General features: G+C 40.0%; 6 protein-coding genes across 12 annotated transcripts; 5 read left to right on the top strand and 1 right to left on the bottom strand.

The window, feature by feature from the left end:
* The first annotated feature begins 3,508 nt into the window (after window positions 1-3,508).
* atp2a2b (ATPase sarcoplasmic/endoplasmic reticulum Ca2+ transporting 2b) lies at window positions 3,509-25,718 on the top strand. 2 transcript variants are annotated; one of them, XM_087843625.1, is made up of 24 exons: window positions 3,509-4,158; window positions 4,476-4,493; window positions 4,592-4,674; window positions 6,900-7,004; window positions 8,752-8,890; window positions 14,744-14,824; window positions 15,661-15,746; window positions 16,054-16,209; window positions 16,336-16,477; window positions 16,616-16,782; window positions 18,736-18,824; window positions 18,980-19,082; window positions 19,206-19,337; window positions 19,455-19,574; window positions 19,702-19,920; window positions 20,027-20,150; window positions 20,309-20,520; window positions 20,758-20,978; window positions 21,089-21,291; window positions 21,481-21,566; window positions 21,655-21,788; window positions 21,949-22,066; window positions 22,212-22,332; window positions 24,696-25,718. In XM_087843625.1, the coding sequence occupies exons 1-24, from the start codon at window positions 4,041-4,043 to the stop codon at window positions 24,707-24,709; spliced, it is 2,991 nt and encodes a 996-aa protein (XP_087699751.1). In that variant the 5' UTR covers window positions 3,509-4,040; the 3' UTR covers window positions 24,710-25,718. The 2 variants fall into 2 exon arrangements, with proteins under 2 accessions (XP_087699751.1, XP_087699750.1); XM_087843624.1 differs by having other exon boundaries at window positions 22,212-24,326.
* A 929-nt stretch (window positions 25,719-26,647) lies between these two features.
* Window positions 26,648-109,945, top strand: bcr (BCR activator of RhoGEF and GTPase). Its single transcript, XM_006788744.3, has 23 exons — window positions 26,648-29,121; window positions 74,773-74,957; window positions 79,808-79,912; window positions 81,763-81,948; window positions 88,431-88,538; window positions 90,292-90,349; window positions 90,467-90,519; window positions 91,029-91,163; window positions 95,472-95,593; window positions 95,948-96,113; window positions 96,355-96,474; window positions 97,253-97,328; window positions 97,520-97,624; window positions 97,976-98,050; window positions 98,325-98,422; window positions 99,229-99,360; window positions 103,409-103,468; window positions 103,664-103,773; window positions 104,192-104,331; window positions 104,673-104,807; window positions 104,911-105,016; window positions 106,008-106,170; window positions 106,288-109,945. Exons 1-23 carry the CDS (start codon window positions 27,501-27,503, stop codon window positions 106,375-106,377), a joined length of 4,149 nt encoding a protein of 1,382 aa, XP_006788807.2. The 5' UTR covers window positions 26,648-27,500; the 3' UTR covers window positions 106,378-109,945.
* A 2,576-nt stretch (window positions 109,946-112,521) lies between these two features.
* Window positions 112,522-126,762, top strand: adora2ab (adenosine A2a receptor b). The gene is made up of 5 exons (XM_006788743.3): window positions 112,522-112,759; window positions 121,078-121,633; window positions 121,782-121,913; window positions 125,278-125,381; window positions 125,551-126,762. Exons 2-5 carry the CDS (start codon window positions 121,437-121,439, stop codon window positions 126,507-126,509), a joined length of 1,392 nt encoding a protein of 463 aa, XP_006788806.1. The 5' UTR covers window positions 112,522-112,759; window positions 121,078-121,436; the 3' UTR covers window positions 126,510-126,762.
* A 2,508-nt stretch (window positions 126,763-129,270) lies between these two features.
* Window positions 129,271-131,802, top strand: snrpd3l (small nuclear ribonucleoprotein D3 polypeptide, like). Its single transcript, XM_006788742.2, has 4 exons — window positions 129,271-129,395; window positions 130,115-130,255; window positions 130,939-131,131; window positions 131,589-131,802. The coding sequence occupies exons 2-4, from the start codon at window positions 130,130-130,132 to the stop codon at window positions 131,651-131,653; spliced, it is 384 nt and encodes a 127-aa protein (XP_006788805.1). The 5' UTR covers window positions 129,271-129,395; window positions 130,115-130,129; the 3' UTR covers window positions 131,654-131,802.
* Window positions 131,803-133,248: 1,446 nt separating this feature from the next.
* Window positions 133,249-153,503, top strand: camkk2 (calcium/calmodulin-dependent protein kinase kinase 2). 3 transcript variants are annotated; one of them, XM_006788739.2, is made up of 18 exons: window positions 133,249-133,571; window positions 138,954-139,266; window positions 139,467-139,808; window positions 141,308-141,355; window positions 142,431-142,484; window positions 143,757-143,808; window positions 144,415-144,548; window positions 144,844-144,880; window positions 145,015-145,036; window positions 145,160-145,248; window positions 146,792-146,991; window positions 147,177-147,230; window positions 147,315-147,388; window positions 147,533-147,620; window positions 147,958-148,089; window positions 149,346-149,449; window positions 149,595-149,648; window positions 150,559-153,503. In XM_006788739.2, the coding sequence occupies exons 2-18, from the start codon at window positions 139,036-139,038 to the stop codon at window positions 150,629-150,631; spliced, it is 1,788 nt and encodes a 595-aa protein (XP_006788802.1). In that variant the 5' UTR covers window positions 133,249-133,571; window positions 138,954-139,035; the 3' UTR covers window positions 150,632-153,503. The 3 variants fall into 3 exon arrangements, with proteins under 3 accessions (XP_006788802.1, XP_006788804.1, XP_006788803.1); XM_006788740.3 differs by lacking the exon at window positions 133,249-133,571 and adding an exon at window positions 133,769-133,895; XM_006788741.2 differs by lacking the exon at window positions 149,595-149,648.
* A 4,608-nt stretch (window positions 153,504-158,111) lies between these two features.
* nsmfa (NMDA receptor synaptonuclear signaling and neuronal migration factor a) lies at window positions 158,112-203,131 on the bottom strand. Of its 4 annotated transcripts, XM_087843617.1 has the most exons (15): window positions 203,058-203,131; window positions 201,983-202,191; window positions 187,087-187,148; window positions 185,863-186,798; window positions 183,304-183,370; window positions 175,778-175,830; window positions 173,611-173,700; window positions 169,547-169,677; window positions 168,772-168,855; window positions 168,612-168,645; window positions 167,686-167,756; window positions 167,362-167,441; window positions 165,505-165,607; window positions 162,760-162,835; window positions 158,112-160,983 (listed from the first exon to the last, which is right to left on the bottom strand). In XM_087843617.1, exons 2-15 carry the CDS (start codon window positions 202,051-202,053, stop codon window positions 160,886-160,888), a joined length of 1,956 nt encoding a protein of 651 aa, XP_087699743.1. In that variant the 5' UTR covers window positions 202,054-202,191; window positions 203,058-203,131; the 3' UTR covers window positions 158,112-160,885. The 4 variants fall into 4 exon arrangements, with proteins under 4 accessions (XP_087699743.1, XP_087699744.1, XP_006788800.2 ...); XM_087843618.1 differs by lacking the exon at window positions 203,058-203,131 and having other exon boundaries at window positions 185,926-186,798; window positions 201,983-202,288; XM_006788737.2 differs by lacking the exons at window positions 173,611-173,700; window positions 203,058-203,131 and having other exon boundaries at window positions 201,983-202,288.
* Between the last annotated feature and the right edge of the window lie 9,550 nt (window positions 203,132-212,681).

Raw genomic sequence — 212,681 nt, 5'->3', positions numbered from 1 at the left:
AAGAAAATGGATTTGTTTTATGTGCAAATACTGAAACAGGCTCTATATGAGTTTTACTGTCCTTAAATTCATTCTACTTAGTCCCGCATCTTGATTTGTTTACACTACATCGAGGAAGAAATGTGAGGTGCTTCAACTGTCAATTGATAATTGCCTGTCCTTATTTGAGATAAGGGCAGTGACATACCACTTTGCTTTCAAACTGCAACCACTTTGTGGTCATACTTTATTTTTGAACATTCATCACACTGCAGTAAACAACTAAAGTGACCAATCATGGCTCCACTTTGGTTGAAGGCCATCCATTAATCCACAGTACCTACTTCAACATAAGTACACCGTGTCATTTAGCTGTCATTTTCTTTTTTTACCTCATGCGACACAAGGTGAGAAGTGTTTTATTGATTTAAAATTTGAGGGGGAAAAGTCATAATGATGCTCATGATTGTGCTGCCAGGATCCTTTTTTTTAACAACAGGGTCTGTGTTTTCACATTTAACACATCTTGCTGAAGCATAACAGCTAATAATAATCAAGTCTTACCAAGAAAATAATACATCCATCCACTTTCTTAACCTCTTATAACCATTCAGTGACATCTCTCTTTTGGATAGGGCGATCCTATAAAAGCTGTTTCATCACAGGATAAAGGTGAACACTCAGAGCAACTTTATGCTGATATGCATTAACAATTCATGATAGGAGGTCGAGTGGATCCAATGCAAGCACAATTCCCCAGGGCCACCAGATTTTCCACACTGGAGATGTATCTATAGTTAAAACTATAGATAAAGCAGTGTTAATCAAACATTCAGTTAAAGCACAGTTACTGCTGTTCATTCCTCATTTTTTATCTGAAGCTGTCGTGTGAGTAGCTGACTGACACGTTTTATTTTTGTATTTTGTTTCAAGCTATCTTTTCTATCCTGCAGAGAAAGCTCCGACTTTCCTTCTCAGTGAGGAGGAAAGTCTCAGTGCGGCAGCACACATTAATCTCCGTGGCTGAAAATAACTTGTCTTTCAGATAGACAGCAGATAGCGCAGTCTGCAAAGCCGTTTTACGCAAGCAACACTATCTCAACATCTTTGGTGTGTTTGATTTTAACAGCTTAAAGCATGAAACAGGATTTTTCTTGCTATAGGCAGCCTTTTCCCTAAAGCAGTCATGTTTCTGTGAAAGAAAAGTTAGACATGGCACTGACCGGGCTGACTGTACGGTATCAGTTTAAAGATGGTTTCTTGGACCACTTCCACTGATAAATTCTCTCTGACACAACGTTAGAAGGCCAGGGAGCAAAAGATAACGCTGACTATGTTATATCACTGGTAAGGCTGGTTTGTAAGTCTGCCAGAGACTACTGGGATTCTTTTCACACAACTCACACTGACAAATATAAGATAATAACTCAGATGTGTTAAGTATTGCATTTATTGAATGAACATAGAATTTATTAACATACACAGTAATGTTTTACAGGGTTGTAGATATAAATGCTTTAGTATAGAATTGTTGAGTTTTGTCAGTACAGTTAGCAAACCTAACAGAAACCATTTAAGCTAATTCCTTCATCCGTTACTGAACATAGCATCTACACACATCTCCACTGCTTTGGTCTGGTTACAGATTCAGTAGCAGTCTATCTCTTCACAGTGTAGTGTAGCACCTCTTACAATTGGCTAGTTAAGGTCTTGGAGTCAACACTGTCAAATTACACACCTAATTTGTTACAATAAGCAAGTAAGCATTTTCATGGCATCATCAAGTGTCACTTGTGCTCTACATCAACAAATCTTGTATTAATCCCATTATTTTATTTGGAGAATAAATCTGTGACTCCAGACTGCTATCATTCTATCATTCATTCCAGATTTATTTATTTTCTTTCTTTCTTTCTTTTGCATATTTGCCAAACTTGTTTTAGAAATTTTACTATTAGACAAAGATAACTGGAGGAAATACAAAAGGCAGTTTTTAAAGGATGACATCATTTGATAAGGGGAAGAAAATTTCTATCCAAAGCTACCTAGCCCATGTGAAAAAGTAACCCTCAACTTAATAACTGGTTTTGCCACCCTTGGAAGCAAGAACTGCAATCAAGTATTTGCAGTAACTATCAGTGAGTCTTCCACAGTGCAGAATTTTTGTCCCACTCTTCTTAAATCAGCCACATTGGAGGGTTTTTGAGCATGAACAGCCTGTTTAAGGTCATACCAACGATCTCAATCGGATTTAAGTCCAGATTTTGAATAGTGATCTCCAATGCCTGATGTTTTTTCTTTTTTTCTTTTTCTTTTATAGTCATTCAGAGGTGGACTTGCTGATGTGTTTCAGTTCATTGTCCCGCTGTATTGCCCAAGTGTGCTTGAGCTTAAGGGTAACAACTGATGGCTGGACATTCTCTTTCAAAATCTTTTGGCAGAGAGCAGAATTCATGGTTTAATTTTCCGCAAAGTCTTGGGGGTCATCAAAATGTTTTTTGGCAGTGTGTCTTCTTTGTGGTTAGCAGTGTTTTTCTCCTTGAAACTCTCCTATGAATGCCATTTTTGCATCTTTTTCTTATTGTTGAATCATGAACTCGAATCTTAACTGAGGGAAGTGAGGCCTGCAGTTCTCTAGATGTTGTTTTGGGTTCTTGTGTGACCTCCTGGATGAGTCATTGATGCACTCTTGGAATAGGTAAACCGGCCACTCCTGGGAAGGTTCACTACTGCTCCAAGGTCTCTCCATCTGTGGATAATGGGTTTACACCCATGGTGGTTTCCTGGAGTCCCACAACCTTCAAAGTAACTTTGTAACCCTTTTCAGACTGACTTTAAATGACAGAATGACTCAATGAATGAAATAACCATTTTTAAAAAAGAATTTTTGTATTTACTCTATTTGTCTTTGGCTAATAATTTTATTAATTCATAAGGGTCTGGCAGTAATCAGATCTGGGTGTGATTAATGAAACTCAAAAAGGTGTGCGTGCGTGTGTGTGTGTGTGTGTGTGTGTGTGGGGGGGGGGGGGCTCACCCACAGCACTGTGTATATGTATTATAACCAATATCCTATAGCACAAGATTTTAGGCAATTTTTAAAACTTTATGTGTTATTATTTTGAAAAGAGGAGAGCGGAAATACTAAATAATTGATTTGCATTAGCTAATTATTTACAAATAATGGTGAAGATCTGTTTTCGGACTGTTACTTTTTCTGGAATGTTCTATTATGAAAGTACAATTTGCCTCAAAAAAACATGCAAATTACGATAGTTGAATAACAAATCATGTCCTTACACTAAAAATCAATTACATAAATATTTTTTTAAGATACGATTGAAAATCATTCCGACTCACTGTCACATGTACAAACTGACCAAACACATGCTCCAGTGTACTGTTCCCACCGTGCAATTACGAAAAGCATGGAGTGTGTGCGTAAGAGAGCGAGAAGGACTTCCGGTATCTCCAACCAATGAGGTGATTCCACATGCGGACACTGAACACCGCATTCGAGAAGAAACGCGATTGGTGCTGATGAGGACGCTGCTGATTCCGCAACACACAGGCAAAGCGGGCGACGGGAGCCAAGCTGCAACTTACCCACATGTTTAAATCATCCATTCGGACGCAATTTTTCCGGGATTCGCTGTTTTAAATGAAAGGGACAACATTAACAACATCTAGCTGAGACAGCAGCGTTGATATGTTTTTTTTTTCCTCCAAGGTCTCACGAGGCAGCTAGCGAAGCAAAGCCGGCGAATTCAAGCAGAGCCCAAGGACCAGAGGCAATAGTTAGCTAGCTTTAGCCAGTTAGCCGCTCGCTAACCCGGGAGCCGCTAATTTGTCCACTCTCGCAGTACACCTGTGCGCCGTGCTATCCTGTGTTGGAACTACTTAGCTCGTAACACTCATCGCCGTGGGTTTCCGCTTAAATATATATCTATTTTTAAATTTCAATTACGGTGACACCGAAGGAGGGGGAGTTAGAAAACCCACCTTGATAGGTTGAGGTTGGAACCAGCCAACTAAGCGGTGTCCTCAAGTGGCCATTCACCATGGACAACGCACACACAAAGACGGTGGAAGAAGTTTACAGCTTTTTTAATGTGAACGAAAGCACGGGTCTGAGTTTAGAAGAAGTGAAGAAACAACGGGAACGATATGGGCCAAACGGTAAGGAGCTGGTTTACATAGGTTTGTTCAAAAACAAGAAGCTATTCTCCCGGCGCCGCGTTATGGCCCATGGCTCCAGATATGTAACAGGCGAAAGAGCAAAAAGGAAGCTTACGTCACCATGTGCATGTTGAAATACTGGAAACCATCTCTTCTGTGACCAATTTTATGAGCAACTTGTCTTTATCATCCTACTACAGTATCAGTGGCTGTTGATGTACTTCACTTGTGCTGAAATATGCTATTGTGTGTCAACTGCTTAACTTTAACTGCTTGTCCACCTTTTTTGCCTTCGGTATGAATGGGATGATCTACAGAACTACCAGCGGAGGAGGGTGAGTGAACCATCCTGTATGCTTGGGGGGTCGCAAAATGACATGCATATGTTTAAAATGTATCACACTTAAGTTTGATGTTAACCCTCCCCCCCCAGGTAAATCACTTTGGGCACTAGTGATTGAACAGTTCGAAGATTTGCTTGTGAGGATCCTTTTACTTGCTGCCTGCATATCGTTTGTAAGTATAACACATGTTATGTTAGCAGTGCGGGTGATGTGTGCAGTTGTCTTTCAGACAATACTGGCTATTCATAGTGGTAATAATCAGTGAAGAGGATGTGACACTTGTAGAAGTCATTTACTGGCAGAGTTTTAATGATAGAATAGTGAGAGAGTCATTCATATGGAATACTTGAATAGAAGCGCTCACCTCAAGACTGATTACTTAGCGTTGAGTACAAAATGTAATACTAAAACTTGGCTTTCAGCTAGTTCAACATCATTTATGTTCATTTCTACCACCATCCTTCTTTCAACCGCTCAGTGATGAGTTTAGAAAGCTTTTTCCCCCCCTTTTCTCTCCACAGTTCAGCTTTGTCAGCCTACATTTTGCAATTGATTCTGTGCAGATTATAGCTTAGGAAGAAAACTGTTCAAAATAGGAAAGAAAGTCACCCAGAATTTGTCTGGTGACAAAACCCAGATTCATATTTTTGTTTTTCTGATTCTGTGCAAACACGGCATTGCTCTTGAAGCTAATCATAAATTATCGTGGCTTCTTCAAGCATGTTGTTTTTATAGAGATTTTGTTAACACATCAAGGCTCCAGAAGTCTGTAATTCAAAAGGAGCACTGACGTTGAGGCAGTTTGAGAATGGGTGAATCTGCCACTGTAACAAGTCTGAATGCGTGGCGTGTTGTTGACAAGAGCAGCAAACACTTGGCTGTTATAAAGAGAGAAGGCAACAGACACATGAGAAGTTGGTATACTTCAGTGGTGATTGATTTTACTGGTGTTAACATACTGCTAGAGTATAGCGAGGACTAATATTTGGAGTCATTACTTGTCCGGTATGAACAAACATAACTTCTGAATGCTTTATATTCTTGCCACCGATAAGTGGCGATCCCCAGCGTAGAGTATGCTTGACACAGTGGTAGGTTGAGTATCCTGTGGCTCTGCTTCTACTCAAGGATTGGCCACTCTCCCGTTGGCTCAGACTATCCTGAGACACCAAGGCATGGTGACAACAGCCAGCTATGCTTTTCAGAGCTTATAAATTATCAGCTGTAGTACTCGGCCGGCTCTCAATCACACCACATGCAGACACATTTACATTTACTTCAGTGTGAATATGAAGTTATATGCAGACATTTGTTAGATGTTACATTAAAACATTCAGGAACTGATGGGTGGAGTGTAAATTTCTTTAGTATAAAGTCTAAATTTGATGTTTGATTGGCAGTGTTGAAATAGGTTGGAGTAGGAGAGAGGCAGTTGACACACTTCTCTCCTGGCACAGTTTCTAAAAGAAGGGAAAGTGATTAATACCCTCTCACACACTTGGCCCCGTTCGCAATGCTGTCAGAAGCTGGCTTGGTATAATCATAAAATTTTAAATGATTATTGATGATTAAAAATAATTTTTCCAACCACTCTTAAGGCAAAGTGAGATTCTAGCACAACTCCACCAACAGGCAAAGTTCATTGCAAACAGTGTAAGGAAATAACAACACGAACCTGACAATTACTATTGTCCAGAAAGTTGGTTGAAAGGCCTCAAGTCCAAATTGTAAGTAACTGATCATAAATAAATATTCAGTTTAAGCCACAGTTTGACTTGTTTAATTTTGTTTGGCTGTGAGGTTATGTTTGCTGGTTTCTCACATTTAATTGATTTATTGAGTTCTTTTATAATATTTGTTCTATAAAAGGGTTGTAACATTTCATGTGAAATAAAGCTGGAGTCACTGCGCTTGTGGAGCTATTTGTCTTGGGCCATTAAATAGACAATCAGCTGAAAATAGCTGTGACCTTTTCACCTCCCTTTTCTCCATTCATGTGAATGACGCAATGTGGTGTTCAGCTCTGATATTTCTGTTTCATGTTGTGATTTCAAAAGTCCTTTGTATTTTGATTTGGTTGTAAAGGGGCAGGTTTTGTGAATTTAGGCACTGCATCTTCACCATCAAGCCTGCAAGCTTGTTCTACTCGAGTCAACATTCTTGCAACTCTGTGAAACAAAGTAAACTTAAATGATACAACTTCAGTGAATAATCTAAAATATAATTCTGTGTAAATACTTTTTCTGACATATGCTAGAATATTCATTATTGGGTGTTCTTGGGTAAAAAGATGCCATATCGTCCCAGGCCAGGGACTTTAGTGTTACTTATAGCTCACACTTAAATATAAATTGCTTGCATTGTGTTTGATTCCCTTAATTTCTGTTTTGTCTGCAGGTCCTGGCCTGGTTTGAAGAGGGAGAAGAAACCGTTACAGCCTTTGTGGAACCTTTTGTTATCCTTCTTATTCTCATCGCAAATGCCATTGTAGGAGTTTGGCAGGTAAACGAAATTGCAGTTTTGAATCTGACTTCGCATGGGTCATTAAAACTTGGCTACCTGAGTGAAATTTTCATGTACTGTTATGAATACTCGGCTTCCTTGTAAGCAGATAAGTTTTCCACATAACATCACACTTAGCTTAGCAAGTAACTCTACTTATACAATTTTAACCAAATCTACTAAATGGTGCTTAGTGGGGTGAGCAGGGAGTAGTTTGCTTCCCCTACCAGTTTCTGTCTTGCCAGTTATTCATCGTGCCATTAAAAAGCTTAATATCACAAAAATATGCATAGATGTTGTGTAGCTTGTAGAAGTCTCTCTTAAGAGGAAACTAATAATGTTATGGACAAAGATTTGATCAGATTACCAGTCTCCATTATTCAGATTATCTGACAACTTATTTGCACTTCTTTCTGTCTCCTCATCCTACGTATGCTTTGCAGTCAGAATAAATCTGTCCCCTCTCCATCAACCCTTGTATTCCTAGTATCAGTTGTTAGACTACATCAAGACTAGTTTGGATTTTTTTCCCCCGATATTGCCTGTGTTTTTTGTTTTGTTTTTGTAAGATCCAAACAACATTTCAGAAATGAACTAAACATAACTTACCAGACATAATGTTTTATTGGCTTCTTGTTTATTTAATAGATAATTTTATCAAAGGTTTATCAATGTCTGAGGAACAACTAGGGATAGCCCTTCATGATAAACTGTGCTTAATATCTGTAGACAAATTAACTTCTTCCCTGGGGTCAGGATTGAAAGATCAGGCGTTTTGTTAAATAGGTTTTCGTCTCTCACTCGGTGCTGATGTAATCCAAACTGCACATTTGCTTGTTAAAACCACCTGGGGATAAAATTCCAATTTACTATTTTGATTTATTTATGTGACTATAAACCACACCACACTATATTTTGTCAAACACACCTGGTATGCGGGTGTATCTCCACTGGATTGCCTGTAAAAGTAAATGTTCGTTGAACAGTCCTGCTGAGGCTTGTGTAAATGGTGAGCTGTTAAGTGCCTGTTTGCCTTTGCTTATTCCTACAAAGCCACAATGATGTAGAATGGAAAGATGATCTGTTTGCTGCTTATCATGTTGGTGGTGGTTTGGCGCCTGTAGTTTTGTATATGTTGCTTAGCTTCCCTTAACTGGCCTCACCTTTACCGGCAGCCATTTTAAGAGCTTTGTATCCATTTTTCTGTGCTCCCTTACAAAGGCCATAACTTGTGTGCCTGGTCTTGTTATGTCTATTCATGTGCAGCCTACTTACTGCTATGTTAAGAGTTGCCACTCAAACTATGCAGTCTGTAAGCAATCAGCCAGACAAAGAAAAGTAAAGTGAAGAATGGTAAGGAAGGAAAATAGTGAGACTGAAAGGAATATTTGGGAAAACTGATGTAAAAATGCAGCTGTAGTATGTAAAATAAGGACAGTTTTACATAAAATGGGGGTCCTTTGAAGGTAACTGTAAAGTGTTTCACTTCTGAAAATGTAGCATTCCTACTATTTCAGCCTTTTGCAACACCACAGTGTTTACTCTGCTTCACTTCCTCTCTTAGTTCACTTTGTCGGTTTGCTTACATAAAGATAACTCTCCACTCTCCATTATGTACATTGTGAATAGCTGTACACTGACTGTCCGAGAGTCGTTTTAGTTTCACCTCCCTTTTCATCCTCAGCCTCTGAGCTGCATGTGTGGTGCTGGCTTGTTTTTAAGTCAAATTCCTGTTTCTACTTTTAAGGAACGAAATGCAGAAAATGCCATCGAAGCCCTTAAGGAGTATGAGCCAGAGATGGGGAAGGTGTACCGCCAGGATAGGAAGAGTGTCCAGAGAATCAAGGCAAGGGACATTGTGCCTGGAGACATTGTGGAGGTGGCAGGTAAGACTAAAAATATCAGGTGTACACTAATATAAAATAATATTCCAGATGTTGTTAGATGCTGTCAGGTTGTCATGAAAGAAGTAAGGTAGCCAAACAACAAAATTAAACACACTGTTCAGGATATATTGTGAGAAGTTTTTCATCTTTTTGTCGCTTTGGTTCAGGTCATTGAAATCGCAACAGGAAGTGCAAAGCAACATAACGATTGTTAGATTTATTCATGGTTTTTCACCATGCTTTTCTAACAGGATAGAATGTAATTTCCTATTGATTGGTCTACATCAGTATCTGGTTTTAGTTTCCTTTTTTTAAACTGATTGCATGCAGTATTGGTAATTCTTATCTAAAAACTTAAAGGTGTTTAAAAGCATGGCTGTAGTCCAGCAGTCATGTGCTATTGTTAAACATAAGATATGTACAGCTCTGTAAACATAACCAGTTATGATGTACTTTTTACAGTGTTCAACATGTAGACACACAGCTGATCTCTCATCCTGTTTATCTTCCTAGACTATTTCAGAATAATTGTAGTACCAAGTAAATTATGCAATACAAGAGCAGAGGTTCAATCTGTTACTGAGCGTTAGTTGGCTGACCTCAGCTTGGATAGAGCCACACATGTTTATGCGTTTTGCGTCACTGCTCCCCATTACTCTGTGTTGTGTGTTTTCTTACCAAGACTTCATTTGGTCTCTTTTTATCTTTTATCTTTGTTCTTGTACTCTGTCTTGGGTTGTATATTTTTTCCCTTTATTCCAGAGGAAAGCTTAGTGGAGTGTGTCTGTAATGTTTATCACAAGCTTACAGAACGGTTGTAGAATGAATGAGGATCCACTGCCTTTAAAGTAAATGCTGTGCTCTGACAGATTTGTACTTGAAAAACAATCCCAGTATAACCTGATGGGTTATATTCACTTTTTATTTTCTTTTTTAAAATTTGCCATTTGGTCAACAATATTTCTTTAACTGTGGACGTTGTGGAGGTGCATTCATTTGTTATTGTTGGACAGCTGTTTCTTGTAAATGTGTATCAATTTTGAATACACGAGATGGCAGCAGTGACAAAACCATTCTCCACAGTTAAGAGAATATTAGTTTTCCAAAATAAATCACAAAACTGAAACCTAATGGCTTCCAACAAATGATAATGAATCACGGATTGAAGGTAATTTAAAAACGAGATGGAATTGTATGGCCACTTTCCAGTTACTGCTTGTTGATTACACAGAGTGCTTGGCCCCTGTTGTGCTTCAGTCTACCTAAGTTACAAATGCATCCATCATATCATGACAAAATGAGCGAAGATGAACCAAAATGTAATTGGTTCTGCCTGTCTGACATGAATAGATCCACTAAAGATAAGTATGAAGTACTTTAACATATATCACCATATATTCAACAATTATGCCATGTTCAGTGTCCCATCAGCAAATCTGACATTTTAGTGGGCTGTCACTAATTCAAACAGCCCACTTTGCAAGCTTTATCAATGCAGTTAGATCAGTGGGATTTAGGGTCTGTGATAACAGGATGTTTGCGTGGCCATTAATGAGGTAAATGGTTCCTTGAGTACTGACAATAACATGATTAACAAATTGTGTGCATATGTTTGTTATCAGTGTTGGGGAAACCAGCTTGTCAAACCAGTAAGTTGTATGTGTTATAAAGCAGGATAGTGATGGGTATAATGTCAGTTGCAAAGTACCCTGCTGGACTGGGGTGCATGTGGTTTATATCTTTCTTTCACAATCTCAGATGCTTTGTCAGACCAGTTGTGAAGTGCTAAGCTGAAGTGTGTGCTGAGTGTGTGAATTGCTCTGGTTATGTGCCTTGCAGTCCTTCATTTGTATACATTTCTTTCTCACTCTTGCTCTCTTTTTACTCACTATAATCCATAAGAGCAGTTTCTATCTCAAAATTGTCTCAACAGAAACACTAGTTAGTTATTCATTATTAAATTAAATTGTCTCACAGCTGATATTAAACAAAAATCCAGTCTGAGTAATTTTTGTGAGCAAGAGGAGGGTCAGGATCTGGCATTGTCTGGGTATAGCTGCTGCTACTGAGAAGAGCAAGCTGTTACTAGATGCTCTTGCTTTTCTAAAACTACTGTTAAAACAAACATTAAAAATGTCTCCGATATATCAACATTCAAAACTGAAAGCAGTAAACACAAATTGGTAGGATGAGTTGATGTTTTATGGAGCTCTGATATGCAAAGTTCAGGCTAAACACACTGGCCATCCATTATATTAAAAATGCAGCCACAACAGTGACTGATTAACATGGTGGTAGTTTGAAATCAACTCTGAGCAGAAGTTCAGCAAATGGGGAGGGAAAAAAATGGTTTACCCAACAGTCATTGTTGCGTTTTCCAGTGTGAGTAGAGTCTTTCTCCTACTTAATAAAATAAAATAAAAAAGGCCAGAAAGGCTGATGTAAAACTCCATAAAATCACTCTGGAAATTGTCCTATTAAAAAATTGGTGTGATAAGCACACATTGAACAAACAGTTAGCCTGCGTGTTTCACCGTTATCTATCATAAATATTTTCAGGTGTGTTAGTTTGTACCAGTGTACTCAAACTGTGGGGCAGACCTCACTGAGGAATGTAAACAAGAGTTTGCTGATGCAATTACTGACCTGTTATTTTCACAAAATTCAACTTGCATCTTTCGTTTTCATTTTTTGGTTAATGATTGATTAAAAATGTGGAATGCAGGGCTTGAACTATTTTTAACATCTGAAGTAGGGCATGCCAAAAAAACGTGATGGCTGTTGGTGTAGCCAACTGCTAAAATGCTCATCTTTTAGAGATCAACTTTCTCGTTAAAATCTTTTTGAAATGAAAACACATTGGTGTCAGTGTAGCAGCAGCTGACTTATTTTATAGGCTTTGTTCTCTTAACTGTGTATTTAGTTTCCTGCGTTAATGTACTCGTTTTATTTGCTTCCAGCACTCGACTGACGTAACAGACAATTCTTTGTTTTGTTTTTTTCTTTCTTGACATATAAAACCCATCAGCTCTGTTCTCATTGACTTACAGTTTTAACCACAGCCTTTGGGCAGTGGTCACCATTAATGTGCTTTAGCCCAGAGGAAGAGACTAGACAGGATGTAACATGTAGAAAAGATACAGATTCAATTTGATGAATCATTTCTGCTCCAGATGGCCAAATTTCCTCTCATTTTCAGGAGTGCAGGATGGCCTGTTTGTTGTCATCACCTCTAGGTATTTCTTTGTTGATTTTTAGCCATGAGAGAGGAAGAGGAATAAATTAAGGAGAACAGAAAAGTTGACAAAAGTATTGATCCATTGTTGTAACATTACACATTACATGAATGGACAATGTCCTGTGTTTGTCCTCAGGGGTTGTCTTGACCCCCCCCCCCCCCAATTCTTAAAAGAAGTAGAGGAGTCATTGGGGAGGTGGATGAACTCATGAAAGTTCCCAGGAGACTGGAAGCCTACGTGCTAGCACATCAGAGTCTGTGTCACTGGGAGAGAAAATATACAGTCCCCTAAGGCTGCGAAAGTTTCACTGGACCCCCTGTGAGTGGGTGCTTGTCTTGATTACAGACAGATTCATACATCCTGAAATTCAGGCTATATTTTAAAGTCACATTGAATCATGGTTTTGGACCACGATAAGGTTGGAAAGTGGGAACACAGACCCTGAATAGTGTCTGAAAACAGCTTCTGTCTTTAGAAACTGATGTGGCCTTATCGGTTAAGTTGCTGCCTGACATTTGTCCTGCACTCAAGGGAGCAGATAATACAGATAAAACCATTTTGTTCACAAGGGAAAGGAAGGGGGTCCCAATCCCAGGGGTTGTCCACTCTGGAAAAAATAAAATGCCTCTAAGTTGATACAGCTGCAGTCCTGGGTGACTGCAGCAATTTTTTTTGTAGATAATTGAAAAATATTTACAGTAATTACTCTTAACAAAAGGAAACAGCCACTGCACAGAGGCACTGTTAACTGCAGTTTATGCTTATTGATCTAATACTAACTAATGCATACTTTTCCTTTTGGAATTGTAATACGATCACAATTCCCAGATAAGCAAGATTGTAATGATGATGAACATATTGTACATCGTTTGTCATGGGGTAATGTATTCAGTTAAGGGTTACTGTTGAATAGCATTTATAGTCTGTGGTTGTAGGCAGAGTATTCTGTGTATTTGTCTGTGAAAGTGGGTTAGTCTGCTTGCTGTGACCTTATTCCTAGTATACACCAGTGGATTGAAAATAGCGACATGCTTCACTGTTACTCTAAGGTAGGAGGTTTTCTAATTAGTGAGTTTTAAAAGTCCCACAGGGCCTTCTAATATTTCCAGTGACTACAGTTCCTTAATTTCTTTTTTGTCCTCCCCCATACTGCACTTGTTCATCTTCTTCACTGTCTCATATCTGTTAATGGTATTTTGTTTGCAGGCAGGTGACGGTGATAAGGATTTTGACAGTGTTTGGACAACTACAGAACCAAATTTGGTAGTACAGCTGGTGCAGTCCACGAGCATTACACTTAACATGAACCCAGCATTAACACGCTACAGTAATAACATTTTTATATGAATTGTGTGCTGTGCACATGATGTGAAATGGTGTGGTGATCAGCTTATATCGGTTTAGTTTTAAGTAGAATTTCCTCGCTTAATTCTGTTGGTGGCAAAAGCTGTCACAAATTCACGAGACTTGTCTGAATTAACGAACTATCTGTATGCAAGGACGTGTCATATTTGTTTCTATTTCAGCTTATCTGACGTAAAACGGGTTTTCCTTGCTTAAAAAAACTTTTTTACTATCCCCCCTCTTCAAATCCAGCTGCATGTTTTCAACTGATCAAAATAGTTTTCCCATTTTTGGATGTGTGGTTTGCAGGACTCATCTAATCCCTCTTCCCATTCCTCTCCTACATCCTCTTTCTCTTCCTCTTCTCTGAAGGGTACCGCAGGCCCAAGGGTTGGTTTACAAGTCTGTCATCACTCTCCATTATCCAGGGGTCTCTTAAGAGCTTCTGGGTCATTGCTTTTACCTTTACACTTTTAGGCCATGTGATGTTTTAGTGCATGATGAAAGTAGTGTTAGTGTTCATTTGAATCCAAAGTGGCTTTAAAAAACAACAACATTTAATTTAAAAAAACATTGTTTTATTTTTAAGGTAAAGTTTGATACATGATGCACAAGTCTAGTAAGACTTTTTAAATGTTTGTATTTCCAGCCTCATCCCTGAAATGTTCAGTAAGTCTTTGCAGATCAGACCCACCTGCATGAGGAAATTGTACAAAGTAGTGGTTGCTAATAAAAGTCTGTTGCTTTAATTGTACTTACTGTCTTTATACAGAGAAAACACTAGTTTGAAATTTGGTGTGTATTTACATTTTGTGATCGTGTTACTGGGGCTCACTGAAGCCCTGTGTTAGTGGAAAGAATGAGCAGCGATCTACTTGCATCCTGTGCAGGAGATGAGTGGAACATTAATAATTTTTGAATTCACGGCGCTCTCAGGCTTGAGTTTGATTATTTTATTACTCCCAGGGAGCATGAGATGGGATAACATGGCAGTTCATGTGTTTAGCATTTGTGTGTGATGATTAATATTTATTTATAGCTTTTAACCCAGGTTTTCCTTTTTATGATAAAATACTCTAAATTTAGTAGAGTATTTTTACATGTGGGGTATGTGCATGCCTCAGCATAATGTTGCATCGAATAATTACAAAACTGCTTTTGTAAGTTGCATTGTTCAAAGTATCTATTCATTAGTTGTCAGTCCCATTCAAAGATGCATTTAAGTTGTTAAGAGGTACTTAGTTATCTCCTGTCTTGTTTTTCTCCACAGTCGGCGATAAAGTGCCTGCAGACATCAGGCTCACTTCTATCAAGTCAACCACACTGAGGGTAGACCAGTCGATTCTTACAGGTAATTTCAGAGTTCAGCCATTTGCTTTTTTAAATATTTATTTTGTATTTGTGAGCTCTGTGTCATACCCACAAAGAGTGATTGTACATATACCACCATCTTTTAATGCGTTTCCATAGCTTTATATTTTATGGTTTCTTTCTTGTTCACGCATTCTGCTTTTTTTTTTTTTTTTTTTTTGCCCGGCTACCTCTGACCTTTTGATCAACCCAGACATGTAACAGCAGGAATAAGCACCTTGTCTCCCTTTTCTGCACATTTTCATTGCACTCAGTTGTCATGGCTGCTCAGCTGTGACAAAAATGAAATGAGTGATGTGAATAAAAGGTAAATGGATGATTCTGTGGGTGGATAATTGGACAATGAGGTAGATGGAAAGAAAAATAGAAGGGGAGAATATTGAAGGATGGAAAATGTAGGGGAGAAGAGTTTATGTGAACCAAGTCCTTAAATCGCTTGTCTTGCTCTGCTGCCTTAATTGGTAGCAAATTCCATGGGATATTTTAGTGTTTGAGCTATTTTTCTCCCCTCTTTCCTTCCCCATTCATGGCCATGCCGCCTGTCAAATGCTCCCTGCCTTACTCTATCAGAAAATGTGCAGTCTTGCACAGTTGATTACACACAGAGACATACACACATCGGATGAGGGGTTTGAAAGGCAGTGGAATTGCAGTATTTGATAATTGTCGGGCCTGCTCAGTCAGCTGCAAAGCCTTTTCTGCACATATCTGCCCAAAATGTCAACCAACCATCACAAGTACCACTACATGCTCTGCTGTGTAGAAACTCTGCGTCTGCTTCCCATTCTCTTATCTTTTGTTTTCCTCTACCTGCAGGAGAGTCTGTGTCTGTGATCAAACACACAGACCCAGTGCCTGACCCGCGTGCTGTCAACCAGGACAAGAAGAACATGCTGTTTTCAGTGAGTCACTCACTAGACCATCTTAGGTGGTTTGGTGTCATTTTACACTTTTTTTTTTTTTTTTTTTTTTTTTGAGGGGGCGCATGATTCCCCCTTTCTATCTTTTCTATCACCCAGAGTACACCTATAAAAGCAACAGTGTGCTGCTATTTACATTTTAAGTATCTGTTTTTGAAATTTGTTTATAAAAGTTACTTCTGTGCGTCTCTAACCGGTCTCACAGAAGTAGTTATTGACAAAGAGGAAAAACTGTCTTAAGATTTTTAGGTTTCTACTGCCTCTTTATTTTCCCCCATTACTCCACCAGGGTACCAACATTGCAGCTGGTAAGGCTGTCGGTGTGGTGGTTGCCACAGCTGGCAACACGGAGATTGGCAAAATTCGAGATGAGATGGCTACAACGGAGCAGGAGCGTACACCCCTGCAGCAGAAGCTTGATGAGTTTGGGCAGCAACTCTCCAAGGTTATTTAAATTGCATTGTTTTGCACATTATTAGGGATGGCCTTTTTTAAAAATAAATAAAAATCTAATGTTTATTCCATTTGATATTAAAAGATCTTTAAATAAAAAATTAATTTTTAATTCAAGGTTATTTCACTGATCTGCATTGCTGTGTGGATCATCAATATTGGACATTTCAACGACCCGGTTCATGGAGGTTCCTGGATTCGAGGTGCTGTCTATTACTTCAAGATTGCTGTGGCTCTTGCAGTAGCTGCAATTCCTGAGGGTAAGCTGGACATTTGCAAATGTAGTTCTGTCCTTGATATGCTTGCTTCATTTTCCACTACTTCACGAGACGACTAAAGAATTTTCATCACTTAATAATCCTCTTTTCTGCTGTGGCTCCACTGTTGCTGTTTTGCAGGGCTGCCGGCTGTCATCACTACCTGCTTGGCTTTAGGAACACGGCGTATGGCCAAGAAGAATGCTATTGTCCGCAGTTTGCCCTCTGTAGAGACCCTTGGCTGTACATCTGTCATCTGTTCCGACAAGACTGGCACACTGACGACCAATCAGATGTCTGTGTGCAGGGTAAGAAAACAGTGGGCAGTCGTTTTGAGTGCATGACAGAAGGAAGATGGATCGTAGTGTATCTTTAGTGGATTTAATGTATTTTTGTCACACCAACATCTAGGCACATCAGCGAATCTGAGTTTGGTTTTGGGATTACTCCTAAGTCCACACTGAGGAAAACTGGTTGGAATCTCTGTAGATTGGTGTTTATGTGCTAAAAATGCCTCACTGTGGATCTGTTAAATGGTATACTACTGTAATTAAACATTATGTGATTATGTTGAGTGAACATAACTTAATGCGGAGTTTCCTAATATTTTCTGGACTCTGAACCCAGCAACCAGTACTGAATCGTGGTAATATTAACTAAACACTGTGTCACTGTTTGACTGTAAAATTTCCCCAATTCATCTTTAAACAAAGTGATTTACTGAGCAATAAAGCCTACTCGGGCTGAATGGCTAACAGTAACACAATGAAAGAATTGAGTTGTACATATTTGGGGATGAAATGAGATTCAGAATTACAGGTGTTTCTTTTTTTTATCATCCCTTATTAGTGCATGAATAATTTTATACTGCATCTTTTTACAGTCTGTTGTAGTACAGCAGAATATGTATTCTTCCCCCCTTTTCCTTCCATCTTTTTCAGTGCTCTCAGCCTCATTCAGGCAGCATGCTGATCAGTATGCAGTAGTTAGTCACTTGCAGCAAAACCAGTAGTTGCGTAACTGACCTTGTGTCTCTTTCCGCTGCCCCTGTGTCTCTATCCCTTGCTCATCCTTTAATTTTCTGCAAGCTACCTCTGCAGTGGCCAAGATGCTGCTGTCCAACTAGGGCACTACTGAAATTTGCTGCCATGAGTGATCGAAGGCTTCTCTTCAGTGCAGTGCCTTTTTCTTGTTCTTGTGTAGGACAGCCAGTGACGTCACTGCCTTTTGAAGTCTTGCTAGTGCCTGAGGATAGTGCAGCCATAATGCCAGCTCATCATTTTATTCAGATATTTCTATTTTCATCCCCTGAGCAGCTTTGTTCTGCTCCTCTCAGTTTGGGGCAAATGTGGAATGAATAATCCATGTATGTTTGAATTAATGCACACTTCTGAATGACATTCCTTACAGAGCTAGTGCTATCTGCCTGAAAACCTCTTTGTTTCCTCTCATGTTATCCTTGCTCTTGTTTTCTGACATTTTTGCCATATTAATTTTATGTTTAAGCAATATTTATAGGCTGTAATTATGTGTTAGGCAAAGAATCCCTGTGTGGAGTCCTAACCTGTTGTAAGATGACATTTATTGAACCCTCCCATCAAAGCGCTTTGTGGTGTCTGCTTTGGCTCACCATTTCATCATTACACTCTGTTCAATGTTAGAGTGGACTGAAGGTTTCTTTGATGTCGATTGTAGTCTGATGCCATCTGCTGGATGCAGTGTGCATCAGTCTCTCAGCTTTCCCCCTTTACCATCTTCGGACTTTGATGCTCGAGTTATAATGTAACGAATACAGCATTGCACACATTGGACAGGAGGCTGAGCTGGACGTGATAGTGGAAGATGTTGAGTTTTTCATTGGGAGCGATGAAATGAGTACATCAGAAAGACAGCTTAGGTTGAGCATTTTGGACAAAAGAGTTACAGAAGTATGGTTGAGATGGGTTGGTGGATGTATTGGACAAAGGATGTTGAGGAAAGGGTGAAGACCTCAGAGGTGGTTTGTGGATGTAGTGTGAAAAAGGACATGTCTGTTGCCGTTTTTCTTTTTTTTTTTTTATTGTACCTCTTACATTCAGAACTGCAGAAACCCTGAAAGTTACTTGATGATCTATCCATCTCACTGTATCTCTATCCCTAGCAGGGAGATGGAAGCGACCCCCTAAAAGGAGCAGCCAAAAGTTATTTATACAGACAATAAATATGTTATGTGAGTTTCAAATATTATAATAAATTCAAAAATATTTCTTTTGTTCCTCTAGATGTTTATCATTGATCGGGCAGAGGGCGATCACTGTTCATTAAAGGAATTCACCGTTAGCGGCTCCACATATGCCCCAGATGGACAAGTGTGAGTATTCAGTCTTTTTCTATGCCTATGTAAGTTTTATTTGGGGCATCTTATACAAGATAGACATAAATGCTAAATTTCTGTTTTTGATCATTCTTCAGTTTCTGCAAATGTGAGTTTCCTAACTGTTCCTCTGATTTTTTTCTTCTTCTTAGATTCCATGATGGAAAAACAGTCAAATGTTCCCAGTATGATGCGTTGGTGGAGCTGGCCTCTATCTGTGCTCTCTGTAATGATTCCTCGCTGGACTTCAATGAGGTTTGCAGTATTAATGGTTCTTGATTCTTGAACACTAAAGTGAAATCACATTTACATGTTTTGTGTGGCAATTTCCACATAAAACATTAACATTGGTTGTTTTTTGTTTTTTCTTCTTCCCAGGCCAAAGGTGTGTACGAGAAGGTGGGTGAGGCCACAGAGACAGCTCTCACATGCCTGGTTGAGAAGATGAACGTGTTTGATACAGACGTGAAAGGCCTCTCCAGGGTTGAGCGAGCCAACGCCTGCAATTCTGTATGTAATTGAATGCTTTAAGTCTGCTTTTCCTTCTCTGTCAGTATGCAAAAATGTACAGCTTTTCACTTTATTAGAGAAATTCTTATTGGTGGTTGGGTTTTGTTGCATATTTAGGTGATCAAGCAGCTGATGAAGAAAGAGTTTACCCTGGAATTTTCCAGAGACAGGAAGTCTATGTCTGTGTACTGTACTCCTAACAAAGCACGCTCCTCAGTTGGCAAGATGTTTGTGAAGGTAAGAAATGCAACTACTATGCATTATTACAGGATTTGAAGCCTTGACACAGCTGCATGTTAAATTATTTTCTTCCTTAGAGGTTGGTCTTTGCCTTTCTCATTAATTGATTTGTTCCTGTTCATAGGGTGCTCCTGAGGGAGTGATTGACAGGTGCACGCACGTTCGTGTAGGCAGTAACAAGGTACCCATGACCCCTGGAATTAAGGAAAAGCTAATGTCTGTGATCAGAGAGTATGGAACGGGCAGGGACACCCTGCGCTGTCTGGCTCTGGCCACACGAGATAATCCCCTGAACAAACATGAGCTGATGTTAGATGACTCCTCTCGATTTATTGAGTATGAGGTGAGAGCTGAAGCAGATGGATCGGATCACTTGATTATCTGAAAGCAGTTTTTTTTGTTTGTTTTTCTTTTTAAGTTCCTTAATCTGTGATTTTCTTATCTTGCAGACTGACCTGACATTTGTGGGTTGCGTGGGCATGCTGGATCCTCCCAGGGCAGAGGTGGCAGCCTCTGTTAGGCTCTGTCGTCTTGCTGGCATCCGAGTAATTATGATTACCGGAGACAACAAGGGTATGTGACAGTTGTATCTGAAAAATTAAAAGCGAAACAAATCAGAACACTCTGCTACTCTACAGATAATAAAAAAACATGGCAAATACAACTTAACCAGCTTGTTTCTTTCCCAGAAGCCTGAAGTAATAATTACTGCGTTCTCATGTAAATTCCAGGGACGGCTGTGGCTATTTGCAGGCGCATTGGTATTTTTGGAGAAGATGATGACGTTTCCAGCATGGCTTTCACTGGCCGAGAGTTTGATGATCTGTCACCTGCGCAGCAGAGAGAGGCTGTGGTCAAGGCTCGCTGCTTTGCACGGGTTGAGCCTTCACATAAATCCAAGATTGTTGAGTATCTGCAGTCCTATGATGAGATCACAGCTATGGTAAGAAAAAATGGTGTTCTTCAGTCATGCATGCACGAAAGCATCTAAAACCAACCGTGCCATTTCTTTTCTAGATTTTTAATGTCTTATACCTTTTGGCTTTGTCACAGTTTTCTGCTGTTTTCCCCTTTTTTGCTTAGATTAAAGGAGAGCTTGGATAAAATTTCAGACGAGTCATTTATTTCAGACTATAAAACTCTGACTATTTTCCTGTCCTGCTTTTCATTCTCTCCTCAGACTGGTGATGGTGTAAATGACGCCCCCGCTCTGAAGAAGGCTGAGATTGGCATTGCCATGGGCTCAGGCACAGCTGTGGCCAAGACCGCCTCTGAGATGGTGCTGGCTGATGACAACTTTTCCACCATCGTTGCTGCAGTTGAGGAAGGAAGAGCCATTTATAACAACATGAAGCAGTTTATCAGATACCTCATCTCCTCAAATGTGGGCGAAGTTGTCTGGTGAGAATGACTTGCTTTTACAAACACACTTCATTCTTCTGAAATAAACACACATTATGGTTTTAGGGCACTTGATCATTTGTCATTCCTCTTTTTTTTTTTTTGTGCAGCATCTTTCTGACTGCAGCTCTGGGGTTCCCTGAAGCTCTCATTCCCGTCCAACTGCTCTGGGTCAACCTGGTGACTGATGGTTTGCCTGCCACTGCTCTAGGTTTCAACCCACCAGACTTGGACATCATGAATAAGCCTCCACGCAATGCTCGTGAGCCGCTCATCTCTGGATGGCTTTTCTTCAGATACCTAGCTATTGGATGTAAGTAGTGAAAATCAAAGAGTGTGTACATATGTGTACATCTGCTTTATACTGTATACAGCAAGTAATTTGCAAGACGGCTGCTGCTACTCCTATACGTTTGTATGTTTAAGTTTTAATTGCTGTTTCATGAGCATCTGTGTCATTGTCTGTGTGTGAATGATTTTTTTTTTTTTTTGTGTGCGTCAGGTTATGTTGGTGCTGCCACTGTTGGTGCTGCTGCCTGGTGGTTTGTTGCAGCTGAGGATGGACCAAGGATCACCTTTTACCAGCTGGTAGAGCTTAATAACTCTATCATGCTAATTTGCTGCACTTTAATATGCCTGATTCGTTGCTGATCTTTTTTTTCTTTCTGCCTCTTAGAGCCATTTTCTGCAGTGTGGTCCAGAAAATCCAGACTACCAGGGCATGGACTGCAAAGTGTTTGAGTCTCCTTACCCGATGACCATGGCCCTGTCTGTACTGGTCACGATTGAGATGTGCAATGCCCTTAATAGGTTAGGCATCTTTCCCAGCTGTTGATCTTCTGCTCCTCTTTTATGTTCACTCTCCAACTGTGTGTGTGTTATGTTGGGAAATAAAGATTCATGAGTTTTTCTTCTCGATTGAGTGAGTGACTTCTTAATAAACATCACCATTTGTCTGTGTTCCTCACAGCGTGTCAGAGAACCAGTCCCTGCTGCGGATGCCTCCATGGGAGAACGTGTGGCTGCTGGGAGCCATCTGCCTCTCCATGTCCCTTCACTTCCTCATCCTCTATGTGGAACCTCTCCCAGTGAGCATTATTTTTCATTTTGACACAAAGTTTATTTTACTGTCATCTGGATGCAGAGCACAAGAAAAGAAACATTGCTGTGTTGGCAAATTTCCTAAATCTGTTACTTTGCTCATTGCTGTTTCTGTTGTTTCTTCTTTTCCAGATCATTTTCCAGATCACACCCCTGAATCTAACCCAGTGGCTTATGGTGCTCAAGATCTCGCTCCCTGTCATTCTACTGGACGAACTGCTCAAGTTTGCTGCCAGGAACTACCTGGAGCCCGGTAAAGACCTGGAGACGCTTGCCAACTCCAAAGGCTGCTCCCTGTCTGCATGTATGGAGGGAATCTCGTGGCCCTTTGTGGCCATTTCCCTCCCCTTGGTCCTCTGGATCTACAGCTGCGACACTAACATGGCCGACATGTTCTGGTCCTGACTGACTTGAGCACAACCTCAACTTTTCCATTCCCCACCCACTGCCATCACTTCCCTCTTTCCCTCTCCTCTTCTCTCTCTGCCTTCCGTAATGTGCGTAGCTAGTGCGTGTGTATGTGTGTGCATTTGTAGAGTTAGTGTGTGTGCCTCTGCGTGCCACCACGTGCGTAAGAGAAAGGACCAACTTTGACACATAACAAATAATATAAAATGTTAACACTGAGAAGACGTCTGTTTTGAGGTGGTATAGGAATAATGAATGGGTGAGGCTTTAAATGTGAGTGTTAGAAGACCATCACTCCCATAGCTGTGGACTTTTTTTGTTGCTGGTGTGAAAGAAAATGTACCGTTGCCAGTTATTATTTTTGTTCATGTCAATATTGCCTTTATGGTTCATATTTTAATGATGGTGGGAATAACATGTCCTATGTCACTACAGTAAAAACAGCAAATTTCGGTCTTTTTTGTTTTGTTTTGTTTCCCTCTTGATGAAAAGGAAAATTAGGATATCAGAAATAATTTGATCTGTACAGAGACTGAACACTATTTTATGCAACTTTTTTTATGGCTTTGTAAATTGTTTGACCAGCGTGGCTTAGACATACCGCCTTGATTTATTTTCTGATGTTTACCATTGTGTCTTCAGTATAAACTCAGAACTCTTTCAGAGAGGACGAGCTCCATGTGGCAGACAAGGATGGGGGGAAGGTTTGGGACTCAGAGTGAAACATTTGAATGCTTAGCTAACAACAAAAAAAGACAACAAAAGAAAACCCTTGATAAACAAAAGCCGCATGTCCTGTGACCAAGCATGAACTGTATGTGTTTCTCATTCTAATTTAATTGTGTATGGTCCCCCACGTTAGAGCGAAAATTAACTTCATAGATGTTTTTGGTTTTTTAACTATTAATGATCGAAAATAAGTATGTTTTTCTGCACTGGGCAGAGCACAGCTACCTCAATATAAGATTTTCTTTTTCTTTTGCTCATCTTGAGATACTTTTCCTCAACAGTCTTGCTAAAGCGTAACATCTGAGGTGTGCCCCTATTTGCTTGTGCAGAAAACGACGAACAAAATCTCTCTTCCCTCTAACATTTTAAAGAATATATTTTGTATTGATTTGTGACATTAACTTTATTTGTGTGTATGTGTTCTGAGACAGAACTGGGTGGGGATGTTGTAAGGTGACTACCATCTCCATGGCGTTTGATTCAAAGGATCATAATATTAAATTTTTAAGGAAGAATACTAATACAGCAGCTGCTCCAATGAATGGATTTTGGATTACAAATTAAAAAACGCCCAAATGTTGTCGTTTTTTGTTTTTTGTTTTTTTACTTTAAGAAAAATACACTCATGAACCCTTTGAATCAAGTGTTTTCTGTCTTTATTTAATACAATATAGACCCATGATATTCAATATTATTCATATCCATTTTTTGTATGTGCATATAATACTTGAATACAGATCATTTCAGACATATGAATGCTTCGGTTTTCTTGGCACAACATTGCAGGCATGAGCTATTCATGGCATAAGAACCTGTGTGTTTGACTCTTAGACTATTCTTTAGGGGACTTAGTTTGTTTGGTATACCATGCTTTACAGTAGTCTGTACTTGTTGGATCAGAGCCTATTCAGTCTACACTCATCTTAAGCATCACTGTGTTTGGAAATTCTGACGTGAGAAAAGCCCATCATTAGCATGTGTTTTGAAGCCTGGGTTTGTTCGTGCTTGTGTGTGTTTGTGTGTTCCTCTTAACAGCTGTGTGCTCTTTTTTTTTTTTTTTTTTTTCTTTTCTCCCCCTCAATGCCTACCACTGGCCACCCTGTCACTAGAGTGAGTATCCATTTGTCTTACACACTCCAGATATGCTAAATTAACAAGAGAAGACTCTTATAAAACAAAACGAATGGGTGTCTTGTTTTGTTATTAAATTGGGAAGCATACGAGTCACTGAAGGGATGCAAAGGAGTCTTTAAGGACTACCAGTACATAGACAAACAGAACAAAACTTGACTTTGGCCACATGCCACTACTGTGAATGCCACCGAGTGCTGTTCTTTTCACCCCTCTCACACTTGCTTATGTTCACGAAATCTTCTCTTATGGTAGAAAATGTACAGTTTAACAAATGATGGGAATACTTGTCACCATTTTTAATTTTTAAGAGTTTTGTGCTAACTGTTTTTCCTCTTCCTTTTTTAGGTTGGCTCTCGTAAATGCTTCGTATATAAGAGTGGCCTCTAAAGTTGCAGCCATCCTACAACCCAGGGTGTCCACTCACTCTGGCTTCACACACCTCAGACACTCTATGATGACCAGCAGTATGTACCCTTGTGCAGACAGGAAAAAAAAGTAAATAATTAGGACACGTTTTACAGTAATGAGACCAAATATGTAAGGGTGTACTTCAAAAGGGTTTGGGAGCTTATACTAGCTCCTTTGCCCAATGCATCACGACACGTGACCACATACTTCTCGAGACACTTGTACCTCCGCGTGCAGATGCTAAATCATCAACACTGTTATGTTTTGTGTGCAGGGAACTTCTTAACGGCCTCAACGATCCCTCTTGCATGATGAACATATTTCCAACTTCCATGGTAGCTTGTCACATAGAGAATCTTTAAAACACTGGGTTGAATGGTCTTAGGTCTACATCAGTGTAAAAAATAAAAACATTCATGCATGCGTTCCAGCTGTATGTAGGCTTTGCAGTTTGTATTTATAGATTCTAATGTATTATAGTCAGATAACATTAAGATATATTGCAAAAATCACTGTTTTTATTGTAATGGTTTGGGTAATTTGCACAATATTAATGTGGATAAATGAGTGATGCTAAACTTGACTGTACTTAACTTTAGTCATTTGAATTTTACTCCTCTACTGTAGGCTGATCACTGACCCATTTACTTTGAAGAAGTCTTTTGCGATGAGTACAACAGACTGACACTGATTCATTGGTAATCCTGCAATACAACAGTGTTCTGTTTTCTTATTGCCTCTGTATAATTCTGATAATGTATCTTTATGAACTGCTGTAAAACTGTGATCTAATGCGGGGGAAGGGGCGGTAGAAACTCTTCAGCGAAACCTGGTTGAAGAACAATAGTAACCATATTTAAAAAAAACAAACAAAAGACGATCATTATTGAAGACTTGTAATGGTTACCATGCATTACTGAGGTTGTGATTTCAGGTAAATAAAAATACATAGCATTTGAATTGTCTGCTTCTTCCTTTTATTATTGTACTGAAGTTATGGTAAATGGACTGGTTCTTCCTCTACTCTACCTGAGCGCTCAAAGCTCTTTCTGCAGTAGGCTTCATGTACCCGTTCATACACTCACTTTTTTTCTGTGCTTGAGTTCTAACATTCACACTCTGATTGATGCACTTGAAAGCAACATTGCTTTAGCATGTTGCCCAACCATATTTGGCATTCAGACGGGAGGAACCAGGTATCCAACCACCAACCTTCAAATTAGATGATGAGCTGCTCTACTTCCTGAGCTCACATTTTTCACTCTGTGTGCACTACTGGAGTTTCTTCCTGTTAAAAGGGAGTTTTTCCTTCCCACTTCCAAGTAAGTGCTTGCTCATAGGGGGTCTCTGTATTACTGTAGGGTCAGAAGCCACTACTGTTGTGATTTGTGGATATATAAATTAAATTGAGCTGACCTGAGCTTTGTGGTTAACAAAAAGTCAGCTACGGAATTACATTACACGTTCGCCGTATGTATAACGTTACTCCACTGGGTGGCAGTGTTAGGTTATAGATAGCAGCACACCTACACGATCAGTAACACCTGCTACACAGGTAAAATTCAAATGAACCCAGAAGCTGTAATAATTCTTAATCTATATTGACTGCTCTTAATAAAAATGTATACAGCAGCGAGAAAACTGGCAGTAGTGGTACCCTGTGTTTCCTGATGTATTAGATGGGATATGAGTTCAGATTTTACTAAGAGCCATTCATTTATGACAAACTACAGTAGTGTATTTGAACTTGCTTGGACGGATACATTTTATTTTAAAAAAAAAATTAAAGCTCAATGAAAACCAAATATGTGTACCCCAGCTCTGTCTCTTTAACCAGCAGACTCACTGTGGCTCTGGTCCCTCCCATTCTCGCAGCCCTCCAGTGCTGCTGGCCTGAGATGGGAGCGCGCACAGCGGCACTTTCACGGCCGAAGAAACGGGATAAATCTGGAAGGGAACTGATAAAAAAATACCACATAGGTGCTGTGGAAAAATGGGATAACGAAACGAGCAATATAATTAATACCGGATCCACCGCTTGATCCCTTCCCCCATTAAACAGATGTTGTCGTGGCTTGCATTTTGCGCTTTTTATCCATTCTCCTTCAGCGCTGATGGTACAAAGGCGCTTGGTCAGGACCAGCAGCAGCACCTGGGATTACAGCCATATGAATGGGCAAGAGTGAATGAACCGCGCACAAACCTGGGATGGTAAACACAGACAGCGAGTGAGTAAACCAAGCAGGATTAAAACACTTTCTTTCTTTTTTTTCCTCCGTGGGAAACAGACCACCAGTGTCACCCTGCGAAGACATACTGTCATTGTTTCGACGCTGATTTAGGGGGGAAAAACGATTCAAAAGTGGCCTTTTCTGGAATAATGCACAAGAATTATGAACTCTATTATAGATTTTTATTCATCTCGATATCTCGCACATCCCCTAGTTTTTCTGTAACTGAACAGCCGGTTTCTCTTGTTCAGAATGGGATGTATTGTTGCGACTGCGCAACCTAAGACAAGTGTGTGCAATTAGACTGTGTGCTTGTGAACGGGTTACCTTTAACCATTGTCACTGCTACTGGAAGTGGCCATTGTTGTCGATAAGGAATCTGTGGTGAACGGAATAAAAACAAAGGAGGGTAAAACAGTGCACACTTGACATCACCCCCCGCCCTCTGTTTGTGAACCAGAACTGGTCACAACCCCCCCCCCCTCCCCCCTCCTAAAAATCCCCACATAATATGGTGGAACCGGTGGGATTCATTGAGGCGTGGAAGGCGCAGTTCCCAGAGTCAGAGCCCCCCAAGATGGAGCTGCGGTCTGTCGGGGGCATCGAGCAGGAGCTGGAAAAGTGCAAAGCATCCATTAGACGCCTGGAGCAGGAGGTGAACAAGGAGCGCTTCCGCATGATCTACCTCCAGACCCTCCTGGCCAAAGAGAGAAAGAGCTATGACAAACAGCGGTGGGGCTTCAGAAAAACACCTTTGAATGAGGGGATGGACCCTACAGCCACACAGGGTGCTGAAATCCAATCCCAGCAGCCACACATGCAGGAGACTGGTGTAGTTGGCATAGGAGGAGGTGGTGGAGGATATGGTGGTGGTGGTGGTAGTGGAGATAGGAGCCGTTTTCAGCCTCTAGGAGATGGATCTGGCAGGTCCAAACCCAGACCTCCACCTGCCAGGAAGTCAGCCTCCCACGGTGATGGCCTGGAGTCAGCCTTTGATGTACCTCAGCAAGCAGAGTCAACTTCCTGCGACAACCTCGATGGCCTGTCGCCATCAAAGCAGAGAGGTGGTGTTACTGTGTCACCCCGCAGGCCCACCCTTCCACCCCCAGACAAGGACCTTCCCACTGACCCCAAGGACAAGCTTGGAATGGGACTTGGTGTGGCAGCTCTTAGATCCAACTTTGAGAGGATCAAACGGGCGAACTCGCACTCAGCAGGTGATGTAGCTAAGGGCCAGGAGAAGCAGCCGCTGCCACCACCACCGCTATATACCAACATGGAGTTCCACCATGACAGGGGTTTAGTCAGGGTCAATGACCGTGACGTCTCTGACAAGATCAGCTCACTAGGCAGCCAGGCCATGCAGATGGAGCGAAAGAGATCTCTTCACTCCCTTCCAGGTAATCTGGCTACGGTGGCAGGGGAGCTCCGTGCCAGGCCGGTCTATCGAGGAAGGTCCACTGAAAGCACCTGTGGCTATGATGCAGAGTATGAAGATGGGGAACCCAATCAACGGCATTCAGGAAGGGCCAATGGGGGAAAACCACCTCCCCCTCCTTGGCAGCCCTCTGAGTTCCAAGCCTACTCCAGCGTCTATGTTGGTGGGGTGATGATGGGTGAAGGTGGCAGTGGAGATGGACGAGGGGGTGGTGGAAGTAGCAGCAGTGGAGTCACAATGAGAGAACATGGTGGATGTGATGATCACCTTCTGACCTGGCCTCGTCGCTCCTATTCCCCAGGTAGCTTTGAGGATGTAGGTGGAGGTGGCGGTTATACACCGGACTGCAGCTCCAACGAGAACCTGACATCCAGTGAGGAGGACTTCTCCTCAGGTCAGTCCAGCCACGTCTCCCCCAGCCCTACCACTGCTTTCCGCCGTCCCTTTAGAGAGAAGAGCCGTTCACCCTCCCAGAACTCCCAGAACTCTCAGCACTCCTTCGACAGCAGCAGCCCTCCGACGCCGCAGTCCCAGAAGCGTCACCACCGGCAACAGGGAGGCCATGTGGTCATGTCTGAGGCTACTATTGTGAGTGTTCGCAAGACTGGTCAAATCTGGCCACCTGCTGCCCATCATGACCTCATGCCTCACTGTAGAACATCCCATGACAACAGTTTCCATGGAGATCACATAGGTGAGTGGTGGCTGCTGTCTGTAATATATATTTTGTTAGAGGTCAGGTGGGCTGGAGGGCGAAGGACATTTTAGGACATCTTTCTGTGAGGAGGGAGGGGGGAAAAGAGTGAAAGCTTGAGTGAATGAGTATTATTTAGTCATGCTGGAATTATGTTGGTATGTTTTTCTTATGCGTTTTTAGACCCTTCTTCATGTAATTTGTATTTCCTCTTCAAGCCACAAAGCAGCCAAACGTTTTCGTGAGAGATACTGTTAGCACAGTTTTGTGCGTGCACGCAAACACTCTGGACTGTGTGTCCTCTGGACAGCCTTGCGTGGGAGAAAGATGAAAGATCCACCTCTGCTTATTCCTGGAATGTGTGTCGGGTGGGTGAACAGTAAATGTGGTCAGTCTGCATTGAAACGGCAGGTCTAGCCTTTCCCAGATAACTCTTGCGGCTGTTAGTATGTAATTCGAACAACTGTCTGTCTTCCTGTCTGTCTTCCTGTCTGTCTTCCTGTCTGTCTTCCTGTCTGTCTTCCTGCCTGTCTTTCTTTCTTTCAGAATTTCGAAAACTGTCCCTGAACCACAGCCTGAAACTCTTCACCGGCAGAACAAAAGAAATCCAGTCTTATCTTTCCAAACAATTATCTACAATTATCTGCCATATACCTAACAGCTAAACTGCAGCCTTCCAGCTATGGCACCTGTAATAGAAACAGCTAGCAGAGAGATGTGGAGCCTGGAGCTGAAATCATGGGTACTGGCTTACTGAGCTGTCATGCTGAAGCCCAGCAGGAGTGAAGTGTGTTGCTTTGAGGAAAAGCACATTAGGAGGGCACAGTTTACTGTAATTGCGCAGTAAAGTTTCCATTTCAGAGGCTGGGCCAGGTCACAAGAAGGAAAAGCCAAACACTGCTTGGGTAGTTCAAATATTTGATATATATGTATATTTTTCAGATATAGATTGTTGTTTACCAAGGTGTGGTTAGCTGCACTTCCGCTCATTTTGGAGTGTTGTCTCACTGGTTTTCTGCAATGGAAGTGAGGAGTGTTTTAGCACTCACTTGTAACAGATTTAGGACTGGCATCCTGCTTGACCAGACAGGCAGCAGGATGCTGGCATCACACACGTGCTCCAGTGCCAGGATGAACTGGAAAGACAGGAGGAGGTAGTCTGATAGATGGTAAAAAGGGAAAGAAACACAAGCAGTATTATACAGGGGGATCAGAAGAATTGAAAGTTAAAGAGAAAGTGTGAAAGCAAGGAAAGTTTAGGAACAGTGTTGACAGCTGTACAAATACGCAAAAATGTAGCTAATCTAAGTAACATTTCTGTCTACCTTCATTCTCGAAAGCATTATTGTGTGTATACCAGTACTGCTATTTGTCTTAGTATTGTGAATGTTGAACAGGCCTCTTTGCATCTATAATTCATTTATTCGAATTGAACCACTGACACAGTGGTCCTGGTGGGATCAGCTAAAATGCTTTTCCAGGCCGGATGCAATTGTCAAGGTGCGTGATTGCATCCTGTTTCGACAACCACTCCAGAAATACTTGTAGTGAAAGGAAAATATATTTTTTTTAAATAGCAAGTAGCAGTTTAGAGCAATGCTAAGCTATTGGCTCTGACAATTAAGATGTTTTCATTTAGCAGCAAAACCCAGATAGCTAGTCCACAGCAAATGGCTATCTTATCTCCAGCTGGTATGTTTAGGATTATCACTCCACTGTCTGCCCTCTTTGTTTTAGCATCTTTTCCACAACAATGAGCCCTGTGGGAAATTAGGCGAGCCGGAAAAGCAAGGATGGAAATGCAGGATGGGGGTGATACATTTAGTGGGATAATCTGGAATTTGAGCAAAAGATAAAAAATGATGGTTAGACACCCTGCGGGGATGTCTTGTTTTCTAGTTGGGGTTTAAGCTGAGGGCAGATACATATGATGTTGATAACAATGATGTTGATAACAGTGAATGTTGCATCATGTTTGGGCCCTTAGTGTGTATGTTTTGTTTTTGGTTTTTTTTGACTGGCAGGTAAAGGGATAGTAAAGGAAGTGAATGTGTTTTTAGTGGCTGATTATAATGAAGAGCGGGATGGTGTTGTGAGGAAGACTGAGGGAGGCAGAGTGCAAGGCAGAGCTGTCGTTTCTCGCTTCATTGGTCAGGGATGCGGGGGCTGGAAAGAGGCACAGATGGGAAGAACTCTCCCGTTGTGTAACAGAAACACACACCCAGGCTCGCACACAAAGACAGACATGCTTGATGCCCACTCTTATACCTTAAAGTTGGAGTGCTTTTAGCAGTAGGTGTAAACGTCCACTATTTGATCCATTGTTGTATTGTGAGATAATGCCGACTGGCCAGGTCATTCTCTTCTCTTCTCTTCTCTTCTCTTCTCTTCTCTTCTCTTCTCTTCTCTTCTCTTCTCTTCTCTTCTCTTCTCTTCTCTTCTCTTCTCTTCTCTTCTCTTCTCTTCTCTTCTCTTCTCTTCTCACAAATATAACAACCAGATCTTTTGAGGATATGACTGAGTGAAAGATAATGGCAAAAGCAGGCAAGCTTGCCAGGTTACCCCCCACCCCTTTGGCTGCCAACTTTTCATTTTTGAACTTGATTGAACAAATATGAGCTCAGCAGTATATCCTCAAACATTTAATCGTTCATCCTGAGTTAGACTGACACATTTCTTTTACATTTTGACTTTGAGTTTTCTAATTTGTTTTTACAGCGAGTACAGGAAATCTAATTTAATACAGTAAAAATGAAAAAAGCTAAACAAAAATATGGGGACTCTTGGAGGTCATTTGGTTTATGTATGGTAAACCTACTGATGGGGATTAACTGATAAAACTCACATTTTTTAGCGGTAGCAGGAAAGTGCCCCTACTCAGGTTTGGCTCCCCAGCCCAGCCCCACCCACACATCTCACCCACTCAAAGTTTTTAGAGGTCAGTTCATTAAAGAAAGTGTAATGATTCTTGTGCTGCCCAAAAAATGGTTAGTGTCTTCATACATTGTTTCCATGAATTAATCTGAAGGAAAGTCTGACGAAATGTTTTGTTTCTAGCGTAACCCAGGTTCTCTGAAAACTGAGTGAGATATATCACTATGGGGGAAGCGCCTTCTGGCATGACCAGTCACGGAAGTGCCACTACCATCATGTCTGTCTGAGATAAATCATTTCAAGAACATGGAGTCCCCCATCACCACTTTAAAATTGCCCCTTGCTCTATACCAGGCAGGATTTTCTTACATTTGCCCATGCAAGTGCTAGCTCGGTTTATTGCTGGATTTTGCCTTGGTGTCAAAATAGTGGGGATCAATCTTTGAGATCACCAACACTTGCAAACGCTGCTCAGGGATTCTGCCTGTATAGCATTGTTTGCAGAAGTTGATGTTTGCCACCAACGCTTTTGCATGTTTGATGCCCATACATGCGATGCAAAGGGGATGGGGGGTTTTCACCGAGTTCATCAACCCACAAACATTTTGGCAAGTCCAGGTTATGATGTCCCTTACTTTGCTGCCACCAGTGTTCCCTGGACAGATCCAGTGGTTGCCATAACTACTAATGCTCAACTTTGACAGCCAGAAAATGGCTATATAAACACAAGCTCAGTTGACGTGCTAACTTGATAAGGTGCGGGAATGCAACAACACAACAACCTGTTACCAGAAAAATCTTTCCAGTAATCTTTCCTGAACCCACAACAACCCACATTCAGGGACTACCTATCCTGGTTCAGAACCGCTGACGAACTCTAGTGATCGTTACTGGGAAGAAAGTGAGAATGCCTGATGTTGGGTCAAGAGATCCGTGTGTTCCGGAAACCCCTGTATTCTTGAAGGATTGGTCTGTCTTACACAGATAGTGGAGCTTCTCTGATTGGTCATGCCAGAAGGTGCTTCCCTCATAGTGTAATAACAAGTGAGGTTTAAAACAGAACTTGAGGGTTTGTGTCTCTGATGACAGGGATAGCAAAGGACAAACCTGAGAAAACTTCACCCACTGTATCTGTCCTATTTATAAGTACTGCATGCTTTATGTGCAGGGGTTATCACAAACTAACCATTTTAAAGTAACTGCATTTATTAAACTCTCTATTATAGAAATTAATAGGTTAATACCTTTTTTTAAATCTACATTATGATACACATGGTGCTGAATTTTACACAGGCAACCTGTGGTAGATATACAATCATGTGAAAAAAGTTTTCCTTTGACTCTGTGCAGTCCTGTGAAAAACTAAGCACACCCTTTGGAATCCAAAGGAATTAAGAGGGTAAATGACAACAAGATGCTGCTAACCAAATGCACTCGAATAACTGAGTATTAGCAAGTTTGAGCACCTCTGTAATAGCAATACTTTTGTCATTGCAAATACGTATTAAAACATGTGTAGGAGAAGACAAAAAACAGTCATATAGAAAAACCATTTCTGAGGGCAAAAAATCTGATTATGTCATCCGTGTGTGTTTGCGTGCATTTCTGGATATATTTCTAATATATTTATCATCTGAAACACCATAATGTGAAATGCATACACACAAGATCCTCCTCGTGAAATCAGAGTTAAGTGTGTTGCCTGTTTGGCTGTCGCGAATATTGCTCAGCATCTTTAAATACTGTAACAAACTAGTGATCAGTGGAGTGAGGATTGTGAGAGGGAAGCCAGAGAGGATCTGTGAGGGGCTGTATGTTTTGCATCATGCTGAATGTGAAATATATTCAGCATGTATTTCACATTCAGCATGTATTTCACATATGTACAGAAGGGGGAGAGAAAATGGAAAGGAATGTTTTATAGTATCCTTGTGTAGCACAATGACCCCCTTTTTCACACGGGGATGGCAGTGACTATAAAAAAGATGTATTTAGCATGTGTAGTTGAGTGAACTGGGGAGTGAAAGCAGGCTGCAGGCTTACAGTCAGGCCTTGAGTGGTTGAAGGAGTAGTGGAAAGAAGTATGAGAGGATAAGGAGAAGAGGTTGGAGGCTGAGGGAGGGGAAGCCAATCTGCCTTTCTTGCCAGCTGGGTGCTCAAGTCAGCCTTTCATTGGCCTGGTGCAGCCAGGCCAATGAAAGGCCTGGCTGCACCCTTTGTTCCCTTGGCGAGATCAGTTTTGGAAGAAGAAATCTTCTTTGCTAGAAAAAAACCCCAAAAGCTAAATAATAAGTATTTACTGATGCGCATAACTACCCAAAGATATGTAGGTATGTAGATTGTTGAAACTACTTTCATATCACAAATGATGTATTTTTATATTTTATTTGTGCCACAGTGGACATAAAAATGTATCCCTTTTTTGTTATGAGGTGCTTACAGAAATAAAAGCTTCCAGTAACATCTTAACCAATATAAATTACAGCTTTTAAGAGATTACATAAAAAAAACACCAGATCCAAACAATATTCTGTATACAAAATAACTTTACACCACAAATTCTTACCAAAATATGTTCCCAAACCACCGCATGCATGCCACAGATCACTGCTAATTGATTCATATGCATTCAAATATATAATGCGGATAGAGGTAGAGTTTCCTTGTAGTGTTCAGTGATGATGTTGCATTGCTGTGTTTCTGATGTAAGAGTCCAGTCTGGCACAGAGGCTGGCCTAGAATTGCTTGGTTGGCACTGGGCAGCAGGGTGGAGCAAGTCCAGCATCTCCCCAAAGAAAGTCAAACTGCCTGGCTGGGTTTGTGAGCCTGGAGCCTCGTGTGTGTGTTGTTGTTTGAGGTTGTGTGTGTCCGTGTGCACTTGTGTGTGTGTGTGTGTGTCCGCTGTCCATGTTTTGCAGGCTTGGGGACAGTTTTGGACATTCAAACCAACCTTAGGGTGAAGGGAAGCAGATTGGATGATCATAACATAAAACTGCAGACAGACATGCAAAGTCAAACACACATAAACAGCACACACTCATATCCCTCCACAGGGTAATTACTTTTCCCTGCTTCACTTAATTCTTCTTTTTGTATTTGCTTGTGTATTTCCTATGTCAAGCATCTAGCCGCAATCTTTTCTCGGCCGCTGACAGCACTTGGAAAATCCCTGTCATAAACTTTGGTGACTTGACACCTCCCCCCCCCCCCCCTTTATTTTTTTAAAACTCCCCTTACTTTTGAACAGTGGCCATCTTGGCTTCCCCTAACATAGCCGTGCTGTCCCAGTCACTCAGGTTATAATTTTGATTGGCCACACTACATGGAAACTGTACTAGTTAGCGTGCACAGCTCACCACTTACCACAGAGCTTTGTACTTGCAGTATAAGTGCATGCTGTTGTGCGTTTTCTGGTGTTTTGCATATCTTCGGTTAGCTGCATGGGTTATTAATCACAGCCAGGTCTCTAAGGGGCCAGGTTAAGGTGGTTGAGACCACAAGGCTCCGTACTGATTTGTTTACACTCATTTACTTTTGTCTAGACATAAAGGAGCATGCCACCTATTTATGTCAAGGTTGTGTTACTAGTCACAGAGCTCGCTATATAATTAAATATCTCAGTTTAGAGAATAATAAAATTACTAAATAACTAAAAACATCTGAAGTGAAACAGTGACGATCATGTTTGTAAGACATGGAAATGCAAACACAAATTTATAGTGACATAGTATCTTAATACATGTGATTTCCTGAGAGAAAGCTTATGTAAACTAAGCAGAGGGGTCTAGCTTGCTGTCTCTCATCAGGTGAAAATAATTCGGCGTGGCACTGTAAACCTCTTTGTAACCAATTTCACACGATTGCCTGCTGACTTCCTCCAACCACCACTCATAACCGGTCAGAGAATACACATTTTTCTCTTTTAACCGGTGGCTGCCAGATGGTCGCTGACAGGACTTTAGACCTGTGTGAGTGAGGCCTCATACGCCGTGTCTACTTCCAGGAGATAGTTTGACACCATGACCAATATAAAGCCACATTTTGATCTCAGTGAGAGCTGCTTTATTAACAATGTGAGGCAGATAAGCCTATAGTGCTGTGATGCATTTCCACGCACATGTAATAACTGGAAGCTAAACAGTGTTGCTTAAAGAGCAACAGAAACCTCTCTAGTGATTGAAATCTGTAAGCCTTAATCACCACTCTTCAGTCAGGGTATTAAAAACTGCCTAACATTTTTACTTTTCCTCACTTAACACAGCTCATATTAAAGCATTACAGCACTAATGCATCATGTCCTATATGCTACACTTAGGATTGACATGTATTCACATTTAAAAGTCATACAGAAAAGTCCCACAGTGAATCGTGTGTTATTGGTGGGCTTTAGCCCAAGATTTTTAGATCGGTTACCCCTGAACTACAGTGGTTACAGATTTAATACATTTATATGACCATTTTCCCTTTTTTGCGATTTCTTATACTGTCTTTGTTTTGTTCTTTCCAGCAATGCTTCATTAAAACATCTGCTTCTGGTTTCCTTTGCTTGGAACCCTTTAGTGGCACTTCACTTCTCTGTCTTTATTCTTCCTGGTTTTCCACCAAGCAAGGGGAAAAGCAGAGAGACATCAAAGTCAGGACCCCCCTCACAGTGAGGCCTCTGTGTGTAATTGTTGAATAGGGGTTTACCTGACGAAATCTCTGTAAAACAACACAATCAGTGCCAGCTGTTAGCAGCAGGCGTTCTTGTTACAAAGCAGAAAAAACTCTTCCCGTGCACCTGCATCTGACTTTTCCTCCAGCTATGTTTCCATACATGCACTGTGTGTATGTGGGTTTTTTTTTTCCAGTCTACCAGTGTAAGATGCACTCTTACCACCTCCTGCAGCTATACCCTTAAAGACTTATAATTCTTCAGAAAATGGCTTTAGTTACATTCATAGTGTTAACCACAGTCCTCCATCAGAACTAAAGAGGGTTAAGCTCTAAATAGGATGTAATATCCCCTGTCCTCGGCTCCCTGAATGCCCTCAATATCATGCTGTCTTTTGTCTAATATTGCAAAAAGAAAAAAGTGAAGGACATGTTGTTTTCAGAGTGAACTATTACATGTGGTTGGTTCTTGATGTTACCTCGGATTCAGCAAAAGAAACGGCCCATATGGAAAAGAAATAGAAAAAAACTATAAAGACTTGAATCAGATTTGGCTTGCTTCATATAGTGAATCATATAAGGCTTATATGATTTACTCATGAAAGTGGCCACTTTCTTATTACTTTCATATATTGTTTTAGGAAGTATCCAAAACATACAAGTTTCATTTATATAATTTTTCAAGGGATCTTATATCTGTTTTCACTCTTGTATGCTTTTCATACAAGTTCCACACAAGACAAATACAAACTTTATAAGATTTATATATATCTTTTCCATATGGGAGAGAAAAGTCTAAAAATTCATGAAAATTTGGAAATTGTGAATCTTAAAGGGTGAAACAGAGAGAGGAAACTCTTCAGGCATTCCAAGCTCTCTGTGGCTGCAGATGATTAAGAGCCGTCTTCCCCTCCACATTCCCATGTTTTCCCTCAGACTGTGCTTCTATCAAATACGCATGGAGGAAGACATCATTATCTCACAGCAGACGTGTTGCTCGGTTTGTTTTCAGCTGCATTTAATCTCAATTCAGTATGAAATCTGACAAAACAGGCTTTGAGCCTCATTGACATTCACAACATGTAACAATAACCTGAAAAAAGAAAATGAGCAACAAATGACATCATGCGCCTGTTTCCCTAAAGGTCTTCTCTTGCACTTTATTCATCCTCTTTATCTCATCACCCCCAGCCTTCTCCTTGCCTGCCTCATTCACTTCATCTGAGCACCATATAAAGTGCTGCTTCTAATTTGTATCTACTTGAAGCCAATTTCCATCTATATACCATCTTACAGCTGAGGCAGATGCATACTGCTAAAATTGACAGAATGAGCTCACCAGGATGGCTTTTAGTAGATAAGGCTGATTGCTCTGTGCTCTGTACAAAGCTCAATAGCAGTTTGTGTACAGTGTTTGAGCAATATTGGTTATCTTCAATGACATAAAGAAGTAGACTATGAGCAGGGACTATGGACTATACCAGTAGGCTATAGGCAGTCTACTGGTAAACTGTGCTGAATAAAATCCAGTATCCTACTTTCTCAAGAGTTCCACATTGTCCTCTGATAGAAATGCTTGAACATACAAGTCAGTCCAGGTGTTTTTGTCAGTCTGAAATGATTCCAAATTGGAACAATTGATCCAAACCCAACCCCCAGCCCTCGGTTGGAATGACACATAAAAGAAAACAAAGAGCTCATTACAGCCAGCCATTCCCTCTGCTTGTCCTGTTACACTGCGGGCTTTCTGCATACTTTGAACCTGTCAGCTGGCTCGCTCTGTTTCTTTGTGTGTATGTATGTACTTGTGTGTCTGTTTTGCTTTTTCCCCCCTTCTCTTAGGCTCTATAAGACTGTGTTTAACCTAAGTAGCAAGACGAGTTTGTTCAGTCAATAGCTGTTGTAAAGTACTGGCCAGGCAAGGTGTAGGTGTGTGTATGCATTTTTTATTTTTTAGATTTAATGATTAAAATATTCCTGTGTGGATATACTGGCTAGTATTACTTATATAAATGCTTCATTGAATGTCAGCAAATTCTAGCACACAGCAGGATTATAACAAAATGTAGTTACTAAGAAAAAAATCCCTGAACACCGTGTTGGAAACTCCAGAAACTATGACAAACCTTTGTAAATAAAGCAAACACATTTTTACCAGCATCATGTCCTGTAACAAGGATGTCATGCTGGTGTATATTAAGCAGCATATCAGATGATTATATCAGTGAGGCTCTATTTTGTGGTGCCAACGTTCTGTGAAAGTAGGAGGTGGAGAGATTAAAACTAAAAATACCACCTTATCAAACTGATTCGAGTTGGACTCCTGACCCAGATGTTTGCAGACCAGAGTGAACGAGCAGAAATGACTTAACCACATTTTTCAGTCCATACTGTTCTTTAACTGTCAGAATGAAAGTATTTATGAAGACAAGTTGTGTTTTAGAGATCTATTTAAAAAAAGGTATCTGGGTAAAGGCAGTGGCAAAGGATTTGACTGCAGTTCTTTCAAAGGTTGGACATTGGTTGCTTTTTCTCTCATTTTCAGTCTAGTCCATGAATCTGGCCAGTTTTTTGTTTACTAAGCCACTTAACAAGGACCTGTGAGTCATTCCAGCATAAAAAAGACAATTAACTCAAGGCATGAACCAGCATTGTGTTTAAAACATAGCAGACAACCAAAGAACCAATTTTATTTTGTATCTTAATGCATTTTGTTATAAAAAGCTAAATTTGTTCTTATTTCCTTAGAGGAGTGTAATAAAAAAATACCAAAGCCACACAGTTTCACAGACATAAAATAGCATTTTCCCAAACAAGGTGATTTCCTAAAGAGAATCAGCTGAAAACTTGGTATATCTTAGCAAATGTGTAGCATGTTCTCAAAAAATGGACAAAAATGGATAAACCCGAGAGATGCCTCTGGTCTTTCAGTTGATTTGTCTACTGTTCACCAAAGCCTTATCAGAAATGGTCTCAGTGGAAGTGTGGCTATCAAGAAGCCATTGATCCAAGTAACAGGAAACGGGGAGGAAAGGCTGAGGTGTCCCAGATTAAATAAAAACTGGACTGAAAATCAGTGGCACCAGGTCTTATGGAGTGATGAATCCAAATTTGAAATTTATGGGTCAAATTTGGGTTAATCTGCATCTATAGAGGAAGTCAGTGAGTTTCTACAACCATCTGTAAAACCCTGTGGAGGCTCTGTCATGATTTGAGTTAAATTTCAGCCAGCGGTGTTGGGGATCTTGTCAAGAATATAGAATTATAAATGCAGAAGTGTACTGTCCGATTTTCATCCGTCATGGAATACCATCTGGAAAGCATCTGATTGACAGTGGCTTCATTTTTCAGTAGTGTAATGACCCCAAATGCACTTCTAATGCAAAGCTTTGAATGCCCTTCAGGATGCACTGAGAATTATTCCTGAAGACTCGTTAAAGAAATGAGGTTTGCCTAAAAGAGTTCAGGCTGTGTTAGGAATAAAGCTGTTCATACCTGATACTCTTGTGCATGACTGTATGACAGTTTAACAGACATGTGTTAAATGTCAAAAAACAACCTTTTGGCAGATGTGAAGAGATGTTTGAAATCCCATTATGCTGTCTCTCACTCTAGCTCCCTTTATTGTCTGTTATTCGTTGAGCTGCTAGTTGCAGAGGGACTGGATAACTGTAGGCTCCTGGGGAAGATCAGATTTCATGTTGCGATCCCCCTCCCCTTCCTCCATCTCTTCCCTGAATGCCCTTCGGTAACATCTTTCCTTCTGTGAAATCTCTTTTATGTCACTCAATATCCCTTTATCCATCCCCCTGACCATTTTGCTCTCTCCGGCTGCCTCTCTCATTCAGTGCTGTTCAGCCTGGAGCGCACTAGACAGTACAAATGCTGATTTTTAAGCCCAATTTGGCCATGACAGCTGATTTTCAGCTGTGGAGAGACGGCACTTGTCTGCAAGAATACAGAACACATAACTACGGATAGTGGCAAATGCTGTTTTTACAATTTTAATTTGTTACCTCGAAGTGCAAACATGATGATTTCAAAAGTGTCCCATAACAGCAAGTAAGAGAAATCTGAGTGTTATCCTGAGCAGGTTAGAAATATGAAGTGCGTCTTCAAAAATCTCTTATTAATTGTTCAAATTTTAAAAACCTTTTATCTGTATCAGCATTTTTTCTTTTCTACATTTCTGCTCCAATCCAATGTTAGTCTTATTTTTTTCTGACAGGCAGCACAATCCAATCCAAGACTTCGTATATATGGATATAAGAAGTCCAACTGTCCAGCTTTTTCTGTTTTACCTGTACATAGCTCTACGACAAGTCTGGGTAATTTCCCTCACAGCACTTCAGTCGTAATGCGTGGTATTTTTAAGTCTTCAACAGAAACCTTGTGCAAATAATCCTGATGGCAAGAAAACAAAGTCACGGTGAAGGCGTGTGATGTTTGCACTGGGCTCATACCTTGTCCCACTTACTATAAAAGTCAAGGAGCCAATTTGAATCAAACATAAGTACATCTAAAAAACAAAACCAGGAAGTTAAAAAGACCTTTCTAAAATGTCAGGTTAAGCAGAGCAAACTTGCCAAACAGCTTATCTGAGATTGATCTTACTGATGGTTTACAGAAACTGAATTTGGATGCAGGAGGAATGGATTATGAAGCTATTCTGCATGCGCTGCTTTGTTGTGGGATTCTGAGCTTCCTCTGTTATGTCCACATGGAGTCCACATGGTCAAAGCTAAACCCTGTTGTGTGTTTAGCTTTTTTCCCCCTGCCATTCTTTATCAAGTCTTTCTTTCTTTCTCTTTGTTTCCTTTTCTTTCTCCGAGTGCTCCAGTTTTACATACCACACTGTGTCATTTTCATCGCAGCTCTTTCTCATCTGGCCCACTTTATAGACCCACAAATACTCAGGGTAAAGTGGCTGTGACTGGCTCGTAGTGACTACTCAAGAAGTCTTTTCTCAGCAGCATCTGTAGCATTGACATACTGTGGCTTGCTGAATTTGTACTGTTTATGTGAGTTGGTTGTAGACGCTTCTTAAAAGTAAATCTTTCTAACCATCTCTGTGCACTATACAGATCTGTGTTGTTCACTTTTATAGCTGCATATCCAATAATCCCACTCTTGACTTTTGACAAAAGGGTGTGTTTGCTTGCATGCATGCATGCACCACTCTCTTTTCATCCATTATTGATGGTTGGGGCCCCTTAGAAACTGACTATTGTAACACAGGGTGTCATATTACTCATCTCCACCCACCCACCCAGTACTCAGCCTAGTATGTCCGCCTATTCTAATTCACAGAAATAAAACAAACATAGTTTTATAGAATTGTGAAAAAAAATTGTCTTAACACGCTGCAGTGATGTGTTCGGTTTGCAAACCGGCACGCCACAAGCCGAAGATTTTAAGTAAGTGTTTAAAGTGAAAGATAAAGGAAGTGAGTCATCACACTGAGAAGGTGAAACCAGAGAATATTTGTCCTTTTAACTAGAAAAATGAATTATCCATCCATTTGTCAATTTTCTTAACCACTTATCCTGTTTAAGGTTGCAGGGAGGGTGAAGTCTATCCAAGCTATCATAAGACAAGAGGAGTGGAAGCTAGTCCATCCAGGGATTGAAAATGAAGTAGCTGATTTTAAAAAGCATTGACCTTCTTTTTAAATGCACAATCATCATGCTTACTTATCGTCTGCTCTCTGAGAGTTTCTGACAGCATTAGAAGTGATGACTTGTAGATTACATAAATATGATGTACATTTTACTTTGTAAAATAGTTTTGTGACACCAAGTTTGGGTCAGAGTCTCCTTTACAGTCATAATTTTCATGTTCACCGTTTTTTATTCTGTATTTTCAACTGCTGTTCAGAACATGTTAAAAACAACATGCGACACACAGAAGTTTTACAAGCTTTGACTGAACACCAGTAAAGCTAAAAATACCAAGTATTATAATCTTTTTGTGTTTGTCTGACAATTTCTTTCCTCTAAAATTTGTTATGGAAACGATTTATTAAACCCTAATAACACAAAATGATAAAATCTTGCTAATTCTGTTGTAGTTACAGAACTGGACATTTAGCACTACAGCTGATTGTAAAGTATATAAATATAGTTATAACTGCACTGAGTAACAAATTAACATGCAGTTAAGAGCAGTGCTATGTGCATGTGCTTTCACGTGACTTCTTTTTGAATTGGAATGTTGTTGTTTTGTTTTGTTTTTGTTTTTGTTTTTTAACTCAGTGACCATTATTATTGTGGTCATAATTTTTGAGATTTTAAATGAAGTTTGAGAGAAGAATGCCACATGTGCACTGGGTCCAGTATTTGAGTAGTATTACTGGTAGTAGTAGTGGATGGAAAAGGCGAAAGAACACAGTTGAACCAAGGAACAAAAAAACACATGCAAAGATAAACACCCAGCAGAAACCCTCACACCTATATCACTATTTACTAAAGGCACACACTGCCACTTTCTCTAGGCTTTGTCATGAGAGTGTGTCTTAAAGAAGACTGCGTTTACCAGGCGCCTGTCCTGATGTAAGCACGCTTTATGTAAATATCACTATCTGTAAATATCACTATATATCTGTCACTCAGGGGAACCAAGGCTTCCGGTTCTCTGAAGACTTCTTATTCATGTGTATTGTGCGTTTATCCAGAGAGCGATGCCACTCCCTGATGTTGATGCGCGAGCGCAAATATGTTTCTGTATTTACTGTGTAAATGTTTGTGCTTTTGCCTTGAGAGTGACTTTGCATTAAAAACAGAAAATGATCTGTCTGTGGTGCCCAAAGTCTGCTCTTCAGACCAGAGGAAGGTAGAATAATTCTATTACTAATGTATCGTGCCATGAGATATTTTTAACTCTATTGATTACTTAAGTGAGTCAGTGTCCCATCAGAATACCTTTGTGCATATTTTAGCAGTTGGCTGAAAGATGGGTGAATGGCCTCATCTGAGAAAGGTGATATGGTGGTGGTTAGGTGTATTTCCTGGTGTTGGCTGAAATTATCCTTAATTTTGACAATGCTTCTCTTTCCTGAAGTTGTCTCTTAAAGATATTACATCTGCAGTACTTTATACAGTCTTGAGCTACCCTTAATTCCTTAGATAGTTTTATTCCAAGGAGCAAGAACTTTCTTGCTTTGTGAAGGTCCTTCAACCTTTTATTTGGACATTGGCTGCTTTTTTAATACATTGTCACATTACACGGTGTGCAGTGTGTCCTTAATAAAATCGAAATAATTTCAACAAGCGTGGCATAAAAAATGAAGTGAAAGGCCTAAAAGCTATGTACAGCAGATGAACAGTATTTGAAAGTCGTGCTTTAAGAAAAAGGAAAATATTCAGGAAAGACTTGACACAGGCCTTAAGAGATGCCTCTGACTGGTTGATCCATTTACTGTTTGCCAAAGCCTCATCAGAAATTGTCTGAATAGAAGTGTGGTGGTAAAGAAGCCTTCCTTCAGGAAGGAAAATGGGTAAAAGAGGCTGAGGTATGCCACATTACACAAGAGCTGGACTGAATATCAGTGGCAACAGATCTAATGGAGTATTTATTTATTTTTTGTTCAAACTGTCATTGTTATGCATGGACCAGGTAGAACATGGTGGAGGCTGTGTTATGTTTTGGATTTACATTTCAGCCAGTGGTGTTGGGGATCTTGTCAAATTATTAGAATCATAAATGCAGAAAAGTACCATTACCATTAAAGCCAATTATTGTTAACAGAGCACTCTTATTGTTCTTTGATACTGATGCTTATCACTCTTACCAGTCATAATCTAATAATATGAACTAATTTGGAGTAAAACAAAGAAAAGCACATTGATACACTGGCAAGCTCATCACAGATGCATTCAGTAGCTACACCACCTCACATTTTTAGTGAGTTAGCCGGCTGGAATGTACTGGACATACAGGTGCGGCCACTTTACTGAAGCAAACGTTCACACAACTTTGGATTTGTGGAATTCGCATTTGTGTTTCGTGAAGTTGCCGTTGTTACTCTGTAACTCCTGTCAGCTCCTCTTCTTACATGCAGTTTTTTGCATATAAAGTAGCTGCATTTTGGTAGCACATAATGTAATCACGCAGTTACGCAACATCCAAAGTGGCATGTGTTGACAACAGCACTTTTGTCATTGTATGAGTTCTCTCTCCACTGTGGAAACTTCCAGTGTTTTACACAGTAAAAACGAGCTTTAATGAATTGATTTAGCCTGCCGAGGTAGCAATGATTATAGTGAAAAACAGAACAGACAGAAAGAGATTCACCTCTGGCAGACACATTGTGGCATCTGGCTTCAAGGCCTCCGTTGCTCCAGTGAGGGAAACAGATGTGTTAATGTTATGAAAGCGTGTGTGTGTTTGAGTGAGTGCTCAAGCACGTTTTTGGATCCAAACCTCTATCTGTGTGTGTGTGTGTGTGTGTATCTTTGTCTGTTTAAGTGTGTGTTTTACCCACAGTGTGACCATCCAAGAGTTGCATTACCCTCTATGTTGGATACACTGCTGAATCCATAAATATCTCTTCCTGTCTCGCTCACTCGGTGAACACAGGAGCCTTGTGATTGATAATTGTGTAATTGCCACTTACAGATGCCTCTCACAGCTCCATTGTTTCCTTGGTTACATGTTGTAAATTACAGACACACTGTGGTCTCAAACTGCCCCCTTAAATTGCTGTTGGTCTCAAACAAACAAGTGTAGAACATGCACTGCGAGCATGTTTTAGAAGAGACCGAAGGAGCACTTCAGAGGCTTGCATCTACATTCTCCAGTCGATGGCAATTGCCCTGGTCATAGGACAGAATCTGTATCACATTGCCTGCCAGTTATTTGTGAAGACTGGATTAAGATCCTCACAGGGAAGGGAAAAAACTGCTCATATAAAGAGGAAGTGCAAAACAGTCTGTCACGAGTCAAGAATAAAACTTAAGTGGCGAGTTTCCAAAAACACTGAAAGAGAATTACATCCCATCTGTGTTGCTTGGAGTGTTAAGCATGGTTGCTAAATCTCCACAAAACTGCTTTTGTGTGCTAAAGACTATGACTTCAAGATGATTTGTAGGAACATTTTTAACAAGGTCTCTGAGAAATTTACAGTGATACATATTTTAAAAAAGCCACTCCTGACGCAAAGTACATTTTTAAAATAATTATAGCTATGTTTTATGCTCTGTCAGTGTGCTGGACCTTTTTAGCTGAAATCCACAGGCTTATAGCAAACTGTTTTCTACTCTGTATTTCCTCTGTTGCTGTGTTTCTGAAATTAGTTTCTCAGCTTAGGCTTTTATGTAAGTGAATTAGCTAGCAGTGAAGCGATTAATTTTTGATTTGCTGTGTTAGAGATCAGAAAATAGCTTGCTTTTGCTTTCCAGCCAAGGGAAAGGGTTTAAACATGAAGTTTGTAATGAATTTGCAAAGCTTTATTACCACATTTTTTTGTGTTTGTCTCTGGTGCTCTCATTATGAATCTCTTAGCAGCCTTGATATGAGCTGTTAACTCATATGGTTATGGTGCCCACATACTTTAATCATTTAGTGATAACCCTCAGCCGTCATTTTGAGATCATTGTTTGAGAATGCAGAGTTCACAGATGATAATTTATCTAATATACTTATATTTTTTGATTGTGTTAGACCTGTATTTTTTTATGGTTTGGTTCCCCTCTAAGAAAGTTAACGAGGTCTGTGCAGCAGTACCAACTTATGTATTATAGAACATCTGAGGTTAAATTTGAAAGTGTGTATATCCAGGTTTTAGGAGGTTATTCTGTTCTGGTGGATATTGACTGTAGGCTTTCTGTTGCCATTTTAGTCACAAGGCCTGTTTTCTTGAGAAAAAGAAGCTATCTGCCAGTGAGGCAAATATCCCCTGTGTCCCTCTGCAAAACATAAACATAAAAAACGTAAAAAATGCAGATTGATTTTTGAGTTCGCTTTAAAGGGAAACCGAGGTGAGATTTAGGTAGAAATGTTAAGTATAGATTGTCATTTGGGATGTTAATTATCTAGATCTCTTTTTTCAATGCTATGTGAAACATGTAGCTACTAAGAACTCTGAAGCATGTATGCAGGAAAAAGGGGTCTCAGCTCTGAACAAGGGGACTAATTATCTTACTTTTAGATGTGATTCTGAAGGAACCTATCAATGTGTTGGCAGATAACTTATTTGATTGGTCACCTTGTTTGTAAGCACCCTATCGTTCATGGCATTTATGGCTTTGGTTTTAGTCTCTACCAGCTCTTTTCAGAAATATCTGACACTAACAGTTTAATGCTCAGTTTTCACCAGCTAGTTGCTTACAGTATGTGTCTGCCATTTGATACAGAGTACATTTTCTGTTTACTTTCATTGAAAACAGACAATTTTACTTAATGCATATAAAAATGATGCTATGTCTAAATGTCTGTTAGCCTTAAGCAGAACGTTATCTTTGCCTCTTGGTTCTTAATATGTGTGGATGAGCTGCTTGAGCCCTGCTAGGAGTGAAAGTCTAACAAAGAGGCAGTATAACCACAGCCAGGATGGTATATATGGTCCATTAGTTTTACATTAGTTTTAAATGCCCATGCACTGTGTTGTTTGTCCTGTTTGGGGTGTCGGCAAATTAAACTAATATACAAATCAGTATGAAGATGCAAGGAGCAGAGATGGTGAGCGTGGGTGAGTTTAAATACCTGGGTCAACCATCAAAAGCGACAAACGGTGCACAAGAGAGGTGATGAAGAGAATGTGGGTAGGGTGGAGTGGGTGGAGACGAGTTTCGGGGGCAATTTGCGATAGAAGGGGGGTAGCAGCAAGAGTGAAAGGGAAGGTTTACACAAGATGGTAGTAAGACCTGTAATGATGTATGGTTTGGAGACAGTGGCACTGATAAAAATGTAGGAGGCAGAGCTGGAGGTGGCAGAAATGCTAAGATTTTAAAGGTGAGTGGAGAATGTCATTTTCACTAGTTGATTCTCAGCTTTCATGGATACAAATTCAATATTATTGTTGCAAAATAAAAAGAGACAATGTGTTTAAAGGTGTATAAAAATGTGCCATTTTTAGCATGTTGTTAGGTGGTTGCCAGGCAACATGATGATGTCAATGTATCTGATACAGATCAGATCCTTCAGGGGCCAAGTTTGGTTGCTTAGGCCCTGATGGTGTAGGTGTTATTTGTGGACAAAGAAACCCACAGATGTACAGACAGAAGTAGATTTCCTGTATTGTAATACGATTTTTTAAAAATAATGATTAGAGCCATGAGTGAGAAGAACCACTTAGACTAGCCGCAGCGTGCATTTGTCTGTTCAAGGACATGCTGATATTTAAATTTTATACCATACAGGAAATTATGACCAAACCATCCCTCTTCCTGTACTGGGTACGTCTGGTATACTACCCACTGTATACTACCCATTTAATGATTCTGGAAATACCTTCTGTGTTGTGGAGAAATCTAACAACTACTGTCTGGCTAATGTTCACTGTTACATTATTATGGATTTATGCTATGTGGGTGTATTTGTACTTGGGTCTGGATGGAAGCAGCAGCAGGCAGCGCTGCTATTTTTTGACACTGATGTCACTCGTCTTGCCTATGTGAGACTGATTCATGGACCTCAGGCGGAACATTTTAAGGGACAGCATGGGTGGGACATCGCATATTAAAGTGTGAGTGTGTTTAGTCATGTCCTCGTTGTTTGAGAATGAGAATTGAATGAGAATTATTCTATTTTTAATCTGGTGCTGTAATGTCAAGCCAAGATGGGGAACTTCAACTCTGCAAAGAGGAAAACGAAGGTGAAAAAGGGTTTTTAAATAAATTCATCAGACAAGTAAGGAAGAAAAGGTCTGTGAGGAAAAGAACTACAACCAGCAGAGTGATTATGACATGAGCAAGTGCTGTGAAGCTGTTTCAGACTAGTACACAGCATAAGCACAATTAATTTTGCTCAGGAGGCAAAGCTTGTTAAAGCATATTTAAGACATGTACCTTTTGTTGAGTCGAACAAAACAAACCTCGGTCCCATATGGCTGCTAAAGAAACAGTCTGGGTAATGCAGGTACTAATTTAGATCTCAGTAACATCTGCTGCAGTGTATTGGTGGGACTTTTTCTATTTGTTAATTGCGAAAGCCTGACTCATCTGTTTAAAAAAACTGTTGTATTGGATTTTCTGTTAAAACTATACATTTTCAGGGTTAAGAGATCCACTGTGTCTGTCTACTGACTACATTTGTCAGATTTATTAGGAAGAAAGCCAATAAAATTCCAAGAACAAAATCTAATAAAGATACTGTATTAAATGTCTGTTGTGAATGCTACCCTACCAGATTATAAAAACATCTTCCTCCACTATTCTCCACTATTTAATCAGATAAATCAGGTCAGATCAGATGGATGTCTTCATCTTTCTGCACTCCTTGCTAGCTGATGAATTGTAAAATACAGGGTGTATCAAAAAGAATCATTCGATTTCAGTTTTTTGACTTGCTCTGTGTTAATATCCAATAACATTTGGATCAGGAAAATGTTTAATTTTGTGCGCCTTTTTGGTAACGCGCTCGGTGTGTAACACCTTTTACAATAATAAACTACTTTAGTTGGTTTACTTTCTAACAACAGTGCTAAATTACGTTAGCATTGTAGCGGGTTTAAACGGAGCCTCCGCCAATGACAGTGGATGTGTTACAGCAACAAAAATGGAGAAAGCTGTAAATTTTGCAGAGCTCCACAATAGTGTGTGTCTGTACGCTTGGGTGTATTCACATGTGTGGTAAAATAGAATTTGTGGCCCGAGACAGGTTGTCAGCTCCCTATTATCACAGTGGGACCTGTGTGTCCGAGTTATTGATGGCTTCAATTAGAGACTGAATCTCCCCAAGAAGGCGCTCTCACCTTGCCATACCTGCTTATTATTTCTCCCAGCAGCTTTTTCTCATGGGTTACAAAGCTCTCAGGTAGCTCTCCGGGTGCTCAGATAAATATGTTGCTGAACAGGCAGAAAACCAACCAGACTGAATTTGGCCAAAAGGACGGATGTTTGTTGGCCCTAGAGGCCAAAAACATAAAGCAGTAAGGTTATTATGCTACAATGTGGCTTTTAATTTAGTTCACAGAAGAAAAAGCAGTCAGGATTTCTCTCAGCTTGGTTCATTGTGATTTGAGCTTAACGCTCTGTTTTCTATTTTTTTTTTATTTCATTTTTGTAGACAAAATTAATTAAAACACTACACAGACAGTATCTGTAGTTGTAGTTCATTTTCGAACTATAGCCAAGGTATAACAGAAACAAAGAAATGAGAAAAGGAGACAGCAAAGTGTCAAAGAAGGACACATATCAAGATAAACTGCAGCACATGCTGCTTTCCCACACCCCTCGCTGTGATCTCTCCTGACACACAAACACATCTTTCTCTCCACTTTCTCTTTCTCACGCTCTCACTCGTGCACACACACAGCCTCACAAACTTGCTGATTCTTTTGGTGTGCACTTGGAATATTACTGGACCTGTGATATCCCAACTCCACTTCATAGACAGTGCTAATGGTTAAACTGGGTCACTCGAAGGTCTTTTCCCATCTTTTGGTTTACTATTACTTGTTGTCACTGGAGTGTGGTGAGGCCCCGCTGCCCTTTGTCCCACTCATCAGTGAATAATGGTCTCTCTCTCTCTTCAATCCTTTCTTCAACCACAAGTTGACTCGGGGTTGCCAAAGGCTCATGACGTTGTGCTAAAAGGCTACTTACTCTGCCCAGTGCAGCGGGTGATTATGTGAGATCATTCAAATGTTAAGCTGAGTGCTCTTACAACAGTGTGTTAACTCACGTGAGACTGTCTGTTTACTTGTGTGTTTATATTTCAGATTTGCTGCCATGATTTTGAAGAGTGAATGTTTTCCTAATCGACACAAAAACCTCCATTTACTTAATTTGCTTGAAGATTGTGCTTAAATATAGTTCTGAGACTCTGTTTCATGTTAATTTATGTGCTTACTTTAGGACACTTATCTCACACCTATCCATATAAACAGCATATAATGGTATGCAAAGTAGTTTAGCTAGTGTCACATCAGTTTTTTCTATAACATTAATAACGTTTTAAAAGAGATTTACAAAATGTAATATTACTTTTTGGACGAAGCCAGCCAATACTGTTAATAAATACATTTAATTATAACCTAGATATAAAAATATAAGAAACTAGGTAGCTGCCTCATAATTGTGTGCCTAAGCCATAGACTGTATATAAAAGATGGGCACCTTATTTTGTGGATAGCAGTTTTGAAGCTTTGAGTTCTGCTTTACAGCAGAATACACAAAAATGTCCTGGCTGGTTCCTGGATGTTGCTAGTTGCTGGAAGAAATTTTGTATTTAAAAAAGGCCTCTACCTCACATTGACTGCACCTCACAGGGTGGTACTAAAATAGGAAAAAGTGTGACGTGAAATGGAAACAGAGGACATTTGCCTTCAAAATAAAAGTTGTGCCTCAGCGGTGCAGCCATTTTGAAAAGAGGAAACTTTTACTTTAAAGGTGAATGGACAAAAAGGGGTGCTTTTTTGTTTTTGTTTTGTTTTTACATTTGAATGCATTTGCATATTTTGTCATTATTCCTAGCAGAGACCACATTCATGAGAATGCAAATTTATTGTAAAACATAATATTATTATTATTATTATTATTATACTGCAACTGGTTTAACCAGCTTGGAGGGATAAAGAAAATACAAATATGGTGGGTTAAACAGATAAATGTTACTTTACTGCTCTCATACACTGTTTTGGAACTTTTCAGTTAATAGAAACAAAATAAAATTGATGGCTGTCTACACGGCTGATCTGAAGAAATCCTTCATGATGATTCGTTATGCTTTTAATTTATTTATTTTTCTGTCCTGCTGTGTACTGCTGTAGTGGAAACTACCTCTTTGAGACTGAAGTGTTACACAGAAAAACCACACGTATAAATACTACTTGTCCTTGCAGTTCTGTAACTAATTTAGGTTAATTGTTTCCATGCTCTCTCTTGCTTCCCTACATGTGCAGAGCCTTTGCAGAGCCTCTCTGACAAGTGTAATGACACACACACACACACACACACACACACACACACACACACACACGCGCCTTTGTGTGACAATTTGTGCCTGACCCAAATCCTGCACAATGTCTGAGTAGGAGGGTGGGACAGGAGGTGTGAGTGTGAGGGGTCCTGGCCTCTGTAGCCCACTGATATCCTAACAGTAGCTTAGTGACATCTCTGCTTAGTGTCAGCGGATAAGCCTCCTTTAGTGCTATAAGAAGGTTAGAATTTTGGCCCATATTGGAACACAATAGGCAGTGTATATGGTTTAGTTTTTCATGTAATCATTGCTTTCATTTAAACAAAACTTAACACAAACATCATCACTAAGTTCTTTTTGGGGGTTTTCACAGAGGTAATTTGTGTTTTATGTCTGTCTGTATTTATGTGTGGCCCTATTTGCCACCTCAGTCGGTTTGATATAGAGAGTTTGTGACGGTGCTGTCAGCAGTCTTTGTGTGTCTCTCTTTGTCTAATCCTCCTGTCTGTGCTCAGTTTATGTTTAAGCTTTTGTTGTTCTTCATTTGATCATTTAGACAAGGATTTCAGTCGCCTGGTGTTTGACTGGTCTATTATGCATAATTAGAAACAGGTTTGCAAATCATTCACATTCACACAACAGAGCAAAAGTGGTCACTTTGTGTTGTTTGACTTTGCATTCATTTGCAGGGAGGTAACAACGGTAATAGTTTCCTTATTATCGTTCTAGTCTTTAAAGACATTAATTGTAACAGATGATACTTTGTGTTTCAGTTCAAGTCATTTTAATGTATAGGAGTGTAGTGACTTACTAGCGTAGAATTTGAGATATTTGAGTTCTGCTGTAAACAGAAATGCAGTCTAAGGATTTAAACGTTGTCATTTTTTTTAGCATATCTTCAGCTCCTGTTGTGCTGCTAAGAATGCTTTTGTGTTTGCTTCATTTTTATGAAATAAATTGTTGGTTTCTTGGTTGATGTGCACATCAAACACATCATCCTGAACTAGAAACACTCATAGACATGACTTGATCTTGTAGCAACAAAGACAGAAAGTTGTCAAGAGCTTCACGAAACATGAAAACAATTACTCTCTCTTAAACATTTCAACACACAGAAAGTTAAGAGATTAAATCTGTTTTTGTGGCTGCAGTTGTGGTTCTTGTTTGTTGGATTTTCTGTGTGTAGGAGTACTATTAACTCAGACACTGCAAATCTTATGACTCATTCTATCTGTCTGGTGAGGATTTATCTTTCTGGCTGTAAAAACATTGTATACCCAGTTATGGAGCTCTATGATGTGGATAAAATTAATATTAACAGATAATATTAAATCTACAGTATGGGACTATGGTGTGGTACCTTCTCTGGCCCTTGGCTGATTGTTTGATTGTTAAAGGGGACTTATTATGTGCATGCACAGCTCTGTATTTGTATTCTTGGACTTGAGTAGAGTTTCTTCTAATTAGACTTGAACTTGAACTAATTAGACTTCTAACTGACCCTCACAAACGGAAGGTTTAAACCCCAGGTTGGCCACCATATTAAGGATATTTCATCTCTCTGATATCATACAGAGCCAACATCAGGAAAATAAACTGTCTGAAACTGAATATTTGAGCCTCCTGAGCTTTTTATGAGTAAGTGTGGCATTTACTGCATATTAAACTCCTACAATATAAAAAAACAATATGAAAATATACAGTAGTGTACTAATTTAAACAGGTTTTCATGAAAACTAAACATGTGTTTGAATTCTCCTTAACAAACAAAGCAAAAGGACTTGCAGTCAGCACTATATTGTCTGGGGACTCTCTGCTTCCTGACTGCCTGGCTGCAGTGAGCCTCGTGTGTGTCTGTGTGTGTGTGCGTGCGTACACGTGCTGACAATGTTTGTTTAAGCAGCATGAACACTCATTAAAATGAACAAAGCTAACTGCGGTTAGTAAGTCAGAGGATAAATCCTATAAACAAACAAAAAAAGCATGCACATGTTAAATGTGACACTCACAGATGGCTTCACATATATTTGAAGACAAGATTGCACCCGCTTCTGTCATCTAACTTCTTCACCTCTTTCTTTCCACCATTCTGACGCTTTGCTGGGCAGATTAGTGGAGCGCGCAGATGCCCACATGGGAATTGTTGCATTTGTAGCTCTGCAGAGGAGAACCTCTGGGAGACTCGAGTTTTAATTTGATTTTTGTTCTTGAGGTCACAGCTCTATTTTGAGCCAATTTCCAACTTTTTTTTGGGGGGGGATGCATACAATTTTTGGCTTGGACTTGCTGAGCTGAGCAAACAGACATAATGTTTTATATTTCTTCCATGCACTACAGAATAAAATAGCTGGTTTGCAGGTGGAGTGCATTAGTATCTTTATACAAGTTTGTGCAGATCCAATTGATCATTTGTCAAATGAAAAATGTGACAAACATGAGACTTGTTTTACTTGTTTTTACCATCTGCAGGTGAACCATGAGAGCAGTTTTGAACCCGAAGGACAAAGTGTCAAAGCTGAGTGAGAGTGCAGCCAAAGACAGAGTGTCGTGTAATAACAATAAATCTACTCTTCCTCTGTTGCTGTAAAGTGATATCTGATTATATTATTTTAATTACGCATTAAACAAACTGCAACTGTTACAAATCAGACAAGAGATTTGTTTTTATAGCTCCAGCCTCATGAGAAAAGAGGCCAAAAATACTCCAATGATGTTGTGTCCTCTTCTCTCCCCCACACTGCACTGTTCCCCAGAGTGTTTGTGGATTTTGTTTGTTAACCTTGTACATCAGCCTGTATCCATGTGTGGTTATCGTGCCTACGTGTCATGCAGTTTAATTGTGAGTCTGTGTGTTTGGATCATAAGGAGTATTGTCATCAGCTCGTCAAGCACTTTGAGTTGCAGTAACCTGAATAAAAGGTTATCTGGAATAAAATAACGGATTTATAGGAAACAGAAAACGGAGTCGTATGGTCACTAAGGATGGGTCTTCCTAGAAAGGAAGTAATTGCTAAAAGGGTGTTGCAGTACAAAAACCTCCTTGTGATTGCTTTGATAGCAGATTGCCACAATCACCTATGGTTTGCATAGAAGACATTGTCTTATAAAACACTGACCAGTGAATTAAATATGATGCGAGCGTGTGTTGCACTTTTCACAGTTTCACTGACACTCAACTAGCAGTTGCCAAAGTCACCATCTTCCATGCAAGCTACAGGCGACCCTGCATGACCGTACCTATGCAGCAGCCTTAAACAGCCTCTCACCACATTTTTCCCTGGCAAGCAGGGGTTGCGAGGGGGCCGCATATGTGACTGGAGCTTTAAGGAATCTCTTTTTTAACCAAAGTATTCAATGTTTCAGAATTTACAAGAAGAGTTCAGGGAGTATTTCCCATCTGTTAATACATTTTGAACCAGAATCATATGCAAGGCTGCATAGCATCATAGATCATCTAATCAACAGATAGTTGGACAGCGTTAAAAATGAATTACATTTCAATAATGAGAGATCACATGGAGAAATGAACATGATTATTGAGATAGAGAAATTATTGTATTTGGCGATTAGACTCTGATGACCCATCCTGGTAGAATGGAACCCCAGCGATGATAGGATTAGGAAAGGACCCCCCTCCCGGAGTCTAGACACCGGAGGTGGTGAAGATGAAGACTGAGGCTTGAGTAGAGCTCTGGCTGAGGTGTCTGAGGTGGAGATGGGGAGGAGGTGGGTGGCACGAGAGTCTGAAAGGGAGAATGACAGAGAGCCCAGATTTAAACCATGCGGAGTGGAGGCCGATTGGCTTAACGAAAGTGGTCGTGAAGATAATTGGACTAGAGAAATGATGTTAGTATTGAGATTGACAGCATGTAAACATCACTGATTTTCAGTGCATTATCAACCAAAGCTCATGAGGTCACTGTGACTGGGCCTGAACATTTCAAGTATAAATACTATCTGATTTTCACTGGGAACTATTCACCTTTTCTTTGAAGATTGTCCCACCACACACCGATCTGACAAGACCTCATGTAGTTGTGGTAGATTTGTGACATGCTAGCTTTACCGCCCTTTTCCCTTATTTTCTAAAGGAGTTACAACCAGAACTTTTTGATAGCTGCAATTATCTTTGGCTTTGCATGTTTCTCCTTTAAGTACATTACCTTAATCTTTCTCTGTTTGATGCCTGCTAGTCAGTAGTGCATTCTGCTTTTGTTTTCCTTGTTTATTACTTGTTAAAAAATAACTTCTGACTGAATTACTGCAACCTAGAAGCACCACTAGAGGATTTGATCAAACGTAGTGTCACATTGATATTTTTACAGGAGTTTCAGTCTGGAATTAATTGCTGTTATTAAAAAGGCCAAAAAGTAAACATTTATAGGGGAAAAAGTGAGATTGAAAGAAAAAATATCTCATGGTAATGATGAAAAGTTGTTTAAAAGACAAAAGTCATTAAAATGAAATCTGTATCGTGAAAATAGGAAACCCAGGATAGCAAGCTATAATTTCATGTAGGGCTGTTTGAGTGTTGGAGTGCGACCAGATCTGCCAGACCACCTTCAGAGCTGGTTTGAACGAGATCTCAGCCTCATTCACCCAGAAATAAACCTCTCTGTGTTTGTAAGTGTGTGCACGTGCGTGTTACTGGGTGTGTATGACTGGTAAATTTACTCAAGTGTATTTCTGCTTTACACATCAGCACTAAATATACCCTTTGCTATGTATACTTAACTGTTTTTCTTCTGTCGCACAACTTTTTGTGAGCTAAATGGTGCTAAAGCTAAATCAAGGGTTTTCAGACAGGAAATGTTTAAATTCAAGGGCAACAGGACATTTTGGGGCTTTTTTTTTTTTAGGAAGCTGTTTGCAGTTTGCTGTGCTGCACATTTCGAGGGCCTGTAGCTGCGCTTATCTCACATACGCTCCCAAAATGGCGAGACAGGCTTGATTCATCGTTACACCTCCAAGCGATGGTGACAAAAATGACTCCTTTGTTCGTCTACTGTAGCGACACACTCGCTGTCTCTTTTTCCATCGCTGACTGCTTTCCTTTTTTGGTCATATAGAGTTTAATGTTGTGGTAGAAAACATGCACATCTGGACTGATGTGTGCATACTACAGTTGCGTGAAAATATGCTTCAGTGTTGATAGATGGCATTCATGTGTCCTTGCGGTGTATTCTGCTCTATATGAGGTCATGTTTGCCCAGGCGTGTGTGTGGCTCCCTTGCCATGCCCTTGGTGTGTAATAGGCATGTCGACAGCAGCTCTTTGCACATCTGTCTGGTGGTTGAGAAACATTGCAGTGCTGCTGTGCACCATTTCAACCCACAGCAGCCCCACCCCCCCCACCTGCTTTGCCCTCCCAGTCACACACACACAAACACACACAAACACACACAAACACACACGCACACACAAGAAGAGGTCGTTTCCACAGAATTTGAGGACACCGACACTCCATGGGGAAATTTTCTTTGTCTGAATGAGTACAAGAACCTGCTGTACTTTTATTATGTCATCATCTTATGTCTCCGTGCTTTAGGCCCTAAAGGTAAAGTTAGAATTGTTTCAAAAGTAAAGCACAAAGTAAACACAAAGTCTGTATCAAATCTGTTTAGTGTGACTACCACTGATCTTCAAAACTGGAGCATTTCTGGGTGCTGGCTTAGCTCGTGTGTTGAGCGGGCAACTACATGCCATACGGCTGAGACTGGCCCATGGCCCTTTGCTTCGTGTCTTCCCCCTTCTCTCTCTGCCCCGCTTTCCTGTTTGGTCTTAACTGTGCCTGTCAAATAAAGCTGAAAAAGGCCTCCCAAAAATAGAGCATTTCTACTGGGTACACCTGACAGTTAGGATCCAAACATTTAGGAAACCTGCTGCAGTTTTTCTGTCGATTGTGGTCTGTCTCATGGTGTAAATGCAGACTTATTGGCTTGCCTCTATTAACCCTAAGCACAAAGAAGCAGCACTTTTAGCAAGAAAAGGTAACTCGTGATATCTTAGGCAGCCAAACTGACTTAACATACTCTGCAGCTCTGTCACTGGAAATAGTCATTTGACATACGTCAAATTACCATTTACGAAACTGCAGCTTCAATAAGATGTGTCCCTTGCCGTGGTGTGAACGACCTTTCACCAAACCCTAGCCTCTGGGGTGGAAAAGAAACGGTCACCAATAAGCAGCGTGGTACAAAAGAAGGAATTGGAACCTATGTGTTATTCACCTCAGCGAATATGTGACAATGTACTGTAGTTTCCTTTTTAGGGTGTGTTATTATTAATAATACTGCCTGCTGTGTCATTAACTGTACTAACTGTAAGTCTAAGAAGTCTGTACTCCAGCTCTCAGACTGAAACTGTAGTGTTTTATATGTGTTTACACCAAAGTTCACACTTTTTCTGTGTAATGTATTCATTTAGCAAGCTAGATAGCAAGCTAATTACACTTACTGCCTAGCTGATGACTTAGCAATCCACCTTCTCATTCAAACATTCAAATATTGTCATTTCTGACTCTGTAAAATCAACATGAAATGTGAAATGCTCATGTTGATGCTTCAGAAAACATGCTTCATATATAGTCTATGCTTCCCTGGCACGTGTTAATGCAGATTTTTAACAAGGTCCCTGCTTATTTGCGTCAAAAGTCAAGCAAAACCAACATTCGCTCAGCTGCCTGTTGGACCTGATGCTTCAAAAGTGCTTATATATATAGCATATATATGCTTCTTTGCTCTCTCATAATGTACTGAAGTTAAATGACACCCGTGGGTGTACACCCGTGCATACATATGAGGCACTACAATCTGCAGTGCCTTGCTCTCCCCTGCTTGTAGTGTTGTGTTACATAAGCAGGCTAATGTTACCCCAGCAGGCCGTGTAACGGGCACCTCAATATCAGTCATTACCCCAGAGAGAGCAGGGCGAGATGAAAGGGGAGGAGAGCAATGAAAAGATTAGTAGAAAGTTTTAGACATGAGGGGAAGAGGGCTGAGAAATAAAGGGATGTGGCTGAAAAGGTAGATGAGTGAGCGAAGAGAGTGAAGCTGGTGAAGAATCAGTAGGTCAGGTGAAGATACAGACTTATACAGTTTTGAGTGACACTCAGCTGCTCTTGTAGTCATGTTTCACTGACGGCTTGTAGCCTTGATCTGGTTTTGTAAAAGCTTCTAATTTCCATCTAGCAGTGAAACACAGAAAAGCCTTCAACGTGTCTTGCATGCACTCCATGCCCATCTGAGTTTTTCCTTTCCTATCGCATTCTTTTAACCCAAATTTAATATATCATTCCTCCCTCGAGGCGCCAGAGAATAAAGACTCTAATTCTTACTGCCTCGCTCACTGGCTCACAAAGTACATGATGCTTTTGAGAGGCTCTTCTCATCTCTTCTCGCTGTTTTTTCCTCCTTTGAATTTTTCGGTGGAGTTGTGTTCCCAGTTTGTGACAAGCCTAATGCTTGTGATCATTTCTGTGGAGACAGTTTGTGTTGGACTTGTTCGCTATGTAACGCTAACCACTTGTGGTAAGCAGAACATAATAACAGCAAAATAATTGATTGGTCTTCAGGACTGAAGAAGCTACTTGGATGAGTGACGAAACGTTTCTCCCACTCGGTACATCCAGATGAGCAGAATCAACCCTTTGGGATTTACTTACCTGGATGATTGAGCATGCATCAAGACATTCATGCTGAATGCACGTGCTTGGCCTTTATGTTTTAAACTATTAAATATTGCAACAAGCAATATTTAATGCATACATGTGCCCTGCTGTGGCTTTGGTTTCCCTATTTTGAGGATATTTCCTATATTTGCTCATGCTTATGGATGAGTTTATGAATACTGTCAGTATATTAAAGTTATGTTCCTGTGGGAGAATCATGGAAGGCACTGTCCTTAATTTCACCTCTGGAAAACAGGAATAGAAGCACACGAACACTTAGACAGGCCTGTCCAGATTTTCCTGTGCCACTCTTCGACTTGTTGCCAGTGGTAAAGGGTCTAGGCTGAACATTTGGGGTAAATGTATGGTAGAATTTATGCGTTAAAGTCAGGAGGTTTGCTTTGGTTCAGCCTGCCTGTTCATCATATCACAGTGCAGCCATGAATATACAATAAAATGCTGCTGCTTTAGGTTATTGATGAGCTCTAGCCCCGAGATGTATGGAGGGGAATCAAATAGCAAACTGGTTACTCATCACTGAGTCCCTTAGGACACAGCGGTGAGCTAAGCCCCTAACTTTCAAGAGATAGCAGCCGCCAGACAGCCGGAGCAACACAGATAATTGAAATGACTTTCTGTATAGACTTTCTTTTATCTCCCTTATTATTCACTGTCCTCATTTTGTGAAAATGAGCACTGGTATGTTCACACGAAAAAAAGAAAGTCTTAGACTGAGTCTACTGTGGGTTTTAGAAAGTGTGTTTATGCTCCACTATCAAATGGGTGTGTGTTTGAAAGGGCATTATGTGTGTGTGTGTGTGTGTGTGTGTGTGTGTGTGTGTGTGTGTGTGTGTAGGTTTTTAGAGTGATCATGGGAATGTGTGAGTGCTGGATTCAGGTAATTAATGCTGGGACGCTTGAATCTGGCAGACAGTCAGACGGGCGCAGTGCCAATGTAAAGAGGGGGGAAGGATAGTAAAGGGGGCGGAGGAGAAGATTAGAGCAGAACTGATACAGGCCACGGAAATTTAGTTGCAACTAGGTTAGGTGAGAAACACTGTTAATGGATGTAAAATGACAGCTAACCATATGGCGCGTTGCAGTCTTTTTCCTCCTCTTTGTGGAAATAAGACTTATTTGATAGACTGGGGTGTGTTAGCTCCATGTGTGAGTAAGAAAAAAATGTCCCTGAGCCACTGTCTGTTATAATAGGATTAGAAAAAAAATATTTAGCTATAATTTTTTGTAAGTAGTATGAATAAAAGCCTCTTGTGCATCCTGACAGATTACATAATCACAAATGAAATTCCCTTCCTGTTAGCTGTGGTAACCCAGGCAACAGTTCCCCTGGAGACAGGCTTTGGCAAATCTCTGTGGTCTGTTTAGAAAGTCCTAACGCATGTCCCCCAGAACAGCTCTGGCATAAAGCAGCATTTATTGCCCCAAGCGGTGATGTTGCTGTGGCTTGTGTTTGACCAGAGATTAGGAAGACTGGAGCCTTTTGTGTTCGTTCTGCTGTTTGCGGATGATAAGCTCCGCTGCAGGCCCTATTGTTTGAGTCAGAAGCTGAGGGACAGGGACCAGGGTTGAAGTAAACTGAGTGTTAGCCCTTGTGGTTTGGTCTTAGGTTGGAGATAATAAACATATATTATTAATTAATGATTTTCCCCATACTACAGTGTGATGCAGTTGTTGCGGGGGGGTAAACACCAACCCATCAAACTGTGTGATTAGACAGGAAATATATTGGGCTAGAGATTTTGTTGTTCGCAATATGTATAATGGTCAGATGTCATGTTTAATTATTAAAATGACTGGCTCTAAGGGCGTTGCATTGGCTATATGGCGCTAACTGCTGAGTGGCAGAAGTGCAGTTTTCTGGCACCCACGCCTGATGTGAGGAGCTGATTTGGTTTCTTAGAGACAATCTAAGCAACCGCAGCAGCAGGAGGATAACACCACCTCTGTTACAGGACTCTGGGAATTGTAATGATGTGAATGATATGACAAAGAGATGTAAACATACAGCATTCACTGAATGTGGACTTGCTCTGTGAAATGTGTGCAAAGTGAAGTAGAATGGCTGGACAAACATTTTAGCCACCCTCCTACTTTGTAAAAGTGGCATTCATAGATATTTCACATGGAAAAAAGTACTGATGAACCTATACATTACACCTATAGAAGCTGCTCAGCTATGGAAACCTGTGTCATGAAGCTCCTGACACAGGATTTTGGTCCTGATGTTAATGGCAAGGAGGTGTGGAGCTCAGTCCATGTGCCTCAGCATTTGGTTAGAGCACTCATGGTTGAGTTGCTTTGGTTCCTAAACACTTTCCCTTTGCAATAATAACACTTACCCTGATCATGGAATATCTCTGAGGTTGGGATGTCACAATACTGGTGGAATTACGCTATTCTCAATATCCACTTCAACACCAAAACAAAATAATCGTCCCATGTACTTAAACATAAACCTCTTTATTGAAAAGTCATTTTAAAACGCCAACATGACTGCAGGTCATTTATTTAAAATGTTAAGACACAGAATGAAATGTTAGGATGGTTGCTGAGTAGCCTGCTGTTAATATAAGAATTTAATGTTAGCTATTGGAAACATTTTAGGCTATGGGACAAAGCTGATTTCTCAACGGCACCACCAAAACAGGTACATGGATTTCAGGATCACATAAGAGGATAACAGCTTGGATGCTGTTAATATAAACTGAAACTTACTCAACTTCAATTGAGTGGTGTTTTTTTGGTGCTTTTCTGTCCTATATATAGCTTTCCCTGCATAATTGAACCAACAAATAATTTATGTGTTTACATCGCTTTACATGCAGAAAATCAGCAAGTGTCATCTGCTACAACTGGCTGAGGCTTTTGTGGTATCTGCTCTGCTTCTACACTGAGATTCTCATTAAACAGTGCACACCATAATCCCATTATAAAAATCACAATCAATTCAGACTGCTCGCAGGATACTAACATACCATTTTTAGTGTTATAGTATTAATCTGTTAGTCTGATCAGCCATTGCACTGTTATGCTGTTACACTGAAAAATAATGAGATGTCTGCTAAGCATCTGCTTGTCAGACGTGTTATCTATCTTCATTTGTGCCCTGTCGTTGATAGATTATTGTTCATTCATTTTCTGCTAACTGTCAGCATAGTGTGTTATTTCAAAAATCTAGTGAAAGTCAGAGTGGAGAAATCATGTGGTACGTATTTTAGGCATTAAAATTTGTTTACAGTGGACGAAGTAAAACAAATCTTTCCTCAGATTCCCTTCAGTCTGGGCTTAAACAAAGCAACGTTAATGGGGGGATTTCTTACACTGACATAAAGCTTGAGGCTTCAGGGTGAAATCAATAGAGTGATGAGCTTTAGAAAATGTTGTGTATGGACAGCAACTTAAAAAATGTCAATTACAGAGGAGTAGCTGACCTTTTTTAGCTTTTTTATATGCTCCTGTTGCAAAAATGTCACACCTGGACAACAGATCTGCTCAGCATTATAGGAGCATATTTCTATTTAAAGACCGTCTGCAACACCACATTCAGTGCTTTCATTATTTCATGAAATGAGTGAGGTCCAATAGCTGATAAAGTCCATTGTGAGCTTTCTAGCTGGTGGTTTTATTGATTGGAAAAGTAATATTTTTTGGTAATTGGTTTTCAGCTTTTTTCCCTCGAGGCATACGCACAGAAACACACAGTAAAAAAAAAAGAAAGAAAAAGAAAAGAAAACCAGGCGACCTTTGTCCCCATTCTCCTACTGCGGTAACCTTTAACCTTTGCCTTTAGCTTCCAGCAACACATACACAGAAACACCTGTGTTCGCAGTATACATATAGATATGTTGTACTTGTAATTGCTACACTGGTTACGTGGCTCTTTGGATGAGTTGATCAACAAAATTAATGATGTCACTGTTACCCTCAGTACTTTATACTCAGCGCTAATTAGCAAACAGCATGTTCTGACACTGATCTGCAGTGGCTTACATGAAAAGCACAATGTTAACACACTGCTAACAGCTTGTTATCCTTGTGAAATGTTACATGGATGTGTGTAATGCGCTAAAATTAGCATTTAGCTGAACACATGTGCAGCATGTGCATAAGTGTACCCTCAGTGAGCGGTTAGTGTGTTTACTCATGGTTCTATTAGTTCAAGCTAAAGTGAAAGAAATCAGGCTACATTTGCTCATCCGCCAGACCTGCAAGTTACCTCAGATGTAACAGTATTGGTGCACTTTCAGTAACAGTCAGGCTGAGATCAGTTTTTCTTATGCAAGGCACTTTCTGGTTCATTTTCAACCTCTGTATGGCATCGTTTTCGCTTCCTCTGCAGCTGCTGTGTGTGAAAGCAGCTTTTATTGAGATTTAATATTGAATATTTTCGTGAAACTATTACTTATTTGATGAAATCTTCACATCTTGGTTTAATGATGCAAGCACCCCAAGCTTAACACCCCTAAGAGACTTTAGAACATTTTAAACACGCACATTACTTATGGCGGGCTGCAGAGTGATTTTTGGATATCAGTGGAGAGTGCCAGCTTTGCTGTAGACAAATTAATGAGGCTGCTCTCCGCCCACATGGAAACACACGCAATCACCACGGTGCTCATGATGCATTAAAGAGATTGTCAGAGAGCTAAGGTCTGCCCTCAAGATTTAACACTGTGGCGAGATCGCAGGCTGGCTCCTGCAAAGGCCAACTTGGAAAGGAAATGAAAGAAAGCAGACAAACGCACAAATCAAGAGATTGTGAGGGAAGATGGTATGTAGCGTAAAACCTCAACTAAAGATTAAGAATATGGACTTGTTATAATAACACATGGAAATACGAATAAATTAGCTCTACCTTAAAATTTCCTTAGTGTTCCCTTTCCCTTAACAACCTAAAGCCAGACCGTCTTTGCCAGTAGAAACCACTTTCTAATGAGCACCGTCCATATTCCAGAGTGGAGAAAGTAATTTAACATGCTGTATTATTCATCAGAGTCTCTGTGTGAGTTTTGCAGCAATTTGAACACTTATTTCCCCCATAACGCTTCGGGGGTCGGAGTAATGAGTGTCTTTCCTAATGACTTTAGCGGTTGACGGGAAAGACGCGACAGGCGCTTATGGAATCAAAGGTTTGTCTGGCAGAATTAAGGGTAAGAGCGGTGCGTTCTGAGCGCGTGTCCACCGAGACAGGAGCGCGCTCTGCTCTGAAGTACTGTGTGATGAAAGGAAGTGGAGGCAGGAAGGAGAAAGAGAATTAGAAAGCTGGCGGGTACAGAGGAGATGTAAAAACCCACAGCACCGAGGGGAAGATGACAAAACTAACGAGACATGACAGACTCTGCGACTGGCCTCCATGATTGGTGGTGCGGTTTTATTTGTGTATGTGATCTCTTTTGTTGTGATTCTGTTTATTTTTGTGTTTAGGTCATTTCTTTCCGTACACTATATATCTTCAACTTGTCAACTTGTCTGTCTCTTTTCATCTTCCTGTCTTCCTATCACATAATTTTCTATTGTATTGCTTGTCTCCCTGTTTGTGGCAGTGATGCAGCATCCATTCAAGCATGAGGCTTGTGAAACAAAGCATTCATTCAAAGCATCCTGAAGTTAGTCAATATACTGATGGGTACTTTAAAAACAAACAAATAAACAAATAAATAAATTACACAGTTCTTTTTTTTTAGGCAATAAATTGAAAAAATGAGCTGGATGTGGCAAATGTGATACAATTTAAAATAGCTTAATAAAGCTATAATAAAACATTTTCATCAGTGTGATGTCTGTTTTAAAACTATACTGTATTGTGGTGTGTGTTAGTGTTCTGTTCATGGTAAACTTTCAGTGGTGGTGCCGTGGTTACTGCTCTCAACCACCCTGCCAACCTGAATTGGCTAAGTGGCAAAAAATGGATGGTTGGAGAATATTCAGTAAAATATTTCTTTTTTTTACTTTCTAGAGCCACTTTAGACACAATTTAAGGCATAATAGAGTAAAAAAAAAACCTTTCTGACATTGTTTTGTTGGAGATTCCACTTTTTACATCGCACCTGTGCCTGGTTCATTATGCGCCATAACACCAATGTATCTGCGATGCCACAAAATCACAAACCTTACTCCTGTCAGCAGATAAATGTGCACACTGCTGTCAGATTCTGCAAACAGAAGGTTTGAACTGCAGGTGGGTGGAGCTGCTGTGCTCACAGCCTGAACTGTGTGCATGAGATGATCAGATTAAGGATATCAGAAGAAGAAAACGGTCTCAAAGTGAGCACTGGGAAAGTCATGTGTTACAAAATGATCTACATGTAAACACAGGTCAGTAACAAAGATAATGTAAGTGCTGGCTTACATTTATTCTACCTTAAAACTGTGGTGTTGTGGATGATTAGAGTCTCCTTCAGAAGTAACATGTCTTATTTAAGCTTTTTACTGCTTGGGTCTGGTTTTCTCATTCTTGTTGTAGTGTATGGTGTTATCATTCCAAGGGCCAAAGAACTCTCTAAGGCCGTCAAGAAAAAAGATTGTGCATGCCCATGAAAAATATATATTTTTTAATTATAAATCATTATCTGTAAGGGAGGTAGCTTTCAAGGACTCCCAGTTAGTCCTGAACTAGCTACTCCAGCAGGGGCCCAGTTTGCCCAAGAAACAAATAGTCTTGGACCTCAGGAGTAATGTCTTCTGGGGAAACAGAGACAGAGCTGCTTTGCTGCAGTAACAGCAGACAGCTTTTCAGAAGCAGGAACTACCGACTGTGAAGCACAAAATGTTTTGAGCTGCTTTGCTGCCTCAGGGATGGGTCAGGTTTCAGGTATTGATTCAAGAAAAAAGCAACAGATTTTAAAATGCCTTATAATTTTTTTGAATGGTTAGTAAAAAAAAAAAAGGCCCACCTGTTGGTTTCACGATGTACCGTGTGGCAGGCAAAACAGCGTTAACAAACAAGGTTCTGAAATACGCACAAGAAAACATGGCCAGGAAAACAAAATACTAGGAAATATGGTTTTATGATAAACGCAGCAAGGGAGAACAGCAAAGCGACAGAATGACAAGGTGAGGCTCAGATAACAAATGTACTAAGTAATGAAGCTAGGGGAAAACTGGTGGGAAATGCAGCAGGAGCAAATCAGGGGTAAGGAGACAAGGGAAGTTAAACTCAATAGAAGGCACATGAGATAAGACACTATCAAAATAAAACAGGAATTAAATAACTTGTAGCATATTACACCAACGGAGAATGCAGGGATAAACTGAAAGTCCAAGAAGCAAAATAAGCAGTCGCCTCAAAACCCGGAATACAAAAGAACTAAAATTGGGCTCGAAGGCATACTAAGAAACGAGAAGATCCAGAAGCTTCTAAACCGAGTACTCAAAACATCAACTGAGATTACAACCATAAAAAGCCAAAAAATAAACTTTTGGTGAGAGACTAAGGACGACAGCTTGGACCTCAAAAAGTCAGTATCTTGCAACTGAATATTTTTTGCATTGAAGAATCATCAAAATTTTACAGTATCAGACAGACTGTGGTCCCTGAGGAACACTAACTAGTACGTAACAGTAACTGAATAAGTTCATTGTGGAAGGTAAGGTGCTTCTCAAAATAGCCTCGTTTTCCATGGAGTTTGCCAACAGTCGCTCAGTAAAAAAGGGAAATCCTCATGCTTTCTGTTTTATTCCTCAGGTTGCTGTTTTGCATAGGCTGTCTGTGATGCAGCTTGAAGGATTGCTGCAGGGTTTTTTTTTTTTAAAATTTTGTAAAAAGTGACAGAATCCACTCCCATATTTTGGGGCCTCTTTTCTAAATCACGCTTCATCTCTTGACCAAGTTTCATAAAATTCCGCTTGCTCATCGTAATGCGTAATCCCACAGACAAACAAACAGGCAAACAGCAGGGAAACCGTACCTCCGTGGAGGCAGCAGACTAACTGGTGAATGATAGCGATCCAGCATTTCGTCTCTGTGGCAGGGATTTGGAAAAACATTTGCATCTGTTTCCATGCGTAGTTTAGGAAAATACACAAACCACATAGCACAAACTGTAGCATTGTGAAGCCGCTCAGCACACAGGGCCCCACTTCATGCAGACATACTGTATATACAGATATCTTTGTTCCTCTACTCATCTTCTGGTATCCCTTCATCCACTGGTGTGATGTCAGGCCCCACTTTTCCTCTGTAAACATTTTTTTGCATCACAATTTTGTCTTTTATCCCTCTGTTCTGAAACAAAGGGATGATTACATCACTGCAGGCGGTGCTGTTAGTTTTTTTTAAAGGAGCGGTGTCTCTGGCTTGGCAATAGCACCAGTTTTATAACTGGAACCGGCTGCTGCTGCTGCTGCTGCTGCTGGGTGGTTTCCACAGAGATTATCAATGGTGAGTCAAAAAGATTACCTCCAGCAAGCAAACTGGTTTGTTGTGATTTCTTGACTAGAATATGTTAATAATGCCAGGAAGCAGGAAACAAGAAATTCACCAGCGGATATGCATCAGACGGCCATGATTGCTGGTTCATTTGGGGAAATCATCTTTATAAGGAACTGAAAAAAAATGAATAAAAGGGGGAAAGTCATGTCTTTATACTTGGCAATCTGAAATACAAAAATAAATGAATCATAAAAAGAGTTTCCTGGGACACATTGTCTCCACGGGAATGAATTCTGTAGCCAAATATTGTGTCTACTTTGGTTTTTACATGGCAGCCGAGACAGTCGTCTCTTTTTTCAGCAATTCTTTTAGATGTGAGCAAAGTGCACACTCTCCCGAGTCTCCCGAGTAGCTAAAAGGAACCGAACATCCTGGTTATTTGTCTGAATTGGACATATTCAGGAGTAGAATCCAGCTGTGTGCTATTTATGACACTAAAGTCTCTCCTCTAATGACGAGATACTGACATTTATCAAATTAACTTCCGTCAAGCGGCTGTGCAGTTGTGGGAGGATTACGGTAGAAATGCTGTGTTCAAGTTCATTTGACGGCATGTCTGTCCCCTCCGGCTCTGCTGTAACCGAGGCTTCACTTTAATTTCCACAGCTTGCCACTTTTACTCGTCTACCAGCCCCCCCCCCCACCTCTGTGCTAAATTGTCTCTAAATTGGATATTAAGGGGATGGAAGAACTCAGGGGAAGGGTTGCCCTCCACGTTTCTTTTCCTCCCTTTTAATATTCTTCTTTACAATATTACATATACACTGTATACATATTTGACTGTAATGAGAATTACAGCATTTTCCAAGAGACAGGGATGCATCTTATTTATCTCCAGTATCCAGACTTGGCCTATTCAATAAGCTTAGTCCTCCCAAATGCACCCTGCCCTACTAGCGCTCTGTATATGAATTACATTTGGATTGGGGAGCTTTGGGTGGGGGCATGAGACACACCCTTCGACCTTTGATTGCATTCTCCGCTTTGATCAAATAGCTGGGTAAAGAAAAAAGGCTCTGAGTGTTGTAGCGTAACATTAGCATCCTGTGGGGCCGGGTGGAGCTTAAAGGTGTCTGTGTGTGTGTGTTGAACCAGAAGTGGAGGTATAATGGTAGTGATAGGATGACAGACCTCGTCCCCAGGTCCAATAAAGGCGACAGCAGCCTGTGCAGATTTATAACTGCCTTCCTGAGTGAAAAGCGGGATGGGGGATGGAAAGGCAGCTCACTATCGAGGATATCTTATGCCTCCTTTGAGAGTCCCTCCCTTTCTCTCTTTAATTTCATGGCTCTCAGAGTGCTGTATTGTCTCTACCCCCTGTCTTCATCTTTTTTTAAAATCTCCTTTCTTTTTGTGTAATTTTTAGACCTATTTTTGCCTTAACTGTGGTCTTGTTTTTTTTTTTTCCTTTGTTTTCTTTACTCTCGCCCCTCCTTTGCAGGGCTTTAGGCAACAAATGTTTCCTTTGTCTGTCAGCCACAGCTCTCTTTATTACTCAGCCAAGCCTTTTAATTCCTTGTATGTGTGAGACTGACTGGGGCAAATAAATGGCTAGCTTGTGTTTATGCTCCGACAGTATGACTAAATGTTGTATACAGTACAATATAGCTGAGACTAATGATGATGTTAATGATAGTGCAGAAAGAAGAAACACTGAGATGTGTAGCATAAACTAAGCACACCCTCTGTCAAGTGTAAGGTTTTAGCTGTCTATGTAACTAAGTACACACCATGATTCAGTGGCTTAGTATTTACCACTTTGAGCAGCAATACCTTTTGGACTTGCTTTAGCTTTTTGGAAAATGGGCTCACATTTGGCTCTAATATACTTTGGTATACAGAGGAGTTTGACTCAATGAGTGCAAGTGCCCAGGTTCTGTGGCTGCAGGGAAAGCCCAAATCAACACCCCTCCTGCACTGTGCATGGCAGTTGGAGGGAGATGTTTGTGCTGATATGTTGTGTGTGGTGTACCATACGTCCGGCGCTGCATTATGACCAAACATCTCCACTTCGGTGTCGTCTGTCAAAAGGAAGTTGTTCCAAAAGTCATGTGGTTTGTTCATATGCATGTTTGCAAACCTAAGCAGTGCTGTCATGTTTTTGTTTTGTTTTTTTCAGAGAGAAGACGCCTTTGCCTCGGCAACCTTTCCAAACCAGCCATACTTGTTCAGTCTTTTTCTAATGTTGCTGTCATGAAGTTTAACATTTAACATGGTAACCAAGGCCTGTACAGTCTGAGATGTAGCTCTTGGGTTTTTTGCGTTTTTTCTGCAGATTGCACAATCTGGGGAGAATTGGATAGGACAGTTGCTACTGCAAAGATTTAGCTGTCTTGGTAATATTTTCCATAGTTAATAATTTCTCGTACTTGTTTAGAAATGGTCTTATCACCCTTCTTATATTGATGGACAGCAACGATTGCTTCTTTAAAATCATTGCTGATGTCTGTCTTCTGTTATGTTAACACACATCAGACCAGCAAACTACAAAAACATCTGCTACAAAGCTGTACATTAAACCAGCTTAGCATAAAGGCTGTAAGCAGGACGAAATGGCTATCATGAACCCGTTGGTCATCTCTGAAGACTTCTAATCAGCACATTATATTTTGTTAAATATTCAGGAGACCAGAATATACTGGACTGCTGAGGATCACCTACTACATCGGGTGAATTTTGCAGAGAAAGCAAAGGCTGCTATTCTTTTTCTTGTTTCTGATTAATTTTTTTTTTTTTTAAATGCAGTTTGGTCCAAATTTAACTGATATGAGTGACCAGAGTTTTTCAAGGCTGTTCGGAGGTATTTTTCATTTTCCAGCCTAAAAATATCAGCGAAGGGCAGGTTTTGTCTTAACACCTACTACTTCCTGCAGTAGGAAAAGCTAGTTTTAGTCTAAATAAGTATTGAGTAAGTTAAACTGCAGGTGCACTTTTTAATCAAAGGATTATTGAATCTTTTAAAATTAGTGACAAATAATAATGACCTTTGCTTCCTGATGCCATTTAAGATTTTCACAGAATTAAAGCTGGATGCATGATCCAAAAACAAAACAAAAAAGAATCCATCATATACACCACACAGGAGCTATATCGACTTAATAGCTGCGAACAGCTCCGATATACAGTATTCTGTTATACAGCACGTCGCATCAACGGATATATCACATGACACCCTCATACCCCTGCCTGTGATGTTGTTTTGGAAAGGCCGCTGTGTTCCCATGGCAGCGTAGCACTAGCTATTCCCAGTACGATTGTAGTTTTCCACCTGCAGCAGGAAAAAGACCTGTTCCCCTCCCAAACACTGTTTCCATGTAAACATTTTGCAGGAATGTGTGTTCATGTGAGCATGTGTGTGCGTTCCATTTCTGTGGTTCAAAGTTGAAGTTTGGTTGTTCTGTTGTGCCTAAAGCTCCAGGTAGAAATCAATGGATTGTTTTTTGGCAAAAAATATATAGAAGGCAGTGTGTGTGTGTGTGTGTGTGTACGTGTTTGTGCTCTTTAAGCATCGGTGCTCTCTGTCGTATTTTCAGTATTACTTCTGTCCCATTGGGGATGATTACAAGAGAGGAGGGGAAAGTGTAGGAGCTCAGAGCAAGAAGACGAGGGTGCTAATCTGTGAGCAGCATTAGGATGAAGAGGGTAGCTGTGGGGGCTGCACAACAACAACAAAAAAACCCCACTAGCTATCAGTTCACAAAAACACAAGACAAAAACCCCCCACAGTGTGAGAGATGCAGCCAAACAGAAAGTGACTCAAGGCAATGTTAGAAGTAGCGTCTTGGCTAAGATCAGGTCAGACGTGGGCAAAGAGAAGTAGTGTTTGAATACCACAGGCTATAGTGTCCCATTAACAGACTTGTAAAAACACAGTCCCTCCCCCAGTGGAAACTGCAGCTCATGCACATAAACACACATGTGCAGATTGCTGTTAAATATGATAAAGTGTTAAGATGTTAAGAAAAGGTCCAGGAACATTAGAGTAGGCGAGCCTGAGAGTAGGCTAGTAATTGTCTAATAAATCAAATGTGTTAGTAGTTTTTTTCCCCACTATATTATTAATCTTACACCTTTTTTAAAAGACAATTGCACATTTTCTGGATTGTCTTGGTGTATTTGTAAAAAAAAAAATCAGTTTAAAAAAATAGAGCTATTTAGTTTTTGTCAGCACTTTTTAAAAAACTCTTCATGTTGTATTTAGCGGTAAGTCGAACAAAATTCAACTGCGGATACAAATTTTAAATTCCGTGTGGGTGACACATGCTGAAGGTGAGACACGAATGAAATACACAGTGAGAAAGTAACATCACATTTACAAGGATACAAATGAACATAATATATACATAGGAAAATTAAAAGAATTGAGATTCATGACATGTTTCATCTATATATATTTTTAAATGTATAGACGTTAAATAACTTGAGTTTCTTACTCATTATTGTATCTTATATAAAAAAAAAGAGCGATCGTGCCCTCCTAGCAAATTAAAGTATTTATCTATGAGGCTCTGCAGCAAATATTACCTCCTGTCTTTGACTGACTTTAAGCACAGTGCTGTACTTACAATGGTCGCAGGACATTTTAAGATTGATGCTCACACTGAACTTGGAAAATCTCGATTTAAATACATCGGTGCCTGTAAATGGAACGAGCTACAAAAAAACATGAAGCGGCATTCTCTGATTTCACTTCTCATTTTAAAAGGTTGTATCTGTTCATCAGCAACTGCTCTATCACGTTTTTCTTAATTTGTAATTTGAGACTGTATGTATACTTTTGACCTTTTTGTGGATTAAAAGAAAAACAACTCAAAGCCTTCTGTCTAGTCAGAGTCAGAGTTACAGTGAGTCATACGCTTCCATATAGCTTTATTTGATCTAAATTGTACATTTTATTGTTTATGACCGTGGTCTGTGTCTGTGCTCCTTTTCTAACCAGGAAGTGGTTTGTAGCCTGAAAGTTTTGTTTGGATGCTCAGCTGCCCTCAGGGCTGTATGTGGGTGCTAAAGGCATTCACATGAATAGACACACTCTGCATGCTTCTAGTAAACGCATTAACCCAAAATGAATATCAAAAACAGAAAACTCTCACAGTTCTGCAAGTGTTCTGTAAGAACCAGCTGGAAGAATGATTTTGTGTAAATGTCAGCTTGTGATGTTAGGCCTCCTAACATGAATCAACAGAGGTGGGGCTAGAAAAAACACAGAAGAAGGCACGGCAGGATGGTACCCACTCATTTCCCACTCGGTGTTTTCATATCCGCACCCTGTATTTTTAGACAAACAATGAATCAGTTCTAAAAACATGCTTTTATGAAGGTTTTTACTGTGCAAAGCTGTCTGAAAAGATAAAGGACTCTAACGAGTTGTCGTTATTGTGAACAGCGCAGCATTTTTAGCTGGAGTCAGTGGAAGTTAAGAAATACAGTATTTCCAACAAGATACATGCAAATGCTGCAAAAATAACAGCCACAGTGTATTTAAAAGCTGTATGTGAATGAAAAATGCTTATTACTCTACTAGGTTTGGTTTTCTGAAGGATTTGGCATTTGGGGGCGAAGAAACTATTATTCACCAGACACAAACACAAAACCTTTATGTTGGTCTTTGCCTGGCTCAGTGCCACTGGACAAAGCAGGCCCAGTGGGCAGTGCTAACCCACAAGCAGCAGCGAGTACTTGGGGCAAACGGTGGGTGGGCTGAAGGTCATACGGGCTATGGACACACTGCCATTGTTCACTGCCCTGTGTGCTGGTATACGATTCACAGAATGCTATGAAAAGAGAGAGTAGGTGCATCGGAGATATCAGACAGTAAATACTCGATCAGATGTTAGCTGAACGTGTTTTAAAGCGATATAAGTGATATGACTGAAGGATATGTGTGCATGTTTGTGACACTGCACAGTGGAGCAGCATGTTTTTGGTGTGAGTCAGCACTGTGTGAGGAGGCACAGCTAGCTCTGTGAGAAGTGCAGCTCTGTTGAATGTACAGTAGGAGTGGGAGGAGATGAGTAAAAAGCTCTTCTGTGACACTCAGGAGATGCATGATGTCTTCCCTTCAGCTGTTGCACACCACATTCCCCGAAGCGCTGACTGTACCTCTTCATCCTGGAAGAACTCTGATAAATGGAATCTACAACCTGAACTGCGCATGTATTTTCTCACTTAGAGGGGACAGTTTGTTTGCATCCAACGTTCTGACCTTTGTTTCTTGTTAATTCTTCCTCTCCCACTCCTCTTTGCAAAGGCCAACACTCATGATCACAGGCAAAAGCACTTTGTGGCAGAGGCATTTATTCCTGCAGAGTGATAGCACCCGCTGTAGAAGCAGGTCAAGGGGAGGTTATTAAAATTTCCCTTGAGATGCTGCGCTCGGTGTTCAAATTATTTGCACCTTGACCCAGTTTATAGTTGGCCTTTTCAAGTGTTTTCTCTCCAAGCTTTAGGTTTTTGTGCGAATATATGTGAAGAAAGACGCAGGAGGGGGGAATTCATTTTGTCTGCCCCACTTTCCAGAATTGCATTAATTAGTGACCCTGCCAGGAACATCTAGCGACCTTTGTCGTGATACTTAAGTACCAAGCAGAACACTTATTCGTAGTGGTATGAATTTAGTGATTAGAAGAGCAAAAAAAAAATGTCTTAAAAAGATGGCTTCAATTGAGTTTAAAGGGAAGAGGCTGTTAACTGTACACTCTACATTTCATTTAACTGTTGTTTCAGCAGTCACAACTGTCAGTGACATGCTTAAGTACAGCAGTCAGACATAATTTAATCTGCGGTTTATTAGTAATCCAGTAATCAGCCAGCTTAAAGCACATTACAAGGAACTGCAGCACAGAAATTAAAAACATCTCAAATCACAAAAATCTCAAGAAAATTCAACAACAATAACTTAAAGTTTGAATTTCTCCCATCACAGATGGTCACTTCACCGGGACCCCTCCCACATACGGTTACGACGCAGACCGAGCAGAGGAGCAGCGAAGGCACCACGACATCCTGCCGTACATCGATGACTCGCCGTCGTCATCTCCTCACCTCAGCTCCAAGAGCCGTAGCAGCCGGGACACTCTGTCCTCCGGATCGCTGGAGTCCTCCAAATCGGTCAGTATGACATCTGGGCGTGTCCTGTTGTTGACAAAGCAGACTTTGATGCTCACATCTAATCCAAATGCCAAGCTTTCTCACGTCTCCTCAAGTGATTCAGCAACTTAGCTGCAGACAGAGCAAAAACAAATCTCGCTGGTAAACTGTGCTCATTCTTGCATAATTTTATCCCATTGCAGAACAGGAATTGGGCTAATCTATTCTTAGAACAATCCCATTCTGTCTAAAAGTCTTCAATTGAGAAACCATATCTGCTGTTTAAAGGAGATTGATAAGGGACATATCTCCTGCCTCATAGCTCCCGAAGCAGTCATCCAGTAAAGAAACCCATCTGCCTTAAGAGTCAGGGTTTTTTTCGTCTAGCGTATTAGGCAGAATTACCTATCACCTCAATCACCACATCGCTGCCTTCATCCTCTTACCCGACCTCCTTCCTCGTCTGCAGAGAAAACCAGTGATCTGTGACGTCTGTTCTTCAAAGGTTATAAGGGAGAGGATACATGTGTGCGCACACAGACACAGACTCACAACCTGTTTTTCTTGTCATCTGTATTTATTCTGTGTTATTTATATATGTTCTATGATGCAGTTCTCAGTGAAAGCAAAGGACTTTGTGTACCAAATGCTAGTATATACCAGATAAACATGTTGTAGCCATAGGTTCAATTACAATAGAGGGGTATCTTGGGAGAATATAATAAGCTAATGCTGCCTCTACCCCCTATGCCCTTGGAGGAAGTAATTGCATCAGTGGTCATGAAGCTGTATCGGTTACTCTGCCCCTTCAATCTTTGCTCACTGTCTGTACTGGTGAGCAAGTGACTGTCAGACTGATTGATGGCTTGAAAATGTCAATAAACAGTGTGCCCCTTGACTGCTCCGACCTTTGACCTGTGAGGTTTAACACCCGGTGGTTTTAATTTGCGCACACATACTTAGCTTGCATTTAGACACATACAATCCTTTTGTTTGTATGGAAAAAAGAAATTCAACACTACATGCTTAGAGCCTGTAGGTGCATCGTCTGATGGCTGGATAAATACGTTATGCACTGTGGCAAATATCCATCAACAAATTCCCCACAGGCTTACAATCAATGTCCTCAAAATGGAGTTACCATCATCCTTGATTTGCCCTTGAACAATCTGTCTTCAAACGTCACCCCACTCTGCTTTTCTAATTGATGAGTCAGAATCCAGGCAAGCTCTGATTGGCTCAGGGGAAACTGATGGTTTAGTGATGTCACTGTCATGAGTCATCACTTTCAGTAATTCTGCTGATTTAATTTAAGAGTGCTCTGGGCTCTTGTTCTCTCACAATCTGGCTCTGCCCAGCACTTAAAGGGTTTGCTGAAAGTTCAATAACATCCTTAAACTGTTTTACCAAAAACACTGACCACGTGTGCTATCTGTGTTTCTGCATGATCATAGTGTACTTTATGACATCTACAGAGTGAACCTACAGAGTGAACCTACAGAGTTCACTCTGCTTAATTTCCCATCAAGTGTGTGGTAATCATGCGTTATTATGTCTGTATTTAATAGGAGAAATTTCAAGAGACTTATGCTGCGGTCACACTAGATAAAACTGGTTGGAGATTGCAGCATGACCAAAATTACTGTGACCACGTACAATGAACTTGCAATCTCGAGACAAAGACTGCGACCTTTTGCAGTCAGCTGCCATCTTTAAAGTAGCTTTACTGCTTCATGACGGTGATAAAATGACCAGTCTGTGATTGAATGGGGTCAAACTGGCAACTAACTGTCAATTAACTGTGATAAATCTGCACAAATCATAAATCAGTTTCTGTCTGCATACAAAGAAACGCACATTAACTACTTACATTCAGATTCCAGCCACGACCTCATAGATTTGACTGCAAAATGACACAGGAACTTTCCAAACTTGCTTTTCTATAAAATATTTGGCTGGCGAGTCACCTGATCGCTGAAAATGAGTCGTGCTCACTGGAACAGACTGACTCAGATTGACTGCAATAAGTTGGGGAATAAATGCCAGTCTAAGTCTGATTATTTGTAGACAGGGTGCTTCCCACCAGCTGATCTATGCAGTCATCTTTTCATTGAAAATGAGTCACCCAGAGGTTGTGGGTGATAGACACTCAACCTCTGGATGTCCAATTAGTCTTACAGTTAGTTGCTGAGAGGGGAAAAAAAATCAAGTCCCCAGGCAAACCCAGATTTTTCCTAGTTGTAAGGAAGTTTCCATATTTTTACTGTAGTGCGACAGAGCCACATAGACTTCCAGCTGGATTCATAGTCCTGTGTTTGTTTTCAGTGCCCTCAGGCTACAGTTATCCAGGGAAGCCGTCGGTCGTGCACGATAATGACTTGGGTCTTCTTCACAACAGGGGCAAGGCTAAGTGACTGACACCAGCGCAAACATGAACAAGAGTAGCTCCGTTAACCACATATTTCTATTCAAGCGGCGCGACACAGCGTCAGCACATACGCGTGGGTCTGGTGAGCAATGTGTAGAACCTCCGCAGTATCATGCTGGGGCCTGCTGCCAGATTTAAATTGAAGATGTTGCAGGTAATTGCTCGTGCTTTGACCCCCCGTGGATCATCCTAGTTCATGAACCCCTGTATATTAAAACAACTGACTCCTCTCTCTTATGGCCCACACTTAAGGTGTGCAGTAAGCTTTATTTTCTGCTCGATCAGCAGAAATACTCTAAATGAGCAGCATGTGCACCATCAGTGTGTGTCTTATCTGACTGAAGACCTCCACCTCCACTACATAGCCGATGTGGCGATAGGAGCCAATCGCGTTAGGCTTTTCAAAAAGCCAGGGATAGCAGAACAGGCTGCTACACAGATTAGAAAATGAAAATTGAAAAGGGTTAATAAAATGTGGGGTTGTTGTTATCGCAGTCACTGTTGTCCCATCTGTGAGTCCACTAAATAAAAAGAAATAAAAAGAAACATGTTGCTAAACAAACCCAGTGTACATCAGAATTCTTAAAAACGTGTCAGGCTGAACTCCAGCTAAGTGATGCTGGGGCTGAAGAGGTTTAAGTGTAGATTTAAGTGTCAAATATTATTTGTATTGCTTCTTATGTACACTGCAGGGAGAATATGTTTTATTTTTTTACTTATTTCATAACCAAACATGCACACAGACACTTCTTTAGTCTGAACCTAGAGATTAGCTCATTAGTTGGCACAATGAATAAAAGATGATTCATTTGCAGATGTGTTCCTCCAGGAGTCTGGGGTTTGAGATCATTAACATTATTAACTAAGATGCTAAGAAATTACAGCAGAGAGTAAAATATTGTATTCAAAACCTGGACAGCCATGCATTTTTTTTAACATCCAATTACATTGCATTACACGCCCTGGTCTACCCAGCACAATTGTCTTTTTGCTCTCAGTAAATAGATCTATAAAATATTAAATATATTACACAAGAAAGAGCAAAGACTGCATATATATCTTCATACCTGTCCAAACGACCGGTTGTTAATAGTTCTGTTTAATCATTTTTTTGTTCATTCAGTCAATTTGCTGATGTAAAATAAACGTGAAGAGTTGAGAACGTGTTTGTAGCAGGCTACTGAATCAAACTGACGACATATAAAAGCATATTGAGCCCGGCAGAAACTATGGTGGTAATGGACTCCTGTGTAATGGAGTCCATAAAAATCCTGGAACATTTCATAATCTTCTGGCTTGTAACAGTCCCCTGAGATCTGTGTAAGCATCTGCTTATGCAGTGGCCATGGAAACAGGTTTCAGACCCATTTACCCCTTCATTTAAATAAATGCATGTTCGCCCACACACATCCAAGTAGTCATGTATGCATGTAAAAGCAGTTCACGCGAGCATCATGCATGGTGCACAGGCAGACATAAACGTAATTTTCAAAATAACTGTATTTAGTAACAAATCAATATAAAACAAAAACAGCTTTTATGAATATTGTATTTAATACTGTGCTTCAGGGTTTATGCCAGACTTTTTTTTTCACTTTTTATGCTGTTTTTACTGTTAAGGTTGTAACAGGTAAAAACAGCAAGAAAAAATGATTAAAGAAGAGTAATAAAAGGAAGATGTTATTACTTAATGCAATTTCACCTATTCAGCTGATATTCATCCACTAATTTCCACTAATTGTGGTCATCATTCATGCTGCATCCAAATGCATTTAATGATGATTCAGGGCTGTTTCACTGGTTTAATCCCAAGCTCATGCAGTCACAACTATCAGGAAAAAGGTTTGTGTGTCTCAGTGTAAAGATGTGTAGTTAAAACAAAAAACAAAAAACTAATGTATACACACATCTCTGTCTGCATCTGGCTTTGTAAATTATTTTTCTGCATCTTCTCACATGCTTTTGCCTCTCTCATAACACACAAACACACTCATACATACACATATTTATACCGCAGCCGTTTTTTTCTTGTCCTTGGTGACCCTGCCCGTTTGAGTTATTTTAGATTTGGTGGTTAATCAAGGCAACCCGGGGAGTTTATCTTTTATTTTTTCATATCTATGCCCTTCAGCGAGCTTTGACTCAGCTGAAGGGAATGGAGAGGCAACCAGGGATGATTTTCGGAAGGTGTTTAATTTTCCTTGACTCAGGCGCACAGAAGCAGCATGAAAGGTCCTTTACCAAATATATACATATAAATAATAGGATGTTATGTTTTGATGTTGTAACATAGTCACAAAAGAAGCAAAGGGCTTGCAGTGTGAAAATAGTTCCTAAAATATTTTAAATAAGCAAAAGAATAAGTTAGGCTAAGCAAACTGTTGTACATCACATTGCATTACTGGGTGTTCTTGAAACTTTATTCTCTGTGTGTTTGTTACAGACCGAGTGTGACCTAGAAAAAGGTTTGGAGATGAGGAAGTGGGTCCTGTCTGGGATCTTGGCCACTGAGGAGACATATCTCAGTCATCTGGAGGCACTGCTTCTGGTGAGAACACACATCACTTTTAATGTCCTCATAATGTCCAGTATTATAATCAATCTACCAACTGCTCAGGAAATATGAGTGTTTACAATGGAAATGATTGGTTTGAGTATGAGAGTGAAAGCTTTAGATATACAGTAGCTTTTCAAATGTTTAGTAGATTGTTTAGAAATACTATTTGTCCCTTTGCTGGTCTACTGAAGGGGCAGCTAACATTAACGTCCCCCTAACTTATAGATGCTTACACAGTACTCTCACTGGCCACTTTATTAGGTACACCAAGTTAGTATTAGTAGTAGTATGTTTGCCCTCCAAACTGACTTAATTCTTTGTGGTGAAGACTCAACAAGGAAACATTCTTTTGGTCCATATTGACATGACAGTATTTGTCAGCTGCTCATCAATCTTCTGTCCACCACATCCCAGAGGTGCTCTATTAGATTGAGATCTGGTGACTGTCGAGGCCATTTGAGTACAGTGAGCTGTCATATTCAAGAAACAAGTGATGATTTGAGCTTTGTGACATGGTGCAGTAATGCTGCTAGAAATACCAGTAAGAAGATAAACACACTGAGGCATTTAAAAACTGCTGAGTAGGTACTAAGCTCTGGTTTAGACTTCTGCAGGGAATCTTTGTGAAGTCTGTGACGTAACCTACTCCAGTGGTTTATGTCTTTGCCGGCATTTATCCTTATGCATGGTGGATATGTGTTAATTAAGCGTGTGGTTGTGTCCCGGTGTTTTATATGCAGTGCCAGCAAATACAAACAACGTTGTTTGATTTTTTTTTCTTTCCTGGGTTTCTGCTCTTTGTTGTGGTAAGGTTTTTTCAGGGGCAGAAATATTTGTCCCCCTAGTTTTTCCACTTCTTTGTACATTCCCTCATATCTGTTCCGATAGTATCGTCAATTTCCTTACAGGAATTTGCTGGCATCGAGATTCATCACAGCAGGCATCTGTAGTCCAATTTTGGTGAGCCTGTGTAAATTGTACCCTCAGCTTCCTGTTCTTAGCTCACAGATGTGACGCCCGGTGAGGTCTTCTGCTTCTGTAGCCCATCTGCTTCAAAGTTTCAGAGCGGCTGTTCTGTTACCTTGATTGTAACAAGTAGTCATTTGAGTTACTGTTGCTATTCCTATCAGCTCAAAGCAGTCATTTTCCTCTGATCTTTGACATCAACGGGACATTTTCACACAGAGAACTGCAGCTCATGGGACGTTTTCTCTTCTTTTGGGCCATTGTCTGTGAACAATAGAGACGGTTGTGTGAGAAAATCTAAGATCAGATCAACAGATCAGCAGCATCTGAAACTCTCACACCAGCTCTTCTGCGACCGACAACCGTTCAGCGTCATAAAATCATCTTTCTTCTCTATTCCGGTGCTCTGTTTGAACTTCAGCAGGTCATCCTGAGTGTGTCTACATGCCTAAATGTTTGTTTCAGGCATAAAAGGATTTGAAAAGGTGTGCCTAATACAGTGGTCGGTAATTGTATCCTAACAATACCGTACATGTTACTGGTTATCCCAGATCAGATAAGGCAGGTAAGGTAGCAGTAAAACCTGTAAAGCCTCCTTGTTGCTGTTTTAATACTGATGAGTATGACAAAGAAAAATGTACCATACTTAAAACAAAAGACACCTTGGTGTAGAATATGTGATACCAAAGTGTAACCTGTAAAAGTCTTTTACTGTTTACTTTAAATCTGAATTAGTTCATACATTATAGTAGTGCAATATAACAGTCACTTAATCTAGTCATATTTTTTATTTTTTCTATAAGATAATTTAAAATGCTTCTAACATAATAAACACAATAAAATAAATTTATATCTGCTCTCTTGCTCCTCCTCAGCCCATGAAGCCTCTGAAGGCTGCTGCTACAACATCCCAACCAGTGCTTACCGTGGCCCAGATAGAAACCATCTTCTTCAAAGTGCCTGAGCTCTACGAGATCCACAAAGAGTTCTACGATGGACTTTTGCCTCGTGTACAGCAGTGGAGCCACCATCAGAGAGTCGGGGACCTCTTCCAGAAACTAGTAAGGCTGGAGCGTAGTTACCTTTAGTGCACCTTTAGAGCTCATAGCCAAAGAGAGAAATGAGGGTGGGGGTTGTAGGGTGTTTGTTAGAGTGTGTACCCTTGACAGCAGAAATGTCCCTCTGTGTAACTGCTTGACATTACCCCTAATAAAACTTGACAATATGGGCCACTCAAAAAAACTTGACAGCACTGATAAGAACAGCTACAGCTGCATTTCTGACCCCAAACAAACCAACAGGGTTCACTAGGGCTCCATTACTCAGAGTAATGTTATTTCTTCCATCGGAAGGCTTCCATGAAAAGCTGAATTTCTTAAACCAATAGTAAAAGTAATTTGATTTTTTGGAGTAAAGCTCTTATTATCATATTAAATTCCAAACAAACTGATTCTGAATCATCTTTTTCCACCTAAACAGCCGTTTTTGTCCTTCCCAGGATGTCAGGGCCAAATCTACACTGGGTCTGTTCAATCATTTTCACAATGGGTCAATTAACCCACAATGAATCATTTGTTAATTCTCTTAGAAATACTGCTCCTTTCCCACTCGTGTCTCCCTCCATTGCTTTGTCTCTCTCTATCCCTCTCCCCCTCTGACTCACTTGTGCTTGGACACACACGCACACACACACACGCACTGAGGGAGGTGCAAGCGTCTTTCACAATGCCGCCTTTCTGCCTCAGGCAGCTGAGACCATCACAGCACTGTGTGTTTCATGTCTAGAAGAAGCTGCTATAAATAGGAGCCTCTCTCTCTCCCTCCATCTTATTCTCATTAACTTATCTTGGGAGGCGCCCCTTGTGGCTTGGCTAAGAAATAAGGATTTAATTGGTTTTGTCTTCATGTCAAATAAGCAAACATGAAAATCCAGTCCATCAAATTGTTGTATCCATCCTTCTTGTTCACACTGAACTTCTATCTAACAAAACCGCTTCACGGTCACCTCTAACATTAAAGAGATGACATGGTTCTGATGTTAATTATTGAGCAGAGCGATTGTTAGCTGTGAGATGTGTTTGAAAGGAACGCTGCATGTTAAATCTGGCAGACTGGCATCCTACAAGACACAAAGAGGCACCAGTAGAATAATGACTTCTTCACTGGTTGCAGAGCAAGGTTGAATGAAGGGCAAATTTGACCTCTGGGGCCCCCCAGAGGATTATGTCAATTAAGAACGTCATTTTTGACTATATTAGATTTCATTTGAACTTAAATTGGAAGGTGTAGCTAGTATTTCCATAGACTGGTGCTAGTTTGCCCATATATTTAGAGAGCTTCTTTGTCTGGCTCAGCAATTACGTCACTCGTTTTCATTTTGTGTTTTTTCTTTCTTTCCCCACCTGGACAGTCTGGTGTAGCTACAGTAACTATTGTTACTAACACTGAAACTGTAAATAGACATCTTTATATTGATGCTCTTATGCTTATACATTTACTACCTCACACACTTCCCTTCTCCAGACTATAGTTAATAAAAGTCAAAAGGTGACCATGCTGAGCCTTGAAGAGGGGGGGAAAGGGAGAAAATGTTGGATGACAGTCTGCATTAGAAAGAGAAGGCGGGAGGGGGATTAGCTGAGAGGAGAGGAGGTGATACAGACAAGGACCGGGGGGTAGGGAGGGTTGAGAGGAGGTAGGAGTTGACTAGGCAAGAAGATTTAGGCTGCTGCAACTGTGATAGAGCTGTCTTGCCATGACTCTGAAATCTTTGAGGAGAGACAGGCTTACGAATCGTAAAACATCAGAAGGAAGAAGGCGAGAATCGGAGAGAAAAGAGGAAGTGCCAAAGCATCAGTGACAGGCTATGAGCATGACTGTCAGAGAATAGTGTTTGAAGACTGAAAATAGGGCAGAATCATGCTCATGTTTCTGCTGCTCCCTCACACACAGCAACAAAGTTAAGGCTTTGCACCATGAAGACAGCCAGGCAAACTGATAAACTGTCTTTGAGCAGAAGAAACAAAAAAATCTGATGACATATTTTTGCTTTCGGCCATGGTACTGTTGTGACTCTGATAATATTCGATGCTAGAGCCAGACTGATTTTTTTTTTTTTTAATTTTGAATGGATTGATGTGAAATTTTGTTCAGCCTTTTAGGAGAAGCTCAGCATGAATTTTAAGAAAAAAAGAAATTCAAGAGTATTTTTTAAAGTAAACACTTCTTGCTGTAAGACACGGGTGTCTCACAGCAAGAAGGTCCTGGGTTCAAATCCAACGGCCAGCCTGGGCCGTTGGATTTGATTTCTCCCACAATCCAAAGACATGGATGTTTTGGAGTAATTGGCAATCCTAAATTGGCCATAGGTTTGAAACAGATTTCCCCAACATTTGTTACGTGTAGTTATTTACGAGTCCTCACTAAGACAGTATGACAGTGCAATTTAGAAATATAATTTTATTGTCACAGGAAATTACTTGTTTAAGCTCCACCTTCCAGCCATCAGCTGGCTGTATTTGTAGTGTTCCAAACCTGTGGGTCAATAGGGAAGTTGTATAGTGCCCTCTGGTGGACAAAGAACTGCAACAACGCTCATAACATGATTGAAGGGTGTTTCTCCTGGCAATTTTTTAAATTTTGTTAATTTTTATTTGTTGGTCATTATTAATGCTGATAATGGTATATCAGCAAATGGCTATTACCGACCAGTATATCAGCCCCGTTGACAAAAAGTCATAATTGTTATCAATCTTTAGTGAGGAGCATGATTTCTACCTCAAGACTTATTTTGACTTTAATCAATTAGCAATTGCTGAAAAGCAGCAACTTCAAAGACATTAACTGAAGCCTAGAAAGAATAATGAAGAAAAAACAGAACAAAAATTGAATCGTTTTACAAATGCATGCACTGTGTATGTGAAAAAGTATAATAACGTCTGTGCCACCATCAAATCAAAATCTCTGGTTCACTTTGGTTCACTGCAAGCCTCAGTTCACTTTGTGTTTAGACCTGATGAGCAAGTGTTGCCTGCTAACTTGATAAACTGAAATATTGTGGCATATTGGTGGTTTCATTGTGAGCATGTCAGCGTACTGGTGTTGGCACTCAAAGCACTGAGGTAGCACCATAGGACTAGATTCTTTCATTAAACTTAAAACAAAATTAAAGTTTTTTCATTCTGTCTGTTCTTGTATTATTATGTCGACATAGACTACACTGATTTTTTTTAATTTTGTCTTTCTCATATGTGTCAGAAGGCCTAACTAACTGAGGGCAAATTCAGCTTCCTCATATAATGACCATAGTCTGTCATGAAGCTGTTTTCTTAATGTTGTTTTCCACTGTGGATTACACACATACTGTCACAAAGGGACAAATCCGGAAGTGAAAAATCCAGACACCTAAGCAGTTCTTTTCATCACCCAAAGGCATTTTCTGCTATGATACTGTAGCTGCATTTGGTAAGCCTCAGTGCTGTTGTGTGTGGAAGTGGCTGGCAGACACAGTCAAACTGTCACGCTCTGAATGGCTTCCGCTGTGTCGCAGATTGTGTGGCCCAGGGCAGGACTGGGGATTGCAGGACTATGAAAGCTACTTTACTCCTCACCTTCCTCTTTGCTGTTTCTTTCTGTGTGTGAATGTGAAACACATTTTGAGACAGTTTTGTTGCCTGAAAATGCATCTGTGGGAACCTGATTTAAAAACACAGTTAATAGGGTGCAAATTCCAGTCTAGTGGCACGTAGCATGTTGCCTCAGAGCTGTAAATAGTTTTGGACACACAAAGCGAGATCTGTCACTCTTGAACAAGTGTAAACAATGTTTAGAAAACTTGTGACTGCATTCCTGACGTAATAAGCTCTCACACCCCATGAATTAAAAAAAAGATTTAAAAGGACGAATAGGCTCAGTTTGAGATGTTTTAGGTTAATAAATTAATTAAGTAAGGATTGTGGAAAAGTGGAAGAACATCTAGGTCAACAAAATACATGAAGCCTCATATATATTTATATTTAAAAAGTAAAAACAGTCACAAATCACCTGGCCTTGCTCAGAGTCAGGCCTCATGCCGAGGCTTGTAAAGCCTGTATTCTCTTTAAATTAAATGGAGTCTCACTTGTTTGCCATGTAAAACATTGGGATTGTGCAAAGATCTTTGACCTGCTCCATATTTCTTTATATTTTGCTTGGAGACTGGAAAATAGGTGCACCAGTTTACTGAAAGGTCCAAACACATATGGAAATAAATGTATGTTTTATGTATACATAGACATTGTCGTTTTTTTTAGGATTGTTTTCATGCTGAAAAATGAAGCTGTTGCCAATCAGACACTTTCCAGTACCATCAAGATTTGATACCTTTTTCATATTTCCATCGATTTTAACAAAATTCCCAACCCCGCTGGCTGAAAAGCAGTCCCAAACCACAACAGACCCTCCGCTGTGTTTTACAGATGGCTGTAAACACTCATTGTTTTACTTCTATCATGACAAAATAATGGTGATTTGAAGCAAAAATGTAAAATTTGGATTCATCACTCCTGTCACCATCGATGTTTACTCCATTTCTTTTGTAATTTGAGGTAGCTCAGCCTTTTCTCTCTGTTCTCTTTGTTAAGAATGGTTTCTTGAAAGTCACTCTTGCACTGATGCTGATGAGGCTTTGGCAAATATTAGATGGGTGAACTGAAGGGCTATATGCATCTCTCAGGTCCTGTGACAGGACTCTGTCAGGCCTGCCACTTCTTCTGTCCTCTGCTTGTTCAGTTTCCTCAGATTTTAAATGTCACTCTGCACACCATGCGAATGCTGACTTTTTAGGTCTTTGGGAATCAACTTGTTAGTGCTAAAATACCATTTCATGCCTGCCATCATGTGTTTTTTTTACATTTTGTAGAAATTATGTGTTTTGGCGACAGGCTGCTAGATATTTGTGGATAGTTGAGTTGGTGGTGTCTTTTTATGCTTGATTAGTGGTCACCCCTTCCAAAAAAAACTTCCTCTGAAAATGGTCAGTTACAAGGATTGAAGTGAAAATGAGTGAAAACGCGGCCAATGTCCAAAGAAAAGATTTTTGGAAAGCCTGAGGAACTTTCAAAATAGAAAAATCTGGTTCTTTGGAGGCAAAATATAAAGAAATTAAGGGTATCTTGACAGGACAAGGGTAACTACTAGTAGCCACATCATTATACACCTGATACTGGAGACATCATCTGGTCAGCCAAAACTAAAAGATGTAATCACAGTAATTGTAATTGTGTTCATGTTTTTGTCTTTTTTTGAGCCCTTTTTCAGACGGGCTCAGACCAGGTAATCAAATCTGGTGTGACTGGTGACACACGAACAAACTTGTGGTGCACAGAGCCATTTGAAGTTCTAGAAGAAGTGAATTAGACTTTAATAAAATCTCAAAACGAGTTTGAGATTGAAAGCCTTGGAGACAGTCCATAGATTGTTGATGTGATGTGCCTCAGCTGTGATCATGTAAATATGCCTTGTGTCTGTGCATTAAGTCTGTTCTTCACCTTCTTTACTTTCAGATAAAGTTCTTAAAACACTATTGTCTTTTTTCACAATCTTACTAAAAATCAAATGGCGTATTTCTTCAAGTGTAATCCCAAAAAGTACTATATTATGATTACAAGTGATGCAAATGATGTGTAGAATAGTCTAACCAAACGTCTGAAGCTTCACACAGGCTAAAAAGGTCTCAAATGCAGTAAAGTGCTAGGTGTTTTATGCTTTAAATGCATTAATTTCTGCTCAGTGCACTCAGGTAAGACATGCTTACGTACATGCTAATCATTTTAGAGGTGTGTGAGAGTCTGCGTCGAGGCACAAATCTCCACTGCACTCCGTCCGCATCCATCGGCTTTTGTTCTGGAGAATTGATTGTCCTTTTGTTCGCGGCAGAGATGGATTGCAGCGCTGACAGGCAACGTTCGATGGAGTTTTATTCAGTCACACAGCTCACTAAACGTGCTTTCATAGCCTCTGTTACACCAATCATTAATTACTCACCCAAGCTCAGTGCGGGGCTCGCTGGTTGCTATGGCAATGTGCTGCAGAGACCACCACGGTTACACGCTGTAGCTGTGATCTGTCTCTCGCCGGTTGTTTTGTTCAGTTGTCTGCCGCTCAAGTACAGTCCCTGGGACACACAGCTGAACAGACTCTGTGTTACAGTTCAAATGCACTTTGTACAGATTTGTCCAGTGTTTCGGACGTCTGTGCTGGAATTTTTTTCCCCCACTTACTCATTACTTAACCTGTGGGCATTACAATAGCAGTGCAGACAAGTATAACTGCACTGTCTGGAATACACTACAGAAGACTTTCGGGTATTTTTGTGTGTCTGAATTTCTAACTTAAAGTCTGAAAGCTCAGGAAAGATAGTTTGCCCTTATTTAATCCTCCAACATAGAAGCTTTTTAAAGGTTGTTCAAGCTCACTGTCACTGCATTGCGAAACTGCACTGTATATCAGTTTAAGTATGTCTGATCTGCGAATTAAAGTTTTTTTCCTGCTCTCTCTCTCTCAGGCCAGCCAGTTAGGGGTTTACCGGGCATTTGTGGACAACTATGAGCTTGCTGTGGAGACGGCGGAGAAGTGCTGCCAGGCTAACACGCAGTTTGCTGAAATTTCTGAGGTAAGCAAGCGAGTAAAAACAACAGTTAAGTCACTTGATTCCTATTTACCAGCAAACTGAGGCTTGTGCTTTTCCCCCCTTGATGTGCTACGCAATGCTTTACAAGGATTATAAAGCTCTATAAAAATGTGTCTGTTCTCCTTTTAAGAAGTCTTCTCCTTTTGCACTTCAGAATAGTGTGAAAGCTTGGAAGCACTGAAAAGGCAGTCAAAATATCGGGCTAGTATCTCCAAATTTGAACTTACTCAACCTTCTGTGAAAATAACTTGAAATTGAGAAATTTTGGGATAATAACATTCAGCAACATCACTTGATTTATTTTTGTTAGGTTAACCTTTTTATTCTATGCAACTAATGTGGTGATATAACAGCATCTGATGATGAAAAACATTACCTCACTAATCCAATCACAGACCAAAGTGATAAAATTAACTGAACACAGTATGAATTGATACTGCATCGCATTTTTGTTGTCATGACTCGAGCCATAGAGCAGTTTGTGATGGTAAAGCTCTGCTGGGGTTGGGGTAATTACTATTATTTCTACATGATGTTAACATAAACCTTCCTTAGCTCTGTACCTATTTATACAAGAAGAGCAAAAATGCACCTAGCTGCTTGTGCAGCTGGAGACAACGCAGAATGAAAATGATGACTAACCTTCAGCTGTGTTCAATTAGTGTGTTCAGTCAATGAACATTGCCTAAGAGGTGTTGTAGACTCTGAAAGAGTCAGTTTAGTCACTGCTTAACATTTTTGTTCCCGATTAAATGCACTTGCAAAACACACTGCCATCGTTCACCCAAACAGCTTTTATAATTCCCTTGCATTTAAATTTTAATGCTCTGCTGAATATTTCTGTGCAAATGCAGCCAGAGGCAAGATGTGATGTGTGCCCATGCGTATATTATTGTTTGAGGATAGCGGATGGTGTTTTCTGCAGTTTTCTTTGGTGAAGGCCTCTATTTGGCTTCATCTGCAATTAGAGCACCTGTAAAATAGGAGCTCTCCTGTACAGGGTGTAGAAACAGTCTCATAAATCGAAGTATTTTTTATCTAAACTTGAGTTTCCAAACGCTTCATGGGCTGAGAAGATATTATACTCTGGCCTCAAATCTAGCTTTGAAAGCTGATATAAAATCCGGTTTAAACTTCTCGTCTCCCAGTAGAGTGTTGTACTGAGGCCGTCCAACATAGATAGGAAATGTGAAAGCTCCAGCAACATCGCAGCTCTCGTCATACATTTTGAGATATTTCTGTTTGAACGGCAGCCAAGGATTTAGATTTTTTGAGGGGGATTTGAGGAGAAGTGTTTTTTAAACTGCTATTTATGAATTAAACAGAAAAAAATATATTGATCCTAAATAATGATCTTTTATTATGTGGAAGAAAACTGCAGTTGTGAGTTAAACTAGTTCTCATGCCATTTCTTTCTCACACATCATCAGCACATGTCTGTGTTTTCTGAGGACCAGTAGTCAAGAGTGGAGGCTGGTATCTACATGCATATGGGGAGTTCATCATCGAGGGCTGTTAATGGTCTTAGTAATGATGCATGACTCGAAGCCATCTGAGCGAGATGGTGGGGGGAAAATCTGCTGAGTATTGCATAATTAATTTGGAAGTGGATGACCTTAAAGCTAAAGAATGAAAAGATAGTAACTTCATCGTGTTTTGTCACTGAAGAGACTTTTAAAGGTCTTTTTATACATTTTTAAGCCACTGTTTGCACCTTTGTTTTGTACCCAAACAGAACCTGAAGGTGAGGAGCCCCAAGGACTGTAAGGAGACAGGCAAGAACTCACTAGAAGGTCAGCTATCTCGTGCCACACTTTACACCCCTTCTGTGTAAACATTTTTATTGTCTATATGTTGCAAATGGGCTCAGTAAAAAATCTGTCTGTTATCTGCTCTTTTTTCGTTTATAGCTTTGCTTTATAAACCAGTGGACAGAGTGACACGCAGCACTTTGGTACTTCATGTAAGTAATAGAGAACGTGCAGGCCCAGCGATGCTCATTAATAACTGTGTTCTACTGTATTTTGGGAATTGTGACGTTTTCTCACAAATGAAACCATGAAAGAATGCGTTGGATGATCAAAGAACAGCCTGTGTTTCATTTGTCATTGGTTAGCATAATTGCTTAGAATTTATTATTTTTATTTTTTTTAAACCTGACTGCCCGTCTTTTTTTTTTTCCAGCTGTTTTATTGTACTGAACGGGTCTATGGGTCTCTAGTTTATTGAATCTGTGAAATCTTATTGTAGAAACATTGAGCCATAAAGCTGTGTGACTCATCCATACATTTCCTGGACTGTGGTGTTTTTTGATAAAGAGTATGGCTGGACTGTGTGTGTAACACTTAAAAGGAAAAGAGGATTATAGTTAACTCGTAATAAGTAAGATTTGCTATACTGAAACTTTATAAGTGGACTGCATGCACCTGAATATATGCTTCTGCATCTCAATGTTTCTCCTTGTACTGCTAGGACTTGCTCAAACACACACCCATCAGCCACCCGGACCACCCCCTTCTGCAGGATGCCTTGCGGATCTCCCAGAACTTTCTGTCTAGCATCAATGAGGAGACGACGTCCCGTCGCCAGACTTTCAAGAAAGGAGAGGTGAGTGTTACAGAGGTTTAAAAGTCAGGCTGAGGTCTGAGCTGATGTCATTCTTTGGTCCAATTATTGCCTTGAGCAGCTCATAGGAGGTGTGGTATATTCTGTTGTCTCGAAATTGTAACTATGACTTTAATAAACTGTAACATTAAGGACACATCTTTGACTTGATTCTGTTTAAATGAAATGAAATTACATTAAATTAAATCAAAACTCACATAGTGCTTGTTCGGTACACCCTCTAAATGACCTTGAAGTTACTGCCATAGGGGTCTACCAGATGCACCAATCTGCAGCCTAAAGCAGAGCCCATGTCCTTATATGGTCATACCAGGGTTGTCTAGTTGAGAGCAATTCCCCTAACGCTAACACACTTGATCTCAGCCGCCCCCACCCCCGCCCCGCTGTCTCTCTCATCCCTGGAGATGGCTTGATGCACACGAGTGGATGCCTCTTGATTGATAGCTTGCGTGACAGTGCCGTACATAATGCCTTGTAATGAGCAACCAGTCCGCTCTGACTGGCAGATTCCAAGTTAATTATTCATAAATTGACTGTGGGAGGGAGCGAGCAAAAAGGCTCCTCCCTCACTCACCGGGAGGTCATTACCGCACCCTTTCCTCACACACACGCACACGCAGAGCTTCACATGCTTTCTCATTCTCCTGGTCTTGTTTGCTTTTGAACATATATACCCACCTGTCCCTCCAGGCGCCCATTTCCATCTCCACACCGCCATACCACAATCATGAAATTTTTATCATGGATACATGAAAGCAGCACATGGAAATCAATGAGGCTCATTATATTGTGCCTCGCTATGGATGGAGCATGCGATAGACTTGATATGATTTTTTTCAGTTCCTTGTTGAATTTACAGACTCCGGACTGCACATACATGTCACAGTGGTTTACATTTAAGTTTATTTCAGTTCAGCAGTCGTAATGTTTTTCCTTTCTTCTGCTGTTATGCCATAATGAGAGGACGCGAGAACAAAAGGAAACAGGTCAGAGTGCTCAATTATGATCTGACCTGAAATCTGCTTGTGAGCAGTCTGTGTTTTTAGTCACTGGAGGCATGCAGGAGCATAGCAAAACAGGTGCCCCCCAGAGGTCCTGGCCTGGCCACATGAGTGGGGGGCGACACAAACACAAACTGCTTAATTAAAATGCAAACGATGTCGCTCACTCGGCTCTGTTTTCCTTTGGGGGAAAAAAATGCTCCTGATGTGAGTGGAGCTAAATGTACACAGTCATCTAGACCCTTCAGCTTCTCGCTGTTAATAAACAAACGTGTCCCGAATTTTTTGTACAAGATAAAAAAACCACACACACACATGCACACACAGACGCAGTGTGGCCCTCTAAGCATTTACTCTAAATATAAACACAGACCTTTTGTAAACTCACGCCAGTGCTTGCGCGCTGTCAGCGAGGCACCTCCAGGAGATGGTCAATATTTAATCGGCGTCCTCTGCGTCGGCGTGCTCCGCCCGATGTCGCTCTCTTTCCACACTTACGCTGCTGACGTTCTGCTCAGTTTTTACAAGGAAAAAAGAGAGACGCGTTTCTCCGAAGATTCATGCTGTGAAAATGTCATCTGATGTGCGCAGACGGCTGGTTTGTTAAAGATGTCTTTTTTTTTTCTTTCCTAGTTGCAGAGCAAAGAAGCTCGATAAAATGAATGAGCTCGTCTTCCCATATTCTCATTTCTGCCTGCATCCGCATGGTGGCTGTGAAATAGTGCATTTATGCATCTGCATTAAATCTACGTAATAGATACACGGCTACCACAAACCGGTCTGAAACCCTGCGCTTTAATATACATCATAAACTAATGTGCACCTCCTAGAAATGTAGCTACACATTACATCGAAGCAGTCGCGAACAGCTCTATAAATATTCAGTGCAAGAATCTAAATTAAGCCTTTTTTTCATGACTTTTTAGATATTTTATTGTTGTTTTTTAGTAGCAGAAAGAGGCCACATCTACATATCTTTTGTCCCATAACCGTTGGCTACATGGTGTTTGAAGCGTCAGCTTTAACGATCATGTAAAGACCAGATAATGATATCCTGTGCTTGTAATGTTAATGTGCATGCTTACAGTACAGATTCACATTTTTTAGCACCGGTTCCCTCTGATGTGTCAAATCTTCAAACTGCTGCGCAACACTCTAAAAATAAACTGACTTGACAGCATGTAAGCTGGCACATGTATGACATAGACAGAGCTTTTTGATTGGTTGTTTGTTTTCTAGATAGGAAGTATCCTCCAGGGGTAATGTTACATGTGGAGCAACTTCACAGAACATCTGAGTCCCCATGCAAACACATGGAGACTGAGAGATGTGTGTGTACACTGCTCAACAGTGGCTGGGACAGTATAATCCTGATTAGGCAAATAGACCTGGGCAGAAGAGAAGAAGGCATAATGAGTTTTTCTTTGGTTTTTTTAGGGATCCTCTTGTTATCCTCTTGTTGTGGTTGAACTGACAGATGTAGATGACAGTTTCCAGTAGAGATGGCTGTCAGACAGACAGTAAGCAGTTCATCCGGAAGCTATCTATCACAGCACTTGGTCGTGATCACAACCTTGATTGTGTAGCTCGTGATGAATAGTTATATCCTTCAGTGGGAATTAGTTTCTATTAGATTGTTATTTCAGGGATCAAAATGTGATCGTAATGTGCTGTGGGATAGGCAGCGAGTGCGTGCCTCGACAACAGATCACTGCAGTGGAGCTGCTGTGGTGATATGTCACATGGTTCGCCGTCTATCTACAGCTAGAAACTGCTGCATGACATCTGTTCTGTCGAGAGCTACTACGTCCCTCTCTGTCTTCTTCTCTCCTTTCCTTCCTCTCTCCCTCTCTCAGACCTTTCCTTTTTATTGGGTCAGAGAGCCCCCCCCCCCCCCCCCCCCATCCTCACCCCCCCCCCCCCCCCCCCCACCACTGCCACTTTTCTTTTAAAATCATGCCCCATTATCTCTTTCCCTCTCTGTCTTGGTCATTCTCCTTTGATTCTCTCGGGCTTAAACATCGAGTGACACAGCATGATTCTCCTCCTTGTTAGCAGATGCCCAGTGAGAATTTGTAAGCGCATAAACTTCTCTTTCATTAGCGTCATGTCCACTTCAGTGTTTTCAGGCGGTGACAGTAACTGTGTATTTGTGATGGAGAGGGGAAAGAAGAAAAACTGCACAAAGATGAAGACGAGGCATGTCGTTGGTTCTGGAAAGTGTGATGTCATGTTTCAGGGTTTTCCTGTTAGACTGACAGGATTTGGGAAGTCAAGTGCTGGTGTGGTCATTACATGAAGAAAAATATGGTTTGGTTGCAGTGGAAGATGTAAAATGAGCATTAAAGCCTCATTCTTTGGTTGGACAGTTTTTCTGGTAGTTACCCAAAGGAAACCCATACAATCCAATAAAGCGTGTGAAAAATTGAAACTTTACTAGTTAAATTTGAACAGATGAAAAAAAACTATTTAAAGCAATTCAGTAGAAATGATCACGTGTACAGTCAATCAGAAGTATAAAAGTGGTGTCACAAATGAGTGATTGTTGTCTTTTTGCAAATTGTATTATCTCCTTTTTACAGTGAACCACTTGGATCTAATCTCTAACCACAAGTAAAACAAAGGTTATGACCATTTAAAAGCAGATTGTTTCCTTTTGAGATGTGGTTTGAGCTTCCTTTGCTCTCGGTTTTTGTTTTAATGTCCAGTCCTCCGTCTCCTTCTTAGCAAAGGGCATCACTGCCCTCTTTTGGCAAATGATGATATTACACATCTCATTATATAGTCTGACATCAGTGATCAGAGCTCTGGTCACTGATGTCACAAACATCACTCTTCCTCCTCTCGTTTCCTCCCTTACTCATCCTTTCCTGTGTGATCCCATGGTTCGTGATGATGATGCCAGATCAAGCATTTGAAAATAATTTTTTTAATGTCTTTTGGGCGGTGGGGAAAGGTGAGGTTTTTGTCATTTTTGATGCTGTAAAGCTAAACTCCTCTCTCCCTTCCCTCCTTCACCTTCCTTTCCTTCTGGTGTCCTCTTTCACACACTTGTGGAAGAGTGTGTGAAAGAGTCACACTTGTGACTCTTAAAATGGTCTGAGCTCCCTAAAATGCCGCCGCCTCCATTCCCCATTATCTAGACTGCCAGCAATTCAGTTTGGATGCACGTTTCTCCAAGTGACTCTGTTTTTTCTTTTTGTTTGTTTTTTTGTGAGCTGTTTAGCTATCAACATAAAAGTGCTGTCTTTTTTACTGACCCCCTGAGTGTTGTCTTTTGTTGCCATAGAATCGCCAGCTGCTGAAGGACAGTTTCATGGTGGAGCTGGTGGAGGGAGCCAGGAAGCTTCGGCACGTCTTCCTCTTCACCGATCTGCTGCTCTGCGCCAAGCTGAAGAAACAGATTGGAGGGTAAGAAGAATCTGCTTATTTTTCTCATTCTCAGGGATGAGATACACTGACATGCATCCAGCAGATTAGCAGCAACGCTGACAAACAAGTCTAAAATTAGTAATAGTTACCATCTATGTTAGAACAGGACCTAAGCTTCACAACAACAACCAGAGTTATTGACACAGATTTAATAATCTCTATTATTTGAAATATTTTCCCAAAAGACCCTCTTGATATTTTTTTTTTTGTTTTACAGATAATAAGTATTTTTCTTCATTTATCCCTGGCTCATCGTCTTTCATGTACCCCTTTTTTTTTACTTTCCTTTAACCAACACTCTCCTTTTAATTTCCTGTCCTTCTCCTGCTGCAGTAAAAACCAGCAGTATGACTGTAAGTGGTACATCCCCCTGAGCGAAATGACCTTCCAGGGCCCCGAGGAGGCTGAGCCACTTACCATCCCTCAAGTCCCCGATGAAGAGCTGGACGCCATGAAGGTCAAGATCTCACACCTCCGCAGCGAGATTCAGAGAGAGAAGGTATCGTAGATGTGCTCTAATCCAGATTTCTGCATGCAGATATTCAGAAGTAGATGCTTATTCGAGTTGGATATGTGCAGTAGTTTCACCGATATCTGTTTGGAAACTTAAACAAGATTATTTCTTTTTTGTTTGTTTTTTTTGTATTTCAAGCAGTCCAAATGTAGCAGTTACTCTCTTTCTCACAGTTGAATAGGTTTTGCACGCTCTTCCAAGTAAAGTCAAATATTTTCACCACCAGAGAGCAAACAAGGGTTCAAAAGTCATTGATCGCCTCCGGAAGAAGCTGTCTGAACAGGAGTCTTTGCTCCTGTTAACATCCCCAAGCATACCCCTCAGATTCTACAACAAGAATGGAAAGGTAATGATGCTTTCTATCCTAAACTACGTCTGCTTTTATTTTATCAACAGCTCTTTCCCATCAGCTTCCCCTCACTGCTCCTTCTCCTCATTTTAATGGTTGTTTTTAAAATTATTTATATTAATTTTTGGGTTGCTAACTTCTGTTGTAACTGCATACTTTCTTTTTATGAGTGTGTATCAATTTCTGCATGACACCTTGTACAATTATGCTGGCTCAAAGTCAGTACATAACAACAGGCTTAAAGAGAATGTGAATATTTGCACATATAGACAGTGAATGCATTAAACAGTAACCGTGAGACTTGGTCACTGCTGTGACAGGAGGGGGGCTGGCTTTGTTATGCTATGGTGTAGCAGTTTGGTGGTTCAGATTTATATTATAAGGTCACTACAAAATGCAGATAAGTGGTCACATTTATCTCATGTGGAAACGCATGCAAGTGATCAGATATTCAGGAAGTGACCAGATATTCAGGAAGTGACCATACGGGGTCACTGAGTGGTTTTTAATATGAAAATGATTTGAAGCACATGGTAGAGCCTTTGTCGCTGGGCAAAATCTGGGCTTAAATCTTAAACAGCACTCTCTACCATTATCCCCTCAAAAATGTGAACTGAGGGGATATCATTCACTAAAAATATTTTTCCCTTCCTCCTGAACAGTTCGAGAAACTTAACGGATGAACATGAACGTGCATTGAGTTATCGTGTTGGTCTTCCTGTTATTTTGTGACCATCTGTTTTTCTCAAATGCCTCTCATGTGTTTATTTTTCAGAGCTACAGTTTCCTGATTTCATCTGACTATGAACGTGCAGAGTGGAAGGAAATAATCAAGGATCAGCAGAAGAAGTGTAAGTGTCAGTCAGGCTGGACCGGCTCAGTCATCTGAAGTGCAAGATACTAAAATTTGGGCATGTTTATGTAAATACTACCAATCGATTGAGGCTATGAAACCAATATTTTTTTGCACATCTGTATGGCACGTGGTGTTTTTTTAAAGTACAGTGTGATTTAAAATCGAAATATACTGTCTCCCCTCAAGGTTTTAAAACAGTTTCCCTGACGTCCATGGAGCTGCAGATGTTGACCAGCTCTTGTATAAAACTACAAACTGTCCACCACATTCCACTTAGTATTAACAAAGAAGGTAGAGTGACTGTTTTTATTTTGTCTAACATAATTTTGTGTTTTTTACAGACTTCTTTTAAGTTAAAGATATTCATGAGTGCTTATGAGGCAGTTTTATTTACAGCCTTGGTTTGTCTGTGCTTTTATTGGAAACCTTGAGCTTTCCCATAATGTCCCCAGGAATAAAGTAGTCATTAATAATTGTGGGTAAATTGAGGATTGGTTTTAAACCCAGATGTTTAATACAGAGCACGTCTGTTCAATCTCTTCCTTCCTTTTCTCACTCTGTTCCAAAACATGCAGAGATCGGCATGCTTTTCTAGTGCCTCCTAACTTTTTATTACTGTCTGCTCACTGACCGTTTTTCCAGAGGATGAATCCTCCGGTCTCTACGGGTTCCTGAATGTAATCATCCACTCTGCCTCCGGCCTCAAACAGAGCTTAAGTGAGTCACTGACCTTCACCTACGCAACCTTTCAGTTCAATTCAATTTTAATTTGTTCAAAAGCAGCGGAAACAGTGTTATTTTTGGTTAAACTTTCAATCGTGAGTGTGTAATTGGATCCACGGGCTGAAATTCGTAGAAATTTGATTTGATTTATTTTCCTAGGGTAGCATCAAACATTCAGCCCATTCTTTTACTAATGTAATACATTCACAAAGACGACGTGATTTGCCATATAAATGTAAATTGTATTAAATTGTTTCCTCCCTGCCAGATCTCTACTGCACATTGGAGGTGGACTCCTTTGGGTTCTTTTCAAATAAAGCCAAGACGAGAGTGTATCGATATACCAGTGAACCCAAATGGAATGAGGTAAGAAGAGTGTGCAATTCAACATACACATACCTTCAAAGCTGGATTTGATGAAGTAGACGTGTAGTTGTTTCTGTGACATTATAAAGAGATTGCTCACCCACATGTACCAGCTGGTGCCTGCATTGAATCCTCAGTTGCACAAATCTATCAGTGCAACTCAGGAACACATACCTGCACACATTTCCGTCTTAGCATAGTTCATGTAGCTGACATCTGGTCTTTTAATCATTTAGGCATCCATCTCCGAGCAGTTAAAAGATGTCTAAACAAATCCAAAGCATCCAGAGCCCGAGCAAGAATATACAAAACACACATACATACTCCATATATGCATGGAAGCAAGCACACGTGCACAAACAAGAATGCATTAATGGCATAGCTGGGTGAAGCAAGAAAAGCTCTGAGACATAATCACAGGATCAGTTCATGTGTGACAGGGTGTGTTCCATAGTGGACCCAATGACTCTTTGAGGATTTTGCCCAGCAAAGTGGAAATAATACTAACTAATGAAGAGCTGCTGGTGATGACTCACATCTGGTCAAAAGCTAAGTGAACTAACGTAGTGTGGGCCTCAAAAAATATGTGCAAAACATATGCAGTACATTCTCTTACATAATTACAGGAAGTGATGGTCAGCTGCGTTTTGTCGTTGGTCGTATTGAAATGCAATGCCATGGTGATGTCTCTGAAGTTATCATGGCTCTTTTGCATGATCTTTATCTGTATTCAAATATTTCCCACCCTTTGCTTTTATTTATTCTTTCCTCAATTGTTTTTTTCTGTCTCTCTTTGTTCGCTGAAGGAGTTTGAAATCGAGCTGGAGGGCTCTCAGACCCTGAGGCTGCTCTGCTACGAAAAGAGCTACAACAAGACCAAGCAGAACAAAGAGGATGGAGACGGTACAGACCGCATCATGGGGAAAGGACAGATCCCGGTATGACATGACGTCACCCTTTTCTCAGCCGTGACCACCATGACTCATTGCTGATAAGCATTTATGCCACAATAGGTGCCGCATACCATATGATCAGTGAAGCTTGTTAGAGGAATATGTGATGGATAGGTAGAGGCTGGCTAGATGAAGAAGGGTTTCAGTGAAGTTGTCTGCACTTGCAGGTGACTGTAATTTAAAAAAAAAAAGAAAAAGCGGAGTGACTTTGTAGCGGTTTAATAAAAGCTGTATAAAGCTGTACATGCTCACTGCTTCCTGCCAGGCTTAGCTGTTTCAAATATTTATCACCACCCTGGGGAATGGGTACTGAGTAGCAGCAAAGTCATCCTCCACAGAGGAAGTAAATATAAAGTATTCTCTCCATAATAATGCCAGACCCATAAAATTGCCATTATCCTGAACCCATCTGACTGACCATAGTTTGATGGCAGATTTAGGTAGTCAGGAATTTAATCACGAAGGCAACCCCACCCCACCGGATACTGCAAAGTGTCACCTAGAAGATTAACAGAGACAAAGGCAAAGATAAAAAACATGAAAAACAGGAGATGAGCTTCTTTCATCCATTGCTACCAAAAACAATCCCTTTTTCTACTCCTTCGTCAGCTTCAGTGTGCGTCCGTGTGTGCACGAGCATGATTGGACATTGCTGTAAGCTTTTTTTGCTCTGTTTACCACAAACACTCACACACACTAACCTTCATGTATATAGCAGCTCATTTGCTCTGAAGTGAGTAAACCCCCCCCCCCCCCCCCCAAAAAAAAAAAACAAAATAATAGCTGTAACCTTTTAAATGATTGTTACAAATACACTGGTGCAACATTGCGTAAATGTTGTTTCATGCCGTATGCACACACACGCATTACAGAGGACAGTTGTATTTATTCTGGGAGTTCTGCATCCATGCTGGTTGGTAAAATAGAAAAAGCTATCTACACTAGGATAAGTTTCCAAACTGTGACTTACAGTCACATACTCCACCTAGTGGCTCCTCTAAGCCTCAGACACGATCCTATTTTGACAGATGATGTCATTTTAAAAGGAAAAAACTCGCAGAGCTGTTGGAAAGTTACTCAGCAGGATTTTCACAAATCCAAGGCAACGTTGCTGCTGTGTTCAGCAAAAGTCACGGTGGCTTATTGAATCTACATTTTACTCTGCAGCTTTTTTGAGTGTTTGATCAGTCAGGTGCATGCTGAGATTAAAAAAAATGACTGCTTAGTTTTCAGACTGGCTGGTATCTAGCATAAGAGGCAAAATAAGAGGCAAAACATGGGTGCTTAAGGATTGACCTGATAGATGGGTAATAAGAGTACATATAACATGGATGTATACTTGAGCAGGTCCTTGGTGTGTATTCTAGCTAGTGCAGTTTTTCCTGCATGTTTGTTCTTTATCTTAGAATCAAAGTAAAAAAAAATGAAGTCTTCTTTTTCTATGATAATTTCACGTATGTTATAAGGGAAGATCAGTGACTCAATCCATGGCTTCTCCAGTCTGCAAGTTGACGTATTCTTGGGAAAGATACTAAACCCCGATGCATCCGTCTGAGCGTTAGTGTGAATGTTGTGTGAATGTTAGACCAAGTGCTGAGGCTTATAAAAAGCATGAGTGTGATTGTGTGTGTGACTGGGTTTGCTCAATTAGAGTAGAAAAGCACTACATAAGTACCAGTCCATTTTTGTTTGCTTGTTTATCCATAATCTTTCCTAAACTTAAGGGTCACTGTAGCTCAGGAGGTAGAGCAGCTCATCTATTAACCGCAATGTTGATGGTGCAATGCCTGGCTGCCCAAGTATCTTTGGGCAAGGTACTGAACCCCAAGTTGCTCTACGATGTGTCCATTGGAGTGTCATTGTGTATGAATGCTAAATAAGAACTTGTACAAAACAATGCTTGTATGAATGGGTGAATGAATCAAGCTGTATAAAGTGTTTTAGTGCTCAAGGAGAGTAGAAAAAAACCCAGAATGTAAAAATCACTCAGCCCACTAAAGTTCTAAAGTTTGGTGTCAGTTTGTCACATCATCAGCCTGAATTCCCCCATTATTACTGCATCATTAGTCCTTTCCCTTTGATTCTACACCATAAACATCCCTCTTGTTTGATTTTTAAACGTACGCATCCACACCTTGCATTCATGGATTGTGTAAAGTCCTTTGTCCATCTGAATGAGCTGTGACAACTATTGTTTACCCTCGTGTTGCAATGCTGGCTAAATTCCAGCTTTTATCATCGTTCACTTGACCAGATTGTCGAATTATTGGAAAAAAAAGCCACTAAAAGTCAGAGACGACAGCATCATGTGTGTGTCTGAAAGCTTTTAGGCCAACGAGGATGCCGGTCTTATGGCTTTGCTGTTTTTTTAGTGGAATGTAATTCTTTATAGATAAATGGCTCAAACCAAAGAGCACTCCAATCTCTTCAGTTTGATTCGGTTGTGAGAAACTTGATCCAGCTTTGCAGCCAACCAGATGGGGCTTATACTAGGTAAACACACCCAGCATGCGTATACTGTGTATGAGCATGTTTGTTGCGTTTTGTGAGTTGTGTTTGTTCGCACTCAGCCTTTATTGCCCAGGATGGCATGGCTCTTTGATCTGAGTGTAGTTGTATGTAGAGATAGTACCTCTGAATAAATTACATTTGTTTATCGTGCTTCTAAATATATAGCGAAGGGTGTAGTGTGTCTGCAAATCACATTTCAAAACATTCTGCTACAGCAGAGTAAGACAGTTGATGCAATAATAACTTTATGCTCTGCTTTTCTGACATAACACAGCAGCACAGTAAGTAGGACAACAGTATTTAAATATAGCCTTGACTTTTTAAGATCATCATAATAAAGCAAATAAACATCAATAATGTATAAAGCTGCAGTGGCTCCAAACAAAATACTGAAGTTATTCTTTCAATTGTAAAAAACGGATAATTTTTTTGATCCGGTTAGATCTAAAAGTTTTAATAATATAGACTGTTTCATGTAAATGCACTGCAAAATTAATATTAGTTAAGTACATGAATATTATCAGCTTATTAAAGTAGTAGTTTCACAGTAAGCTGTCCTTATACCTGACATATTATCAGTTTGTTAATGTTCCATCAATGCCTAAGCAGCATTTTACATGAGCAATCTGCTTTGTCTCATGCCCAGTCAGAGGATCACAAAATAAATGTTGCATAGTTAAGAAAAAATCTGAGGAAAATTTCTAAATATAAAAAATCTACCATTGAGGATTTGTGTCAAATAAAGGTCTTTAAAGAACAGTGTTTCCATTTGAAAGGTGGTGGAGTAGAAGAAGAACGTAACTGAAGTACAGCAAAATTTCTCAAAATTGTACTTTCTACCACTTCTAATAGAAGACTATTCGAAATATCCTAAGCACTTTCATTTCACATGCACAATGGATCCTGGAACATGTCTTTAGTTTGAATGTACTATCTGAATCTTCACATGACTCAAATTTCCAAATAATATTTTTATCTGGGCCTCGGTGCAGCTCGTCCACTGTCTGAAATCGAGTCATTTTAGCTTCTAACCCAAGGGTGGGGAAACTCCAGGCCTCGAGGGCCGGTGTCCTGCAGGACTTAGATGTGTCCTTGATCCAACACACCTGATTTAAATGGCTAAATTACCTCCTCAACATGTCTTGAAGTTCTCCAGAGGCCTGGTAATGAACTAATCATTTGATTCAGGTCTGTTGACCCAGGGTGGGATCTAAAACCTGCAGGACACCGGCCCTCGAGGCCTGGAGTTTCCCACCCCGTTTTAACCCTTTAAGACAACCTTTGAGTGGTTGGCTGCCATTCACAAACAGAAGATTTGTAAAGCTGGTGGGTGGGGCTTCTGTCCACTCTCACTGAGATCATACAGATCCAGAAGACTGAAGCCTGAGCTTTTAATTTTTGACTTGCGGTGATTACTTGCATTTATGTTGCTTCATTATTTGAAACTTTCTCAATGTTCAGTATGAGTATCCTTCAGTGTGAGCATTTATGGTTTTTTCTTTATCATGTTTCCTCAACTCAGCTTGATCCTCAGACTCTCCAAGGCAAAGACTGGCAGAGAACAGTTATTCCCATGAATGGGGTGAGTGGATCACACAAAATAAAGATATCAAAACATAAACAAGATTTTCCTCCTGTATTACACTCACTAGCAGCTCTAATGTAGCTTTACATTTAGATCATAGTAGTATGCATTAATGAGAAATGGGAAGCAGGTCGATTCAGATTGTGTAATGGTTTGATTTGTTTTTTAACTTTGAGTTCTGTTTCTTATCAGATTGAGATTAAACTGTCCATGAAGTTCACCAGCAGAGAGTTTAGCCTGAAGAGGATGCCCTCGGAGAAACCCATGGGTGTGTTTGGAGTTAAGATCTCCACAGTGACCAAGTGAGTAAATAAATGAAGAGCGACTATTTGCCCACCAGAACTGTGAAATGTTCAGGTCATTACTATTTGTGTTCTCCTCTGACATTTTAGGGCTTGTTTCTGGATTATTTTAATGTGTGCTAATCTTTTTAGTTTTCTTGATGCACATCCCACAATGTTCGACTCAACATTCAGCTCACCAGCTGAATGGACAGCTGCTCACAGTAATTATTCTGTAATCAGAATAATCACATCTGTATTATTCCCTGTGCCAGGTTACTCAGTCTTATCCCAAACTGTGGCAGACTGTCATGTTTTAGAGAATAGGCCAGTGAATGGCTGAAGTCAGCTGGACAGATGATGTAGCATACTGTATATACAGTTGTAACAAATGTTATTTCAGACCCTCTTTTTTGATTCCTTTTTTGTTTTCATCCAGACGAGAGCGCTCCAAGGTGCCCTACATTGTCCGGCAGTGCCTAGAGGAGATTGAAAGGAGGGGCATGGAGGAGGTGGGCATCTACAGAGTGTCAGGAGTGGCCACCGACATTCAGGCCTTGAAGACTGCCTTTGACACCAGTAAGTATCACTGCCATCCGTATACCAGATGACTTCTTTTGTTTTGGGGGTTTTATTTTTACATATTTGTCAATCTTACATGTTTCATTTTTAAATGATCATTTATTAAGGGACAAAAGCCATCCAAACCAACTTGTCCTTATATAAAGACATCATGAAGAAGACATCAAGAGCAGATTGACAGGGGAATCAATTTATGTATTAGCGAATAATTGGGTATCCTTCTTTGCACTTTTAATTCGACGCTAACAGTTAGGAAGCACGGCAGTTTGTTCTGAGGTGTTTCCTAGCGTTATGATTGGCAAACTTCCAGTTTCAGGCTGCTCTCGTCTCTCCTGCAGATAACAAAGATGTGTCAGTGATGATGAGTGAGATGGATGTCAATGCCATCGCTGGGACCTTGAAGCTGTACTTCAGAGAGCTGCCGGAACCGCTCTTTACCGATGAGCTCTATCCCAATTTTGCAGGCGGCATCAGTAAGATACTGACTTTGAGGTTTTCCCACACATACGCAGTGTGAACTGCTTTATTTACAAGAAATGTATAAGCAGCAGTATCTTTCCCTTCCCTCCTCTGCAGCCCTGTCTGATAGTGTTGCCAAAGAGAGCTGCATGCTGAACTTGCTGCTGTCACTGCCCGAACCCAACCTGGTCACATTCCTTTTCCTTTTGGATCACTTAAAGAGGTATAAACAACTAAACACAAAAATACATGCATAGAAAGTAGACATGACTGCACACACCAATGTGCACAGAAAGAAAGACAAACCAAATTCAAGAACGTAAATTTTGATAGTTGATGCATTAGGTGGCGATCACTCACGAGTGTGTTTTCAGATGGATTTTCTTTACATTTGTGTCCAAAACATTATCTAAATGTTAATATTGTTTTAAACTTGAGACAGTTTATTGTGTTATGTGAACATCATTATGGTAGTATGCAGTGTTCACCTCAGTGATTTTCTGTATTGATGTAGCTTTTATACTGTTAGGTATAAATCACTTGCAACTGCAAACAGCCTGACTGTGTACTGAATAGAACTGGAGATTTATTACTTTTACTTTTAATGTCTTTATAGAGTCAAAGCTTTTTCAGTATTGGTTGACAATGTTATTGTTTTGTTATCATAAATCATTTAGCCCCAAAAATTGGCTGTTACTACTATATCCAAGAGAACGTTTTTGGATAGTTTCATGCCTGTTTGCATATTTACAACCACAACATGTTATTGTAATTGAGGTAAAACAGAGAAATCCTCACACTGCAGAGGCCATATTTAGCAGACGTCGCTCCACAGCCAACTTAAATGATAAACAGAATATCAGGATTGTTGGGCAGACTCATAATCTTTTTATCGGTATTAATTATCGGGTCTCTCTTGTAAATGAGACATTAAGTCTCAGTGGGACTACCTGTATAAATAAAGGTTAAGGAAATAAAATATGTAAAAAATGACAAGGAATGTCAGAGGTGGAGGAGCTTGTGATTATTATTTGGATGGAGTGTCTGTGGACAGTTATCCCGTTTTATCCTATAAACTCTTCTGCCGCACTTACTGTAGCATCTCCAACTTGCTCATATTTGCGCTCAGAGCAGTCTATCTCCATCCCTGCACATTAACATCACTCTTGTTCTGCATCTTTATTACTAATCTACTCAACTCTTCCTCTCCTCAGGGTGGCAGAGAAGGAGAGTATCAACAAGATGTCCCTCCATAATTTGGCAACGGTGTTCGGGCCAACCTTACTAAGGCCCGCTGAGAAGGACAGCAAGATCCCCGCTAACCCAACACAGCCCATCAGCATGGGGGACAGCTGGTCCCTGGAAGTGATGGCACAGGTAAGCCACACAGTTTATCTTCAATCTCTGCCCTCTGCCATTTTCTGTAAAGGTGCTTGACTCATTACGATACTTATATTTTTAATTTGCTCATTTTTTTAAACTTTCTCAATACAGGTCCAGGTGTTGCTGTATTTCCTCCAGCTGGAGACGATTCCCACCCCAGACAGTAAACGACAGAGCATCCTGTTCTCCACTGAAGTATAGAGCTAACGCTGACTCTGATCACCGCTGTGTGAAAAAAGAGACGGACACTGGCTCAGAGCGAGCCTCCTGTGTTTTTTATTTGACTGACTGCACTCCGCTCAGCTTTTGCAGCTGGGAAGGATTTGTCTCCGGTGATGCCTGTTGTGCTTGAACACAAGAGGGCGCCACTGGGCCTCTTAAGTACAGAGTATGTGAGGTCTTTGCCATTCCTATCTGTCATTACCTGATAATTAGTATGATTCCATGTACCTCCAGTGTAATGCATCCACCACCTGGTTTTTGTTGGTCTCAGTGGTGAACCTTTGCAGCTTTTACACAGTTGTGGTTCATAATTCGAGAAGTTCGAATGAACAAAATCGCACAGAACGAGTCAGGATTGTTGATTTTTCTGGAATTGGTTCGCCAACAAATCAGAATCTCCACGAACTTTTGGGCATTGTTCTCTGTACGTCTTTATTTTAACCAATCGCAGGAAAAACTTTTGCAAAATGTGTTTCTCCATCTCAAACGTTGCTTCATGTCCAGTTGAGGAAAATCCTAAGTATGTCTTACATAATCTCAGTGCATTCTTTCAAACAAGTGCAGACATTTGATGGAACTGAAAGTCAGCGTGTGGCTGTCGCCGTCGTGCTGGCTTTTTCTTTTTTTCTGTATCACAGGAAGCCAACACCTGTATGTTAAAGTGTTTACAACGTAAACAAACCCAGTTGGAGTGAAACGCTACGGCTTGGTGAAGCGAACCCAGTGATTTGTAATACACTGCAGTCTGACTGCCTGCCGTTTGTCCGACCACAAAAGCAAGTTTCCTCTATTTGTGTTGTGTCTCAAAGTAACCTTCAGCTTAAATGCACAGGAAGCAATATATTTTCTAACATAGGAGTTGTCTGTGTTCATATCTTTGCTGACGAAATGTCCTTCGCATTGTAACATAGGACGTCTTGCCAAATCAATATGTTTGTTTTGGGGTTTTTTGTTAGGAAAAAGGAAGCGGTTGTATTTACAGATAAAGTACATGTACATAATCTTAAAGTTGTATTTTTCTTTTTGGTTAACAGTATAATCATTGTTGCTGTTACTGTAATTTATTTTGGGGTCGTCGGGGAGAAATTGGTTTGTTTGTTTTTTTTCTACGTGAACTTAGGTTTCTGTTTAAGAAAGTAGTAGGTTTTAGCCTTGACTTCAAGTCTTGCAGTAATTAAGCAAGATTTAGCCTTGTTCTAATAGAAACTGCTCAGCTCTTCTATCAGTTCTTCATTTCGATATTGTTATTATTATTAATATTATGAAGGTAACACACACTTTGTAGTTCATACTGTATGTTGCTGTGGAAAAGACTGAAGCTCTTTGACTGCTAGCTGGTCCTTATCAGGACATCTCCCATCCAGAGATTGCCTGTCGAGTTTAGACATTATGCAATGTCATGATACATCTCATACACACATGGCGTTGTCTCCTTTTGTAACCATTTAATCTGTGGCTGCAGAAGTGCACTAATGCAATGTTAGAACTACTGTATTACCATTCAAGTGACCTGAGCACTCTGCATATGTCCAGCGAACAGCGTATCTTTTGTCTTAAAAGAAGGAATATTAATTTGCTTGCGCACACATGGCAAAATGTCCTCCTAATTATTTGTCCACAACTCACTGGCCAAGTTAGAGACAAGCTCTTAAAATGTTTTTGTTTTTTTGCAGTATGATTGATTTAACATGCAGGCATGTTTTGTTCATTTTATTTCTGTGCGCTCCTGCTATTGCTGTGTTGTATCCATGATGTGGGATGTAGTTCATGGGGATCTTTATCCTTTCTTTGTTCTTTTTTTTTTTTTTTTTTTTAAGATTTTTATATCACCACTGCTTATACTGCTTACTTTTTATAGCCAATTCAAGGCTAGTTATCATGACTGGCTGTAAAACCAATGAATGAGTTAAATGGATCTGATAAGGGTTCACGTGTGCTTGTGGCCTCGATGAAGATGGAGTGGAAAAGCACACATGAGTAAATTATGATGGAAAACACAGTTCTTGCATTCGGATACAGGTGAACCCTCTAAACGTCACATTTGCTCTCGCTTTGCCCTTGCAGCATCTCAAAAATATGTTTCTTGCCTGTACTCGTGTAGGTTGTGAGAGGCCGAATGCACCACCACCAGTCATTTATTCATTATTACACTTGTTACCTTTATAGCAAGTCCTAATTGCCTGCTCTACTCTACCCTATCGTGCCTCGACACTTACGCTTTTGTTTAGAGCCCGTGGGCCTCTGAATGTCAGTGATAGTGCTGACTGCGAAAACATTCGTTCTCCCGTTGCCTTTGCTGAGGACAGCCACACATCGTTCATCTCACTGATGACTAAGACAGGACCTTAAACTTAAGTGTGGTCTTAGCTCATACTCTCAGCTCCATGCCTATCCTACCTGCCACCTTCATTTGACTGTGATGCACAAAATGTTAAAAGAGAAACTGTGTTAACATCTGTCTTTTTAGGGCAATGGATCAAAACATTTTCCCCAAGTCCATCTTTGTTATTTTCTTAAGTTTTATATCCTCTATTTTTATTTATTTATGCTTTTGCACAGCCTGGATCTATTTATTTAAGATATTGCCATCTAAAGCTAAATTAATGTTCGAAGACTGTCTTTATCTGGTGTGCTTTCTTTGGGAAAATCTCACGTCTTAGAGTTACAACTGTTTGTCTCTATTTGGCCCCGACTATGTAGAACTGCAGTGATTTTTCAACTCTCAGTTCCTGCATTGTCAGTTCATATTTAGTTATTTGTGTTGAACAACAGACTGGCCACTGTGATTGTCTAGCTAATAGGAAGTGCAGGTTCTTCTTAATTTAAAAGGTAGATTCTGTGAGTTCCTGGAACTCAGACTCCTCCTGCTTTTTCCATAGAGTTGTATAATGTGTATAATACTAGAGTATGCATAATCTGGTTTCTCTTTTATTTATTGTGGCGTCCGCTGATCGTTGAGGATTGAGGCGGTACATCTCTAGTCTCTTTCAAAATCCAAACTATCAGTACAGTATGTGGTAGAGGAGAAAAGAGTCTTATATTAGTCTAAATCTGCATTGTTTTGGTCTGTTGATTGTCACCGTAACTGCATGTACCCTCCATAATACAGTTCCCTCCACAACCTCAGTCCCAAACGAGAAAAAAAAAAAAGGTTTAGTTTTTCTGTGGAGTACTCTGACCATATATTCTTCTATATGAAAGTTCCAAATCTCTTGCATTTACTGTACACAACACTGCTATTGCCACTTCTTTAACAACATGCTGCCATTAAATTAGGCTTTTCCAACCTTCAAAAAGTATTCTTTTGCGTTACTGAGCATATAACGATGTAAAGGTGAGGATGAGACTTGGTGACCAACAACACTTTTTTTATTCCTCAACTTTTAACTCTTGTTCCTGTTAAATATTCAATGTTCTGCTTGTAGAACTGTAAAAAGGAATAATAAAAAAAGGAATACTGTATTCTGAGGGCAAACATGTTTGGAAGGCATTTGCGGCCTATGTTTGTACACAAAATGCTAAATAAAATCTCCTGTATCTAAACAAAGTCACCCCCTCCCCCGTTTTTTTTGTGAAGTCTGTGGTAGTATAGTATTATCCAGAAAACCTAGAGAGGCTAAACAGTGTTTAAAACATTAACTACATATGCATCGTAATGTTGCTGGGCATCATGTTTATCATTTGAGATAGTTTGTAAAAAAAAAAAAAAAAAAAAAAAAAAAAAAAGAAAGAAAAAAATGAATCTTTGGATGTTCAACATTTATAAAACTCAGTGTACAAAAATGCTAATGAAACATTTAGAAATTCCACAAAAATAAGACAATGAACATTTTTCTAAATCATTTAAAACATTTATTTAATTTAAACGAGATGTTTGTATCTAATAAATCTAAAATTGATTGTTTTGTTTTTGGAGAAATTCTCTCAGATTTTATTTTGATTTTAGAAACCCCAAAGTGTTGGGACACAGCGTTACCACAGTGTTGATTCATGTCATGTTTTGGCAACTCTGCACATTTTTGGGCAACTGAGGAAATCAATCAAAACGTCATTCCATTCTTGCCTAACATAAAAGTTTCAGCTGTTTTTGTATTTTTTTTTTTCTCAGAATGCATCAAATCTTTTCAATGGCTGACAGATTAGCACCTAGACTCTTTCTCTTCAGAGTCACTTTTTAAGAGCGCGCTGATAACAAGCCGGTTGGTCCCTCTCCTCCTGGGATCGTGGGATGATGGCTCTGACAGTTTTCCTGTTCTCCTCAGTTCATCTTAAATGAGCTCGGCCTACAGAAGCTGGTAGCTGAATCTTGTTTATAAATATTTCTTCCTTACATGGTGATGTGTTAACCATAGACTGTAGATAAAAACTGGACATGGCCACCATAACATCACCCACTGTTGTTAAACATTAGCAGTTTTAGTGACGCCATTTGTTTTTTTTAGGAACTATAAATAAAGTTTAGGAAGCTTTGTTTATACACAAAACTAAGTAAGCTATTTTTGCTGCTCCCATATTTACAAGGGACCGCCACAGCAGGTATCAGCACATATTCCATATTGCAGACTTTTACACAGGATACCCTTCCTTATACAACCTCCAAATGTTTGTTTCCACCTGGGACAGAAATGGGGAATCTTTGGCTAGCTAAGGGAATGTGTACACCACATGGAGCCAGTTACTAAATACTTGAATTTCACTATACAGAAACTAAAAAATCTCAAGCTTCTTAAGACACAGCAAGCTGTAATATTAAATCAGATCACTCCATTATGTGCTCCTAAAAGCATTGTAGTGTAAAGGTTTTGGTCAGTGAGTCGAATTAGAGGACATGAGCACTAACAGACAGGTACTGGTTACAGTTCCCTTTGTTACCACATCTGTCAATGAAAGCAGCCACTTCCCTAAGTTTAACCCTTATCAGTATCTGAAAGGTTACGTTATTAAGGGAAAACTATACCTATAAGATTGTATAGTTTGTTAACTTTTGTATTTTTAACATGACTCTGTGGGAAATGACTCGCTTTTGAAGCCAGCCTCAAGTGATCATTAGAGGGACTACAGTTTTTGGCATCTTTGAGATTCCTGCATAGTTTAACTTGGATGCACCAACAACCTTTGTTTGTTGTTGTTTTATTTAAAGTTTTTCTGAACCAAACAGGGATTTCCATCTTTCTTCCTTTTTTAGTAGTGATGCCCGAACATCCAAAAGACTAACACCATTCAGTACGGATTTGAGCTTTTCCCATGTGTTGTTTAATGTGCACCATATTTGATAAAGTCCTGAATTGCATTTTGATATTTAGAAATACTTGTTCCCCATTTTTAACCCCCCCCCCCTCCCCCCACCACCACCACCACCCCCATAATATTGGTTTTCCATAACTCAATCTGCATTGATTTGGGAGCCTGTAAGAGCAGTTTTTTTGTTTTTTTTTGTTTTTTTTACTTCAAATGTAAAGTTAATGCATAATTTATTAGAAGCAGGAACCAGAACTAATATCTGACTCCCAAACCACTGATATAATAAACTCGTCACATGACTCAAAGGATACCATAAAAACTGACATTTTGCATACAGCATTCTTTGGTACTTTACATACCGCAGTTTGGTGTATGACAGATCATCACTCAGTACAGTATAGAGGAACTCCACCGCGCTATTCACAGTTTATAGACCGTGTAATGTACAAACACACTAATTCAGACTAAATAAATAAATTGGCGAGCTCAGAAGAGACGTTATGGCTGTTTATTTATTGATATGGAAGTAGTAGTCGGTGTGTTATTTATTTTTAATTGAGTTCTGCTCTTTAAATATCACTTTCTTTCTTCTATGATCGGTTATTTCCATTCCTCTAAGCCACTCACCCACACACAGTCGTGTTTCTAACATCAACAACACTGCGCCGACCTGAATTTATTTCCAAGCCTTTCCAACTCCAAACCTTACCTAAACATATCTTTTTCTTGACTTTAACCAGAGTTCAGTCCACACTCGAAAAATTAGTGGCTCATAGCAACGGCTTTGGCTTTGCTCTCAAAAAGAAGGCGGGACCCAAAAGAGTATGACTAAACAGATTTATGTCCCCACAACTTAAGCAGTATAATCAGCCTACACACTCGAGAAGCGAGGCGAAGCTGCGAGTGAGCGTTTTCCTGTTGCATCGAGTCGGTGCTCACCTTCAGACCTCTCCTGTCAGACATACGCACTGCCTCGTCTGCCGGTTTAAATTCTTTCCCCTTTTTTGTTTTGTTTTTCAGCGCTTTTAATTTATTAAATTTGAATTTACCTGCGGGAACAGTGATCATCTGAACACGTGGAGGAAAAAGGACTTCCCCTCCCAATCGCTCTAAAAATAAGGTAAGAAATAACTAATAGCTTTCTTCCTGTTCAGGCATAATTAGTAAGTCAAAGTTGTACGTTGACATAGGAACAGGTGTCCCCCGGGTAAACGCCCACTCGAATAACATCAGTACGTCTGACACGCTTGGGTTACTCCTTATTCTTCAACCAGTAAATCAAAGTGTCATTATTTTATATATTAAAGTTTTATTGCAATGGAGTGGGGACGTTTTACTGAAAATAGCAGACTTTTAAATTATTTTTTAACGCGGCTGAAGTTTGAAAAAGATGTAGTAATGTAGTAAACTTGCTATAATAAGATGAAGCAGTGCATTCACTGTACCTCAGTTCATGTAGTTAGTACGTATTTTTCCGTCACAGGGCAAATATTATATTACACCGTTTTGAAGCTTTTCGGTTGCCCTGCACATTGTTTACCTCTCCGTTGTCCTGTCTGTTCCTGCTGTCAGGAATTCCCAGTATGTTGTCAGATCAGTTCTTCCCTCATTCCCTCATTCCCACAGTGCTTCCAGGAGTAACAAAACCAAATTTTCTTATATTTGTTTTCCTTTGACTTTTGGTGAACTTGCACATTGATTGGCAGGACTCTGGCAGATCCCCTCCAGCGGGATGTGTATTTTCTTATCACTTCCTCCAAGGCTGCTATGAAAATCTATATATATGTACAGCTATGACCATAATGGTTAAGGGAAGGGGAAGGTTAAAGCAATGTGTTGGAAAAGTATTAGGTAAACTCAGAATGTATATCTTATGTTATAGTCTCTAAACTAAAAGTCCAATTTAGTTTTCTCAGTCAAACTCTGAAAGTTTTCCATGCTCATGCAGTCTCTTGCTTCAGTTCTGTAAATCTGCTGGACCAAGCCTGGTTTTTAAATTCCTTTTGCTTCTAAGAAAGCTCCAGTAGGAGAATAAAAGAGGGAAAAGTCGGACTTTGGTCCAGTGTACTGCCGGGATTAATGCAAGTAGAGCTGCACATATGTGGTCAGCAGAGTAAGAAATGTGCATCTGAAACTGTATTTAAACATTCATGAATGTCTTTAGGGACAATAAATAGCTGTTATTTCACTTTATATGTTTTGCTGGCTGTGAGAGCACATCTACAGAGCATACAGCACAGATGCATATAGCAATAAAATATCTATTTATGATAATGCCTGGGGATTAACTGCAACACACAGGATATCGCTACTTAGTGTAAGTAGAGGATGGAAAATACATCTATATTGAAATCAAATTCACTCAATATAGCTCAGCACTGAAAGGGAAAAATCTTATTTTCCGTGCACAGCTTTGCATTTCTTTGATATTACTCAATACACTGCAATGAAATTAAGCTGAAACTTAAAACTGAAACTTTTAAAAACCTCTCACAAATATTACAATAATATCAACATTTTTCAGATTACTTTACATTTAATACTGAAATTGAGTCACAGTCCTAAAAGGCATTAAGTATGAACAGAAGTATTTTATGTCTTACTGATGCAAGGAGATCAAAGCAGCTTATGAGGATGGATAGCTCATACCTTTTACACTTTTACACATGCAAAAAAACAAAAACAAAAAAATCAATTTCGGTTGATGCCAATACTCCTATGTATATATATATATATATATATATATATATATATATATTTGATTATTTTTTGTTTATGGTGTTTTTGTTGTGGATTAGGTGGCTGTGACTCAGGAGGTGAAGGAGTTCATCATCTTTTTTGTAGGTCAGTGGTTTGATCCCTGACCCTTCTAGTATGCGTGTCAAAAAATCCTTTTCAATTTTCAATTTAATTCCATTTTATTTATATAGCGCCAAAGCACAACAAGAGTCACCTCAAGGTGCTTTATATTGTAAGGCAGACCCTACAAAAACCCAACAACCAAATGAGCCCCTATGACCAAGCACTTTGGCAACAGTGGGGAGGAAAAACCAGGCTCAGGGAAGGGCGGCCATCTGCCATGACCAGTTGTGGTGGGAGAAGGAAGGCAGGACAAAAGACATGCCTTGACAAGACACTGAACCCCGAGTTGCCCCCAGTGCATTCACCAGACTGTGAATTTTACATTAAAAACTCTCAAGCATTAAACAGGGTGCTTGTAGGAATTTGTGTGAATAAGTCTTGTACTAAGAAACACTTAGAGTGTTCATATAAAATAGAAAAGTGCTATATATGTACTGGTCCATTTATAATTTGTTCCCCCTTTGCATCATGGAAAAATAGAAATATTGTCTGAACTGTTATAATGTGATTGTGATCTTCGTGACACCATAGTGAGCCACAGCACAAAGCTGATGTGAAACTGAAGATAACTGACACTGACTGTAAATGTCATTGTGTTTTGGCCTGTATCATCCACAAGCTACACCCAGGACTGATGTTCATTAAATATATCTGTGCATTCCTGCCTTATACGTAAAGGTTTGGTTTGATTAGTCAAGTTAGTAATTTACTTTTTAAAAGTTTAACATTTTTTAGAAGAATTTAGCCTCAATGATCATTTCTAGTAACGTGCTTGCTTAACATCAGTAATATGACACTGTTGGGCAGTGATCCACCTGAATAAATGTTGGGAATTTCTATCTATGTTGATATGAAGCGCTAAAAGCATGTAACGTCTCATTGTCATGCATTTGGTTTCAATCAAATCTTATCTCGTATCTAGACCTCACACCTCTGCAGGAAGTTGGTTGTATTGAGTTTGCTTTCACTGTATTCAGTAACTTCCACTGTTCTCTCAGAATAGTTTTTGTATAATAAAGATGTAATCAATAAAAATGACCAAACATGTTTTATTATTAACCTAAGAAAAAAGCTTGGTAGGACCATGTCATGATCGGCTCACAGAAATTGAACATACCTCAAAAATATAATCTCAGGCAAAGGAACATGCTAGTTATCAGTGTAAGTCTACTATAGTTCTTTTTTTTTTCAGGAAAAATCTTGAAAGAAAGTCAGATTTGGTCATATCAATGTTTTGATCAGGTAAACTAAGAAGGCGTCATTACCATGTTCCAACAGCAGTTACACCCTTGAGCTTCCAATCAGCCAGCCCACACTTAAGGGTAAAGGGAAAGTTTAGAGTTTAATGCAGAGGGGGTGAGTACTAAGAAGCTGTTGCTGAATCTCTGAAGAATATTCCTCAGTGTAATATTACTTTTAGTTTATTCTCACTGGAGGCATTTAAGAGAATACTATGAAACAACAACAACTTGAGATCATCTAAAATACAGGTGCCAAACATAAGGCTGGGACTGGCCTGGAAATGTGAAGGAGGAGATTTGTGGATGTTTAAATGGGTTTTAATGAGTTTCACAGATTTTTCTGCTGATGAAGGCCTCCCCCATGACAATTCATATTACATTACAAATACCAGCTCCTCAATGTATTTTGTCAGGTAACCATGAAACCAAGCATCAGAATGGGGAACAAATGATTTAAGTGGCTTGCAATGTCACATGTAGTCAATGCCTTGTTGGTGCTAGAGATCAGAGAAGAATGGCCAGACTGCTTTGGGTTGATAGGAAGGAAATAGTAACTCAGATAACCAGCTCTTACATGACAAGGTATGCAGAAGAGCATCTCTGAACCTGTCAAACAGGAAACTGAGGCTACAGTTTGCACAGACTTGCCAAAATTGGAGAATAGAAGATAGAAGAAAGAAAACATTGCCTGGTCTGATAAGTCTAGATTTCTAATGCAGAATAATCAGAATTTTAGTGCAAACAAAATGGAAGTGTGGCTCCTTCCTGCTTTTTTATCAGGCTGCTAATAGTGGTCCACTGATATTTCCTTGGCACATGTTGGCCTCCTTAGTGGCAACTAAACATAGTTAAATGCCATAGTTATCACAAACTGGCTTAAAGTAGGAGACAAGGAGGGAGTTCAAGCAAGTAGTTTACTTACCCCCCCCCCAAAAAAAAGAAAAGAAAAAAAAGAAACAACAACAAAAACATAACACAAAACCAAACAAAAACACAAAAATCCTTGTTGGCATCTCAAATTATTCTGGAAAGAGAAAAAGCAATAACAGAAGGCAAGATTAAAACATCTCCATTTATTAAAATGGCAACCACACAACCTGGCCCACAAACGATAACCACGCGACTGTGTACAGAAGAGTCCAAGTAGTATCTGCCCTAGATAGCAAATCTATCCTTGCAAATGGATTCAACAAGGGGAGACAAAACAAAGCAAAAAGATCAATTAACCTAGGAACAGCAAGTGAAAATCTAATCGTTGCTACCTAAATGAGCACCAGATCTCATCAGAACTGCCCAACACCACATACACACCCACACAACACTGCTTTGCCAAAACTCCAGCAACAGACAACCAAAGCTGGAATTAAAGTATGAGCATCAACCACAGTAACACACAACATGGTTCCTACAAACAAAAACGTCCACGCTAACCAAAATGTCCAAGACACCAACAAAGAGGGAACCAAGCTACAACAAAGCTCACAGCAAATCAAAGCAGTTAATGGGATCTACCGCAAAGCTACCAGACAAAAATTACTAAGCTAAATATTTCACAACACTATTCAGGGTTAACTTTGCAACATAGTTACACCACAAGATCAGTCCAGCCATGTGTTTAGTAAGGCCAGAAACCCACAAGAAAAAATACAATGGTGAAGCACCAGTCACAGAGTTTATGCTCCCTAAACCTAGTTATTCAGTAAAAGTTGATCTTAACCCTCGTCTTAACCCTGGTCTTCAGACCAGATTGTGGTGGGTATTTATGCAATTCTACCAACACCAAAAAGCAACCAGAAAATGGGAGCTTCCTGGAAAACAGGGAAATTCTCCCAAGACATTGTCTTCAACCACATTCTGTCACACTGAAGAGAAAACATGTTTGGTCTGTTATTGAGATCAGACAATTAAGCGTACAAAGGAGGATGCATGCACTCCTGTGCCTTACTTACTTACCTATATATGTATGTGTGTAAATGGTAAATGGCCTGCATATGTATAGCGCTTTACTCAGTCCCTAAGGACCTCAAAGCGCTTTACACTACATTCAGTCATTCACCCATTCACACACACATTCACACACTGGCAATGGTAAGCTACATTGTAGTAGCTGTCCGGCGCCAGCTGTCCGGCAGCCTCGCCTCTGTCAGTGCGCCACAGGGCAGCTGTGGCGCACTGACAGAGGCGAGGCTGCCGGACACTGGTGCCACCGGGCCCTCTGACCACCACACCACATTGGAATGTCGTTCGGACTGGAGAAGTGTAGTCGGATGGTAACAAAGAGAGGGAAGGTTGTCAGAACTGAGGGGATTGAACTACCAGAAGGCAACATTGCAGACATAGAGGACAGTTACAAGTACCTGGGGATCCCGCAGGCGAATGGGAACCATGAAGAGGCCGCTAGGAAAGCTGCAACCACCAAGTACCTGCAGAGGGTCAGGCAAGTCCTGAGGAGTCAGCTGAATGGTAAGAACAAGATCCGGGCCATCAACACCTACGCCCTGCCCGTGATCAGGTACCCTGCTGGGGTAATAGGCTGGCCAAAGGAGGAGACAGAAGCCACTGACATAAAGACAAGAAAGCTCCTTACCATGCATGGAGGGTTTCACCCCAAGTCCAGCACCCTGAGGCTGTACGCTAAGCGGAAGGAAGGGGGCCGGGGACTGGTGAGTGTCAGCACCATGGTCCAGGATGAGACAACGAACATCCAAGAATACATTGGGAAGATGGCCCCAACTGACCGAGTGTTTAGTGAATACCTCAGGCAGCAGAAACCCAAGAAAGAGGAGGGAGACGAGGAACCATCATGGAAGGACAGGCCCCTGCACGGTATGTACCACCGGCAGATAGAGAAGGTGGCTGATATCCAGAAATCCTACCAGTGGCTGGACAAAGCTGGACTGAAAGACAGCACAGAGGCACTAATAATGGCAGCACAAGAACAAGCTCTGAGTACAAGATCCATAGAGGCTGGGGTCTATCACACCAGGCAAGACCCCAGGTGCAGGCTGTGTAAAGATGCCCCAGAGACAATCCAGCACATAACAGCAGGGTGTAAGATGCTTGCAGGCAAGGCATACATGGAACGCCATAACCAAGTGGCCGGCATAGTGTACAGGAACATCTGTGCCGAGTATAACCTGGAAGTCCCGGGGTCAAAATGGGAGATGCCCCCAAGGGTGATGGAGAATGATCGAGCTAAGATCCTGTGGGACTTCCAGATACAGACGGACAAAATGGTGGTTAAACCAACCGGACATAGTGGTGGTAGACAAACAGAAGAAGACGGCCGTAGTGATCGATGTAGCGGTTCCGAATGACAGCAACATCAGGAAGAAGGAACACGAGAAGCTGGAGAAATACCAAGGGCTCAGAGAAGAGCTCGAGAGGATGTGGAGGGTGAAGGTAACGGTGGTCCCCGTGGTAATCGGAGCACTAGGTGCGGTGACTCCCAAGCTAGGCGAGTGGCTCCAGCAGATCCCGGGAACAACATCGGAGATCTCTGTCCAGAAGAGCGCAGTCCTGGGAACAGCTAAGATACTGCGCAGGACCCTCAAGCTCCCAGGCCTCTGGTAGAGGACCCGAGCTTGAAGGATAAACTGCCCGCAGGGGTGTGCTGGGTGTTTTTTTTTATATATATATAACAGCCAAGTACAATACTAATGCTGGTCTCTTCCATTATCAACCACATAATAACAACAACAAATCCAAACTAATGCTGTCTTGTGTAGAACTCAATAGGATATTTGTCACAATGATAAATACCACAACTACTTTAGCTGTATTCAAAACCAAGTTCAACTTAGATAAGCATTTGGCAAACCACAAGCTAAGTTAGTAGGTTAACACAAACTGGTTCAAAGTAGATGACAAGGAGGGAATTCATGCAAGAAGTTTACTTAAATATAAAATGATTTATTAACCTCAACCTAACCAAAACACAAAGCTCATCAATAGGTTGATGTCAGGTCGAGTGGAAGAGAGACTGAGCAGTTTATCTGAGCCAGTTTTTTTCTCCCATTAGGACAATGCATTTCTGGAACACAACTAAGTTTGCAGCACTCAGTTGGCCTCCACGGTCTCCTGATCTCACTCCAATAGATCATATTTGGAATGTGGCAGAACAGGATATATACATCATGGATTTTCAAACAACAAATCTGTAACAACTGTGTGATGCTATTGTGTCAACATAGGCCAAAATCTTTGAAGAATATTTCCAGCAGCTTGTTAGATTGATGCCATGAAGAATTGCAACAGGACTTACACACTTATAGTGACAAGACACAAAGCCACCTGAGAATTATTTTCAAACATCTCCAATTACATTTGTCCTAGGAATGTGGGGTCCAGTGATAAAATCTCATGTATTTTACTTAATGCATCACAGTTCCCAGAATTCGTTGGAAAAGAAAGCTGAGAGTACAACCAACACACCTTTCATTTAATTTTGTATCGGTTTGTGCATTGATTAATGAAATGAGATAAAGTAGTTGGTCTTAGACAAAGCTGAGCTAGGTGGTTTCCTTACTTTCTCTGGGCTTTATGCAAAATTAGTCTTGTGGCCTCCAGCCACAAGCATTATCAGTCTTTTTATAAACTCAGTCCGGAAATGATTAAGCCCTTTGGGTTGGACCAGTACTTGTTCACCCCACACATAGTGTTTTAACATTTTACAAAGAAGAAAAAAAGGTTCAACACACTAATCTGCAATATCTCATTAAAATTCCAAGCAGGCTTCCACACGAACTTCTACAACGAGTTTAGTAATTAGTTGTGGTTTAAATATTCTTTAAATTATTTCTCTCTGCCTGTAGGGGAAAGAACAATAATGCACTACCTGCTTTCCAGGCTCAGTGCATCCTTGACCTGTTTCTTCTTCTCACTACCCTGTGGTTTACCTCAGCAAACTGAATACAGGCCTATTTTTGAAGGTTTTCAGTTTGTAATGTGTTCCTATAATAGACCTAACATACAGTGTCGAGAAATGTAGTAAAACGCCCAGCAAAGAAAATCCAGTAATAGAACAATTTCTTTGAAATTTATGGGTGGTTTATTTTGCGTTATTATCAGTGACTTCATAGGAAACTATGCCAGTCTGGGGAATGATTAGCACGTAGAAGGGTTTTGGGAAATCTTTCCTAAAATAAAAGGTCCATTGTTGGGCTGTCTGCTTTGGCCCTGTATGGTAAAAAAAAAAACACCTGCCCGCTTGTCTTCTAGAGATAAATGGCTTTTTTTTTTTTTTTCGTTTCTTTTTTTCAAATCCTGTATGTGTATGTGTACGGCCTGCAATCTGTTTTTACAGAGATACTGTGTTCTCTTTCTCTCTCTCCAGAACACTGCTCTTAATTTTGCAGCCACTGTGCAAACTTCCCTCCTGTGCATTCTACTGCCACCTGTGACCAAGTTTAACCAACAGAACAGAGATTTTTATTTTTTTAAGACACAAAAAGAAAGAGGAAGACAAACAGACTGACGCAGGGTTTGTGACGCCAAAGGGTGCGGGAAGACCTCAAAGTGCACTGGCTTGTGGTGGGAACTTCCTGCCTTGGCTGTCCTTTTGTGACGCAGTCGCTCTGTTGTTCAGTCATACCATGTGGTTTGGCAAGCAGGTATTTTGTCTAAAAACATGTGAAGCAGCTGAGTGTGTGGGATGACGGCACAAAGAAAGCAAAAACGTGGAATAAAACAACCATGCCGAATAGCAGTCTGGTCTATATTGGCCTGGAGTTGGTGATTGCTTGCCTGTCTGTGGCTGGGAATGTCCTGGTCTGCTGGTCCGTCTGCCTCAACTCCAACCTGCAGAGCATCACCAACTTCTTTGTAGTGTCACTGGCAATCGCTGATATTGCTGTGGGACTGCTGGCGATTCCCTTCGCTATCGCTATTAGGTATTGTTTCCTTCTTATTCAGTTTGGAAATGAGACAAATTTTGTGTTACCTGCATCCTTTACTACAAGATCTGTCACAATGTACTGTTGCTTTTTTTGGCAGGGTTTGTAGTGATAAACACCCTTTTTGAATCTGTGATGTTTTCAGTACTGGTTTCTGTGCAAATTTCTACGGCTGCCTGTTCATCGCTTGCTTCGTCCTCGTGCTCACTCAGAGCTCCATCTTTAGTCTGCTGGCTATTGCTGTGGACCGCTACATCGCAATCAAAAACCCACTCAGGTGAGAGAAAGTAATGAAACTTCAACTGAGATATCATACATTCCAGCTGCAGAATCATCAGCAGATGTCAAATGTTCACATGCACTGCAGTGGTGTAGCAAAGGGCATTAAATTATAGAGAGATCCTATTTTTAACTGAAGGCTAATTTGTCCAGCTGCGGACAAACATGGCTCCATCGCTCGACAGACTTAATTGAGTTAGTGTTGTTGAAGGTGAACTGGTTAAATCTACTTAAAGCTTTCATGATTAGCATTCATGTAAATCAGCAGCATTCAAATAGTATTGCTCTTTAATGGTTCATTTATTTAGAAGCTTAAAACAAAGCTCCTTGTTTCTGCAACACATCTGTTGACACACCACCAAGCCATAATCCAAAGCAGGTGACGCATTTGCATAAGCGGTTGCATAACAGTTTGATTGTGTCTTTATGTGACACAGCCCCAGCACCTATGACCAGAGAACAACTAATCATGTAGTTATTAGGAGGCTTTATGAAGCCTAGTGCTACCAGGTTGGCCATGCAACATCTCAGTCTAAAATACACAGACAGTTAAGTCAGTGTATGCAAGGTGATGCTGGGTATACTGATAATTCATAGTGATTTTCAACTTCTATTTCCTTAATCAGGTTTCTGAATTAATTATTTTCCTGCATCAAAAGTTGTGCATATGAAGATTTCAATACAGTGCTGTGCAAAGACATGAGCAAACCCTCTTTCTTTAGATTTCCAATGCTTTTATCCATCCATTCATTTTCTACCACTTACCTGAGGCAGCGTGACAACTAATCAGAGAAGCCCAGACCTCCCTCTCCCAAGTCACCTCTTCGTGCTCAAATGGGAGTAGGAATGCCAAGATGTTCCCAAACTAGTTGAGAGATGTAATCTCCCCACCGTGTCCTGGGTCCTCCTGGGGACTTGTTTGTAATTTCTTTCAAAGTGGTCTTGAGCAATAGTTTTTCCAGGCTTTCTGGTCTTTCTTTGGACAATTGCTGCTTTTTCACTCAGTTTTCAAACAGTCGTTGTACTTGACCATTTTCATAACAATTAATCATTGAAACATAGAAAACGGCACCTAACTCGGGAGCTAAACCAGTGTTCTGTCAACACATAATAGAACCAGATTTAATTTGTATCTGTTTTAAAGATTTAAGTAATTACAGCCACCACTGGCATCCGGAAAAGTATAGCAAAGAGACTTGAGGTCCTCTTAAAATCTTCATTTACTGACTGAGTGTAGTGCTCAGCATAGACCACAGTAATTAAGGATCCACTAAGTGGTTGCACAAAACATTAGAGACTTGACCACACTGTGCATTGCTGTAAGGACAGCTATTGGTCAGTAAATCCAGATCCAAGAGGCAGATCCGAGAGAGCTAAACACTGAGCCAATAAAATCAACCCTTACTGAAGACATTTTCAGCCATATCTTTAGGCACTTTGTTACTAGCAGTCTATTGAAAAATACATAATTTATTTCCACTTCTTTAGTTGAATCTGATCTGTGAAAAATGCCAAAGGTAGCACAGACGTAAGTCAAAGGTAGAAGAAGTGGCAGGCCAAAAAACGTATTTATAGCAGATGAACAGTATCTGAAAGTCATGTCCTCAAGAAATATCAAAAAACAAAGCAAAGACCTGACACAGAACCTGAGAGATTTCTCTGGCCATTCGGTTGACCCATCTGTTGTTCACTGAAGCCTCATCCAAAATGATCTCAGTGGGAGAATGGCTGTCAAGAAACAGGGGAAAAAAGGCTGAGATATGCAAAATTACACAAGAAGGTTATTGAATGGTGAATCCAAATTGAAAGTTTTTGGTTTAAGTTGTTTTCAACATGTATGGAGGAGGTCAGGCGAGCAGTAGAACATTGAGAGTCTACAGCCATCTGTAAGAAACATAGAGGCTGTGTCATGGGTTGCACTGCATTTCAGCCAGTGGTGCTGGAGACCTTGTCAAAACTGACAGAATTACGTACAAGAGACATACCATGAGACTTTAATCCACCATGCAGTACCATCTGGAAGGCATCTGATTGGTACTAGTCTACGTTTTCAGCATGCCAACAATCCCAAACACACTGCCAATGCAGTAAAAACATACCTGGATAGAATGCAACACTATCAAAAAAGACCCTTGAATGTCCTTCAAGAAGCCTGGAGAATTATTCCCGAAGCCTACTTCAAGAAATTACAAGAAAGTTTAACTAAGAATAAAGAATAAAGGTAATGATACCAAGTATTGACTTTCAGGCTTAATAGAATTGTACCAGTTCAAATTCTTCCTTATTTCCAGTTTTATTTTTTGACGATTGTATGTGTAGAGACATTTTAATTATGTTTTAATTACCATTTCTTTGTGACTGAAAATTTAAAATGCAGTTGAAAAATACAACATACTAAATACTAGTATTAATAATGAAATGCAGAAAGGGACTGGACTCTAAACGTGCAGGGTGAGGACTGGAAGAGGTACAGGACAGGACATAACTTTTACACTGCGTTTACAGTGCTGTGTTATCTTTCTGATTACATTTCCCTCTCTCATTCCAAATAAATGAACACCAACTATCATAAATCCCACAACTAAAACAACACAAGCTTTTTTCCCCGTGTTAAATTTAGACTTCTTCATTAAGGTTTTGTAGGTTTGGTTCTGGTGCAGAGCATTAGTAGGCAAAACCTGGCCTATGAGAACAGTTATTTTTGTAGCTGACCTCATTAGAAATACATATATAAATGTATTTGTATTTGACAACTTTATGTTCTTGAATTCAAGCTTTCTAAGCAAAATATAAAGAAATCAGCAATAGCTCCAGACTTTTGCACAGTACTTTACCTTTAAAACTAAACTATATCACTCAAATGTGACATGTTAGCATGAAAATTATTTGATATAAGCATCCACTATGTGATTTTTTTATGCTCAGATGTTCTAACTTGACCTAAATGGAAATGTCCTTTACAACAACAGCAGTTTCATTTACACTTATGTAACACAACAGGAGTGTTGTACAAAAAATTCAATGTCCTAATGAAATCAATATATTTTTTATTTTAAGAAATCATTATTTTTTTAAGGGATTTTTGAACACTTGATGAGTGCTGTCTTTAATTACCATAGCTACAAATGGGCATCAGCACTGCAGAGATAATCAGATTACTGTAAGTGCATTTTAAAGCGGGCCAATTGAAGTCCTGCTTTCGCTTATTAAATAAATAAAGTGTTAATGCTTCAGCGCACAAATCATTTTCTCTTCATTTAAACTGTATTGACTTTGCCTCAAGGGAATGCTATCACTGACAGAGAAGATAAAGCAACTGGCTGCATATATAATGCATGTTTGTGTTCTGTTCAAACTTTTAGGTACAACAGTCTGGTGACAGGGAAGAGGGCAAAGGGCATTATTGCACTGTGCTGGGTTCTTTCAGTGGGCATCGGCCTGACACCGATGTTTGGCTGGAACACAGGTGGGGAAAGATTTTTGCCAATTCCCACACATGTTTAAGTTGCATATTTAAGCATGTTTAAGTGGTCCTAACTGCTGAGGAGATTGTTGAGGAAAACTGAGCTGAGCTGAAACCCTATAATTATGCTTTTGGATGAAACTGGCAATAAATCACAGTTTTCTTTACACAGGTTGGAACTCCACTACCACTGCCACCAAAAGCCAAGGCTGCCCTGAAGGAATGACTCATTGCTTGTTTGAGGGAGTGGTTCCCCTTGACTATATGGTCTATTTCAATTTCTTTGGCTGCGTGCTGGTGCCCTTGGTGATAATGTTGGTCATCTATATCCATATCTTCATGGCAGCTCGCCGACAGCTTCGAATGATGAGCCTCAAAGTTGCACACGTACCTGCTCCTGGACAGAAAACTCCATCTTCTGGCTCATCTCGTTCGATTCTGCAGAAGGAAGTACACGCTGCAAAATCGCTGGCTATTATCGTCGGTTTGTTTGCTCTGTGCTGGCTTCCTGTGCATATTATCAATTGCATCAACCACATTTGCCAGGATTGTGAGCGCCCACACATCTGGGTGATGAACATTGCAATCATTCTCTCCCATGCCAACTCTGTGGTGAATCCCTTTATCTACGCCTACCGCCTTCGAGAATTCAGACATACCTTTCGCAAGATTCTCTATCAGCACATCCTGGGGAAGAGGGATGGGCATGTGTTCGGGGTTGAAAGTGCTGGTGGCAGAGGTGTAAGGAGCACTAGTATCATGCAGACATCTGCCCGTACGAGTAAAGAGGATTTATCATGTGGCACAATGGTAAATAGTTATGTTCTAGATTCCGGTGCTGAGAAAACTACATCAAATGCCTCTCATGTGAGTTTAGATTCTGTACCTAACAGTAATACACCCAACGGACACCAAAAAGCAACTGGCACCCCATCAGAAGTGCAGCATCAGCCAGGTATCTTGGCATCTTCTGCACAGGAAGCAGCAACGTCCGCCACATATCTGGGAGGAGCAACAGATATTTTGGAATTGAAAGACAGAGGAAGCTGCATTACTTTTGTAAATGTTCAGGCATTGCCATTAAAACAGAATGACTGTTCCCTTTCTTCAAAAATCACAGAAATATCATGACAAAGACATTTAGTTATTTCAAATATATTGCTCTCAGAACATCAGAATGTTCTGCAAACGTGAAATTTCAGCAAATCAGCCTCGACAGCAAATCTGTTTTTTTAATGTAAAATTTTATTTTTTTAGTTTGGAGTTTCTTTTTTTAATGTGCACTTTAACGTTTAAAGATAATATACTTTTTGTAATGTGCAGGTTTTTGCTATCTGTGTTGTTTGTATGCCATCAAAATTAAATATCTTTAAATATGTCACAATTATGTGGTGTTTTTGTGCTGCAGCACTGAACTGAACTTTGTCACTCATCCAGGTTATGATACTCTGAAGAGCTTGAAATAAGAAGGAAACTAGACTTTAAGTTGTGAAGATTTGAAGAGTTTCTCTAACAAACCTGCTACATAAGAGATGGCAATAGAAGGCCTCCTTTACTCCTCATATAAACCTGGCATTATGTTTGGGAGTCTGTTCTTAGGATGGACCAGTTTTTGTCTGAGGGTGTGGCTACTCTGAAGTCTGAGGATCATCCACATACCTGTACCAGTAGCTAGGTGCTATCCCTCTGAGGAAGCCCAGAGTTTTATTAGAGGTTGGCTACAATGGGTGAGGTTGGATAGAGGTTCCTGCCCATGGCACATCTAAAAAATTTTCTGTAGAAAAACCTTGTATTTAAAATATGTGGCATCATATGTGGAGATGTCTGACAGTGTGCAGATCTGATGTGGGATGTAGCAGATTCTGTTGTGTAAGGAGCTGTAGTTGTTTTCTGACAGTCTCCACTTCCTTAGTTGTAACTCTATAAGTGGGAAGTGTGATGACATCACAGGCCTTACAACTAAAACTCTGTTTGTTTTGCTGCTGTTGTGATCAGCGATTTGATCAGTGCCGGGCAACACATGTTCACTGTTGTTCACTAACCATCCAAAACAAAGAGCTTGTTTGCCTGTACAGATATGACCCCATATGCCTGTATTGTATATGCTTTTAGAGTAAGGCTTGCTTGCATAACACTATGAAAAGGACACACATACATAGGTAAAGTACATACACAGGACCACAGACCACTCTGTAAGAAATGTTTACAGAGCAGCCTGGCACTGACGCCAGTCAATAAGCCTAATGCAATGGAAATCACATGAAGGTTCATTTGATGGTGTCTTTTATTATCCCATAATGCTTTCCCTTCTCTCATTAAAAAGCTCTTCCACTGTGGCAAAGACCTACATTAACCAGCTTTTATGTGCCTTAAAGCAATCCCAGAGAGAGTACCCAGGAATACGGGTACATATCTAACTTGCACTGTGTTTATTCAAAAACTTAAATGTATGCGTTTATTACACATTGTAATCATGCAAGAGGGGAATTAAAATGGGTGAAACCATTTCATTTTAATGTTTTTTTTGTTGTTGCATGTTATGATATTTTGATAAGCATGAGAAGGGTTATCAAAATGATTTGGTTATGGATATTACATACCTGAGTCATAAAAAATAAAAAAGATAAGGGACCATTGTGGTATGATGACCTGGAGGAAAACAATCCAGTGTGTACATTTATAGTGTGTCATGCTGCCATAAATTACACATGTGTGACACCAGCATGCAAAATGATTAAGCTATCTTTTAAGAAATGCAAATGATCAGAAACTCAGTAACAAAAGATTTATTGCAGCAGAGACCACAGTGTTTATTTAAAGAGTCATACTCTGTGCATTCCCGCTCTGGCTGATGATTTCAGTCAGCCTCATAAATTACCCGCCTCCACCAATGCACCGCATAACCATTACAAGTGCTCCATCCTTTGTTCTACCCCTCACAAATGTTCTTCTTTTTAAATGCCTCAAACTTAAATTTGTTAGTACATGTGATTCTTCTTACCCCGTGGGTTTTTTGTTGTTGTTCTTATTGTTGTTGTTTTTTCTTCAAATCTTAGTTCTTCTGGTGTGACTTTGCAACCTGGCTAAATGGGTTACCCTCCTTACTGTTAATGTTGAAACTTGTGTTTTGGTGATTCTTAAAAGTTACCAGAGAATCTGAGAACAAACTATTTCTCAAGCTGGAGACTGCTGAATCTATCCAACTGCTCAGTTGTGCACCCGGGCCTGTACCAGGGAGCTACTGTGATGCTGTTCTGCGAAGTGAATGGTAGGTGTAAAAGTGTAATTTCGGGAGGGAATTTCCCACATACGACAGCCTTTGCTACTAACAATAGTATGATTAATTTAAAAATGTTATTTTTAGAGGAGCAGAAAAAGCACAGACCCACAGATGCTCAAGCTCCAGATTCTCAGCAATGCAACTTTATTTTTATTTATAGTCAGCTCAACAGCTATTTTAACATAATTAAAGATTTGTTTGGTCATTGGTTTGCCTAGATCTTGATTCATAGACAGCTGATGAGAGACAGATAAGAATGTCTGCTCATTCTTTATTCTTTATTCAGATTCCCACTAGTTGTCCCTTGGGTCTAAAGATAAAACAATACAAAACATTCAGCCATCAAGAGACAATCAATCAATAGATTGGAAAAAAAATAACCTATCAAATAAAAAGAGAGTAGTTCCTGCAACTTATATGACAAACAATGACATAATATGGAATAATAAAAAAAAATACAATAAATGGCATGTATAAAAGTGCTACTGATGATCATTTGATGTATCATTTTTTTCGCCAATCGGTGTATCCAAATTTCTTGTGAACCCGTAAAGCCATAAAAATACACATCCCACAATGCACTGCAGAGCATCGTAGGAAGCATTCGATTGACCCGCCGGTGGATTGTGGGAAAGCGGAAAAAGGGCTCAAAAGGTAGGGAACCGCGTCTGGCGCACGTTGCAACGTCAAAAGAAGAAGCAATAACAAAGAAACTAAGCTTTTACGATAGACTCCAGGTAAGAAACAACAATACTTGTAATTCAACTGAGACCGTAATTTTTTTCCGTGCTCATTAGCAGCGTTGTTTGTTTCTTGGGCGTTTGAATCAAGCGCGTTCATTCAGAAGCCAATATGGCCTCGTCTATTTGCCGAACTAATAACTTGTTACTGCAATAAAGAGGCAAACGTTAATGTTGAAATCGTATTTGTATCATTTTAAGTTTGGTTTGTTACACATGGCATTAATTGGATTACATTATTGTATGCAACCAGGATATATTATTGTACATTAGCCTAGCTCGCTAATGAAGGCTAATTCCTCTCGCAGCTTCGATATTCAATGATTTGACTGAGCGATTCGCTTTATTGATCAGAAGTTAACTGTAGCCTGCTTATCCCATCTTAACGAGGGTTACTGATTGTTATATATTAACTCCCAGCAACTCTTTAAACAGTATAAGAGAGCTGATTGTCGTTACATAGGCAGTACTCGAGTGAAAAATAAATTGGCGAGGATAATGTGTGGACAAGTGAAATGGTTCCTGATTGCTTCTGTGGTGTTTCTGTAACTAAACGCATCCCAAAATTAACAAGCCAGTTAACTGTAACCAAACTTTATGGCTAAATATAATTTTGAGTTTGATGGTAAAAAAAGAAAAGAAAATGCGTTTGCAGGAGCTTACAGCCTATCAATGTGCACAGTGTAACGTTTCTTCTGCTAAATTTTGTTTTCCAGAAACATTCTTGAAAAATGTCCATCGGCGTTCCAATCAAGGTCCTGCATGAGGCAGAAGGACACATTGTGACCTGTGAGACCAACACTGGAGAGGTTTACAGAGGCAAGCTGATTGAAGCAGAGGACAACATGAACTGCCAGGTCAGTACATGATAAAGAGTGTAAAGTGAATGTGGATGGTGTTCCTCCTTACAGGGGTCCCATCAACCAAACTGTTGGTACTGTATTGTTTTTATGATTTTTTTTTTTTTTTCTGCCTTCATTAGAGTAATCAACAGTTTAGTCTTTAATAGGCTGCTTCATAATTTGAACAAGTTTTGTTTACTTTGTTTTCAGGTGCATTCCCATAAATTGCTTAATATCTTGTGTGGCAACACAGAAAAGCTTAATGAGGCTAAAAGGAATTTTCATTACAAATAATAGTGTCTTTGTTCTGTGTCTCTCTGTTTTACCTTTTGATAAATGTAAAAGGACATCTGAATGTTCAGGTTCAATTTGTGGTGTTTTTATTTTAATTAGAAGATTTATTTCTGGTTTTTTTTTTTTGTTTATTTTTATTTCCCCCCCATAGTTGTTTAAAGGTTTCCAAGCTTTCCACCTGTTGGTGTCAAAAAGAGTGAATTGTGCTAATCAAGTATTGGAGACCTAGATCTGGTAGCTGCATTAGTAAAAGCCAGTTAATTAAAAATTGGTCCCGGATCAGATGGTAAAAAACTGGTCCTTTTATGGCTTTGTAAAGTTTAGATAACTACTATTGATTTGAATAAAACACTAAAGAGCAGTTTGATTACATTTGTTGAAAGAATGATCTTTGTTTCTTACAGATGTCTAATATCACAGTGACTTATCGGGATGGCCGCGTGGCACAGCTGGAGCAAGTTTACATCCGTGGCAGCAAAATCCGCTTTCTGATTTTACCCGATATGTTAAAAAATGCTCCTATGCTGAAGAGTATGAAGAACAAGAACCAGGGATCTGGTGCAGGAAGGGGCAAGGCAGCTATTCTTAAAGCACAAGGTGGGTGAAAATTTGCAGTAGATTGATACACCTGTCAGTATGTTCAGTAGTGGGCACAACTGATGGTGATTTTAAACTCATTGCATGCATTGATTGCCTTTTTGTGTTTGTGCAGCATAACTAAATCCTACCATGAGAAAAGTGCTTTCTGTCCAGTGTTGCTCTGTTCCTTGTGTAATAAGTACAGTCTTGTCATAGGTGTGGTGGATCTGTCAAAAACACTGACTTAAATGTTTCATTGTTGTTCAATTTGTGTCTTCACATCCCCTTTAAGATAGAACTGATATTTTGCCAAGCGGGTGTTAAGGATACAAAATTAGACTTCACTGTACTTCTCGCAACCAAAGTACTGAATGTATTATTAAAGTTACTGAACAGTTGGTGTATTTCTGGTTCAGTGAGGTACTCTACGTTTAAAAACTGATAGTATGCCATCTTTGTTTTTTGTGCTCTCCAGTGGCTGCAAGAGGACGAGGGCGTGGTGGAATGGGAAGGGGAAACATCTTCCAGAAGAGGCGATAATTGCTCCAGCTACATTAACATTTTTGCATTGTATAGTTTTTGTTTTCCCTTTGAATTTGATACGTTGGATATCATTTGAAATCTCGTACTTTGCAGTCTGTTGCTTTAATTTCTTTTTCTTTTATTAAAATAAAAGTTTTTCAATCTGATGTGTCCTGATGTTTTTGTTCTGTTTTTCTTTTCCCACTTACAAGAGATTCACTTGTGCCACCAGTCTTATTTCAAACATATTTAATAAGGAATGTACTAGGAATGCGGTGTTTAGCCTTATCCAAGTAGTTTCAGTGTTAACCCTGGGTTTTCTGTACTATAAAAGGTTACCTGAGTATATTGCAATGTTGCCTTCTGCTGTGGACCAGATAAAATTAGGCATAGAATAACCACATACTAACCAATCAATTCTTTGGAAATTAATTTTACTACTCCCAGAGGAGTCCTTGGCCCTCTGCAGATGGAAGCATTTAAAGGATTTCAGCACCATACAGTTTTTTTATTTTTTTTTTATTTTTTTTTCCCCATAGTAGGCATCAGTAGTAAGTACGGCATTGATTCTTAAATGCTACAACTTTATTGCTCTTTGAGCATTAATATAGAACCATTAAACAGGATGGCTGTACTGTAGTTGCTAACCTTGCATAAAATGTGCATGTAGCCTAAGCCTACATATGAATGTTGTCTTTTATCTTTGCTTACTCTGCAGCTAAAAATGACAAAGTAAAACCCTTTTAAACATTAATGAAATACTCAATTATAATCCATGAGATTCTCCCCTGTTTCGATACTAGAAATGTGATATTCAAAAGTCTGTTAACTCGCATATCATTTTCAAGTGTTGTTAACCAAAACACTCAAAGTGCTCACACATTTATGCAGAGCCTTTAATACTTAACTACTGTATAGCGCTTCTTGTTTCAGAAACTGACTGCTGATTCCAGTCTGCATTCTGTGTTTAATATCTTACTTAATTTTTTTTTTTAGTTTTATCTTCCTTCATCTCTTTCATATGAATGGGCAGAACCCTGGATTACCTGACACCAGCTTTGTGTTAGAGGGATTGTGTATCACTCACTTTTTTGATGCGTAAGTGTACCCTTTAAAAAAACAAACAAACCCACAATGTTTTGGATTGTAAATTAACTAGTTAGATTATGACCATGAATCATCATTCAGGATTTCAAAGTCTGAAATTTGCAACAAAATTTACTTTTTTTCCCCCTAGTTTTCCTGAATTGTTTTAAATTAATGCAAAAATCTAGAGAGCATTTTATACTAAATGCAGAGCAAGCAAGATCTGTTACAATAATATACAGTATGTATTGTGGAGACAGTGCAGGAAGCTCAATGATTTAAAGATAATGGCTATCAGATGCAAAACCACATAGACACAAAGGACGTGTAATGAGAGTGGCTTGGCTGTAGTGTCCTGGTAGCCATCACAGCCATCCTAAATATAATAGTCTTATTATGTTAGACCTCTAAATAAAATGTGCCCATCATTAAAGAGCCAAGGCCAGTTTATTTTACTAGGTCCAACTCTCCAGTACACCACAAGATGGTGCCACTAGGTCATAAAGCATTTGAGGCAGAAACGACCAGGAACCATGAATGTTATATTTAGAACTCGTGAAATAAAAGAAGGCAAAAGGGCATCGTAGCCTTCAGCGGAAGTAGCTTAGGTTGTTTGTTAGCATATAAAAGCGTTGCGTTAAATGCCTGCAGTTAACATTTCCTCCATGTGAAGCACGGGACCTGCGTGCTCAGCTGGATTGGTCCGTCAAAACATCGGTTATCAGTCTGTTACAGTCTCCGTTTCTCAAACAGCTAGCTAGCTGTCGCAGGGCAGAAGCTATTCACACAGCAGACGAGGAAGAGAGGGAATCTTACATTTCTCACTTGTAGGCCTAAATAACACGCCAAGGTAAGGTTTTTGTTTGTTAAATCACACAGTATATATACAATTTTCTTTTTTCTTTTTTTAAATGATTGCTTCCTGCATCTTTGCCAGCGGCTGTAGCATGAACGTTACTGGGACGTACTAGCATCACTGACTCCTTCATCCACAACATCTGTATCTTGCCAGATGAGGCAGCTGCTAACGTTAGCTGAGCTGGTTGGCTTAGAAGCTCAGAGCTAAGTTAGCTTAGACTTGAGACGGCGGTGACTTTGTGAACGCCCAAACAACACCGGAGCAGCTTAAGCGCTTTGACATTTACAGTCGATGTAGCAGCTCTTATCTGTGGGTGTAAGTAACACGAAATCCGGTGGTGCCAGTTGCATTGTGTTATTGTTTATCGGTTATCTCAAAGATTGTTTGTGTGTTTGTGAAATTGCAGAGACAACGAGTCTCGGTTTAGTCTCAAATCTTCATGTTGGGCTCTGGTAACATCTAATGCTTTTGGGAAGTTGCGCTGACATATTCTTGAGGAGAGAAAGCCTCTGATCGCACACAGAGTCCCCGATGTTATTTATTTTAGTTATCATTATGTTATTTTTTGTTTTGGAAAACCATTTGAAGTATATATATTTGACACATTTAACTCCTGGCATCACTCTACAAGAATAAATTGAACTTTAACTTTGATATAGTAGGTTTAGTGGTTATTTTATAAGGTTAGCCTTAACCTTTCAGTAAATACAGGGTAGAAATGTTTAGAAACACATTTAATGTGTTGGACCTTCATTCTGGAAAATGTCCTTTAAATTTACTTGTACCATATTATTTTATAATAATAATAATAATAATAATAATAATAATAATAATAATAATAATAATTATTATTATTATTATTAATATTATTATTGAAATTCTTTGTTTTCATTCAGCAACTTATGTTTTGAAGCCTGGTAACAGAACTAGTACAATATGTGTACAAATTAAGTTTGTCCAATAGAGAGGTGAAGAGATATAAGGTGCACACTTTAAATAATACATAAATAAATAGGTTAGAGTAAAAAAAAAAAACAATAAGAAAATTAAAAACCAATTTAATAGGTTTAACATATTTCACCCATAAATTAATCCCATTTACCTGTTAATCCCAGTTTTCTTAATCCTTTCCATGGTATAAATATCCCTTACTATCTCTGTCCCCTCTGTGGCGGGGGGCTCTTGTGTCATATCATTAAAACCGTTTAACACAGGGGTGGACAACTCCAGGCCTCGGGGGCCGGTGTCCTGCAGGTTTTAGATGTGTCCTTGATCCAACACAGCTGATTCAAATGGCTGATATTTGATTTGTGCCACTGTAACATAGGGCATGACTGATACATATTATCACAGAGTCTTTGTGGAGTTTGCATTGCTGCCCCTCCATGAATCCACTGGAGGGCCGTTAAAAGGGAGATCTTTTGCTCCATTATTGTCAAGTGCTTTCGTATCGAGGACCCTCAGATTGGTGGGTTTCTCTTTGTTGGATTGTCTTTATCTTGCAATACAAAGCAGCTTGCTATATAAATAAAATTGAAATAAATAAGTTCAATTTAATGTCTGGGTCACCAAATGAGTTTTTGAGATTCTCCCTAAATTGTGCTGTGATTATGTGGCAACACTGCAGCTAAGTTGATCAAGGACAATAATTCCTCCATTTACAGGAGCTTATCTCTTGCACGGTGCTGGACATTGCTGACAGTGTAACCCTGTTGATCTTTTAATGAAGCTGCGGATCCTCCTCTGCTCCAGATGGCCCTGTGTTGTACTGGTATTTCCATAACACAGTGCCTGTGTTGTTATTAATGCTCTACATGGCTTGGACCCCCTGCAAGTTGTGATAAGTCCTCTCTTCCCCTCCCATCCTCTCTCGCTTGGATAGTGACAGGCAGGTCACATGATTTTTGTTATGGTAAAAGGCACGGTATGGCATCTGGAGCTAGGCAGCATCTGTTGGTGTTTCTCGAGGCTCAAATCTGACTCCTTGTTCTTCGTCGTGCTGCTGTGATCCGCAGGGATCAGGGAAGTTTTGGGCTTTAGCCAGCAGTTCAGTCATTAATGATGCACAGTGTTTTTGTACAAAAATGAAATTGAAGTCTGTGCAGTTCTCTTGTGTCACAGAAACTTGGTGACCCTTGAGGTAGCATATTTATCTTTAGTGCGAGGGAATTGGGAGTTTGCAGTTTCAAAAATGACTTTAGCAAATAGTGGATGCAAAATATTGTTTCAAACCGACTCATCATGATTTTTAGCATGCAAATATAACTGCTGAAAACCCAGCCCTTCTAGGTAGGAAATGAGATTTGCAGTAATATTGTCTTGTCTGACTAACAGTTACGATGTCACGTTAGGAGTTTATGCCATCATCAATTGATGATAATGCATAAACACCTTTTTGTTTTTATGGAAACAGGCCTTGTTTTGTGTCATTTGTGTATCTGTAGGTCAAACTGGGTAAGATAACACTCACTTCTAGTCAGGATACTTTTGTTTTAATGAATTAAAACCAACCAAAAAGTGTCTGCTTTTAATAACATGTCAGAAGTTTTCAGAGGTCATGAAAGCTAGAGGTGTTAAATTGACCTTGAGAAAGACGCAAATAAGCAACATTTATCCTCTACAGCAAAATTAATATGAAAATGTTTCTGGTTTTGAAAATGTTTTAACATAACAGTTAAAAAAACATTTAAAAAATCACAAGGGGGTAAATTAAGTGGCTAAAGAGACTTGGCAGTTAAAACACCCAGCAATTTCAGTTCCTTCTTATTAAACTGTTATACAGCATTTCTTTTCCTCTTTTGTCAGTTTACATCACAATAGTACTGTATATATAGGTTGGCAGTGAAAGAAGAGAGCCCACCTGGAGTGGGTGTTTCTTCCCACACATGGTTCTCGCTCTGAGCTTGGCTGGATCTCCCACTGTCTTGCTTGCCTTATGGCTTCCCTTTGTTGTTTTTTTCTCTGTATCTGTGAGGTTTACTCAGCTCCCACACACCGACAGTGCCACAATCCTGTCAAAACCATGACAGAAAATATAGGGGATCTGTCTGTTTCTTTTTCCTCTTCTCTTTTCTCCTGTCTCCATCTCTCTGTCACGTAATAGGCAAATAATAAACTGAGTGGATTTCAAGATGGAAATTAGCATCTTTTAATTATGCAAGAAATGGTTTTGGTTAGATGCTTCACAGATAAAAATTAACCACCATGCTACTGTGTGCCCGACATCAAAAGCAGACTGCACCCTTGCGTTTCTAGATGCATTATATCTGTAGTTTGCGATACTAGACGCATTTGCCTGAATTAATTATCACCTAACAGAACGTGTGGGAAAAATTCTGCACCACGGATGTTTCTTATGGAAGCAGCCCTATCTGCTTATGTTTCAGAACCAGTGAACAGCATCCCTGATTGTTTATCCCACACGTTTTCATTACACCCACAAGTTGGGTCGTGCTGCTCAGGCTCTGTGGATAATTGAACCTTACATGTAAATTTTACCACACTTTGTCACAGGATTTATGCCAGCCCTAAATTATTCTTGGCTTAAAAGAAACAGTCAACCTCTGTTTTTCTTAATTTCGGCTCCCAGGTCACAGTTTAAAGTTGTATGGCACCAGTTCAAAAACAGGGGAAGTATGCACCTTTCAGTGAAGTTGGCTTACTGTGCATTAAGCTAAAATTACTAATAGTGGAATTGAAGTTTAGTAGTTTGTTTAATCTGGCTTCACCCAAATCACGGGTGAAGTGTAAGAGTAATGTCTAGTAGTCCAGGTGACTGTGCAGATGTTACTAGGAGAACTCTGGCAAAAGGGACTGTGTGAATAGGAAATTGCATCTTTTACAAACACATTATATTGCTATTGCTTTAATTAATATTTGCTGATGATGAGATAATGTGTAGATGTATTGCTTTGCACCTCAATAAAGATAATAAGGATATTTGTGTACTATGTGTTATTAGGTTGTATTCATTTTTTAATATATTTATTCCCCTAAATCCAAATCCAATTTATTGAATATATATATTTATTAGAGATGGACCGATCCGATATTACGTATCGGTATTGGTCCGATACTGACCTAAATTACTGGATGGGATATCGGAGAGAAATAAAAAATGTAATCTGATCCATTAAATATCACAAAGCACCTCACAAAACTAGTGACATAGTGTAACCTAGCTCATAACCTTAGCACGTTGGAGCAGTGTGCATCTCGTGAAAGAGCGGCTGTGGCGTGCGAGACTTGTCCGGGGTCTGGTTGAGCATTTGGAGCCTCACTACGTGCTTCCAAACCAGCATTTCATCTTGGAGAAAGCTATCCTAGAGAGAACATACTTTTCTTTCTAATTGTCATGTCTAGCTTTTAATAAATAATTATCTGAATCTTACAACCAAAGTTTTCGTCTGATGTAAAATGTATAGAAATCCATTATTGTATATAGTAACTATTAAGTCAAATTTAAAACCTAGAAAGCCACAGTACTTTTTCATTTGCAATTCTGTTGAAGAAAGCTGTTGAATCTATTTAATTATTGTAGAAAAAGTATTGACTTCTGTGCATTTTTTTTTTTCTTTTTACACGTGCTTTAAATTAAAGTCCAATATGTCAATTAAGCATTATGAGGTGGGGGGTGGTTCCCTATTTTTTTTTTCTTTGCTGGGAGTTTGCAACCCTATTAGTTATGTTGTTTAATATTTCCACTAAGTACTCTTTAAAATACCAGAATAGGGAGGATGGAGCAGGTTTAAGTTTATTAGATTGATCAGTTTTGCTGAACTATGAAATATTTTGGGTGCAGTGTATTTTTTTGCATACAGGTATAACAGAATAGCTTTAGTGTTTTTTTTGTTTTGTTTTTTTTTTAAACTTGAGTATGAACTTATACAAAATGCAGCAAGATATTTAAAAAAAACATTTTATTGATAATGAAATACCCTATATTGGATTTATATCGGTATCGGCAGAAATCCAAATTTATGATATCGGTATTGGTATTGGACATAAAAAAGTGGTATTGTGCCATCTCTAATATTTATATAAATAAATATAAGTATACTTTAACGTAGTGGAAATATCTTGAAAGTTGAGTAGTTTTGAATCTTAACAAGCAATCAGCAATCAATTTTTATGGTGTAAAAAGGCCTGCTGAAGCTTCATTGGTGAATCCACATGAATCTATTAAACCTTGAATCATTTGCTTGATTGCAGACATAATTGTAGATCAAAGGTTACAAGGTTCAGAGTACAACCTCTGGGATAGTGTAAGAACGGTCTATCTGCAGCATACTTCATGGTCATAATAAAAAAGAAAATAACACAGAAGTTGTAAGGGTGTGAAGTATTAATCACATGCACTTTCTCATTTTTTAGTTTGCTGTCATAGATTAGGAGACATTCCCCATACGTTCCCATCTGATGGAGCAGTGGTTGGCAGTCTTTGTGAAGAGGCACCATGTTTCCTTGTCATGTAACCCCTTGGTCATCTGCTGAGCCTCCAGCCTCTTGCAGCAGTCATGCAAATCCAATGCAACCCTCTCAGCCCTTGCCTGATCTACTGTGCAGCTGTCCTGCCCCACCTTTAAACACCCACTCTGAGACACCCTCGCCGGATCCAATGGAGTCCCTAATTGTTGTAACAGAGTATGAACCCAGCCGACCGCCTGGAGAGGCTGGGGAGGAAGAGGTAAGACCAACAAAGGCAAGGGTTCATACTATAGATGTTGATGTCTACTGTATGAAGTGTAAGGTTTAGCAGGATTTTTCATATAACAATCTTTGTCTAGTAGAACCGTAAGTACATCAAGGTGCAGGTGAATAGAGGATATGAAGTGGATGATTAGTAAGTAAGAGAAGTATAAACCATTCAAATCCATCTCATGTCAGGTAGAAGAAATGGACAGTTCAGAGACCCCGGAGCCAGCTTCCTCTGTGGCAGCACCTTTCCGGACTCCATCCTGTGACCTTCTGTCTCATACAGTTGGTCGACCAGAAGCTCTACTACCCGGAAGTCAAGAGCAAAGGGGAAGGTTAAACTTTTCAGACAGGAAACTCTCTCTGCAGGAGCGCTCACAAACGGCAACCTCACCCTGTAGCTCACCGGGACTTAATGGGCGCTATATTTATCCATCATTACCGTACTCCCCCATCACGTCACCTCATTCTTCTCCACGCCTGCCCCGCCGGCCCACTGTGGAGTCCCACAGTGTTTCCATCACAGACCTCCAGGTATGATTAAGCATTAAAGCTAATTTAGTTTCAGTTTTAATGGTATAAGGATTTTGTAGCTTGCAATGTGTTTCAGCCTGCGTTAAATGGAGAAAATATAGCTAAATCAAATTAATCGTGCTATATAATAAGTGTTAGCCATATTGGTAGCAGTACTTTAATATCTACCATGAGTGCTAAGTCAGTATGAGTTATAATGAGGTTGCAGCATATGCCATAAGATTTTGGTTATTATGTAATTTTTGCACCATGTGACTCATTGTATTCCCTTCAGCACTGTGTATTGCATAAACCATTACACATGGATAACCTAACTAATGACACAGAGCGAGGCACTAAAGTGCCCCACACATGTTAGTGTGTCATAAGTAATACCACAGCTGTCTGACAGTAAGAACTACATGTGCATTTGTCTTAAAATCAGCAGCAAAGTGATAAAGAGCAAGCTTTGTGGACACAAAGGTAAGGTTTTATAGTCTAAGTAGATGTAGCTGTGTAGCTGTTACATGTAGTTGTAGTTAGGATTTTTCAGAGCAGCAGGCTGAAGAAACTTTTTGCTTTCTCAGAATTACATATTGAAAGTGATAAAGGTTAATTGGGTGAAATATTTAGAGATCACCTGCAGATATGTCTTGCAGTCTAGAGAGGAGCAGTCAAATAAATGACATTTAGAAATGTATTTTAATGATGTGTGGGACAGCCTTTGGAATGGGAGCCAAGACTGTAATATCAATAAGCTCCAACTTTATTAGCTCTGCCCTTCATACTGAAGAAAATCTATTGAATTTTTCCCTATTCTTACTCCAGAACAGCTTTTTTTTCTCTCACAGCCTTTGTACTGCTAAGCTGTCTCTTTGACGCTCTTCAAAATATCCTAGCACAAACACACACATCAAGCTCTTAATGACAATGGCGAAGAGAAGTATGAGGAAGAGTAGTACAACTGCTTAAATCTTGACGATACCTACATGACATCTACATGATGTTAGATTAACCCTTTCACTTATCATTCTACTTTAACAATGCATTTGACTGAAAAGCAGTACCTGTGGTACCAGAGCCTTCACACATCTGTCAGCTCCTCTCTGTTGTTCAAAACAAAAAAAACAAATGTTTAGATTAGCAGCTCTACATTGTGTACTGGTACTTTAAGGTGTCCTTGGGAGTTTTGAAAGCATAGTTTTCAAGTATATATACATTTTTCTTTGTGATTTATCCATTCTTGCCTTTGATGAGTCTTGTTGATTACAGTTGAATTTTTTATTGATTAGAAGTGAAATTTGATTTAAACTGGATTGCATAAGAAATGAGTCATTGTCCTGATTTAGAGGGCAACAAATCAGTGGCTGGTATGAAGAAATGTATTAAAAATGTTAATGGAGAGAAAGTGTTAAAGGCAAATTTGAGTTTCAAGACAACATTCAGGCAGATTTTGTAGGAATACTCATGATGATGTGACGATTGTTTTCTTTTTTCCCCTCTCTCGCTCCCTCTTAAAGGACTGTGTTCAACTCAACCAGTACAAGCTGAAAGATGAGATTGGAAAGGTACCATGAGAGACAGCTCACTGATTGCTCCCTTTCACTGACTCTTCCATTTTCTCCTCCCGTCCGCCTACTGCATGTCTGTCAAGTAGCACACATCATCAAGGACAGTCTCTGATATCCTCCTTCCCGGCTGTCCTCATTTCCCAAACTCTGTGTAAACCACGAGGCCATGGGAGAGTTGGAAGATGGATGAGAGGCTGGTAAAAATAGCGCTCTCTAAGGGTTGTGCAAGGCTTAGAGTGTGTGTGTGTGTGTGTATGTGTGTATGAGTGAGTGGGTGTGTGTGTGTGTATGAGTGGGTGTGTGTGTGTGCCTATATGAATGTTTTAGATTGTGGGCATTGTTAAGGCAGAATGTGTGTGTATTTCCGTATGTAGGTAGACATTTTAATGTGTGCGCTTTTGAGCACAGTGGAGACAGTTAAAGCCTTTTGGAATTGTTGGATAGACTTGTGTTATCAGTTTATCTCCGGGACTGTAGGATGAGCTGTGTGCTGTCTCTCCAATCTGCAATCTGCTCCCCCAGCAGGAACCGACACTGCCCTCTCTCTCTCTCTGTTTGTTTTTGTTCGTACACACAGGCTTGTAATTAGGCCTACTTTTTATCCTGAATTTCCTGTGTGTGGGCAGGGAAGCTTGATAGCATAAACCAGATCCAGTTTCCTTTATTAGCCTGAAATCAAAAATGAAAGAGAGAGAGGAGCGATGATTTGAATTTCTCTGTTCTCATTTTGAAGCAGCTGCTAATCATTCAGTGTACGCTGTCAGCCCACTCAATTCCCTTGTGTGTTTGTGTTTGTGTATTTATTCCTGTGTGTATCTATGTATTCCTTTGTGTTTGCGTTACACTTTGAGTGTCACATTTAAGAACTAACTGCTTAATATATATATTAGTGCTGTCAGCGTTAATCTCGTTAAAATGACGGGACAATCCGCGCTAACTCGCTAATGGAGATTTGCTGCGTTAATGCGGTTATGACGTTAACGTCATTTTAACGAGATTAACGCTGACAACACTAATATATATATAGTCAGATTTTTCCCTCATGTTTTCTTTTTTGCTTGTTTCCGGACAGGGCTCCTATGGTGTTGTCAAGTTGGCTTACAATGAGGATGACAACACATACTATGTGAGTTTATAATGCACATGCGAGTCCAGATGTGATTTATTTCCTTATCACAGGCCAGGCGACCACTGGTTAACTTTGCAATAATCAACCCCTCTTGTAATATTTACTGGTGTGATTTGATGTGGATCCTCTGCATGTGAAAATGTCTCCAGATAATTGAGCTCATCGACTAATGTAATAACACATCATTTCAGGCTTTTGTGTTTTTGCCGTTCTTGATTATTGCTGCAGTTCACATTAAGCTGCATGATAGCGATTGACAACGACAAAGGGATTATTTTAATATTCCTCCCGAGTGACAAAGGCCTCGTGTCGCATTCGGTGATTATATCATTGACATAATAACTGAGGGCATTGAAGTTATTAAAGAATAGGGAAAATATTCACCAAACAATGCCGCTGTTACACACCATGCTTTCTCTTCAAGTCTGATACAAATTCCTGTCAACTTTGGCAGTTTTTGAAGACATAATCTGGTGGAGAGAGAGAGACATTGGTCAGAAAGATCTGTCTAGACCAGGGGTAGATACAGTTGTATCAGTGTCTGCACAGTCAAGAACTGGCTCTCAAATAAAAGAAAAAGAAAGTACAATTCAACAGTATGTCAACAATGTTTACGCAAGGGAAATCACAAGAAACTGTTGGTCCACTTCCACACGTCTTGGAATGCAGACATGGATAAGAGATCCCAAAGCTCACAGGTGGGAGACTTGCATGTATCCGCATCGCAGGGCATCTCTCAGCTGTTCTGCTCTTATCGTCTGCCCAACTTGTAGTCAGCTTTCTTCCCTTCCTCTGGGTCAGAGAGGTTGCGCTCTCAATCGCTATCGGGTCAGCTGAGGCACACGACTCCACCCTGCCACCCAGACTTCTCGTGAACCCCTGTCTGCACCTCCAGACGAAATTTGATGTTTGAAAACACTGTGTAGTGAATGGATTTGGGCTTTCTTTATCACATGTTACCACTTAAATACCAAACTTGATAGACGGTGTAGTGCAGTTGAAATGCTGTTTAATGTAAATGTGCAGAAAATGTTACGGCTCATATTTCAATCATTTCACACCACGATTGAGGAAAGCTGTCTACAGTGACAGCAGTGACAAACACACCAAGCATTTTCAAGCTACAGAATTTCTAGGTTTAGGTTGTAAGTGTAAGAAACCTGTAAGCATGCTGCTGTTTATCTTTTCTTTGGCTTTCTTGGCTGCTGGACTCTTTCTGTTTCTCTTAACCTGTTGCAATCCAACTAAGTTTCCCTCTCTGTGCTGTAGGCGATGAAGGTGCTTTCCAAGAAGAGGCTGATGAGGCAGGCAGGTTTCCCACGTAAGTTTGGAGTCAGGGCCATATTTCTGTGTAAGGTCTCAGTCATCCGGTTTATGGTAGTAAATGGTAAATGGTAAATGGCCTGCATTTGTATAGCGCTTTTCTAGTCCTTAAGGACCCCAAAGCGCTTTACACTACATTCAGTCATTCACCCAGTCACACTCACATTCACACACTGGTCTAAAGAACATTAGTCTAAAGAGCTTGGAAAGAATAGCGACTGGACTTCTTTAAGTTTCTTGAAGATGTGTCACTTCTCATCTGAGGAGCTTCTTCAGTTCTCAAAACCAATGGTGGAGCGTCCCAGGTATTTAAACCCGAGTGGAAGTTCTCCCTTAAGGGGGTTGTTGACCCGCTGTTGATCATGTGTCTCATCACATGGCCAAGGTGTTAAAAAGCTTCTCGGATGAGAGATGAAACATCTTCAAAAAGTCAGCTTCTTTCCAAGTTTCTTAGATTCAGGGCCAATGGTTAACACAGCAGAGCATCTGTAATGTCTGTAATGATAATGTTAATGTTAACAGCACATACCAATACTTAGGATTTGACTCTGTCTTTATCCTGTTCCTCTACTCTTCCCATATTGTCCCCTGTTTCCTCCATCAGGGAGACCTCCTCCTCGTGGGGCAAGAGCCGCTCCCGAGGGGCCTGCCCAACCTAAAGGGCCGCTGGAGCGAGTCTATCAAGAGATTGCCATCCTTAAAAAGCTTGACCACCCCAATGTAGTCAAACTAGTAGAAGTGAGTAATCTTGTAAAACATGTGGATATTTTCATTTGATCTCTTAAGGATTACTTATTGGTATTACGCTAATTTTAAATAAGTCAACAAAGGAAAGGAAACAGCAATGGCATTTTGAAGAACCTTAAAATGTACATAAATTGTGTTAGACTGTAAAGCTATCTTTCTACTCTATGTATACTTATTAGAAATTCCACTGAAGGTATATTTAACTTTGCCTGGTACAAAAGATCAAAAGATGATCTGTTGTGTATCTGTGTTCACACATTTCCATTCCTCTTCAATGTGTTGCCAGGTTTTGGATGACCCCGGTGAGGACCATCTGTACATGGGTATGTTGTGGCCAGACAACAACACATCACAGCAAGCATAAAACAAAGTCAATTTTAACCTCATCTTTAAAAGATGTGTTTTGTTTTTTTTTAGTTGGCTTGTCCTCACTAACCTCCTTTGTTTTCTGTTACAGTGTTTGAGCTGGTGAAGCAAGGGTAAGCTAAGCCTCTTATATGGTAATGATTGTGACACTGGAATGAGCCCAGTCTCATTAGTTATGATTGGTAATTGAGTGTGTTTGTGTGTGTACCTGTTGATGTTGTACCGTGTGTATCTAGGGCTGTGATGGAGGTGCCGACCGATAAGCCTTTCAGCGAGGACCAGGCACGTTTTTACTTCCAGGATCTTCTCAGGGGAATCGAGTACTGTGAGTTTTCAAAACCTCCTGCTACTCTTCCACCTACCCTGTGACTACATTAGTGTTTATTACGCATGTGTAGATAGATTTAATCTGACTTGCAAAGTGAATTCATTTTACTCAACAGATTTTATGTTGTTAACCCACCAAGTTTGCCAGCACTGTGTACAACATCAAAATGACTCATTAAACAAGTTTACCTTGGTCACGCCGACTGTGACAGTTGTTCTAGTCTTGAAATGTTGTTTTTTTCAGTTTGTACAAAATAAAGCACTCAGTGGACACTTTATTAGGTACGCCTTACTAATACTTGGTTGGACCCCTTCATGCCTTCAGAACTAATCTTATTCTTCATGACATAGATTCAACAAGGCGATTAATAAAGGTGTGTGGAAGAAATCCAAGTAGATCATTAGTTTCTGAAATTATTTAGACCAGCCCATCTGGCACCAACGACCATGCCACATTTAAACTCACTCAGATCACTTTTCGTCTCCGGACTCCATTCTTTGGCTGGACCTTCAGCAGGCCGTCTTGACCATTTCTACATTGCTAAACGGTACTGGGTTGCTGCCATCGGCTGATTAAATATTTGTGTTAACGAGCAGATTATCAGGTGTACCTAACAAAGTGGTTGGTGAGTGTATATTTGTCAGATTTAGAGGCACCAATTTCAAAAGCTGAATATCCTTTTCATTATTGTTTGGACAAAATTCTGAGATTCAGTTTTTCATTTTAATTTTTCCTTGGTCATATAACTTTGTATATATTCATATGACATCACCTTTGCATTCTGGTAGCCCAGGTTTTCCTGACCAGGTGAACTAATAATAGCACAAATACAGCTTAGACCATAGATTCTGAAATTGTGTTGCGTCATTTCTTTAATTCAGTCTTTTGGAGAAAAATATCAGCCAGAGATGTTTTTCCCATACTAATAGTTTTGTTTAAAAATTAGCTCATTACAGTGATGTTGCATAGTATCAGCATGTCCTTATAGAGATAAAAGTCTGCTAATGCTTTCCATTAGAATTATGATTGTAGTAAGAAGATGAAGCTCTGATTGTATAATCAAGTGCTGTCCTCCTACAGCTCTTCCCTGCCATTTACACAAGGCCTTCGTCTGAGCTGCTCTTGACTCTAGCAACACTCCACAAAGTTCATTTCACATAATTTCAGCGGCTCTTAATGCATATCAGTGCAAGCAGGGATGGACACAAAAACAGTCTGGAGTCATTTGGAAAGGAAAGTAGGCTTGTTTTTGTCATGGTGCAGGTAGATTAGTTAAAAACAGTTTAAATAATTAAGGCACACTTAACTCTCATTTTCACATCTTAACCAGGTAGTGTGGACATAATTTATCATCATTTACCAAACGTCTACCTGGTTGTCTAACTACACTACCAGAGATTTTTCTTCACGAGTCCAAGCCATTAAAAAAAATGGTCAAGCCGTTTTTCACCATTAGAACATCTTAATTCTGCCATAAACTGAATACTACAAATGTGACCCGATTGCGATAATAAAGTTTGTTCGCTTTTTCTGTTAATAGTACATTACCAGAGGATCATCCACAGAGACGTCAAACCGTCGAATCTGCTGGTGGGAGAAGATGGACACATCAAGATTGCAGACTTTGGAGTTAGTAACCAGTTTGAAGGAGCTGACGCCCTGTTGACCAGCACAGTTGGAACTCCTGCTTTTCTTGCTCCTGAAACGCTCTCTGAGACCAGAAAGAACTTCTCTGGAAAGGTGAAGCAGTATTCGGCTAACTAGTGCCCTCTTGGGATGACTTTCAGAAATGCAAGAACTTTTGTTTTTGATTTTTTTTTTCCATTCGAATGTTCCCCCTTTCCAAACATTTATGAAATTTTGAATTTCAGCTACCCAACAAGCATTTTCACATCAAATTAAACCTGTTTTGCTTTTCTGCTAAGGCTTTGGATGTTTGGGCCATGGGAGTGACGCTGTATTGCTTCGTCTTTGGAGAGGTGAGTTGGGGAATGGTAAAAACATTAACATTTTTTTGGTACTAGTGATCCTGCTAAAATCGACACATTTTTTTGTATTCACAGTGTCCATTTATGGATGAGCGCATTCTCAGTCTTCATCAAAAAATCAAGACACAACCCGTGGTGTTACCAGAACAGTAAGTTCTGCCTTGCTCTTTTAACAGATTGCTGTTCCCAGTGTTTATTGTTTAAATAGCATATTTATTAAATTAAATACACAATTTTGGCACTTTCTCAATAACATATTTACTCAGTTGTCTAATTTGTTTTTGTTACAACAGTGCCGACATATCAGATGATCTCAAGGATTTGTTATTGAAAATGCTGGACAAGAATCCAGAGACCAGGATAACGATCCCACAGATTAAGGTAAACACACAGGTAGCTGCCGGTGGCCGTGTGTCATGTTTAAATATCACACACACACAAAATGTCAAAAGAATTATTGTTCTTTTGTTTGGACATTATTTTATGTCATTAAATTCATAAATCAACTGTTTGTGAAGTATAATCTATAGCATTTTACATATATTTATATATATGAATGAATAGCTTACATTGATCTAACAAATATAATTTTGCACTTAGATTCAGCCTGAGTAAATTTTTACTGTTGTGCCTCCAAAGACACTGTCTAAGTTTATATGTGTGGCACATAATCTGATTACTCAAAGAACTCCTTTGTTTGCCTTGTGCTTGTGTCCAGGTACACACATGGGTGACAAGGCATGGTGCTGAGCCACTTCCCCCTGAAGACGATAATTGCTGTATGCTTATTGAAGTAACCGAGGAGGAAGTGGAGAATTCTGTTAAACACATCCCCAGCCTGGCAACAGTGGTGAGTTTGTGAACAATTTTTGTCTCACAAAAGCAATAAAAAACATTACAATCACTTCAGACCCTAATTTGCTTTTCTCTTGGTGTCATAACAGGAAATATCACATTTGGGTATCATTTATGGGCAACTCGGCTACAATGAAAGAGTAATAAAAAGTACCAGAGAGAACAAATGCTCCATCAGGAGCAAAAGATGATTTCTTAGCAAATTTGCATTAGTATAAATTAGCTTAATTACTTAGTACAACAGAGTGTTTTAGCAACTTATGAAATAGAACCCAGCAAAGTTGCAAAGAGTAGAGGTAGTGAAGGTAGATAAGTTTAAATACTTGGGGTCAACCATCTAAAGTGCAGGCGAAGAAGACCGTGCAGGCAGGGTGATGTGGGAGATAAATATCATGGGTGATTTGTGACAGAAAGACAGCAGCAGGAGGGAAAGGGCAGGTTTATAAGACGTTAGTGAGACCTGCTATGATGTATGGTTTGCAGAGTTAATTTCGAGATTTGCAGAGCTCAGGTTGGGTGGTTTGGAGACGGAGTTAGAGAGGAAAGGCTGGGATGGTTTGGACACGTGCAGAGGGGGGATAGTGAATATATTGGGCAAAGGATGTTAAAGATGGAGCTGCCAGGCAGGAGGAAAAGCGGAAGACCTCAGGGAAGGTTTATGGATGTAATGTAGGAGGACATGTTGAGCGTTGGTGTGACAGAAGAGGAAGCTAGGGATAGGGTGAGATGGAGGCAGATGATCCGCTGTGGCGACCCCTAAGGGGAGCAGCCGAAAGACGAAAAAGAATTTCAGTCACATTGCACCATCCCACAGCTGAGGCACTGCACCTACTCAGTTCCTCTTTCAACACTTTGAGCTACAGCAGATGCATGACTCATTTTTTCAAAAAAATGATTTTCTTTAGCTGCATTAATTAATGTTGTTTAACATTTTCGTTTGACTTTTAACTTAAAAAAAGTTAAAAGTCAGAAATGCAGAATACATCTGACTTCCAAATTCATCAGATCTACCACGACATTGCCATCTGTTATCACAGCAGAAACATTTTCTTAAATATGAATTACATATAAATGATATAGTGGTTTTTGATGAGTACTGCATACTGTTTTGTAGGACAATAACATCTAGGAGAAATCAGTTCTTTAGCTGTGTTCTCATTGTTGGGGCTCTAAAATGAAGGAAAATTTTAAAATGTTTAAAATTGAAGCTTTTCATCTTTACATTACTAAGTACTGTTTACTTTTTTGAAGATCCTGGTAAGAACTATGCTCAGGAAGCGATCCTTCGGAAACCCCTTTGACTGGGGCCGGAAAGAGGACCGCAGCAGTTTGTGTCCTCCAGGGCAAACCCTCACGTAAGCACTGTTTACAAAAACACTACAGTTTCTAAACTCTTTAGAAAAAGGCAGCAGCAGAGCCAGCCGAGGCTTGCCGAGTAGTTTGTCTGAAAGACTGTTGGTAGCCTGTTGTTATTTCTCTCCCCCTTCTCCTGCCCTGTAGGAAAGGCAGAGCAGGCAGTGTGAGATACTGCTACATTCATTGTAACCAAAAAAGGTAAATAATGCTGGCATAGTTCTTGCCTGCTGTAATGCTGTTTAAGTGGTCAAGAGAATATTTTAAGACCCGCTGGCATGATATAAGCAGCTGTCTCCCAGTATGGTGGTGATGGTCAAATACTCCTGTGCATCACATTTGTTAACTAACCTCTGGTGGTTTGGGGGTGTCTGGAGAAGCCTTGTTAGGGAATGTTGAGCTTCACTTAAGAACCTTCAGTACCTGCAATCCAATTTCCTCTCGTTATCTGTGTCTGAGGGTGCTTTTGGTGTAGTATGAACTGTGTAGCGGGGAAATACTGTAAATATGTCATTCAATTAGGCATTCATATAGTGGAAGATAAATTAGGACGCACATAAGCTACTGAGTGTAAACAAAACTACACGAACAGCGGGTGACCAGCTGATACACAGAACAATGTCCTTTATCACAGAGGGTTCATTAGGTTATTAGGTTTTTTTTCTGGGTTGACCCACAAAACAAAAACAAATTAAAGAAGCATTTTAAAAGTCAAGTCAAAATAAAAAGCATTTTTGTCCACACTCAGTTCATCATGGGCCAAGAGCATCCATTTATCTTCATGTGTTTTTACTTTCCCTTGCATGAAGCAGTTTTGACATTTAATTAAAGGACATGTCTGTAAATTAATGCCATCTTTACTTTTTTAAGATATTGTTTCCCTGCTTTCACCAGTTTTTATTTTTTTTAACCTTTCCTGGGGCTCTCCTTCACCGTATCTGCTGTAGAAATGAACTCGGTGTACTCTGCCATGTAACAGCTAAATGGTTGCTTTGACTTAGTAAACAGGGCTTAATAGTATCTGATTATTTTCTCTGTTCAGTGAAATAGGAATGACAGCGAGCCTACAGCACTGCTATAACTAACGCTGCCTCTCTGCTGTGTTACTTAGGAAACAGGAAAGCGGTGACGGGATGAGAAGTATGAACCTGCCCTACGTGGGAGAGGATGAGACTCTTTCCTGATGCGGAAGGTTTAATATGCACGCTGGCATCTGGCTGCCTGCAATCACACAGCACAAAACCCCTTTACTCACAGTTTTATACTTGCAGCCCACACATCATTTCTTGGGAGGTGGTCGAGTGTGGCAGACACTAACAAAAGGGAGGAAATAAGGCTCTAAGGCACTTTGATGATCACTTTCTAAGCTTGTATTCTGTCCTGTCCTCTTACACAGTTTAATTTAAGGTTATGGGACTTAAACTGTAACATGGAAACCATCCAAGGGTGGAGCATCCTCCTTTACTTTCAACCTTCGCCCCTTTTGCCTGGCCCACTCCTTCTCCTACCCTGCATGCTCTTATAGTCCTAGCATGCTTTGTCTCAGGCTTCAGCTGTACAGTTTCGGGTTTTATCATAGTCTAGCCACTTGTGTTTCAGGTATACGGGACGAAGGAATAATCTGTTTTGGGCGGGGGGGCGGGATGGTTGTCTTCACCATCACCACCAACTTTTAAATAAGCAGTGTTCTTAAAAACGATTGTCTGGTTCACTCTGCTTCGTGGTAGCAGTGCCCAGTTTGGTAACACATTTTAGAGTGAAGTATCTATAGAATTTACCCAAAATGGAAAAAACGGGAGAGTGAAAAAATGTTTACTTCACCGAATGCATGTGTTTACTTTCCCAATGCAAACACTGTATAAGCTATTTCTAAACAGTTACATTGTTGTACAGCATTACTTTTGTTTTTTTTCTCACTACAATCAATAGCTTTCAGAAAGCTTTAATACAGTTGATATAGTGTTTTGTGAATAATAACATTCATTGCTGCATACAAGAGGGCATAAAAAAGTCATCCTTCCTCTTTCCTTGTTTTAAAGATCTAGTGCTTCTGGTGAATCTTTTTAAGATGTACAATTATGTGATTTTTAGGTGTTTGCTATAAATCCTGCGTGAAGGTGAAGGTGAGGTACTACCTGATGCATGTGGGGGAAAACACAATGTGTTAGTTCAAAATGATTCTGTAGGTTAAACGTGTTGTTGAAGCTGTAAATCGGTCTGTTTAGACAAAATCGGGCTTTGTGGTCGGATCCCGAGTGTCACATGATTTCACTGTGTTCACGTATTTGTTTCACTTCTCCAAGTTGAGGTCTGTATGCAGACAAATTAAACAGAAAATCACAATTGAACCTCAAGCTTAAAACAACAACAACAAAAAACTTGTGAATGTTTTTACTAGTTTTGTTTGTTTTTGTATTGTAGGAGGTACCGATATTATGTTAAAACTGCACATTTCAGAGCACCAAAAAAAAGTCCTTTTGTAAACTTTGATAAATTGAAATAAATAAATAATGCTGATCTATTAGAAACGGCTGCTGAAGTGAGTTTAAAATGGAAGCATAGTGCAAATGCAGACTTTTTGTACAAATCTATGCATGACATATTGTCGAAGTGTTGAACTTAGAAACATTTCTCATGTTTGGTCTGGGCTGTAGACAACTCTGCAAATATTTCAACTTTTAAAGTTTTTTTTTTTTTATTAACGAGCTTCATTTTCGGTCCTAAAGTTATTTATGCCTCAGCAGTAAAAGGCTGACGGGGGTTGTCGTCACCCTGCCAGGACGCTCAAGTTTATTAATGCAATAACTTGAGAATGAAGCGATGTAGGCGTTTCAAATTGTAGCTACTAAAACTCTCTGACGGGTTTAAATCTCAGTGATCTTGACCTCAAGGTCAGAGGTCAAGTTTTCTGAAATGTAAATGTGATAACTCGAGAACAAGATGACATAGGATTTTGAAATTCAGACCACAGGTGCATCTAGTAGGAGGCTGAGGGGTACCACTGGCCACTGCCAGTATTTCTTTTTCCTCCCACACTTTTGTACATTTTGTTGAGCCATCATTGTTTCCCTCATCAGTGTGTCTTTAGCTAACTTAGCGTATTAGCACGATATTGAAAGTAGTTATTACATTCAATGCTTCCACACACTAATTACTTCAGCACTAACGTGTTGAATGTATGAGAAAGGGACTGGAATTTTTTTGTACTTACTTCTTCTTGCATGTCACTCTGAACTGTACTGTATGTCTGTTTTTTAAGACGAGTACTATGCACATGGTGTAACTTTATGGTGCAACGGTACGCCCTGTCAGATACCTGTCATGTACACCATCCACACCCACTGAGCTGAATCTAGAGGGCTGTATGTGGTTAATTATTTTTGCTCATGTATCTTTTTTTTTTTCTTCCCCCAAAAAAGATATCCACCTTAGAGCGTAGGGACATGCACTTTGGTTTTAGACTTCCAATAAGGTTAAAATTAGTTTTGAAGTGTAATTTCGGTGAAGATATCCAACAAATAATAACGTTTATCTTCAGTTTGCTCTGGATTGTGGACTGTTACCACATAGTTGTAACATAGTGCACCTACTGTAAGTTGCTGTTAACTGTCAGATTAATTTGTTGTCATGAACATAAGAAGACAGATGCATTTCCTTTGGTGTGAATATTTCCATAACCAACAAGAGTAAAGTGAGCTACTGTTTGAGTGTGAATGTGGGGTGCAAGCCACAAAAACAACTGTATGATAAATATTTTATACAGTATTTAAACATGTAGTTGGTTTCAATAGACCTGCCCGTTGTTGCCAGAATGGTCAGGCTAAGTGATTAACCTTTATTGTTCACACAATTTTGCATTCTGTAGTGTAATCAATTTTATTAAGAGCTTTTGGGGGGGCGGGCTCTTTTCCTCCTAAATGCATGCTAACTACTGAACACATACCACTGTATTGTCATAGCATGAGAGGTCCTTTACATCAAATGGGACCTTTAAAGTAAATATTCTCTACATACCTGTACCTTGTTCATAATTTGAATAAAGTATAATTGCCTTTCTGTGATGTTGTCGATTGAGTTATTGATGCAGTTGCGGAGGTAGACCACTAGTCTGTGCTGTGCACCAGAACATACTGTGATTCTTGAGAGGCTTAATATCACATTGTGCTCTTTGTATGTGTGTAATGCACAGCGGGAGCAACATTTCTGCATCTACCATATCCTTACAAACACTTAAACACTGTCGTGCTTTAATTCAGCAATTCATGTATACACATTTCATGTGCTCAGCACGCTCGTGGACGGTTATTTTTCAAAAATGGGGTTTAGTTAATAGAAAATCTGCATGTGAATCCTGAAAGTAATTTGTCCTGCTTTATTTGTCAAAAAAAGACTAAAAATGTGTGCAGATAAAACAACACAAATCTGACCTTGTAAAGAACATGTCAACAAAAAATGCTAAATGATCAAATGGCACTTCTTCAGGAATTCTATGCAGGATTTATGGTTTAAAAGTGTCCAAGACAGTTTACAAAACATTTTAATTGACTGTAATGCTAGATGACAGACGAAGAAGTCACTTTGATGATTGATTTTCTCTATACACCACCACCAAAGCATATTTCAGATCAAAAAATCAAGATGTGAACGTTAATTTGAGGCATTAAATTAAAGATTAGATTAAATCATGTTTAGTTTTTTATACGCAGTCCTTCATTTCAGAGCTTCGAAAGTAATGGAACAATTGACTGACAAGCAGTTCCATGGCCTAGCGAAGCCAGCCGCCTTGATATTTCATGAGAAATTAAGAGGCTAAAAGACCTGCAGTTGATTCCAAGTATTGAACTTCCCTTTCTGTCTATGGTAACTCCAATTAGAGTCAGTGCACGTGAAGGGATTGTTTTCCACTAGTGTTTATTGATGATGTGAATGTTGATAGAAGTAACAGGATGAACTGTGAAGTGTACAGAGCTATACTCTCTGCTCAGATTCAGTCACTTGCTGCAAAACTGATCTGACAGTGGAATGGATAATGACCCAAAGCAAACTGCAAAAGAGTGTCTAAAGGCAAAGGAAATGGAACATTTTTCAACAGACAAATCAGTCACCTGATTGAGCCCACAAACAAGCAGCAACCAAGTATACCTTAACCAACTATAACCAAGTAACCAACTATACTTATATTTAAAATGATGTTTGTTAGCCTCTAAAAATTGGGAGTCTTTGTATAGAAATGGATACAATTCCTCAACAGTGAATGCTTTTGTTCAGTCTGATTTACAATCCTCTAGTTGTTCACAGTGGTAAAATTAGCTGCTGGACTTAACCATGCTTGGAGACCAGCGTCCATTTAGAAAATGTCCAGTGTGAAAATATGATATCTTTTACAGATTTACAAATGCATCATTCATATGATTAATGAATAACTCTGATTTCAGAATTCAGATATGCCCAAACCTGCAGTTCTTGTGAGACTTTTTTAGTTATGTTTCCATTACAGATCATAAACCTGACATTGACTTAGTTGTTGTTACTGACCCTTGTTTCACTATTGTGTAAACTCACCTTCAGAATCTAAACTCCAGTGGAGACTTTAAAACATTTAGGGAAATAAAGTGTCACACTGACCTCTTGTGTGAATTTAATCACATTGCAGTGCACCTGCCCACGTGAAAAGACAAACTTTATTTTGGAAAGTTGTTTGTCATGACTGACGTGGTGGTGAAAATTCATTCATGAGGGAGGTTTCTATTAAACGCTCATCTCTGATTTTGTTGATGTTTATACTCAGATCAATGTTAGCTAAAAGTCTCAATTTAACATTAAAAATACAAAATATTAAACTAGAACAACAGAAGAATCAATTGTTTCTGCTTATACTATGATTAGAAAACATTTTACTGTTGATATCAAAAGAAGAAAGAAATGTGAAACTTTGACCATTCTACAAGCAGTCGTGAACTTCAAAACATAAATACATAAGTATCCAAAGGATTTGAAATGGATCACAAATTCGCTGCAGCACAGTATAATGCTTGCTGTATGACATACTGTGTAAATGCAGCTTCGAGGCTTTTGCAGGTCTTGAACTGGTTGGTGTGTTGCACTCCCCACGGGGGCACATAAGGAAGCCTGAAACGCCTATATCAGCAAATGAGAAGTGCTGAATGAGACAGAATCTGGGGCTTCGCTTTACTGTGAGTAGCACTCTGTTAATGGTTAACATGCTGGAGGTAAAAGAAAAACACCAACGAACAAAACACTCAATACAATAAAGGCATTCATAAGAAACCTACTTCTCCATGAGAGATGTTTGTTCCCAACCTCTTTGTTCACTTTCTTTAGTTTCCTAAATTGAAGCTGGCTGCAATCTCTGCATCTCTGGCTCCAAAAAGAGAAATAGCACACCAACTGAATTGAACAACTCTTGGAAAGATTAAAGGACTGTTTGAATCGTGCCATAAAACACTGTTTCTCAACATGATGTCAGGGGTTCCCTAGGGCTCCAGGACCCTTATCTAAGTGGTCCAAAGAAAAATGTGCTATAAATTATAGAATTGTGCTGCAATATTAAAAGGTGCATGTCTGAAGATTACAACAACACAAAAATACTGTGCTACATTATCTTTGGGGCAATACAAACTTATATGATCATGAGACATCTGTGTTATGCCTTTTTTAATAAACCGACCGTAAAAGTAAAAGGGAAATATGTGAAAGGCAGGGCTGGCCTGGGAAAGAAGTGGACTTTTAGACTGGTGCTACATAGGTTGTTGAGTATTAGTTGTCTGTGATGTTTGCAAACCCTGTTTTGCATATCAAACTCAATGCAAATGCTCCACTCAAGCTCAAAGAGTGCGAAGAAAAAGAGAGAAGTGGAAAAGCAGTGTACAGAAGGCAGATTGTATTAAAGGCAAGATTAGGGACCCGAGGTGTTTCAGGAACTGGGAGATAAACTACCTTAAAACTTCTTTTTGAGAGTGAGGAATACCTTATCTGCAATTTTGTGCGTGTTGAACTTGTAGACAAAATAATTCAGCTTTTGCGGTATGTCTACACAAAATTTATTTTTCCACTTCAAAACACATACTAATCAGGCACTGACGCTGAAGTGATAGCAAGGCTTGTTTGGGAGCTACATTTAGAACAGCAGGGCTTTTTTATGGCATACCTTTTGGACAGCAAACTTCATTGACTGAGTTTTAACTTTCAAAGCTACTCAGACTTTGACTTTTATTTTCTCTTCCCCATTTGCCACCAATTAGTTTTCACTTTTGATGCCTTGATTTTGCTGTTGGATTCTTTTTTTGTAGTGTGAAGTGCAAAGACAAGAGCTACTGCTTTTACAGTTAGCCTTTAGTTCCTTATATATTTTGTACTTTGACAGTGGCTTGCTTTTTCAGGCCAGGAAACTCCTCCTGCTTCCCTCCAAGTACTCTGGTTCATTGATTTAATTGGTGGAAGTTAGTCGATGATACAGTGATAGACAGATGGTTCATCTAATCACCTGTCATTGCTCTGTTTTTGCCAAGGAATTTCCAAATGGAGATTTCCTGGCGCTCCCATGTAACAACCCATCTGCATGTCATGCAGGCCATGTCATTTTTTTCTCTATTATACTTGGATTTTCCATTAATCAGTCTACAGCATAGAAAGAAAACTGACTCCATTTGGGCTGAGTGTTTTATATTAATCTTGGTCTCGAGGCATTTCACTGAAACTTTTTCCCACATAATCCTACTTTATCTCCTATGAAGTTAACTTCTAATCTTCTTCTTTCAGCTACTTCCCTCAGGGTTCGTCGCAGCATCCCCTCATCTGTCTCCATCTCAGCCTATCCCTAGCATCCTCGCCCTGTCACAATAACAGCTCTGCATGTCTTCCTTCACTCCATCCATGAACCTCCTCCGTGATCTTTTTATCTTTCACATCTGTTGCCAGTATATCCCTTATCCCTCCTCTGCACATGGTCAAACAATCTGAGCCTTGCCTCTCAACCTTTGTCTCGCTAAAAATAACCTGACCATTCATTCACACTCATTTTCAACCTGAAAATCTGATCATCTTCAACTCTGATAACTCCAGCCTCCTTTTGTTTTCAGAGCCATGATTTCCAAAACATACATCATTGCAAGTCTGTCATCTTTTAAACCTTCCTTTTCACTCTTACTGTCCCTCTGTCATAAATCACCCCCAACACTCATCTCCATCTCCTCCGCCATGCCTGCACTCTATTTTTCACCTCTCGTGCACTGTCCATTGCTTTACATGATTGACCCCAGTTATATAAACTTATCCACCAGCACTACTTCTGCTCCTTCTGTCCAGCTGTCCATGTCTCATTCACACTTTCATTCCTCTTCTTTCCAGAACATACCGCCACCTCTCCAGGCTCTCTTCCATTCGCCCCCTAATCTCACTCATCACAATGTCTTCTGCAAATGTGATAGTCCAGTGACGTTGACACTGTGAAGTTTAAGGATTATAAATGGGATTGAAATCCTGGATTGTGTTTGTGAGACACCATCACAAGAAACACGGCTGTATTATTTGTTTTAGATTTAGGAGCCTTTAAATAACTATTGAATATCTTTCTGCCGAAGTATCTATCAAAAAAGGCAAACAGTGCATCACAAGTAGACACATTTGCATCTTTAATTAGATTTCTGGTGAAATGTTAGTTTTTGTTCATTTATTTGTTTGTTTGAAAGCAGAGGAAAGTGCTCTCAAACTCCTGAGTCAGAGTTCAGTGAATTCAGAATATTTTAAATTATAGTGATATTTTTCTTTTTTGCTTTGGTGTTTTTGAATTCACCCATCAAATAATATTCCATTAAACCCTAGAGCTGTTTAGGACAACTTCTCCAAGAATTTGGCAGCGTAATGCTTTTGCTGGAATTAAAAATGGCTCAGGAAAATGACAGGTTGCATAAGTGTGGAATTTTATATCTGTAGTGAAAACATGTACTGCGTGACTCAGGCTGAGAGAGCACTTGTCTGTGCCAGACAAACTGTAGGCCAGCATTTCGAAGTCAGAGAGGGCAAATGCAAATAAAAACCAATGTTAAGCCTGTAAAAAGCACTCCAGTGAGATTGGTTGAGTTTAACACACACAAAAAAATAGTTCTGCTCACAATGCTCAAATATTAACACAAATAAATGACAAATGGAAAAGTATTTACCACACACTGATGTAGAAAAGCTTTGCCTGGCGTGTGTTTATTTGTATGTGTCTGTGTTACGCAGGGCTAGGACCACTTGACCACTCTAAGCTGAAAGGTTTCACCGTGCTGACTGCAATTTTTCTACACCTACACTCAGCGACCAGTCTTGAAGTTCCACTGTTTCAATCACTTAGAATTCTCGCCGTTCTGGAGCTGAACGGTGATCTGTGACTTGACAGCACATCGTGTAGCACCTTCGAGATCGTGAACACATTCGCAACAATCACTTCCTCTGATGCAGCACTCAGGAAGCACAAAACCTCAATATTCTGAGCCTTTTGCAAAATCTACCTGCTTTAAATGGCAAAAAATAAAAATAAAAATTGGGAATTGAGAGTTTTGTGCTTTGCAAGAGTTGCTGCTTTTTATTATGTAAAGCTGCTATGGGAAACGTAGATTTTAGGGGCTTGGGCACTTAACAGACTGAGATTAAATCAGCTGTTTTTAATACATTTTTAAAGTCTGTCAACCTTTGGAATGACCACGACTTCTGAACTGATTACTTCAAACATGTGTTTGATCTTCATTCATGCCCAAACACCCTGAATCCTACACTTCCCCTAACACAGCTTTGCTCTCTATTCAAACTCCCACAGCAGCACCAGTTTGTAATGCAAGCTTTCTCATATAAGCTTCTTTCTAAAAATGTTCCCCCTGAGCCACAGAAGACATAAAATATTTTCACAGGAGCACTCCTCCTCATTACGAGCGAACTGACCTTCAGATGTGGTACTGTATCTGTGGAATGGCTTTTTAACTTAGTCCTGATTTAATGGTTTCTTAAACTACTGTCCCAGCCCTAGCATTTGTGTGTGTGTGTACTGTATTTTTATGTGAGTGCTTTGACCCTCCTTAATCTGTTTGAGACTGCTCAGGTCACTCGGGCCAGCCTTAGAAATTCACTGGCACCTGGAAGGAGAAGCAAATAGATGTTAACAATTTAAACTCCTGGCAAATTCGGGAAAGCTCCGGTCCTCGGACTGGATCACAGCCCAGCGAAGCGAGAGGCAGCGGAAGCCTGGTTGGCTGCCATTAAGAGAAGCCAAGTGTGTTTGGCAGATAGCGAGTGCAGCCAGCACTGTTGACAAGGGCCCGCTAAGTGGCCCGAACCTTCTGCAAATGAGCAGGAAGGATCAATAGGAAAACTCCTACACTACAGCGGTAGGAGCACTTGCATGGCTCTTACATCCCTCTTGACATCATGAAGGATACTAGACTGTCTTTGTGTTTGGATTTATGTGACAGAAAGATAATTGAGGGAATGATATTTTTTCCTTTACCGGATGAACAGTAAGAGAAAATACACACATCTGCATGTTTTTTTGTTTTGTTTTTGTTTTACAAGGAAAACACCCACACACCCACACGATGTTCGAACATTGTACTTTCCCCCCAATGAGAATAGTTCCTCAAACCAAAGACGCATCTCTGGAGAGATAATACATTCATTCCAAGCAATGGCGATGAAGATTACAATATCTTGATAGACAAACAGGTTAATTACTTCATGGCTAAAACCTGAGTTATTCCAAAGTATTTCCATATGAAATTGCACAACAATGCACATCAAAAATAAATGATGCATCATTTCTCTTGTAATAGAGTAATTTGCATGACTGAAGCTATGCTAATATATTAATGTGATATATACACACATCAACGTATGGTTTATTTAGTATTTTACTCTGGGGTCTGAGATTATTTGGGAGGTCCAGTCAAAACACAGAACCACAGTATGACAGAATGAATTTCAGGAAGTTTTCTGACGCGCATCATCAGCTTCAAAAATGAAGTCCTTGCAACAGAGGAGTGTGACTCTAATGGTATTTCTTTTGTACACATTTGACATATGGATTTTGCTTTCAAACTCAAGAGGCAGACAGATTTGTTTGCCATGATGCAAACAAATCCAGCTCTCTCTCGCTTCCCCCCCTTTTATGTTGATTTGGCCTTTTTTTCCCTGTTAGTCAGTGACCTTTCTTTTTGAAAACGAGGAAGAGCAGAGGAACAGCATAATTTGATTCATCTTCAGCCCCTTGGTCTACTATTGCCTTCCCTCTTCTCCCAGCCTCTCAAGGGTGAAAGCGGGTATGACTGTTTGTGTCGAGTCGACGGGCCGAGCACTACAGCTGAGCAATGTTCAAATGCTGGATCAGTTTTAACAGGTTCCTCGTGGCACTGGAGGGCTCCGCTGCACCATTGATCCAGATGTCTTTGTCACAAAAAATCCTCATAGTCCAACAGCTTGGAGTGTTGCCTCGTCTTCCAAAGGCGGTAGAGGCGGAAGTCAAAGTACGTCTCGATCATCTCTTTGCCTGAGTAGATAGGATAGGATCATTAAAACAAACACATGAAGTTTAACATACTATAAGAAATATATCTGTTTTGGGGTTAGAAAATTGGGTTCCCGGTATCTTTATGGGGTCCATCTGGATAGAATAAGGTGTGGGTTTTACAGCTGTAGTGGTAAATGTTTAGACAACAAAAGTCCTCTGCAAAGATAGTCCAACAATGATTGTGTGGATGTGTATCAACAGTATTGTGCAAATACCCCTCCTCATTTTTTCATATTCTTGATGGAAAATAGGAAATAGGTGGATTGCGTGTTTCTCTAGCCAGATATGCTTTGACAGTATCTGCAGTGTGTGCGGGGCCACGGTCATGCTGAGAAAGGAAGCTGCTGCCATTCATATGGAAGTGCGTGGTGGATCAAATGCTACCTTTTCCCATTCATATTTCTATCAATTATGACAAAATCCCCAACAGCACTGGCTGAAAAGTCGGTTCAAACCATGACGGTGCCTCCACCGTGTTTTTATAGATCGCTGTAGACGCTCACTGTTGTACCTCGTCTAACCTCCTCTTTACTGTTAATGACAATCTGAAACAAAAATTTCACATTTGGATTTATCACTCCACTGACTTTTCGATCCAGTGCTTGTGTAATTTTGCATACTTCAATCTTTTGTGTTGTTCCTCCTTCTGTAAGTATGGCAGTCCTACTTCCATTAAGCCACTTCTAATGAGGCTTTTGCAAATAGTAGGAATAACTGAAAAGCCAGAGATGTCTCTCAAGAATTATTGCTCAAGGCCACTTTAAAAATGACAAGAAAGTCTGGCTCCTTGGAAGTAAAATAGGAGGAAATGAGGGAAAGCTCACGACTTCTGCACAGCATTATACTACCAGTACTCTAGAAATGAACCTTAGCCAGAAAAGCAAATCCTGTTTGATAAATGAGAGGTGTGGGTTTTCAGAGCAGTGGGCTTTAAGGAGGCAGGAGAAGTGTAATGACAGATGCTTTCATTGATTTTGATTTGTTTAGATAAAGAGAATCTATATCTCCGCCTTTGTTTGTTGCTGATTTTCTTGCTATCAGTAAATGTGGTAAATAACAATCTGAAAAGAATTTGCTGCTCTTAGACATTAAAACTTGAAGTTTAAGAGTTTGCTAATAATCAAAATGCAATCAAGGACACAACTTTGATTTCTGCTGTATTACCATTTCTTTGTCTTTGCTTTAGGGTACTCTACTTGTATATGTCGATGCTGATGCCTTTTTAGAGCAAATGTAAAGGAAATCTGGAACTGGGTGTAAGTAAAATGCTCTAAATGTTCCTGGAGATGAGAACAGGCTTGTTTTTAATACTGATTGTGATACTGAATACTGTACATCCCTACTCCCACGTGAGGCTAGAAAGGAGATGTGCAGGTCTCCAAGTGCTCAGTAACAGCACTGGACTGGGTGCTGTGCAAAGTTTGGAGTAGGAAATCTAAAAAATGAGTGTCAATAAACATCACTTTAACACCAAAACATCAAGAAGCCACCCTAACAGAAGAGGATGATTATAAATAAAAAGCAAGTGATTATTAAAGAAGAAATTAAACAAAGGAGATGACTGTGAAAATAAACCAGATTTCTAAAATGAGGGAACAGCTGTTTGAGTAAATTCCTTGTGCAGTTGTTAAAGCAGGACAGATGGCACGTGTCCATATCATTTCATATTTACCGGACGTATCGCACACTTCTGTGTGTGCGCAAGTCCCTCTACAGCACACGTTTGAGTGCGTTGGGATGTTTGTGTGGACCTACCCTGTGCAGACAGCTCCAGCGGTGACTCGAACTCAACAGAATAAGGCCTCATCAGATTCTTCAGCTTCTGGAACAGCTGTTGGGTTGAGATAAGAGAGCAAACACCAATTAATCACATTTCACTTGACTACACTTGCAGAGGGGTCGTCTGCATCGGCTGACAAGCTCACAAACACAGAAAAACAACAGAAGGATTGCAATAAATTCAGCTTCATATGGCCAAAGACACAAATGCACACTCAGAAAGACAGAAACATCAATTCCCAGCTTTAAATTTAGATGAGATTTTTGAATTTTTGATCATGTAACTGATGGTTTACTGAACAAGAAAACAATCACTAGTCACCACCTTAATTACCTTATAGCACCAATGTGCTGCTGTCTGTTTCAGAAAAAGAGAATCTCTTAAGTTTCTTGCCTGAATTTGGTCATGAAGGATCTCCCGTGTTAGAAAAAGAAAGGGCAAGAAAAGCATTTCTTTTCCACTTTACTCCTGCCCAATCATGCAAATCCTGTGTTGTGGCTAATCGAAGCCATGCGGTGTATTTATGTGTTACAAATACTTCTGTTTTTTTTCTAAGTGTTTGCCTTGTGCAGTCTGGAGTGAAGCATCTGGGGGCATATGTAGCTGTTTACGAAGGGACTGAAACGGGAGCAAAGATAATTCCATTAAAACTTTGGATAAACAGGCAGCATGGATGATGTGCTGTTCAGTGGCTACAAAACAGTAAACAGTAAATGAGATGTTAATTCTGATTCGCCAAACATATGAACAGTTTTGTGTGGAAAAACTTGACCACCTTCCCATCAACCATCATCACTGCACAATGTTTTTGTGTCAGCGAATCCATGCTGCTAGGTTCTGCATTACTGTGGAAGGCCTTTCCAGACGAGTGGAGGCTCTCATAGCATCATAGAGCATAATGAATAAAAGTGTTCAACTGATGTTGGCAGTGTTTAAACAGAGAAACACTGAGACAGGAAGCAAATGCAGATCTCAAGACTATACCAAACCCCTGGAAAAAAAGGACTTTAATTGTGTTGTTTTGGATTCACACACTCGTGAAAGCAATGTTCATATTTGTCTGTTTGTTTGTCAGGGTGTATATTTCACTGCTGTGCAGACTGTCCAACACTGGAGAGATCCACTAAGCACTTTGGCAGACATGACTGGAACAGACAGTTAGGTCAGACTAACACCGCTGGCTAGAGTTTATGTCTGTGTCTGCATCTGTGCATGCCAACATGTTTGTATTTGTGTGTGTGTGTGTGTGTGTAAATAATTATTTATGTGATTATTTATTAGGGAGGAGGAGATGTGTGTGTATATGGCTGGCTTTGTGTCTTAGTTGTTCACATCAGCTAGAGGGGTGCAGTATCATTCAGCATTTGTGTTATTCAGCTCTATCCATTAACATTACTCAGAATGAGATAATAGCTGCACAGGTGGAAGAGGAGACAAGGAGAAAACAAGAAAGCCAGCGGGGCTTCACACTGATCAGACAAAGAGGCATATAAACAGACACAAGGAGCAGATATGAAAGCAGTGGGCGGCAAACAGAAAATGAGTACCGAGAGAGGGAGAAGAGACAAAATTGGGGAGGAGTGACTGTAATGGTAAGAAACAAACCATCCCAAGTTATGAAATCAGTGCTATTTATATATAGAACTCATTTATATATAACTATGATCGGTTCTACTTTAAAACAATGTGCCTGGGATTTACTGATGAGCACTGCATCTTACGCATTTCTTTTCACCAAAATTCACACTAACAGAAGCGTTGTGCATTATCACATCATTCGTATATTGATACCATTAATAGCTTGATAGCTATATATAATAGAGCTGACTCATATATCGTCCGATATTTGCTGTTTGCCGATTTTTACTGATGTTGCAATCATGCGATGAGTGTCGTTGTTGCATAGTTTTTATCTTATACCAGAAGGCATTCTGCAACATCCTTGATGTCGACAAGTGGTGATTGGGCTGAACTAGTTCTTAGAACTTTCACTTTATCTTCACAGACTCCTTCAATACTCTTGGCATGTATTTAAATACACAAAAGGACTAGACCTCACATATTAGTGACTAAGTAATGTTGTGTTTTTTAAGGTGCTTTTTGTATAACTAACTGTTTGATCGCATTAGACATTAGTTACTAAGCTAACAGCCCATGTGCTTTAAGAAGCAAGAATTTCACTTTATTTCAGTAAAACTTTAAGCTGACTAGTAAGACTACTAACTACCTGCTAGTAGCAAGAGTATTCACTCAATAACTAACAATGTGAAATATTAATTTATTCAACATTTCTATCTACTATCTACTGTCTGTAAATCATAAAGAAGACCACCTGACCAAAGTTCAATAAAAGTTAATGTTGCTAGAGAGCTGATGAACTTCCTCCAATAGCGTCTCCAATCATCTGTTCTTCTAAAAATCAGCATTGTCAGTGGAGATTGCTATCGCTCAGTAGTAAAATTTTACATATTCAAATAAATGTAATTTACATTCACATAAATTTAAATGATACATTTGTAAGTGCTGTTGTGATGGATTCCAATACAAATTATTAAAACTGTGACTGAGTATCAGATTAATATTTGGGCGTTTCTACAGTATTCTAGCCTATACGAGTAAACCTGCTAATTAGAAGTAAGGAAAGCATGGATAATATTGATTTGTTTCTACAATTACTGCACTCGTTTTGCTGTGAGTTTGTGTAGTAGTGATCTAAATACCTTCTCGCCATTGGGGTTACCCAGGACATAGCATCCCATTATGTGGATCAGGTTTGGTTCTGGATTGACTTTACTCATGAAGCGACTGAGTCTCCTCCAGAATCTGAACAAATTCAAAGGGTACAGTTACATGGGATAATGTTTTAATAAAGAACACAGACAGGCTGAAAAATGCAAAGTAAAATGGGCCTGCAAGCATTTAAAATGAAGCGACTGAGTCTCCTCCAGAATCTGAACAAATTCAAAGGGTACTGGCTTGTCTGAAATGCAACATTCAGACAAGCCAGATTCAAGACATGATTTGTATAACAAACAAATGTGATCAAGTCAAAATGTTCCCCTGTACAAGAAGAATAACAATAGATAGTGCACATAAATGCAGAAAATTGTAGAGATAGTGCTGCATGGTCCCAGAGGAACATCGCTGATTTGATCAAGTGGGAGAGCATTCAAAGAAAGAGTGTTAAAAGAGCAAAGAGCATTTACATGATACTTTTTCTATGAACCTTAAACACACAATGAAAGTTATTAACTTATTATTAGCTCTATGTGCTTTTTTCATTTGCATTGCTTAAGAGCAATGGCAATGGTTAGCTGTTTTTCATGTTTTCTGTATTTATGTAAGTGCAGTTAGGCCCATCATTTGTTGGAACAGTCATTATAGTTTTGCCACTGTATTCAGTGGAGTACGATTTTAAATCAAACAGTCAATGTAATTGAAGTACAAGCTTTACAGCTTTAATTTAAGGGTTTTTACAAATGTATTGCATTAACTATTTAGAAATTACATTTTTATACACAGTGCCTCCATTTTCAGAGGCTCAACATTAATTGGAAAATTAATTGACAACCAGTTTCATAGCCAGGACTTGTCACTGCCTTCATGAATGGAAATACAGAGGGTTTACAACAAGGTGTCAACTACTGGTTACGTTCAAGAGCCGGATAAGTTTTGGCCAGAAACCTCTGGAAAGAGCTCGCACAGTGGTTCTTTGGACAGATTAAAAACAAGATTAACTTCTAGCAGAATGATGGGAAGTGAAAAGTATGTAGAAGCAAGGAATAACTTATGATCCAGAGCATACCACATTATCTGTCAAACATGGAGGAGGCAATTATATGGCATATATGGCTGCCAGTGGAGCCGGGCCAACAGTGTTTATTGATGATGTGACTGCTGACAGAAGCAGCGGGATAAATTCTGAAGTATACAGGCCTATACTCTCTGATCAGATGGTGCTTCACATTGCAAATGGATAATGACCCAAAATATACTGCAAAGGCAACGCAAAAGTTTCCCAAAGCTATCAGATATTCTTCAATCGCCAAATCAGTCACCTGATCTCTACTCAATAGCAGGTTTTCAGTTATAAGATACAAACCTGAAGGCAAAGAGACCCACAAACATGCAACAAGTAACAGAACAAATCGAAGTGAGGAAACAGTATTTGGTGATGTCCTGTACACTGTCTGAGAGACAATCAATGACTTCCCGTCAAAGCACTGAAAACAATCCTTATATTAGAAATTATGTTGGTTTGTCCCGTTAATTTTGATCCTCTGAAAACGGAGAACAAATTCCTAAAAATTGAATACGTTTTTTGGATAAAAACTCCTGAATTAAACTTAATTGTTGTCGTGTACAGAGGCAAAACTAAAGAAACTGTTCCTTTGTTCAACAATTTATGGAGATAAAATGTATTTAACCATTAAATAAAGGTTAAAAGAAAAAAAAAGCATGCACTGGCTTATAAGATGTGGTAAATAAATAGGAATTGTTGCACTATTCTACATTACTGTGGCATAAACTAATATTCATTAACGAGAGATGGGCCCTAATGTCCAGAATTAGCTTACTGGCTCATGTCCTCCTCTTTTTCCACCTTAGCAAACGTTGCCACTTTATTCTTCAGTAAATATAGATGACCAGGGCCTCCCTGCAAAAAAAGTATACAGTATGTTATATATCCTCAAACCGAAGCAAAGCTAAACCAAATACATGCATATTATTCATCGTCCCTTTACTATCCATGAAATTCATTTTCAGAAATAATTTCATTCAAAAAGGGACATCGTTTGTGAAAAATACACTATTCACAATACATTAATGTGTGCTTTAGGGTAGGACAGTTAATAAGTAAAATATTCAATTTTAATAGGAATAAAATTCTTGTTCCTCACTTGACAAAAGATGAGCATCCTCCAGAACTTGCTTCCTCTCCTGTAAGCTGTGAGCTTCTTGTCTATTTCCTCTGTGAGCAAGAGGGGGAAAAGGGAGCGATTGATGTGAATGACAGGGACCGAGAGAGGGAGAGAAAAAAGAAAAGCGAAGCGACGTGTAAGAATGTAGGAAGAGAGGAAGAACACAAAGAAAATCCCAGGAGGGTGAGTTCAACTACAGGTGTAGTAATAGACAGCGGAGACACAAACAGAAGATGTAATTTAAATTGAACTCAACACTCTGTTCTTCAGGCGTCAGAAAGTGTCATCGTAAAATAAAACAGCTCGATGGATTTCAAATGAAAATCTGTATGTATCTGCAAAAACATCCTTGTACCTTCTATATGAGAGCTCTAATCAATGCAGCGCTCATTATTACATTAGGGAACTCTGGAGAATGTGACTGTAAATGCCTCAGTGTTCAGAGGGGAGAAATCAATTGCAGCACTAAACAGTTTCTAAATAAATAAGCCACATTGGCCAAATCTAAGTTAATTTCTAGAGATTTGAAAGCAAGTAAGGTTTATCCACAAGATATTTGTGTGACCTTTAACTCCACAGGCGACACTATAAAGTAAAGATGCCTGTTTTCTATTTCACAGGAAGGAATTGACCTCATGTTTTATTCTGTTTATTTTGACAGGATGTTATGTAAGTCTTTTGTATCTATACAAATTTCATTATTCATCATGTCACTTGTTAAACATTTACTTTCAGGCTCAAAAATGTTTGGCAGTAGATGTATTTCATAGATATTCACACATAGTTTTATATTCCATTAGTGAAGTTTTGATTGTAGAAAAAAAGTGTGAATTAAAAAATAATAAAGAAGAAATAGTGAAGGTGAAAATGGCAGAGAAGAACATGCACTCCACAGAAATACTCACCCAAAATATCGTCAAACGTTGCATGTTCATGGTCCTGAAGAAAATGAAAATTATACAAAACATTTTAGCAAAGGCAGTTTGTATGGTTGATATATGTGTATATTTTAGTGTGACTTTCTGTAGTTCTTGTCTACTGTATGTTTCGGTGCATTCCACTCACATAGAGGATGGGAATGATGGAGGGGTCGTCCCTACGGATTATGGTGGGAATGTACTCGGCCTTGGGAACCTTAGAAGAGATCAGCTGAACATGAAGCAGAAACAGCAGAGGAGCGGAAACTTGTTAGTTTCGATGTAAGATGGAAAAGGACAAGAATTAATACAAAGAGAAAAGGGGAAAAGGCAGAATTTCTTATCGTACGCTTATATTTTATTACAACTATGTCCTAGGTAATATTCTACAGATGTAATAAAGATGTAGATTTTGTATATGTCTTAATTACTAGAGAATAAAAACAAAACAAGAATGATTATAATAATTTTACTCACTCAATGGCTACTTTGTATACCTCTTCAATTGCTTGTTAATACAAGTTTCTAATCAGCCAATCACATGGCAGGCCAATCAGCCTATCTGATTATTGTTGCTGACCATAGCCATCACTTTATGACCAAGGTGTACTCATGTTGATGATGGCTACAGCTCAAATCATCAACCCAAATAAACACATTTGGGATGTGGTGGCGATATGGGAGATTTGCATCAAAGATGTGCAGCCATTCAATCTACAGCAACATTGTGATGTGATCATGTCAACACTGACCAAACTATCAAAGAAAAGTTTCAAACGGCTTGTTGTTTCAGTACCAATAAGCATGTAGACAGTTACATGGTTAAAATAACTAATTCAGTTCCTTGTGAAAAAAACCAACAGGACAGAAAACAATAACCAAGGATGATGCACCTATATAACATTCCCTTATGGATCTCTTACCATGATTTTGGGAGGTACAAAGTCATCTCCCTCACATGCCAGCCTCTCCATCTCCCTTTCCTCCTCCCAGTCTATATTGTCATCGAGACCTCCTTCATCCAGAGTGCCACAAGAGGCCTGCAGGTCTCCACCTGCAGAAAATGTAAGATAAAGAAGGTCTGAGATAATAGAGTGTAAGCAAAGATGTTGGAAGTTGGGTGGGAGGCAAGAAAGGTGACAGAGAAAGAGAAACTCGGGGAATGAAGGATGGATGTGTCCAGGAAGTGAAGCAAGGTGAGTGCGGGGGAGAGAGAAAGGATGGAGTTGTTAATGATGGCAATGGCATACAAAAATGACAGGTGGAATAGGAAAAAGCAGAGAGTAGCAAAAACAATGGGGAAAAAAAGAAAATGACTGATGGGAAGCATAGCAGCAAGATTTCAGGTGTCAACTAAAAAAAATGTGCTAGAAAAATTGAACTTAGTCTGGAGACCGGTTATTGTAAAGCAGGGATATGTTACAGGACACATATCGAGTACAATAATTATCCATATGTTTAATTAGTTCTAAAACCTTTGACTAAATATTCATGTACAAATGTTTGGTGGCCAGTGCTGTTACATGTCTCTTCTGATCATTGTCCAAAAATGAGCATATCAACCTTTCATTCTATTAAATTCAATATTGGATCTGTGTTACCACTGAAATGTGAAACACAGTATTGAATAATGCAATGCTGTAATGTTTGTTAGCCAAATAATTACCTGCCTGTTCACAAACAGAGGGATTTATTTATGCGATTTCAGATTATACTATAGTAACAAGGGGTTTTTGATTTGTTAAAACCTCTGAAGTTAATAACTGTAATGATGCTCACTCACATCTTTTCTCGGAAGGTTAAAATCTTCCATATTTATTAATACAGAAACACTTAGGCTCATTCACACTGATCCACCCATGTTGTGGCTGAAACCTTTGTAGATCCCAATATTTGACTTGGTTTATTACATCTGAGATTTTTGTACCAGTGGACATTTGTTGGACATCAAGTCAGGCTTGTGTGTGTCTTGATATTTTCTTATAACTTTGTCTATGTTGCTTGTTGTTTTGTTGACATGGTTTGATGTGAAATTTACGTTAACTGCACTAATGAGAGACACGAATATGCTCGCTCCTGAGCCGTGTTTCTTTGATGTGTGACCAGCTGGTATGGTATGAGACTATTGAAATGAAACAGCATGAAAACTGAGGAAATGATAAACAAGACTGACATCAAAGTCTCCAGGAAACCTCCTGTGATTTAACACCACTCTTCCCCACAACAAAAAAAAGAAAAAAATATGGGCTCAACCACACTTTTAAGCTGCAATAAACAACTCGTTAATCTTTCATTAGACTATGGAAGACAGAAAGACGATGAATGCAGTTTAGCATGATTCAAGCTTCCAAAAGCCTTCCAGAAACACTGAGACACATACGCCTACAACAGTCAGCTGACAGGGTTTGACTTAAGACACACACCATTTTGGAGGACGTACTCACAGAAAGAGAGAGCATCACAAAGTTGAAAAAGACCCACGGTCATACGCAGACAGATGAACAGGGTCAGAGTCGACAGCAGAGACAGTCAGTTTGTACGTGTGAACGTGCGATTCATCTACGAGTGTCCACAGATTCTGATTTTCCTGTGTTAGTTGGCCTTGAACTGCCAAAATCAGGAAGTGAGCTGTAAGACTGCAGCAACAAAATGTCATCTTATTTCAAGGGAGAGAGAGAGAGCGCGACAGCACTGTGACACGTACTGTCCATGAAATGTGACTTTAATTTTCAACTGACTACAAACAATGAAACAATGATAACCTTATGTGGATCTTATTAGGTCTCTTTTCAGTTCTGAATACTGGAAATCTTGAGATGATTGTGGTAAAAATGATCACCTTATTTTGGGGATTTTTATAAAGACTTTAATACTGTAATATCATTTAGTAGTGTCTTATTATTTATTTCTCTACATTTTATTGCAAATGCAAAGTCTCTGACTCACCACTGCATTCTTAATGATTTGGTGGGTTGGCCATCACTGACCACTCAAAGAAAGCAGCCCTGGTTTATTTTCTGTTAAAGCTGTTTTAGCTCTATATTGGTGTGTCAAACATAAGGCAAAGGGCCTAGAATTGGCCCAGCAAAAGCTCCAATTCGGCCCATTGCATGGACTTACAATTGTATTTTCTTTGGTTTTACAGCTTTTACAACATTCATACTAAAGAGATACTAGTCAAAGGAGCTTGCAAAGAAAAGCGTCTGGACTTCTTTAAGTTACTTGAAGACGTTTCACCTCTCATCCGAGAGGCTTCTTCAGTTCTAAGGTCAAATGGTGGAGAGTCCCAGTTCCACACCTTTGCTCAGGCGATTAGAGGATCATCAGGGGGTCCTTTTGTCCCTCTGTGGGGGGACACTCCCACCAGGTTTATATCTGGGACTCTCCACCATTTGACCTTAGAACTGAAGAAGCCTCTCGGATGAGAGGTGAAACGTCTTCAAGTAACTCAAAGAAGTCCAGACGCTTTTCTTTGCAAGCTCCTTTGACTACGATGACCTGGATGACTGAGAACCTTCACAGACATAAAGAGATACTACTACTAAAGAAAGAGAAGTTTCACTGCTATTAAATAGCAGCTACTCTCCTTTAGATGCTTGCTTTTTGATGACATCTGGCAGATCTGGGAAAAACAGCGTTTCGTTCCTATGCACCTTGTACAGGGAATACTTTACAGAAAGACCTCCATTTAACATGCCACTACCTATTGATGCATTCAAAAACATAATAAGGAAAGCAGTGAAGAAGACTTGTGGGCGTTTCTTTTGAGAAGCCATTTACTGTTTTATGTTATGGGTATTTTGACATTATGGATAATGTTGTGGATTTATATTTTATGTTTTATTTGTAGAATTATTATTTAGATGTTTTGGGTTGAGAGATTGTGAGATTGTGATCTCAATGGGACTTCCTAATAAAATACAAGTAACACAAGGATACGTCTGATTTAGCTTCAGTCAACTCATACTCTTATGTCAAAGCGTTGAATAGCAGACCTTTAGTGTTCCATGAGAAATGCTAAGTGGCTTTCAACTTCTTGTGAGTCACCTGAGTGTGGAAATTCATTAATGACAGGGCACGACGCCAACTCAAGCTGTAATCAATCTGACAGTCAAAATGTGATTGCTCAAAGGGACGCATGGATGATTTCTGACTGCACACGTAGTGCACTGACCGAAATTTATTCTCACAATTTTCATTTTTGTTGTCCTGTCAGACTTAATTTGTGGTTAACATCTGTAATAGACACTCTTGCATATGGATGTCAGGTTGATATTTAATTTATGTTGTTGCCAGCTGATGGTGCTGGGAAGCAGCGTGACTTAATTTAAAATATGGACTCTTACAGAACCAGGTCAGCCTTTGTTTTGTTTTGTTTTGTAAATACTAGAAATAGAAACGGACAAAATTTATCAAACAAAACATTCGCTGCTTGCAAGTATGTGCTAATAATATTCGTCTACGAGGTTTAAAACCTTTTTAAAAGGGAATGTTTTTGTGCTCATCTCACTTTGCTTAAATGCAAAGTTTTATGTTAACGTCCCAACATTCACGACTGCAAATTTTGCTACATACAAATTAAAAGTCACCTATTAGGTTTGTCCTTATTTTTCTTATAACTACAAGGTGGATGTCCATATTAAATGTTACTTAAATGTAGTATATGCAGAAGTAATCTCTGTGACCCAAAGGTTCAGAATTGAAGCTACGCTGAAAGCTTGGTTTGCAAAGGTTTTTTCCCCCCTATTATCAAGTTGGGGTAAGTAATTTTAGCACAGATTTCCTTATATGTTAAAAAACTTGACTCTGGAAGCCCGATGAGAGAATGTTAAAACCTCCCTATTTAAGTGTTTGTAATCTGGTTAGCTTGAAATACAACGTTTCCTCTCTAACTATTTGCGTCTGCTCTCTGCAGCTGTCAGCAACTCTTTGTTGGTGTCTGTTTGTTTGTCGTTGTGTGCACATGTGTGAGACTGCGTAAACTCACTCTCTCTGGGTTCATGAGGAGAGTCATTCTTGACAGGGGTGGGATCACTCCAGGAACGGCTGAAACTCTTCGATCTACGTTCAGCGAATGCTAGTGCAGGCGGGGAGAGAGAAACCTGCAAACTGGCTGTTTCTGCTATACACTCACCATCTTCAACACATGAAAGCGCAAAGGTGGATGGAGGAAGTGCACAAATGTAGTGTAAATACGATGGCATCTCTCCTCTGCACAAACTGCCTACATGTACAAACGAACAAACACGTACTGTACAGTAGACAAACAGTCATCCTCTCCTCGCTCCAGTTTCTATATCATTGATATGGATTTAGACAGACTTGGTACTACCAGCTTCACTGAGCTACTCTGCGATAAAATCTGTTCTGCTTTGAACAGTAATCACTGTGCTCTTAGAATATTTTTAGACTACTTGAAAGTGTTTGATACAGTTAATCAACAGTGGTCCTCAGGGCATCATATTTTTTGGCTTGTGCGGATTTTTCCGGACAATGGATCCTGACTTTGTTCACGTTGCTTCTCGCATCAACGTCTTCAACTTTTCTTTTATGAGGAAATTCAGAGGCTCAACTTTTTTAATGTAATGATTTAAACGTGTCCTATTTTATATTCTTAGCACAACAAATACAGCTTTGTGTGTTTTTTAAGTCAGAACCAAACTGCAGGTTAACTTACTATGCTCAGGTTAGCTTGGCCCTAACAAAACACTCATGTGTCCATGAAGACAGAGAACTTGAGCCACCCTACATTTATTTATCTTTTGCTTCCATTGTTAATCTGTGTGAAGGAAGTGAGGGGTTGTTGGGGAAAATTGATGGAGCTATGAACACCGAAAAGTATGATGATCAGATTGTGAGCCAACATGGAGTACAATCCGGGAAGCATCTCACTGGCAACAGCTTCATTTTTCAGCATGATAGCGATCTAAAACACACTGCCAGTGCGGTAAAAGCATAACTAGTTAGAAAAACACACACAGTGGAATAGTATCAGCCCGGATGTCAACGTTATTGAAGCAGTGTGGGATCAACTTGATAGAGAATGGAACAAAAGCAAACCAACATCCAAAGAAAAGCTTTGAATGTCCTTTGTGAAAGCTGGAGAACTATTGAAGACTACTTAAAGAAATTACAAGAAAGTTTTCCTAAGCAGCTCACTATGTGTTGAAGAATAAAGGTGGTCACACCAAATACTCTGTTTTTGCCTTATATATAAATGGAAACACATTTGCACATATTTCAATAAATCGTTGTGCCTTTTTCCTATTTTCTGAGCAAAATATAAAGAAATGAGGGATAGCTCAAGACTTTTGCACAATACTGTAGTAATGTGAGATCACTTTCCATTACAGACATCAGCATCAAGATTTGGGGATGTCATATATTTCTACAGTGAAAGAATCAGGAGACTGTGTCATGTTTAGGTTTTAAGTAATGGCTTCAACAGAGACTTTAAAGATTCTTTGATTTTCATTTAAGAAAGCTGGCTGTATTCATTTTGAACGTTCACATGGATTTATGAGTGCTGACAGAAATAAAAAGATCACAATTTTTAGCAGAGCATGCTGTACGTGTTTTCTTTGTACTTCCATATTTTCTAAAACCATAAAAGACAATAAAACTCTGGATGAGTCAATCCAATCTATCAAGTTTCTTGAAAGGTTGCAGTCACAGGACTCTATGATCTCATTTGTCTCACAGACCCGTCTCAGTGATGCCCCGGTCATTATTTTAAAAAGAAAAACACATTTTTCAATCACCGCAACTCATTGCCTCATTTTTTGCCTTTTTAAAAGTATGTAATTTATTTTTCTTTGTGCTTTACGACAAAAACAACCAAAAAAACAAACATTTAAAGTGCTGCTACTAAAAAGCACGTACTGTGCACAGAGACACACACACATAAATACACATGCACAGTCATATCGCTGACTTATCAAACACACACTGATCAATATATAATCTTCAAAGAGAGACAATATGCTGATTTAAAAATAAAAAAAAATCCCAGCAAAGCAGCAGCAGTGCTTGGTGCCACACATACAGGCGAGAACACGCCAAAATAAACAGGAAAACAAAACACTTGTGATGGCGGGGTGAAGAACATCACAGTCAATTTGAGCAAACATATCAACCACACACATCTGACTCACTCTGTGCTTTAAGCCTTCTGCTGCCCACCATCCGAAGATGCTTCCGGAAGTTCCTGTGGGTAGCAAAATCAAAGCGGAGGAGGGATAACAGAGGACAGAGGAAGGACCAAAATGTAAAGAAGAGAAAGGGGAAGCGGTGGGTGGGGAGAAAAAAAGTCAGGCAACACACAAAAACACACACATTAGTGTCACAAATCTATTTATAGCAGAGGTTTTAAAAAAGAGCTAATTAGGTAAATATATATTCATTTACTTGTCAGCGTGAGTGGTCAAAACAGTGCTGTGGGAGTAATGTGGGCTACCACATGGTGACAATACCTCTTTTTATGCTTTTTTTTAGATTGTTGAAACACACAAGATTATAATGCAACAGCAGCCAGAAGGGCAACCCTGCTCAGCTCTCATCTGAACAAGACATTAAAGCTTCAGAAGTAGCTTTTCTTTTGTCAAATTAGCATAGACCTAGTGAACAATTCATGGAATAATACCACTATTAAGTCCATGACATATACTGACCATGTCTAAAGTCTTTAGGAAATATTCCTCCTCTGCAACCAGTGTGTGATTGGTGCAAAAATGGTTTTTACTCAGTCCGGTTTATCAATATTAGTGGTGGAGTTGTTAACAAGTTTAAAAAACAAACAAACACACAAATCAGACTAAAATTATAGCACATGAAAAGACAAGAAACTCAGATATTTCAGGTAATACTGAACTAAATGGGCAACACACTTGCATAGTGCACACAGCAGGGACATTGCTAACCCTAACACTGAAAAGGAAGAAGGATGATAGTTATGTATCTATTTTAAAAGGTTCACCATAAAATGCTTAAAAAGGTACATACTTTCATGAAACTATTGATAAAGGACATAAACGTGTGCTTTATATATTATAAAAACTGTGGTATGAGTCAGAGTGTGGCTTATCGCCAAAATTTCAAAGAATTTGCCAAATGAGTTATCAATCAAATGTCATATTAAATAACATTTTTAAACATATTTGATATTTAAACTGTCTTGTACACTGGAACATAATGTGTGACTGGTGTTGGTTTCGACCCATCTAAAACCAGATCACACACATAAATGTTCATACTAGCCTATGAGTAAGTAAATATTGGAGATGTTGCATTACCATGCACCGTTTGGAAGCAGTTACTCTTCTTAATAGCAGCAAAGTATTATGGTTTGTGTAGTCTTTGTGGGTGACTTGCTGCCTGATCTCGACATAATGTTCTATGCAAGAGTCCCAGATAAACATCCTTTCATCTTTCTGAGCTCCTCCCATGTCCCCTCTACACTCAGTGTCGATTCACTAAGCTACCAGTCAACACTCATTATTAATGGTCTCAGCGTGTGGTCATGTGGGGAAATATATGCGTGATTGTCTGCTGGTAAAGCCTATAAATATAGAAGCAGCAGAAAGGGGAAAGAAGTCTTTAGAGTCTTCTTTCCCTTGATTTACTTCTTTAATAATGTCAGGAGAATAACTTATTCATGGTTTGATTTTGCATGTTTTACAGCTAACTTCATCATCTAGATCTAGCGAAACATGGTCTAAAATAGAAAGTAAATATAGTGCATATACTTATCACAGAAAAACTATTTTGTTTCCTTTAGTCCTAGATTATTAAAATGATACGTGGTTCATTATTGCAGTAGTAAACTGTAACATTTGCAGACTAAATTGCTGATTAAACGAGCAGAAACATATAATCACACCACCTAGTTAAATAAGTGGAAAATGAATAGATGCCATCACACCTGCAGTGTCTTAATTTTGAGCAGACAACAGGGATGAAAATCACAGATAAAGTGAACACTTTTTTTAGTACTGATTATGGAAAGGACTTCCTGGCTTTGTTTTTCCCTGTATTTTGGAAGTAACACTAGATTCTTATGGCATTTTAACGTCTATATATTTTTGATATTTTTGCTAGAACACATAATAATGATGCAGTTTTAGTTCAGTCAATAGTGAAAGTGAATGTGGAGAATTTCACGCAGAAAAAATCTGATTAACTGTCTCTTATAAAAAGAACAGCAGTTTTTAACAGAAGCCCTGCGTGAAAATTGCCTTGTTATACGAATAATTCTTTTGTGCTGTGGTAGAGACCAGATTTACCCTAATGTGAATACATTTTTAAATTCTGTTTATATCAGCAGACTGTGATATGGATGATTATTTAGAGTTCACCGTGGAGAATAAATGGCAAGAAAATACAATAAAGTTCATTCTTAAGCCAGCACCTTAAGCCTGCAACATCTGAGCTGTTTCTGAGTTACAGAAAGGAAATGATGAAGAACAAAGTCCATCACAAAGAGTATTGTGTCATCAAGAGATTTCATGTCTCATTTATAAAATATATAATGTTCCCTGTCCACAAAGCAGACATTTTCTAATGCATTCACTTTGAGGTTGGTTTTGTTTTTGATCTGTTTCTGTTGTTCAAATACCCAGTTAGTGTGGATAAAAAGCCACAATGGAGAAAGAAAAATAAACATGCATTTTAAAATTTTGACAGCCTTAGGGTAAAGAAAGCCTCAATGTGCTAAAATCCATATTTTTAGAATAACAGTTTGAGACAGACACGGGATGGATTTTTGTGTGTTTTAGAGGTAAACTGCCCCCAAAAGTTTGTTCTGCAGTTTATTTTCCCTTGTGCTCAAATCACACATTTCGATGAAACAACACGCAGCTTTAATGACATTGGCACTGCAGATGGATAACACTCAGATGTCAAAGGAATCGAGATGTACTGCCTCGTGTCACAGATACCATCTGCCCCTATGTGACAGAGTATCAGGGCCCGGGTGAAACAGGTTCTGAACTTGCAACTAAAGTCATTTCTCCATGTTGCAGAATCAAAAACATTTTTTGAGGTAAATAAACACATATTTATAAAAACAATATCATCATATTTAAAATGTAGCTCTAATAAAGAGTTGTGCTGTACTACAGATTTAAATGCTTAGGTGCTTGCAACTATACAAAATATTTCTCAAATTAATTCAGACAAATTGCATACAACTTATCTACAAAAACAAAAATAAGTTATCCATGTAGCATATCTTCAATTTTCCAGCCTTACACTGGAATAAAAGTTTCATTCTGGCCTTGAAATTGGGGCATTGTGAGGCGATCCTTTTCTGGTTCTTTTAAAACCTGATGTCCTCACACCTCATGTGCCATGTTCCAACTATTTGGCTTACACAGATTAGATATGGCTGTAAATAAGCAATAACAGAACCATAGCCAGAAATGAGTGCCAACAGCACTCTGGCAAAGGGGGGGGGGGGGGGGGGAATGCTTCGTACCTCTGGATGACTTCTGCTGACTCCTGCTCCCTCTCTCTCCTTTTTCTCTGCACAAATCCCCGGAAAGCCCTGCCATGATGTGGCACAGTATTAAAGGGATGAGAGAGGGAGAATGCTGGCATAGTGAGGGGTAGGACAGTGCAGGGAGGCTGATGCCACGGCTTTGAGCTGCAGGGGTTTTTGGGCTATAAAGAGGATGCTGTTGTAGGTAGACAGCAGATAGCTTTGACTAAAAAGACCAGCAAGTTAAATAACCCCATGTGCCAGTTTGCATCTATAATAATCCATCATCCCATAGAAATGAGTAGCTTGTCACCTTAAGTGACTTTTCAAGTGTTACACTTTTCAATTCTTAAAGAAATAGTTTGTTTTGGGGGGAATTTTATACTTTTTTTTCTTTTTATACCATCCCAGAATCAGTCCCGCTTTACTTCTAGTGCACCCTTCTTTGCATTTTAATGTCACGTTGAGTTTGGAGTATACACTATACTTCAATCAGCTCTTGCAGGTATGTGAACTCAAGAAGCAGCTACACTCAAATACATGCACGTTCTTCAGTACTTTGGGTATTTATTCACAGCATGAGGTACATCAATTTTTAATGGAAACATTTCTTGACATTAAAACTATCTTCCCCTAGCAAGACTTCTTAGAAAAGATGGATTTTTCTTTTTGCGGAGGCCTGCCATTTGTTCATATGAACTACTGAGAAACTTGAGTGTGTTCTGACTAGCAGAAAGTCATACCACTGGGCTCACACTGGACTTCCATGTGTCAAAGTACAAACATGGTGTGAAATGCACCACTTTCAATGTGCGATTATGTCTTCAACAGTCTTAATTGTCATTTGAAAGTGTGACTCAACAATTCTGTGAAACTGATTAACATTTGTCCAAATCAGAGTTTTAGCTAGACTACCTTTAACCAGTGATACCCCACTGTGGGCACTTCACATTCTGCTCGAGTAAATAGAAATGAATGAGTAAAATTGCCCATTTAATGAAGAGGTGCGGCTTTACTTTCTATGTTTGGGAAAGAAATCCCATTTTAAGAAAACAAAAAAACAAACCCCCAAACAATATTGTGTTAATCCACTTCCACCAGACTGGCACTTCATGGCACCTCAGCCATAAAACTGGTCAGAAGTATCTCCAAATTTAGCTAGTTTACCTAGTCAAGTATTGATAATACAAAACAACAGAGTTGATCTTGGATATGTTATTTACAGGTTTTTAGAAATAGCATAGAGTCACATGAAAATTTAAGTTTTCAAAGGTCTCTATGCTGCCCTTTTAAAAGCTAAGTACACCCCAATGATTCAATAGCTTGTAGAGCTGCAATGACTCAAAGGAGTTGTGGAGGAATTTTGGCCCGTTCTTCTTTGCAAGGTTGCTTTAGTTCATTATGGTTACCAGCCATTTGTTTTTGCACAGCTCTCTAAAGTGCTACCACAACATTGCTACTTACTTTGCCTGGGATGATTATCTTGTTACATGAACTAAATTTGGCTAAGGTTTAGCTCTAGGACACGTGGCCTAACATCTAGAACACTGGTTTACTGATGAGTTCATGGTCAACTCAGTGAGTGCAAGATGCCCAGATCCTGTTGCAAAAATCATCTTCCCTGCACCACCATGCTTGACAGTTGCTATGAGGTGTTTTTGCTGGTATGTTGTGTTTGGTTTTCACCAACATGTGCCACGTGCCACTGTGCATTATGGCAAAACATCTCAAGAAGTCTTGTGCGTTGTTCCTGAGTCAAACCTAGGCCTGCTGCCATGGCAACTCTTCCAACAAGCCATACTAGTTCAATTTTTTTCTAATTGTACTTTCATGAACTTTGACATGTAACACGCTAACTGAAGCCTGTAGAGTTGTAGAGATGTAGCTCTTTAGGTTGATCTTTGCTAATTTGCTAAGGCGTCCAAGTAGCATTGTGTTATAACGCCTGAATGCCCCAGACCAGCAAAGTGCCAAAGCTTCTGCTTTTATAGAGGTGATCAGATTTATGATGATCAATTAATCAGCTGCAAGTCTAATTAACTGATTAATCTAATTGTGATTAACAGTACTTTCTTGCTACTTACCTCCTTGATTTCTATGGAAACAGTAAGGGTGTACATAGATTTTCATAGACTACACGGATATCTTTGAAAACTTTATTTCTCAAATGATGATATATTTAATCATACATACTGTTTAGTACAATCAGTTAATTTGGGGTTTTTATATTTATATAACAAATACTGACATCAGGACTGAATACCTTTGTGCTTACAACTGAAGAGTGGACTGTTTAATAAAAACCTGACTTGTTTTCAGTGTTAAGTAGCAGCTCGGGTTAGCTGGGCTTAGTTAGTCACAGTGTGTTGCAGCAGGAGGGGGTATGTAGTGAAATGTTAAGGTTCTGGCTTGGTTAAGCAGTGTTAATATGTTAGCATTTATCTTATCGCTGAAGCTAGTTAGGAAGCTTTTGCACACAGCACATTTCTTACAGGCTATTTATCTATCAAAGTTTTATGGAACTTACTGAATACAGCCAAAAGTTGCATTTTACTGGAAGACACTTGGATTGCATTTTAGCACTATAAATACTTGTTCTTGTACTTATGAAATCTCTCAGACACATTTAGTTCCAAACATGGCTGAAGTCAGCCAGCACAGATTTAGTGATAATTAGGAAGGCTGTGAAGAAGGATTAGAGCACCAACATAACTAACACAAATATCTTAAATGGCCAAAGTCCCTCTATTGCTGTGACCTAGACGAGTGTGTAGGTGCCAAGCTGGTAAAACTGCAGGGCGCATGTGAGCTGCCAGGCTTTAGGTCAGCCAACACACAGACATTTTCTGTACTTGAGCTTGGCAGGCTTACTCAGCAGCACTGGATTACACCGGACTTCCCTTCTGTCACATTTTTAGCCATTTTGAGTTTTTACATGTTTGTGCTGACTGCGCTTTATAGCTATTCAGAGAGCTAAACACACAATATTAAATGTATTTCAGTTTTCATATTATTTGAGAGCACTGCGCTACATCCTGCTTGGTTCTCTCTTGTAATGATTTATTTTCTTTAACTCAGCGCTACAAGCAGCCCGATGATGAAGGTTAAATGATAGCATCTAAGTTAAGGAACAGCAGTTAAGGACGAGGGATTTAGATGAGGAAAAAAAGAAATCAGGCAGGGAACAATACTCACGAGATCCTGTTTGATGGTCCCAAGATTAATTAGCATGCAAGAAGAGAAGCAAGAAAGAAGAAGAAACGGTTAAGGCACCAGAGAGCACTGAGTCTCAGAGAGGCAAAGAACCGAATCAGAATGAGACAGAGGACGTTTATGTTTCATCTCCATGTGTAAAAACTAATAAAGTAAAGCCATATTAGTGCCGTAGGTTTGCATTTAATTATAGAATCAAACAGCTTTTACGGGATATGTGGTTAAGTGTGACTTTGGGCTCCACAGATGGTGCAACAAGCATCTAATACAAGATGAAAGGCGAAAACACAAAGTGAATGACTTAAAAAAAGGGGTAAAATGACAGTGAAGGAGAGAAACAGTTTGCTGGAAACCGTGGGAGATTCTGCATATTTTAATCAGAAGTTGTGACAGTAGAAATATTCTGCAACTGCAGGTGTTTTTGAGAGATAAATTCATCCACTTAAACAAATAGGTGCACACATTTTTATTCAAACGCGCTGACTAATATTCCAGCTCGAATGCACATGCAGCATTGATTTTACGGCCCTCAAAATGGGCGTTTTCAGGTTTTCGTGTAGACTAGTAATATGGACAACAATAAATATGATGATGCATATGAGATGAGAGTGATCAGTCTAAGCATTTCTTTTATTCTTCTTTGAAGAAAAACTTAGCTGCGTTGCCATGCAGCAGTTATTACATTTTAACCAAAAGAAAATGTGAGAATTAACAAAATAGTCACTATGATGGATGCCCACCTTAAGCAAAACGTATAATAGTTTGCAAGTTGATTTTTAAACTTGCTCAAGGGGAAGTCAATGGCAGACTAGAAGATAATATATCAATTAGAAAATGTTAAGTGTTAAGTATGCCAGTAATGGTCTGTTTCTAGGCAGTTGTATAAAACATTGACATGGTACGTTTACTTTGACCTTTCAAACAGCAGATCTGGCATAATTGTGACTGTGTATGTTTGTGTGCGTGTGTGCACAGGAACTGGACACTCACGCCTGCATGGTTGTTGTAGCAGTTTGAAAGCTGAACATATTTTCCTTGGGGAACCAGTTGGTGTCCTCTGCAATTAGAGAGAAAAATGAGGTTTCCGAGTTTAATAGACAGAGAAAAATAGACCACATTGGCAAATGTCGTAGTAAATTTATTGGAAATATGAAATCACAAAACCAGCACCAGCACTTCACAGTCCACCACTCCACAAATGGAGAGAGGGAGACACAAAGGAAGAGACAGCAGAGGAAAGAGACGGGCAGACAAAGAGTCAAAAATACAGATCACCACGTTACAACATCAAACTCTCGATCCTCTCCAGACCTGAGAAGAAATAGATTTGAAGTAGTAAATATAATATTAGCTCATTTTAATGCAGGCATCCGTTATTTTATTTTATTTATTTTTTTTGTTTCCTTAGACTGATAAACACTGATAGTAATAAGAGCAAAACTCAAGTGTTATTTCTTGTCATTTTATGAAGGGCTTATTTGTTACTTGTTTTATACTCAGGTATTATAAATAAAGTTTATATGGAATCTTAAGTTTTTAAAAAAAGTAATCTAATGGAGAAGATTTTCGTGAAATCTACCAAAGGTGTGTTTTACTAGTGATTTTTTAACCTACATTTGCACTATTTTTCATCGCTATAACATCCTTCATTCACTCATCCATTTTCTTAACTATTCATCAAACCACACACTCAAGCTGGAATCACCAATTAACTTAACAAGCATGTCTTTGGACTTTGGATACAAACCCATGTAGGCACAGGGGGAACATCAAATCTCTACATGAAAGGGAAGACAAGAAGCTTCTTACTGTGAGGCCACAGTGCTAACCGCTGCACCACTGTGCTGTCCTTTAAACATCATGAATTAAAAAGATGAATTTTTGTGGAGAAGTCTCGAGCCAATCCTCATTTTCTTTATATTTTGCTTCCAAGAATTTGTTGTAATTTTTAGAGTGGTCTTGAACAATAGTTCTCTCTTTTTTCAGTCCAGTGCTTATACTTGATCATTTCAGAGGAATGCTTTATTGTTGTTTGTTAAGCCACTTAACATTGATCTATTCATCACCCCAACATTAAAAGGCACATAAGTAATGAACCAGAGCTGCACATAAGAGACAATTTTATTCAGATAACTTTAAATTCAATCTTTTAGGCACTTTATTACAAGAAGCCTGCCCAAAAGACCATGTTAGTTTCCATTTCTTTAGCTGGATCTACAAATAGTATTTTGTACACCGAGACAAGTGTAATTTGTTGAAAATTTGCAGCGTGTCATTGAAAATTTAAGAAACTGGACAAGTGGAGAACATCATAGGCAATAGGAGGCCTAAAAAAAGAAAAGCCCTATCTAAATCAGATCAACAGTATTTTAAAGTCATGGAAACAGGCAGGGGAAAAAAGTTAAAATCAGACAGAAGAGGAGTGTCTACAGCCATCTGCAAAACACGGTGGGGGCTCTGTCATGGTTTGGGGCTTCATTTCAGCCAGTGTTGGAGATCTTATCAAAATTGATGGAATTCTGAAATCCAGTACATTTTTAGCCACAGTGCAATACCATCTGGAAAGCTAATTGGCATTGGCCTCATTGTTCCGCATGACAGTGATCCCAAGCACACTGCCAACACCCTGCAAACTGTATACCTGAATGTCTGGATAGAAAAGCACACAATGAAACACTATCAGTCATGGATTGCCCCCTGGAGCTCAGACCTCAACATTATTGACACACAGTGGGATCATCTTGACAGAGAACGGAACAAAAGGCAGCTGACATCCAAAGAAGAGCTTTGAATGTCTTTCAAGAAGCCTGGAGAACTTTTCCTGAAGACTGCTTAAAGAATTCAAAGAAGGCTTTCCCAAGAGAGTTCAGGTTATGTTGAAGAATAAAGGCGGTCATATCAAGAATTGTACAAACATTGTTGCCTTATATACCATATTGCCATGTATGTTTGCACATGTTTCTATAACTTGTTGCACCAATTTTATATTTTCCCTAGCAAAATATTAAGGAATAAGGAGTGGCTCAAGAGTTTTGCACTGTACTGTAGTTTCTTTTTTTATTATGATTTTTTCTGCTTCTTTGTACTAATAAAGACGCTTTAACTTTCAGCATAAAGTGCCTTGAAGCAACTGTTGTTGTGATTTGGTGCTATACAAATAAAACTGAATTGAATTGAAATGAATGTTTAAGTAGCTATTCTTATTGGTTTATATACAAAACATCATCACTGTTAAAGTTTACTAAAAATGTAAAATATTAATAATTACTATTATTTGCTTCACAGAGAAAATATACTCTTCTATTGATTCTGTTAGTTTGACTTAATTATATACATCGTATGTCAAATTAAAAGTGTATTTAGCAGCTTGGACAGTAAACATAAGAAATAACTACATGAAACTGAAAAAAGATCTAAAAAATCTATTTCATCTCTGGTCCCATACCCATTCCAGCCACAGGGCTTTATGGAGAACCTTACACTACCCTCCCCCCCACTTGTTTGTGCCTTTTGAGCCTCTACCTTCCTTTGTGTCCTGAACCCTCTCACCTCTCTCCAGCCCAGTCATCCGGTCCACACTCCACATCCGCTCTAGGCGTCGGTGCTGCTTGCCTGCCTCTCTCGATGCACTCTCCAGGTCCAGGGAACCCTGGCTTCGAGAGGGAGCAGTACTGCACGACTCACAAGCCAACCCGCTACACTCCGCCTCCCCTTTTCCACCTTCGCCCCAGCTACGAATGTTGTGGGCGCTGACCGAGGTCTGCAGTGGAGGCTGAGACAGGTGATGATGATGGTGGGTGTGGTGGTGTGATGCATGATGAGAGTGAGAGCCTGCAGCGGTTAGCTGCGGCTGCTGGTTGCTACTGCTGCTTCCACTTGCCGCACTACTTCCTCCGCTGCTGGAAGGTGGATTCATGCTCGAGATATTGTGGTGGTGGTGGTTTCCATGATGGTGCATACTATGGTGATGGTTGCTGTGATGGTGGCTGCCACAGCTGCTGGCACCACGGCCACTGCTTGCGCGATGGTACTGGGTTGGAGACGATGAGGCGGAGGAAGGGGAATTGGAAGGCTGGATCGAACCACCCCTAGATCCTACCCCACTGCTCCCCGACTTCTCCTTTAGGACGTCCAGTTCGAGGCTCTCCTTGCTGCCCTGGCCGGCGCTCATCAGCATACCGTGCTGGGTGGTGATGGTGTACACACGTGAAGGCTGCAGTGTACACTCCACACACTTCTGCTGGTCTTCCTCCACTGAGAAGCTGCGTTCAAGGGACAATCGTGCTGGTGCCTTGTTAGAAAGTGTGATAGAAGATGGGGTTGGCTGGAGTAAGCCCAGTGGCTGTGTCACTAGGCTGGTCTCCTGTTTGTCCTCACAGCCCTTAGTTTCGGAGCAGGGATGGAGGTGGTTGTTGTTGTTGGGGCCAAATGTGTCACTTGGCGACTCCGGGTCAGGACCCACCAAGGTTTCACACAGAAGATGAGCTAGAATTTGAAAAACGAAGATGGTTATAAAGACAACTAAAAGTGCTAAAGAATGAGAAATATACCAAGGTGCTAAAGAGCAAGAAAACAGAAAAAGTGGGAAAAAATGACAAGCTGGCACAGTGGATAATCATCTTTCTTTGGTTATCAGCTGTCATCGTGACACACCAATGAGTGCTTCCTGGCATTTCAGCAGAGGATGAGGTGAGAAAAGAACTAAAAGCATAAAGGAATACACACAGGGGAGATAGAGGGATGGACAAATGACAGGATGGCAGAGACGCTGACCTGATCCGTTTCGGTTTTCAGGGTGTGTGTGGGACAGGTACTCTCCAAATGCTCGCGCTGCTCTGTGGGGACACACACACATACGCGACACACATAAAGACATTAAATCATGGGTGGAAAGGAGGTATGAGTGGGAAAGAAGAGAAAGGGGAGAGAGAGGAGAGAAGGGCAAGGGAATTGTAAATTATAATCCTAATTGCCTTCTTTGTAGGCTTGTGCCACCCACAGATTAAGATGGAGCTGTTTTATCTCCTCGCTCCAGGCAACCCCAGCCTGAGGGAGACAGAGTTTGAGACAACAGGAGGAGAGAGAGTGAAGGACTGTTTTAGGGCGACTTAATTTCTCAGTGGGTCCTCAGTTTGCATTGATAGGTGTAATTGCAGACGGCAGACTGTGGATGTGCTGGGATTTTTTTGTTACACTGTGGCTGCACTTACTATATCTGTGAATACTTGACCTTGACAGCAACAGACGAAGATTGTTAATGTGCTGGTAGAAGCAAAAATAGATGCTAACAGGTTCATCTTTTACTCACAACTCTTTGCAGGTTACAACACTCTACAGATACCCATTTAGCCACATATAGCAAAAATTAAATACCAAGGAGGGCTTCCCTTTAAAAATAATAGTCCCAGATCTCACGGTTGATTGACACTGACCTGCTAATGTTCCTCTAGTGATTCTGTGTAACGGAAAAGGGATGAGAGAGACAAAGATGTTCTTTCAGTGTCAGTAAAGGTACTCTGGAGAAATGTACTGCAGTGATAACTACAAGGAATGACAGAGGAGAGGACATGAGAAGTGAGTTAAAGACTGTATGCTTACAATGAGTTACTGTGTAAGAAGAAAATACCACTGTAGTAGTTTTTACTATACGAGCAAACCACCGGCTAAGCTCTTGAAATATGCTGTTTATAGTTTCAGCTTTCCAACAGCAAGCCTGATGAAAAAGACACCACCTACTGCTCTATTAAGGGATCTATAATTCAGCCCATTTAAGTGCTTAATGTTTTTAATGTATTGATTTTACTTGAACACTGTCAGCTGACTGTATGCAGACTTTAAATGCGGAGTTTATCTCTAAAATGGAAGCATTATGCATATTATATTCTACTTTTTAAATAATAATCTGATGTGTTCACAATATCAATATCAGTTATACTATCATACTAGTTACTTATACTAGCACTAATTGAACAATGCAGCCCAAATGCTCCTAGTGGTTATGCTTTCCCAATACAGCTAACTGCTGACGTATCTGTGCTGAAGAATTCCTTGTATGCAGGAGAATCTGTGGGTGTACACCTCCACCCGGCACCACCGTCAATTATTAAAGCCTGTCCAGCACAGTAAGCATACACACACATACACAAACTGACTCACACAATCTCCATCACAGAAAGAGCCGGAGTGCAGTGAAAACACTTCTCTCACACAGTTTCTTATTGAGACACAGCTCTGTATTCTTAGTGCACTCTGTGCTCTTTCACTCCTTTAACCCTCAAGGCTCCTCTTGAGACAATGCACAAAAACAAACCTGTCTGACAAACCTGACTTTTCCATTTAATGATAAAACCTGACCTGTTTATAGCTGTTCTATATAGGCATATTCTAGGGCCTGCCATACTGAAATGTAAGCAATGTAAGTGAAATAACTTGCAGTCCAGTAAGAGAAGTTAATATTCCTGTACATATTCTCACCTCTAGATATCTGTAAACCTTAAAAACTATAAAACAATTTTGTCCTTAAGTTTGACCCGAGCATAGAACCATATAATTGTGATAATATGTGTTCTGATCCACATCCCTTCAGCCTCCTTCCATTGCTGTGATGTGCAAAAACTGGAATAAATAAAGAAATAGAAAGCGTGGTTGTACAAATTAATGCACATTTTCCACATACAGTGGGTTTTGATAGTACTCTATTATATTGCTAATAGAACAGTGCAAAAGAAGAAGATTGTGTTATTAAATGGCCAAACTTCACATGATAGAAGGGAAATACAACATTTGTGTTCATTACCTCATTACTCATTGATCAGCACAAGATTGGGAGCCTCAATTAAAAAACTGGGAGCAGAAAACAACATATAATCCCATCTTTAACCAAAGTGACATAAGTGATCTTCCTAATGGTTATGTTTAACCCAATCCCCTGTACTGGGATATTGTCTTTCAAATAGATCACTTATCTCCTTGGTCCTTGGGTGCTATGAACTAAATCCTCTTCTGTGCTGGTAACATATAAGAAAAACAGACATGTTTTAATGCTGAGCATCTTTTTTGAACCAAATGTAAGTAGTACACTATTTGGAATTGCATAGGTTTCTGAGTGTTAATCTGAGAAAATGTTTAAATATATTATATCATCATTATTTCATATATTTATCTTATGATATAAGAATATTGGAGGCAGCCCCTACTAATGTGACATTCAGTCACTAAAGGTGAGCATGGACCAAAAGTAAATGTAAGAAATTTAATTGAAGTTAATTCAATTCAATTTAATTCAACATCAAAGTACTTTATACTGTTTAGGTCTAACAATTAGACAACCCTCTAAGAGCAAGCACTTGGTGACAGTGGGAAGGAAAAACTCCCCTTCAACAGGAACAAAACTCGGGCTTCCACACACTGCGGAAGAGAGTCAGAGATTAATAATAACTAACAATTAAAAAAAAAAATCAGTTCAGTTTTATTTATATAATGTCAAATCACAACAGTTGCCTCAAGGTGTTGTATATTGTAAGGTAAAGACCCTACAATAATACAAAGACAACAGAGAAAAGCCCAACAATCATATGACCCCCTATGAGCAAGCACTTTGGCGACAGTGGGAAAGAAAAACTTCCTTTTAACAGGAAGAAACCTCCAGCAGAACCAGGCTCGGGGATGGTGAGGGGGGGAAGACAGGACTAGGTCATGCTGTGGAAGAGAGCCAGAGATGAATAATAACTTGTTTTAATTTAATGCAGAGTGGCATATAAACACACAGAGACTGAAAAGAGTTAAGTGAAGAAGAAACAGTCAGTGCATCATGGGTAACCTCCAGCAGCCTAGGCCTATTGCAGCATAACTGAGGGCTGTCTCAGGGTCAGGTAATTTATATGATAAGAGTTTGCAGATGCTGTAGTGCTGATCTTTATCTCAATTAAATTCACACTAGATGTTTTTGTATTGGTCACTGCTAAATAATTTTGAAGCGTGAACTTTTTATCAGCTTGATGAGGGCTCAGTAGTATGTGTATGCCTCTGACCCAGGCCTTTCCTCGCTGGGGATTTGGAGAAAGGTGGTGCGGTTGTTAGCACTGTATTTGAATCCAGCTGTTTGTAGTTTCCCTGTTCTCCCTGTGCCACGTGCCTGTCTGCACTATGACAGCTGGGATAAGCTCTAGCACAAACCAAAACCCTGAATTGCATAAATGGAAGAAATGATGAATGGATGGATGAACAGACCTCAGTTCAACAAGTTTTTACTGCAAAACAAAACCTCACACAGAACAAATTAACCGGTAATTTCAAATGTTTCTTCTGTGACCGCAGAGTCTTTTGGCTTCTACACTGTTTACTGTCAATGGTTAAAACTGCAGCTAATGTAAACCAAACCTTTGAGAGTTTGGGGGTGTTGTTGAGGATTAAGGCTCTGCACGTGCTGTGTCACCAACCAGCTCCTTTCACTACATTTCTAAAAATAGCTCACCATGCCGCTGCAGTTCTGCTACAGCAACTTCTTCTCAGAAACCCCCGACTTCTTCAGTTGTAATGGGCATAAAGCTGCGTGTGCATGTGCTTGCATACGGACATGTGAGTCTAATGGTACTTAAGGGCATTAAGAAAAAGAAATGTTTTAGTTTGTGTGTGCCTGCAGTAACAGCAATCACAATTAAGGACACTTGTGATAAATGTAGTCTATACTTTAATCAGCAGGTGTCCCTCAGAACCTCTGATACATTTTCATTTGGCCCACCTGTTTTATAATTCAACAGGCTGGGCACTCTGATTAGAATCAGCAAACAATGGTGCAAGAGGCACGCATCATCCATTATACATGAGAGGAAACAGAGCTGGAAATGGATAGAGCAGAACGTCTCTCAATCATCCACTACACAAAACCTTTCTCTGTACAGTGCCGTCTTATATTCACATTTTTGCACCAGCTTCATATGTGATACGTGAGCACAGCATGGGGGCAGTGAGGTAGCAACTGATAAATAGTCTCCGGCGAAAAATGATGAAGGGAAGGGAAAGGAAGAGCTTGACAGTTAGATATGAAATTCGTCCTGCATGCTCTCAGCCATGTGACCGGGTTTTGGGGAAAGAGACAAGTTAGGGAGGGGAGATTCTGAGGAGCAGGGAAGTGATTACAGCTGAGAGGAAGAGCAGTGTAGAAAAATTTGACCATATTAAAAATGAAAGAAGACTAAACCTGAGGAAAGACAGGTGGATAGAAAGACAGGACTGTGAGAGACTGAAAGATGAAAAAGGATGGCAGACTCAGTTTGAAGGTGCAGCCACAAAACTAAACATCTTTTGTGTGATTTCATTTCTTAAGGGGCAGCTTAAGTATGCAATAAAATAAAGTAGCAAGGATGGCACGGGTTCAATCCAATGTCCTGGACTGACTCCAATCAGGTTAATTTGTCTGACAGTGATGGACTGCTTGAGGTGACATTAAACCCAAGAGGTCGAGTAGAAATTTGTGCCTGGCAAGGCAATGTTTGTGAATTGGCCCATTATATCAGTTTTGCAGGACATATTATATATTATTAGGAAACTAAATGTTTCATTTGGCAGTTCATTTGTTTTTAATTCTAGGTGTCCTTCCTGGTTTATTTTGCCTCTGAGTGGAAATGAACCAGCAACTTTTGGTTTGCCAAAACATGTAAACCATATGCTATCTAATATATGTCCACATAACTATGCATTTACAAAACATGATTCAGAAAATGAGGCTTGATTTAAAAATGGTGCCATCACATTTCACTGTCAGTGCTCTCTGGAGCACATGTAGCAGAGTATGCATCACAGCTCCATACTAAGCATCTAATTAGTTTGCAAAACACACACAGTAGCTGAAAAGTCATGAAACAATGACATCAGTGTTTTTTATTTACAATAAAACTCTTTCAATTTCAACAATTGTCATACTAACTAATGTAGTACGCTACTGTGTGTGCAGATGCTTAAGGTAGGCGTCAGAGCATCTGTTTTCATTGACTCTGCAGCTTAGGAGACAACAACATGAAAATGGTTGACATCCTGCTATGTTGTTGCCTGCTTGGTGAGATGCAATGCTGAAAAGTAAGCAAAAAGCATCACTTGTGTCTGTTTTCCCTGTTGCATCAACCATGTCTTGCATACTTATGCACATCACCGTTTGGTACCTTAAGCTGTGATTATGGTTGATGCACTTGCAATTGTTTGTCCAAATTATCACACCAAGACAGCCCTGTAACCATTGACTGGCAACTCAGAGAAAGAAATCCTTACTTGGGTGGGAATAGCAAAAATTGAAACAGAAATCAAAGTGATTGCAGAGATTTTCTTCAAAGTTTTCTACTGAATCTCTTATATCTTCAGCCTGTTGCAGTATTTCTCTCAGTACCACCTGCAAATCTCTGTGCTCCTGCACTATTGCATCACCGAAACAGCTACAAAGATTGACCCACTCATACAATCATGTCACCAATCAGGCCGTGTGGCTGCCCCCTCACACCAGGCTAGAGAAATCAAGGGGCACACTGCAAGCCGAAATGACACCAGAAAGCAGCACCCGTCAGTCAGCTATGACTGACTGTCATACACTGAATCTAGATACCTGAAAATGCAGCATCGCCTGGACTAATGGGCCATTCTTTTGTGTCTGTTCAATATTTTCAGCTCTTTAAGTACTTGTTGTCCATGTTGTTTGAAAGATGATGTTGGAAACCGCATTTTCAAAGGTCAAATTATGTTTAATAAGATGACCATGCATCCTTGAACACGACACCAACTCCTGTCTTCAGCTGTCCTCAATTGTAAATGACTAAATCGCCTTGTTTGCACCCCGCCAGTACTCTGATCTCATTATTCAATTCTTCTGTTCAGTAGAACAATAAATCTTTTTCATAATACAACTGCACTAAAAATAAATACTTAGCTTGGATTGTTTAAACATGTTGGTTTGGGTTAAAATGACTACTTTGGTGAGAAAAAGGGACATTTGTTGTCATGGTTCCTGTAACATTACGTAGGGAATGAGAGGCAAACCGTAATCTCCTTTGTTAAGGTCTGACATTTTGCTGATCCATTCATCAAAATCTCTTTCATATGCACCCTTAATGACTTAGGGAGGCTGTTGTAAGGACTTTTTGGGGCCATTTTCTGAATTAAAAAGGGCACAATTCCAAGAGCAGCTTTATTCCTGTTATGTAAACTTCTGTGGGTACAACATGAAACCTTAAGGTGCTGCATATTATCTGGTCATCTTTTCAGTTTCTTCTGAGTGAGCAGGTCAGACTGAATCTGAGCATTTTTTTTTGTACTTTGTGTCTAGAAATAAGCAGGTCATGTGTAGTGTACGTATTACACCAGATGAATGAGTCAGACACCACTTACACACACTCCACTTCTTGAATACATTTTGTCAGAAACTCCACTAACCACTTCAGGCACATAAAAGGACTCTCAACAACAGGAAGATACACCTCAGCACTTTTCATGGATCTAGAGAGAACAATGTGTAATCACTTACTAATGGGTGCAGCTGGAGGAGCAGTACTGCCTATATTAGACCTACGTTATCCACTTGTTGTTTGACTTTTCTTTTCTCGGCTCGTTTCTTTTTGTTCAGGGTGCACTTACACCTACGCGATGAAGACTGTCAGTCAAATGTTTTCCTGCTTCGGTTCCTCCTGTCAATAGTTAAAATGTCCACTCACTCTTGGATAGGCGCCAAACAAGCAATCCACACTCTTCCAAGTAACTGGCTGTATTTCAGTAATATAATTAAATAAACAGATTGTGTGGAACAGAGAGAGTTTTTGTAATCTCTAATGTAACACTTGCAAAAACAGTGTTACATTAGAGTGCAGTGCAAAACTCTTGAGTCACCCCTATTTTTCTATATTTTACTAGGAAAATGGGAAAAAGGTGCAGAAATTTGTTAAAACGTGTGCAAGCATACATGGAAATACAGTATACAAGACAGAAATTGAGTCTGTACAGCGCTAATGAGCTTGAAAGTCAATATTTCGTATGACCACCTTTATTCTTCAACACAGCATGAATTTTCTAAGGCAACCTTTCTTCTAATTTCTTCAAGCAATCTTGAAGAATAGTTCTGCAGGCTTCTTGAAGGACATTCCAAACACTTCTTTGGATGTTGGCTGCCTCTTGCTTCGTTATCTTTGAAAATGACGCGACACTGATTCAATAACGTTCAGGTCTGGGCTCTGGGGAGGCCAATCCATGACTGATAGTGTGTCAATGTGATCGTACTGGGTTGGCAGTGTGTCTGGGATCACCGGCATGAAGAAAAAAGTAGCCTTTGGCAATCAGATGCTTTCTAGGAGGTATTTCATGGTGGATCACTTCTTAATTTTGACAATATCCCCAGTATCACTGACTGTTGTACCTCTCTTCTGACGTCCTCTGTACATTTCGATGATAATTTGAATCAGAAATCCCAAATTTGGATTCACTATAACATCTGCTGCCACTGATTTAGTCCAGTTCTTGTGTAACCCAGCATACCTAAGCCTTTCCTCCCTGTTTCCCTTCCTTAAGAATAGCTTCTGGAGAGAAGTATCCTTGCATCTAGACCATTTCTGATGAGGCTTCAATGAACAATATCTGGATTAGCTACAGCGACAGATGCATTACTCAGGTTCAGTGTCAGGTGTTTGGTGGATTGTTTCCTACTTCTTGAGGACATGACTCTCAGATGCTATTACTCTGTATCTGACAGTCAGATACAGATGAACAGTGGGTAATTTTTTTTAGGCCTATCACGTTTTCTTTTATCCAACATTGTTCCAGTTTCCTCAGTTTTGTTAAGGACACACTGCACACCATGCTAAGAAATGCCAAGTTTTCAACTAAGAGCTCATTGGGAATCACCTTGCTGATTCAAACATATTATTTTATGCCTGTCACATGTGTTATCCTTGCCATTTTTGTGGATTCAGAAAAAGTCTGGCTCCCTGGAAACAAAATATTAAAAAAAATGAGGGGTGGCCCAGACTTCTGGATATTACTACCATCCTTAGGGAGTTTTTCCCAAATACATGTTCTCAATCAGCCAATTACTCACCTGTGTATACTATCTACACCACAGCTTCTCTTTCTTGCTTGCCAGATCACTTTGGCCTTACTGTAGTAACTAAGTGTTCTCCAGTTTCCGCTTGTTTCTATTTTTTTATTTTTTGCTGACATTTTTTTGTGATCTCAGCTTATATTAAATATTTGGATTTCGACTTTTCAACTTTTACTGTGCGTACTTTGTCATGTGTTTGGGTCCTCTACTTCTGAGTCTTCATATATCTGTTACAAACTGTTTTCAAATGGTCCAATTAATTGTTTAGAAACATAATGCTAGCTTTTTAATGAGATTTATTTAATGCTTTGAAGGATAGAATGAATATTGAGAGATATCCCTAACCTTCTTACACTTCTTATGTGCTTTGTTCTTTAATAAAATGGCTTTTCTCATTTTTCCATCTTGAAATGACATCGATATGAAGGGTTAAATTAATACAACCAACAAAAATCCAAAACAAAAATGATAAATAGAAGAAAATAAATCTGTGATCATTCACTGAAACAATTTCCTTCAATTGTGTTCTTTCTCATATTTAAGCTATAACCCTGACCTTTATCTGCAGGGCTATAAAATGGATCCCTAAGGACCTACAAGATTAAAGAACTTGCTTACAGTTCTTTACAGCAATGATGCAGCATTTCATTCATATTATTGACCCATATCTAATGTGCCTCGTTCCTCTGTGGACTCTGACATCATTTAACACAGTGACCATATCCCCTGCCATGGCTGAAAGGTCTCCCCTGGCAGTGTTCCCACTGGTCTGAATATCATCAGAGCTGATGTCTCCTCTGGGTGTCTCTCCATCCACCGTAAGCAATCGGCTGCCAAGGAAACAGATTCCTTAATGCCTCTTAATCAAATCCTCCTCTCAGATGCACTAATTGAATTGTTTCACAGAACACACATGCAGGATAGCATGCACACACACACACACACACACACACACACACACACACACACACACACACACACACGAGGTGATGAGAACCTGTTGAGGAACTTGTTGCACATTCCCATGTCCCTATTGAAGGGACATGGGAATGTTAATTGCAGTCTTAAAGGTGCAATGCTTTATGGGACAGGTGGGAACCAAGCATTGAGGAGGGATCTGATTAAAATGTCAGTACACTAGAGGCTGAAGCACCACAACCACATACGGTGTTGAATGATGACACTGATTCCCACACAGCAGTGTTTTTCTGCAGCAGCTAACACATATTTAACGCTGACCTTTTTTTACAGAGCGGGCACAGAGAGCTTATTCCCACTGTATATTTTCACTTGTGACAGTAGAAAAACAAAGTATAATAATAAAAAGACAAAAAAAACCCCCATCACCAGAAGCTTATGTTATGTTTCGGTATCTCATTTAGCCATGACATTAAGAGGAAATTTGAACAGAAATGGGGAAAAAACAAGTAAATAAATAATCACAATTCAACTAAAATCATCTTCTGCTAAGCGAAAAAGACAAAATCAGAAGTCTCTTATAAAATAGTCCCAGGATTATCACGTGAACATCAATCATATGATTACCTCCAACAGTGTATTTACATCTTATTCATAACAGACATTGAGCACAGAAAAACCCTTGCTCACGCACGTTCCATTTGTATCTCGTTTATCTGCAATCTATCAATCATAAATAGTTTAATTTGACGGCACCTCTCTTCCAACTTCCACTTACATGAATACATCCAACACCAAACAAAGATTGATCAAGAATAGCTGTGAACCAAAATAAAAATATAAATGTTTTGAAAGAAAGGTTCACCACAGCATGGGATGGATAAGACCTGAGTTCCTCACTCAGAAGTAGAGGACCCAAACACATGACAAAGTACGCACAGTAAAAGCTTGAAATCCAGATCTTTAATATAAGCTGCTGTGGAACAGGCAGAGCATTGAGAATGGGGCAAATTTTTCAAAATAGAACTGCATTTTCTTTCACAAAATTTCTGGAAATTCTGTTGAAATCTGTTCTAGATTGCATGACATTAAGCAGGCATGCTCAAACACAATTCCCTACTACAATCTATTCCCATACTGAACAATTTTCACTTGAGGTCAATTTACAGTACAAACTTGTTGTGGTGCTATTCCCCTGTAACCTGTAACCTTGATAATAAGCAAATTAAGCTTCCTAATTTATTAAGATATATTAAATACGGAATGGCAGTCACAGACCACACACAGCATTGCTGGAGTGCGTATGATTATTCAGACTGTAATGAATAAAATGGGAATCATTCAGCATATTTAATGAACAAATAACACAAATTGAACAAAGCAGGAGTGAAAGGAGGTCAAGATACAGTGGATATTATAGCGATTTCTTTCACTCAAATGAGTATGAATAAAGTAGTAAGAATACATTTAAAACACGGAGTGCATAATTTATAGCAGATGAGAAAAACATAAGCAAAAGCACAACGAAGCATGATTTTGCCCAAAACACAATCAGATTTATAAAACTTAGGAGGCAGTCTTTCCACGGCGTTTGAATAAATCGAAATTTTAAAAAAAATAAATTTCTAACAGTTATGCAACATCGCTGGCCCCCAATAACAGAGTGACTGCAGGCCACCTGACTGTCCTCCACAAACTAAGACACAATGTTTCATTTGCATCAGTCTGGAAAAAGAAAAAAAAAAAGGTCTTTCATCTTTCAGTCCATTTTCCACACTCTCAGAGCTCTGTGAAAGCTGTTGTCCACTGCCCTTCAGCCGAACCACAGCACAGCCTTCCTCTTAGGCTGATCGACAGATCAAAGCATTTCTTTCCTCGCTCAGTGTCGCAGAATTCTGGTGTGTACATAGGAGGTAATCTGTCCCCCTCTCTCTTTCCCTCCTCACTCTCTGTCACTAGCTACCTCACCGAAGCTGCTGGAGAGGAGAGTGTGACCTGTTTCATAACAGAAACCCATAAGCATGCACAAGATGACACAGGCACTGTCGAGCATCGGGTACAAGAAGCCAGTGTCTCTTCAGTAGCGTTCAGACCTCTAACGCCTCCTCATATCTCAAGACAAAAGAGATCACTTGAGGAAAATATCTTCGTGCATGCTTTCCAATCAGGCACACCTATTAACAGATTAAAAACTCACCATATTTTTCTTCTTTTTAGCTATGCTAATGGCATGGCTGTGAGGACACGAATGCCAGTCTGTCCACCACTTTGGTACAGACTAAAATGTCTTAACAGTTGTTGCACTGACTGCCAAGAAACACACTGCAAACATCTATTGTTTGTTAAGGATAACTGTAACTGATTTCTGGTGCTATGAGTTTGAAATTTGTAGGTTTTTATTACAATGTGATTCTCCAAAAATCACAAATGAGTTCATAAGTCATAAGGAATGAATAACATGAAAATAACATATGATCTTTAAGCATTACAGATTTCGCCATAGTTACACATTATCAGCTCCACTTAGGTATCACAGCCAATGGATTCTTTTGTTTTTTTATTTTGGATATTGTAAATGTTTTGTATTGTGGTTCCTTGCAACATTTGTCATCACTCTTGTGTCCTTCTGTTATCACCACGTCACCTTTTAATTTGGCCAGTCCTTTGGAAGGCATTCCTAGTTAAAGGGAACAATGTAAAGCACTAGCAGAGTGACAGGTTTTGCCAAGAAGAAATAATTAAGTTAGAGAAAAATCCCTTTCTTGGTTTTAATAAAAGGGGCCATGGGAAATTGTCTTACTGTCAACCAAGCTCACACTTGTTATTAGTTAACAAGTGTGAGCTTAAAGTTAAAGTCCAGAACTTTCGCTGCTTGTCTATGGCATTTCATATTCTTCCATCAGACTGATGCTGTATGCAAGAAAGGATAAAAAACAATAAATAATTATGTGTATTACAAAAAGTGTGTGAGTTTGCTAGATGTTTAAGTAAGCTTGACATTTATACCTGGCTCTTAAAAGGCCCCTGGAGGTTTCATTTAATGAATTTAATGTTTTAATGAAGTTAAAATAGACTGGCTGGCATCTGGGATGGTTTGGAAATAGTAAAAGGAAAAGTGGGGGATATTTATAATTCAGAAAGATGTGTGGGGGAGTGTATAAGAGCTGGAGAAAGAGAAAAAAATAAGCATATTTAAAGTTACTTTTTCCACTCTGTGCTGGCGAAGGATAATGACTCAGACTTTAGTTTAGATGTATTGTCATTTGCCTATAAGGTTCTGAAAACCATAAAGAATCAGCATCACTTGATTTAAGGTAAGGGTGGGTCTGCAGGAAATTAAGAATAGTTAGTGCACCTAGCCCAGGGGTGGGCATCTCCAGGCCTCGAGGGCCGGTGTCCTGCAGGTTTTAGATGTGTCCTTGATCCAACACAGCTGATTCAAATGGCTAAATTACCTCCTCAACATGTCTTGAAGTTCTCCAGACGCCTGGTAATGAACTAATCATTTGATTCAGGTGTGTTGACCCAGGGTGAGATCTAAAACCTGCAGGACACCAGCCCTCGAGGCCTGGAGTTGCCCACACCTGACCTAGCCTCACTACTAGCATCATTTCCAGCATGTAGGAACATGAAGGCATGCCATATGGTTGATTCCAACTCCAGGTTACCATGTCTGATTTGCTGTAATTTAAAATGTATAAGCAAAGTCTCCTTCCTTCATGTTGCTATAAATTAACAATAAACAGATTTTAGTGGGAGAAAGTATTAAATCCCACTCACGGTTACAAATCTGCATCTCGCTGCTTAACTTTCCCTTATTCTGGCATGGCACATGATACAAGATCAGCACAAAATGCACAAAAGATAACCTTAAAAACAGACAAGCAAACAAACAAACAAACAAAAAAAGAAAAGCTGTATGAAGAGACACACATAGGATCCATGTAACCATGTGCAAGTAGAGAGATGGAAATGGGCCGCTTTTATTAAATTCTGTTAAATTCTCACTTCCTCATGCATGAGGTTATGTGCAGGTGAAAGACTGATAAATATTGGATGTGAATCAACTCTGTTTCCCATATACTGGAGGCGAGGTGGATTCTTCTATTAGTCAAAATAAATAAATAAATAAGCTCTGAAATTGAGTGTTTGTGCTTATGTGAGTGAAGAAGGAGGGGAGCATGTGTGTGGTGTGTGGTGTGGCTACCAGTTGAGTTAGACATGTAACAGTTTGTGCAGTCCCTTTGTGGACGCAAAGGGGGGGAAAGAAAAAGAGTGGCAGCCCTGCGTTGGGCACGCTATCTTTTCCTCACACAGGGTCTCACAGTGGAACACCTGCTCAGGATCTCCTCTGGGCCCATTTTCTAATCGTGCAGGAGGATCACATTCTCATCTTCGTTTTAAGGCAGCACACAGACACAAAAACACACTGCGCTAAAAGCAACATCGCTAAAAGCATGGTTGTGTAATGTAAAGAAGGCACACACACCCTGAGAGAATGACGTAACAACACATCAGCCCACATCTGTGAATGCTATAGTCTGAACAAGTCAAGGTCATTCATGGACTGAATTAAAAACACTGGGCCCTGCTGTGAGGCACCCTCTGAAGCAGAGAGCTGCTTTGTATTCCGAGCTCATGTGGGACTGTAGCGTCCTGTCTGCGCTTGATGCCTGGACACATGAAACACACAGGCACACGTGCTTTCCAGCGAACTGCAGCCTCGCAGATGTGAGGAAGAAGGCAGCATCGTTGATACAGCCTCCTTACTCCCCCTGCGTAGTGCTGCAACAGCTGGATGCGGTTCTGGCTGTTTAAAACACGCACGGCTCTCAGACTGAGTCCCTAATAGGTTTTAAAGGGCTGGACTCGTGCCAAACAGTCTGAGTCTTGTTTTTCCACCCTGCAAAAAAACCGACGTTTTCCCGTGATGCCCTCTGTGATTGACCCAATGACTGGTCGTGATAGGTGATTAGTGCAACGACAGAATCGATTGCCGTGACTGATTAATCGACAGCTGGCTCATTTGCCCACCCCGGAGTGAAGGCTGCCGCCTCATTGCTGTACTGTTTTCTCGATTCTCTGCGGCCAGACAGAAAGGCAGTTTTTGGTTAAACTGAAGTAACAATCAAATAGCAGGATTAAAAAAAAAAAAAAAAATAGCGGCTAATAAGAGGTGGCAAACTGGGAAAATGTATCAGGGACACTCTGAGTCACGGCAGTCCCATTTTGCCTCTGCATGACTTTGGTTATACAATGATGCTTCATTCACAACATCCAGAAACACTCCGACGCGCCAGGAGCAAACATCTTGCAGCAGGTTTACATTACATAAAACACAGATATGGGGAAATTGCATGAAGCCATCCTAATCACGTAATCAATTTTTGATTACAGGTTCAGTTTTGGGAGATCTTTAATCGATATTTGCCCCAGTGCACGTTCCGAGCTAGACGCGGGACAACCACCAAAAGCAACCACCAAAAGCGCAAAGAGCCTCTCTGCGCATTACAAGGCAGACTGGCTATATCCAGGATAGCGCAGTGGTAATCCATCAAAACGCAAAACTGTCACACCTGGGAACTTCGTGTCGCTCGCACCTGAAGGCTAAAACACCTGCCAAGACTTCCTAAGGGTACTATAACACTGAGATATAAGCCGAGAGCTCCGAGTGTCACTCACCTAACTTTTGCTGCCACAGAAGAAATCGCATCGTTTCTTAAATTCTTCCTCTTGGACACAGCAGTTCCCATGCTGGCATGGAAACGATGCAGGCAGGAAAACAGTTCATTCCAAAGGAAGGAGGAATGCGACGATGAAAACAGTATAAAAATCGCAAGAAAAACAAAAAGTTGCAGGGAAATCCGGGAGCAGATAGGTCACGCACGCGTCTGCAGAGCAAAAAAAGAAGGAAGTCAGTCTTCTCTCTCTCTTTCTCTCTCTTACTCTGTCTGTCTCTCTCCGGATATGAGCATGTACGTGGGGTAGCTGCACAGCTGCCAGAGTGAGGCTGAAAATACCCAAACCTCCCTCTCTCTCTCTCTCTCCCTCCCTCCCTCCCCCTTTCTCTCTCTCTTTCTCATTGATCAAAAAAATGCAATGGGAGGATTGTTGGGTTGGCGATATCACCATCGTCCTCATCGTGCTCACAAAGGTGGAGGCGGGGAGCCGTGTATCTACAACAGTGGTGTCATCCACCTCCACCTCTGGCATTCATCTAATGCTCCTTTTTGGGGACTGTGATCTCTGTATCTTTACTTATTTATTTCCTGGTGTTACATAAACGGTCATTTTGGTGAAAGCCCCATCCACCCCCTCTAACACACACATACACAAACGCTGTAACTGGCTCCTACTCAACCAAAGACAGGATGAGGCACTGCAGCGCTCTGTAAATATTTCTTCAATTAATAATACCACTGGAGCTTTAGCGTGTGCTTTGTTCTATTTCTTCTTATTCTGTTTTTACATTTAGATGACTTTGAAATTCAGCAGTTGAATTGTGTTGACCATTGGACTCGTATATACCCCAAATACTTTATTTATCCCATTTTCGCTAAATTCTTTTGTTACACCAGTTGAAATAATAACAATAATAGTAAAAATAATAATGATAATATTATCTGCCCCCATAGACAACAGCAAAGTACACTGCACTTGCCACAAGTCCTGAAGTCCTGAATGACTGAAAATCTCCATCATTTACTGTAGACATTGATGGATGTCAGCTTGCTTTTTTTGCATACACTTCACTTACTGTGTTGGTCTTCCAGTTCAACGTGGATGCCATACTACCTCACCATATCAACATGCTTTCTCAGGATAGCCGTTGTCTTCCCTCTGAAGACGATCACCATGTCTCTGGTCTCATTCACATTCAGAAGCAGATGATTCCTTCCAGACCACCATCCATCACTAATACATCTAATCTAATACTGCAGAATATTATCATATTTCTGACCTGGAGTTACACTGAAAGTCTGAGGTGTACAGGGTGTAGCTTCTCTCATGATGAATGGAAATATTAGATATAGAATGTATAGATTTGATAATATACCAGCAATTAAGAATCTTACTTTGTTCATATATACTATTGGCCTTTTTGTCACGGTTCTGGGTCAGTTTGACCCAGTATTTTGAGTTGTTATGGTTTGGTTTATTTTTGAATGATGGATTGTTCTTTGTTTCTCTGGTGCTTTGTTGGGTTTTATGATGAATCTGTGTTTCAGTTATTTTGGTGTGTTTTTGCATTATGGATTGTTTTCTTATTCTCTTGTAGTGCTTGTGGTGGTGGTGGTGATGATGATAGATTATTATTAGTTTCATGTTTCTGTTTATCCATGTTTAAGGATTTGTTGTTTCATGTATTGTTTGAGTTGCATGTGTTGTATTCTGTCTGCGTCTTTGTCTAGTGGGTTCTTGTTTCCTGTTTTATTGTGAAGGTCTGTGTCTCATGTGAGTGTGTTCAGTTCTACTGTTCCCCTGTCTCGTTAGTCCAATTTCTCCCAGCTGTGTCTCCCTCCTGTGTCTCATTCCCCGATTACCTCACTGTCTATATAAGCCCTGTGTGTTCCTGTGCTCTCTGTCGTGTCATACCATCAGATCATGCCTCTGTTTCTGGTTCTCAGTGTTTGTTGTTCTGTTCAGTGCTTTGCCAGCAATAAAGCTGTGGTTTTCTGTTGAAATTTGGCTTCATGAGTCCTGCGTTTGGATCCTCACCTCCGCCTGCCGCACACAGAGCCCTGACACTTTGTCCATCTTTAAGAACTGTCTAAAAAACACAATATTCTAAGATTAAATGTTAACCTGTGATATAATGACATGGCCATGAAGTCAAGGTTTAAGATGCAAAGAGAGAGAAACATACAAAAATCTGTGTCTCACTGATATGCAGATCAACTGAAAATAGATTTGAACTTAGTCTAAATTGTAAAGCACATAGACATAGAGGCAGGGTCTCTGGACAACAACCTCTGTGGAAGACAATTGCACAATCCTGCTATAAACTATAAAACTGTATTGAGATTCCTTTCTGTGAGATGATTGTAGGATGGCAACAGTTCAGTGCAACATAAATCGGATGACAAACAATATAAGACCAACAAGCTGGCATCTCCTCCTGAATGCAATTCTTTTCACAGTAGGTTGCAATATTATATGGGAACCAGGAAATATTTAACAGAGTAGAAAATACCTATCTCACACTATGGCCCTGTGAGTATTTCTTACAGCAGTTTGTCACAGTGTATGCACGCATGCATGCATAGTGTGGGACATGCATACTGTAAATTACGTAAACAGGCAGAGGCACAGGCAGCAGATGAATCACCAAGCAGCCTAACAGCCGATTAGCCTTCAAACATCAACTCAATCAATCTTTCAATCCACGGGCCATTTCGCCAGTAGCTCAGATGTACAGGACGTCCTTGGGCTTTTTATCTATTTGTTGTGGACTTGTCCTGCACACAGCACACGCAACCACTCTCGGGAACAGCACACAGTAAGACAAAAGGAATGAAAATCGATAAATAAAGGAAAGCACCTCTGGGCTTGTGTGAGCTGCTGTAGGCCATTAAGCAGTAAATAATTCCAGGCAGCTCTGACTCTTGGAGCTTATGTGGGAAGACTGCAAATGACCATGAGAGAAAGAGGAGTGAATGAATGAAAATAGAACAAACGTATGAGAAACTCATTTGTTCTTTTGCTCCCTTTTCATTCATTGAGGCCATTAAGCAGAAAATAATTCCAGGTAGTTCTAATGACAGTCTTGGAGCTCATGTGGGACGACTGCAAATGGCCTACAGCACCTCACACAAGCCAAGAGGTGCTTTTCTTTATGGAGGCGATCGTGGCTCAAGAGTTGGGCGTTCGCCTTGTAATCATGAAGGTTGCCGGTTTGAGCCCCGGCTTGGACAGTCTTGGTCGTTGTGTCCTTGGGCACCCGTTGACTACTGGTGGTGGTCAGAGGGCCCGGTGGCGCCAGTGTCCGGCAGCCTTGCCTCTGTCAGTGCGCCCCAGGGTGGCTGTGGCTACAATGTAGCTTGCCATCACCAGTGTGTGAATGTGTGTGTGAATGGGTGGATGACTGGATGTGTAAAGCGCTTTGGGGTCCTTAGGGACTAGTAAAGCGCTATACAAATACAAGCCATTTATTTATCGAAGGAGTGAATGAATGAAAAAAGAACAAATGAGAAAAAAGATGGCAAAGGTGGTAAGAAGACGATGGGAAATGGACGCAGGGATTTTCCAAGGGGTGCAGCTATGAGTCTAACACAGCGGGATACCAAATATGTTGAAAAACAAAAAAGAGAGGGGCGACAAATCAATGATGGGGGGGGACACGCAAACCATAAATCCAGATCTGTGCTAGATATTAGTGTCTCCTCTGACCCTGACAAGCACTCGCCGTTTGATTGATTGTAAAGCAGATCGATATTTGACTCTGCAATGTTTATAACAGCAGTCAGCCAAGTGGTCCAATAGTCCCTTTGTGTGGGCTGAACGTACGTTCCAGTCTCAAATTAGATTTTTCACAAGTGCACATTTTGTTAAATAGAAACAGCCTGGCAATATCAGCCGTTCAGTTCAGTTGACTGAAATAGATCAATGACTAATATATTGATTGACAAGAAATTTTGCACAGGGTCACAGAAGTTGAATCTTAATGACTTTGCTGATTCTCTCCAGCACTTTCATAAAGTTGATAACTGTGATTGATGGTAAAATATATATAACTACATGGTGTGTACCCATGAAAAACAGCACGCACAATTCCACAGCCACAATATTAAAAGAATCTCTCTAATATTGTGAATTTCCTCTCGTTGCCTCGAAAACGCCTCTAACTCCTCAAGACATCAACCTCATAATGTGTCCTGTGTGCCTAAAGCTCCTTTTGGGTTTGTGTTCTTCTTATAGATTTTAAGGTGGGGAGTCCATCGATCAAGCTTGTTTTGTTCCACGTACATCCCAAAGATGCTTGATCTTGTCAAGTGAATGTTAACCACCACAGTATGGAGCTGCTAGGATTAGATAGGTGGTAATGTCAAAGGAAAGTCAACAAAGTGTTCCCAAGGAGAACTGCCAAGAGCGTCAAGCTGTTCTCCTTCTCCACCCTTCAAGTGCATTTTGCTGCCATCAGCTAATGATGCACATGCACCTGGCCAGGAGATACAAGAAAAACTGATGCATGTATTTTGTTATGAGTCACATTTTGAGGCCATATTTTCCATTTCTTCACAGGCCAGCTCTGACACATGTGACACTGAGTTATAGTAGCTGTGGTGCAACCCATAGGTCAAAAAATACATTTTTTTTAAAACACTTGTTTTATATTTAAATACCTCCTACATGATGAAATCCCAGTCAGCTTCAGCTGCTAAACTACCATTGTCAGCTGGATATACTTTATGCCCACTAAAAGTGCTGTAGCTGGCCTCAAAGGGCCATCAGCATTACTGTATGCTCGTTGTCTTGTTACATTCTGGTGGATCACAGAAGCTTTCAAAGGCAATAAAATTCGGTTTCGCTTCATTTTATCATGATCAAAGTTACACAGTCCAAGCGTATTAAACTGTCACATGCTATCAGTCCTTTAACTGAAACTTTATCAGTCCATCTGACAGTGAGGAAATGTGTGGAAAACAGATGATAAAAACACCAACAGGGAAAGCAGTTGGATCATTTACAGAGACTATAGAGCAAGTCTGAATAGTGATAATGAACCGAACTGTTCTGTATACATTGGTGCAAATTTCAAATCAGTATTGTGAAACACCATTTTTGGAGACACTGAGGACATTTTGAAGAAGGTGGAGGCATGTGTAGACAGCATAGCGTGATGTAGTAAAGCTTAAGAGTGGATTAAAACTCTAAAAGCTAGATGTGCTTTAACCGTCTAAGACCCAGGGAAAAAAATGTGTTGATATTTTGACCCTTTTAGATAACTGTAGGTACTGTGGATGAAAGAAACATCCTACAGCAATTTCTTTTATCAAAGCTCTTACTTTTATTTTTTTATCTTCTATCCCTTGCAGTAGATGTCGGGTCTACCTTGATGATGTGATCTAATGTGTTGGTTATCACCTTAAGCTAAGTCTATAGGTCACACCATCCATTTCACACACACGTGACCATGCGTGGTATGACAGAAGGCTGAGTGAGAAAGGATTTTGCTCAGTAATGTGTACAGGGAGTCATACTTTTTTTTTAGGATGGCCAGGTGAAAGGTCAACATACCAGCTTTTTTGGAACCTAAGGAGCCTGGAGCAGCTTTCGTAGGGCAAGAGGTGGGGCACACCCTGGACAGGTCTATCGCAGGGAGACAGACAACCATTTGCACCCACATTCACACTTCCTCTGCCTGTTTACATAGTTAGAATCATCAGTTAACCTAACCTAGAGACACACAAACACAGGGAAAACATGCAAACTCCAGACAGAAAGGCCCCGGCCAGTTGGTGGAATTGAACTCTTGCTGGGTGGCAACAGAGTAACCACCGCAGTTTGTTACAAAATGTTCTTTACATTTTTGTCCTTGACAGATTAAGCAACAATAAATGGCAAAAGCATACAGGTGGTGTATGTATACTTTTCTGCCTTTATAACCCCAGTGGTTTAAAATCTCACGTGATCTTGTGATATCGCCCACCACCACCCAGTTTCACTTTTTTGAGTCCAAGTCTTGGCAGATTGGGGCAGCCTGATTGCACACTGTTTAAGAGAGGTCTCACCATAGCTAATCTTCAAGAATCTTATTGAACTAGTGATAAGGTTCTACGAGGACCCAGTATCCACGGGTATCTGGGTCATGCTATGAGCAGATAGCTGAAAAATGTCTTCAGATCTGGTAGGGTTTCAGTTTTAGGGTTGCCTTCAGAGTGGAGCACCTGCCTCTGGTTAATGTGCTCTGAGATCTTCAAAAACCCGGTTACCTATTTTATGTTTGATGTAATCAGAGCACCTGCAGCCCCGCTGGTTGTGGGACGCACTAGCCTGTTTTCATGTTTCATGTTCAAAATAGCTTCAGCCAAGTTCAGCAGGTGGGGCTAAAGTTAATTAACAAAGACAAAGAGAGGCACGATTTAATGCAATTTTGGCAAATCTAATGTTAATTATAAATAAAACTGCATTAAGAGTTTAAGAAATTAAACTTTTACTTATTATGTATTCTATATATTTATATGTGTGTCTGTGTGTCTGTGTCTGTGTGTGAAAATTTTCATGGCTGAAAATGCTCTTTTTTTCCCTTTTTTTTTGCCTGTCCCATTTGGTTCTTTAGCCGTCAGAATTGTTGTCTGAAGACCAACAAGGATACCCAATGGATTTATTTTGCCAAATGAATCATCATGGCATTGCCGTATTGGTCCATTTGATCGACCTTTGTTTTTATTATTTATTTTATTTTATTTTCAGTTGTTACAGACGGGACAGACATGAGTGAGGGATAGGAAAGGGAGAAAGAAAGAGGAAGGAAAAGAAAAACAGAAGGGGAGAGGGACAGTGAGAAAGGGGGGGAAAATATCTCCTGGATCACCTGTTGAGAGAAAAAGAATAGAAAACAAGCAAAAAAAAACCAAAGCAACATACTAAACACAACACCATCGCATTAATCTAGCTAAGTGTAAACAGCAGTAAATACTAAATATTGAATGTTTTTGTGCAGCACGCAGGACAGACAGCGCACAATGTGCTTTGAAGTAGCAGCCAAGAAAGGTGTGATTTAAGTCTACAAACAGTGAACACCCGTGTGCACACCTGTGTGGATCGGCGCGCTTGTATTCAAATGGTTTCCCCATGTAATGGTCTGCAAGAGGATGTAGAGAGCCATAGCCCTGTCCCCCAGGGCATGAAGCAGGCATGGAGGAGATCCAGGCCCCAGACATCCAGAGGCCCCAGAGTGCAAGAGCCCAAGGAGGACCACCGGAGGGGCATCCGTGCCACCTTCATGGGAAGGGCTGAGGATCCCCAGACGAGGGGTCGCCCAGTAGCCACCGGGCAGAAGCTAGAGGGGGCTGCACCGGCGTGCCCGCCGGCTCTGCCGGCAGCCAGCTGTGCCAGAGTGGACTGAGCCGCAGGCACAGAGGCCGGAGGCCCGAGGGCCCCCCGCATCCCGGAAGAGGCCTGACCGAGTAACAGGCGCCAGGCCCCGCCAAGTAGCCACCGGGAGTGAGCTGGTACATACCTGAGCGCCCAGCCCCGGACACCAAGAACCACCAATGCACCAACCCCTGAGGGCATCAGTCACCGGCACGGAGTGTGGTGAGGGGAGATAGGCCTCCACACTTGGAGGGCCTGAGAGTTCCCAGAGAGGTGGAGTCTAAGACCCGACCTGACATATAGACACAGACAAACAGGCACACACAGACACAGACATGCATTCCCACCCTCATGCACACATATACAAACACTCAGCACTCACCCAACATAGGCATAAACATAAATGGACATGTACACACAATCACACTCCCCAAACATATTCTATACCCCGGGTCCAGGTATCCTCGCCCCCAGAGGGGGAAACGGCACCCAGACCCAAGAGATGTTACCCTTCCCTCCGGGGTGGAGGCAAGCGGACCGTACCAGGCTCCGCAGCAGCAGGGAGGCCAATTGGACAGCCAGCATCTCTTCCCAGCCCCCCCGCCCCAATGGCTAGCAGAGAACGGGAGGGAGGGGGGTGTTAAGACCCCATACTTCCCTCCTCCCGCTCATGTGTAGTGTTGCTGCGTGTTGCTCTAAAGTGCATTTAAAACAAGGGAGAGCATGGTGCTGCTGCCAGACAGCGGCAGGTGTTAGCACGGCCCCTCCCGAGAACCCTCAATGTCTACATGGATTTAAAATTGAGAGGTGGGCACCGGCGCCAGAGGTAGGTTTGAATACACAGACCGTCTACTGGACGCCGTTAACGTGCCCACCCTCAAGGCCCTATATATATATGTGTGTGTTATGAGAGTGTAAGTAATGTGGATGTCTAAGTTGTGAGATAAAATTGAGGCACAGGTGGCCAGAAGAGGACAGAGGGGGGGGAATGTCTCCCCTGCACCCTGGTGACACACCCGCACCCCAAGGCCCTACCTGTGTGGGTGGGTGTGGTGGAGCGGGAAGAGGGAGGTAGCCAGGGATGGGGAGGAAAAGAAGGGAGGGGAGGACGCCCCTCCCTAGGGCCAGCTCCCCCGCTGACCCCAGTAGGCACCCCCGTCCTCTGGTATCCACCAAGGCAAGGGAGCCCAGGCCCATCCAGACCGGGGCCTACGGCAGCAGCACCGCCAAGCCCCACAGGATCCGGGGCAGCCCACCCTACCCCACCGCAGAGGAAACTGTACCCACCCCAACATTCAATCATCTCCCAGACTACACAAGACAACAGACTACCCAAGGCCCAGCCAGAGCCCCAGCACGGAGGCGAAGCACCCCCGAACCCCAAACCCCCACGCCTGCCCCGGATCCGCTCAGGGGCAGCCAGGCCACCAGGCCAGTAACCTATGTCCGCCAGCACAGACCACAGCACGCAGCCACGAGGAGAACAACCTCTAAGAGCGACCAGAGCCACTAACCAGGTTATGAACACAACCCCCGGGTTAAGCCCTCCAGGGATAACGTCTCTAGGGGTCCTCCAGGTGCCCTAAGCCCGTCCCAGCCTCCACATCAACCACAATAGCTAAGGCGGGACCAAACCACGACCCCCTACCCCCGCTAGGTGATGGAGCCGATCAAAGGAGCCCAGAGGGATTGATCTAATGTGGTGGCAGAGGCTATATCGAGACTAATGTGATCTATTAGATAGTTTCTATATTGGCTAGAATTAAGATTATTTTTATTTTTCCAGTTCATGAGGACCGTTTTCTTGGCGATGCAAAGGGCAGTAAAAACCATGTGGACTGTATTAGTTTCTGTAGTGACATCATCCAAATTTCCCAACAAACATACTAAAGGGGAGGTTGGAATTTTACATTTCAGACACTTTGATAAGTCTTCACATATCTCGTGCCAAAACCTCTGCACTGGTGGACAGAACCAAAGAGCGTGGATGTAATTGTCTGGTGTATTGCCTTGACAGTGTGAGCAGTTGTTGGAAGATGTAAAGCCCATCTTGAACATTCGATGACCTGTATAGTGCACTCTATGTAGTATTTTGTATTGTATTAATTGCAGACTGGGATTTTTAATCAATTTAAAGGTTTTTAAGCAAATCTGAGACCAGACGTTTTGGTCTAAGCTGACTGATAAATCTGCTTCCCATTTTGCAATAGGAAGGGATATTGATTCATCCATTTTAGAAAGTGTTCTGTATATTTTAGATAATAATTTGGGGGATTTAAGAGTAGAAAATGTCTTGACTGAGGTTAAATTTATTTTTTACTATGGATTTAATTTGTTGATATTCTAAAAATCTTTTCTTGTTGATCCCATATTGTGTAACTAGTCTGTCAAATGGAATAAATTCTGTTCCGTCTAATATATGTTCTAAGTATTTAATTCCTTTACAACTCCATTCTGGGAAATTAATCATATTATTGTTTTGTAATATGTCAGGGTTATTCCAGATAGGTGTACGTTTGCATGGGATTAATGAAGACTCCGTTATTTTTAGAAACTCCCACCATGCTGTCAGAGAAAAGCTGATGTTGATGCTTTTAAAGCATTCATGTCTTTTGATGTTTGAGCTAATAAATGGTAGGTCTGAAATCTCTAGATCATTGCATAGTGCCTGTTCAACATCTAGCCAGGGCTCATCTAAGAGGGTACATTTTAACCATTCTGAGATGAACTGAAGCCTGTTGGCTAAGAAGTATTGGTGAAAATTAGGCAGATCTAATCCTCCTCTATCCCTGGTTCTTTGTAGCGTTTTTAAGCTGATACGTGGGGGGTTATCTTTCCAAAGGAATTTAGAAATATATGAATCCAGAGATCTGAACCAATCTTGTGATGGTTTGTTAGGGATCATTAAAAATAAGTAATTTATTTTTGCCAAGATCATCATTTTTATAGTGGCGACCCTTCCCATGAGTGATATGGGTAGAGATTTCCATCTAGTCAGATCGCCTTCTACTTTCTTTAGAAGTGGGATGTGGTTTAATTTAGTTAAGTCTGAAAGCTTAGGAGAAACATTAATACCTAAATATTTAATATTTCCAGATTGTAGTGGGGCAGAAGAAGAATTATGGAAGGAGCAGTAAATGGGAAGAACTGTAGATTTTGGCCAGTTAATTGAATAATCTGAAACTCTTGAAAACCAGTTTATTAGAGTAATTACCTCAGAGAGGTTGATTTGTGGGTTTTGCAGAAAAAGCAACACATCATCCGCATAGAGACTGATTTTATGTTCTACGTTCTTACATTTTATGCCCTTAATTGTTGTAGCCTGTCTAAATGCTGCTGCTAG

This window comes from Neolamprologus brichardi, chromosome 7 (genome assembly GCF_056152115.1).
Source record: "Neolamprologus brichardi isolate AB-2024 chromosome 7, ASM5615211v1, whole genome shotgun sequence".
In the NCBI taxonomy this organism is placed as follows: Eukaryota; Metazoa; Chordata; class Actinopteri; order Cichliformes; family Cichlidae; genus Neolamprologus; species Neolamprologus brichardi.
The sequence above is the reverse complement of the archived record's forward strand: the minus strand, read 5'-3'. Positions and strand labels throughout refer to the sequence as shown.

Excerpts from the sequence above, each read along its gene's own strand:
- bcr (XM_006788744.3), top strand. The coding sequence starts at position 27,501 with ATGGTGGAACCGGTGGGATTCATTGAGGCGTGGAAGGCGCAGTTCCCA. Across the intron at positions 79,913-81,762 it reads ATCTGGAGGCACTGCTTCTG|CCCATGAAGCCTCTGAAGGC; the intron begins GTGAGAACACAC and ends GCTCCTCCTCAG. Across the intron at positions 91,164-95,471 it reads AGACTTTCAAGAAAGGAGAG|AATCGCCAGCTGCTGAAGGA; the intron begins GTGAGTGTTACA and ends TTGTTGCCATAG.
- adora2ab (XM_006788743.3), top strand. The coding sequence starts at position 121,437 with ATGCCGAATAGCAGTCTGGTCTATATTGGCCTGGAGTTGGTGATTGCT. Across the intron at positions 121,634-121,781 it reads CCCTTCGCTATCGCTATTAG|TACTGGTTTCTGTGCAAATT; the intron begins GTATTGTTTCCT and ends TGATGTTTTCAG. Across the intron at positions 125,382-125,550 it reads GATGTTTGGCTGGAACACAG|GTTGGAACTCCACTACCACT; the intron begins GTGGGGAAAGAT and ends TTCTTTACACAG.
- atp2a2b (XM_087843624.1), top strand. The coding sequence starts at position 4,041 with ATGGACAACGCACACACAAAGACGGTGGAAGAAGTTTACAGCTTTTTT. Across the intron at positions 16,210-16,335 it reads TTGGGCAGCAACTCTCCAAG|GTTATTTCACTGATCTGCAT; the intron begins GTTATTTAAATT and ends TTTTAATTCAAG. Across the intron at positions 20,151-20,308 it reads GATTACCGGAGACAACAAGG|GGACGGCTGTGGCTATTTGC; the intron begins GTATGTGACAGT and ends TGTAAATTCCAG.
- camkk2 (XM_006788739.2), top strand. The coding sequence starts at position 139,036 with ATGTTTCCTTGTCATGTAACCCCTTGGTCATCTGCTGAGCCTCCAGCC. Across the intron at positions 142,485-143,756 it reads AGGATGACAACACATACTAT|GCGATGAAGGTGCTTTCCAA; the intron begins GTGAGTTTATAA and ends TCTGTGCTGTAG. Across the intron at positions 144,881-145,014 it reads TGAGGACCATCTGTACATGG|TGTTTGAGCTGGTGAAGCAA; the intron begins GTATGTTGTGGC and ends TTTCTGTTACAG.
- snrpd3l (XM_006788742.2), top strand. The coding sequence starts at position 130,130 with ATGTCCATCGGCGTTCCAATCAAGGTCCTGCATGAGGCAGAAGGACAC. Across the intron at positions 130,256-130,938 it reads AGGACAACATGAACTGCCAG|ATGTCTAATATCACAGTGAC; the intron begins GTCAGTACATGA and ends TGTTTCTTACAG. Across the intron at positions 131,132-131,588 it reads AGCTATTCTTAAAGCACAAG|TGGCTGCAAGAGGACGAGGG; the intron begins GTGGGTGAAAAT and ends TGTGCTCTCCAG.
- nsmfa (XM_087843617.1), bottom strand. The coding sequence starts at position 202,053 with ATGGGAACTGCTGTGTCCAAGAGGAAGAATTTAAGAAACGATGCGATT. Across the intron at positions 173,701-175,777 it reads CAGAAGGCTTAAAGCACAGA|CATTCGCTGAACGTAGATCG; the intron begins GTGAGTCAGATG and ends CGCCTGCACTAG. Across the intron at positions 168,856-169,546 it reads TTGTACCTCCCAAAATCATG|CTGATCTCTTCTAAGGTTCC; the intron begins GTAAGAGATCCA and ends CTTCATGTTCAG.